The following is a 254,140-nucleotide window of genomic DNA, read 5'->3' as shown; positions in this document are numbered from 1 at the left end:
ACGTCAGCTCCCTCGGCCAATAAAGCGAGATGAGCGCCGCAACTCCAGAGTCGGCCACGACTGGACCTAATGGTCAGGGGTCCCTTTACCTTTAGCTAAGATTGGGTGAAAAGGGGAAGGGGGTGACAACTGCATTCTGGAGGGCTGAAACTGAGCCAAGCCCATTACAAGATGAGTCTGAATTCTGGTGAAGGTTTGCGCTCAGCTCGTAATGGGCTTGGAGGATTTCTCAACTGTGAAAATCATATAATCATATCATGAATTATTTCATTTGTATCCATAGATCTCAGGGCGGTTCACAGCATAAAAATACAAGATCAAATTATATAATTAAAACAAAACAAAAAAACAATAACCCCCCCTCCCTGCAATTCTAGAACTGGAAAGGACCACAAAGGGCATCTAGTCCAAACCCCTGCTGCACAAGAATCTTTTACCCAATGTGGTGCTTAAACCCACAACCTTGAGATTAAGTGTCTACCGACTAAATGTCAGCACAATTGCTAGTTAGCAGTCAAAGAACACCCACTAGACATTTGCCGTGTGCCATCTTCCTAAGGTAGCATTTCTGTTATGAGACTATAATATTTTCACAGGATTTAGATATAGTTATGTTGTATATCTGAGATCATTCAGATTGGAATAAACCTGTCATCTGGGCAAAAAAATTGAATTCTTTGGCTGCTATTATTTATGTATTACATTAATATACCACTTTTTTTCCTCCAAGGAGTTCAAGATGGGGTATGGTACATGGTTTACCCACACGGCGAGCTTCATACAGTTATGTGGAATATGGTTCATGAGTGAATGCTCCTCAGCATTTCCTATGACCACCAGTAGTGATGAACTGAAACTATATAGCCAATTCCTGTGTAATTTGTGGAATGTGTGTGAATGTGTTGAGGAGAGTAATACCTTCTGTGCTAGGTTTTCCCCTGCTGTTCTACTTTAGACAGAATAACACCTAGTTTGCTGATTTTTTCCAAATGACAAATGCCATGTACCTCCTTAATGCCCACTTGACCACTTCAGTCTGCAGAGGTGTCTTCACTGCACTTTTTCCAGTGCCTGCTTAAAACATTTTTGTGCAGGCAAGTCTATCCAGACACGTGGACACTAACATGTGTTTTCAGTCTGTTTTTAGTTTATTATTGATTTTTAAAATCTTTTTAAAATACCTGTTTTTAGCTATATTTTATGGATCATTTTAATGTTTTTTTGTAAACTGCTTTGAGGTATCATTACAATCAAGTGGTATATATACATTTTGTTAAATAAAGTTACGTTAGAGGTATGACTGTATAGAAAATCATACATGTCCAGTTTTGAAGAACTGAAATATGGCAATCCTACTAGTCTTTGATAGTTTTTCCTCTTTTTTTCATTCTCCAGTTTCCTTAGATCAGCCTTTCTCAACCTGTGGGTCCCCAGATGTTGTTGAATTACAACTCCCATCACCCCTGGCTAGCAAGGCCAAAGCTCAGGTATGATGGGAGTTGTAGTCCAACATCTGGGGACCCACAGGTTGAGAACCGCTGCCTTAGATGATACCCAGCTCTACCTCTCTTTCAAATCAGTGAACAAGTGAAGGCAGTGAAGGTCCTGTGTGAGTGTCTGGAGGCAGTTGGAGGATGGATGGTGGCTAGCAGATTGAGGTTGAATCCTCACAAGACAGAAGTACTGTTTTTGGGGGACAGGAGGTGGGCAGGTGTGAAGGACTCCCTGGTCCTGAATGGGGTAAATGTGCCAATGAAGGATCAGCCTGGGAGTCATTTTGGACTCACAGCTGTCCATGGAGGCGGTCAATTCTGTGTCCGGGGCAGCTGTGAGACCCTATCTGCCTGCAGACTGTCTCACCAGAGTGGTGCATGCTCCAGTCATCTCTCGCTTGGACTACTGCCATGCGCTCTATGTGGGGCTACCTTTGAAGGTGACCTGGAAACTACAACTAATCCAGAATGCAGGAGCAGCCGCCGAGACCATATAACACTGGTCTTGAAAGACCTACATTGGCTCCCATTACGTTTCCAAGCACAATTCAAAGTGTTGGTGCTGACCTTTAAAGCCCTAAACGGCCTCGTTCCTGTATACCTGAAAGAGCGTCTCCACCCCCATCATTCTGCCCGGACACTGAGGTCCAGTGCCAAGGGCCTTCTGGCGGTTCCCTCACTGCGAGAAGCCAAGTTACAGGGAACCAGGCAGAGGGCCTTCTCGGTAGTGGCGCCCTCCCTGTGGAACGCCCTCCCACCAGATGTCAAAGAGAAAAACAACTACCAGACTTTTAGAAGACATCTGAAGGCAGCACTGTTTAGGGAAGCTTTTAGTGTTTGACAGACTATTGTATTTTAATATTTTGTTGGAAGCCGCCCAGAGTGGCTGGGGAAACCCAGCCAGATGGGCGGGGTATAAATAATAAATTATTATTATTAGACCAGGGTTGCTTTAGTCTCTGCCCCAAAGGACCTTTCTGGGACAGCCATCCCACAAGGCAGGTGAGGGAACCTTTAACCCTCCAGATGTTGTTGATCTGCAACTCCTATGAGCTCCAGCAAGCATGGCTAATGGTAAAGGATTGTGGGAGTTGTACGCCAAAGGCTCCTCCCACCTGCCCCAAGAGGGGCCTCAGAAGCTCAACCAGAACCAGGAGCATTACAAAACTCTTTTCTCTGCGGGACTTTCCAAGTTCTTCTGCATTTGCAAGGGAAAGCAAGTGAGGCTGTTTCCACACTAGGATGCTGTAAAGCTACTGGTGTGTTGGCTTTCCACAAGCAGCTGGAAGCAGAATGAAAGCAGTGGTTGAACAAAGCATTTAATATGATGATATATTCTCCAACTATGTTCATCCCCATGGCCTCGTTCTATGTCCTTGGACATGTCTCTGTCTATGTCTATGTCCCTTATAGCTTTTATTAGAAACTTCCAACTTGCCCCATTGTTTCCTGTTACTATGCAAATAAGTCTCGTTGAACTTAATGAATGTTGATTGCCCCCTTTATCAGTTCCTGTTCCCCACTCTGGGAGGAGTCTTTAATTGATTTTCTTTATTTGCATTTTAAATTGTACAATTTCACATAAACCAGAAACAACATCCAACACAATATAAACTAACAAGGCACTACGAAAGTGTCCTCAAAATTTATAACTAATAAAAAACTTCAGTAATAAGGAACAGCTGCGCCCCCTACATAACTTCCTTGAAGCTGCTTACACTTAATATTTAAGGCTGTTGTGGCAATTGCTTATCTCCTAAAAGGTAGGATACTTTCTGCGGTATAGAACAAACCTGTAACATTTAGGTTAAAATGTTTGGCTCTTGCGGTGGAATTCAGTTGCTGAACTTACCTTGGTTTTAAAGGCAATATTTTCAGGAGTCTTTGAGAGGCTGGGTTGTTAGAGCACATCTAAGAATGGCATGTATGTTTGAAAGTTTTGTTTCAGATTTGACCAGTGTTTTTAAAATGTTTGACTTTGAACCATGAAGTACAGTGTTCACCATATAGAAAGGAAGAGTCAGAGGGTTGTATCCAACAGTGTCACTCTGCTCATTATAAGGCTTCCGTCAGTGGAACAAGGAGGAAGCAATTTTTGGTGATTCTTCCTCTCCCTTCCTAAGCCCCTCATTAAATTTGTTGTAGAGGTTTGGCAAGGGGCATCAAAAGCAGCTTGGGGGCTACACAGGGGAGAATAGTCAAAATCGATTGCCTCCATGTTGGGGAAATATTATGGGAGCCATCTTCATACTTAACTGGTTACTCATGCCAGGATTTGTTGTTTTCTTCTAGAGACAATAATAACTTTTGTTGGAGAGAGATGCAGCCAGCTGCTGTGTCCTAAGGCCGCTGATTATGTTGTTTCAGCAGTACACAGCTCTGCATGTGCTCAGCTGATGTGTAAGTCTAAGTGAGTGGCTCCTGTTTTCCTCTCTAAACACTTGATGGATGGATACTATATAAAGAAAACATACAGCCTTGGTTTATAAAATTTAGCCTTGGTTAGAATAAAATGGGGTGTTGTCATATGAGCAATTAATATTTGAATGATTACAAACCAGAAAGTGCTCACCTGATTGATCAAAAGAAGTTGCTCATAAAATTGTTTTTGATGGTACTCTAGTCTAAACTACAGGTAGTAGACTAGGACTGAAACCCTTACTCAAACTGAACTGATATGACTAGGAAAACTGCTACTCAGCTAATTGCTGAAAAAGCCTTATAATGCAGCTAAATAAAAGCATGACCACACTATGATGTTGTAATCAAACAGTGTTTGATTAATTAATTAAATAGTGTTTCCGTGCGCTCTGGTACTCGTCACAGTGTCCCATTGTGCCAGAAGAGGTTTAGTCCACATGACCTGGAAAGCTGTCTGCAGACAAACGCCGGCTCCCTCGGCCTGAAGCGAGATGAGCATTGTACCCCATAGTTGCCTTTGATTGGACTTAACCGCCCAGGGGTCCTTTACCTTTACCTTGTTTTAAAAAAACCTGTAATCAAAATACTAAGCTTTAATAAAAAGCATATCAGCTGTTCAGCATATAGAACAGATAGAACAGCTTTCCACAATCTGATGCCCTTAAAATCCGTTTCATTTGGAGACATTAGGGGGAGAAAGAAGAGAAAAAAAAGGAGTGGAGGGAGTGAAGATGGGTGGGGTTGGGGTCGGGTGGCATAGTCCATGGGTAGGCAAACTAAGGCCCGGGGGCCAGATCCGGCCCACTCACCTTCTAAATCTGGCCCGCAGACAGTCTGGGAATTAGCGTGCTTTTACATGAGTAGAATGTGTGCTTTTGTTTAAAATGCATCTCTGGGTTATTTGTGGGGCATAGGAATTCGTTCTTTCCCCCAAAAAAATATAGTCCGGCCCCCCACAAGGTCTGAGGGACAGTGGACCGGCCCCCTGCTGAAAAAGTTTGCTGACGTCTGGCATAGTCCCTTAAAATATTCACTAAGCTAGAGACCACAAAGAGCAGGGTGGGGGATAAATACTTAAGGCCAGAAGTCAGTCTATTGAGGTTGGTTTGAACATAAGCCAAGCCTGCCCTGTGTGCTCCATCTGAACCCATACAAATTGGCTAATGGAAACAAGCCAACTTCAGCCCATGGGTTACGAAGCTGGATTCCTTTCATTAGTCTTAGTTAAGACTGACCACTATGAAGGGTTCAGAGGATATGCTAAACAGAAGCTATAATAATAATAATAATAATAATAATAATAATAATAATAATAATTAGTATTATGTATACCCCGCCAATCCAGCTGGGTTTCACCAGCCACTCTGGTCAGCTCCCAACAGAATAAAACATCAAATATTAAAAACTACACTAAATTGGGATGCCTTGAGATGTCTTCTAAAAGTCAGATAGTTGTTTATTTCCTTGAAATTTGATGGGAGGGCATTCCACAGGGTGAGTGCCACCACCAAGAAGGCCCTCTGTCTGGTTCCCTGTAACCCCACATCTCGCAGTGAGGGAACCGCCAGAAGGCCCTTGGCACTGGACCTCAGTGTCCGGGCAGAACGATGGGGGTGGAGATGCTCCTTCAGGTATACAGGGTCGAGGCCGTTTAGCTAATCTAAAGTGGAAGTGGAAGCTTCTGATCTCAGGTGCTGGAAGAAGAAGAGTGCACAAGCCCAGAAGAGGACAGGATTTTTCTTGTAACACTAAACAATGGTTTAGCATTGATTCCAGACATAGCCTGAGTTTCCTACTAGATTCAGAATGTAGTAAGTCACAACCAGAAAAATTGAGGAGGTGCCACCCTGCATCTCAACAATATAATCCTCTTTACACCACAAAGAACTCATAACCCACCTACTTTCAGCAGCCAGAAACACCATAACCAGACACTGGAGAGACCTGTCAGGAGTAAGCATGGACCAAGTAGTATGGGAAACAGCCCTACTAGAAAAATTAACCAATAAACTGAAACAGGGGATAAACAGAAGAAGACGTCTTTACCCCGGTATGGCTCCCCTTTATCACATACACAGCCCAACAAGACTACAATAATCCACCAACAGCATACAAATCAATATGGCTAACCTGATCCAAAACACCCACCCACCCCACTCACACACGAACACAAAGATCACCACAGCCAATCACAAACAAACAATCACACCCTAGGCCAACCCCAACCTCTCTCACCACCAAAGGAACACAAGTGAACAGCACAAGCAAAGCTGACACCAAACCCTACATACATTAAGCATAACAGAAACATCGCCACCCGACCCCAACCCCACCCATCTTCACTCCCTCCACTCCTTTTTTTTTTCTTCTTTCTCCCCCTAATGTCTCCAAATGAAACGGATTTGTAAAAATGTTGCACGGAAAAAATATGAGAGAAATTACACTTACTTCTGTAAAACAAGAAAATCTTTAATAAAAAAATTAAAAAACACACAATATAATTGTCAGAGTTGCACCACTGGTTTGGGTGGGAGGGGGTCTGTGGGCTGTAAAATCTCTGGGGACTGCTTCACTGACTCGCCTGGCTGGGCCCCAGTGCTTCCGCTTCCAACCAGGATTCTTCGTTTCCCTGCAGCTGTTCTTGCTGCTGAACTGCTCCCCTTACTGTTGCTGAGGCTGCAGTGTGCTTCTGGATCCTCTGGGGACACTCTTTGGCCATGTGCTGTGCACTGTCGCAGATGTAACACTTCCTGCTCCCTCTAGGAGCCTTCGCCTTGGCTGCTCCTGGTGTTTGGGCTCTGCTTGCTGTCTGAGCCCTGGCATCACCTATCTCCATCGGCTCTTCTCCCCTCCCCAGTGGAGGCGTGGATAGCGCGTGCCCTGTCTCTCTGGGTAGGAAGGGAGTTGTTCTGGCTGGTGTGCTTGCCCTACGTCCCTCCTCCCTGCTCCAAGGGCGGTCTTCCAGGCGCACCCCTATCGCCAGCACTCTCTGGACGACTTCTGTGGTGCTTTTAGGTCTTTCTCCCCTTGCCAGCTCATCTTTCACGGCCCCATTTAGTCCCTCCCAGAACAGATCCCTGACGGCAACGGAGTCCTTCTCCCAGCCCAGCACATTCACTAACGCAAAAAAGCGGGAGTGATATTGTCTCACCGTGGCTTTGCCCTGCTGCAGACCATGCATCTCCCTCCTGGCCACATCCACATCTACCGTTGATTTAAAACAAGCGTCCATAGCTTTGATAAATGCGTCGGAATCTTGGAGGGCGGGATCATTTTCGCGCCATAAATTCCGCAGCCACGATTTAGCTTCCCCATGCAGATGAGTAATTATGAAGCCTACTTTCTCTTCCTCATCTCTAAAGTCTTTCCGAAGCAAATTGAGCGCGAAAACTATGTCGGCTCTGAAGTTAGGATACTGCTGCAGGTTCCCGTCGAAGTGGGCTACTATGCGGCCCCCCCCTCTTCCCGAGGCCAACTCCCTCCGGCTTGGGTCCTGGCAGCCCCTCCTTGCCCAACCTTTCCCACCTGGTCTGCAGATCCCGGCAGAGCGCTACTGCTTCTTCTTCTCTTTTCCTGGATGCTTCTACTTCTGCGTACAGCCTCGTGACTTCGTTTTGCAGTTCTGTCACCTTCTCCTCTGCAGTCATCTTTGCCTATCTTCGTGAGCTCGCAAAACACCAAGTTTTGCCCCTCGCTGCGCCAACTCACGCTGCGAGGGTTAAATTCTAAAGGAGACGGAGCATACTGTCAGAGCTGCCCGAGGTCCCAGCTCACAAAGGACCAACGCCGCTTCGTCGTTAAGTACGAAAGTCTTTATTGAAGTTCAGTTTCACTTCCAGAGCCGCAGCGTGCAGCTCTACGTCTCAAACTCTAGATCGCTGATGCTCCGTCTGAATCTCCTCCCCCCAGACACCAGTTTAAGACTCTAGCCTTGCTCCACCTCTTCCTCTGGTTCCGCCTGTCCGTCGGGGTCTCGCCCTTTCTAGACTCTTCTGACGCTGAATCCCCTGAGCCTTCCCCCTCCCTCCGGCGGGCTTTAGGAGCTGGTTCCCAATCCGGGTCTCCTGCTGTCCCCCGCACCTGTACATTTGAACTTGGCGCGCGCGCCCAGCCAGCAACTTTCCTCCTGACCGTTTCACTGCTGCTGTCACTGCTTCCCCCTTCGGGGAGGCTAGCTGCAACTGACCTCCCCTCCGTTCCCCCACTCTCCGATGGAGGCGTGGTCAGCCCTGACTCATCTTCTCTCCCCGCTGGAGGAGACGCTGGTCCTGACACCTGTGACTCTTCCCCCCCACTACGCTCTGGTGGGGAAACTGGTCCTGATCCCCCGCTGCTGCTTTGGGGTTCCCCGCTGGCTCCTTGTTTCTGGTGCGTCCCCCCTGGGACCCCCCTTGCCCTGACCATCGGCGCCCCCTTCTGGGAATCTTCTGATTCGCTGGAGAAGCTCATGGAATCTCTCGGGTCACTGTCATACTCCCCTACGCTGCCCTCGGATTCTTCCCCTTCGCTCTCCATTTCCTCTCTCCCCTGTGCTCCTGCTCCCGAGCCCCTGACAATAATCCTCTTCAAATAGCATGGGGGACTGTGTGTTGACATACCTGCATTTTGGGGGGTTGGACTAGATGACCCACAGGGCCCCTTCCAACTCTGATTCTATGATTTTGCAGCCTCTGTCATCTTCAGAAGCAGTATGCCTCTGAATGTTTTGCTTGTGCTCTTCTCATAGGTATATGGTTGGCCACTGTGAGAACAGGATGTTGGACTTGGTGAGCTTTGGGTGTGAACCAGCAAGGCACTTCCTATGTTCTTATCTTACTCAAGAGTTATCCGTGGTGGTGTCAAGAAACGTTTTCTGGATCCATTCCTAATGATCTCTGAATATTCAATCACAAAAGTTGTTACAACTCAATGGTGCGACAAAAATATTCTTTTTGGCTTTTGTTGCAGTTATGCTGAGTTACTCAAGCAATCAGTGGGTGACCAAAGGCATCTTGGTGATAAATTAAGTGGAGTTCTTCAGAACAATGTGCAAACTGTTTATTTGGAATAGTGACCGATACAGTGTCTCTTCTGGAGCCTGTGGTTGGATGAATCTCCACCATTGCACTTAGACTTACGTAGTAATAGTACTGTAATAATAACACCCCCAACCAGGAATTGTCAGCCTCTTATCAGCTAAACAGGATGCTCCCCAGATACTAATCCCACATCCCTGACCAGTAGACAAAGTGGTTGGGCCTGATGAGAGCTGAACAGCATCTGAAGAGAACCATATTGGTTACATTTTGTGTTTAAGGCTGGTGTTATGTACTGAGTTGAATAGGATCCAAACTGCAGCAGTCTGATTGGTCCTAGAACAATAGGATCCAAAAGGCAGCAGTCTGATTGGTCCTAGAACAATACAGCAGTATGATTGGTTGGCAGGAACCACCCAATCATGCTCCAGATAGAAGTGAATCCACAACCTGATTGGCTTACAGTAGAATTCCAGAATTAGCCAATCATGTGCAGCCCAATGTATATAAAGCAGATACTATGAGGGGACATTCATTCATTCCTCCTCACCACTATGAGCTGAATAAAGAGCATGAAATCACTTTGCGACTCTGAGTATATTTCACTGGTGACAAAGGTGGGATCCCGCTGAGCTGACTGCCACACACAGCACCGCAGCACCGCCACCTGCCGCACCGCTGCCTCGCACCGTGTATCCAGGCTTCAGCTCCGGGACACAAGGAACTCAGAATGGCAATCGACAGCAGCTTCTCGCCGTTCAACCCAGCATCTGGAGACTGGGAAGCGTACGCCTCCCGTTTCACCTTCCTCCTAGAAGCCAAAGGGGTCACCGATGAAGAAGACGCCAAGAAGAGGGCAATATTCTTCAGCGTCTGCGGAGAGGAGACGTTTGAAATCACCCGGGCTCTCCTTGCGCCTGAAGACGTTGCTACTGTTCCATACAAAACAATAATGGAACAGCTGAAGGGGCACTTTTCGCCACAGCCCTCAGTGGTGGCTCGTCGAAATGCCTTCTACGCAAAGCGGCAAGCCCCTGGGGAAACCATAACTGGGTTTGTGACCTCTCTCCACCAAGCCGCCCGGTTCTGCAACTTCTCAGAGCTGGAGAACATGCTTCGGGACCACCTCGTCGGTGGCCTGAAGGATGAGAAGCTGCAACAACGCCTCTACGCTAAGAAGAACCTAACGTTCCAGGTTGCTCTGGAGGAGGCCCTGGCAACGGAAGCTGCCGAAAGGTCGACGCAAGAGGCACGGCCGAGCCAGCCGTCCCAACCGAGGGTCCACCACGAAGACCTCACCGACGACTCAGGATCCAACAGGGAGGAGGTGCACCGAGTACAGCAGCGCACTCAAGCAGCCCACATACCACAGCTGCCTCGACGAGAAGGAGGGAACTGCGCAAGCTGCGGGGAAAGTCACGAGAGGAGGACCTGCCGTTTCTGCAACGCAGAGTGCAGGCAGTGCAGAAAATTGGAACACATCGCCCGGGTGTGTCGGGCTTGGCCCACCCGACGCCAGGCATCAGATGACCAATCCAAGAGCCCCAGGTCCCGGGGCCCAACACACCAAGGCAACTCGACGGAGGTCACGGACTTCCAGGTATACCAGTTGCCCCACCCCAACATAGAGAAAATTTATGTAGAGGTACAGATAGAGGGGGCCCCATGCCGCATGGAGCTTGACACGGGTTCAACTCTATCCATAATCTCGGCAAGGACCTTAAGGAAACTGTGTCCTACTGGGGGTCCCAAACTCAGGCCGGCCCCATTCACCCTCCGGGACTTCCAGAAACGTAAGGTCCCCACAATGGGGGTGGGGACCTTCAGGGTGCAATACCGAGGGCGGACGCGGCAACTGGACTCGCTTGTGGTCAAGGGCCCCTACATTAGCTTACTGGGATTGGCATGGTTTGGACCACTGGGGCTAGCCGTCACCGGGGTGAACCACACTACCTTACAAGTGGACGTGGACGCCATATGCAAGGAATTTCCGGGGGTTTTTGATGGGAAATTGGGACAGTATACGGCCCCCCCCCATTGCTCTACAGCTTGACCCCGCAGTACGACTCAAGGCCCGCCGGGTCCCGTTCGCCCTGAAACCCCGTATAGACGAGGAATTGGACCGACTCGTGGAGCAAGGAGTGCTGGAGCCGGTGCCTAATGCCCCCTGGGAAACCCCAATCGTCACACCCGTCAAGCCTAATGGTTCGGTCCGCATCTGCGCAGACTACAAATGTACCATAAACAAGGCCCTCACGGCCCATGCATACCCAGTGCCAGTGGTCAGCCATGTCCTTGCCACCCTGGCTGGGTCAAAAATTTTTGGCAAGCTGGACTTGGCCCAAGCCTATCAACAGCTGCCAGTAGATGAGGCCACAGCAGAGGCACAGACGATTGTGACGCACAGAGGAGCGTTCAGGGTAAAGCGGCTGCAATTCGGTGTCAGCGTGGCACCAGGCATCTTCCAGAATCTAATGGACTCTCTCCTTAAAGGGATTCCTGGTGTCACCCCCTTCTTCGATGATGTGTTGATTGCCGGGCCCACACCAGAGGAGTTTGAGGACCGCCTCCGCACCGTTCTGCACCGTTTCCAGACGGCGGGTCTCAAGGTGAAGCGGGGAAAATGTCTACTAGGAGTGCCTCAGGTGGACTTTCTGGGATTTATGGTGGACGCAGAAGGGGTCCACCCGACTGGGGACAAGGTACGGGCCATTTGTGATGCCCCAGCGCCCAAGAACAAGACTGAACTTCAGGCCTTCTTGGGACTATTGAACTTTTACCATTCCTTCCTTCCCCACAAGGCGGTGGTAGCGGAGCCCCTACACAGACTCCTGGACAAGTGGGGCCCTTGGGTGTGGGGCCAGCGCCAGGAGGCCGCATTCCAGGCAGTCAAGGACTTGCTTGTCTCAAACTCGGTCTTGGCACACTTCGACGAGAGGCTGCTGGTGGTGCTAGCATGCGACGCCTCGCCCTATGGCATTGGCGCTGTCCTGGGACACCAACTCCCAGATGGAAGACAGGTACCGGTGGCATACTTTTCCCAGACACTCAACGCAACCGAGCGGAACTACTCGCAAATCGACAAGGAGGGTCTGGCAATCGTGAAGGGAGTAAAAAAATTCCATGATTTCTTGTACGGGCGGCCCTTCACCGTGGTGACTGACCACAAGCCGTTGCTTGGCTTGTTTGCCCCCGAAAAGCAGACCCCCCAAGTGCTGTCTCCTCGCGTCCTCAGGTGGTCAATTTTCCTTGCCAGCTACCAGTATGCACTGATTCACCGCCCTGGGAAGGCGATGGGCCATGCGGACGCCCTCAGCAGGCTACCACTACCGGAAACAGGCCCCGACCCAGCACCTGCACAAGAGGTTATGAGCCTGGAGCTGCTTCCCGACCGCCCCATTCAGGCACAAGAAGTTGCACACCATTCCAAGAAAGATAGGGTCATCTCCCGGGTCCTGGACTGGGTGTGGAGGGGATGGCCCAGCAGCAGCCCCGGGCCAGAATTCGCCGGCTACACAACCCGCAAACATGAACTGTCAGCCCACAAGGGGTGCTTGTTACGGGGAAGCAGGGTCATTGTTCCCCAGCCCCTCCGCAAAAGGGTCCTCACAGCCCTACACGAGACACACCCAGGGGTAGTAAGAATGAAGGCCCTTGCCAGGAGTTATGTGTGGTGGCCGGGGATCGACGGAGAGATAGAGGCCTGGGTCAAACACTGCCAGGCCTGCCAAGAATCCCGCCAAGATCCCCCAAGGGCCCCAGTCCAGTCCTGGGAGTCCACCCGAGCACCATGGTCACGCCTGCATGTGGACTTCGCTGGCCCCTTTCAGGGGAAAACATTCTTCATAGTGGTGGACTCCTACACCAAATGGCTGGAAGTTGCACTGGTACCGTCCACTTCTACGTCCGCAGCCATCCGGGTACTACGCAGGCTGTTTGCAACCCACGGGCTCCCTGACACTCTCGTCTCAGACAACGGGACTGCATTTACATAAGGAGAATTCCAAACCTTCACAGCGCAGAACGCCATCCGCCACATCCGTTCGGCGCCATTCCACCCGGCCACCAATGGCCAAGCAGAACGCATGGTGCGGACCACCAAGGACACCCTTCGCCGCATGACACAAGGGGATTGGGAGTACCGCCTTGCCACATTCCTTCTAGCACAGCACAGCACCCCCAGCTCAACGACTGGCCGGAGCCCCGCTGAACTACTAATGGGTCGGCGCCTTGCAATCAGATTGGACCGCCTTCACCCCGATAGAGCTCAGGATGAGGTAGTGGTGGGGGAAGGCAGGAACCCCCGGACCTTCGAGGCCCAGGACCTAGTGTACGCAAAGAATTTTGGGGCAGGCCCTGCATGGGTACCCGCCACAGTCACCAGGGTCACTGGCCCCGTGTCGTACGAGGTGCTAACAGATGGGGGGCAATGCTGGTGCCGCCACTGCGACCAGATACGGCGACAATTCCCGGGAGAAAACCAGGAGGAGGAGGACAGGTCAGAGGAGTCCCAAGGGAACAGTGGGGCAGTGGGGCCCATAGAGCAGCAGGGGCAAGCAGGAGAGGCAGAATCAGTAAATACAGAGAGGACCCGTGAGGCCGAAAGGACACCGGAACCAGAACCACGACTGAGCGAGCCGGTTGCGCCAGACCAAACAGGCCCATCACAGCCAGCATCCTTGGAACACGAGCCAGAACCTGAACCCCAGACCAGGGAACACCCCAGGCCGCAACGCACACATAGGCCGCCGGCGTACCTTGAGGACTATGAATGCGACCTCCCGGGCAGGACTGGGACTTAGAGGGGAGGGGTGTTATGTACTGAGTTGAATAGGATCCAAACTGCAGCAGTCTGATTGGTCCTAGAACAATAGGATCCAAAAGGCAGCAGTCTGATTGGTCCTAGAACAATACAGCAGTATGATTGGTTGGCAGGAACCACCCAATCATGCTCCAGATAGAAGTGAATCCACAACCTGATTGGCTTACAGTAGAATTCCAGAATTAGCCAATCATGTGCAGCCCATTGTGTAAATAATGTATATAAAGCAGATACTTTGAGGGGACATTCATTCATTCCTCCTCACCACTATGAGCTGAATAAAGAGCATGAAATCACTTTGCGACTCTGAGTATATTTCACTGGCCTTTTTGACTTCTGATCAGCAAAACTATGAAGAACTTGTTAGTGTTGTATACAGGATGTGCTACTTTTGCTGAGGTTTCTCTAAGCGTCACTGACTCGTGTTTTGAATATGTAATCATAAAAAGGGGGGAGACAACTATTATTATTTTTATTACATTCATATTCCACCTTACTCCAAGGACCTCAAGGCGCTGCCCCCACCTCATTTTTAACCTCTAAACCCTGTGAGGTGTGTTAGGCTGCTAGACCGGAGGTCACCCAGTGAGCTTCACAGACTCCCAGGTCCGAGCCCAGCACTTACCTGCAAGTCAGCAGACCTGTTTATTCCACTTGTGCGCTAAATGTTGGGAGCGCCCGAGGAAATCCTTTTAACCTCTTGTGTCTGGCACTTTTGATTTATCCCGCGATATCAGCTAGCATGCCCTGGGGCTGTGCGCAGTGGGGTGAAATCGAACACCAGCTGTTGAACTCGCGGCGGCGGCCGCGCAAGTTCCAGGCGCAGTTCCAGCGGGATGCCGAGCGCGCATCTGTACGGAGATGCGCGCACGCCTGCCACAGGCTCTCTTGGGGGGGGGTGTTATCACTGGAACTGGCAATGGATCCCCAGATCACGTGCAGGCGGCAGAGAGACCCAGCTGTGCTTTTCCCCTCGCCTACACAGGTCTTCTTTGGCACGACAAACTCCTTGTTATATATACCATGAATGTCACCAGAGCAGCCAACTCGCTGGGGCCCTGGGTGCCCGAGCACCCACAAAAATCTCCATGAGGGGACTGGGCACCCACAAATTTCGGTGCACGCTACATGGCACTCACGGCCCCGGGCTAAGTTCGCCCTCCTGAATGTCACGTGTGAATCGGGCCCCCTTCACGGAACTTGCTTCTCTACAGGCTGCTTCAGACGCGGCTTTTCCTACGCGGAACAAAACGTGTTGTTTTCCCTCCGGGAGAGTTTCCTGCGCTTCTCCTCGGAGAAAGGGGGATCAAAGTGCGAAGAAGCGCGCCTTCAGGTTGAGCCACCATCCCGAGCGGAGCCTCTTGCAGGCGGCTGGCCCTTTAAATGTTCGCGGCCGGCCCGTGCTGCCTTTCGCTCGGAGACCCCGCGCGCGCAGCGAAGAGGTGAAACCAAGATGGCGGCCGCGCCGTGACTGAGCCTTGAGACAGAAGGACACGAACGGCCAGCGCCTCAGCCACCCAGCCCGCCCACGGAAGGGCCCCGCGCCTCGGCCCGCTGCGTGGGAAGGAGCAGGAGGAGCGCCGCGGGCGACGAGGCCCGAGCCCGGGACTCGGCACCGGCGGCGGGAGCGGGAGCAGGAAGAACATGGCGGCGGAGGAGTCGGGCTGGGAGTTGAGTCGCCGCTGCTCGTGAGGGGAGCTGATGGGGGAGACCGGGCCGTGAGGCCGCCTGCGCGCCCCAGCCCGCCCGGCCCCGCTTCCTCTCCCCGCCCACGCCCAGGGAGGCAGGCAGCGAGGCAGCAGCAGCACCGTCCCCCCGCCGCCGCCGGCTTAGGCCGCGGCCTCCTCTGCGAAGAAGGGGCGGCTCCGTCTCGGTCCCCTAGTCTGGCCGAAAGAAGGGGCTTCGGGCCTGGGAGCTTCGCGCACAATAGAGCCGGGCAGAGGACGAACCGGTCCGCTCTGCCGTTGTTTCCCCCCCGCTTCGCCTTCCGCTCCCCCCTAAATACGTCTCCCCGATCTATCCTTACGGGTTTCCCTTCCCGCCGCTCCCGTGACACTTTTCGGTTTGTTTTTTTTATTGGGGGGGACCTGTCGGTTACGACTAGCTGATCCCCCCGCTTACCTTTCCTGTCACCACTGATCCGCCCGCTTTCTTTCTCCTCCCCGCTGCTCTGTCACTTACGCCTCCGATCTGCGCTCCGCTCCTCCACTTCTTCATGCCAGCCTGCCTTATTGGCACACCCGGTTAATTTCTACGCTTTTAGTCACCTGTGTAATTCGGGACCCTTTTCACACCCTTCTTTTAAGACCCTCCTCGTCCTTCTGTTTCCCCCTCTCAACTCTGCCATTGTTACTTCCTGTTATCTCGCATCCTACAAGGCAGTGCTGCTGCTTCACTGAAGTTCTGTGTTCCCCTAAGACTTGCTTCCCTCCCTTCCTTTCCTCTCCCCCCCACTTTTGCTTTGGCCCCCTTTTGGGGGTGATGCAGCAGCTACTCTAGCAGTTGCCACAAAGAGGACTGTTGTGGGACACCGTCTGAGACTTTTCATTCTCTTTCCTGCTCCCCTTCACTGAGGGGGGCAAAGCCCCCCCCCCACATCAGCTCAGTCAACTATTGTAGTCCCCTGTGGTGTGGCAAGAGGCAGGATGACTGATACCCGGAGAAGAGTGAAGGTTTATACACTGAATGAAGATAGACAGTGGGACGACCGAGGCACTGGACATGTGTCCTCTGGCTATGTGGAAAGGCTGAAGGGCATGTCCCTGCTAGTCAGGGCAGAGAGCGATGGTAAGTTTGGCTGAATGTGTGAACATGTGCACACCAAAAGTATTAATCCCTGTGTTCATGTTAGTAAGGTAGGAGGTGGTAATCATATCTTGGAACTGAATTTCAAGTGTTGGGTGATGTATATGGGAGTCTGAAACCAGGTAAGTATTATTCAACATATGTTGGCTATCATGACAGATGATTCCCAACAATGTGTTGTTGTTAACTACATAACAGTTATTGCAATATTCTGTTGTAGAATATTTGCAACAATAGACTTTGGCCACTGTGCCTAGATAAAAATTAAGTACTGATTAGCATATTTTGCTCCTAAAATCTTAGGATGGAAGATAATTACAAAAATTGCGTTAATTTTAATGAATGTATATGCTGTCCTATAATCCTTGTTATCTCAGCAGGTGTGTGGAATGATATTGACTTCTAATTCCTGCTTTCCGTAAGAACCCATTATCTCCTTACATTCTAGAGAGAATCCATGGTTCATGTTTGTCAAACCCATGAACTATAGATTGTCAAAATTATAAGTTGAAATTATAAGTTGAAATTATAAGTTTTTTAACATGATTGCTGTGGTGAGATTCTTTGTGAAAGCATATGAATAATTTCTTTATGATAAATTAAGCTTCAGGATCTGCCTTGTGTATCTGCTCAAAGTAAATAAAATGTTTTTTCCTTCAGGTTTTAGGCCAACAAAAGAAGTACAAATCAGTTGGGGAACACTTAATAGCAATTTGGAAGTTGAGTGAATCCAGTGTATGCTGCAATATATACAAGCGATCTTAAGTTCTATTTCATCTTTAACCACATTTTTTCCCTTCCTATTTTTGTTTTTAACTTGATAGTGGCCCTTTTAGGTTGGTGCCGAAAAACATCTTCTCCCTCTTTTGAAACTAAGTAAAAATGAAAGTAGACTAGGTGGGGGGAAACCCATAACAAATAAATGGAACTAATTTACAAGAGAGCAGTGAGACTTGCTGATAAGTTTGTGCATAATATTTCAGTCTTGCAGCATTATCCTTTCCATATTTACTGTTAATTCAACCCCATTGATAGTGCTGGATTCAACTTACCTGGTTAGTTCAAGGACTCCCACTAGTGCAGTGGGACTGCACCCCCCACCAAGCCCCCCAAATCTGCTTTGGGCAAATGCTTGTACTTATGGAACAACTGTACTAGCACAATGTTGAATTCTACCTGTAGACTCATGCCATTAGTTACACTAAGTTTGTGTGTTAACTCAGGGAATCTTTGTGACTGATTAGAACTTAATATTCTTAGTTGATTTATCAAAATTGTGCCTCAAATTATCTTAGTCTGGAAGTCCATTTTCCAAACTTTAGAAATGAAGTAAAATGCAATTATTTTATTTCTTAATATTACTTTTAAACTTTTCAGACTTTAAAATACACGTAGGTCCTGCTTACCAAACATAATGCATTCTGTGAAATCATTGGTTAGGCAAGCATTCACATAACTAGTCTATAATTTCCTATGGAAATTCTACTGTGGGATTTGTTTGCTCTCCCCCCCCCCATGGTTTCTTCCTGAAATGGCTGTAGCCAATCAGCAATCAGATAAGTGAATCTGTGGAGTGTATAGCAAGGTTTGGGCGTAATTATTTTCATGGGGACATGAATTTTCAGATAGTGAGCGTGCAGATAGTAGGGGCAGCGTGTAAAATAATGTCAATGGAATGTAAACATTTATATGGATATTGTGGAAGTTTTACTGATTGTACACAAGTCATGCTTTGTGATCTGCAAGCTGAACCTAGTCCAGTTGCATCTCAGATGATGAGCTGTTTTGTTGTCCAAGACAAGCAGCAGAAACAGGAAACTTACCATGCCACTAGCAGGCAGCAATACATGGCTGATGGGTTGAGTTTGGTGCGGTATGTCACAAATTTTGCCCCTACACAGCATTCTGGAATAGGCACCTTGGAGATTAAGTAGAGAGCTTTCTCACTCCCAATGTATTGCTTTGTAATTATTTCTAGAATTTCTTGTTCAGCTTTGCTGTATATTTTCTGTTTCCATATTAATATTTTTATGTCTCTTGCTGTGCACCACACTTACTCTTTGAATAAGGAAGTTATAGACATAGGACCTGGTAGAAAGTGATAGATAAGACCTAGTATCTGCATCTCTAGGGAGTAGCAGTAAGTATACCATAGTGTTGTAGTCTCTCCAAATGGGGTTGAAGACAGGCAAATTGGTGACAAAGGCAATGGGATTGTCCTGGTACTTGGGATACGAATCATGTGGTATTAACAAAGCTCCCCCCCCAACCCTCATACCAGGTATATACACTGCATCACAGGAGCTACTGCTATTAGGAGTGTTTGGGGGGGAAAATGCAAATAGCCTAAGCCACATGGTTGAAATAGTCAAGCACATTTCAGCAGCATGGAATTTCACCATGCTCAGTTGTCTACCCCAGTGCTAGCAAAGTGATGAGAGCCAAGATAAGGCAATGTGGAGAAGGGGTAAGTGGAGTATAGTACTAGCCATACTAGATCAGGCCAATAGCCTATATATTTGTATATATGCTTTGACATTGACTTGAATGATATATTGTCAAGGGAGTTTAAAATGTACACCCCAGATAAGGCTTTCTTCTAAGCAAAAATGGCCAACATATGTGGGCAACTTGATTCTCTGGGAAGCCAGAAATATCTCATTTCTCCTCTGCAGCACACACACATTTTTGGCTGCATGATAAAACTGGAATGAAAGAAAAGCCTATTTTTATTGCATTTTTCCTTACTTTATTATTATTATATATTTATTTATACACCACATTGACAAGGACTCACTTACTGTGACACTTTTTCCACTTACTGTATAGTCATTTTCCTGTGCAAATCTGTGCATGTCTACACAGAAGTTTACTGAGTTCATTGGGGCTTACTCCCATGTAAGTGGGTATAGGATTGTAACCTGTGAATATTGCAAATATCTCTCTAATCTCTTATACTACTGTACAGTATATGAGGTAGATTTAGTGGCAGTTATACACTGTTGGGCAAATAACATATGTCCTGTCTGTTTTTGAACCCACCCTGTTTCTTATGTTAAAAGAAGAGGACAAAATGTTTTTAACATTAGTTCATATTATTCCCTAGTGAAATCTTTCCATGCCCTTAAATCAATTTTATTGAACACCTGTTATCTCAGTGAACTAAGGCAACAGCCACAACTAAACACAATATATTTGGTAATAGTGTTAATCATTTAACCATTAACTTAGTAACTGAAAAGTAGACTCCTACTAACTGAAATTTGTGGAAGAGATGAGCTTAAAAGGTAACTTTCAGGTACCTCTTCCATTTGTTCAGTCAGTTAACTCTAGGAGAATATTCTCTGCACTCTCCTGTGATGATAAACAAGAGACTTGGTCTATGCAGGGAACAAAAACTAGGCACTGTATCTTTCTTTTTTAACTATTTCAGGCATTTAAGAAGTGTTGAATCATCAGCGGCTTTTACATTTTAATGGTACTTCTCTCCCCCCGCCCCCGGCAGCAATAACTCAGTATTTGAACTGTAAACTTTTTCTATCCTTCAGATGTGTCCTCAGAAGTATGTTTCCCTTGGCTTCAGCCATACACTACTTCTTCCTAGTTGCTGAATGCTTGAATTTGTTACTTTTAACCCATTGCCATGATTAGTTATAGATCTGTACTTACAGGTAATACAGAACCTTAATGCAACAGTTTGTTTCTCCTACTGCTATTGATGTGGTTCATATATAATACAAAGCCAAACTATGGCTTTTTGCAATGCATGAACATGCAGGTTTCTGATGAATAAATCACAACTGCTTTGCTCTTCCTTTGATCCTGATGCTGCTGCTGCACTGCTATGAGCAAAGCCATGGTTTGACATGTAAACCAAAACTTGGTTACAGCTTCTGGTTTCTCTGGAGTGAGAGAAATCCTGAGCCTGTGTTCTGATGATACACTAACCCAAACTATGACTTAGCTCACATAAGTGCAGATGCAAAGTGCTTTTACTAAGCCATGGATTGGCTTCACATTGCATGCGAACTGATTTGGATTTTTGGATTTCTGTGTTCGCATTGTATACCTCCAACTAGTCCAGAACAAGTCTAAATCGGTGTCTTCAGCTGGGCTGGGGGGGATGTGTATTTCATCACAAAAATTCTGGAAGCTTGATAATGGCACCTAGAAATTTGAAATTGTTCAGCCTATAGAAAATTGAAATACTTACCAGCCCTAGAGCCCAGTACAAAAGTGGAGTGTAATATATGCAGGACCTTTTAGGAAGGTTGCAATAGCTAGCCTTGCTTTATTTCTGTAACGGTGGCTAGTTGGCTACCACTCTTTCACAGTATAGCAACCTTTTATTACCCATCCTGAAAGGTTTTACAGAAGACATGATTTGTATGGTTTATGTTTGTTTTCTTTCCAGTATGTTTTAATACCTTGAAACCTTCTTTGAGGGAGAGGAAGTGTGTTTTGATATTAACCTAGGAAAGTTTGCTTTGCACAGCCGAGTCTTAGAAAAATCAATATAACACTAACTAACTGCTTTTAATTAAAATTATATATTACAGGATTTCAGTGCTTGATAAACATTAGAACGGCCTTCACCTACTGGTGCCCTTCTCATTTTTTGGGATGTATGCACTGATAGGAGTTGTAGTTCAAAAGATCTGCAGGACACCAGGATGGCGAAGGTTGCTTTAGAGAACTGTTTGCAGAATCAGTAACCATTTCTTCACAGGAATAGTTGTGTATACCTGGTGAATTATTATTTTCAGTTTGCTTTGTATAGATCATATAAATGCTGCTTTATTTCTAGGGGAGGAAATAAAACACTTTCCCCCTTCTTTTTAGGTTCTCTTCTTCTGGAGTCCAAAATCAATCCTAATACTGCTTACCAGAAGCAACAGGTAACAATTTAGTCAGCTATCTTTCCCAGCGTAGGAAATGTTTGATGGAAATATGACAGTTGGATCTGCCAATTTCAAGGTGCTTTCAGGCTGTCGTGGCTTGGGTTATGAACTGCTGCTATGACCTAGAAGTTATCTGTTGATGCTTCACTGGCAACAATGTAACAGTAACATGGTAATTGTTTGTGTCTCCAGCTTAATCTAACAGTTCAGTTGCCATAGAACCTTTTGATGTATGGCAGAACTCCTTATATCATTCCTCTGTACAATTGTCTTGTGAGTTAGGTACTCTTGAGTGTAATGAATACAGAGTAGTCTAGTGAACTTCACATTAAACTTAACAGATCAGCTAAAAGCTGCACCCAAAAAGGTCAGGAGATTTTTGGACTGATTGACAAACCAAATAGTAACCAATTGCTTGGATAAATTGTGATTCACCAATGGGTTCTTAGGGAACTCCTATGTAAAATTGCAGGACCATCCATAGCAAATTACTAGTAGATCACCAATGTAACACTGTCTTTTAAGTAGCATCCAAGGAACTGTATGCTTCTCAGTCAGATTACCTAAGTAAGGCTGCAGTCAGAATAATGTATACTCAGAAGTAAGTCCCATAGAAATCAGTGGGGCTTGTTGCCAGGCTAGTAGGATTTCAATTGCAGTCTCAGCTAGTAGACAATGTAGGGCAGTCCTGTAAATATAAAGATTTTGTGGATTTTCAAAAAGCGTGCCACGAAGGGCCTTGTGAAAAGTTCATTAAGAACGTAGCAGTCATTAATTAGTCTCAGTGATCTTATGGGTTGGTGACTGATTAAAAAACAGGAAAGAGCATATGAATGAGTAAACAAATTTCTGCAGAAGTCTTTTAGTGTAATGCTGTAGGGAAAAAAGCATATTGAGATAATAGGAAAAGAGTGGAAAATTAAACAACAAATAATGCCATTACTAAAGTTGATGTTGTGTATATTTGAAATGTTGTGTGCATGCAGTTCAAAACCTTTGGGAAATTGTAAAAAGGATGCATAAAGGTTGCTAAAATTATCAGATGGATGAATTGTTCTATGAAGAGAGTCTAAAATACAATACAGATGGGAGTGTGGTTATTGGTGATAAAAAAGTGAATAAGAAATATTCTTTATGAAAGCTGGCTTTTAATCAAAATGAGAATGTAGCAGGTGACAACCATAATTTCATGCAAAGCATGACATAACACAATGTTGCCCTATAAAATTCATCTACTTGCCAAAATATACATGATGTTTTAGATCCAGCAACCATAGTTTGCTCAGTGGCAACTGTATCTCATATGCTAAAAACACTGCCAGCATGCCATGCATGTGACTTTCTTTGCACTGGCTTGGTATCCACTGACAATCCAATATGGGAATTTTTAGTTTGTGATTTTGGTTGTATTAAGAGTAATAAGCAAGTGAAACACTTTGATTTTTTTATCTCAGACATTATTGGATCAAATAATTCATCTTTAGAAAATGTTCTGTAATGTTAAATATAGCTTAACTAAACATAACTCTTAACTTTTAAAGGACACACTGATTGTGTGGTCTGAAGCAGAGAACTATGATCTGGCACTTAGCTTTCAAGAAAAAGCTGGATGTGATGAAATATGGGAAAAAATATGTCAGGTAAGTTTTCCCTCTCAAATATTTAAATATTTGTTCTATTTGCAATATTAAGTGAATATTTCCTTCACCATTTCCTTCAGAAGCATCCAGATTATTTAAAACCTGAAATGTGTGTAGTGCATATTCAGACTTCCATTCAAACTAACAAATGGGCTAACTAAACAAGAGGGCCAAATACCTACAACTCCTGATTGTCAGCAAATATGAAAACGAAAATATTCCACTGTTGTAGAACACTGGGAAATCAAAAATTACCGTAAACCTTGCCATTAGGAAGGTAGTAAGATAGCAATAGCAAAAGTAGAATTAAATTGGTGCCGTTGCACTTAACAGATGGGTTTTTCATCAAGTGGATAATACCATTAATAGAAGAGGAGATTTTTGCCTGTTCCCCTTTCCCTCCGCAGCCCCCAAAAGTAATCTCCAGAGAGTTGGGGGACCCTCCAAAACAGCATGGAAGGTGCTCTGAAAGGCTGTGTGGAAAAAGGGGGAAACTGTGAAAACTACCATTTCCATCAGCAGAGACATCTGCTGATCAAAAGTCCTTTTGCAAGCACAACAGCATTTCATTGTTTTTATTTGTTAAATTTCTGTCCTACCCTTCCTCCCAAAGGAGCTTGAGTTGAATTCTACAAGTGTAAGCGGCTCCTGTCCGGTTGGCTCCTTTAAAGCAAGCAGGCTCTCTGTCCCTCTCTCCTCCCCACTCAGCTGGCTAAATAGCAGCAAAGTTTTTCAGTGAGCCGGGAAGGAGGGAGAGAAGCAGAGCCTGCTTGCTTCTCCTCTTATACCCCTCTTCTGCATTATTAACAGCATCCTTCTCCACCCACCCCACGCGTGTTCCTCGTCCCTTGAGTGCTTTTCCTTCCCTCCCCACTTAAAATGTGGTTACAAAGCACAGATCCACATGGATCCTCAGGATTTTTGCACTGGGTCACCCCAAATTCACCATCAGATCACATAGCATGTCCATGGCTACAGCTTGCACCAAAAAAATCACGCACCCACCGTTGCCTGGGGCCGCAGTGGTGCAAAAACGTGGTTACAAAGCATGGATCCACATGGATCTTCGCATTGGGCTGCCTCAAACTCACCGTCAGATCACATGTTTGTGGCCACCGCATAAACCACAAAAATCATACATCCACTGTTTCGTTTAGAATATTTTTTTTCTTGTTTTCCTCCTCTAAAAACTGTGTGTGTTATGGTCGGGTGCGTGTTATAGAGCGAAAAATACGGTAGGTACTGCTCCGGTAGGAAGGTAAACGGCGTTTCTGTGCACTGCTCTGGTTTGCCAGAAGCGGCTTAATCCTGCTGGCCACATGACCCGGAAGCTGTACGCTGGCTCCCTCAGCCAATAAAGCGAGATGTGTGCTGCAACCCCAGAGTCGGCCACGACTGGACCTAATGGTCAGGGGTCCCTTTACCTTTTTATAGTGTTGGTTAGAGGCTGAACTTAGTATTGTGAAGCAAAAAAGCTCACTTCAGTTTTTAGTCTAAGATAACAATATCCGAAGACAGACCTGGTGCTGCTTGCATTGTGATGCTTAGCTGCCATGGTGTGGACTTTTCTGTAACTAGAACTTTCACCCACCTGGTTGGTTCTTGTATATTTTTTTCAATACCTGATATTCAAGGTTTAATATTTGGTTTTACCCATTTCCACTGGATTGGGTACAGTTCTCTTTTCTCTGCAATACTGTTTAAGATAAATTTATGGTAAAAGTGCTTGGATTGTCTGCATCTCTGTATATAGCTGTAGGCATCTGGCTGTGAAAGCTGAAGAGGTCCCCTTTGGTTTTCTCTCACTTTAATAGGTTCAAGGGAAAGACCCTTCAGTGGACATTACTCAGGATCTGGTGGATGAATCTGAAGAGGAACGCTTTGATGATATGTCATCCCCAGGTCTAGAGTTGCCATCTTGTGAATTAAGTCGACTAGAGGAAATTGCAGAACTTGTGGCGTCTTCGCTGCCTTCTCCATTGCGGCGAGAAAAACTTGCTCTAGCGCTGGAAAATGAGGGCTACATTAAAAAGCTCTTAGAAATTTTTCATGTGTGTGAGGACTTGGAAAACATTGAAGGACTACACCATTTGTATGAAATTATTAAGGGAATCTTCCTTTTGAATAGAACTGCACTTTTTGAAGTAATGTTTTCTGAAGAATGTATAATGGATGTAATTGGATGCCTAGAATATGATCCTTCTTTATCACAGTCACGGAAACACAGGGAATTTCTGACAAAAACTGCAAAATTTAAAGAAGTTATTCCAATATCTGATCCAGAATTGAAACAAAAAATACATCAGACATACAGAGTACAGTATATTCAAGATATGGTTCTACCTACTCCTTCGGTGTTTGAGGAAAACATGTTATCAACTCTTCATTCATTCATCTTTTTTAATAAAGTAGAAATAGTTGGTATGTTACAGGTAAGTCAGGAATTGTTTTCTTTAATCTTGGATGTTGTGCAGATTGAGTGTTTCTATCTAGATTTCCTTGTTTGGAGCCTGCTTGCAAACCTGGGGCATTTCCTGTACCTGGAAGATGCAGTCTGGGATGCTGGGTCTTACAGTTTGGCTCCTGTTAATTGGTTTAATTAAAAACTCAAATACTGGATTTTTAATGAATTTTGGGTAACTTCTAAACTCTTGAACATAGTGATGTAAAATTTTGCCGGTAACTTATCAAATTGCATCTCTGTATTCCCTGTGAATATCATGCAAATACTTAGCACTAAAAGGCTAGTGGAAGGAAACAGAAACTAGCACAAACCTGCTATGACCTAGTTGTCTGAAAAGTGACAGAATCCATCTTCTTAGAAGGGGCTCCCATTCCTGCAAATTTGATTCAGTTCTGTTTGAATATGTCAAGATACAAATGCATTGAGATTTTCCCCAATGGGTAATACAGTAAAGTAAATCTTTGTTTACAAAATAAAGGAACCCTAAAAAGTAGGAATGAAACAAAACATTGCATGCCCACAAACCAAAACGGATCCAAACTTTTTTTGTTTTTTGCCGAGCCTTGGTGTTTGTTAATTATATGGCAAGCAATAAGCACAAGCTTTGCAGTAGTTGACAACGAAGGTCCCATGAGCAGTGTCAGGGGATGTTGAGAACTGCAGAGGCCCAAGAAGCTGAAGGGAAACAATTTGTGTTTTAAAATGAATTGTAACTTTTAATAGATACAGTTTCGTAGAGCCGAAACTGCTGTAGTATTTAGCAAAGTCAGGTGTTCTTGATATGCCAGGAAAGCCCAAATTACACATCAGAAATTACATCATACTGTACTGCTTTGTTGGTCCGTGCCAAGTTAGACAATTTCTGATCTATTGTGGGGGTTGAGGTTGGGGGGGGGGAAGCATTGTGTATGCTTTGAATACTTTAGGTTTTGAGTTTTTGGGTTTGCAAAGGGCACTGTAATTGGGGGACGGGGAGAGTACACCTAATGGGTAAAATGAATGGATGCCACATATGAATATTTAGGAATTAAAAGCTGTAACCCATGAACATTTTAATACTGGATTACAAGGCACTACCATATGGTAAATCTGCTCATGTGAAAAACTCAGTGATTCTGTGGTTCTGTTGCTTTTTTATTATTAGCTTGGGTAAAGTTGGAGATAATGAGCTAATCATATTTGCTGAAATTAGCAAATATTTCAAAGAATAGGAGAAATATTTCAGGTAATAAAATGCAGTTTAAGGCCTGATGTAAAGTTTTATGCATGAGAAAGAAGAGTTAAAATGCTACGGCTATAGTGCATAACAAACTGAACTTTTTAAAGAGTTGCTAATATAACTTTAAATATCAGTATGTGATACTGTGGGTGCAAAGGGGCCAGATTTGGACAATTTTGACTATATTAACAGGAACATTAATGCTTATGTATTGTACAACTCGGGAGTCAGTAAGACTGCATTTGAAATAGTACAAATTTTGTGTGCTCATTTCAAGCGGAAGTATGCAAAGGTAAATATAGAAGGTAGCTTTTATTGTGAAAACATTAAGATGCTAAGTATAGCTGTCCTACAGAAGTAGAGAGGTTTGGAAGAAGTGTTTTAACTTTTGCGAACAGAAAACGAAGAGTAGAAGCGAGCACTGCTCGTAGGACGCTCCTGCTTTAGGTAGTGGAAGACGTGATTGTTGCTGGTTGCTTTTTCACCCTGCAGCCTCCCTGAAAACTGTTCCAGAGGGTTGAGGTCCCTGCAGAAGAGCATAGGTGGCGACATGGGCCTGGAAAGGGAATTGCCTCCCACTTTCTTAAATGGAGAATCTCCATTCAATCTCCGTCATGGGAGCCTACACAGAAGGGAAACTCTGAATCCAACCCAATTAACTGATAGTCATATTTTTTATCATAACCACATGGTGCACATGAAACACTCCTAATCCTGTACTATTTGGGAGCTGGCTTTTGATGATCAGAGCTAAGCTTCTGAGTAGTAATAAATTTTAAGTATGCTTTTCATAGGTACATTTTAAAAATATTGATATACATCTAGCCTTGGGAATGGGCTAGAGGTATATGAAGCCTTATTTATTTAACTAACTGCCCTATACCCCTAGATCGCAGGGCAGTTGCTACCTGTTTGTGGCAGGGGAGCGGGGATGTTCTTTGCTTGGAAAAAGTGAATGTTGTAAACACCTTTTCATCAATTGATCATCGAATGTTAAATCCAAGATGTATGGGTGGTATTCAACTAAGTTTTACTTGGTAGACCTGTTGAAATCAACTTATGTTCATTAATTTAACACCACCCTTTGTTAACCAAAAATAAATAGTTAAAAATCAGGAGGATAAACTGGGAATCACTTATGATACAATTGCTGTGTCTGTTAATACAGAGCTTGCAACCTAGACTTTGTTTCAAACACACATAATGTGCATTTACATAGAGTGCAGTGGGTGATTGTTAACATTTATCAGTGGTGAGATATGTACTTAACAAACGACTATAGTTGAACCTTGTCACTTTTAAAGTTTTGTCCTAGTGGACAGGATAGCTAGCAGTGCTTGATTGTTAGGTCTTATGGCTATTTCACCTACTTTTTGTTGTTGCTGCTGCTGCTGTTATTGTTATTATATTTAATTTGTACCCTGCTCATCCGGCTGGGCTGCCCCAGCCACACATACAAAAACACAATAAAACATTAAACATTAATAGTAACAATCTGATCCAGTATAAAAAGTCACAATAACTTTAAAATAAACAACCTATATCAAATAAAGCAATATTCAATAATCCATTAGAATCTAATAGTAAACAGTTTATTAATATTTAGCAACTATTTCTATGTAAAAAAAGCACACTTGTTCCATGAAGTATGACTTTTAGTGTCCAGGTAACGTGGATGGGCTAACTAATACATACAAAGGCTTTCTAATCTGGTTACTTGGGGGATGGAGAGGAATTTTTTTATATTGTCATCACATTCATTTCCTACAAGAGATTGGTGCAATAATGCCTTATTCACATGTACCTGAAACTGCTTAGAACGTGTGTTTATCATAAGAGCAAAATTCTACTTATGTCTACTGTGCCTACCTTGCCCTTTGTGCATTGGCTCTTAAGTTGTACCTGTCCAGATTTAAACACAACATGTTAACAAAGATGCGAGGGGAAGAAGTGTGATACCACTTCCTGTGACATAGGTTTATGTGTGAGTGGTGTACAATTCGTTAGCAGGCTTGTGTAAAGAATATGAAATGATTAAGTGTATGGAGTCATTTTGGGGGGCTTTGACTTAGGCTGTGTAAGCTCACTTGCAAAGGCTAGGAAAAATGTGGTATTAGATGGGAAATATTCTGTCATTTTCTGTAGACAATGTGAATATTTGATTTCCACCATCAAGACGATTCTTTTTTACATTTTGCACAAGTAATTGGGTGAATGAAACATTTGCATCTGAAGTCAGTGGGAGTTTGCCCTTAAATCAAGTTTTGCTTTATATTATTGTTAAAGACAACGTGTACCGGTGAGGCATAGCTTTGTCCCTTCAAATGATCTGATTTGTAACTGGTGTGTTTGGTTGGGGAATATATTATAGACCTTTAGTGTCAATTTGTATTTCTAAACATAACATTGATATATTATAGGAAGATGAAAAGTTTTTGACAGACCTGTTTGCACAACTTACAGATGAAGCTACAGATGAGGAGAAAAGACAAGAATTGGTAAGTGTTTTGAAATGAGCTTAGTGAGGCAATTGCTGCATTCTGTTTCTTGGTGAATAAAGTATTGTTTTCTGTGTTTCAGGTAAACTTTCTTAAAGAGTTTTGTGCATTTTCTCAAACATTACAACCTCAAAACAGAGATGCTTTTTTCAAAACATTGTCTAATATGGGCATTCTTCCAGCACTAGAAGTCATCCTAGTAAGTTTGCAAAGTTTACTTCTAAACTTGTATGTTCTTCATTGGGGCATTTTTGAGGAAGAATTCCATGTAGCACTGTGTCAATCATTCCATCAGGGCAAGCATTTTGCATTGCCAGAAGGAGCAATCCCCCCTTCTGCGTGTTGTGGTGGTGGTTCTCCTGACACATCTGAGCTATTTTGTTTTGTTTTTGGCTGGGGGGCAGGGGCGTCCACTGCACAAGCGCAAATCCTTGTATGGGCTTTCCACTGATGGGACTCATTAGCTGAATTCTTCCCATAGTCTGGCAATTAACTTTTTATGTACCATTTTGGGATGAAAAGTTTTAGACTACCTTTCTACTATAGTTCCATAACTTGTTTTTTAAATGCAGGGTATGGATGATGCACAAGTGCGAAGTGCAGCTACTGATATATTCTCATATTTGGTTGAATATAACCCGTCTATGGTACGAGAATTTGTCATGCAGGAAGCTCAACAGAATGATGATGTAAGTAGGTGGCTCTTACCATTTTCAAAATTACATTTCCATTAGTAAAGTATGACAGTGAAGTATTTCAACAACTGAAGCTTGGATAGATGCTTCAGTATTCTTTTACTGAGGTGTAATTGTGTTAACCCAGGCAGTTTTCTCACAGATATGTTACTGGCTTCTGCAAACCACAGTTTGCACATTAGGAGCCGGTCTTGGAAGTTTGTAGTCTCTTCCTTTTGCCTCTTGAGCCTAAATATCCCTCTTGCTTGCCATGTCAGCTTTTACCATGGTTCAGAGTTACCTCTGCATTGGCACTAATTACCATATATACTCGAGTATAAGCCAACTTTTTCAGCACATTTTTTATGCTGAAAAAGCCCCCCTCGGCTTATACTCGAGTGAGGGTCCTTTCGGGCGGCTGCTTCCTCTTCCGCCTTTTCCACTGTTTGTGGCGGAGGAACGAACACCCCGAAAGCAGCCCTTTAGGGCTGCTTGTTCTTTCTCCACCACTGCCACCACCACCAGGTTTGTGGTGTGGTAAACTGGCTTATACTTGAGTCAATAAGTTTTCCCAGTTTTTTGTGGTAAATATGGTAATAATGATACTAAGCAAATTTCCTCTAAACCTTTATTTGCAAGTCCTGTCTTATAACCCCAGGTTTATTTGGAAATGCTAGTTGCCATTAACCATGGTTAGCATTGATACAGATATTAAATTGTCTTGTAAACGTTTCTGCTCCCCCCCCCCAAAGAGAAGCTGGCAGAGGAGGAACCGCGCACCCTGGTTCTGGGAGCCTGCTTCTGGGAGCTTCTTGTGGAGAACATGTGACAGCATTGTTAAAACTACTGCACTGGCTGCCAAGGTTCAAAGTTCTTGTACTAATTTACAAAGTCCTGAACAAATTAGTTCCAGTGTATCCCAGGAATCTCTTGCACCCCTTATATCCCAGCCCAATTGCTGAGATCATCTGCAGGCATGTCGTTGGTTGTTCCCCAAGTTGGTGAGGCACATTTGACAACAATGAGAAACTGAGTCCTTAGTGTCTTCAGCCCAGTCCTTTGAATACTCTGCCATTAGAGATTTGACAGGCACTTTCTGTGCCAACTTTTAAATGCCTGGTGAAAACTATTCTGCCAATAATACAGTGGTACCTTGGTTTTCGAGTGTCTCGGAAGCCGAACCATTCGGAACCTGAACACTGAAAACCTGGAAGTAATTGCTTCTATTTTCAAACATGCCTCGGAAGTCAAACGATTTCCGCTGCATTTTTTTCTTTTTTCTGCATTGACTTTGCCGACCGCCCTTTGTGCTTTGGTTGTCAAACGTTTTGGAAATCGAACGGTCTTCCGGAACGGATTATGTTTACAGCCGAGGTACTGCTGTACATCCTTCCACAAGGGTTAATTGATATGTTTTTAACATTTTAATGGTTTTATTGTATGGTTTTTATGTTTTATTGTTGTAAACTGCTCTGATATATATTCTATGACATAGTGATATATAAATATTTTTATAAATAACTAAAAAGCAGTAAAATCTCATTCTTCATACAAGTGCAGAGGGCTGCTGGAAGAAGAGAGGAGTATCCTCTGTTTCTGTGCTTGGTGCTCTACTGCATGCACTGTGTAGAAATAGGAGGAGGAACAGAGTTCCATGTTTCTCCTCTAGCTGCCACAGTCCACATACATATAATTTCTTGTTGTATGTGGTGACCATGCAAATGATGATATGCAGAGTCTGTTTTAAAATACGGTTAAAGCCAGCAAGGGAAAGGAGATTCACTTCAGAGAACTGAGAGTGGGGGAAAGTAAACCAGAGTTTTGTCCCTACTGGGCCAACGTCTGAGGACTGATTCACACTTTCCACTGATAGCCTTTATTTGGATACAGAAACCACTGTAGAGAAATCACTCTTAAGTGCGTCCCTAGGTAAAACCTGTGTGGAGGAAAAAAAACCCCTGAAAATGATAGCATGAAGCAGCTCCAGGTCTGTGAATATAACTATGCACAAGTCATATACATGATTATTTTTGATAACAGTATTTCTTTGGATGATATAGTTTTGTTTTTACATTAATATATTAAATTTTTGAATACGTTTAATACAAGTTTTTATGTTGAATTGTTTTGCTTTTTTTAAAAAAAACAACCATTCAATAAAATCTCTAAAGTGATAATCAGCTGAATTGAGAGATTGATATATAGTATGTTAGACCCCAGAACACATTTTTAAAACAGCAGTAGCAATTGAGTGTTTCTGTAAACAGGATGCAATTTTCTTATAGCATGTAGTTCAGAGCATTTAGTAGCTAGTGATTATGCCATACCACCCCAAGTGGCTGTAGCATAGTGTATGTTCAAGGATCTTTCCATAACGTTCAATGATACTGCATACTATACAACCAAGGCAAAGGTTTAGGACTCAATATATAGTTACATGAAAACAAACATTTTTATATAAGCCAACTTTTAGCAGTAGGTCACACTCTGTTGGGTTAGATGTAAAGGTGTTTTGTGTGGGTGGAAACTTCCATTTGCTCACACAAGGTGGTCCCCAGAATTCCACCAGCTTCCCCTTCCTGTTGCAGCTTCCCCAAATCATCCCTTGCTGATCCAGAAGGTCCCGTGACCTTTTGCACACCAGTTTTTAAGGGCCACTGCGGGACTGTACCTGGGAGGAAAGGTGGCAGTAAAGCTCCATAGTGCTTCTCTAGACCCAGACCCTTTTCTGTGTTAAAACTTGCAATAAATATTGTAGCTAATACTTTACCTTTTAAAAAGAGACCAAAATATGAAGGGGGGAAAATCAATCTCTCCCCATTTACTTGGTTTTCTGTATGTTTAATAGAGCTTCTGAACATGATTTTGGTTCTGCAGTTGTTCAGTGACTGTGGACCATCTTTAGTGGCACTGAGTGGTTTGATTTTCTCCATGTGCATGTCCCTCTTGCCTCCCTCACAGAGCAAGTGCTGGAGAGAAATTATTGCAGCTGTTGCTGGGAACCTTGTCCTCTCTATTCTTTGAATGGGAGAAGGCGAGGAGACTTCATGCCAGGCCAGTGATGCTCCTATTAAGAACATCCTCCTATTTTGTGCTCAGCTACAGGATGATGTAGAATATCTCTGCCTTTTTCTGGGTTGGATTCTTGGAGAAAATGCAGAGAAACTTGATGCAGTACAGCCTCACTTGCTTCTTCATGAGTAGGCAGCAGTCTGTCAGTTCCCTACTCCTCACATGGTAGTGATGCATCTATTGGAATTTGGAAAGTACATTTATATGTTAGAGTACTTGGCTAGCATCTGCATAGCTGCTTCAGGTAGGCCCAAGGATGTGTATCTATCCTGTGGGGTTGCAGACGATCCCATGTTTTTTGAAATTTTCCTCACTTCCAGAAACAGCATGAGTGGCTGCTATTATGAAAACACCCACCCACAGTTCCTGCTTAGATCCAGGCTTTTATCTAGAATTGCCTCCTGGTGTGTCTTATTTTGCATCTTAGTTGTTACTAACCAGTTCATTATTTAATTTTATTTTTTAAACCAGGATATTTTACTCATTAACCTCATCATAGAACACATGATTTGTGATACAGATCCTGAACTTGGAGGAGCAGTCCAACTGATGGGTCTATTGCGTACGTTGGTGGATCCAGAAAATATGCTAGCTACTGCCAATGTAAGCAAGTATTTATGTGCAGTCATAATATACGCCCCCAAGTTATTAAGGCACCTTGTATTATGTGCATTAGGTATAAATTTATTTATTTTTTTCTGCAGAAAACAGAAAAAACTGAATTCTTGGGGTTCTTTTACAAACATTGTATGCATGTCCTCACTGCACCACTACTGGCTAATACTACAGAGGAAAAGCCCAGCAAAGGTGAGGCAAGAAATCTTTTGTTGAGGCATCATTTTCCCTATTAAAATGCTTTGGCAAGAGTTTTTTTCTTTAAAAGCATTATACAAATAATAAACTGAATTGTGCAAATAATCTGAACAAATTTCGTAACCAGCAAAATGACAGGGTATGTGTGGACGGAGAGCTGCTGCTTCAGAAGGAGTGGTGTGAGGCACATTGCCCTGTTTCATCCTTATCAATAAAATCCAGATCACTGTTTTTATTTTCATCAAGTAGGTCTTCCAGGTGTAGCACTTCAGAGCTTCCCATAATAGTGAAAATTCATGTACAGTGGTATCTTGGGATGCAAACGGGATCCCAAGACGCGACGGTGCGCGGGTCGCATTTTGCCGCTTCCACACATGCGCGTGACGTCATTTTGAGTGTCCGCGTCTGCGCAAGCGGTGAAACCTGGAAGTAACACGCTCCATTACTTCCGGGTTGCCGCAGAGCGCAACCCGAAAGTGCTCAACCTGAAGCACATTCAACCCGAGGTATGACTGTAATAGAGATCTGAGCTTAGTCTTGGCCCAGTCACTAAGAATCATCCCTTTGTGCATAGCCCCATCCTTTGCAGTCATCCAGCACCTTCATGTGCTCCCAGCAAATGTGGTTTGAGTTTAAGGGCAGGAAGTAGATCACTGCATGCCTGGATAGAAGGTACTTAGACTGTGTGTGTCTTGCTGTCCTCGATGTGTGCAAATGGGATGGATTGTTCTTGTACATCTCATAAAATGCATCAAAATTGAATGTGCAGCTTTTACACTAATAAAAAACTAAAAGATATCAAGGAGGTGGAATAATGTCTACTATGTAGTGATTTGTCTATGGTGCTGGAGTCAATTAGTATGTTTTGCTTTATATACCAAAGAAGTGGAACAGAAAATTAAATAAGCCCAATCTGATTTCTGTTTTTGTTTATGTTGCAGAAAATAAATTGTGAGTTTTTTTATGTATCAAAAAATAATAATAAATTGTTTATTTTTATGTGATTTTTATGTTGTCTGATTTGTTTTAGATGACTTTCAGACAGCCCAGCTATTGGCCTTGATATTAGAGTTACTAACTTTCTGTGTGGAACATCATACATACCATATAAAGAACTACATTATAAATAAGGATATCCTTCGAAGAGTGCTAGTACTGATGTCTTCAATGCATGCCTTCTTGGCACTATGTAAGTATTTTCATAAAAATCATGGGGATTTACAAATAGTCATGTAAAATGCATAATCACAGACAGCTAATAAGAGCCGTACTTAAAATCCCAGAAACTAATTAATCAGATCCAAGTAGTATCGATACAAAGCATACTAATAGACTGTTAAGTAAATCAGTTGTGGAAACAACATAAAAAAGATCTGAAGGCCTTGCCAGGTGAAGAGATGCATATAATTAAGTATCCGGAAGCTGCCCTGCCACTACCTAGTAAAGCGTATTGCTAGAAAGGGGTATTGGCAACCAGGCAATAGTTGTCACACATTTCTGGATCCAGTGACAACTTCTTAAGGGGGGGATAAACTGTCTCCCCCATTGCAATGAAGTATTATTCACTCCCTAGGCCTTTCGGTCATTTTTTTTAGCATCAACCAGGGTTGAGGGAACAACCCTTCAAGCAGCTTGGTCACGTCATCGGGTTGCAGTAATTGAAAGTGATCTGACAAACTTGTCATTTGTGTGGAGCTGCTGCATGTCTCAACCAACCCAAACCATCTGAACTTTTTGTCTGGAGGATCAGCCATTGTGGTGCTTCCATTTGTTTTGGATTGCAGCTCCTGTCAGCACGGCCAATGGTCAGTGGTGATGGTCCAAAACAAGTGGAACATTGGCCTTGTTGACATATCATGGTTAGCCAAGTTAACAGACTGTACAAGTGTGCTAGCTTTTGGAGAGGAGCTCACAGCTGCTTTGCTACTCTCCTGTCCTAGCACAGCAGCTAAACCAAACTTAGTGTGTCCAAACCCAGGATTGTGATTAAGGTCTCTTCTCCTTAACCACTACCTGTAATCAAGGTTTATCCTATGGTCACAGTTCATGGTTGAGGAAGAGAGACCGTAACCATGATCCTGGTTTCAAGACAACATACTATTCCAAACCTTGGCTTAACTGCTGCGCTATGCTGTGCTAAAGACTGGAGGGAGAGCAGAGCAGATGTGAGCTCCTCTGCAGGAGCCCATTCATGCAGTCCTGGTAAGCCATAATAAGCATACCATAATAAGCAAACTAGAGGACTGGCTACCTCCATTTTATGGTGTTATCTGTAACATAGTGACTTTTCTCTTTTTCGTAAAGAGTTTTATATGATACTGTGGCAGTCCTTTGTCAGTATATTCTCATCTGATTGATCTTCAGTGTTCTTGTTTCCTTTTCATCATCACATACTACTATGTAAAAGTGTTGTGAATTACTTAAGCTGTGGGCCGTTCTATTAAAGTTGGGGTACTGAGGATGTTGTTATTGGAAACCAAATGTGAAAATTGCTTTTAAATAATGATTTTTCTTCATTAGGTGCCCTGCGTTTTAAAAGAAAGATAATTGGGTTGAAGGATGAATTCTACAACCGCTATATAATGAAAAGTTTTTTGTTTGAACCGGTGGTCAAAGCATTTCTCAGCAATGGATCTCGCTATAATTTGATGAATTCTGCTATTATAGAGATGTTTGAATTTATCAGAGTGGTGAGTACCACTTTCTAGAGAAGGGTGGATGTTGACACTGCAGGTGCTGGTGTCAAAAACATTATTAACTCTGAGTATGTTGTATAGGAAGGAGTTGCAGATAAAATAAGGTAACTCCAAGTATCTTCTTGGAGAGAGAAAAAGAAAGTTTGTGGAATGTTGGAATAGGAGGCCTTTCAAGGCAGAAATATTTATTTTTAATATTGATCACCTCGTTAGCGCTCTAGGTTATGTGCAATACTTCAGTTTAAAACCTAAGTGCAAATGGTGACTGTCAAATTCAACACAAAAAACCAGACCAACACAGTAAAACCTAATTCTAATGACAATCTAATCACATTAATATTCTGGAGTGCTACAACAATTTCGCAAAAGCTAAAAACAAACTACCATCAACTGTTTTTAACAACTACTGATGTTAAAAAATAATATTTGGAAGATATTTTTTAAAAATATTAAATTGGTGTTAAAAGGCCTGAGAAGGGAAAACAGTCTTTGATCAGAAAAGTCATTCATGTAGTCACCAGGCAGGTACCTGGAGTGCATTCACTAACAGAAAGAGGGCCACCAACAAGAAAGCCCTCTTTCACTCTCTTATAGCCACCCGCCACACTTAAGTTTGCTTATCTTAAGGCTTGGGTAGGTACATACTCGCCCAATAGTCACATCATATTGATAGTGACAGAAGCATGAGAGATGGTGCTGCTTCTTAGGGGAAAGCATTTGTGGTCAGCCTTGTTTATAAGTAGGAGTAAGAATGTACCAATGAGGGCAATTTCTGTGAGTTGGGACATTTTGAGCCATTACTTTTGATACATATATAGAAGTTGAAAAGATGGAAATCCACCTGGTTCAGAAGATTGTGTCTAGTTCCCTCAGGGCCCCAAAACAGAACTCTTCAAACAAATTACAACAACAACAATCTTTATTACGGTCCAGAGACCCAACAGAACATTACAAATCAATACACAGTTCATACAGCCTACCTCCAGGTTAATCAAGCATTTTGTTTAGAATATAGGGCTCATTTGTTCTTGCAACCACCGATAAAAACTTTGCCACTGCCAACGTTCTAGCTTTTATCCGGTCTTCCAGTAGGAACCTGACATAGTGAGCCTCTGATTTTCCTGGGAAAGGCACCAGCAAGGGTAGTATCAGTTCAGCCCTGGCCTGCTCATACTTCGCACAATGCAACAAAATATGATTTATGGAATCGATGTCTTGAGCACACGAGCAAAGTCTGTCCTGGTAGGGAACTCCTCTCAACCTACCATCCAGCACAGCACGAAGGTGAAAAGCCTTCGATAGTTAGGTACTGTCAGGTTTTTGATGTAAGATGTTAACTCAAAGACATACCCATACTGAACTCCCGCTGCCAGTGGACCACAGACTGCGTGCGATCGAGATCGCAAGTCACTGTGTGCATTGTCCCATAATCTTTGCTTTAAAACCTTTTGAGCGCCTTCATAACCCAGGTAATACAGTTTGGGGGGGAGACAGACCAATAGAGGTGGCTTTTTTAGCCATGGTTTTCTGCCATTTGCTGACAAACTCCTCATTGGTCAAATGTTGGTACAGACCCTTCCCTAGATTAAACACTGAAATCCTGAGCCAATGTTTTAGGGCAGCCCACCACGCTCTAGCTGAAATTGGGCATTCACCAGCTTCCAACAGAAGTACGGAGTTGGGGACGCAGTTAGGTACCTGCAGCATCAAACAAATTAGATTGTAGTGCACTTCAAGAAAATAACGAGTGCCTAAGGTGCAGTACTGAGGCAGTTACTTGACTGAACACAAAGGAAAACCCATCTCTTAACTACCCAAGGATAGATGGTGGCTCACAGTGGGTCATCGCTACTGAAGCACCAGGATGTTGAAGATGAAGTTTTTGGCCTGGAATGTGGTGCAAACATTTTTTAAAATTGCAAGTTAAAAAGTGTTTGCAGATTCGTTTTATAATGTTAAAAACGTAGCAGTCTTCAGCATAGGTAATCTGAGCAAAATTAAAATTTGCATGTTCTGGCTAATAGATATCTGTCTAGGCATCCTGCTCAAAGAGTAAAGGGGTTAGACTTCAGTTAGAGTTTATTGTAACAATACATTAGTGGCCATCTTTTGATCACAGCACCTCTTTCATGAACTGTAAAATTGTCACTTGTAATTTTTAGTTCCTGGAAGAAAAATGAGAATGGTTTTCCGAAATTCCGCTGTTGGCATATTGTCAGAACCAGCTCCTGAGTCAGGATTTTAAAAAGATTTTAAAACTGTTCAAACGTTTTGTTGGACATCATAACTTTCCATCTGTTTACTATTCTTTAAACATAGAAGACACTTTCTAAGCGCCAACAATGTGTCAGGGACTGATTAAAAACATGGTTCTTCCTAAAATTTTATATTTTGATTTGCTGCATACTTCCATTTGCTGCATTTTCTGTAATGACGGCCATGTTTACCTCATGCTGCTTAGTAGTTGTTTGGATGAATAAATGACTAGGGAACAAACTTAGAATAATTCCCTTAAGCATTTTTAAAGAATTTTTTGTGGCTTTTCTATGCTTCTACTTTTTAACATCTTTAATTGGAAAAAATAACTTTATTTTCTAGGAAGACATAAAATCCTTAACAGCTCATGTAATTGAGAATTACTGGAAAGCACTAGAAGATGTAGATTATGTGCAGACATTCAAAGGTTTGAAATTGCGTTATGAACAACAAAGGGAAAGACAAGATAATCCCAAACTTGACAGGTTAGTGTACACCAATTGTTAATGGCTGTTTCATAAAACATTTTCCTATTGAGGACAAACTAGGGAAAAATGAACAGCACACTTTGGTTTTGTTTCTCAGATGGCTGCTTTTAGTGTCAGTTGACTGACATATTTTTAAGTGAAGATCATTAAGTGAAGCTATAAGCCACTGAACTGTGTTGGAAAGATTCTTTAATTAAGCCATATAAGGATATACAGAGAAATATACATCTCCATACAATTGACCCAGATAATCTCTGGTGGATGACTATAACACACATGCTTATTTCCCAGTGCCAGAAAAAGACATAAAGCCCTGGAACTTATTCTGTGATGCAGTACCAGGTAGGCTAAAATATTGTTCTGCCGGCTGCCAGCTTCATATTGCAGGTGTGCTTTGTATGCATATCCAAAGTTTGCAAATCATTTGTGAGAGTGTCTCTCATTGCCCAGATCAAGCAGTTAAGACTTACCATTTGTGGCTAAATAAATGCACCTCCAAGGTAAGAAACCCATCAGGTTGGATTCAAGCTACTTGTGGGCAGAGTTCTGTCCACAATACTCTGCCATTGGAGCAAGGGTGGGAAGTGATTTTGCTTCCCCCCCCTTCCTCCCGCAACCCCTCATGTCCCCTTCAGAATAGCCTGGGAGATGGTGCTGGGGGCTGAAGGGGGAATCTGCAAAAATCCACCACCATTTCTGCTTTCCTCCAACAAGAGCCTCTGTTTCATCTTTATCCATTCTGCAAACAAGCTGTCTGGATACAGCTCATCAGTTGAAAGCACAAACTCTGTCTACTTTATCCCTATGAAGAAATGACTATTTCAGGCAAATTGAATTATCTCAAAATACAACTTCTTTGGAGGGGGAAACCCCAATAAGAAAGTGTGTGCATTGATTCTAGTTGTTTGGTTTATATACTCACATACACACATGGGGGGACACGCACACTAATATTTGCATTCATTCCTTTTGGTCTTTGGATAAAAACCTTTGGCAGCCAACTCTTTTTAAAACATTCCATTTTCATAGATTTTCATCATAAAGGTACATGTAGATTCTTCATGTTGGTACATGTTGGTCCCTCCCAACACTATGATTCCATGTATTTTTGCAATTAAATAAGGTGCGCAATTTTTTTTGTAAGTTGTCTCATTCATCTCAGTGCATCTTAGATGAGCATCTCCCTGGTGGTTTTCAAACTTCAAAATGTTCTACAAATTACACCTGCAATACGTAGCTGGCGGTCAGAAGTGCCCTATTCTTTCATCAATCACCTGCATCAGAAATTCATACAAGAGATGAGAAGATAAAAAGGCATGGAAACAGTGTCAGGAACACACACCTAAATGAAATAATGGTTTCTTGATGTGTATGTGGCTTAGCTTAATGCTAAAGCACATCCACAGCTTGCATAATGATTGTCCTAGTATATTAGTTTCTAAAAATATTTCTTTAGGCATTGTATCATGTAGTTGTGTGAGAGAAATGTAAAGGCTCATTTTTTAAGCTCTTGCTTTAGCAATATGTGAAAAAAATTTTTTTAAAAAAAATCTTTTTTCATAGCATGCGTTCCATCTTGAGAAACCATAGATACAGGAGAGATGCAAGGACCTTGGAGGATGAGGAAGAGATGTGGTTTAACACTGATGAAGATGATATGGAAGATGGGGAGGCTGTGGTGCCACCTTCTGACAAAAGTAAAAATGATGAAGATATTATGGATCCTATAAGTAAATTTATGGAAAGAAAAAAATGTAAGTAACTGGCTGGGGTTACTATATTTCAGCTTTAAATAGATTTAGCTACCATAGGGCTGTAAATGGATATTGTAAGGTTTAAATGGACATAGGGCTGTAGCTCAGTGGAAAAGCATCTGCTTTGTAAGCAGAAGCTCCCAGGTTCAATCCCCAGTATCTGCAGGTAGGGAGATAGACAATACTATTGTGTATTGTATTGTATTGTATTGTATTGTATTGACAATACTAAGCTAGATGTACTTTGTCTGACTGTATAAAGCTGCTTTCTGTGTTTCTAGTGAGGAAGCTTTTAATGCAGGGGTTGCCCTCCAGAAGTAGCTGGACTACAACTTTTATCATCCCTGGTCATTGGCCAGTTACGGCTGATCCATCAGGGCAAAGAGAACACTGCCCCACCAACCTTAACCTCCCCTTAGCCAGACCACATCTGCCTGCCTTCTTCCTTCCAAACAGTGTTGCCCTTCTAGAACTCATCAGGAAGGTGGATGGGGACAAAAGTAAAATTAGTTGGCTCTGCCTTTCCTTGGTACTAGATCCACCTACTCTTGGTCTTTCTGACTTCTATTCTACTAGTCCAATGGGCACCAGTCCCATTGGCCATCCTGACTGGGGCTGATGGGAGTTGGAGTCCAGCAATCAATGAGAACCGCAAGTTCTCCATCCCTTTAATGTATTCACAATTACTTTATACACCAAAGGCCTGTGTGTGTGTGTGTGTGTGCGCGCGCGCATGTGCATGTGCACATGCATGCACGCATGCACACAAGTGCATGTGTGCAGCACAGCTAATGAGGCACAGAGCTGCCTTCTGCACTTTTAGACAGTAATAAATTCGAACTAAAATAAACAGGAATGTAACATAAGCATGATAATAGCACTTTTTGTCTCCTTAGCCTGTTGGATTTCATAGTGGAACTTTTATTAAAGCTGTATTTCTTTTAAATTACAGTTAAAGAAAGTGAAGAAAAAGAGGTCCTTCTGAAAACTAATCTTTCTGGTCGCCAGAGCCCAAGTTTCAAACTTTCTTTCTCTAGTGGTACAAAGGCTAATCTCACCAGCCAGTCATCTGCAAGTAATTTGCCTGGGTCTCCTGGGTCCCCTGGATCTCCCGGGTCCCCTGGATCTCCTGGATCAGTTTCTAAAAGCACATCTCAGATGGCAGCTATAACTACCAAGGTACTATTTTCACTTGACTCAAATCATGCTGTTATCAGAACTATTCCACGAGACAGCCAATCTCTGAATTTGCCATTTGGGAAATCCATAGGTGATTTGGATGGAGTTTGCAGCTATCTCTCTGCCCCATACTTTTAATATGGTCTATACTTAAAAGTAAAGGAGACTTTAAAAGAATAGTTGCTTTTGTGCATAGATGCCCTTTAAAATATATACAAAACATACTGCCTTCAATAGAAATAATTTTAGGGGAATTCATCTTGTTACAAGCAAGATACTTATTAATTAATGAGTTTTTTACTATAGTTTTGTCCATTTAGACTCCTAACAGAGTTGCTTAGGAAATACTTCTATCTCCCCTGTACATTGACTGAGATTGGGATCAGACAAATCAAGGAGGCACAGCTAATTTATTAACAGAATGTATTCTGTCCTTTGGACCCAAGTCCAAGTGTAAACACTGAATATAAGCCATATGTTAAACAAGATACATGGTAAGCATTATGGCATTATTTTAAACCATAGCAGCACAGCCTTCCTGCCCTATGCTGCTTTTAAGCAGAGTACTTGGCAGGTAACTATGTCTATGCAGAACTGCCAGCTTCAGTCAGCCAGGTCTCTTATCATACATACCAGGTTAGTTTCTTCTCCTAAATTAAATCCTATATGTTAGGTGCGTGGTCTGTGTAATGCTAAGTCATTTTTTAGAAGTAAACTAGGGTTCAGTGAGTATTTTGGTGTGAGAAAAGAGGACCAGGATATGGGGGAATTTTAGTGCCCTAAACTCTGTTCCCCAATATTGGCCTCTTACTCTTGCAGTGCTATGCTATTCCCAGTGCTGTCTGTGGTTCCACCACTGCGCAACATGTTCCAATCATTGTTAGCATTTGCTTACTTTTCATATCTCAATCATTTTTGTACTTTTATGTATTCTTGGAGCAACTTCAGAATGCCACAAAACAGCCACTGGTCTCAAAAATCAGCTCCACTGCATAGGTCTCCTTTACAAGGAGACTTTTTCTTTTTCTTAAGACTTGGTTTGTGGTTGCTGTAGTCTTGAAACACCATTTAAGTTCTTAAAAGCATGAAATGTTTTCTAGCATTTTAGAGGTGGTGATGAGATGAGGCAAAAGGAACATTTTTAGTTTTCAGCCAAGTATTGCTAAGCCACCCAGCACAGTTGCTTAAGCAGTTTGGTTGCTTTTGGTGCTCATGCATGTTGGATTTTAGGATTAGAATCATTCTGTCATAGAGTTGAAAGGGGACCACAAGAATAATCTAGTCCAGCCCCCTGCAATGCAGGGATCTTTTGCCCTGCGTGGGGCTAGAACCCAGAATTCTTCCCATAAATTGCACTCCATATAACAAGAAGTATTTTATGAAGTGAAGCATTTTTATTTACTTGTGCCTAGTCTGTTTTCTAGGCAGTGTACATGAGGTTCTTTTTATTATTGCAACAAGCCTGTGTGTAGGTTAGGCTAAGAGATGGTGACTGGGCAATGGTCGTGACTGAGAGGGAAATTAAATCGTGATCTCCACAGTCTTACTCTGACACTTTAACCACAGTGTTTCCCTTGAAGCAGACTTTACTATGACTGCTTTCTAGGATTGCAGCTTTGAAATGTGTACTTTTAAAATCCATCAAAGATGGTATGTCTTTATCTGCGAAACTCTGTGATTGCTTTGACCCACTAATATATATATATAGAGAGAGAGAGAGAGAGAGAGAGAGAGAAACATCTGATAGTGTGTTTATATTATGGGGCTGGTCTGCATGCATCTGTCATATATACATATATAATGTTATACTATCTTTTCCCCCCAGAACAGCCCATTGTATTTCTGGGAAGGGGCTATTGGGTTGTTGTTTTTACTTTTATTATGTATTTTGTGGTTTTATATCTTGATTTTATTCTGTGAATGGCCCTGAGACCCCTGGGTATAGGGTGGTATAAAATTCAGTTAATAATAATAATAATAAATAATACCCACATTATTAATCTTTGCTTGCATAGCACTGTGTGTTCCTTTGTATGTGTTAAGCCAAGTACAGCTGCTTTTAGCTGCTCATCATACCTGAGCATTGTGCCCCTTAATTGCTAGCAAGAGTCATCTAAGTATGTATATTTTGGTTAAGATAAGAACCTCTTGCACAGTATAGGAATTAATGGCCATGCATTACATTTATGTTTTTGTCTCTGAATATTGTAAATTTGTATCTGTGTGTTTTACATATATATCAACTTACTGGAGTTTTAAGCAGATCATTTTAAGTCCATTTGAAGGATGAAACTCTGGAATAGCTAATGTTTGTAAATCTTTTTTTCTTTTCAGGGAGGCCTAGTGGGGCTTGTAGATTATCCTGATGATGATGATGAGGATGATGAAGAAAGCATACCTTTATCACAGAAAGCAAAGCTAGAGTCCTCATAATGACAGCTCTGAAATTTAATATCAGTTGAGGGATAAACAAAGTTTCCAGAGGGGGAAAAGTTTATAATTAAAAACTATAATTTCTAATGAATTACTGTGTATAACACAGATCAACTTTTAAAACATGGATTTCTGCTAGTCAAGTGCCAATTTGAAGGAGCAGAAGAAGAGGAAATACTATGCTTTATGGAAAAGACATGCCTTTGACCTCTCCAGCTTGGACCACACATTGCCCTTTTCTCAGGGAAGGAAACGGAAAAAAATATATATGTAAAAGCCAACAGGGCAGGAGTTTTGGTAGTGGAACTCTGGATTGGCTGTTCAGTTTGTTACAATCAGAATATGCTTTCTTGGACCATGTACAAGACTTTGAAGAAAATGCTTTTTCTGCCCTAATTCTTCACTAGCTAAGAATGCCAGCAGTTTCTTTGTCTAAAGAGACCTGCCTTTGAAACCATACATTCTGAACATTTTAGTCAAGCTACAACAGGTTTTAAAGAAAAACTCATTGGGGGAGGGCTGAACATAAGTTTCCTCTTTTCTTTCTTTCTTTTTTTTAAAAAAAATAATCTGTTCCCTTTTGCCCTTTAAACTGCAGATTTTTGTTTGGAGCTAAGGGATTTGTCTATCCCTTGATTAAAGATTGAATGGAATTCTAGATGTGGTCACTTTTGTGTCATATTTTTATTTTGCCCCGAGTGTATGCTTAGTTGTTGAGTATATATTTGGGACCATTAAAATTTTTTTGATGTAATATAATCTCACTGTTGTGCTGGTACCTGTTTCACATGTGTAATTCTGTTCTGCATCACAATTCTTGATATGTTTAGGATTTTATGGGAGATGGTATAGTTTTTATTGAAAAAGAGCAAATGAATCTTGCCACAATGTGCATACAAAAGCAATACTATTTTGTGACTAAATATTTTATATTAAACTTTACATCATCAACTGTCTTGAAACAATTCAGGGAAATAGGTTGTTTTTAAAAAAATAAAAAATAAAATAAAGAAACCTATAAATATGAAATTAGTATTCCAAAGAGATTTTGAAATTTCCTAGCTTGGAACCATGCTGGTACATTTAAATCAAATTTGAAATGGTTATTTAAGAGTACTGACACATTTGAGTTTTTAAAATAAAAACAAATAGAAATGAAACAATTTACTGCATTAGTGGCATTATTTAAAAACTTCTGACTCCCTTTGGAATACCAGTTTTACTTTCACAGATTATGCTGGGGATTTGAAATATTAATGTGGATTCAAGTTATTAATCTATTCTAGTTCTTGGTAGGAAAATATTGGTATAACACTGGCTATCTTTTGTCTGCTCATTGCAAACTGGACTAAAACTTGGGTTTCCATAAGATAGTTATAAGGACTGAATTTCCATTTGCTGGAAACGTGTTACTGGTTGCTTGTTGAGGAGGTGGAGAGAAGACTACAATTTAGGATGTGTTCTATTGTATAATTTCCAGAGAGATTTCTCAAGTTGGTATAGTAATAGTTCTTGGGTGAACATGCACCTCTGTCCCTTCCTGCGAAGAGAAAATATCAAGTAGTTGAAAAGTATCCTATTTTTTGAATCAAAACACCACCATCTTTCCAGGAAAAGTTCCGTTCATTTATCGCTAGAGGGGGAGAGTTGCTCAAGTTCAAGTTTTGAGGTTGATACATTCCCTGGAAAGTATCGAGTCCCAGTATAACCCAGTCATCCCACCATCTAGAATAAACTGTCAACAGCTGCTTCAAGCATCACTGATGGTTTTACCCATTTTTATACTACAGAATATCCCTTTATGGCCTTTAAGCACTGAGGGGTAGTTTGAATTGCATAAACTTGTATCTGAGTGGAGGTTTTTGATGTTTTTTTAGTGCTCTCTTTGCTCAGTATGTTTGACATTTGTTATAACATGGAGTTCTCTTAATATATTGGACACACTTAAATTTTTGTTCTTTATAACACTCTACCTCAGTCAATAAAGGAAAAAGTAGGCTGTCTTTAGCATTAAAAAAATTTTTAGTAGGTATTATACTCTGCAAGGAGAGAATCACATTGTTACTTCTCTTTCCTACATAGGCACTATTAAATAATCTGGATTTGATCCTGTGCCATATTTACCTGATCCTCGTGTTCTTCAGTTAGAATTTTCAGCACCTTGCCTAAGTGTTTCCCAAGATGTCTTGGGAGATGTTCCAACATTTACAGTGATTCAAAATTATTTTGCTTGTTGTAATGCAAACCTGTGGTTTTACCATGGACCAGAGAGCCAATCACTTTCAACCTAGCCTAGCTTTGCAGTGTCCAAGTTTAGTACTCTGCCTGTTGAGTTAAACTTTGCTCTCCACACAGCACCTTCCCCAGTTGGCACCAATGGAAGTTCTGAGACTATATTTTGGATTATGATTTGATGTTAGAAGCATAAGGTGAAACTGCGCTGTGTGGCTCAGCCGTGCGGCAGGCCTGCCAAGAATACAGAGGAGTGGTTTTCCTTAGATTTTAAGGAAAGAAGGTTGGTGTCTGTAGGGAATGCTGTTTGAAAGTTGAATAGGTTACATTGATTAGCTCAGAGCCCACAATAAATGGGATATGGATCCATCTTCATAGGTGTGAGTTTGTAGTATGTCTGCAATGAATTACTTAAATCACATGCTCCAACAGTTCCTGAGGATCATAGTATATTTTCTGAAGCACATCAAGCTACCAATGGATTAAACAAATAACATCCAGTATTGTGTGTGTCTCCATCATGTGATAATAGGGGAAGGGGATTAGCTAGTGTGCTTGGTGCTCCCAGGAGGCAAAGTGCAGAGCTTTCAGGCCACCCACATACAAGTAATGGAGATAGGAAGCTTACAGGTACAAATTTCTTACCCTTTTTCCATATGTTGAAAGATAGGGAATTAAGAACTGGGTTACAAATATCAACGAATTTCCTTCAGCTGATTACCTACTGAAGATGTCTAATGCAAAGGTGGGTAGATTAAAACCCCTTCATGAAACACCATGTTTCACCCCTATGAAAACTTTTCTGGAAATTGTAACCGTCATATTTACCTTTTCTTAATGTTTGGTTACAAGTACTACATAAAAAGTCCAGCTGATGTATTTATTCATATCTATCCTATTACCTTACTGATTTTTGTCTGGACAGAAGGCCAGGAGTAATACGTTTTTTAAATGGGATCTTCTGCCACGATGATTTTGGTCTACTGGTGTACTGTTCAACCAACTCTCTTTTCTCTGAGTGATTATGCGCACACACATAAAAGGTTTGTAATCCGGAGGGTTCATGAAGGAGAAGTTGTTACAGCCGCCATCTTGCCTCTCCCTGAGGAAGTCTGCGCACACACAACCTGACATGACAACTGTTCCTCTGCAGTAAGGAGAACCCTCCTACGGTGTCGAAACTATTTTAGGGTTAGTTTGGTCCCATGTGGTAAAGGGAATTAGTACCACACATGAGTATGCATGCCATACTTTATTTTCAGGGATGGGGGAAAATCTGCCCTGCTTTTTGGCTTCCCAAAAGTGCGCCTTCCAGATTACAAAAACACAACAAAAATGAGAGACTAATGCCAGCAGTAGTAAAACTGTGGCCTGATAGATCAAGCAGCCATGTGATAAAAGCTTCCTAATTAGGCAAGGCAATGCAGCTTGCAGAGTTATAACCATCATAGGAAGTTAGGATGTGGACACCTGTATGGACCCACCATCTGCTGCTTACAGAATCTAAACATTCTAGTAAGCTAGAGAATTGTCACCATTGTCCTCATCACATTTTGGGTGCTCAGTTGGAAACATTTTGCTGACTTGTGCTTGTCCACATACATGGACTCTAAAAACCTTCAAGCTTCATTTAAATGTCAGTAAAATTGCAACCCGGCCTTTGCCACTAAGGATGGGATTTATTTCAAAGAGCTCCTCTAGCTTTAAATACATTTAATAAATAGAGCTGCTACCAATAGCTTCTCCTTGGTTGTGATTTCCCTGTTCTCCTGCTTCTGATGATTGAAAAAATGGTGTTGGGAAGGGGCACCTTTTTTCTGTCCCACTGCTTTGCCAAGCCCATCCACTACTACTTTCCAAGAACCGAGATTCTTTTTAGAGGACACATGAATGGTGAGGCTTTGTTAATGCTTGGGACTGTTGCTAGGAGACATTTGGAGAGAGGCGAATAACTCTGTTTACAGTTAGTGCAAAGTATATGCCAAAATGCCTTCACTTTGGAAATCCCCAGTTTGTGTCAGCTGCTGTGAGATGGCAACAAGGTGCTTGAGAAAATAACAGCATTAAAACGTTTTTTTTTCTTTTCAAGTGTTGTTTTAAATTTCAAACAGCTCTTCTGAGTTCTGCACGACCTTTTTTCCTATTTAAAAAAAAATCATGGGAATCGTATCCGGTTCATTTAACTCCAAAAATGTAAGGGTGTACTCAGTTGTGTTCTTGATTTACAGCTTTCACCTATCTAGGGAGACCTATAAATCTTATAGAATCCTCTTCTCTATATTGAGAGAGAGGGAGAAACCATTGAGTTCACACCAGACAAGTTTGTATAGAATTGCATCCTAAGTCTGCAATTGTATGTAATAAACTTCCTGGGAAGTAAATCCTAGTGAATAACATGACACACAAACATGTAGCCTGACAAAATCTCCTGGGCCCGCTGTCACTGGCAAGATGTCCCAGGAATAGCAGGGTGTTTGGTCCCTTGGTCTGTGAGACCTCCCCCAGCCACATGCAAAGGTCCACAGTCAGTGGTTCACATGGTCTCCCTCCATTGTCCATTTCTTGGTTCTTGGTGAGTTCTGCATGGCGGTTTACTGTTTGCCTGCAGCTGAGCAGGAATAAGATCTTAGCTCTTTAATTACAATTTGCACCCCATGTTTCCATAGATCAGGGACAGGCAACCTGTGTCCTTCCAGATGTTAATACTGCTCCCACACCCCTGAACATTGGCCATGTTGGCCTGGGGTAATGTGAGTTGGGGGTCTAAAAACATCTGGAGGACTACAGCTTCCTAATTGCAATGCCCACTGTGGCCAACACCATTAAGACTACAAAATACAGTAACAACTAAGAGAAACCAAAATAAAAAAGCAGAAAGAAAAAGGAACATTCAGCCGAAAACAAGCAATGCGTAGTAGTGTAAGAGGACAAGGAATCCAGCCAGAGCCCTGCCAAACAAAACAAACCTTGGCCCATCCAGCTGGCTTCCATAGTTATCCCAAATGGTGCCATTGCCATGATTTCTGCACAACTTGTGACTGACTACTTGAATGTCCGTTTTAAAACAAAGTTTGCCATGGTCACCAGAGTTGCTTTTTTTCTTTGGCTTTAATGTGCTCAATGAATGGTGTTTTTCAGCCACTAGGTGGTGGAAACATTCTTTGCATTGCCTGGTCATGGGGAGTGACAGACATTGCAAACAATGCCTGTTTTTCTTATTCTTTGTAATACAGAAACTACAATGTTTCAAATCTTGAGTGTCAGGACTATACAAGTTATGCAGATGTTAGAACTGTACTCCAGAGAAGCGGACACGGAGCAATGGATCCAAACTACAAGAAAGAAGATTCCACCTAAACATTAGGAAGAACTTCCTGACAGTAAGAGCTGTTCGACAGTGGAATTTGCTGCCAAGGAGTGTGGTGGAGTCTTCTTCTTTGGAGGTCTTTAAGCAGAGGCTTGACAACCATATGTCAGGAGTGCTCTGATGGTGTTTCCTGCTTGGCAGGGGGTTGGACTCGATGGCCCTTGTGGTCTCTTCCAACTCTATGATTCTATGATTCTACTCACAAGGGTGTCCCATAGCTCACTTTATCTATCCAACACGGGCACTGAAAAGTAGAACATGATCAACAACAAAGTAAGTAGTGACAGAACGCTTAAAGAAGATGCTAGTTGCATTTTGAAAAGCAAAGAGATGGGGCAATAGCTGTTTGAAGTTTATTTAGCCACATACTGTTCAGCATTCAGCTGCCACTTGAATGTTCCTTCGTACAGTTCAGTTGAAGAGCGCATATGTTTTTGCCAAGTATTTTCTTGCTCTTCTTTCTGTCCTCTAGAGCGTTTCATAGAATCACAGGAGAGTTGGAAGGGGCCCCAAGAGTCAATGAGCCATCCCTGGGTGGGTTCGAACCACCAACCTTCTGGTTCAGAGCCTGACCCACTGCACCACCTCAGATCTCCTGACACTTTGTTGTTGTTGTTTAGTCGTGTCCAACTCTTCATGACCCAATGAACCAGAGCACGCCAGACACTTCTGTCTTCCACTGCCTCCCGCAGTTTGGTCAAACTCATGTTTGTAGCTTCGAGAACACTGTCCAACCATCTCGTCCTCTGTCGTCCCCTTCTCCTTGTGCCCTCAATCTTTCCCAACATCAGGGTCTTTTCCAGGGAGTCTTGTCTTCTCACGAGGTGGCCAAAGTACTGGAGCCTCAGCTTCAGGATCTGTCCTTCCAGTGAGCACTCTGGGCTGATTTCCTTAAGAATGTTTGATCTTCTTGCAGTCCATGGGACTCTCAAGAGTCTCCTCCAGCACCATAATTCAAAAGCATCAATTCTTCGGCGATCAGCCTTCTACACTTTGTTAGAACACAAAAGTAAATCCATGCCAGGTCTGCTGGCATAATTTCAAAGTAGTGTTATTAACTTGCAGTGGTCATACATATTTTTTTCTGACATTTCTCCATGCAGTTTATTTAACTGCACTTCTCCATGAAACCAGATGAGTCAGACAAAGGGCAGCAAGGAGTCTAAAAGGAAAGAACTGGCATGCATTTTTGCCTTAAGAGTTAACCAATAACTCCCAAGCCAAAATCAACTGCAGTGCCTGCTAACCACAGATGCAGAAGAATGAGCTGTGGTAAGCTGCAGTTCAAAACCAGCAATTCTATCTGTATGTACAAGGCAAATCGAAGAGCATCACTCTTTGGAATTCTTAATAGTTCCCTAGCTTCAACTGAGAATACCATACAATGCCAAGGACATGATGATACTTACATATAAAATAAATATTTTTAAAGGACATGCTATTGCCTTCTAATATCAGTTATTCTTGTTATTATTAGCAGGGTTTGTGAATGCAACGATCCAAATTTATATTTGTGTGTACGATTTAATTTTCATTCAATTGCATTTCCTCCCCCTTTATTTTCATAGGAACATGAGCATAAGATGAGCCTGCTGGACCAGGACAATGGCCCATTCAATCCAGTATCCTGTTCTGAGTGGCTGACCAGGTGTCTCTGAGAAGCATGGAAGCAAGGCATGAGCGCAACAGGACTTGGCCCACTTTTGATTCCAAGCAACTGGTATTTAGAGGCACAACGCCTCCAACAGTGAAATCCAGTATGCCTGGGAGTGTCTCCACCCCCATCATTCAGCCTGGACACTCAGGTCCAGCTCCGAGGGCCTTCTGGCAGTTCCCTCATTGCAAGAAATAAGAATACAGGGAACCAAGCAGAGGCCCTGTGGAACACCCTCCTATCAGATGTCAAGGAAATAAACAACTATCTGACTTTTAGAAGACATCTGAAGGCAGCCCTGTTAAGGGAAGTTTTTTATTGTTTGATGTTTTATCGTGTTTTTAATATTCTGTTGGGAGCCGCCCAGAGTGGCTAGGGAAACCCAGCCAGGCAGGGTATATATAAATTATTATTATTATTGTTATTATTATTATTATTATTAATTGGAACTTAACATGGATAGAAACCATTGATTTCCTTATTTCTTATATGCTATTGAATTACATGTTTTGGATTAATTAAATAAAAAAAACCCCAGTGTGTTAAGTGGAGCATACTTCCATGTAAATGTATATAGGTGTACAGACTTAGTTTGTTCAAAAATAATTCACCTCTTTACTGCTCCTCCCAGATTTGCTCCCAGCATAGAGGAAAAAGGAGAAAGATCACCTATTTATTATTATTTAACCTGTTCAGAGTCTTGAAAATGAGGCAGGCAATCAACTTTCAAAAAAAGAAAGAAAAGTGTGCCAAGAAGTCTGTGGTTAAGAAACACTTGGCTGCATCATCACTATCAAATGTTATGTGCATCTGTACAGTAATTCCCAATTATTAGCCCTCCTCCACTGCAAAAGTACAGAGGTGTGTCCGAAATGCCAAGAGTCTGTTGTAACAAATTGTTAAATAATGTACAGCAGAGATTCATATCTCCAGTAGTGCTTACTTAGTAAAGTGTGTAGAGAGCCAGGAATATACAAACAGGAAGCAATTTCCCACTTAGTTTATATAGTCTTTAAGAGACTGAGAAATTAAAAGTCTGCTATTGTCTTAGGAAGATATGGCCCACCAGAATTCCCTAAGGCATAAATGGCCACTAGAATCAGTCATGACAAAGATCAAGAAAAATACACCTGAAGGTTTTATACAGATGATATCTTCCACCTCCAGGGTTAATTTATATCTATGGCTCTGTTAAGCCTTGAATGCTGGAAAGGAACTCTACTGCTTTGAGTACTACCACCATATGTGGTGGGGTTGCCCGAAGATTTGATACTTTTAGGATAAAATGTTAGTGGATGTTGAGAGTTCTAACAACTAAAGCAAATATTTCAGACCAATTATAATGAGGTATCTGTAAAACAGAGAGAAAAATGGGCCTAAGCAAATCCATGGAGGCAAGCGAGAAAAAAACAGGATTGACAATAGTTTATGGGAAGGAAGGTCACGCATAATAAAATAAAATAATTAATGCATAAGTCCCAATGCTTTCAGTGGAAGTTGCTTTTGAGTGTCTGGGTGAGCAGGTAGAAGCGAGTTGCAGAGATGATGCCCCAATTTCAGTGGTCAGACTGGAGGGGCTCACCACCGTTTGGGGCAGAGGCCTAGATGTTTGGTCTCTGTTCCTTGTTTCAGCTCTCCCACTCCTTAAGAAGGTCCTCCTGGTAGCTTATCCACTTAGATCCTCTGGTTTGGCGAGGCTGTTTCTGAATGCCAGATTGATCCATAATAAGACCGTGGGACTTCCTTACCTTGTTTCCACAAACTGTACTTTCTGCAGGAGCTGTAACAAGGTTCAAATTATTGCTTTATCCCATTTCTACCCCACTAATGAGCTCTCTTTCTCCCCACATGGACCCTGTGAGGGAGGTCAGGCTGAGAGTCTGTAAGTGGCCCAAGGTCACCCCATCAGCTTCCTGGCACGGAGGGGATTTGAACCCTGGCCTCTCCCAGGGCCTGATCCAAAGCTCTAACCACTACACCACCATACCCTCCAACATTTCTTAAATGAAATTAGGGACATCTGAAGGAAAAGCGGGACGCTCTGGGATCAAATTAGAAACCGAGACAGCTTCTATAAATCCAGGACTGTCCCTGGAAAACTGGGGCACTTGGAGGGTCTTCCCCACACTTGCTCCATCCCCCCTTGTCTCCCTTTCCCAAATGATTCCCAGGACTCTGGGGTTAAATCCCCTATATACCTACAGGCTCGCTCGACCAATTCCCTTTGTCCTTTGGAAGCTTTTGGCATGAGTTCATGTTTAAACACAATAGGCCAGCCTAACGCTGCCGTCATGTTTGCAGAGACCACGAGCCCAGAAGAAAAACATCCTGCCGCTCCGAAGAGGGGAATCGAGCCCCCATTCTGGGGGCTTTCGTGGGACGGTATTGTTTCTGCGCTGAAAACCAGAGCCTGCAATTCCTCTCCAGTTTAATCAGCCTGCCCGCCTCCGCCTCCTCCTCCTCCCAGCAGATTGTTGGGGACGCCTCCAAAGTGCAGGAGACCAACCCAGGCGCCTGGGACTGAAACCAGAGGCGCGTGAGGCCACACTTTGCCTTTCCTTTTCGAGAAACCCCAAGGGGCACCCGGCGTCTCATCCGCGCCGAAGAAGTAAAGACTAACTCGCTTTCAACGCAGCTCACATCCACAGAAGCGACGGCGCGCACCGCGGACCCCGCGCAGCTCAAGGGGGCCCGGATCCCCCTGGCGCGCACTTTGTTCTCGCGGCGCAGTTGCTCGCACCTTCCCAGCCCAATTAGCCCAGAGGCACCTTCCATTGGCCAGCTCCAACCCTTTACCCCAGGCTCTCATTTGCAACCAGCGACGTCCATCAAAGTGGGTGGTTTGTGTGTGTTTGCCCTCCCCCGCTCCCCTTTCATCTTCAGTTGTAAAAGAGTTCCCGCTGCAGGTAATAACCGCGCGGTGCAGGCGGACTTTGTCTCTTGCCTGGAAAGAGGAAAAGGGCGAAGCGCGCTAGAGCGCACAGGCAGAGCGCCTGGGACGCGCGTCCTGCTTGGCTTCCAGGAGAAAGAAAACTTTCGGAAGCTTTTCTCAAAAAGATATCCCTTTTCCGTTTGTTCCTTTCCCCACGCCCGGCCCGTCTTGCGCATCAGCAGCCGCCGCGAAAGAGGAGCCACTCGCTACGCCCGGAGGCTTCGGCAAGAGTGCGCCGCCGGTGGCTCAGCTCCCGCCGCCGTCCCCGCTCCTTTGCGCCCTGTCCTGCCCATCAGCAGGTTGTTGGCGAGGGCTGGGCTGCCTCGAGGACGAGAAGGAGGCTGCCGCCGCCGCCGCCGCCGCTTTTGCAAGCAGGAGCGCCGCAGGAGGGCGACTGATCGCGACCCGCGTGTGCGCGTCCCTCCCCGCCGCAGCCCAGGGGGAGGGGAGAGAGGAGATGAGCCTCGTATTGTTTCCCTCGTAAGCCAGTCCGCCCGGGCTATGGGCTCCTCGCCTTTGTTCCCCGCGTGAGCGCAACCAGCTCCAGCCAAAGGCAAACGGAGGAGCCCGCCTCCTCCTCCTCCTCTTCGGGGAGCAACATGGACGTGACCATTTCCGAACTCATGGAGCTCTTTCTGCAGAGCCCCTTGGTGACCTGGGTGAGTTTTTGCAAAGACGCCGCCGTCGCCGCGTTGCTGTTGTTGTTGTTAGCAGTTGTTGCCGGGGCGGGGGGCGGGCTGAGCGCCTCTCTGGCGGAGGAAATCGCCTTTCCTCGTGGGGCTCCTAGGAGAGGCCACCCAGGAAAGGGGGTCGATTTGGGTGGGGAGGGAGAGAGGAGCGACTTGTTGGGGCCCCTTGGGAAAACACCAACGCGGAAAGTGTGCTTGTTGCCTTGCTTTTGTTGGCGCTGCTTTCCTCTCGGTTTCCGGAAGGAAAGAAGTTGATGGAGTTTGAAGTGGGTGCCTTGTGCTCCCAAGTAATCCCTGCAGGATTACTTTAAAAGAGAGAGAGAGGAGAAAGAGTGTTAGATTTCCTTATTACCTAACTTGTCACAAAAGTGGGTTTTCCAAATTAAAAGTTCTTTTATTTTCTTTCAAGCCATGGAACTGTGTTTGGAAATGGTCCATTCATTGTGTTCTTTAAAAAAAGAGAGCTATCTGTGACCAGGCTCATTCATGTTCTGGGATAAAAGATTCCTTTCTCTTTTATGGGATGTGGCACCTTGCTTTCCGGCAAGGTGTCGGAAACCCTAAAAGGAAAGAGGGAGTGGACCCCTTAATCTTTTAAACTAGAAGCGCTTGTGCATTGTGACTGTTGAGGCTGCTTTGGCTTTGATGCTGCCCAGATAAAGCTTCTCTACAAGAAGAGTAGCGGCATTCAAACCCCACCAAGATCACCAGGAGATTCCCTTTTGAAAGCCATAATTGGCCATAGCTTCCTCTCCCTCGCACACTTCTGTTGTGCCCACATGCCGAAGAAGACATGTGCATGATTGTCACCAAGGGCCGTGGTCTTCCTGTGGTTTGTGTGCTGCTTCCTGTGCAGAAATCCTGCTTAGCACTGGAGGTTCAACCATGAAGGCAGATGGGGCACTGCCCTGCGGACCTCATTCTACCCATAATTCTACCCATAACCAGCCCCACCCACCGGCCTTCTTACTTACTGCCAGTCTAAGGAGTGGCTCTGCTTGCCAGCTTCCTCCTCCTTGATCTCAGCGGTGCCCTTGCAGAACTCTGCAAGGAAGAGGATTGGGGGCAAAATTAGGAATGAGTTGGCCTTGCCTGTCATTGGTTCTGGCTCCAGCTCCTGTTGGTCTCCCTAAGCTTCCACCCCACAAGTTCCAAAGGGCACCAGCGACCACTGCTACTGTCTTTGGGAATTCATGGCATTGTCTCCTTTCCAACACATAATCCTTCCTTCCTTGGAGCGGGAGTTTACAAAGGAAGGGGACATCGGATTTCACTTACACAGTACATGCTAGTGACTTTTTCTGGTGTGCCCCCTCCCCCCTGGACCTTTCATCCAGGGCAAGAGAAGTTTTTTGAGGTTGGCCTTTGGAGCCAGTGCAGTTTTAAGGCAGAAACAGTCAGCAAAACCTTGCTTGGAACAGAAGGAGAGCTAGTTGAAGGAGAAATAATTGAAAAGGAAAGGTAGCATGTGCTCTTTCGCCCCACTTGAAGCCTAATATGGTCCATGTGTTTAACTCTCCAGTTGAAATCAACTGGACCAAAAAGCGCCTCACCTGAAACTGGATTGTGGCTGTGAGGTGTGGAAGGAAATGAAGGATGATCAATGATCAAATGCACATCCCTTTGCCCTAAGCGTGAGGATTTCCCCAGTCTTGGTTGACCTATGCTGAATTTACACATGCAGTGGTAGAACTGACTGCACTACTTCAGGCAGTAGGGTAGGGACCAGCATTTTTCAATACTCCCCTGCATATACTCCCTGTACAGGGCCAAGCCACGTGTTAGCCAAGGTGTCTCAGGTGGCAGGTTTGGAGAAGCAGTGGATCAATTCCTCACCTGGCTCACCTGCCTGCCTGCAGAGCTGCCCATCTCCATTTTGCTGAGTGGCTACTGACCTTGCTCCTGTGGCCTGGACAACAGCAGTGTAGTGGCCGTGCTCCGAAGGGTTCTCCTGGTCACCACTTCATCTGATCATGGGTCCTTTCTTAAGGGAGAGCCACTGTGGATGAGGCAGCTCTGACAGTAGTAGGCAGTAGCATTTGGTGCTGCAAACAGGACATTGGTGGAGATAATCTTCAGGGCTGGCTCACTCTGAGTAAGGTCTCTTTGTTCCTCTGAATGTTAGGTGAGCAAAATGCCCCCAAGGAGGCTTAGGCTTCAACCTTTCTCCCCAAGTTGTTACCTACTTGCGTGGAGTTGTTACATAGAGGAGGGTTCAAAAAAGCTCTCTCCTGCCTGATGTCAGACGGGGTGCAGTCCGTTCTACCACATCAGCAGTCTACCATCTGATTTCTAGACCGGCCACAACACCTCATGCCATCTGGTGTGCCATAATAAATTAATAGCAGCAAGCAACGCGTACCAGGCCTGTAGAAGAGGGCAAACTTTTCAGGTCATGTTGTTCTCTTTTTTTAACGTATATGTGTCAAGAAGATTAATTGCGGAATGGAAATTGGTTTAAGTAAGATCTTGGAAGGAATCGAGACAATGCCAACTGCTATTGAGATGGATTTGTAGCAGAAATAATGGTGGGTGTTTCCTTAAAGTTAGTGGATACTTTTCTCAGGCATCTTTGCTAACATGACTGAAGGTGACGGGGGCAAAGTTGCAAAGTGTTGTCCCCCCCCCCTTTTTGAGACCATTTCCTAATAAAGCTTTTTTTTCTGGCAGGTGAAAACATTTGGACCATTAGGGAACGATAATGAAGACAAGCTCGCCATGTATATGGACCTTGCTGATGGAGTCTTCCTGAACAAAATAATGCTGCAAGTGTGAGTTACAACTAAAGGGATGAGTGGGGAAACTATGCTTTCAGAACTGGTGGAATGAAAACATTTGTAATGAAAGTCAATGCTATCGATTCAGCACCCTAGTTTCGTGGGTGGCTGTTGCTGCCTCTTTCCTCCTGGGAAAATTAATCATGGTTCACCTTTGGCTTTTGATTGACTTGCTCTTCTGTGCTGTCGCTGAGGGCTTTTCAAAGCCTGAGGTTCCATCACTCAATAGCAAAGTGCACACACTCTTGGGAAGCACATGGTTCCAAGTTCAAATCCTGGCATCTCCAGTTAGAGCAGAGGTGAAGGGCCTGCGGTTGCCCAGTTGGCTTTGAACTGAAGTTCCCACCATTGCTGACTGTTGGTCATACTGGCTGGGGCTGATGGGAGTTGGTGTGCAGCAGTATTTGGCAGGCTGCATGTTCCCCACTGTTGAGTTAAAGGCTCTTGGGACCAGGTATGGGAAAGCTACCTGAGACCTTAGAGAACAACTGCCAGTTGATGCACTAGATGCTAGATGCGAAAGTACAAGACAGCTTCATAATGCCCAAGAGATGCTTAGATGCCGGGAATGGGGAGAGGTTGGCTTTTAAAAAAGGGAAAAAAGGTCACGCCTTTTTATTCAATTTATTCAATAATTCAATTTAGACAGAGAGAACCTTTTCTTTTTTAAACATGAAGTTTGAATGTTCTGAATGTGCTGTCCTGCCAGAAGCAGGGTGTGATATATCAGACAATTTTAGTAGCCTATTGTTCATAAAGCTTTTGCAATCATAAAATCCTTTAGACGTTAACCTAAAATGGTAACGGAGAGAGGGAGGAAACAGTGGTGCCTGGGGAAATATTAATTTGTGCATAAGTGTCTTTTCTTTCTTTCTGTCTCTGAGCTCAGTTAAGCCTAATTTTGACCACATCCCTTCCTGTTACGGATTCTGTAACATGATGAAACAACCTGTTTCATGTGAGCTTTGTGCTTGGCTTGAAACACAGCCACGTTTCAGAAGAGTTTAATCTCAGCAGAATATGTGGACTTGTGATCTTCTTGCCTTAAAGAAAGGTGTAATGTTGTCTTCACTCTCTTAATTCAGTTATCACCAAGCGTCATGTCAGTGTAAACGTTCACAGGTTCGCAGGTCTCCAGAAATACAAAGTTAGTCAGATGTGAAACATGTTTTTAGAGTGGGGACTGTCAGAGCACCTCAGCAGAGCTGGTTTTGCTTTTCCTTGTAGTGGAGTTTTCCGGGGCCAGTGTTGGCAGTGTGCCCAGTTGTGCCTCAGGATCAATGAAATTAAAACCTTACTCCCGAAGGGTTGCATCTGTTTAACAAGAAACCAGAACTGTAGCTTTTGTGTACATCCAGCCTAACCTTGCTGCAAAGGTGGTCACAGCTACTGCCTATGACTTTTGCCTTTCATGTCAAGACATTTAGATTCTGCACAGCAGTTACTGCTTTGCTTGTAAATCAGAGGAGGCCTTTTCTCCTCTGCTTCCCACCAACTCCTAAATTGTTTTTTATTGCTTCAGAGAAAGGAATGAATCTGAGTTTCTAGTGCAGACTCATCAGTTTTTCAGGCCTGGTGTAAAACTGTCTTTTAAAGTGTTTGGCTCAATACCTTTTAGTGCTACTGATTTCAGATTTGACAGCGTATTTTTTGACTGACTGAGATAATGTAGGTTATTTTGGCATGTGAGCACTCCCTTTGCTTCCTGCTTTGAGCATCAGTGCAGTAAGGTGCCAATCCCCTGCTGTTAAATAGTCTGAATGCTTCTGGGTTTTTCTTGCCAATTTTATGTGAAATTACATCTGCAATTGGACACTGCATTTCACTGGTGAAATGTATTACCTAGGTGCCATCTTGGAAGGTGGGCTTCGACTCTGTATTTCCCTGATTGCAGCTCACTTCAGGTTGCAGCCAGACTGTGTTTGCAGAAACTGGAAACAGAGAAGGCAGTATTATTATTTCTGCTATTGCTGATTTATCTAAGAGCTGGAGTGAATGGGTCTTGGTTGGAAATGGATGCAAATACTGCCTCGTGCATTTTTATTTTTATTTTAATCATTGCTTCCCTATTTGTAAAAAGGCAGTGACATGAATATTATCTTATTCATTCCTTCAAGGCTGAGTGGTGGAAATTGATTCTCATTTTATCATTGTGGGTGGAATAGAACTAAAAGTGACCCGTTTTTTGTACCATTAGCTGAGTTCTGCATTTGCACGTATACTTTTAACTGATCCAACACCAATCTAAAAAAAAGATTTTAAAAAAATATTATTATCAAAGATCCAAGTTTGGAGAGAGTGTGTGTGTGTGTCATTTTCTTCTTTTAAGTGCAATAATCTTATCCTCACTTTCCTGAAAGGAAGCCTTGTTGAATTCAGTGGGGCTCATTTCTGAGTACACATGTATAAGATTGTGCTGCATTTTGTTTCATGTAGGATGCAATATAAGGATGCGGGTGGCGCTGTGGGTTAAACTACAGAGCCTAGGACTTGCCGATCAGAAGGTCGGCAGTTCGAATCCCTGTGACAGGGTGAGCTCCCGTTGCTTGGTCCCTGCTCCTGCCCACCTAGCAGTTTGAAAGCACATCAAAGTGCAAGTAGATAAATAGGTACCGCTCCAGTGGAAAGGTAAACAGCATTTCCGTGTGCTGCTCTGGTTCACCAGAAGCGGCTTAGTCATGCTGGCCACATGACCTGGAAGCTGTACGCCGGCTCCCTCGGCCAGTAAAGTGAGATGAGTGCTGGAACCCAAGAGTCGTCTGGGACTGGGGTCCCTTTACCTTTACCTTTTGGATGCAATATGGTACTATTATACATTTAAAAGAAGCTCAGTAGGTAGGTAAGTCTGCTAAATTTCGTTCTTAGAGAGTGTGTGTGTATATCAGAACTGCAACTTGGTGGTTAGACAGCTGGGCAACCTCCCTGAAGATGCTGTGTGTCTGACTGATGGACCTTTTTCCATGTAGAACACACAGCTTTAAAAGATTAACTAATCCATTGGGATAGAGAATGCAAGGATGGCTAGTCAAATGAGTTTCTTGTGTATGCTCCAGGGACTGATTAAACTTCAGTAGCTCTCATGACCTTAAAAGGCTTCGGATAGACTTTTTCTCTCTCTTCTCTCTCTCTCTCTCTCTCTCTCTCTCTCTCTCTCTCTCCATAATGCCATAGCCAATTTAAATTACTGCTATGAAGTGTGCACACACACTCTACCCACGCCTTGCAAGTTGAGACATAATTGAATATCTTTATCTCGTACAGAATTTTTAGGGAACTATCTATTGATCTTATAAAGCGAATGCATGGGTGGGCAGAAGGGAGATGTAGATTTCTGGGTGATTTTCGGTAGATTGCAGGGCTGTCCCTGGAGGGGGGCAGCTGCCCCCCCCAGTCAAGTCAATAAATAAGAATACTTAACTAACTGACTAATTGCATCACAGATAACTCGGTTCTGTGCCCCCCCCTCACATAATGCCTGCTCCTCCAATAAATCCTGTGTGCTCATGTGCAGAGCTCAGGACAAATTATATTGTATGGGGCTCTCCTTTGCTTTCCTCTCCCCTCTACCTCTACTGTGCTCCACCTCTTTATGTTGGTGATAGTGGCAGACTCTGGGGGAAATAGTGGCAGCTACACTCTCTAAGACCACTTATAAAATCTGAAGGTAGAGTCGAGTCCCAGGAGCTACTATGATTGGGTAAGGGTGGCTGGAAGGAGACAGGTGTTCAGATATGGGGAAGTTATTCTTCCCCCGAAACACCAGGATTCATATGAAAGCAATTGAATCACCAGCAAATTCATTTATTTTAATTAAAAGTTTATTGGCACAAACACATACAGATTGAACACAATAAAAATAAGGGTAAAGGGACCCCTGACCGTTAGGTCCAGTCGTGGCCGACTCTGGGGTTTCGACGCTCATCTCGCATTACTGGCCGAGGGAGCCGGCGTACAGCTTCCGGGTCATGTGGCCAGCATGACTAAGCCGCTTCTGGCGAACCAGAGCAGCGCACGGAAACGCCATTTATCTTCCCGCTGGAGCGGTACCTATTTATCTACTTGCACTTTGACGTGCTTTCGAACTGCTAGGTTGGCAGGAACTGGGACCGAGCAACGGGAGCTCACCCCATCGCAGGGATTCGAACCGCCGACCTTCTGATCGGCAAGTCCTAGGCTCTGTGGTTTAGACCACAGCGCCACCCGCGTCCTTCCACAGCGCCACCTGCGTGAGAGAAGAAAAACAAAACACAGATACAGAGGAGGTTTTAAAAAAACAACAACCCAAGAAACTACTGAAAATAATGTTCAGCATTCAATTGTTGCCTGGGAGAAGAAAAGGTGGGTCAACTGAGTTCTCAATAAAACCTCTCCACGTACTTGTCTGTAGAGCAGGGGGTTTAGTGGGCTGTCCAACTGAGTTAGCATAGGAGAGAAATTTATCAGCAAATTTGGAACAACGAAAAGCAAGTTACTCTTCACACAATGGATTGTCACAAGGTGTGCTGCTGGGCCAGCCGCTTGGATGGCTTTGAAAGGGTTCAGATAAAGTAATGGGAGGTTGGTATAGCCAGTGACTGCTGTTCATAAGCACAGAAAGTACTTCCTCTGGACAAAGAGACAAGGGTGGCCTCCTGGCATCCTAGCCTTGGCATTGCTAGAGGGTGTACTGTTGTCACCACTTATCCCTGTTCTATGGGGCCTGCATGGCTATTACTGTCCTAATCAGAAACATGTTTTGCTCATGCTGGATAACAGATATAAAGCAAAATTCCCAAATGGCTTTGTCAACTTTTGAGAAAACATTTGCATGGTCACTCCACCCAGTGAATGGAATTTGACATTTGTACGTGCTGGGGGAAGGGGAGTGCAACAACCACTGCGAATACCTGATACAGTCTCCTCTGCTTTTAAATGGAGGGCTAGATAACTTGGGTCTCCAGCTGCTTTCGAACTGCAGTTCCCATCATCCTTGACTACTGCTCTGGCTAGCTAGGGATGGTGGGAGTTGTTGTTCAAAAACAGCTGGAGACCCAAGTTTGGGAAACACTGGGTTAGAACAATGTTGTCGGACTCCGCAATTCCCAACACACCTGACTGTTGACTATGCTGGCAAGGGATTATGGGAGCTGGAGTCCAACAGCCTCTGGAGGGCCACCGTTTATTTAAAGTACAGTGGTACCTTGGGTTAAGAACTTAATTCGTTCTGGAGGTCTGTTCTTAACCTGAAACTGATCTTAACCTGAGATACCACTTTAGCTAATGGGGCCTCCCGCTGCCGCCACGCGATTTCTGTTCTCATCCTGAAACAAAGTTCTTAACCTGAGGTACTATTTCTGGGTTAGCAGAGTCTGTAACCTGAAGTGTCTGTAACCCGAGGTACCACTGTATTCTGGACATCTTGATGGGAGCAAACACGGTGTGGCTGTCTCTCCACCATTGTCTGCTTTGTGCGCTTCCCAGAGGTACTTGTCTGGATGGCGTTCGGAGAGAGTGTCGTAGACCTTTGGTCTGGCAAAGCAGTTCATCCATTTTCATATTATGGTCTCGCCGTGCATAGTCATCCAACTGAGACCAAGGTGAAGGACAGCCGGCAAATTGATGCCTGTAAGACAATCTACTTCTATCCCTCCTGTGTTTCATAGGCATGTCTGTTTTGCCAGTATCTGCACTTAATATTTTATTAACCGCTTCCCAGGTGGTAAGCTGGAGAACCATACCTTAGCCATTGTTCCAGGGGCAGGGGCTTGTTATACAAGGAGAGTTCAACAAGTTATATTGCTTGTCTTTCATTGTCCCCTGTATCATAGCTTCCTTACTGATCTCACTGGGCGGCCAGTAAAATATTTGTGAACCCAAAACTAATGATTAGATGGTCAGTTCTTAGTGAACACTACTGAAAATTACCAGAAGACTCTTAAAACACAGACAGCCATTCTTGCATTCCCTCCTCACCATTCCCTGTGTAAGTTTCATATGGCAGAGTGGCCATGGAAACACTTTCAAGGAGTTTCACATAACAACTGTTGTGTGCTGAGTTCTTTTATTCCTAGCTAGAGAAAGCAATAACCATATACGCCCCACATAATAAGGACAGCTGTAGAGAAATGACTAAACTGTATAGGCTCTAAATAGTGCTGAAACCAGGATGTGGTGAGATCAGCAGCTGCCCATCACCAGAAGATAGGTGCATGCTTTCAGCTGCTCATCATAAGTACAATGTTGCACGCCAGATCTTGAACACAGGAGCAGGTCAGGAAACTATTGTCCAAGTTAGGGCAGCAGCTGGGACACTCTCACAAACTGAGTGCATAATGCTGGCCAAATTATTTTGGGAACAGAGACAGATTTCCCAGAGTGGGATTTTCTATCTGGCGGCGGGGAGGCATTAATAAATTGAAATCCATTTCCTGCCCTTTATTTATAAATATTTATATCTTCTTTTTCTTTGGTGATCACTCGTAGCTGAGTAAGATTGTCTTCCATAAACATGGCCTGATGCTGGTTTATAGCAGTATTTTTTATTGATGGCCAAAATCAGATTGCCCCACTTTGCCCAATGGCTCAAAGGATTCACTCTTGTGCTTTGCACAATATGGCTTAGCTATGTTAAGTCCCCATAAATGTGCAATAAAATGCTTAATAAACTCACCTGCTCCCAGAATAATAAATAACTAAATAAAAATGGGTGCAATAATAAGCTAATAAGAGCTTGAAAATATTGAAACAGGCATCTGTGTTAAATGCTTTGGAATTTCTGATGCAATAGGATAGAATTGTGCTCATGAGATGCTCCTGTCAGCAGAAGTGGGGAGCTGGCTTTCACTGATATCACCTTCCCCCTTAGTCCCTTGAAAATCTGTTCCAGAGCATCGGAGGACTGTTCAGCACAGCGTGAAAGGTGGTTCAAGGTACTGTAGGGAAAGGGAGGATCACAAATAAATGCTACCAAAGGCTGTTCCAGTGGGGGAACTTCCACTGGATCCCAGTTCCTTCTGAAAATGGAAGGAGCCATTTTGTTCACAAATGGTTGGTTGGAATCCCAGACATACATCTTTTGAACTGTTCCCCGGGGAACCTGGAGGTTCATCGGAAGCTTCTCAGCAGGGTTCCTCACCATAAAGATAAGAAAGAGTGGACAGCTCTGCCCACCACACCTGCTATTTCCCCCCTGGCTTGTGCAGCTACCGCAGAGCGTTTGTTTTGTTTTAGAACCCGCTCTCAGCTCATCTACGAGGCACTGACGGGAGTGAACTGGTTTTTCTACTGCCTACCTCTACTGAGCGTGTCTCCTATTTATATTATTTATATAATATAATATCCTGCATCTCAAACACAACGGTTCTTGAGGCGAGTAAAATGCTCCCTGAAATTCTCTCTTAATGTATCAGAGTTTCTTAGCAGGTGAGTCAATGAGGAAAAGGTTCCCTGAAATAGAGAATAGCATTTTCCGGCTTTTGAAAGTTTACTCAAGCCTCTGTAGAAGCTCTTTGAACAAAAACAATTTCCGCACCTATTTGGTATTTCAGTTAATCTTGGCATTTTTAGCATAAAGGTTAGACATGAGCTTGTTTTTCCATCATGTTCTTTCCAGTACACTACACTACACTGTGATTATAATTGCAAGCAATAGAAAACTGGCCTTCGGAAGTCGTTTATCTTTCATGGCTGTAGTACAAGCAGTGGCAGGTGCCAAATATCCTAAATCAGTGTGTTTTCTTTTACTTTCTGTTGACTCAGGACAGTGAGCTAACAGGTACTGGCTCCGTTGAATAGCCAGAAGAGCCTGTTGATATGCATATAAAACAATGTGGAAATGTGAACAAATCTGTGAAACCTCTGCTTGTTCAGTTCCCCACCCCCAACTTTGATATATTTATTATAGGCATTTGCAACCTGCTCTTTAGCCAAAGCTCCCCAACCAGAGAAGCTCCCATGCCCCAAATTTATTATATAAACAAAGACAAGAACAACCCACAGTCCCTTTCAACTCCCAGAATTCCAAAAGTGCACCTGAACCCAGACAGGCTTCTAACCCAGACAGGCTTCTGGATTAGGTCATGTTTGATGCTGAGAGCTCAGTTGGCAGGCTCTCTGAGAGTTAAATGATTGAGTTCATATATTCTAAAATTAAAGGAAAGGCGAACAAAAGAATTTTGGGCCCACAGGGCACATGGCTGTGATGTGAATTTGCCAGAGTGTGGTGTTCACACGCTATGCCTCCTGGTGCAATTTGTTTTCCTTTTGTTTTTAAAACTTACTCATCTCCCGTATATCAGTTTCCAAACTTTCTTCCCTACAGACCACCTAATGGGTTTTCTACCTGTTGGAGCAATTGTAATGTCTTTGCACTTCAACCCTGGCTTTAGACATGATTGGGAGGAACCCACACTTGAAGATAATGGTCTGCTGCTGTCATGTAGTTTGGACATTACTCGTGTCTGGTATCATCACGGGCAGGGAAGAGATTTTATTTATTTATTAATAAATTTATTTATTTGGTTTTTCAGCTTAAAATTTTATAATCACATATACAACATACAACATAAAAACAAGATTCCAAAGAATCTCCTGGACTTCCCTCCTCCCCTTTCGTGGGTCCTATTGTTAGTCATTTCCTCCCGTATCTTTTATAATAATCCAAGTCTTTTACACCTCCGTTATGTCCAAAATTCACCATTAAACTACAAGTATTCCAATCCTACTAACGATTTTAGCTGTTCACAATGGTTTTTAAGATAATTTATAAATTCCCCCCATTCCTTATTAAAATTTTGGTCTTCCTGATTTCTGATACTTCCGGTCATTTTTGCCATTTCGGCATAATCCATCAACTTAATGGGCAGGGGAAGAGATTTAGCCCCCCCCTCAAAGTAGCCCTTTACTCCCCTGCCAGTGAATAGCTGGCAGGGGAGTAAAACCTCCACTGTGAGTGGAAGCAAATCTTGCCCATCGCCCCTGGAAATGGGGAAGCCAACCCACTCGTGACACAGCAGATTTGGGAGTAAACACTGTTCCTTCTCCTTTCCCCCTTTCAAACATTTCCAGTGTAGGAGGGGTGTGTTGGTTTTTCCTATGTTTTCCCAGCTTGGTGGGCTATTGGTAGTGAGGAAAACATTTATCCTCTCTCAGGCAATGCAGGTCCATGCTTGGTTTGGGGGAAGATGAGCGCCTTGGGTTTGGAAAGGAGACCTTGTGCCCCTTGTGCCATCCATGGCAACTGCTTTCCCCTCCTTTTCCTCCCCTTCCCCATTCAACCTTGATGGTTCATCTTGCTACAAGTTAATACAGTCATACCTTGGGTTGCGAAGGTGATCCGTGCGGGAGGCATGTTCGCAACCCGCATGCGCATGGTGCGATTTGGCACTTCTGCACATGCATGTGACGCCATTTTGTGTTTCTGTGCATGTGCAAGCACCAAAACCTGGAAGTACTTCCGGGTACTTCCGGGTTCAACACGGCCCACAACCCGAAAACGCGCAACCCGAAGCGTTCATAACCCGAGGTACAACTGTAAAGCCCAAAGTACTATATAGACAAACCTGAGTTAAAGGGGAAGTGGTCTGATGAAATGCTGCGCTGCAGAGTCTTAATGCTGCTGCTCCAAGGCCAAACTTTGCCTTTTGTGATGGAGCCAGTTTAACAGCCACCAGTCTTGACAACCTAGAACCAAAAGCCTTTGGGTTCTAATCTTTCCCAGACATCTTTGAAAGCCTCAAGCTTTTGCTTGTTGCCATTGCCTGTTTTATTTTAAATATTATTATTCATTAGATCTCTGGCATGTGGATGAATTGGATTGAGCTCCTTGTAAGGAGAGCTTTCCCTGTTTTGTTTGTGAGCAGCACAGCTGGGCCTCTTGTGCCCTGTTTTCATGCTGGGCAAAGGGACAGATTCCACCATTTGGTAGATCAGTCCTGGTGGCTGCACCAGCAGTTTCCTCTCAGTCATGGAAATCGCCTCTGAGGAAGGCTGGGACTGTGTGAGGATGGGGAATTTGTTTAAAAACCAGCTCTGAATTTAAAATTTCAGCCTTGTGCACCTGATTTGATAAGACTTGGTGAGTAGCTTGGGGTAAAAAACTAACCAAGTGTAAAATGATCACATTGTTACAACAGCTCTTACACAACTGAGGTTTAAATACCGTGAAACAATCTGTTTTCCTTTAAGGTAAAAAAGACTTCCTTAACTGAGAAATACTCAGGGTTAGGCTGCCAATGTGCTTGCCTTTGTGAAAGACTTCATTTGTCCGTTTCTTTATTATATAACCGCTACTGCTGTTTAATTTTTGCACATAAAACATATAGCAAGCTAGGTGCTTTTCAAACAAGACAGTTTCTGACTAGTCTATGCATACAGTAGAAAGAATATTGAAGGGGTTGACTTGTATCTGGAAGCCGCCCAGAGTGACTGGGGTATAAATAATAACCTCATTATCATCATCACCATTATCACTTCAGTCTGTAGATGAGCGAGTCACCTTTTTATTCTGCCTGTTAAGTGGGGAAACAAGTACAATGGTGATATGTCATAGCTGGCTCTTTCTTTCTTTCTTTCTTTCTTTCTTTCTTTCTTTCTTTCTTTCTTTGTTTAATTTTTTTTAAAAAAACTGCAGTTCTTTACTTGGTAGAACATAGAAAAACAGCCTTCCTATTTGCATTCTGAAGTGATACTGTTTACAGTACAACAGTATGGTGGTACCTCTGGTTACATACGCTTCAGGTTACAGACTCCGCTAACCCAGAAATAGTACCTCGGGTTAAGAACTTTGCTTCAGGACGAGAACAGAAATCGTGCTCCGGCAGCGCGGCGGCAGCAGGAGGCCCCATTAGCTAAAGTGGTGCTTAAGGTTAAGAACAGTTTCATCTTAAAAACGGACCTCTGGAACGAATTAAGTACTTAACCCGAGGTACCACTGTACAGCACTGTATAGTCTACTCTATTACCCCATTACCTTGGGAAGCATGGTATCAAAGTCATTATACATGTTAAGTAGAATGAGATGTTTGTATTTTGGACCACGAAATTTCATTCTGCAAGTAGTAGTTTTAATTTTGGAATATTGTCTATAGGACTCCCTATATGTAGTGAAACTAGCACAATTCTCTCTCTCTCTCTCTCTCTCTCTCTCTCTCTCTCTCTGTGTGTGTGTGTGTGTGTGTGTGTGTGTGTGTGTAAAGGCTAGGTTAACACTTTTAGTTCTCCAGCTATCTATTTTGAAATCTCAACCTTGCACCTTCAGCCTGAAATAGACCACTTCTGAATCCTAGCACCTCATTCTATCTAACTTGTAGAATGACCTTGTGATTACGAAGGTCAAAGAGGTTATGGAATTTACAATGGGTTTGGATATTTCGGGAAGTAGCAAAGGAGCAAATAAAGGGCAATTGAGGGACATAGCAAAGATACTGTTTAAACAACAAAGTAATTACTGAATTCCTTTGGATTTCCTAAAATCCCAGCCTTCCTCTTTCAGAGATCCGCGACCCACAAACCAGCGTGTCAACAAGCATGTCAACAATGATGTCAACCTACGGATTCAAAACCTCACCATCTTGGTCAGAAACATCAAGACCTATTATCAGGTATATCTTATGTACTTTTTGTGCCTGGTATGCTGAAGAGACATTTGCCACAGGAAATAAAAGAGGAAGTGGTCTGTGATGAAATGTTTTCAGTTAATGCTCTGATCCTTGCAGCAAATCAGGTGTGGGTGCATTTAAATGGGAAGAGTATTTTAGCTCTACATGACCACACATTCCCTTTTCCACCTCCTGGACTGGTATTGGGTGGTTTGTGTAAATTGTTGGACAGTAGACCTGGCTGCAAACTTGTTGAAAGAAGCTACCTTCAAACTATGTTTTTAAATGTGCATTGCCAATTTCCCAGAAACCCTTGACCTTAGTAGGCTTGCCAAAGAATTCCATAGTTCAACATCCATCACTGATCAATATGTAGTCATTTCCTCTGACATTCTTCTTCATTAATTTACTCTTCTGTGACTTGCATCCAGCTTGAAATGCCTGCAAAATGTATACATGGTCAATACAAAAAAATCCATTAACAGGAACCATGTGTGGCTGTATGAAGGATTTTGGTTTGTGTACTTGGACTATTGGTCTGCTTGAGTAATACGTTTAAAAAGAATGTCACCCCATAGCTCACATTTTAAGAGGACTTCCAGTTTCTGTTTTGCAATAATACTTTGACACAATGGATATCAGGCACACCAACCTCGGCCCCCTGAATATTTGTTTTAAGGGAGCCAGGCCCCCTCAAATTATGGCATCCCTGAGCGTGTCACAGGTTCAGTGGCCAGCTCCTCCAGAGCCCTCGGCCTCCTCTGTCGTGCGCAGTTCGTCACACGAGCATGACACGCGCTGGGCCCTCTCAGTCTTGGGGCAACCTGACACCTCTGATGAATATAATCCAAAAACTTTATGGAAACCAAATATCAAGTCTAAAATAGAATATACAGTAGTATTTTTCTCTAGATGAATGTGACCATCAAATATTAAGCGTCTCATGGTGATTACTATTCTGTACCACCATATCATAGTCAGGCCGGTGTACAATGAAAAGACATGAAATACAATTAAAACCAATGCAAATAAATTTCAAAGTGTCTACCGAGAAAAGAAAAAGCTAAATTAATACGTTAAAGATGTAGGTGGAAGAATTCAGTAGTTAATGCTGCACAGAAAAATAATTGAATAAATTATTTTTTAAAAGTCGGGAAGGCAATCAAACCTGCAAACAAACAGTGGGATTTCCAAAAACAAAATCTGTGGCATCTGTGATATGTTGGAAGGGTTAACTTCTGAGTCTCCTCAGCTATAATGCTTGAATGTGCCATCAATGCAATAATTAGAGCAGCTTCCCTTGTGAAGTGCTCCCATTGTGTAGTGTCTGGGAACTAGCTTTCATTGTTCACCCTCAGTTTGCATATGTTGCAAATGTTCCCATAGAACAGCAGAGGTTGATCAGTCCATGCTTCTCTTGGAGATTCCCTGTTGTGTATAAATTAATTCTGACTACTCAGTTGCGTACTGCTAGAAAGGTCAGGCATGTTTCATTGTTTCTAATGAATTAGGAAAACACACAAGCAGATGCGTGGGTTGCATGCATTCCTGGATCATGCGTGGTTTGTAGTCCTCAAGATATGTAGAAAAACAGAGTTTACCTGTGGGGCTTGTGTGTGTGTGTGTGTGTGTGCTGATGTCCAATTTCATCATACAGTAGATGAACGACTTCACTACAGAAGAGCATGTGGTTCCATCAGGATGGCTATTTTTGCAATGCAGATTACAGTGAAAGTAATGTACTTTATACATGTCGATATTTCTGTCCAGTGCAGAAGCTCTGACTTTCACTCCAAGGTCATTATAGAACCTGGCATGTAGAAATCATGCCTGAGAAGTATTAAATGAAATAATAACAACATATAGAGGTGCCCTAAGATTTTGCCAGTTAATCACTGGCCATCCTGCTATTACATTCCTGCTTTTCAGACAGATGGTTCTCTAAAACACGCAGAGTCAGAGGGCTTGGAAGTTGGTGGAGGAGAGAGAAATAACTCAAAATCAGGCAGCTAACCTGTTCCAGCATCTTACCAGCAGTTCTAGGCTGCTGAATGTATTTTTATACCCTCATAAATCTAGTTGCTATTATTGTAATGTGAATAGTAAAAATCTGCATTTCATAACGTAGGAAGGCTGGTAGCAAGACAGAGTGTGTTTTTGTTTCTTTTTATCCTGTGTCTCCAAATGTCTAATTACGTGGCTTCTTTGTCTTCTTGCTGCTTTTGTCTCTGGAATAGGTTGTGTTCTCTTTCAGAGTGCAGAAAGGGCACTATTAGAACAAGTGTGTTGTTTTTGTTTTTTAAAGTAGAGCAGCTTTTGAAAAACTCCCATGTGGGTTTAGGAAGACCCAGAAAAGACTTCACATTTCGTAACCAATTTCCAGCAGGCCGAACCTAATTTTGTGCCGTATGTAAAACCACTTGTGCCGTCTGATAGTTATCAGAGTAATTTCTCAGAGTAACCCCCTCTCTGCCCTTTTCTTTTTTAAATAAAAGCTTTGGGTGCGCTACATTTTAAGCAGTATCTCCTAATAGCAGGAGGTAAGCTGGGTTAGCAAGGGAAAATGTGATTGATTTAAATTGCAGCCGGGAAAGGGGGCGGGGGGGGGGGGAGGTTCCTGAGAAACAATAGAAGTGAGATTTGCTGCTTCCGCAAGGGAAGTGTGAACTTCAGAATGCCACATTTTTAATTATGGTTTTCCTTTGTCCAGTTCTTTGCTGAACAGCTATATCTTTGTAGGATTGTGTCTTGGGATAAACAAATGTGGCATGTTTAACTTTGTTATTCTTTGGCAGGTGAAATTGCATAGTAGTCACTTTTTTTAAATCCCCCGTTATATTATAATCCTTCAGCTTGGGCTTCTTAAGAGAGCAGGACCAGTAAACCTTTGATCCACCCCCATCTGCCTGAAAATCAGATATGAATACATTCCATAATGTATGTGTTTTGACATTTCCTGTGTTTTGCTTTTTTGGTTCTGAAAGAGAGCACAGCCTTGAAGCCACACTGCCAATTAAAGCATGTTTGGCTCTGTCCCTGGCCTCTGAAGAATTTATGGCTGTAGCAAAATTCTGATCTGAAAATCCATGTAGGGAACCCTGATGAAATTTTTGTCACACTTTGGGTGGTAGCATTTATTATTTCTACAAGAACTGCAGCACTCACAACAGTACTTCTGTTTGTTTATTTGCAAGGTCTCTTGCCCACCCTTCACTATAAGGGCTTGGGGCAGGTTAGAAAGAAAAATAATGTATGATGATAAAAGCAAATAAAACATTTGCAATTATGAAACAAACAAACCCATTCCAGATGGAAGAGAACAGCATAAATTCAGCAAAAGAGGATGGTCCCACAGAAAAAAAAATCCCAACCCACGCCTTAATTGTCAAGTGAAACACAGGCAATTGTAGTATTGCAAGCCATGTTGAGTGTTAGGTAAGACAAGTGTGGCCTTCCAACAAAATGTTGTAGTGTGGAGTGTTCATGTTTAGGGTGCTAACCTGGGAAATTTTGGGAAGAAGGGTGGCATAGAAATGTAACAAATATATTCCCTCTTCTCATAACAATGGTTCACCTCTGATCAGAAAGTATGTACTTAAGATACTGGAATATATTCAAACTAAATTGGGTGAGGGGGGCCACAGTGTATTTTGCGCAAGGGCCGGAGTATGGCTGCCACAGCTTTTTATGCAGTTGTGTTTGAGGCCTAAAGTTGGTGTTGTGCAGCCTGAAAGCCTTACTTTCGCTATACGTTATTCTCCATTGGATCTTGAAGGGAAAATCTTTTTTCCCCCCTTTTGGAACCTCTGGCATTGAATTTATAAGGGATAAAACTAAATGTGAAATACAGATAATTTTATGATGGTCTCAAGCAGGAATCAGACACACAGTGTATGAAATGAGTGGCTTAAGCATTGTGGTTCCCTAGCAACTCTTATCTCATTTAAAAATTGCTGTTAACACTTGTGTGTACAAAGATTGCCGAAAGAGGTTTCCTAGATTTCCTGAGTTCAGACTCTCTGCTCAGAGCAGGGTAAAAAAAAAGCAACAGAAACTTACTTAACTCTTGGCATGTTTGGCAGTTACTCGTGAACCAATTTTGAGGCCCTTGTGTGGTAAAGTAGCATATGCATTTTTCTCTTTATACAGAAAAAAATATTGCCCAGGTAGTAAAATAGGTTGGTAGTCCAGGAATATAGATTTGATCACTAGTGTATAATAATAAAATACTTGAGTTACAACAATTTAAAATACAGCATCATTAACAGTTTAAAGCAAACTAACAATCTCAAAAATAGGATGTGCCCTAAAAATGTACCTCTCGTGTGCCAAAGGCATAAAGAAATGTGTCTTCAGCGTACGAGGAAAACTACTGATTCATGAGGGTGCCAGTTGCACTCCTTTGGGGAGGGAGTTCCACAGCTTAGCAGCTGCCACACAAAATGTTGTCTCCTGGGCCACCTCCACCTCAAGCTTGTGAGGGGGGTGGGAGTACCAAGAGGGTCACCTCTTCTGATTAACACCTAAGAGGGTCTGTAGGGAAGGGGGCAGCCTTCCAGGCATTTGGGGCCTAAGTCATTTAGGACAATAAACACTAATGTGAGCACCTTGAACTGGGCTTAGAAATTGACTGGCAAACCCTTGTGACTGTTTTAAAAGGGAGGTTGTATGAGGTCTAAATGGAACCTCAGTTAGTAAATCTGGCTGCTGAGTTTTTGAGCCAGTTGAAGTTTCAGAGTCTTCTTCAACAGCCTCACATAGAGGGTGTTGCAATAACGCAGTCCGGAAGTTTCCAGAGTATGGAGTACAGTGGCCGAGTCATTTCTGTCCAAAAGGAGCCACAGGTGGCAAACCAGGCAAACCAATGCACCCCTAGCCACTGAGGTCACCTGAGCATGAAGTGACAGTGTGGAATTTAAGACTACACTACAAGGAGCGAACCTGCCCTTCCAGGTGCAACCACACCTCTTGGATGTGAGGACACCAAACACCTCTGTCTTTTCCAGATTCAGCTTCAATTTGCCTGTACTCAGGATAAGGGAGACAAGGAAGTATTATCTTCTCATAGTGACATTTAAGGCTATAGTCCAGGCATAGGCAAACTCGGCCTTCCAGATCTTTTGAGACTACAATTCCCATCATCCTTGACCACTGGTCCTGTTAGCTAGGGATGATGGGAGTTGTAGTCCCAAAACATCCAGAGGGCTGAGTTTGCCTATGCCTGCTATAGTCCTATGCTCACCTACCTGGGAATAAGTCCCATTGAGCCAACCCCTTTTGGTTGACAAGCCTAGGATTGAACTTTAAATTTAACCAGGTATTGCCCTAGATCTGATTGAGGTGTCTGGATGGTACCAGAGTATAACGTTGAAGCAGGATACACCTCTCTGGGGAGATGGTGCCAAAGTTTTGGAGTTGGTGCAGCCTCGATGTAGACGCTTGCAATAATACATGCTTTTATTGGCATGTTTGGTGCGGGGGTTTTCAACCCAGCACAGATAATGACTTTCAGGTTTTAAGCCATTTCACTTCTATCGCACTTTAATCTGGCTAATATGAATTTATTCAACAGACTGATATACTTTCTGTGGAGCTGTCGCTGTCACAATCACTGAACACGAGATATAATTGCAGCAAAGCATAGGAACGAGGCAAAAACAAACAATCCTCAGCCAGCCATGGTTGAAGCTAATGTGTGCTAATGCATAAGAGATTGGCATGGTGGCATCTGGGGCTGGGTAACGTCTGCAGTTAACCATGCAGCGTCGAGACAATTTTGACATTCATTGGGTTAAAGGGAGGAAAAGGTCACTCTGGGGTTAATGCTTGGCTTATCTGGAACAGCTGTGTTGTGCTAAGGCTTAAAAGGCTGTGTTCCCCTGGGAACTTGGAAGAATCCATAGCTAGAAAATGGAAGCAGGTGGATCTCCTTTAGGAATCCGTTGGCTTATGGAAGCCCAACATACTCAGCGTATTTCGGATTCAACACCTCGTAAAAGGACCATAAATGTTTACAATTGTTTGACCCAGCAGAAAGTTGTTCCTCTTTTTACTGAGTGTTGGGTGTTCTCCTCTCGCAGAGCTACAAATCCCAGAGTTCCCTGGGAAGAGAGATTGGCTGCTAAGCCACTTGAGAACTGGAGCTCTGTGAGGGAAAGAGGGGTCTCCTAAGAACTCTCAGCACCTTTAACAAACTACACTTCGTGGGGTTCTTGTGGGGAAGCCATGACAGCTTAAAGTGGTACGATACTGGTTTAAATGTATAGTGCAGATGAGGCCTGTGTCCTGCTTCTCTGCTTCCACTTCCAATGCTGTCACCTCCTCCTGAACTGGAAGAAAATTATTGTTCACTAGAGAGTTCCCATATTCTTTTTGATAATGAAATAATATTTGACATGCATTGATTACCATATAGAAAAACAACACACTATATTCTAGAGATGCTCTTTATACCTGCAGTGAAAGCATGCATCTTGGGCTGCGCTTTCTCTGTAACATTATTGGAAATGCAAGCAAACTGCTTTCTTAACAGTCAGTGTCTCTCTTGGTATATACAGTGGGCTTGCCACTTACATAATTGCACCTTTAGGTGTGTGGCCGAAAAGAAAACAAATAAATGAAGAGCGGCAGAGGTAAAAGTATTTGCCAGAGAAATACTTTTTGAGCCCTCCGTTATGCTTACCAGGCTCTGGGAGGGCCATGCTCCCAGGGCCCTCACACATCCTTCTCCAGAGCCCAGTAAGCAAGCGAGAGGGCTCAAAAAAGCAAGGCTCAGTAAGCAGGGCAGAGTCCAATAGTTTTTGGAAAGCCATGTGTTCCCCATTTCTGATTTGGAGGATTTGAGGCTCCTGATAAATTCTGTAGCCCATTCTAATTTGCAAATACGCTCCCAGAATTCGCTCCGTTTCCCATAGGCATGGCAAAATTCAATGTGTACTTCACTTGTGTTATGCTGCAAAGTTAGCAGTGCATCCTGACCTACACACAGAGCACCCAGCGTTTTGTCTTTTCTGGGTTCATTCCTGTTATCTGGAAGCCTGGTCATGTGAGCTGTTCCTCAGTATCTTAAGCTGCCTTGACAACAAAGCAACTCAAGTGCTAAGCATTGTTGCTGAATCCTTTGCATAATTGATCATTTATGTACTGAGCTCTTGTACTGAGTATTTCTTGTTTTTTCACCATTGCCATTTGCTTTGGCTCTTTTGCTTGACAACCTGTTGAAGATTTCAAAAGCAACAGTATAGCCGTCACAGATGACTGGAACATTTGTTTTTAGTAGCCAATTTAAAGCCATCCTCTCCGTCACAGATGACTGGAACATTTGTTTTTAGTAGCCAATTTAAAGCCATCCTCTCCGGCTTATTCCACTCAGATTGGTTAAATGCATTCCTTTTTTGTTTAGTGTTGGTGAGTCACCCTGTTGCCGATGAAAAAGTATTTGCACTTCATAATTGGTTTTAGTTACTGTTGCCTACAAATGTTAAGAAACGTTGCTGATTTCTTCCTAGTCAGATTTCAAGACTGGTTTGCAGCTGGGGCATACATATTTCATCTCATTAACTACGAACCCCCAAATCTGGGATCCCCTCAAAACTGGTGCCAAGGTTTTGCAGCTGGAAGCTGCAGATTTCCACACTGAACAAGATACATTTATACCTCTGGTTAAATATGCTTTAGGTTGAGCGCTTTCTGGTTGCACTCCGCAGTGACCCGGAAGTAATGGAACTCGTTATTTCCAGGTTTCGCCGCTCGCGCATGCGCAAATGGTCAAAATGACGTCACACACATGCGCAGAAGCGGCGAATCGCGACCTGCAGGCACGGGTTGCGTTCGCTTCAGGATGCAAACGGGGATCCGGAACGGATCCCATTCATATCCAGAGGTACCACTGTACAATGATTTCTTCACACACCTTCCAGTGCTCCCTGGAAAAAGTTTGCCATACGTTTGGAATTTCCTGGACATACCTGGAGTATTGCAGTCAGAAGCAGTGTCCGGGGGGAAAGCTAAAAAATGTCCGGACATATGGTGACCCATGTCGGCAGTGTCATTTTTGGCAATTTCCCTTTAAAAAAAAGCTCAGAAACGTCATTTCTTTTTGCAATTTTGCCCAAAATGCTCAACGACTTTCTTCAGGTTAATGAACATGTAGACCAGAATCTTCAAATGACAATAGATAATCCACTTTAAAGGAGGTGGTTGTGCATCCTCTCTATAAGAGGACCTCTTTGGACCTAGAAGTGTTAAATAACTATTGCCCAGTGGTGAAGATACCCATTTTGGGCAAGGTACCTGTGAGAGTGGTGACCACCCAGCTTCATGTAAATTTGAAGGAAAGTTGATTGTTTGGAAAATTTGGATAACTCTGAGTTTCAAAGTACAGCTGTGCTTCAGTTCTCACTGCTTCAGCTCATAACAATTTAGGGTTTGTATATCTGAAGGACCACCTCCATACCTACCAACCTTCTCAGGTGTCCTTGGAGAGGACATTCTCTGTGGTAGCCCCTAAACTGTGGAACTCCCTCCCCACAGTGATGCATCTAAGCATATTCATTGTTTTCAGCTTTCGCTGTATGCTGAAGACACAGCTCTTTGGCATTTAAGGTACCGTACTTTTTCGTGTGTAAGACTTGGTGTGTTTTTTTACTGAAAAATCATGTTTAAAATCAGGGGTCGTCTTATACATGGGTAGTGCCTAGGGGGGACGTGGGGTTATTGGTGTCTGCGGCAAGGGGTGGTTTGATTGGGTGTTTCTGAGGCAATTGGGTGGGCAATAGGCTGCTTCTGCCGGCGAGGGGACAGACGTTGCGATGTGCGCAAGTGTTAGTGTTGGCCAGGCAGGCCAGCTCAACAACTTTGGGCAATCTCCCCGTAATTTCTTAATTTTTAGTCCCCCCAAATAGGGGACATATTATACACGGGGGCGTGTTATACACAGAAAAGTATGGTATTTTATTTTCTAGAACCCCTATCCTTTGCTGATTTTATACTATTCTGTTCCATTTGTCATTTTTATCATTGCACTGGTTTCATTTGTTTTTATAACAAACCTAGGAACCTGCCCTGGGACCTTATGCTAAAGGGCAGGTAAGAATTTCCTATAAGCTAACTAAGTAAGAGGTGCAATGCTGTACCAATGGCAATAAAATAAATTAATGTGATGTACCACATGCTGTCTGGGACACGGGTGGCACTGTGAGTTAAGCCACAGAGCCAAGGACTTGCTGATCAGAGGGTCGGCGGTTCGAATCCCCGTGACGGGGTGAGCTCCCGTTGCTCGGTCCCTGCTCCTGCCAACCTAGCAGTTCGAAAGCACGTCAAAGTGCAAGTAGATAAATAGGGAGCACTCTGGCGGGAAGGTAAACGGCGTTTCCGTGGGCTGCTCTGGTTCGCCAGAAGTGGCTTAGTCATGCTGGCCACATGACCCGGAAGCTGTATGCCGGCTCCCTCGGCCAATAAAACGAGATGAGCGCCGCAACCCTAGAGTCGGCCACGACTGGACCTAATAGTCAGGGGTCCCCTTTACCCTTTACCTTACCACATGCCGTACATTTCAGTATGTGAATGCCATGTATTGCATGGCTGCCATTTCCACCACTTTACATATTAGGGTAAATGATCAGATTCAAAAGAGCAGCTGTGCTGCTAGGTATAAAATATTCAGGAATGGTAGAGGAGCCAATCTTGTTTGTGTCTTCATAAGAGCTCATTAAGCCGAAAATTGTTATCTGCCACTTTATTACAGGCCCCAGAAACTGGGACGAAACCTTAACAGCAGCTTCTCACCTGTGTTTCATCTTTCAAAAACAAATCCTTTTGAAAAGGCTTATTTAAAGTTGCCATCAACAAAATGTGTGGCATATGCCCTGGAGGCAAGTGGTTAGATGTATGGGTGGTAGCGTGGACCTACTTTGACTAGGCAACCTGCATTAGCCTTATTAAGAAGAGCTTCCTCTGAGTGTCTCTGTGTTGCATATGTGCAGTGAAACATCTTCCTTGCCGTTAATGAGAGAATCATCCCCTCTGCTGTGCGCATCTCTTTCATGTGCCCTGTCATTGCCCTTCATGCCGTTTAATTCAGAACTTAGTGGCCCTTGAAATAACTCCTTCAGCTCTTGATGGACATTTTTGCTGAGGCAAAGTAGACCGTTTGTTGAATGCATTGCAGTGGTAGCACGATTGTCATATTTCCTAAGCGGGCTGAGCATCAGCAGAGGCCAAGAGGTATAGAAATGAAATTAATAAAATAATAGTAGCAATAATAAATCTGATCGGGGGTGGGTGGGAGGAATGGTGCCTAGACACTCTGTTGTGGTGACTGTGACCTAAGTTTAAGGTGCCATTTGGTGATTATCTTATACAGTGGTACCTCGGGTTAAGAACTTAATTCGTTCTGGAGGTCCATACTTAACCTGAAACTGTTCTTAACCTGAGGTACCATTTTAGCTAATGGGGCCTCCCGCTGCCACCACGCCGCCGGAGAACGATTTCTGTTCTCATCCTGAAGAAAAGTTCTTAACCCGAGGTACTATTTCTGGGTTAGCGGAGTCTGTAACCTGAAGCATCTGTAACCCGAGATACCACTGTATATCTGAGTTTCTAACACTGATCCTATCTATTCAAATTGGATGTTGCTCATTAAAAACTTTTGACAGGCTCCTGCAGGATTAGCTTTTGCAGAGGAATGAGCTAATATCTGTAGCTCTCTCCTTTCCCACCAGCCATTTCTTAGAATCAATTAGTTCATGGCATTCTTTGTGTGGGGGGGGGGGACTGGTTTGACCAGGTAAATTAACACCTTGGCATGGATATCCTTTCACAATGACGTAAGCAGAGTTTATTGTAGTAATAAGAAGGGTTTTTAACAAAGCTATTCTTCTTTCAACCAGGCCTCCCTTACTTTTATAACATTGCTTGATACTTTTGTGTATTTTGTGAGGAGTGTGGTAGCAGACTACATGAATTTTATGTTTCCTGCCCTTTGACATGCTTAAACTATGCATCCTTTCTATACTTCTTGGTGTGGAAGATGGTTTTGGTTTCTGTTCCAAAGAATAGCATCGGAACTGCCTCCAAATAAGAGTTATAACTATATGTATTGTCTTCCATGTATTGTCTCCTTCATTGGAGGTTATTGAGCAGAGTTTGGATGGCCATCTGCCATAGATGCTTTATAGTTGAGATTCCTGCATTGCAGCAGGGTTGGACTAGATGACCCTTGGGGTCCCTTACAACTCTACAGTTCTACGATTCTGTGACCCTCTGACGTTTCCCCCCTCCTTTCGTTTCCTGCATTTGGTGCCTACCCTTCTTTTGGATGGGAGCCTAACACAAACTCCCTCCAAAACACATTAAAACCTACATTTTGTATGTGTTTTTTCTCTCAGACAATTCTGTACCATTCTAAATTTCCACAAGAAAAGAAGACTTTAATGGCATTATTCAAAAGACCATAACTCTTAAAACACAAACAAACAAACAACCCTCAAAACATATATTTTTAAAAAACCGAATCAGCCAAATGAAGAAAGTTGGCAATGCTACAAGGAACCTCAAAAACTGGCCTAACCGGGACGGGAGTATTGTGTGGGTTAATCTTTTGTAAATGTTAATGATTATATGGTGCCTCTTCTGTGTTTGTGACAGACAGCAGGATAAAGAGATCTTAGCAGGTCTGTGTTGCACCTGTTAATTTTTTTAAAAAAATTTCTGGCTACTTTCCTGGGCACTCCCAGGAGAAGTATTAAATATCTCATGATTTCTAAAATGTATTAATGAAGAAAGATTGGTGAACTTTTCCTTGACAACCAAAATGTATTTTTAAAAAACCACCCTAGTTGGAAATGTTTGTCTGATTGTGAGAGATGCTTCATATCAGTAGGAGGAAAACCCCAGAGGAGGAGAAACTAAAACTCAGCAAATGAATTAGCGTTAACAGTATTAGTTCTACACAAGGTGCACAACAGATTACTTTAAATGGAGATAATTGGTGATGTAGCCTTGTCTCAGATTCTTGAGCGCTGATGACGACTAGTGATGGCATCTGAAACATCTTCCAGAGCTTGTGCCTGTGGTCAGCATAGCTGGTCACCTGTCAAGGCCAGTGCCTCAGCAAGGACCCCACTGCCAGCTTCTGTAGCCCCCTGGCTTTGCCGCCGCCTGGTCAGCTGCTCTCTCTGAATGAGTTAGTTGTGAGAGAAGCAAGGAGGAAGTGCATTATCCTTCATTCAACTTTCTTGCTAGCTGGTTATGCACACAGTAGCCAGAGGAAGAAGTTTAGTGAATGAGTAGCAGTAACACCGGTGGGACGCGGGTGGCGCTGTGGGTTAAACCACAGAGCCTAGGACTTGCCGATCAGAAGGTTGGCGGTTCGAATCCCTGCAACGGGATGAGCTCCCGTTGCTCGGTCCCTGATCCTGCCAACCTAGCAGTTTGAAAGCACGTCAAAGTGCAAGTAGATAAATAGGTACCGCTCCGGCGGGAAGGTAAACGGCATTTCCATGCGCTGCTCTGGTTCGCCAGAAGCGGCTTAGTCATGCTGGCCACATGACCTGGAAGCTGTACGCCGGCTCCCTCGGCCAATAAAGCGAGATAAGTGCCGCAACCCCAGAGTCGGTCACGACTGGACCTAATGGTCAGGGGTCCCTTTACCTTTACCTTAGCAGTAGCACCAGCACTCTGGAGTTTTTGTCCAAAGGCTCTCTCAAATCTGAACCCCCGCTTCTCTTTTCTGTGGGTATATCATAGGGCCCTGCCCCAAAAAGCTTACAATTTATGTTGGAAGAGTTTGTTTTTGCAAACCTACACAGTATTGCTTAAAATGTATAGCGCAGCTGGGCCTCTAGTTTTCCCTCAAGGATGCATGTGGGCCTTTGAGACTCTGGCAACATGTGCTGAACAGCTGGATTTAATTTTTTAGCTGTCTGTAATCTTAAGTGACAGGCTCTTAACACAACCACACTTTATTATCACCAGTTAGTACAGAGAAACCACCACTGTGCCATTCGGGAGTGGAATCAAATAAAAATCCAAGGTAATTTAACTGGAGAGCAATATAAACACGAAGAGATACTTGCACTCGCTTTAGAGTGAAAAGTCGAGGATAAATCAATAGGATTCTTTATTTTCTTTTTTTTATTTCCAGTCAGTGATTAAATTAGTAAAATATGCTGCCGGCAGTAAAAGCTTGCAAGCCTGTGCTTTCACAATTGGATTTCTCTTCGGAGAATAGCAGATATTTGATTAAATGAGCTTTAGTAATGGGACTTGGGGAAATTTTAAAAAGGTACCGTATTTTTCCGTGTATAAGACTAGGTTTTCCCCCTAAAAAATAATGTCCAAAATTTGGGGGCGTCATATACACGGATAGATCTTTCCCCATTTTCTTAAATCGGAGCCCCCCAAAATAGGGGGCATCTTATACATAGGGGCGTCTTATAGATGGAAAAATACGGTAAATGAAGTTATGGATTTTTAGAAGAATGCCAGAGTAGAAATTTCAGAGTTGAGTTCCTTGGAGTACATTCTGATTTTAATTATGAAAACGTATGGCATTGACTGCTTAACATTGGACTGTATCATAGTGTACATATCTGGTTGCGGCAACTTAAGAGCGTTCTCCCTTGCAGAGTGCAATCCTAAGGAACAGTGGTACCTCAGGTTAAGAACTTAATTCGTTCTGGAGGTCCATTGTTAACCTGAAACTGTTCTTAACCTGAAGCACCACTTTAGCTAATGGAGCCTCCTGCTGCCACCACACGATTTCTGTTCTCATCCTGAAGCAAAGTTTTTAACCTGAGGTACTATTTCTGGGTTAGCAGAGTCTGTAACCTGAAGCGTATGTAACCTGAGATACCACTGTACTTTTTTTTTTTTAAGGAACACAGGAGAAGAAATGCACACTGCCAAAACCTTTGTATGTGCCCTGTGTTAATAACTATAATATAGATTTATTTATATGTTTATTTATAACCTGCCATTAACAGGAATGTCCCAGAAAGGTTTACAGCATATAAAAACACAACACGAAAGACTACTCCCTGCAAATATGGTAACCCCCAAACAATACCATACAGGGAAGATACCAAAACCAATTCTTCAGTTTTAAAAGGCCAGAGGTGGTACTAGGTATGTCTCTGGGAGGAGGGCATTCCACATGCCTGGGGGCCATCTCTACGAAGGCCCCCCTCATGAACCAAATCTCTCAGAGTGGCAGGAAGGGCTTCCCACTGATTTTAATAAACCTATAGGGAAAGAGGTCCTCTTTCAGTTGTATGGGGCCCAAATCTTTTAAAAAACAGTTCATTTAAAATATTTGAAACCTTTCAGATTTAATATCAAGCATTCAGTCCTTTAATTTGTATGCCGCCTTTACAAAGTTAAAACCATGCTCCAGGCGGTTTACAACATATAAAAAATTACACAGGTGCAAACATAACAAAAGTAGTCATAAGCAATAAACAAAACAAAAAAAATCAAAAACTGCATAATCAAGTTGAACCACTTCCACATAAATCATAAGATCCGAAATAAATAAATAAAGAATAATATCTGGTAATTGTGATTTACACACCCCTTGGAGAACATTTTGAGGAGTTTATCCATTTTCTAAACAAACAAACAAACAGTATTATCAAGAACAATGTACTGACTATATTATTATGAATAAATTATATTAGCTTATGTATAAGGATTGAAAGTTGAATTGTCGTTTTATTTTTTATGTATTTATAAGGGGGAAATTGGGCAATTTATCCACAGACTGCAGGTTGATAAGGACCATAAGGACAGTTGTGAACATATAGATTTTTGTGTGTTTGCCTATTAATTACATGTGAATAGCAAAAGACTGCTCAGCATTGTCCTGTGGGTAATCAACAAATGGAATTTACTTGGCTCAGGCATTAGATTACAAGAGTCAGCGGATGGTACCCTGTGAATTATTTATTTGGTCCCCTTTTTAAGTTGGTACAAGATTGAAATGTGATTTCATATTAGCTCTGTTCATTCTTTGGATTAAAAGATGAATCCTGAAAGTTAACGTAAAGACATTGGCGTCTGATCTAAGGCAGGATGAGATTGCCTATCTAAGCAAGGTGGGGATGCTTGGATCTTGATGACTCTGTGGTGATAGTCTGAAGCCAAAATAGAAGTGCATGTTTGTGGGTTTACGTCAGCGTTCCTTTCCATGCAGACTCAGTTGATTCTGAATCCCCAAAGAAGCTTGAAAACAAGTGGGACATTTTATCTGCAACAGGTGTTCATATAAAACATGCTTGAGGTTTGGTTGGGTGTTTGTAGATTGACTACGAGAATGCTATAAGCAGCCCCAGCAAATGACAGGCGTACTACTTCTGATTTGCAAGCAAATATGACAGTGGAGTCTATATTGGCATGCAGAAGTAAGGACAAAAACGAGGGGTGATCTTTGGATGATGGGCATGTGGTGGTCCCAGCAGATGGTGTGTGTTTCTAAATTTAAAAATGTGTATATTAAGAAGCTACAAGCATGAATGTACTGCAATGCGCAACCACATGGTGGCTACGTACTTTTATGACACGAGGAAAGACCTAGACATTCTTGGTTCAAGCTTCAAGAATGAAGCCAAATTTGTTAATGAATTAAAAATTCTCTTAAGTGCAGTAGAAAGTTTGCCCTTGATGGTAATCAGTCCTTTAGGCAATAAGAAACATGTACAATCTCCAGATGGGCCACTTGTGGCTTCTTCAGATGTTGTTAGACTCCCAACTCCCATCATTCCCAATCCGCATGGCCCCAATGCTCAGGGATGATGGGAGCTGTAGTTGAGCAGCACCTGTCAAGGAATGCACACGGCAGATAGTTAACTCTGTTGTCAAAGGCTTGGGATGCGTTGATCTTGGTGTCTCTGTTGACAGTCTCTTCTACAGCTCAGGAGACCTATACACACCAGTCTAGCGTTTAGGCAGCTATTCCCAGGTCTGCACTCCATGGAGCAGTTGAAGCAACAGGGGACCCCTTCCCCCTCCACCATGTTATGTACCTTCCCCCGATGAGCTGTGCGCATGGAGGCTACACCTGCATGGATGCTTCCTCTGCTTACCTCTTTTCAGTCCCCTCCTGGTTCTGGGAGACGGTGGTGCAGGAGAGGGTGAGGAAGCACCTGGCTCTTCACTTGCCTGACCAGTGGCAAGTGGCACCTGCCCAAGGAGCAAAAAAGTAAGAGGTAGTAAAATACTAATGCCCATCAACTTGGGGGCCCCCTCAAATTTTTTACTGGGTGGGGCTGAATGGACCTTGGACCCTAGGAGTTTGCTCCTATATAGGGGTCAGCAAAGTTTTTGTGGTTTGGGCCGGTTCACGGTCCCGCGGACGCCGCGGTGGGCCAGAGTGCGCGCGCACACACATGCGCAAATGCTATTTCCGGCACGGAGGAGGCGTGCACAGCTTTCAATTTGCTGCAGGAGCTTCCTGCAGCCAATGGGAAGTTGGCTAGTGTCGCTCTGCTCCACTCCGGTTTAGTGCAGGGGAGCTGACCGAGCGGGCAGCAGGGGGTCCCTGAGCAAGCAGCGGGGCTCCATAGGTCAGTTAAATGACCCCCATGGGCCGTTTGTTGCCCATGGACCTTAGGTTGCCGACCCCTGCTCCTACACGTCCACCCCATTTGATTTTATAATATGCTGTATACTAGAATGGATTTTGCTGTTAGTTTTGTCTGATCAATATACTGCAGAATGAATTATTTTTAAAAACCCAAAATCTCTAGATGTTCAGTGCTTTCTTTTGGGCGTGCAGCTTCATTCAAAAGGTCTAGAGTCTACAGATTCTTATCGGCAGAGCCGCTGAAAAATATGCCACTATGCTTACCAGAATTGCTTCCAGGAAGCAGCACCTGCCAGCATGGTTCCACCAGCTCATACATTACTTCCTGCATGAGTCTGCAGCCACAGGGCCTCTCGGTGGGGAGCATTTTAGAGTATGCAAAGCTGCCCCTAGACGGGAAGTGGAATTTATGGTTCTATGCCCACTTGTTTCACTTCACATTCATTTGAAGGCATTATAACACCTTTGCATTCAGTAATGATGATAAAGCCGCTTGGCATTGTCCACTATATATATATTAAAAAGAGCAAATGTTGCTGGTCTAAAAAAATGAGGGAACTTGGGGGAGAGGCAGAGATTAGAGGTCATTTGCAAGTGAAAAGCTTCATACGAGGGGCAGGGAACCCCTTTTTAATCCAAGGGGACACATTCCCTTCTGGGCAGCATTATGAGAACCACATGTCAGGGATGGGAGGGGCCAGAAGCAAAAGTAGGCAGGGCAAAAAATGTAAAGTTTTTAAATTGTACAGTAGAATGGTTTCTATGCACAGTGTCCCTCATCCCTCTCTATATTCTATCCCGGCAGTTAAGAGGCATTATAAGAGTTCAAGGAAACATGCCAGGCAGGAAAAAAGACTTAGGGTGCAAAGCAGTGAGGGGGGTGCTCTGCAAAGAGGGGGGCTGGCATGGGGAGAGCTGTGAGGGCCATATAGAGGGTCCCAGAGGGCCACATTTGGCCCTTATGTCTGAGGTTCCCCACCGCTCGTTTAAACATTTGCAAGGAAGGAGAGATGTACATGTCCGGATGCTGGAATGTTAAGGGGGCGCAAGTGAAAAACGAGGGGGGCTTAAAATGAGAGCAAATAACCCAAGAGGAAGATATTGGCACACTGAAGACAAAATAGGTTGAGAGAGAGAGAGAGAGAGAGAGAGAGAGAGAGAGAGAGAGAGAACAAGAGGCTGGAAAAATAAAGAGCTTTGAAAGCAAAAGTAGTGGTTGAAATGATCTTACAAGGAAATGGAAGATAATCTGTTGCAACCTCCCTACCTCTGCTCCAGCCTTAGCACAGTACAGTGGTACCTCAGGTTACAAACGCTTCAGGTTACAGACTCCGCTAACCCAGAAATATTACCTCGGGTTAAGAACTTTGCTTCAGGATGAGAACAGAAATCATGTGGCAGCAGTGGGAGACCCCATTAGCTAAAGTGGTGCTTCAGGTTAAGAACAGTTTCAGGTTAAGAACGGACCTCCGGAACGAATTAAGTACATAACCAGAGGTACCACTGTAAAGCACTCTCAGAATCACCCCTGCTGCTTTCTCTTGTCCCCCCCCACCCACAAAAAAACTAAGCAAACACACATATACACATACATGTTATGGAGGATCTCGTTCACCAAATTAGCAAATGTGCAGCTGTGCTCTAAAAGCCCAAGTCTCACTTATGAGTTTTGTTGCTGCCTCCATGAACAAATTTACTTCTTCAAGGCAGTAGTCTGTTTGTCTAGGCAAGTCATATTAAATAACTAGTAGCTCTCAAAACTGCTTTAAAAACAACTGTCTCTAAAAACAACTGCCATTAGTTTTCATTATTCTATCTCCTCTTTTTTCATATTTTAGGAGGTCCTCCAGCAACTGATCATTATGAATTTGCCAAACGTCTTGATAGTTGGCAAAGATCCTCTGTCTGGTGAGTAGCCTTGTGACGCTCTGCCCTCTTAAATTTCAAAAATATTGACTGTATGGAACAGTATTTACAACTTTCTCAGCTGAAATTAGTTTGGTGCGGAAGAAAATGAGGAGAATAAAAGAGAGGTGGGTATAAGCAAGGGGTAGCCATTTACAGTATATGTGTTCTGCTTCCATTGGAAATCAGCACTGGAGGACTTCCGGGTTAGCGCCAACAACGAATGGTGGAGTTCCTCCGACGGGAGGAATGGGCTCTGTGGAAATTGGGTCTTCCTGCCGCGGGGAAGGCGGGGACCCGCTAGAAATCCCAGGCGGAAAAGCCCAGGAATGTGGGGTTCGGCAGAGCACCAAAAGCGCCTCCCCTACTCACGAGGAAACCCCTTTCCGGGGCTCCGGAGTGAAGTGGGGTGAGTAGCGCGGTGCTGCGAACCGATTGCTATTTCCATGGAGGGAAGCCGCACAGCCATCGCCGGAGAGCGCTTTACTTTTTCCTGATGACATTTGGACTCTAAATCAAGTACCCGTGAGTAAAAACGGAGAATTGGATCAAGAAATCTGCAAAATTTGGGAATTAGGCACGAAGTGGGAAGGTTTAAACAGGAAGTCCGCCTTCCGCTTTTTGTATATAGACTGAAGCAAAGACCTTGCAACCTAATAACCTGGAAAACTGTTTTAAAGTTGGAAATTTCCTGCATCCACAACCAATAAAACCCCCTTGGAAGCAGGAGAAAAGGGGGGGGGGACTTGACTGTTTAACCCTGCAGGAGGAGAGTAAAGGAATTTCAGTCTCCATCGTCCCAAACCTGGGGACGGGGTGTCGGGACAGAAATTGCTTGAGACGTCCATTGATTGAAAGTGCAGCATTTTGACAGATAGTTAAAAAAAGAGAAACAAATTAACTTCAACGCTACTTTCTGCATTTCTGCATTTTAAAGAAACAAAGTATCTGAAAATTGAAAGTATTTGAAATCGAAAGTAACCTCCTTTGTTGGATACTTTTTAAAAATGGAAACAAATAGAAATTGTGTCCCCTAGAGGGAGCCTGTCAGTTTGTTGTTGCAGCTTACCTGGAGACTCTACAGCTGTGAGATTGGGATTGTGGGACCAGCCGTTTAACCTTGAACAGAAATGTGTTGGAAGGAAGGTTTGGTGTCTGCCCTTGGCATGACAAATACTTTGCTGGAGCAGCTGCATGAGAAAATGAACTTGATGCATGAAAAGTTGGACTTGATGAATGCTGTAGCCAGTGAATTTGACTTAACAGGAAATAAGGATAAAGAAGTTATACAGCGACCAATTCAGGAATCTGGTTTGACAAGGCAAGTCCAAGGGCAGAAGAGGAAGGAAGAGGCTGTGATTACTCCTCAAACAACACAAATGGAGAGATCCAAAGTCCTGCAGGAACAAAAGCCACTGCGTTGGAAGATTGAACTTGGAGAGTGTTTGGAAGTGTTTGAAGTCAAGGAAGCTCTTAACTCTAGTGGGACCATGAAACAGGAGGACAACTATCTTTTGGATAAATATATTTTTTGGATTACAAAGATGACGATGGGGAGTGGGACTGGGGGGAATGGGCCAGTCTGACGAAGGAAAATGGAAACTATTACCGGATGGAACCCTCCGGAGACCCACTCCCCAAGAAACCAGCAATAGACAAAGAAGTGCGTAAGCACAAACAAGAACAAGAAAATCTGCAGAAGGGGCCTAGAAGAGACTTAAGGGCCTCGGACATAAGAACACCAGATTGATGGACTGGATGTAATGGACAGAAAGGACTGACATAACCCGAAACCAGGAAGAAGGGACGTTGGATAAAAATTAGAAATATCAAGGAAAATTTCTTTTTAATTTTGGAATTAGTGCAACATTAATGAAATATTAGGGAATATGCTGGAAAGGAATTAAATTGGCTTTAGCAGAAATGATTTAAGGAGATATGTATGAATATGATTTAAATTTTGAAATCTTAAGATTTTTAAGATAAGGCTAAAGAGATTAAGGTAAATTGAATAACAGATTATATTAAAAGATGGAAAGGATATGTTGAATTAATAAATAAGATAGATTGTTAAGATTAATTATTTAAATTAAAATTGAGAAATATGGGAAGAATTTGCTGGAATAACGAATTAAATCAGAATACAAAAAGGGAGGTGCAAGGAGGTTCAAGAAATAAGCAAATGAAAAGTTGTAACTTGAGATTTGTATTTTTCTTCTTTTTTTGGTTTTTTCTTTTTGTTTTACTTTTTGCTGTATTTTTCTGTTTTTCTTGTTTCTTTTTTTGTGTTTATGTATTCATGAAATTTTGAATAAATATTATTAAAAAAAAAAAAAAGGAAATCAGCACTGGAGCCCTTTGCTCCTGAGTCACGTGGGGCAAATGCATTTTACATTGAGTCAGCGCTGTGGAATTGCAGTCATCCGAAAGGTGATAGCAAGAGTTGTGATTTCAGCTGCAGCACCTTTTCCCTCCGCAGCTTGTTGCCAAACTTTGTGCAGGAGCAGACTGTAAAAAAAATAAAAAAATCTTGGCTATATTGCCAACTAGGGGCAAGGTCCTGTGGCCGCATTTTGAACCGCCTTTATGTTTTCTGTACTGCTAAACAGAACTTGATCCAGAGCGTAATGGAAGCCAGGTACAGGTTCCTGTGCTTCGAAAACAGGAAGCCAGTTGTTCAAGGCTACACAGCAGGTGCCAATCGTGGGTTGGTTTCCTCTGTGGTGTAAGCTTCCAACAACAGAAGGTGGGTCAGTTCAGAACTAGCACGCCCATATATGTGTCCCACAGGACTCATAAATAAAATTGACAGGGCCTTTGTGTGGATGTGCTCAACTTGGTTCATTATTGCACAAGCCCCTTGCAGAAAACAGGTTGAAATTTTGATTTAGAGCTGACTAGGACGAAGGCTCCAACCTTTGTTCAGCATGGTGTATGAAGGAACAGAATTGAGCGCACAAGGGCATCAGATTTGGGATTTTTTAAAGACATATTTATTTCTACAAATGTTTATACACTGCACTTCTGGACGGAGCACACCCATATCTTACATTGATATGGACATGGCATTGCAGTAGCATTTCTGATCAGTAAGCCGCTTGCTACAATAGTTTGATCCTCCGGTGTCTCTTCTGAAAGCATATCCAGTGTGGGGTTTGTAAAACTGCCTTGCAAAATAAATAAATGAAACCTTGCTCTCCAGATCCTCTGGAATCCTCACAGTCATCTGGTAACTTAAAGGAGCTGTCAGGTCTTAGTGATGAACTGGGGTCTGTGTGTCTGTGTGTGTGTGTGTGTGTGTGTGTGTGTGTGTGTTTAAATGATGTGGCTTGATGTACCCTTTCCCCCTCCAGAGCTCCTCCTTCTCCTATCTAGCACTATCAGCTGATTCCTCTTCTCCTTCTCCCTCTTTTTCTTCTTCTTCCTGTGTCTTGACAACTACACTTCCTACTCTTCCCAGACAGTCACACTGCGAATCTGTAAATCTGATACTGAACTATGTGGAGTCCCAACAATTGCTTTGAGGGTTCTGTGCCTGAGAAGCTTGCTGCAGACTTCTGTTTTTAGCTCTTAAATGTCAAAGCAATTCTTTATTTTCTCCCTCCCTTTGAACTTTTTAGGGTTGCCCCAATCAAACATTCTTGCACCTTTCATTCAATTATTTCACTGAACTTAAACGTTTCATATTGAGAACAAACTGATTTTACCCCGCATTCAGAGGAACTTGTGGAAGAGGGGAGAACAAGATGTGATTCAGGTGTTTTTGGCTTGCAATTAGACATACATCATTAAGTCTTTCAGCCCAGATCCACCTCCCCCCACCCACCTCAAAACTGTAAGTTCATAGCATAGTATTGCATTAATATTGTATCTGTGCAGAAATTGACCAATTCAGAAACTGGAAAGGCCATAGCTCAGCGGTAGAGGGCATGCCTAGCATGTAGAACATTCCTAGGATATAGATAATACGGAAAAGAGTGCTTAAGCATGCACAGAGTGCCTTTATCTCACCACTGAGCAGCTACATTCAATCTGGAATGTGTGACTTCCAGAGTAGCTTGAGTTCCAGGAGTATAATATGATGTAATCCAATACAGAGGCACCTTTTGTTCTCCTGGCTAAGCTGTTGCTGTTCCATCAGTGACCAGCACCTCTCTGGCATCCACATTCACTGCAGTCTATTAAGCCCATGAAAGAGAGGAAAACAAAGGAACCAAAAAATGTATATAGGGAAGAAAAAGAGAGGACAGAAGTCAGGAAGAGGGAAAAGGTTAGCAATAAATTTGTACTCATGCACCGATCTCTTATTCAGAGAGAGACTGTAATCCTGAGCTGTCTCTGCCCATCCATTATGGTAGCAGCCCCATTGTAAGGTGTTCATTGAACTAATGCCTGAGACCCAAGATCATTGTTGGGCTTTGGCCATCTCAATGAAACTGATCTCTCCCAGCATTCACATCTCTAAAGAATCGGCATTTGTTTGTAATGCGTGTCTTTAATTTTGTGCCAACTGCAGGTTTTTTTTTGCCTTTTCCTTGCAGAGGTGTAGGCAGTTGTGTTGGTTTTCCCGTAACAGGGAAGCCTTCTGAAACGGGCAGCATTTGCCAGAGGGAGTGAGGAGCCCCAGTCTCGGGCAGGCAGCAAAAAAAGAAGGCTTTGGTAGGCCCTAGTAGGGCATGGCCAATAAGCTGCATTCTGCTTCCTGGGTCTTGTGGCTTCCTGGGCCTGCTTTAGGAGTTCAATCAGAGGACATATTTAGGGATTCAATGAGAACACAATGTGCACATATTAGTCTGGTGGTCTTGAGAGATTTTTCAAATCACCCCCCCCCCAAAATGAAACAGAAGCAAATTCCCTCCCCTTGAACGAATGTGCCAAAATAAAGTCCTTGTAGAGAGGAAAGCCAGGAACCTCCCCCAATGAATGTCTGTATTTTTGGTCCTTTTAATCATTAAAGGTTTAAGCTCCCACTTCCATATTTACTTTTCACACCCAGTTTCCTTCCTCATTTTGTTCCACAATTCTCCAAGGAGGCAAAATGTAGTACAGGATAAAATGTGTCTGCATAACTCTGAAGTGAAAAGTTGGGTGGCGCAAGTCAGCAGATGCTACTGTTGGAAATTTAGACGATGGATTTTTTTTTCCCCTGCATCCTTTTAGATACCATGTGGCAATAAAAAAAATTGGGACCACGCTCAGTTTTTGGTGAGACCTGAATAGCCATTGGCTCAGCGACTTAAAGTGTTACAGTATCTCTGTGAGCATTTTAGGTAAAGGTAAAGGGACCCCTGACCATTAGGTCCAGTCGTGGCCGACTCTGGGGTTGCGGCGCTCATCTCGCTTTATTGGTCGAGGGAGCGGGCGTACAGCTTCCGGGTCATGTGGCCAGCATCTATCGGCAAGCACCTTCCCATAGTGATTGGATTGCCTATCTTTACATTTCCAGGGGAACTTTTCCGATTTTCCACACAAAGAACATCTCAGACACATGAGATTGACCAGAGGCCCCTTGTGGTTACCCTCCCACCATATGACAAGAAACTGGTACCGATCTAATGACCCAGTACATGAATTAACATGCCCTTCCTATCCAGCCCTATCCTTAACATTATTTCCAGAGTCATCACGTCCGTTGCAATAGCCTCTGTGGTGTGTGGTCGCTTCCATTATAAGTTTCACTATGTATAGTTCTGTGAACACATGTGTATAGACAGAAACATATATGGTAACCTGCTTCTGTGTGTGGGTTCATTTGAGCTCCAATCATGACAGCCAAATGGCATGGGCTGGCACTGAGGACAGCGCTGGCACAACGGTAGCCCAGAAACTGAGTCGGAAAATGTGTAAGGGTGACTATACACAGAAGCAATGACAAACCTAGACAGCATCCTAAAAAGTAGAGACATCACCTTGCCAATGAAGGTCCGTATAGTAAAAGCTATGGTTTTCCCAGTAGTGATGTATGGAAGTGAAAGCTGGACCATAAAGAAGGCTGATCGCCGAAGAATTGATGCTTTTGAATTACGGTGCTGGAGGAGACTCTTGAGAGTCCCATGGACTGCAAGAAGATCAAACCTATCCATTCTGAAGGAAATCGGCCCTGAGTGCTCACTGGAAGGACAGATCGTGAAGCTGAGGCTCCAATACTGTGGCCACCTCATGAGAAGAGAAGACTCCCTGGAAAAGACCCTGATGTTGGGAAAGATGGAGGGCACAAGGAGAAGGGGACGACAGAGGACAAGATGGTTAGATAGTGTTCTCGAAGCTACCAGCATGAGTTTGACCAAACTGCGGGAGGCGGTGGAAGACAGAAGTGCCTGGCATGCTCTGGTCCATGGGGTCACGAAGAGTCGGACACGACTAAACAACAACATACACAGAAGGCATTACAAAGAAATGTGTCTGCAAATATGTGGGCCACCTATTGTGCAATCTCAAATTTCCTTTAGAAAATAAATCTGTTAAGGGGGCAAACTAGATAAATCAAATGTCTTTGTTTTAAACCAAAGGTCTCTTGCTGTCTTCTCCCATTCTTCCAGCCTATGGCTTTTTCCCTCCCTCATTTTGTTTCTTCACCTTTCTATCCTTTTGTTGTTGGTGTGCTAATCTCTTTTTCTCGGCCTCCCACAACAATCCTACCATCTGTTTTTCGCCATCCCTTTCCTGTGTGAGTGTGAGGGGTCCAGGTCCTGTACTGTATGTAACACAGCTTCCAGAGTACAGGTTTTATTCCCTCTGGACTTGGCCCACTGTGGGGAGCAGATGGCCTTCCTGCAAATCCCTTGGTTTAATGGCTCAGTGACCTAGTGTGACAGGGGCTGCCGTGGAATTTTTTAGAAAATAAGGGAAATGCCATTGTGTTCGATTTTTTTGAAGAGCCTTGGCTGTTTGTGCACACCTAAAATGCCAAAAGTTCTGTGATGCTTTAAAGTCTTGGTTTATTGTGGGATTTAGTTTCTGTAGGCAAGATGAACCCTACAAAGACATTGACAGAGAAGGAGCTAGATATAGATACAGATGCATTGCTTGACGTGCTATGAAGAAAAGGGAAGATCTTAAAGTTAACCCAGGTTTGAATCCCTTACTTCACAGTGGCACTCACGGGGGAATCTTGGACCAGTCACTATCTCTCTCAGCCTAACTTACCTTACAGAACCACATGTGCTACTTTGAGCTGCTTGGAGGAAAGGCAGGATATAAATGTAATTGCAATATTAATAATACAAAACCTAATTTAAAAGTAGTCTGCCTTTTCCGAAACTGTAAAACGTGGGTGCTGAAGAATTGCCATTTACACCAAATGGAGAGCAGCTGGCCGTCAGATTCCTCGATTCAGCCCTGTCAGATATTGTTAACTGATTCCTGATCTACAGCTTTCCATGCAAGCTCTCCCTTTAATTTCTGTTTAAATATTTAGGCTGAGAACTTAAGTCTCCCAAGGCTCTTGGCTGATGCCTTCTGACAGCACTTAACACACACACAACTACCATTTAATTATCGGTATGGTTTCACCAGTCTCAGCTGGGCTGCGGAGCCAGCATCTTGGTAATGCAAATCTAGACATTAAAAGGACAATGCGGAATGGCTGCTGTGGCTGGGCCATTCTCAGATGTGTCAATCTGCTATTTTATGCTTGGCATATGGTACAGACCAGGAGGGTGTTAGCACTAGCCAGCTCTGTCACCGAATCTAATTAGCGTTCCTCTTTGCTTGTTTCTCTTCATGCAAACAGGGGATGGTGAACCTGTTAACTTCACCCCCGTGAGCATTAATCCAAGGGTGACTTAAAGAAATAATGTATATGGGACTAGACCACAGATGGGCACCTTGAAGGAATAATGTATATGTGGCCTCCAGCAACTCCTCTGGATCCATTATTCCATTCCATCGGAGTTCCTTACTATTTATTAATATTTTAATATAATAAAGATCTCCTTAGAAGTTTACAGGAAAACAACAAAAATACTGCGGTCAATAACAATTCCTGAAAACAAGATAAAAACAAAGCTGAACTCTCCATCACAAATGTAACTCAGCACTGTGTGAAACAAAACAAAAAAGAAGCTAAAAGTCAGGGTCCAGAGAAGTTTGTTTAAACAGACAAGTTTCAAAGAGACATTTCAAGGGCTTTCCAATTTATTCAAGGGAGGGCATTCCAGAAGGTCCTTCCTGTACATTTCCATTGTATTTTTCCTTCCTTGAAAAAGTGGCCCTTTCTGTATAGCTTCAGAACAATAATGCTGTTTTTTTATTCTTTACTTTTTCTGATTGTATGACTTGGAGAAAAGGTCTTTTTCCCCCACCTCCACAACTGTCTTGAAATGAATTTAGTAGGCATGAATAAAGTCAGGAAGGAGTTTTAAGTACTGAAAAGCCATTGCGGGATACATCAATTTGCACTGAACATTAAGTGCCACCAGAGATAAATAGGTTAAGAAGGAAAATGAGTCAATTTACATTTTCATTAGGTAGTAAATTTGGGGGTGGGGCAGAGTCTTCCTTTGGCTGCTTGAGATTACATTGATATTATTTCGTTATTAAAAATTTTAGGTGCTTGCATTCCCCCGCCCCAAAATCTGGATTTTAATTTTTTTAATTACATGGGCAAGGTCATAGCAATGGCATGATACATGCAGAATATTTTAAATCAATTTAATAAGAACACAAGAGCAGAGCCAGTGTGGTGTAGTGGTTAAGAGCAGTAGATTTGTAATCTGGGGAACCGGGTTCGCGTCTCTGCTCCTCCACATGCAGCTGCTGGGTGACCTTGGGCCAGTCACACTTCTTTGAAGTCTCTCAGCCCCACTCACCTCACAGAGTGTTTGTTGTGGGGGAGGAAGGGAAAGGAGATTGTTAGCCGCTTTGAGACTCCTGAAGGGGAGTGAAAGGCGGGATATCAAGTCCAAACTCTTCTTCCTCTTCTTCTATCTAGTCTAGCCTCCCTGGCCAGTGGCCAGTGAGAAGTCAAGAAACAAAACATGAGCACCATATTTATTTATTTAGAACATTTTAAAACCCTCCCTGCACCAGATGATTCCAGGGCAGGTTACAGTAGCATTGTTATGTATTCAGTGGTCTGTGTTTGCCTGAGCTTGAGTCGGGACTAAGGATTCTGAGCGCCTGTGTTCTGATTCGATACGTGATATCCAATCACAGAACATTTCAGGATTTGGGTTTCTGCCATTGGCCCTTAAACTCTGAGTCGTGATTTGCAGCTTGGAAGTTCAGACAGCCAATCACGTTGGGAGTGGAAGTGGCCCAGGCATTCGGAAATCTATATAGCTCAGCTAAGACTCTTTTAAGACCATGAGACTCTTAATCTCGGGGTCGTGGGTCCAAGCCCCATGCTGGGCAAAAGATTCCTGCATTGCAGGTGTTTGGACCAGAGGACCCTCGTCTGTCCTTTCCAACTCTACGGTACAGTGGTAGCTTGGTTTAAGAACAGCTTAGTTTATGAACAACTTGGATTAAGAATGCTGCAAACCCGGAAGTCTTGGTTTGTGAACTTTGCCTTGGAAGCAGAACATGTTCTGCTTCCTGTTGAGTTTAAATTGAGTCCCCCGCTGCTATGGGAAAGCACGCCTTGGTTTAAGAATGGATTTCCGGAATAGATTAAATTTGTAAACCAAGGTACCACTGTACTATGTTTCCAAAGCAGTGTACTTGTTTGCATTTACAGTATTTATATATTTGCGTTTGTGAATTTCTTCCTGTAAAACATCTCAAAGCCATTAACAAAAATGTTAACAACAAGAACATATGGAAAACAATCTTGGATGTAAAACATTTAGAAGAATTACATAGCTAAAAAGCCCAGGCAGATGGGTTTTTAACCTAGTGCCAAAATGCAAAGAATGACTGTGGCAGTCATATTTTGGTGGGGAGAGCATCCTATAATTAGGGTGCCACTAATGGGAAGGGCGTCACTAGTGTAACCACCCAAAGAGCTTCAGCCCATTGTTTTCTCCTGCAACTGACATTTCAGAGGCATGGTATGTTTGATACTGGAGATTACAATCCTTTGCACTGGTATGCGGGTCTGTGTTTTAATGATTTGTTGTTAACAAGTTAGGTCTGTATATGTTTTGATTGATGTTTGCTGTATTTTGCTCTTATGTTTGGTTGTATATAGTGCCCTGAGCGCCTTTGGAGAAATGGCAATCCACAAGCGCCATAAACAAACAAACAAACAAACAAACAAACAAACAAACACCATGACTTCCCCTCCTGGCAAAATACAAGCACTTTATGCAGTTACAAGCACAGGTACACAAGGAGTATATAGCCAAATATTCAAAATACATATGGCAAACAACTGAAGAGAATTTATAACATGGCAAACCTGAATTTAATTTATTGTGATGGAAAGAATGCATTTATAATCCGTTTAATCTGCATATTTACTACTCAATGTAATGAATCAAGCACCCCAGCTTTCTCCTTTTTTAAGCATGCACAAAGGCTTATAAGACCTTAATCAAGCAGAGTAGTTAACATGGGTATGCTAGTGTGTATTTTATTATAGGAGTTTGATTACACCGTCTAATGCAGAACCAGTGGCTTGAATCCTAAAACCCTTTGAAATCTCAGTCTAGACAGAACCAAACAGTTTATGCATATTTGTTTAACCCACTGTGTGGCCCATGTTTCCTGGTTCGGTTCTGCAATGTACTTGGAAGGATAAGCGTATGTTATTCAAACGCCATGGTCCTATCAGGTATGCAGCACAAGAAGGCACTAAGCGGGTCTTAAAATAATGAAATACAATGGTGCTCAGCAAAATGCATAGGAACAAAGTAATACAAGGCAGCATTTGATATGCAATCAGCTTCATCAGCATTTGGCAGGAGCAGGTGATATCTTTTAAAGAGCTGCCATCAACTTCACTGCATGTCTGCTGCATTTTTTACTTGCCTGCAATTGTTTCCCATTAATGTCTAATAAGAATTCTTTTGTACCATCTGTCACTTGATCATCAGTCATTCAAAGAGAAGCTGCGAAGAGCAGAGGAGTTCTGCTTAACTTAGCCTTATAATCATACAACATCAGTCAAAGCTTTCTTGGTTCTTTGGTGATAAGTGCTGTGCTTGAAATCACTGTGTGCTGCGTGTGTTTAAAATATACAGTAAATTTTGAAGTGCTTTTAGTATGTAGCTCTCCCCACACCCGTTTTACTTAAACTACAGTTTGTGTGTTAAAAGTAGCTGCTAGTGAAGGTCAGTCTGCATGCATGGAAAAGTCCAACTTTTGAGGAAGGCATTGCGGGAAACAGTATTAAATAGCTTTGTATTGGAGGGAAATTGGGGTAGGAGAATGAACTGTAACCAGTGAATTACAGTTGGATAGATACAATTCTGCTATACATTGCAACAAATCATAGAAATGTAATATGGAAGACCGTTTAGCATGCCAACATTGTGTTAAACCATGTTGTAAAAAAAGTTTGGCTTGGAAATCGGTTCAAAGGACTTAACTATTTTATGTACATTGGATGAATTCTTAAAATATACTCCAGGGTAAGCAAGAAATACAAACAGTCCTTTTCTCTTGCCAGTATTTTCTTTTTTAATGGTGAAAGTTTGTCGTTGTCGTCCCCGCCTTCCATACTGAATTTCCACTCAGAGTTTAGTAGTAGTTCAGTTACTGTGTCCTTTTGTTAAATCTACATTAGCATAATTGATTGACTCCATTCCAGTTTCCTGTAGATAGGATCATATACTAGCACAGTCAAGAGGACAACTATTTTGGACAAAGGCTTACTCATGGAAAGGGCTGTAGCTCAGTGGTAGAGTATTTTCTTTGGAGGCACATTGTTCCAGGTTCAATCCATGTTATCTCCAGATTAGGCTGGAATTGTCCCCAATCTGAAAACCCTGGAGAGACACTGCTAGTCAATGTAGACCACTGGTTCCCAAGCTAGTACATGAGAGACCCATGTAAGCCTCACTGTATCCAGGTCTTCATTGCCACCTGGGTGCAATCCATGCAAGCTTATAAATCAATAACCGTCTACAGACAAAAAGCCGTAGCAAATGTAGAAATGTTATTATTGCAGCAAACTGTTTTTTCCAGGTCTGGGCCCCGTGGGTCTTTGTATCCATGTCTTAAAAGAATAATTGAAGTGTAGTACAAGAATACGGTCAGGGGAGCATTTTCTGTAAAATAAAGACTTGATATTGTGATGGTCGCTCCACACTTTGGCCCCGATCCAGGAAAGCACTTAAGCAGATCAGCTATCTCACCTGCAGCTACACAACAGCTTTTGTGCACTTAAACTCACTGGGAGGCCCAAATTATTTGGTGGGAGTGGAAATCATTTGCATATACAAGTCTGTGGAGCCCTTTACATTTTGGTGCCTTTCTTTAGATTGGGGGCGGGGGGGGGCGGGAAACAACCTTTAAATGTTGAATGAATCTCACTTACGTGAATGGCATTCATGTAATGACATTGCCGGTGGCAGAACTCAAGTCCAGAGTGGCAGTGTAAGTGATAAGCACACGTCCAGAGGAAGAAACTGATGCAGCTGCTTGCCTGGGAAGCCCTTTCTGTTTCTTCTTTTTGCCTGCCTCTCTCCAGTCTCCTTGGCTACCACCGTTGTAGCACTGATAGGCCAGGTATGTAGCTTTTTTGAAAGCCTAAGAAGTAGTTGGCTTGTTGGGCTGGAACTGAAGACCTGGTGTCAGGGTTCAGCCCTGCCCAGACTTCAATCCTGAGGTCTCCTTAGAGGAGGAGCCCCCTGAGCAGATTTTCACACTTGCAGGAGGTCCTGGGAGTGAAGGTCCCAGGACCACCTTTCTGGGTTCCTGGCCAACTCTCAAATTCTGCCCGCCTCAATGTCACCCAGGGCCACAGGAACACAGAAGACAGCATGCCAAGCTTCAGAGTTGTCACTAAACTTACAGTGCTCTTCAACCTTAGGTGGCCAGCTGTTGTTGTAGTGTATCATCTCCCATCATCTCCAGCCAGCTTCTTCAGTGGTGGCAGAGGCAGGTGGAGTGCCCACAGGGCTGCTGCCTTAGGGGCTTCTGCCGCCTGAGGCAGCCACCTCAGTCTGCCTAATGGCTGAGCTGGCTCTGGCCTCCATTTTCTTTCTAAGTTCTCAGTCTAAGCTGCTTCACTGCTGAAGGAACAGTCTCTTCCAAGCACCCGCCTTTCTGACCCAGACACTTGAGTTCAGATACCCACTAGGTCAAGGACGCTCATGGGTGATCTTGAACCATTCTCCACAGACTGATTTTGTTCTGAGGATTTAGAATAGAAAGTACCACTTTGCATTCAGGACATTACAGGTTCAACCCCTGGCAGAGCCAGAGTGGTGTTGTGGTTAAGAGCGGTAGTCTCGTAATCTGGGGCACCGGGTTTGCATCTCCGCTCCTCCACATGCAGCTGCCAGTCACACTTCTCTGAAGTCTCTCAGCCCCACTCACCTCACAGAGTGTTTGTTGTGGGGGAGGAAGGGAAAGGAGAATGTTAGCCGCTTTGAGACTCCTTAAAGGGAGTGAAAGGCAGCATATCAAATCCAAACTCTTCTTCTTCATATCTAGTTAAAAGAACCTTCCAGGGCAAGGGTAGGGAATTACTTATGCCGCAGATCTTTTAGAGCTGATGCTGGTTGGACTATATGGCAGTATAATAGATGGGCAGGTGACACATCTCCTGTAAGGCAGCTTTTATGTGTTCACATCTCTTGAAATGAGTCTGATTATTTGGTATAGATCAAGGCAGTGATATTTCATGGCGCCTTTATCGTCATGCGGACAAACTGCAGGGAAACAGCAGTCATTTTAATCACATCTAAAAGAAGCTGTGTGAAGAGTCAAGGCGCTTTATTCTCAGCTGACACAGAAAACTGCTTCTTTTCTCTCTCTTTTTTTTAGCAAATAGGAACACACATGCCGGCGGTACCTTGGGGAAAAGAAACTTGTTTCACATCATCTATGCGTTGCTACAAAAATAAATAAATTTGCACTGATTTGCATCAAGCGCAGAAAAACAATCCATTGCCTTTCATTGGTTTTATATTTATATATACTGCTAATTGTGCCAGCTTGTACTTTGAGTTTTAAAAAGAATTCACAGTGATGAGGTTTGGGTTTTTTTTTTCTTTACAGCTACAAGAGCTATGAACTGTAAACACATCATCTCAAAGCTGAAACATTCCTTTTAAAAAGCAAAGAAAATTTGTTCTGTGACCACAATTGAAATGTAGAGATATGCCGCCTTTTTAATGCTATGTTGCTGAGGATACGTTGTTAGAAAATCATTGACCTTTTTCATTTTAATAATCTTCATAGTGATTTTCTAATATTTAATGGTCATTTTTCATCTCCTAGGGAAAAGTATGGATGAAATTAAAAAGCTACTTCTGCTAGTTTTGGGTTGTGCTGTGCAGGTAAGCTTACTCCTGATTTAGTACTATAGTTATAATTAGTAAACCTAATAAGCTAATTACCAATGCAAGCTATTAAATATCCCAGCAACATTTGTTTTATCATTCCCTCTCTAATGTTCAGGATATATAAAAAAGTGCATTTTCAGTGCACCGTAAACAATTATGTGATGTGCCTTTTTTGTTCCTCTTGATAGTGTGAAAGAAAAGAAGAATTCATTGAAAGGATAAAGCAACTAGATATTGAAACTCAGGCTGCAATAGTTTCTCATATTCAAGAGGTAAGATTCTCAACTCCTTTGTTCCTGTTCTCTTGTGTTCCAGTGGACTTTCCTCTAACTTCTCATTGAGTTTGTGAGTACAGGTGGCATTCGTATCATGGCTTTCTGGCTCATGAATGTTTTGCTTTTCCTGTCTGTATTAGGGCCATAAATGGGAAATGCAAAAAAAAGATACTCAAATGGGCATAAAAACAACAACTGGAGCAACTCTTAAATAATAATGCAGCATTTGGTCTATAATATCACTATTATGTGTTAATGTTAGAGGAAGAAAATATGTGTAGATCATCATTCCGCAAACTGGTACCTTCCAAACGTTGTCTCTCTACAGTTTCCATCAGCCCAAGCCAGCCTGGCTGATTTAATAATCAGTTTAAGGCAGGAGATAGGAGATTTAAAAGGGAAATGGAGAGACTTCCAAAGGTTTTTGCCATCCTTTGTGAGTCTTCCTCTCCTTCTTTTGAGATGTGAGTAAGATTTGGCTTAAAAGGGAAGGCAGAGACTTCGCTTCGCATGTTGTCCAAACCCAGGATCCCGGTTAAGACCTCGCCTCTTTAACCATGATGTGTAGCCAAACTTTATCTGATGATTTAGATCACGGTTAAGGAGAACTCTTAACCATGATTCTGAATTTGAAAGACATAGTGAATCAAACTTTGGCTTAGCTTCCATGCGATGCTGTACTAAAAGGACAGGGAATGAGCAAAGTGGGTGTGAGCTCCTGTCTGGGAAGCCAGCACATAAACACAGTCCGGATAACCCATAGTTTGACTTGCCATGATGTGCAAACCAGGCTAGTGTCTCAAGAAGCTTTTAATGATACTAATGGTTCTCTAAACTGGAATCATTCACTTTAATCCCTGGCGAATAGGAGGAGGAGGATGGTTAAGTTTCTGATTGTCACCAAACTGTTTTTCCAAAATGTTAGGATGCAATCTTTGTGAGGCTATTGTCCTGCCTCTAGATAGCTACGATTTGAAGCATTTTCAGCATTCATTGGAATTTACATTTGTGCGGAAGCCAACAGTTTCAGTTTCAAGAAGAGTCATTTGCCAAAGCAATATAAATCAGGGTTCAGCAAACTTTTTTGGCAGGGGGTTGGTCCCTCAGACCTTGTGGGGGGCCAGACTATATATTGAAAAAAAATAATGAATGAATTCCTGTGCCCCACAAATAACCCAGAGATGCATTTTAAATAAAAGCACACATTCTACTCATGTAAAAACACCAGGCAGGCCCACAAATAACCCAGAGATGAATTTTAAATAAAAGCACACATTCTACTCATGCAAAAACACGCTGATTCCCGGACCATCCGTGAGCCGGATTTAGAAGGCGATTGGGCTGGATCCGGCCCCCGGGCCTTAGTTTGCTTACCCATGATATAAAAGGTCTCATATGATATAGGCAAATATGATATTAGCTAATGCAGCAATTACTATGGGAGTCTGTTGGAATGTGAATATTAACTTGCAATCCTAGGCATTATTTACAGGAAACAGTCCTGTTGGACTCAATGGGACTCAATGTTTGCAGAATCAGCCTAATAGAATTGCAGATCTTACTGTGCAGCAGCCTTCCCCAGCCTTGCTGCTCTCCAAATGTCTTGGACTACAGCTGTCATCAAAACCAGCCAGCATGGGCCAAAGGTCGGAGGTGACGGTTGTTTGAGTGAGGCTGCTCTTCAGGCAAAACTCATGCACAGCTTCCAAAAAAGAGACAAATCTCCTGCTTTTTTCTTTCTTCATTTCAGGTAACCCATAACCAGGAGAATGTATTTGACTTGCAGTGGCTAGAGCTCCCAGATATGGCTCCAGAAGAACTCGAGTCTCTTTCAAGAAATATGGTTTTCCATCTCAAGAGGCTGATTGATGAGAGAGATGAGTGCACAGAGGTAATGTATCTTGAATTGCTTTTTATTTATGTTAAAGACAATGCAGTTTGTTTGAAGTATTGTGCTAGACTTTCCTTTTTCTGTTAACCTTTTGCTCTTATATTGATCTCTTCTTTCAAGTACTGGCCGTTTGGGGCCTGTCTTTTTAAATTAATAAATAAAGCCTCTGTTTCTCTTGGCCATGGTCTTAATAAACAATGCAAGTTTTCCACCTGCGTGTTTCCATAACATGAAGAGCGCAGCTTCCTAGTTAAAAACTGTGCCAGATGTACTGAAATCTTTGATGTTTCTGCTTGGCTCACCTTGTGTCTGAGGTGTTCTACATAATATGCAGAATGAGGCGATAAAGTTTTGAGCTGTGCCATTTCAGACTGCAGGTGTGGGCAGGATCATAACTTTCGAATGCTTCCCCAGGTAAAATTATCCAGTAAGTCCAATAAACAGCTCAAGAAAGGCCTGGAGTTTATCTGTGCAGTACCAGCAAGTGTCTGCTTTCTTTGCTGTATCATGATTATTGCTTATTGCTGTTGGGCATGTGAGATAAAGTAGCGCGTCTGGGAGAAGGGAGTTCTCTCTTTTACATGCATTACTGCAGGCAGAGAGCTTTTTGTGTGCAGGACTATGCATAAAATAACAAAACAAAACAGCCTCCATCTGCAGTCTGAAGTGGCACAGAACACAATTTAACCACCTTGCTCTGTGTTCTGACTTGCTTCTTGACAACCAAGTTATTTTCATTCCCTCTCTGCACTCTTTGCTCTTGACTTAGCACCCTAAAAAGCCTTCCTCCAGATTCTTGCCAAATACCCTTGCCAGGCTAGATGTGATAGCAGTAGGGCCCAACTTGTAAATGTGGATCTGTCCTGATCACATCAGGGATCATGAGAGGGCTGGTTTTAAGAGCAGAAGGACATATGGGTGAGTGCTCTCTCTCTCATCTTGCCTCTCCACAGTCTAGGGACAGCTACATTAGTAAAGAAAAATAGTTTTAAGCGCGTTGTAATACCGTGACACCAGATGGCGCTGTGGAATCCCATTTTTTTGACAATGTGATTTCCCATTATGAGGTTTACAACACTTTTTCGCAAAACTTTTTTTGATGTGTCTAGATCCAGCCTAGCTCTTCCCCTCCCCCTGACACTTTTCAGTTGGGTGCAGTCCTGGTATCGGAACTCAGTAGAGAGAAAAGAGTGCAGGCAGGAGATAAGCTGCAAGGTGCCAGTCAGTTCTCTCTCCCCCCCCCCCCCGTTATGTACTGAAGTTCTCACCCTGGGCCAGCAGGGGGATACTGTAGATAGTTATGCAAATAAGGGATCGAAAGTGACGTTCAGTGATTGGATAGTTTTAGAAAATTGTTACAGTTACGTTGTACTGGAGCTCTATATAAGCAGGCCGACTGAACTCTTCTGTTCAGTTCTGTTCTGGCCTGTGAACAAACAATAGCTGTTTGAAGAATCACTGTGTTGTCTGATATGTTCACCCACAACTTAACAACCCCAATGTACATACTTGAGGCAGATCTTCATTTCATGTGGTAAATCTGCATCTGCTGCATATCACTGTAGGTTTGGGTAAGGGATGACAAGACCCTTTCTCATGCCCAGCTTGGTCTTTTTATGTTCAAATATGGAATTTTTAGGAAACGGTGTAAAGGCCGCTGCCCTCATGCTGTTGTAAATGTATCTCAATATTATTTTCCATACTGTGTTCGTTAGAAGCTGTACATCAAATACGAAGCAGTTTACATTAACATAAAGGTCTTTATAAGGAAGCATCTTATATTGTAGTAACTGGAAAGAAGAGAAGGGGCAGATTTCCCCAGATCTCAAAAAGAGATTGGGATTCGTTAGCCTAGGAAAAAGGCCAAGAAGCCTAAGGACGTATGACGTTGTTATAGTTCTCAAATTGTATAATAAGCCATCTCAACAACCACTTCAAAAGTTTACAGAACTCTGAATGAAAAATAATTCCATGTAGGAATTGGCAAGTACCCTGCACTCTTAGCTCCAGCCGTCAACTGCTGAGATGTGTATTTTCAAGACCCACCCTTGTTTTGTGGTTGCATTTTTTAATCGTTAAGTTTTCAGACTCCTTTTAATGTATTTTAAATTGCTGTAAGCTGCCCTGAGACCTTAGGGTGAAGGGTGGTTCATAAGTTAAAATGCTACTATTAACTACTAATAATAACTACTACTGCTACATGGTCCTTGGTGGACCGTGACTTCTGATCATTGTGCATTTGTCTATTTCACTGGCTGTGCACTCACTTTAGACAATGTACAGCTTTCTACCATATGTGTGCACAGAAAAAGAGGTGTGACAGTTGCATGGGGACGTAGTGGTCTGCTTTGCACATCGCAACAAGCCGAATTATGGCTTGCCATGAATGTGGGGAACCTTTGGCCCCATTACATACTTGATTTCTGTGCTTGTGCAATTAAAGCTTTCTGTGTCCAAATCTTCCTATAAAGTCATTGACTTTCATAAAGTGGTCTGAGATCCTTTTAGGAATGGAGCTATGTGCAAGCTGTATTCTTCACATGGGTTGTTTTGTTTGTTTGTTTGTTCCCAGCTCATTGTGGATCTCACTCAGGAGAGAGATTACCTGCAATCCCAACAGCCGCCCAGCCCTTTAAAAACTTCCAGCCCAGCCTCTTCGCCAAACCCAGCCAGCCGCCTCTCCAATGAGGACAAACAGCATCTGTCTGTGGAGCTGGCAGACACAAAGGCTAAACTAAGGAGGATCAGGCAGGAGCTGTAAGTACTGACACTAAGCCGCTGGAGCTGCTGGAGAACTATTGGCCTCTTGGTGGCCTTCGATAACACAGAACTGCATGCACAATCTGTAGCATTTAGCTTCAGTGTACAGTGGTACCTTGGGTTACAGACGCTTCAGATTACAGACTCTGCTAACCCTGAAATAGTACCTCGGGTTAAGAACTTTGCTTCAGGATGAGAACAGAAATCGTGCGGCGGCAGTGGGAGGCCCCATTAGCTAAAGTGGTGCTTCAGGTTAAGAACAGTTTCAGGTTAAGAACGGACCTCCAGAACGAATTAAGTTCTTAACCCGAGGTACCACTGTATTGATCAGTACTGGTAAGTCCTACATTTAGCTGTGCTTACAGAACAGGGCGCTCAGTCTCCCCTGCTGCCTTCCTGAAGAAAGCAATTTGGGGTTCATTTGTTTTCCACAACACACGTCTGCTTTTGCACACTTGCTCATCAACCCACTACGTTTTCTTGCCTTCGCACAGTCTGCATTCTTAAAAATGTATATACCAGGGTTTCCCAAACTTGGATTTCCAGCTGTTTTTTGGACTACAACTGCCATCTTCCCTAACTAGCAGGACCCCTCCTCAGGGATGATGGGAATTGTAGTACAAAAACTGCTGGAGATCCAAGTTTGGGAAACCCTAGTATATAGAGAAAAGAAGACGGGAAGTGGTGGAAGTTGTCGCTGTTAATATTTGAATGATCACGTGACACAGATAGATGGCAAGGCGGCTTTTCCTGCCTTTATATGGTTCAGGGCAGAAGGCCACATCTCACTTGACATGGCTGCTGCCAGAAGCTGCATTATCTTGCCACACCTGCATCTCTCAACGCTCACTAGCAACAGTCCATGATGCTGAGTCCTAACTACTCATGTGCTAACAAAGATGCACATCTTTATTCATGGTTCTGCTGTTTCCCTGTGTGCAGTTTTAGCAGGACCAGCCCAATATATTTTGCTGGCTGGGGCAAAGGGCGATTTGGCACCCCACACCCACTTCAGTTCATGTATGGAATCTGGCAACACTGGGCTGAGCCTTATTTTGACACTAGCAATGGGACAGCAGCCTCAACTGCACTTGAAGGCAGCTGGTTAGCTTGGGGTGGAGGGGCATACATACCAGGCTATGTGCAGCACGCAGCTCTTTCCTCTCCTCCCCTTGGCACCTGCAGCCTGAGCCAGCTGTCCTACTCTGCCTAATGGTAGAGATGGCACCGAGTCCTTAAAAAAAGCACCATGAAGATATAACACCAGATAGCCTTATTTTGTCTTGCCTCTTTTTCTTTTCTTTTTCTGTTTTTACTTACCCCTTCCCATGCGTCATTGTTACTGTTGCTTCTCTTTATTTTTTGATGTATACATTTTTTTTTGTCCTTGGTTGGTAATGGATAAACTGGAAAATTAGATGACTTTTTAAAAATACTGTAGTTTGAAACTGCTTTTTAGTGGTATGTGGTGCTTGCTAAATTTGGTAAATTAGCAACAAGAGAACTTGAATCGTACCACATTTCTCATCTAGGCCTAGATATGTGTCTTGCTGGGATATTCACAGTGGATTAATGGTTCTTGGGACTAATGTGGCAAGATGTTAACCAACTTTTATGAACTCTTCAGGGAAGAAAAATCAGAGCAACTTGTTGACACTAGACATGAAGTAGATCAGCTAGTCATGGAACTGCAGAAAATAAAGCAAGAGGTAAGGAAATCTACAGCTATTCAGTTCAGAGATGGGGAACCATTTTTCAGCCAAAGAGCAGCATTCCTTTGTGAGAACCTCATGCCTGTGGTGGGTGGGGCCAGAGCAAAAGTGGGTGGAGCAATGGAATGTGGCTACATTCCAGCCATACAAGATTGAATCCCCACGACAGGGTGAGCTCCTGTTGCTCTGTCCCAGCTCCTGCCAACCTAGCAGTTCAAAAGCATACCAGTGTGAATAGATAAATAGGTACTGCCCGGCGGGAAGGTAAACGGTGTTTCCGTGCGCTCTGGTTCCTGTCATGGTGTTCCGTTGCGCCAGAAGCAGTTTAGTCATGCTGGCCACATGACCCGGAAAGCTGTCTGTGGACAAACACCTGCTCCCTCAGCCTGAAGAGCAAGATGAGCACCGCACCCCATAGTCGCCTTTGACAGGACTTAACTGTCCAGGGGTCCTTAACCCTTTACCTTACCTAGTCCAACCCCCTGCGATGCAAGAATCTCACCTAAAGCATCCATGACTGATGACCATTCCACCCCTGCTTAAAAACCTCAAATGAAGGAGAATCCATGGCCTTCCAAGGGAGTCTGTACCGCTGTTGAACAACTGTTACCGAAATGCCGCTCTTAAATTCTTTTGGCCTATTTCTATTAAGTATGCAAGCATTCATGTTACTCAGAACTTAAGCAGATAGTTTTACCTGAAGCACAGAATGCCAAAAGTTAACTGTCAGAGGATGTGGTGGACAAAGCAGTTGCTTAAATGACTAAAAAGGAATGAACCAGATTCATGGAGGAGAAGTCTGTTAGTGACTCTTAGTCATGTTAGCTACATAGAAACTCCATGTTCAGAACCGTATGCTCAGGGTTTCCTGTTGCTGTGGAACGGTGGTGGCAGAGGACTATGGACTTTGTGATACTGATCTATTATTTTTATGCTGTATTTTTGGATATCACTTATGGTATATGTTTTTTTAAATATCAAGCAGCCTAGAAATGCTTTAAAATAAATAATGAAATAAACAGGAAGTATGTTTTCTTTTCAGGGGTGGCACCCGTCCATTGCAATGCCCTCCCGCTTTTTTATGGCTTTGGCATTTTCTTATGGTGGTTTAGTGCATTTCATGGAGTTCTTTTCATTATATGTATATTTTAGTGTTGCAAGCCATTTTTTAGGGGAGGTGGATACGGGGGACGGGGACGGGACATGTTTCTACATAAACAGATAAAATGAGTGTCCATCATTAAAGTGTTTTAAAACTTTGCTGTGCTAGTTTTTTTCCCCTTTTTTTGGTTTTTGTTTTAACTCAGAACATTAACCTCATGGCAGATGCCCGCTCTGCTCGGGCTTATAGAGATGAACTGGATTCCTTAAGAGAAAAAGCAAACAGAGTGGAGAGGCTTGAAATGGAGCTGGTCCGGTGTAAAGAGAAACTGCACGATGTGGATTTCTACAAAGCACGGATGGAGGCAAGTCAGGTTTTTAACCAGGAGTTTATGTATTTAGATATATTTAAAAAATGTACAGTGGTACCTCGGGTTAAAGGGACACAGGTGGCGCTGTGGGTTAAACCACAGAGCCTAGGACTCGCTGATCAGAAGGTCGGCGGTTCGAATCCCCGTGACGGGGTGAGCTCCCGTTGCTCGGTCCCTGCTCCTGCCAACCTAGCAGTTCGAAAGCACGTCAAAGTGCAAGTAGATAAATAGGTACCACTCCGGCGGGAAGGTAAACGGCGTTTCCGTGCACTGCTCTGGTTCGCCAGAAGCGGCTTAGTCATGCTGGCCACATGACCTGGAAACTGTACGCTGGCTCCCTCGGCCAATAAAGCGAGATGAGCGCCGCAACCCGAGTCGGCCACGACTGGACCTAATGGTCAGGGGTCCCTTTAACCTTTACCTCGGGTTAAGAACTTAATTTGTTCCAGAGGTCCGTTCTTAACCTGAAACTGTTCTTAACCTGAAGCACCACTTTAGCTAATGGAGCCTCCCACTGCCACTGCGCCGCCGGAGCACAATTTCTGTTCTCATCCTGAAGCAAAGTTCTTAACCCAAGGCACTATTTCTGGGTTAGCGGAGTCTGTAACCTGAAGCGTATGTAACCTGAGGTACCGCTTAATATAATAAACGATCTCAAAAATATGTAATAAAGGTGCATTCTGTTTCCCACAATGGTCAGCCAGATGCCTACAGGAAGCCCACATGCAGGTCCAACGTGCAATGTCTGCTCCTGCTCACCATCCCCAACAACTGGTATGCCTCTCCTTCAACCCTAGTATGTACCCCACCCTTGAAATGGTCCCTAGGAAAACATGGTGGCAAATAGGATTAGGGAGGAGTGAGTCCTGTTCCAGCCTGCGGCTCAAACTGCATCCCCAGTTGCTGCCTCTTCTGCTCCACAGCAAGTTCCGACAAGCAGGAAGAACTGAGGGGACAAGATGGCGGAGTCATCGCTCTAGCCATCGCTTCAGCCCATGGTTGCCTCCCCTTAAAGCTGCGGAAATCTTAAATCTCCCTTGTCTCCATATGACTGCCTATACCAGCCTGACAGCAGAGGACATTTACGTTTGTGTTTTCACTGGTAATAGTTGGAATTGTGAGGCATTAGTGTTGAGCCTGTCAGAATTCGAGGGCGCTTCTCTCACCTGTAGAAAAGTCTGTGGCCCTCACTCCTCTTCATAAAATTGAATGCTAAAGGAGTGTGTTTCTCTCAGAACAGTGCTATACTTCAGCCCATGAGCGCTGCTTTTGCCATCCATGGTTGCTTCATTTTGAGAAAGTAACTGAGTGTTGTTTTAATTTGACAAGCCTTCCAGGAAGCAGCAAGGTGCATGTGGTCTGTAGGCCGTCCTGCTGTGTAATCCCAATGTAGTGTGTGCTAATAATGCACAGAAGAGCAGTGTTAGTGCACTTCCTCTGAGGAGGAGATTCCAGCCCGTCATAAATATGCCATGGCATTCCTCTGCATTGAGTACCATGCTGCTCCTGGAGACTGGATTCTTTCAGAAGCTAGGGAATCTCTGCTTGAGTCCCCTGCTGCAAACACCAGTCAAGATTCCCCAGAAGAAAATGAGAAGTGAGTGGAATAAAAATGAATACCAGTACGCAGTTTTTAAAAATTCACACAGAGAGTGGTGTTTTAATACTAAACTGTCGTATTCAGACACACACACCCCACTTCCCAAGCTATGAAGTCATCTGTGCAGTTGTTTTAGTTAGTTACCAAAGAAATTGTGATTAATGGCTTTTTTGTTAATTAAAGTAGAGAATAAATCTTTAGGCAGGCATTGTTTGTCTTTTATTGCTTACCTAACACAAATATGATTTGCAGCTAAGTGCCCTTTGAGGTCAATGCCACAGGGTACATTTTCCAGGCTCTGACTTGCAGCTTTATAGTTTTGTGGAATAATTATTTCAATTAAAATGTTGCTTGTAGGCATAGTTTGAACAATGGTTTCACTGTGTGAATGATACAGGCCACCTAAAGCAGAATTTCATCTGATTCCAACAAACTGCGGCCAAGTCAGCTTTAAACCATGCTTTATTAAGCTGTCTTGTTGCAATCAACTGTAGTTAGGATTAAGCACAGTTTAGGGTTTATATTAACTTCTGACATGATAAACCATGATAAACCATCATGTCAAGAATAAGGCACATCAAACCTCAGGCTCATGCCTTCACCTTCCTTTTTTACCAAACTGGAAAGGGAGGGGGAGGGCATGAGCCCGAGACTTGCTGTGACTCTTTCTTGACACAGTAAACCATGATTTATTACCATGATGTCCAAGCTGACCTATTGATTTGACCAACCGTTAAACCTTCAACACATTCACTGATTCTTTTCAGAACTAATTAAGGGTTAGATATGTGCTGTTCTTTCAAGTGCTTTCACCTGTTTAATACTATGTAAAACAAGTATCAGACTGCAGCTCTGTGCACACTTACTTGGGAGTAAGGCCCATTGAACTTTCTTCCAAGCACGTGTGTTTAGGAGTACGCTGCAAAAACAGTGCTAAATATTGCACTACAGCCTCATGTAAGCTTAGGCTGACCTGCCTCCTTGTTGCAAAGTTCCCTTAAAAGAGGTTCTAAACACATGTTGGCCTTGCAAAGACGACTCTGAGGGGAAGCAGAGCGTTTCTGTAATACATTTGAGCAGGGGAAGCAACCTGCGGGCCTCTGTCCCTTCCCCACAGCAAAGCAACAAGCTATTGCATATGGCTGTTGTATAACATATATTTTGGTGCTAAGTCATGGTAGTTGTTTTGTCTTCATCTTTCTCATGAAAATGAGATGGAAGGATTTTAATATTGGTTCATTCTTTTGAAGGATGCCAGTTAACTTTAGCATTTCATTTGTTATCTAGTTAATGGCTTTAACATATGGATTTTGCTGATCTGAGTAAATTTCCTGCTCTGCAAGTTATTTCTGTCTTTCTACAATTTCCATATCAAAAGTGGCCTGGACTTGTGATTCTCGGAAGTCAAACTTCTGCTAGGAAAACAAAAGTCTTTTAATTCAAGAATGATGTTGCATCACACGAAGATTAAATTTCAGTATACAGTGGTAGCTCGGGTTAAGTACATAATTCGTTCCGGAGGTCTGTTCTTAACCTGAAAGTGTTCTTAACCTAAAGCACCACTTTAGCTAATGGGGCCTCCTGCTGCCGCTGCGCCGCTGCACGATTTCTGTTCTCATCCTGGAGCAAAGTTCTTAACCTGAGGTAATATTTCTGGGTTAGCGGAGTCTGTAACCTGAAGCGTATGTAACCTGAAGCGTATGTAACCTGAGGTACCACTGTATTAAAATTACCTGCCATTTGAAACCTCAATGAAACCCTATCCTTTACTTTGTGAATTTGCCATTTTCAGGAGCTTAGAGAAGACAACATCATATTAATGGAAACAAAGACAATGCTGGAAGAGCAGCTGATGATAGCAAGAGCTCGTGGTGATAAATTGCATGAAGCTGAAAAGGAAAACTTGCAGCTGAAATCCAAGCTTCATGACATAGAGCTGGTATGGTTATCAATGGGAATTTTCTTTTAAAAACTAATTATTATTATTATTATTATTGAGTGAGAGCTACGACAATACACGTCTTTCTTCCAGAATGAAATGCCCAGTTCTTCAGCCTGAGGGCCAAATATTCTCCCACCAATGATATCATGGTCATGCTGGGGATTCTCCCTGTGAGCAGTTTGGCTGGAGAGACTATAGCTCCCCACATACAGCAGGATGAAAAAATTGTCCATCGTTGTCTTTAGTACATAGCAGCCTTTGTTAGGTATAAATGCTAAGTCTCCAAGCTGGATTATTGTTATGTCTTTCTGTGTTGCCCCTTCTCCACTAGGACAGGGATACGGACAAGAAGAGGATTGAGGAGCTGCTGGAAGAGAATATGGTGCTGGAAATTGCACAGAAGCAAAGCATGAACGAGTCTGCCCACCTGGGCAGGGAACTGGAGCAGCTGTCAAAGAGCACAGATCTCTCTGATAGTAAGTGACATGGGGTGGTTTGGCACATTGCTGCCGGCCCATTTTTTGTTTTTATTCTGGTTTAGATACACATAATGAAGGAGGCTTCCCCAGTCTCTGTTTGTATCTAGGTCCTCTCTCATACATCTTTTCCTTTTCAATATTTTTTTAAAAAAACCAGGCCATCTCTGGCATCGGGCAAGGTGAAGCAGCTTCCCCCAAGTGGCAAATTCTGGGCTTCTGTAAAGACTAGCAAATTGGCAATTATGATGCTCATTATCTTTTACCAGCTTGGGTGAGGCACTATTTGAATCTTCTGCCTTGAGTACCAAAACATATCAGGCCATGCCTGCTTGAAAGGGCGACCAGAAGCACACCTTACAGTGTCTTGCCAGTTTTTCAGCACTTTACAGTATCGCATCTTGCTGCTGGCAGAAGCACTGACTATTTAATTAATAACTTTCTGAATGATGGATCTTCTTGGATGATGGCCTAATAGAAATGCCTCTGGTTCTGTAGGTAGCCAGATGCAAACATCTGTGTGTGATTTATAAAGCAGTTAATTTCAGATGCTGTTAATATAATATTAAATGGGGGAATCTGTTCTTTTATACCCATAGTTTCTCACTAGCTTTCTCTGCTGCTAGTGATCCAGTGGGCTGATACATATGTAATACTGATTCCCTTGAAACCACTGTGCATAATTTTTGTTAAGTAACAATTATCTAAGGAGTTCATGAGCCATTGGGAGGGTGTGCCCCCACCTGAGGCGATTCTTCTGCTGTGAAATTCCCCAACGTTTGAGACAAAATGATTGTGGATGTTATTACTGTGAAATTCCTTTGAGATACTTTATTGGATTGTGATTCATAAATGGAATTTTAAAGGCAAAAAATGATTATAAATAGTGAGTCAATAATTCCGCATAAAGATATACATGATCACCAGTATCCTTAATAACAAATCATAGTAAATAGTAATATGTATCTTGCTAGGATTTATTTGTTTTTAAGGATATTGATGACAATGTGTTTGACTTAAAAATATATGAAAGGAATTAGTATCTTCCTTTAAATCAATTCCATTTAAATTACATCTTCTGTACTCAGCTGATCAGTTGGTTATAGTAATCAATTAAAAAACTGTTTTTATGAATGAAAAGAAGGACTTTTGCATGGTGTTTTAGAATGAAAGGGCACATAATTCTCAGAAGGGATGAGCTCATCATTTGAGGAGAAGGTGCTTCTCTTCCCCCCTCTTGTTTTTAAAGAGTTGAGTATTGATACAAGTCAGGTGATAACACGTGGGGTTAATCCTGGATATAGAAGCAGGCGTTCAAATGTGCTACAGTCTTGTATTCTGAATGTTGTATTTCAACAGCAAGGAAGTCTTTTGTCTTTGAACTGAACGAATGTGCATCAAGTCGCATCTTGAAGCTCGAAAAGGATAACCAGAGTCTGCAAAATATTATCCAAGAGCTCAGGGATGCATCGGTAACCTCTGAAGAGAGTAGCCTTAAATTTGTGGAGCTACAAAATGAGAATCAGCAGCTTGGCCAAAAGGTAATTAACAAAACATTAACTGAGCGTACCAGGGGCTGTTTGCCACCTTCTCCTTTTTTGTTCTTAAAGGCATTGGTATTGATCCATTCTCTCATAGCAAGATTATTCATTTTCCCTGCTAGGAAACCCAGTACAGTGCTAGTGTGAACAAGGAAAGATTCTTGTCTGGGACCTTGAAGAGCAGCTGCCAATCAGAGAAGACATTATTCAGACAAGGTGGATTAGTAGTCTTGACTTGGTTTAAGGGAGTTTCATTCATGTTTGTTCAAGTAGCACAAAACTCTCTGCTAGATAGATGTACAGTATTTAAGACATTATGGGGCTGATGATGAATCCTTGATAGTCTCTGGCTGGTAAGGTAAAGGGGTAAAGGGACCCCTGACCATTAGGTCCAGTTGTGGCCAACTCTGGGGTTGCGGCGCTCATCTCGTTTTATTGGCCGAGGGAGCCGGCGTACAGCTTCCAGGTATGTGACCAGCATGACTCAGCCGTTTCTGGCGAACCAGAGCAGCGCACGGAAACACCGTTTACCTTCCCGCCGGAGCGGTACCTATTTATCTACTTGCACTTTGATGTGCTTTCGAACTGCTAGGTTGGCAGGAACTCTGGCTGGTAGCTCTTGACAATTCAACTTTCATTAATTCACTTAAGCCTTCACTATATGTCAGAGTTACAAAAAAAACATGGGTATCGAGCCAAATTGCTTTAATTTTTCAACCCCTATGTCTTCGAGAAGAAGCAAACAGATTAAACAGACATTTCCATTTAATTTCTGGTCCCCTCTGGTGCAAGAATCTTGTGCACAGCAGTGGATTTATATTCCAGCCTTTGACAAAACATCCCCCAGGGAGCCACTTCTAGATGTTAAATGATCTTCTCTACATACTAGGCAGGGCTGCTTTATCTAGACATTTCCTGTAATAGTGGCTGATACACATTTGTAATCTGCCAACCCTTTGCCAGTTTCTTTTCTATAACTGAGCGCTTCCCCTAGGCATCTGTCTGGCTGCTGTGCAAACAAGATGCTGGATGAGCCACTGGCCTGATCCATCTATCTGGCTGTTCTTATGTTAGTGCAAGTCTATTGGAGACACCCAGAGCGCTGTTCAGACGGAGTATAGAGATTTTATATAAAACATAAAATCATCTTAGAATCATAGAATCATAGAGTTGGAAGAGACCACAAGGGCCATCGAGACCAACCCCCTGCCAAGCAGGAAACACCATCAGAGCACTCCTGACATATGGTTGTCAAGCCTCTGCTTAAAGAGCTCCAAAGAAGGAGACTCCACCACACTCACCAGCTACATTCAAACTTCACACTGAACTGTGGTTTAGTAGTTTGATATGAACAAGGCTTGCGCTCATATACTCTGCGGGGCCATGAGAAGACCAGAAGCTTCCTCTTCCATTTTTAACTGCAGTTTAGCATTAGCATCTATGCTATCTGTAAGCTGCCTTCAGTCCCTGTCTGGGGGAAAGACAGGATATAAATAAATATAACAACATTGTCTAAATCTAGAAAAGCTGTGGTTAATCATAAGGATGGTTTACTAAAACAAGCCTATTTCAAACCATGGTTTATGAAATTTGCTTGTTTCGGTAACTTCTAATTATGACCAGCAGTGGTTTAGGCATAATGCTAAACTGTGAATAATTGATACAAAAGCAAAAAACTTCTGCTGAGCCAGGGGAGGTGAGAGAACGTGAGCCAACAGCTTCTTCATGTAACCACATTAAGTCCAAACGTAGCCAGTAGCAGGGAAAAGGGAGAAATGCTTTCGTTGTGTAGCGATTACCTAAATTAGCCAGAAGCTTGGCCAACCATACCAGATGGCAGCAGCTGTCTTCCTTAAAGAATTTTGCTGGATATTCTACAGGACAAAATCAATTTATTTTAATTATCCTAAAGGCTATGGGTCCAATGTGTTGAGATATTCCAGAACCTGGTCAGGTTATATTTTAATATAAAAATAGTCAATTTGTAAGGCTGAGTAGTTATTTTGCCAAACTAAGCAGGTGGTGTTTGGTATGTTGATGCTGGAGTAAGCTGGTAATGCTGGATTGGCAATTGACTGGATTAGAATCAGAAAAATGGGGGGGGGGGGTTCCTATCTATCTCTCCCCATCCCAGTTTATTTTAATTTTACATTAATTAATTGGGGAGGATGGGGAGCATTAGAAAAGAGGCATTTTAATTAAAACCTTAACAGCAGAATTGTATAAAATGAACGAGAGCTTACTCTTTTAAAGCCATTTGAGCAGGGGTTTCGAATCTGTGGTCTTGTGGTCTGTGAACCGCCAGTGGTCTGTGAGCTTCATTCAGATGGTCCCCAGCATGCCTGTGAAATTGTGACTGAAGATAGGCAAGGACACACCTATCTCATTAAATATTTGTATTGATTTTTAATTGTTTTTACTGCTTCTTTTATTGTATTTTATTGTTTTACAATTTGCTTTCTATGGAATTACAGTTGCCACAACAGGCAAGACATCGTTGTGTGGTCCACCAAGATCTTCAGCAAGTGCCTGTGGCAGGGAGTGGGGGAGTTTAGGGAACCCCTTACCTCACAGTTAGATAGAACATTCTGTCACAGAAACCCTTCTTTCCTTATGCCAATACCATTGCAACATTGCCTGGACTTCTTCTGCTACTTTAGCAGTGTGGGGATGAGCTGGACAATCCGAGTTCCCACATGGCTGCCTTAATATGACAAAAGGGGGACTGCAGTTGTGCCATCTAGATTGTGTCCAGAGTAGAGGTGTAGAATTTCTGGAAATTTTGAAACCATGGGAGCGTAAACATGTTTTGTTTTGCTTTTAAATCAGACTAATCTTTTGAGCTGTTGCTGTCGTGGAATTATAAAAACTGAAAGTTTGCCCTGATTGAAACAAGCTTCTCTACCCTTTCACAAGCAAAGGAACCACTTCTTCCTTCTCTCATGAGAATGGCAAAAATGCATCTTGTTTGTGTTTGAGAGTTTCCATCTCAGTTTTTTGGGTGAGGACTTGCCTGTCCTCAGTGTAACTATAAAGGACTTGTAATCATCTGACACTGTATATAGTCTTACATAACAGTCTTCCTGTTACATAGTTTTTAGGTAACATTTTGAGGGATCATTATTATTATTAATTATTATTATTTATACCCCACCCATCTGGCTGGGTTTCCCCAGCCACTCTGGGCGGCTCCCAACAGAATTAATGATAATAATAATAAATGATAAAACATCAGACATTAAAAGCTTCCCTAAACAGGGCTGCCTTCAGATGTCTTCTAAAAGTCAGATAGTTGTTTATTTCCTTGACATCTGATGGGAGGGCATTCCACAGGGCTTGCGCCACTACCGAGAAGGCCCTCTGCATGGTTCCCTCACTTCTCAAAGTGAGGGAACTGCCAGAAGGCCCTCGGTGCTGGACCTCAGTATCCGGGCTGAACGATGGGGGTGGAGATGCTCCTTCAGGTATACTGGGCCAAGGCTATTTAGGACTTTAAAGGTCATCACCAACACTTTTAATTGTGCTCAGAAACATACTGGGAGCCAATGTAGGTCTTTCATCTTGTTTTGAACATTTCATTCACCATTCTGAAAGAAAATATTCCATAATGCAAAAAAAAATCAAGGGAGGAGGGGAAAGGCTTTGGGGAAAAACTGTTTTTCCTGGGTCTCCACATCTCCACACTAGAGCACTGAATGGGGAACTCTGCTAAGGCAGTGACACATTTGAGGCCTACCCCTTCTGTTCCTGAGAACTTGTGATACAGTTCAAAGAGCTGCAATTTTTCAATAAGGGCAGACCCGAGAATCCTGGTGCACACAAAATGGCTATTTTTGCCCATTGTCCATTGGATAATCCTGGTTTCTGTATATAACATGTAACTTGGCTGATAGGGATGAAAACATCTAGTTTGGGGCATGACAGACGCTTAAAGGTTAAAACAATTTCAGTTTCCAGCACTGAAGTTCTACTGCAAACTGAAGTGAGACATTCGGCAACCTTGCAAAAGTAAAAGGTTGTGTTTTTTATATATACAGAAATAGAGACCCAGTTTGTTGAAACTTGTTGCTTTGAAAAAAGTACCGTTGAATGGACAAATGTGCAAGTATTTACATTCTCATAATGTCTTTGCATGTGAACAATGTTTGTTCAGGCTTGCATATGATATATTGTGGTAATTTTCTCCCATGCAGATTGAAAAGCTGCAGAACCAGATTGAACAGGAGAAGCAAAGTAATCAAGACTTGGAAGCTTTAAGCGAGGAGCTGCTAAAGGAGAAGGGACAGCTTCAGGGCAAGATGGAGACCTTGAAAGCTGACAAAGAGAGACAGGTGCTTGCAGATGTAACCCAGAGGCATGTTTGCTTGGTTGGTTGGCTGGTTGGTTATTTAGAAAGACTTCTTGGCCCACAAATATAAAAAGGCACCAAAACTTTCTCCTGCCAGGAAATTAGGGCTCCGCAGGATCAAAACATGAAGCATTTCAACTTATCCATCACAGTCCACATGCGTGTCTCCACACCTTCAGGTCACCTTGACTTGCCAGTTTAGAGTGAGTGTCAAGAGGAAGTAACTCAATTTTCATACTGCCAGAAGCAAAACTGAGTTGCATAAGCAGTTGTGTATGGATCAAATTTATAAAAATGCTGAAATAATTGCATCACCTTTGCTGCTGTTCTGAACAGCTTCAAGAATTCACTGAAACAACAAAAACTGCCTTATACCTTATATTGATCCATCTAACTCAGTTTTGCCTACCCTGACTCCCATAACAGTCCACAGGAACGCTCTTGCAAAGTGACAAAACCAAAATCCTAGGTATACCTAAGTAAACAACTCCCATTGTGCTTGCTTAGTCACATCATCTGTTTGAGTAGCGTAAATATTTGGGCAGAATAAGGAGTAAACACAACTCAGTTCAAGGTGGTGTGGAAATTTCCACAGAAAACCAAAATACTCTGCTTCCCCAAGGTTGATTGGGATACCCCAAACAGATATCTCAGGCCATCTCCTCCACAACTTTAATCCTGCATTGGGAATGTCTTGACACTGCCACTGCCATGCTCTGGCACCCAGGGACCTCATAGCACCTCCAGCCAAACCTAAAATGTTTGGCCTACAGTACTCATCACAGAGGTGCTAACTGCTTGCTAGCAGGACAGCGTGTCCATAGTGCTATGAGATTTATTTTTATTTACTTATCTATTTACTGAATTTATAAACCACCCTATATCTGGAGGTCTCAGGGCAATTGAGATGACACAAAACAGAGCAAAAAGATTATTGAACCAGGTGTACAGTATTTATACTCAGGTATGGGTGGCGCGGTGGTCTAAACCACAGAACCTAGGGCTTGCCGATTGGAAGGTCGGCGGTTTGAATCCCTGCGACGGGGTGAGCTCCTGTTGCTCGGTCCCAGCTCCTACCCACCTAGCAGTTCAAAAGCATGTCAAAGTGTAAGTAGATAAATAGGTACCGCTCCGGCAGGAAGGTAAACGGCGTTTCCGTGCGCTGCTCTGGTTCACCAGAGGTAGCTTAGTCATGCTGGCTACATGACCCGGATGCTGTCTGCAGATAAACGCCAGCTCCCTTGGCCAGTAAAGCAAGTTGAGGGCCGCAACTCCAGTCATCCGTGACTGGACTTAACGGTCAGGGGTCCCTTTACCTTTACCTTTGACTTCTTGAAATAATGCGACTTCATCATGTATCTCACCTGTTTGGTCTAGGTTGTGTTTCTTGAAAGGTGAATTCCCAAGGGCTTGTTTGCAGCTTTCTGGTACTGAATGCATGGGAAGGTACCATTACGTTCATGTCCTTCTCGTGGACTTCCCTTAGACATCTCATTTGCCACTGGGGGAGCAGAATGCCAGACTAGTTGAGCTTTGGGTTGGATGCAGCAGGGCTTTTTGTGTTTGCCTAATACACCATCTTGTTTTGTTTCTGAATGTAGATAAAAGACCTAGAAAAGGAAACAGACCATCTCAACCAAGTGGTTTTGTCCCTGAGGCAGAGGTCTCAGGTCAGTAGTGAGGCCAGGGTGAAAGACATTGAAGTGGAAAACAAAGTACTCCATGAAACGGTTACAGAGACCAGCAGCAAGCTCAGCAAGCTGGAGTTTGAGAAGAAGCAACTGCAGAAGGACTTTGAGCAGGTTAAAGAAAAGGTGGAAAGAGTAGAGGAAATGGACAAGGAGCTTCATCGACTAGAGAGGGAGAACGAGCAACTCACAAAGAAAGTTGCTGCCATGAAGATCACTACGGAGAAAGTAGAGGTTCTTGAGGAACAAAATGGGAACTTGGAAGTGGAGAACAGGAAGCTGAAAAAATCCCTGGACACCTTGCACAATGTTTCTGTCCGGCTAGAAAGCCTAGAAAAGGACAACAAGGAGCTAGATGAAGAGAACCTGGAACTCAGGAGAATGGTGGAGACAATGAAGTTTGCCAGCGCAAAAATGGCCCAGATAGAAGCAGAAAACAAAGAGCTGGAAAGAGAGAAAGAAGAGCTTAGGAAAAATGTAGAGATGTTAAAGATTCTGATCAAGAAATCAGAACGGCTGGAGCTGAGTTATCAGAGTGTGAACACCGAGAACCAAAGACTCCAGCAGATTATAGAGAACAGCAGCAAGAAAATCCAGCAATTGGAGAAGGAACTGGAAGGCACTGAAAGTGAGAACCAAACCCTCCAGAAAAATTTAGAGGAGCTGAAGATCTCAAATAGGCGGTTGGAGTGGCTGGAGAAGGAGAAGAAACTGTTGGAGCAAGAAGTGTCCCAGCTGGATAAAGACAAGAAGATACTGGAGAAGGAGACAAAAAGACTTTGGCAGCAGGTGGAGCTGAAAGATGCTAATTTGGACGAGAACACTGCAGAATTGGCAGCAATGGAGAAGGAAAAGAGAACACTAGAAAGAGAACTGGCTAGGTCCAGAGACTTGTCTCATAAGATGAAAGAATTTGAAAAGGACAATAAAGATCTCCTAAAGCAACTTGCCATTGACAAGAGAACACTAGCTACATTGAGAGAGGTGAGTACATGTAACATTAGTGTCTTTGTCCGAAGTGTGCATTTTAGCATGTAGCATATTAGAACGTTTTATACAGGGTGAGTCCTTTAAAAGAGGCCCCATGGATACAGAGTACAGTGGTACCTCGGGTTACATACGCTTCAGGTTACAGACTCCGCTAACCCAGAAATAGCACCTCGGGTTAAGAACTTTGCTTCAGGATGAGAACAGAAATCTTGCTCCGGCGGTGCAGCGGCAGCAGAAGGCCCCATTAGCTAAAGTGGTGCTTCAGGTTAAGAACAGTTTCAGGTTAAGAACAGACCTCCAGAACAAATTAAGTACTTAACCCGAGATACCACTGTACACATATTCCATGGGGCCTCTTTTAAAAGACTCACCCTATATATAACGTATAGCCAATGCAACTGAGGGAATTAGGGGGACACTATGTGGCCATTTGGAGCATAACATCTTGTCACGGCCCAGAGAGGGGGCTGAATTCTCATTACTGTTTCTGTTGACCTCAGGCTTGTTGGAGCCACTTTTTTTTACTAGAACCCCAAGGTCTGCCAACCAGAGCCAGGTAGAAAAGGCATTAGACAACACAAAATAATTGAAGAACACCGTAGAATAATTGAATAACACCCTAGAAACTTGTTATCTGCAACTGAGCTGAGCTTAGCTTAGTTTATAGTCCTTTCCCCCCAGTGTCTACTTTGGTTAGCTTTCTTCATTGCAGCAGCCTAATGGAAATGAACAAAGTTCATTTGTTGTTGTTCATTTTTGAACTAATGGAAGTTCAGATCCCAATCTACCTTCTGCTCACTCCCGCTATAGGTGATGTGCACTCTCCTCTGTGATCCACAATCTAGATTTTGTAGAGTTATTAGTAAATCACTGCCTAGTGCCGACCTGATTTCTGAATCACAGAAGAGAGAGTCATATTTCGCAGGGAAGTTGTGATTTCAAGAACACAAAACATTGAAGTCGTAAATCCTCAGCAAAGGTTTCTTCACAAATTAAGGCCTGGTTCACACAGTTAAAATATGCTGGTTCCAGAGTGACTTTGCTCAAACACCTGCTAGGATATTAAGCCAAGTTAAACATGAGCCTTTGGCTTGTACACAGAGCCTCTTTGATTCCTCTTGTACTGGAATCCCACAATTGAACTGGGAAGTTCCCAGTTATCCATATCTGTTTGTTTCATACAAACTGACAAATTTTAGAACAAGCCAAGATACCAAACCATACTTCAGAGTTCTTACTATATCAACTTTTTCTGAAGCTGGTATCCATAGTTTGCCGGTTCAGACTAAATGGGAAACTATGGTTATTTAAGGACTATTTGGTTTAACTGTGGTTTATCACAAAGGTGCCCTATGTGTTCCAAATGCAATTCTTCATCCAGTGCAATTTTTTATCTTGAGAAGTATTGTACAGTAGATGTCATAGTTTTTCTTCCCAATAGTGACAACTGTGCAAGAAAAGTCTTCTGTGAAGTGGCCCAGAGGGCTTCCAAAATCTAATATTGCTGTAAAGAAAAGCAATTATGTTGTTGCTTTCACTGTTAGGCTACTAATTAAGTTGGTCCTTATTTGCAGGATTTGGTTCTTGAGAAGTTGAAGAGCCAGAGATTGTCTAGTGAGATGGACAAGTTGGACCAGGAACTGGAGAAGATTGGATTAAATAAGGAGCTGCTCCTAGAGACTGATAATGGCAACAATGACAAGTGAGAAGATCGCCTTTTTGTTTTGGAAGGATTTCTGGCACATTTTGCCTTAATTTCCCCTCATTACATTTCCCAGGTTCTTTGTACCCTTGTCAAAAGTTTGTGGGATTTCTCTGGTGTTCCTATTTGTTTCTTCTAAAGGAACTAAATTACCACATTACTTATTTATAAAAGAAGCTTCTATAGGTAGATGAAAGTCCCCTATCAGTCCTAGAGTTGCTGTGAGGTTGACTTTCTCTTCAAACAAGGCTGTCAACAGAGATGCCAGCTGCACAGATGTAGGGACATCTTGCAAGCCATAGTGAATTCAATATGAAGTTTTAGCTTCACTGAGTTTCAGTGAGATCGGGGATTTACTTATCGTAAATATTGCAGTTTTGCCAAGTAATGGTTCTGCTTTCCATACCACTTGCTATTTGAATTATTCTCAGGAAGATGTGGATTCATGGCATCTGCAAAAATATCTGTAATGTAGTAGAATGGCATGAGCACAAGGATTTACCTTTATTTTGCTCTCCCTGCTGAAGAGTCTCTTCCAACTGCACTGTTCACCGTAGGAGGCAGTACTACTGTATGTTTAACCCAGTGTGGGGCCCAAGTAGGGCCTCCGGGTCTCCTTTTGTGGCCCACCAGATAATTTGGGCCAAGGCATGCACACCTGCCCTACATGTGTAGCATCACGTATCACATCAAGTACCATTGTGACTGGCTCAAAAGGAGTTTTCTCTGTGCTTTGCTGATTGCCAGGGCTTACAGAGTGCTGTGTACAAGGACTTCACAAGCCCCAACTATCTGCTTGCACAGCACTTGAGAAGAGCTTGTAAAACAGAGATGCACAGGGGGTTGTAAGCCCCGGTGATCAGCTGATCACCAGGACTTGCAAAGGGCCACTGTTTTGTCTACATGGTTTGATTTCAAGCTTGACATCATTGTGATGTCAGGAGTTTGAAAGGAGCATAGCTTCACCCACCTGTCAAACTTGGCCCTGGGGTTTGTAATGCGGGAGATAAGGATCTGGCCCACTGCCCATACCCAGTTCTCTGTACCTTGTCTAGCAGCATGCATCCATGGATGCCGGTATATAAGCCCCCACCCCAGGCCAGTCCCCATACAGCATCCTTTTACACATGTCTGGATGTTTTTATTCTAATTTCTAACCCCATGAGTACATCTCTGCAAATGAGAAAGTAGGATACTGAAGGAAAGTCAATGGTTCTGTGGGTTGTTTTCTAATATTCAGGAAGAATGGCTGAAACACCTCAATATGGCAGAATTTGTGCCTTTCTCATTACTGATATGGTCATTGTCTCACAGGAAGTATAGGATACTGGAAAGCAAAACTGAATGTGACCTAAAGACAACGCTATCTGATAAAGAAGAGAAAATTGCTGTATTGGAGGCCCAGCTGCAAGAGTTTCTCACCTTGAATCAGCAGTTACAGAATGAACTAAACACCGTAAGAGGGAAACCTTTGCTTCATAATATAAAGGGTGAAACTGCATGTTATGAAAAAATGATTATTTGAAAAGCATGTGGGCCTCTTTTTATTCTGGAGAAAAGCGAACTGTGGAGTCCTCCTATGGAATTTGTACTCAATCCAGGTCCTGAAATTGTACCCAATGCACACCAGTTAACTGCCGATCGTGCCCCCACCCTTGGCTGCTCTTTGCCTTCAAACATGCTGTATGCAGGGGCAAATAGCAGCTGTGTGTGTTTGTGTAGTTCCATAGAAAACCCATGTGGGGCACTGACTGGAACACACCATAGATGAGTCTTCAAAATAAAAGTGCGTGTCAACAAGAAGGTTGGCGCAAAGTTTAGCTGTTTCATTAACTTGCATTATGAGGTTTCTTCAATCTCAACTCAAGAAAGATGGCCTAATTTATGCCAACGTAAGTTACACTGGCTTGATTTACCCATTTCCAAACTCCATTCAGGAGGAATTTCATTTGCACTACCCTTTTTTGCCAGCTAAATTATGCTGAGATGCTAGGTCATGTGACTGAGCTGAAAGAGGTTTGGAAGGGGTGTAAGTCTCTCTTTGTCCTTTTCTGCCTACATCACGCCCCTGTAACCCACCTTTTTTTATACATTGACTTAATTTATGCAGTCTCAGGGATTTACATTGGTGTATCTTCAGCTTAGCCAGGAAAGCTCAAGATCTGTTGAATCCAAACTCTCCCATCCCAACAGATTTTGGGTTTGGATCATAATAATCCCCAAACTGTGTGTCAGGGTGCATTAGTGTGTTTTGAAATGGATTAAAGGTTCCTATAAGATCAAAGCATATGCTCACAAAGGAAAGACCTCTGCTGAGGGTAACTAACTCTACTCCATTTGTGAATGAGATGTGGTTGGATCATCTGATCACTCCAATACAGGGAGACCAAATTACATGTCCTCAGAGAAGGGTGCCCATTGATTTGCTGAATGAGTGAAGTCCCTGGCATGTTTCCTTTCCATCAAGAGGGACACTCAGAGCAGTGGCTCAAAAAGGAAAGTGGGTTAGGCATTTCTGAGGGCAAATAATTTTGGGTTCCATCACCGAAGAAGTCTTGTTTTCATCTTCATATGCAAGACCCAGAAAGCAATGACAGGTTGTTATACCCAATGTACCATCAGTGTAAAAACACTTGAAAACAGGTTTCCATATACATTGCAATGTTTGGGTTAAAAACCTCACAAATATTAATAGAAAAAAGCAATAAAAAGTAGTAGTTAAAGTGGTGAATGCTGAATGTTTTCACCTGATATATATGGTTGTGATCATCTGTTTTTCGATAATGGGTTTAGAGTTAGGCTAAGTTTCTCCTGTAGACTTCACAGTTCTATTTATTGGCATATTTTACAAACAACGTGTATTACAGATGAGGAGGGAATTTGAAGGTGTCAAGCAGAAGCAAGAGGATGGAATCCTTCTGCAGAATTCACTGAAGCAGCCCAATGAAAATTTGGTTTCCTGTCATCAGACAAAGGAAAAGTGGGAAAAGGGACACAAAGAAGCAACAATGGAGCTTCTGAAAGTAAAAGACAGAGCTATAGAATTGGAGAGAAATGTAAGTTTTGTCCTTTACTGGGTTAGCTTATTATGTTCATCCTATGTGATGCAATGTAGCCAGTGTTGCACTAAGGTGAATTCACTTAGTGGTATACTTGTTCCAGCAAAATACTTTGCTGACGGTGGAACCTTATTGCACAAGAGACATGCATAAGCAGGTTGCTGATAGCTTTGTTTCATGATGCATCGCTCAATCTGTTGTGCAACAAGTTTCTTCGAGTGCAGCTGTTGCATTGGGTTCTTCTGTTGAGCAGCTTTAAAACTCACCTGTCCATGTTAGCGTAAGAGTCCTGGCACTAGCAGACAGACAATGTTGGGTACAGCCCATTGATGGTTGATTTCTGTGTATGTATGCTGAGAGGGAACCACGTGCCAATTACACAAGCCTGTGGCTCTGAAAGCTCTGACATATTTTCCTATATGGAACTTCTCTCTGTAGGAAAATCATACTGTGTGGAGCATCCCTTATTTTATTAATCTGTTTAAAACATGTATCACTCCTCATTATGATAGCAATCCTAGAGCAGGTTACATAAAAAAATAATAATCAAAATACAACATGTACAATGTAACATCATAAATAAATATCCCACATTACTCTCAGTAACCAAAAATTAATAGCAAAAAGGCAGTAATGTTCAGTAATGTTCTGAGCAAAAAGGTAGGTCTTCAGCTGGTGCCCAAAACTCATGAGATTTGGTGCCAGCCATATCTCTGTGAGGAGCCATAACTGAGGGGCTACCCCTGAGAAGGTCCTTCCTCTGGTATGCATTTTCAGAATGCTTTTCCTTCATACTTTATGTCAGTCTTCTACAGGATTACACCTTCTCCCATACAGGGCTCAATGAGTGTGCCTGAATAAGAAAGAGGAAGAAAGCCCTCCTTTCTTTTGCAGACACTCGTTATTAAGGCTGGTGGTTTCCAGGCTTCTTCCACCTACAGGCAACCCTTTCCATATTCAGTGGTCTGCCAAGGCATTCATGCATTCTGCAGAAATTGCTAGTGCACATTTGATGGTGTTTGTGCACACTGTTGACACTGTATCGGAAGAATGAAAATGTGCGAAAACATACTCAACACACCTTTGTTTGCATATTGGAGATGATCTGCATTGGTGGGCAAGCTGTAATTCAAGGAACTGTCCTGACATTATAGACCTTGTCACGAAGACAGCCCTGATCAGCTTCCTAAGGGTCCCAGTTCTCTCTTGAACACAGCTTGAAACCACTGATTTAGGGGAAGAAGGATGAAAGTCCACTACCATTTCTGCTTCATTAACTGTATGAAAGTCTGGAATGCGGGGTACTTGCAACCATTATTTCCTGCTTCTTTCTTTAACATAGGCAGTATTGGCCCCACTTTAGGATCTATAACTTTTAAGGGTACTCATGAGCTGTTTGCTTGTGAAACATGGAAGACAGTGTAGGCTCCCCTTGCGTCAAAGATGCTCTGAAGAATCTGTAGCTGCTGAATCTTTTTCCTCCTGCCTTTTCATTTCTGTTTCTCCTATCAGAATGCAGCCTTACATGCAGAGAAGCAGCTTCTGAAGGAGCAGCTAAGACATTTGGAAACCCAGAACACCTCCTTCAACAATCAGATCCTGACACTACAGAAGCAAAATGCCTTCCTTCAAGAGCACAACACTTCCATGCAAACACAAACAGCCAAGCTCCAGGTCAGGAAAATCCCTACTGTGCACATCTGCCAGAAACATTTTAGGTGGCTCAGTTTAAAATGGGATGGAAGTAGCTAATTTCTGGCATCAGTCTTATCATTTTGAGTGTCAGTCTGGTGGAAAAGAAAGATTACCCTCTCCTACAAGGTTGTGAGATTAATACATTGGTGTATTTTCAGGGAAATTGAGGTGTGTTTTGATTTTATGGGCATGATTCAGCTAATGACTTCTGCTTATGCAACGGGGCTTTCTCCCCTTTCCTCCCACCCACCCCCCGAAATTGGCACCACGGTGGTCAGGAGAACCCCCAGAACTGGGGGAAGAGAGGGAGGATCATTCCCTCTAGCAAGCTGAAATGTTTGTGCTAATGGAACGAGTGGAAAAGCACAACATTGGATTTCACCCTTTCTTTTGTTCTTGATTTAGTGCTGTTACGTAATTTGGAAAACTTAATGCACAGGTGGAAAACCTGATGCACTCCAAATATTGTTGGACTCCATCTCCCGTCATTTTGTGTGATATAGTTCTCGGCTCAAAAAACAAACAAACCAAAATGTGCTTAAAAGTGGGCTTGTTGGCTGTTGAGTCAATCCATTCCTTCCCATTTCCACCAAAGGTAAATATCAGAGACCTGAGTTTGTTGTTAATGGATGTTATATTGCATGTTGCAATATAGCATGCACGTCTAACAACAATATTTATTTTAAAAATGTATATATTAGGACAAGATGCATTTAGAAAGGCTTGAATTGGGATTAAAATTTATTTTAAATATCCATTTTATGGTTAAAATACATATTTAAATTTGAGTTTTCATATTGATTTTTTAAAAAATGAAAATGAAGGACGGAATGGACTTGTGAACACACACATGCAAGACTTGACACAATCCAGAGAGACAAATCCCTCCCTAGTATTTGTTCCATGGGGGATAGAATCCTGCCCCCCCCCAAGCTTCACTCCTTTAATTTCTTCCCCAGCCCAGCTCGGAAGTATAAAATATTTAACGACGATTGCCAAATCAGGGTACAGTACTGATAAAATGCAATAAAAACCATGCAATCAGTATGCAGTAATCAATAAAGCAAGCAAGAACACATACATAATCAAATGACTCATTGCAAAGTGCAGCAAGACAAAGTCAACCAAAGGCTTGGGTGAATAAGTAGGTCTTCAATTGGCACTGAAAACTCAGAAAGGTCAACACAAATCACACCTGAAAAGGAAGGAAATTCCTCAGTCGGGGTGCCTGGGTCATTTATGCCTTTCTTCAGTTGCTCCATATTGATTCCCCTGTCAAGAGGACGTTCACACTAGATCTTCGCATATGAGCAGGTAGGTATGAGAAAAAGGTTCTCTACCAGGCCTTCAGTTCCAAAGTGGTGTAGCAACGCAAGCACCTTTTATATAATTTACCCCTGTGTGCTGATGAAACGTTTCTTGTTTCTCTGAGAAACTTTTAGGTGGAGAACTCAGCTCTAAATTCCCAGAGTGCTTCCTTGATGGCCCAAAACACTCTACTCCAAAACCAGCAGCTGACCAAGGAGAGCGAATGTGACAATCTGTTGAAGCAGAAAGATCAGCTCAAGGCAGAATACGAGTCCCTCCTGCAAGACCACGAGCACCTGGCCTCGCTGCATGAGCGGCAGTCGACGGAATATGAAATGCTGATAAAACAGCACAGCTGCCTCAAAGCGCTCCACAAAAACTTGGATCTGGAGCACAAAGATCTGGGAGAAAGGTTAGCGGGTCTTGCATAGCCTCTTGGAATAAATGAGTTATTCACATCTGAAGCCCCCCTGGGGGATTTACTGCAGGATGGGCTTGTAAAAAGGGTTGCCAACTTTAACAAAAAACACTCACAAAAACTGGTCTCGGCCTTTACTTAGCAGTTTGCTCTGCAGACATTAGCAGATGATGTTTCCATGTAATGAAAAGCATCACTTGCAGATTTCAGCAGATCAAGCATCTGTTTAAAAGCACAACAACAGGCTCATCTGCACGTTGCCCCCCTGATGAGTTGGCAACCTTATCAAGTTCCTTGTGTTGTAAGTATTGTATGTGCCAGTAGTTTCTCCTGTATCAGATGTTTGAAAATGTGTGTGTATATATAAATTTCAATGTATATGGTTTAAGTACATGGAATAAACCAAAAAAAAAATTGATGTTATCCAGCCATAGATAAGAACTTTCAGGTCCTATAATCTGAATCACAGAGAATTAGCCATGCAAGAGAAGTTCCTAACTTTGGTTGCATTGTGGCTTATGCAAATACATAAATTTACAATAGACCACCAGAATCTGTTGACACAGAGAAAATAAATCTCTGAATCATCTTTTAATCGTGAGAAGCATTAAGGCAGAATAGCAGCCATTATTTTATTTCTTTCCTGCAGATATAACGGCTTGATACAACACAAATCCAAACTGGAGGAGCTGGAAATGGTTTTGAAAACAGAAAAAGATGTTCTGCAGCAGGAAAAGAGAGCAAGTGCACTAGTGACTGCGGAGAACCAGAAACTGAGAGAAGAGCTGGAAAGGTACACATCCTCAGAAATTATGCCAGCCCCTTTTACATGTTACTGGGCAACATGGTACATTCCAGATAATATTGGCCAGATAGAGATGCCTAGAGGGCTACATTCAGCCCATGGGATGAAGGTTCACCACCCCTGCTATATTGGCCTCCCACAGGTTGGAATTCATTAACATTGGAGGACAGCACCTTAGCTTCCCCTGCTTTGGGATGGCATGGTTTATCCCGTATCATTGCTGGGTTGTATACAAACTTCTGCCCAAGTGATTGAGCCCACCTCATTGAAAACAACAACAACAACGGTAATAATTTTATTTATACTCCGCCCATCTGGCTGAGTTGCCCCAGCTACTCTGGGCGGCTTCCAACACCCATAAAAATAACAATAGAATGTCAAACATTAATAGTAACAATCAGATCCTATATAAAAAGTCACAATAATTTCAAAATAAACAACCTACATCAAATAAAGCAATATTCAACAATCCACTAGAATCCAACAGTAAACAGCAAAATCAAACATCAGCAAATAAAAATTGAACAGTCCACACCCATCAGCTACAATAAAGAATTACCAATCTATAATCAAGAAAAATAACAGCAAATCACAATGCATAAAATACCACAAAACATACAAAGACCTTGCAAAAGGGTCAAATTGAAAAACAAGGACACTCAACCCATAAAACTATCTTTAAAAAACATCCCTGAGCTACTCTCTTCCCAGCTGCCTCTGCTGTTCTCAAAGTCATGGTCTGGGAAAGGCTTCCGGGGCTGGAGGGTGGGGCAAGGCAGGTGGAAAAGCCGTTGCCTGCAGAAAGTCTCTCTCATCTCAGTTCGATATAAAAGGTGAAGGAATGCGGGTGGCGCTGTGGTCTAAACCACTGTGCCTCTTGGGCTCGCCGATCGGAAGGTCAGCAGTTTGAATCCGCACAACGGTGGTGAGCTCCTGTTGCTCTGTCCTAGCTTCTGCCAACCTAGCAGTTTGAAAGCACACCAGTGCAAGTAGATAAATAGTTACCGCTGAGGCGGGAAGGTAAACGGCGTTTCCACGCGCTCTGGTTTCCATCACAGTGTTCCATTGTGCCAGAAGCGGTTTAGTCATGCTGGCCACATGACCCAGAAAAGCTGTCTGTGGACAAATGCCGGCTCCCTCGGCCTGAAGCGAGATGAGCGCTGCACCCCATAGGCGCTTTTGACTGGACTTAAGCGTCCAGGGGTCCTTTACCTTTTTACCTTTTACCTATGTAAAAAACATAGTGTTTGCAAATACACTTCATATAGTTTAGGTATGGAATGTTTTGATTATACCATTGTCATTTTAACATGGATGATGATACTTTCTGTGTCTATGTTGTATATTTTTGTCACCCAGTAATGTCCTCCTTCCCTAGTCATAGGCAAAAGTTGGGGGACATAATGCAGGATATTATATATCACAGGACTGAATGAACAACTGAAATTTGTGGGAGTATGAGCCTAGAAAATGCCAGTATTAAAAACACACACCCTCAAATGCTGCTCTGGTAATTATTTTGGGCAGGACATAATTGTGCTTAAATGGAGTAGGATTAAGTTAAAACCTTGCTTTTGGAAAACAGAGGTACCATTGAAACTTGTAATCCCTCTCAGATTTTACTATTAGCAGATGTAATCCTTGACTAATTATTTGCTAATAGAAATAGACCTGCCTCTTTGTTTAGCTTTCAGAAACACTGTATTCTTACCCTTCAGCAGGACCAAGGTTTTAACTGTTCATTTCTGGTTTAAATTGCTGTTGGAGATCTGGACAGGGAAGCAGTGAGATGTTTGGCTTTTCCCATTTAGGGTTAATTTCTTGCACAGCAAGCTCAAAGCAGAATACGAGGGCCTTCATGTCCACACCAAGGAACTGAAAACCTCCTTGAATAGCTCCCAGCTACAGCTGAACCACTGTCAAGCTCGCTATGATGAGCTGAAGGAGCAGTACCAGACCATGGACATTTCATTGACTAAATTGGACAACCACTGTGAGGTGAGATCTATGGACCAATGAAATACAGGTGGCTATTGTGGGCTCAGGAAGACTTTGCCAGTCCATAAATAGATGCTGCCTCATTCACAGAGGACCGTAAGCCATGGCAGATCACTCCCGCTTCACTGCTTCTCTGTGGTGCAAACGGGAGCAACAAACCACAATCCTTGGTGTAACATTAATGTCCAATCTGGGAGTTATGGCTTCTTTCACTCCAAGCAAGTGGTAAGCCAAGAAGAAACCTTGGCTTCGGATTGTCCTTTGTTTGGAGTGAAGCAAACAGCAATCCCTGGTTCAGCCATACTGCGAAGCCCAGGAAGATGGGTTGTTGCTAGCAAGGAGAAATGAAGTGAGAGTTATCTGTGTGTTTGTGGTAAATCATTTACCATGGTTTACTGTCATGTGAGAATGCAGCTGAAGGGAGAAAAATGTAGTGGCACTTAAATGCTAGTAATTTGAAGGATAAATACTTGCACTTAAATGCTAGTAATTTGAAGGAGAAACCCTGGTGTTAGGCTTGGGTTGCTGCCAAATCCTTAAAAAGTGAGATGGGTGGACTTGAGAACAGAATGGGGTTGGGGAGCTAACCTCTTCCATGCTTTCATCTTTTCCTGTTTCATAACTGTTACTTGTTTTTTTAGCTTCTTTATTCCAGAAGGGACTCAGCTCCACAATGCACTTGAAAGCTTCCCCCGCCTTGCTTTGTTAGGGTTTCAGCATCATCCAAGCTGGATTATGCAGCCTGTCATGCCTAGTTTCACTCCCAGTTAAAATCAATGAATGAACGGCAATGAAAGCGATAGGCTACCACACTATAAATGCAGCAAACAGCCAGTAATTTATTTGAGTGAGACATACTTATGCATGTCCATCTTAGCACTGGTGGCAGTGATTTGGCACTTGGTTATCTAACGGCCAAAGTAGTTGGTGAGCTTTAAGGGTACCTTGAAGGGTACCTTTTAAGGGACCTTTGGCTCGGTGCTGTTTTATTAATGGTGAATAGACAAGCGCAGGTAGAGGAACGTCACCTGTGATGTGTCTGTTGAATAGCTTCTGGCTCGCCTAAAAGGAAACTTGGAAGAAGAGAATCATCATCTCCTGAGTCAGATCCAAATGCTGAGTCAACAGAACCAAATGTTGTTGGAGCAGAACATGGAGAACAAGGAACAGTATCATGAGGAACAGAAGCAATATATGTAAGTCTTTCTCTCCTCCCCCTTATTTATCATGTTGTCAGTGAGACTGTTATCGAAGCGTGGTGATGAGGGTGCATGGAGACATCCAGGGGGATATCTGAGTCCCTTGGGCCACATTAGCACAGCCAAAAGTCAATTTAAAAAGCTTCTGAGCAACTGGGTGATCCCTTTACTCAGCTTTACGCAGCTTACAGAGTATTGCATAGATCCCTGCTCCTGCACTTGAACAACCTGATGCTAGGGTGTGAAAGTAGATGCAAACTGCAGAGAGTTATTTCCTGAAAGCACTGTACTGACTGCAGTGTGAGTTACCACACCTAGTTCAAGGTGTTGGTATCAGTGTGCAAAGCCCTAATGGCCTGGGATGCCAAGTAGCTAGAAGATAAACCATCGCAGACCTCAATGATTGGCAGGCAATGCCCCACTGGTGCCATCACCACTGGGTGCTGCCTGTCTGGTGTGAACTTGTGTCAGGGCCTTCTCAGTAGTGGCCTCTTGCTCATGGAATGCCCTCCCTGATGAGGTGCACCTCTCCCCCTAATTATTAACATTTAGGCATTTTTAAAAATAATAATAATCCTGTTCACCTAGGCATTCAATGGCTGAAAGATATTGACTTGTATCCAACTCTGTACAAATGGATTTCCACTCAGTGGGACTTCCCCTTCCTCTCCTCCTCTTGTGCACCCCCAAAATTTCTCTAACGGGCCCCCCAAACTCTCTGGAGCAGTTTTTGTGATTGTGCTGGGGACTGCAGGCAGCAATAGAGGAAGGAGAATGTTCACTGCACATGCAGAAGTTTGTTATGGTGCTGAAACTTGTGCTGGATGCAACCCGTTGTTTCTGTCAACTTAATTATTTCTACAAGGCTTGTTTTTAATTGTTTTTTTAAAAGGGATCTTTTTGCCTTCCTGGGTTTCTTTGGGAGGAATGGTGTGATTTATCATTATTATTTCCCAATATATAGTGCAACTTTGCAGGACACACTGATGCCAAGTAATTGGTTTAAGAAGTGCAAGATATAAATACTTAACTAGTGATGTCGCCAATTATCACAGATAATCCTCATGATTCGCTGTCTTGTATTAGCCTCTGTGTATAGTTCAGATTTCCTCTGGACCATGAAGAGCAGCCTCCCAGGCTTTGTCTCAACCTGTGCCTGAAACTTTGGAAAGTTGCAAAAGCAATTTGCAACAAGACATGGAGGGAAATCAAGTCCTGAGACTTGCCTGGTGCACGCAAGCCTTTAAGTGCACCTGAAACAAACTTCGGGAGGGTGTCCCCAAGTACTCTTGAATGAGTCATGGCAGGCAACAGCTGGAGCAGCAGTCTTGTTTCATGCACTCATACTGTATAGAACAGGTTGATGACAACATGCATACATAAAGGTAGTTTTTGGGTTTCTTTTAAGTGCCAAATGTGCTTACCTGGTGTATGGCAGATTGAATGATGCACCTGGTAAGTTATGTAAAATTTGTTGGGACAAGCTGCAGGTATGAAGGTGTGAGGTTCTATTTCATGTGGTACTGGCTGATCCCTAAACTTTTAGCAGCCATGGTAACAGCCCTCTACTATCCAGGCATCCAACTACATTGTCCAGAGGCCCAGACATATTCTGTGGTCATTAAATCCTGCCATGAACTTGTCACGATTGTATTGAACTGATTTTGACTTAATCTACCTAGGTAGTTTAGCTCGCACGTTCCAAAAACAAAACAAAACCAGTACTTTTCTCCCCTCAAGGACTGCAAGCATTTTAAAATCCTCCTTGTTGTTTTCTTGTGCCTCAGCTTTTTGGTGGTGGTTGCCCTACCAACTAGACGGCCGACGTGCTTAATCATGAAGCTAATTACTTCTGTGTGATAGGTACTTTCTCAGAAGGGCTTTTCATCGCTCAAAATCCTGCCCTCGGGGACACGGGCTTTGTGAGAGTTGAATTATTAATTATACTCAATTCCTAGCAAGTCGAACCCTCTAAGTGCTCATGTGTTGTTTTTTCCCTGCCGCTTTGGTTTTTCAACAGTGACAAACTGAATGCATTAAGGCGACACAAAGAAAAACTGGAGGAGAAAATAATGGATCAGTATAAGTTTTATGATCCGGCTCCAAAAAAGTAAGTTTTCTCAAGCTTAAATGGCACACGGGCAGTCCTGTCCTAGGCAGAAAGATGCCTCTTAAGTGTGCGAGGGCAACTTGTATATGACGCCTTTGTGTTTGGAAAGGCGGCCACTTACTGACAGTTCTTGCAGTCTAGAAATTCTGTTTATTGAGGCACGAGCATTTCTTCTTAGGGAAGATATTGGGGTTGGGGGGTTGGTCACACCTTGCAGGTTTCATTGTGTGTGGATGCACAGATAGTCACTGTTGATAAGGCAAGGGTGGGGGCATTTTTCAGCCCGAGGCTGCATGCCACCGATGAGTAGGGTCAGAAGCAAAAGTGAGTGAAGCTACAGATGCAACTCTTACTTTGTACAGTAAGCTACATTTGCCACACAAAAGCCAAAGATCTCTAGACACCACACAGACCACTTTTCTCCACCCTCCATTCAGGCCAGCAAGATACGCAGTTCAAGGACATGCAACATCCAGGCAAAAGCACTTGAGGAAGGTGCCAGTGATGGGTAGTGACCTGGAGTGAGTCCCAAGGGCCAGATAGAGAGGCCTAGAGGGCCACATTCAGCCTGTGGGATGAAGGTTCACCACCCCTGCTATATAAGGCTTATGGATAAGGGCACTGGTGTCTGTATGTATCTCAGCAGTGAGCAATTACAGTGTTAAGTCCCCATCTTTCTCCCAGAAGGGTTTTTAATGAATGGAATCCGAAAAGGTCCTCATAAAAGACAACAAATAAAAAAAGCATGGGATGTTTGTTTATGTGAAAACTCCATGCAGGGTCTTTGCCCAGTGTTTGGTTTTTAAATCCTCTGGCAAAACGCAGCCCAACTTTTATTGAGTCGGGGAATGTCATCTTCCTGATGCCAAGGCAGTTTCGCAGTACTCTTTTATGGTGGAGAGAAAAGATAAGCATCACACTGTGCTAAAAACACAAAACAAAATGATTGCTGCTCCTTCCCTCAATAATAGGAAAAACCACTGGATAGGAGCTAGAGCCTTGGTTAAACTCATGAAGCCAAAGAAAGAAGCTACAAGAGAACGGTTGAAATCCTCAGTCGAGAGCCCTCCATGGCACTCAGAAAGCACAGACACAGCCGGGTCACCATCACCTTCACAGCTGCCCAAGCAGCAGGAGAATCTGGAGAGCACCTCCGCAGAGTCTGGCTCAGTGGAAGGCAGAGAGCAGAATAATGCACCTGTGGGGAAAGGTAGGTGGTGTTGTACTTAATGGATAGTTAATCAACTGCTGGTCTGTTGGTGCTGGCAAGGTTAGCTAGCTAAGAACAAATAAATAAAGGGTGCAATTCAGCCACGGCTGAGCATTTCTGAATGCCACTGAAATCAAGTGGGAAATTAAGAGTGAAGCACATCTGTTTTTAGTGGGCTATTCTAAATGCACTTTCATGAGGAAGGGTAGACAAGGAGACCACCTTGTGGAGATGGTAGAAATCGAGAGAATAGTGGTACTTTCTGGTTCCACAGAGGTGATGATGTCTCACCTGTTTCATAGACAACATGATAGGGGAGTGGGTGTTGTGCTGAGAAGGCAGGTTTGATCATGTTGTCGCTTTCCATTCACACATTCAGTAAACATGGGATTCCTCAGTGGGGTCGCACCTACTGACCACTATCTCTGTACATTCAGTGGAAGGTTGCAAAAAGTGTGAGTATACCTGAATCTCTGTATGTGCATAAAGCCTGTATGTGTGATTAGGAAGTTCATTGGTACAGGGTTCCCAGTTGGAGGCAAGAATCCACAGAACATCTAGCTCCCTCTCACTTTTTGCTGAGCATACTGGCAAAGCAGAGCTAGCAAGCATAATCTTGAGCCTATGCTTACTGAAAAGAAGGTGGGCAGCCGAGAGTCGCATGAAGGGAAGAGGAGATTGGGGTTAATGGCTGATGAAAGAACCTAGAGGGATTGGGGGGGGCAGGATTTCACCTAAACCTTTTAGAAGACATCTGAAGGCAGCCCTGTTTAGGGAAGCTTTTATTGTTTAATACGTTATTGTATTTTTGTGTTCTGTTGGAAGCCGCCCAGAGTGGCTGGGGAAACCCAGCCAGATGCAGATGGGTGGGGATATAAATAATAAATTAATAATAATAATAATAATAATAATAATAATAATAATAATAATAATTTATTTTCTTTTTCTGAAACTCCCTACTATTTGGAGGTTCATCAGGCGCAGTCTGTTTTCAGGGGAGAGCAGTGTGAAACATAAAACTTTTTTACTGAGCTATCAGCACGTAGATGGAGCAAAGTTTTTCTTTTGCTGCTGCTTCTGTTTGAAGGTTTTGTTTATTCTGATGCTGTGGTTTGGTTGCCCTGCCATTGCTGCTGCTAAACTAGACTTCTTGTCTAGTGGTTTTTAGATTATTATTATTATTATTATTATTTATTTAATCTTCAATTTTGTTCTTATTTTAAACTGCTTTGGGAGGCATTATGACTGAAAGATGGTTTATAGTAAATAAATTTATTTTGGATTACTGAATACTATTACTGTCACATGTCCTATTAGACATAGTAGTTCTCTGAATTTATCAGATTCTTCCAAATGTCTGGGTTTTTTTAACGGCATCTCAACTCAACATGTTTGCTGAGTTGATTGCGTGAGATCTATTAAGTACTGTTTCAAAATTAATGGATGGGGATTTTTTCACTTTGTGCTGTCCAAAATATATAACGAATATATAAAGGTTCCGCCATATAGTGTAATTTACTGTGACATTTGATACACTCTGAAGGTGTGGCCCATCTCTTAACAGTAGAGGGAGTAATTAGGAAAGAAATGGTCGCACAGAAACAGAGTAAGAAAACTGGGAAGGGTTGGTAGTGATTTCAGGAGACACAGGGTGTTGGTTGGTGCTTTTCATTTTATAACCACCTGTTTGTCAGTAAGAAAGCAGAGTATGTTACACTAAAATGCACTAATAATCATTGACTTAGAGGTAAAAGCAATTTTCAGGATTATTGGAAAAGGCATTTATTAAAGAGCAGGAAGAAAACATGAGCATTCAGTGAAATTCTTATGAAAACTTTTCACAACTTTTCTTTATGCTGTACAAATATTTTCTAAAGAAACTGTGTGTGTCACCCATGTGACACATTGGGAGAGATGGAAGGTGCATAATATTAACTAGCCGAGACTTAATCCAGAGGAAGTTAGGCCTCAATTGTATTTGTAACTTGTGGAATTTAAGTGCTTAACCTTGTGCTAAAGTCCCATTGTGTTCAAATGTGCCTTACTTAGTTGCACTTTGCAAAGTATACAAGTGTGTGGGGGAAAATGATGTGAAATCTTAATGTAGACCTTAATTATAATGGTAAATGTGTGACCATAGTACACATGCTGGTTTACACAACCCAGTAAGCCAAGTTATGGCTTACAAGGAACACAAAAATAATGTACAGGCTCCCAGCAAGGAGCTCATAACTACTTTATTTCTCCCCGGTTTCTCTCACTCTTGTACCATGCTGAACTAAGCCATGATTTGGCTTAGTGTGTTGTCTGTGCCTGGGCTTGTGGGCTCACTAACCACAAGTTGCAGCCAGAGCTGAACCACAAGCCATTAATAGGCATCTCTCCTGAATCAAGAACCACTTAGATGCAGCTCATGAAATGGGGAATGCTCTGTGTCGTTTCTCAATAACAAATTCTGTAAGAGATGCTACACAAAGTAAAAGCATATGCCCCCAAATGATTAAGAAATGCAGACTTGGCCTGCAATTACGCAGTGATATTTCTAAACTGCAGTACAGTGGTACCTTGGTTCTCAAACCGAATCCGTTCCGGAAGTCTGTTCCAAAACCAAAGCGTTCCAAAACCAAGGCGCGCTTTCCCATAGAAAGTAATGCAAAATGGATTAATCCGTTCCAGACTTTTAAAAACAACCTCTAAAACAGTAATTTAACATGAATTTTACTATCTAACGAGACCACTGATCCACAAAATGAAAGCAATAATCAATGTACTGTACTATAAAATAAATAAGATAGTATTGTAGATGATAAAAATTAAAATTATTTTTTTTCCTTACCTGCACTGATGATAGTCATTGTTTGGATTGCGGGGGGTGGGGTGGGGGCTTTTACCCATTTCCACAGTCACACAATCAATCAGTCAATCAATCAGTAGCTGAACTGGGTTCCACACAGTCACAAAAACAAATTTACTGGAAAAGCCTCAAAAACACAAAATAAGTAATAAAAACAAAAGCACCAAACTTAAGCCATTTCAGAAGTCTGTTTGACTTCTGAAATGTTCGAAAACCAAGGCGCAGCTTCTGATTGGTGCAGGTGCCCTGGAAACAATAGCCGACAGCCACATCAGTTTCCGAAAAACGTTCAAAAATCGGAACACTTCTGGGTTTTCGGCGTTTGAGAACCGAGGCATTTGAGAACCAAGGTACCACTGTACAGAGAAAAACAGCAGATGTGTCTATTGCATGTATGATTTTACTATGTATAATCGTAGATACTATTGGCTGTGGCTGCACCATTTTCTCATCTAATCCCTCACCTGATTTAGTAGTTGCTGTAGAATAAATAATTGGTCCATTTTCATGTTTAGCTGGTCTCTTGGTTGTTTGAAGTACATTTTAGTTATTTCTGTTACTTTTTTTTCTTCCTTTCTTCTTCCTTTTGGGATCTCTGGGTGATAACACTTAGCTGCTCAACGCAAAAAGATTCCCTTTTTGAGAAGCACAAGCAAGCCCAAAGAAAAGTCTCCCAAGTCTCCATCGAATCATCCGTCTCTCTCTAACCGCTTCCGGTTCTGGCCGTCTTCTGACATCCCATCCTCTCCTAATGAGCCACTTTCTTTCTCGGAAACGGGAGATCTCTAACACCTTCTCTTATCATTTATTTTCAACGCATTTCTGAATAGACATATATACCAGACTCATAACTTCTCTACATACACAAATTATAGATGTTCAGCATATCATTGACACAAACTAAATCCAAGCTCAGATCAAGTCAACATGGACTACATTTCCCCCTCAGTAAGATGAAGAATCTTTTATTGCAAAATCTGGATCGTTTCTTCACTACAGCACACTTTGAAGGGACACACAGTGCCCATTTCTTTACAGGTGATGGTGCACATCTTAAGTAAGTGGGTTTGCTATGTGCTTCACTGGTGTGCCTCATGTCCTGTCCAAATGCGGAGATGAACTGCTGTCGCTGTGTTGCCAATGACGCATTCTCTTTAACTGCCTCTGCATATTCTGTGTTAAAGATTCCTTTTATCTAACAGACCCTTTGCAGCACTCTCCCCTTCCCGATACGCTGTTTGTCTGTTCTCTGATAATATTGCAATGTAGACATCGAAATAGAGACTTACCATTGGCAAAGGTAGTGGAATGTTATGCTGCTTGAGCCCAAGCATTGCCAGTGTGGAAAAACCTACAGATCTTTGCTGAGCTCCAGTCACTCTGCACCAGTGCTCAGGAAGAAGGATAGAAACTGTAGCCCAGCAACTTGGGGCGAGCACCATGTCAGCTACTCCTGCCGTAACCTATTCCTCTCATTTTTAGAAAGTGCAAAATACTACTATCCTCAAAACGTCCGATTTTGTAGTGAAGAAATGCCATTGCATTTTGTCTCCTTTTTACATTAAAAAAAAAATTGTCCAAAGCAAGAGGTGGGTGATTTAAAAATGTTTGTTAAGTAAGAGCAACTGTTCTGAGAGAGCTGACCCTAAATAGGATGTGCATCACACCAGAATGTGCAGCATAAGTCACTTTTGTATTGCAACAAATGCCTGTCCTTTTTTTACATGTAGATGACTAGGAGGCAACATTATAAATCAGCCCTAAAGTTGCTTTTCCTCTTACTTCCCAAGTTCCATGAGCTTCTAGAATGTGGGACACATCAGATTTGAGTGTTTGCTGCCAGTATTATGATGGCGTTTTCGTATTTCCATTGCACCTTACGCACAGCTTCCAGGCATTTTCTCAGGCTTACTTTGCAATTTTTAACTCACCTGTGTCTTTTGTGCTAATTTAAATTGTTGCTGTTGTTTGTTGTCTATGCCAGCCATTTGTTACTTGCGCCTTATCCTATTCATTTTTCAGGAATTCAGTGATATCGTTTGCAGAGAATTACTCTGGAAAACAATTGTAACATGCATTTCTTGGGCATTTGAAAGTATACAAGACCCTTATTATTTAATGAATGCTAACTCACTTTTACAAGTAAATAATTTTGGCGTTTAGTACTCCAATGGGCAGTTTAAATTTATAACCGAGTATCCCAGCCTAACTAAGACCATATTCAAAACTATGGTGTTGAAAAATGAATTATTCCCTGAAGGAACACTAGGAACAATATGTTGCATAGGGCATCAAACATTAATTACCTTTTTTATTGTAATGCTAAAGGGAAAAAGCATTTGTGAGACCTGATCCTATTCTTGAAATAGATCCCTCTAGGTTCATTGGGGCTTACTCCCAAGTAAGGGTTAATAGCTTTCCAGCCTTAGAGGATTTTCAGTGCTCTCACCCCATCCAGTGTTTGTTTGTGGCCCTTCCTTCCCCATAATATCTATAAAACATTCTCCCTGCTACTCAGGACACTCATTAGGTTCTCCCTGAGCTAGCATCGGGTTGCAAAACTGAATGCAAATATAAACTTATAATAAACTTCAGTGATACAGCTTGCATAATCAGCACATCTTTTGTGCCACTGTTTTTGTGCCTGCTTGCTGCATTTACAGGGCGGTGGGTGGGTAAATTTGTGCATAGTTTGGTGTGCTTTATTCTCTCTCTCTCTCTCTCTCTTTCGTTCTTCTGCCTTTCCTACTCAATATTAGTGGATTCAAAACCGAAGAGAAATTCTCATTATGGAGGCAGCAATGACCACATTGAAAGTGCAACGGACTCTGCTCTTAAGCAGTGCTACGTGGAGCCGAGTTCCAGGACTTACTCTGCCTCAGCCGCCTACCTGGCTGCTCCTGGTTCTACCTCCACCTCTAGACAACAAAACAGACCCAGAGGTATGTGCAATGGCTGACTTGACTTCAGGTTAGCAATGGGGGCCTTGGCTAACGAATAAAAAGCCTCAAGCCTCAACCATCTCCCCTTTCATAGAACTGGCTTTGCTGCATAAGTCCTCATGTGTTAACGCTAGCGAATTGTGTACCTCATTTGTGTGGGGGGAGAAGAAGATAGAGGAAACAAGTGAAAAAACCAACCCCAAAAAACCAATTTGGCCTTTAATGTGGCAGAAACCTTTAAGGGTGTAGACATGTGGTGGTTGGACAGTGCATTTTACAGGCGTGCTGTTTGTAAGTATGTCACATGTTCTACCGTTGGCTTTAAAATCACATGTTCTATGTCACGTGTTCTACAGTTGGTGTTAAAATTGAAAACAGGTTTGTGCCATGGAATATGGGACTTAGTTCCTCTGCTCCTCCAATGTGTATCTTCAGTGATTTGCTACCTTTGGGGCACTTTGCAGCTGAAACACTGACCCTTGCACATTATTGGTGCTGCACGGAAGAGAATAGATTTTTGGAGACCGTATATTGGGAAGCATCTCTTGCTAAGTCTGGAGAGTTCCAGGCAGCCCCTTTTCTCCATGCTTCCAGCCTAGCCCTCCCTAGTGTGGTCTTCACTCCCATGACCAGACCTAGCATTTGCACCTAGTTCAGACTTGACAGGTTGCATTAGACGCCTGTTTATGCAACGCACCTTCACATCTCCCTGTATTGACCTATACCATTTCGAAAGTTAAATAACATGGCTGGACATGTCTGCTGGTTTTGTTCATTTCTGTTGAACATTACGTTCTGATATCTTGCATTCTTCTATCCAGGCCATAATTCAGAGGGTGACCTGTATGAAAACTTCCTTGAGGTAGAGCTTTCAAGCAGGCAGCACAGTAAGTGATTAGTCGTTCCCCCTTTGTCATTGATCCTCAACACTAAACCCTGTTCAGGGAGGAAGGGTGTCCCCAGACCTCTATACGTGCCTTTTTGGGGTAAGGAGGCTGAAATGGAAGGTGGGGAAAACCCGATTCCATGAGCAAAGTTCCATTCACAGTTCTTAGGATGCAAGGCATTATCACTGGAAAGAATTTGTTGTTGTCGCTGCTGCCGCATGATTTCTCGGAGCACCGTGAGAGACTTTTCTGGTCTCCAGTGAGTGGAAATGTTGACTTCTTTTCTTCCTAATTTGATGCTACTCGGGAGGTGGGACTCACCTTAGGCTCTCATGTGCCTCTTCTCCCTTCCAGTATCAAGGCCGAATAGCTTAGAGAACAGTGAAAATGCATCCTCCAGCAGCTCCCCTCTGAACTTCAAAGGTAATATATATTCCCAAATATATGGTGGTTTGAGTCCTGGCATATTCACCTAAAAGCTGCACTGGAATTCCAATGCATAAAGTTTTAATTTCATAGGGTAATGCCCTCTTATTAAAATAGGATGGATTGATAGAGGACAAAGGCTAATATTCATGATGAATATATTACCTCTATTATCCAAGGCCATATCCATATGAATACTAGCGGCTGGGAATTATGAGGGGGAAGAGTTCTGTTGTACTCATGTCCTGTTTGGCCACAGTGGAAGCAGAATGCTGGAACAGTTTGGTGTTTGGCCTGATATAAGCAGGCCTTTTCTTATGATCACATTACTAATTGTGCTGTTGGTTGGTGTGTTTATCAGATTTATAGATGGCTTAATAATAACAACAAATCTAAGTGGCTTACATAAAATACAGCTGTGTTTAACATGGTTGATTTTAAACCAGTGCTTCAACATCATTTGTTGATTTGTAGGACACCTTTTTCAGAAAACTACCCCAAGTCCAAATGTTGTTTTACAATGAAAAATACATATATTAGAAGCAATTGCAAATAATGATATCCATATTTAAGTACAAAAGAATAAATCCACACAATGTTATATGAAACAATACAAATAAACTAACCTGGTTTTGGGAACATATGGCCAAGCGTGTCTCTTATTCTTTGGTATGGACGCTTTGGGTAGAGGAGGGGACACAGGTGGCGTTGTGGTCTAAACCACTGAGCCTCTTGGGCTTGCTGGTTGGAAGGTCAGCAGTTTGAATCCGCATGACAAGGTGAGCTCCCATTGCTCTATCCCAGCTTCTGCCAACCTAGGAGTTCAAAAGCACACCAGTGCAAGTAGATAAATAGGTAACCCTGTGGTGGGAAGGTAAATGGCGTTTCCGTGTGCCCTGGCTTCCATCACGGTGTCCCGTTGTTGCAGAAACGGCTTAGTCATGCTGGCCACATGACCTGGAAAGCTCTCTGCGGACAAACATTGGCTTCCTCAGCCTGAAAGCGAGATGAGCGCCGCAATCCCATAGTCGCCTTTGACTGGACTTAACTGCCCAGGGGTCCTTCATCTTTGGGTGGTGCTCAAAGAAAGTTTCTTCACAGAGTGAAAGGGAAACAAGATGGTAACTTTGATATGTCTTAATCTCCTGGCACAGGTTCTTTTGACCGTATTCATGGCAGATCAGAGAGTCTCAGTAGTGAAGACACGGTGCTGACTAAAGACACACCTGGCTCACCTAGAGATGGCCTTTTTTGTCCTACCTCTTCTGCTCCTGGGGGCTCAAACACTAAGCACAATGCCTCCCTTACCAGGAACTCTGCGTTTTCATATGATATATCTCAGAAAAGTAACCCAGCCCATGCACAGTCTGCTAGGCATCGACCTGCTTCTCCAGGCAGCGAGTTGGTGACTTTGGAAGAATTCCTGAAAGAAAGCCACAGATCAACACCACTTAATGTAAGCACCCAGAACTCCATTTATGATTTGAAATGATTTATTCAGTGGTTGACTGGTTGTGATTTATTCAATGAAATGAATACATTGACGTGTACACAGTAAGCTAGTGTTGGAGGAACTGAGGAAGGGGTGAATTTCTTTCACCTCAAGTATGAGATGAGCCAACAGGTGCAAGGTCAGCCAAGCCAGTTGCTATGGCAACGGCCCAGTGGCATCTTTATAAGTGATTAAGGCATGTCAGCACATTCGTCAGTCAGTGATTCTGCCACCGAGTTCGAGTCTGTGTTACGTCTTGAATTGCTGGAGCAACAAGATTGCTTTCTACTTGTATATATCTGTAAAGCCTACAAGCCGTATGCATATATCCATATCTGGAACTGTATTAGAAGCCTGATCTTCTGCAGCAGCAAATGCACCGAGTTGCACCTAACATTGGGGGGGGGCCCTGTCATGTGCCCCCTCACCCGGCCAGGCCAACAACCCGCCACCACCCACCCACCGCCTTACTTTTCAGAAGGCGCCCTGGCAATCATGAAAGGGCGTGCTGGGGTGAAGACGCTTCGCCCTGCTGCAGCCCTGGCAGAGACCTTTCCGGAAGGCCAGCACACCTTTCCGGAAGGCTCCCTGGTGATCCTCAGAAGGATTAAGTTTATCCATCCATTAATCAAAGCATAGAAATCGGGTGGCATCTTTGTGTATCCATATTCAGATAATGATTTTATTAGCTCCATGTTTATTCAGTTTCTTTGTTTTCTCAGGACGCATCCAGCAGAGATGACTTCCTGAGTGACTATTTCAGAAAAGCAAATGAGCCTCCATCTATTGGAAGTCAACTTTCTCAGGCAAATAGGAAGGAGGCAGCCAAGATGCCCACCATCTACGTCACACCAACCGTAAAGATGTCCGGTGCTAATGAAGACGGAAGGCTGGCCAAGCCAGGCCACTATGTCAAACCAAACCTTCGTCCAACAGAATCTGAGTTTGCAGCAAACTCCAACAATTCCTGCAAGCTCCCTCCTGCATCTCAAAGGGGATTGAGGCAGGTGGCACAGTCTTCTCAGCAGGGCAGTAACATGAGCAAGCAGAGCGCATCGTTGAACCGTGCGTTTAGCTTGGCTTCCGCAGACCTCCTCAGAGCCACTGGTCCAGAGGCATACAGACGCTACGACAGCCTTCCGAAGCCTGGGACTGCTGATCTCCAGCTGGGCAAGGACTCAGATATCCAGACCTCTCCACTTCCTTTAGCGGGAGGCTCCCAGGTCTTGCTGAGAGAGAGGCCGCAGTCTGCAAAGGTGGCGGGTTCTCTGCAGAGCGTTAATTCTCGCTGTCGGCAGCTTGATGTCAGGCGGCTCTCTCTTGCGCCTCCAAAAGATGAGAAGTCACTCTTGTTCCCCCCGTTTTCTTCCTCCCCAACCACTTCCAAGGATGACCTGAACTCTCAGCCACAGGAGCAAGCCAAGCCAGGTTTGGAGCAGCACTGCTCCCCTCCACAATATGCTGCTTCTAAGATCAAATCCAAGCCGGTGCTGCGGTCTGGGGAAGTGGCCACAGTGACTCCTGTCAGAATTGTCTCCGGCAGCACGGAAGGGAGCAGCCCCCAGGGGCCGAGCCCGAGTGAGGCCTCTCTTACCAAAGGTCGATCCCCAGAAAATAAAATTCCAGCAGGAGGCACTGAAGATGCAAACAGAGGGGGCAGCTCCAAGAACCCTCCATCGTCACCAGATTCTCATGCTGATCAGCAGACTGTTTGGTATGAATATGGCTGTGTGTGATGCCCTTACCTTCCTCCCCTCACCCCCAAAAAGAGATGTACAATATGTGCTTCACTACTGAAAATTTGGTGGCGTCAGAAGTGATGGTGTCTCTAAATTCAGAGCTACCTGCCAGATGTCTTAACTCTCTTTTAGATGCTAACGTACAGCCTTGCTTGGCCTGACGCCTTCCAGGTGTTTTGGACTACCGGCTCCCATCATTCCTTGCCAGCCTCAGTGGCCAGGGATGATGGGATTTGTAATCCAAAATAATCTGGAGGACACTGGGTTGGGGAAAGCGAGTGTAATGGAACGAAATGCATTGGTGTACCCTCGAGGTGAAAGATTGAATTGCCAAATGCAGCTGCTGCTCTTGTGCCTAGATGACTATGTGGACAGATCAAGTGTCTCCATTTCTTCCTGCTCTCCCTCAAACCCAGAAATTAAGCTGAACTCCTGGAAGCACAGAGTGCTTGCAGTTTTGCTTCCCTTTAACTCTCCTGCTGGCCTTGTTGCTCTTCATTAATTGGAAAACTGCATATGTGTGTGTCTTTGCCTACTGAGTTCAAGCCTTAATAAAACGTCACCCGATAAAACAGGCACCTCCCTCCTATTTTAAAATGGCAGGCAATTTTTACTAAGCTGTAAGTCTCTTATTGGGTCTGGGTTGGAGCAGCTGCTGTTTTAAAAACGAGGTGACTAAAACGTAGAGGTCTCTGTCTCAACCCTTCCCTCTGATGGCTGTCACAGTACATTGGGAGGCCTGTTCAATGTCCTGGGGTTGTGTGTTGTTGTTTTTACTGTACCTGCTTTGTGGTGCAGCGGAGGTGCTGCCTTTTTTTATATATGGCTAACGTTTTCTGAAAAACACTGGAACGGATGCACTGTTCTTGTGGGGTAATGCCTCCTTTAAACAGTGACTCCATGCACTAGACTGATGTGTTCACTACTGCAAATGTTATATTTCTGTGTGGATCTGCTGGGAGCCACTGGGAAATGAACAGATACTGCAATTCTGCTTTCCTCCTAATGTGTACAGTTGCTTGTATCGTAAATGATACGTAGCAGATTTTTTCAATGACTTTATGACTGCTGCAATCTATTTTTTTCCACCAGAGCCAGTCATTTTAAGTAGTTGATATTTTCAGGCCCAGATTCTAACACTGTTAACTGGAACTGTGTAGAAACCAAAACACATTTCTATGCACATGAAATAAATGCTTTTTTTATTAAATCATATTTATGCCCAGCTGAAAGACTTTTACATTTCGGGAGCTTCATTGAGTGCTTATGTATATCTTGAGTGTTTTGTGTGTTTCTGCTGTTTTTCTTGTAAAGATGCTTCCCCTCCCCCTCTGTGTGTGACAGATTACCTTACAACAGAATTGTAAAAGTTCTCCTGATTTGTGATTTACTATAGTGAGAGAACACACAAATCTGTAACAATTGCACATAACCGGTGATTAGTGTGTAGCGGATCATATTGTAAGAAGAGTGAGATTGTTTATAATAAAGCTTTTTTTAAATACACATTTCTGTCCATGTCTCTCCGGAGGATTGCATTAACAGCCATTCCAAAGAGAAAAAAAGGGGGGAAAGGTGATGGTTGACAAGTTGTAATTTTCATTCCCTCATATTAATATTTATAGAAAGGCTTCCCACATTTGCCTCCAGACAGGGTCCTCCAACTTCTTCTCTAGGGTATAATACTCAAATACAGTTTTAATAATAAATTCATAGTACTTTTAATAAAGGGTTCCCATACATGCATTAGACCTGTTCTTTGACAGGTACTAAACTTTTGTGAATGATCTCTTAATCTTTTGGCTTTATTTTTGTCTCTTGAAGCTTGTTTACATAATTCAGCCTTTCCACAGCTGTTAGTAACTTAACTAGTCTATCTGCAGGATTCTATACAATTCTCTGGGTGGGCTTTGTCCACAGGTCTGCTGCAGGGCTTCCTCTTATATCAAAGAGAAGGGAAGGAATGGAATGGAAGAAACGGAGTTGTACTTATTAATGGGGATGTGCACAGTTAATTAACTGTGCCTGACTTTGATATAAAATGCCCCACACAGCTGCTAAGAGTCAGGCACTTGTAAAGCTGTTCGAAATACTCAAACCCATTGAAATCATTGTGGACTTCAGTTCATTTCAATGGCTCTACTCTGAGTATTACTAATGGTGGATATCGCCTAGTAACTTAACCAAGGTTACCCAGTGAGTTTCACGGCTGTATCATCTCTAAGCTTTCCTATGGTTTTATTTCTTTTGCTGGTTGCATTGTCTTATTGTTGAACTAATCAACTATTAGCCGTTAATAGGAGCCCAATCCAACTCCTCTCCTCTGCGCACACAAACGTCCCTCCCATAAACACAGCGCTACTCTCATGGCAACTTCTGAGTAGAAGAAGGAGGGTCAGCCAAAGTGGACAGACAGGGAGGAGCAGATGTGGTAGGGGACTGAAGTAGATTAAAAACTCACAAATTATAAGCTATTAGTCATAAATATTGGGCTCACAATATTTATGATTCACAAATTATAAGCTATTGGTCATAAATATAATTTTTATTAGTCATAAAAATTGGGTGCCGTGCAGGGCCACCCAAGATGGACAGGTCATAGTGGAGAGTTGACCAAACGTGATCCACCTGGAGCAGGAACCGGCAAGCCACTCCAGTATCCCTGCCAAGAAAACTCCATGGACAAAGACAACAACAACAGTCATAAAGTTGCTCAATACATTGGAATATCAGACATACAAAGAACTGCAAGCAAATAATCCATATTTCATGTTCCCAAATACTATTTCAGCACAGACGAGGAGAGGAGACAGCAATTTAATGGGGGAATGTCTTAAATTATCATGGTCCTTCTCCAAAGTTGGGCAAGTGGGTATCTGCTCTGGAGGTTTTCCCAACCCCTGGGTGCAGATTTTCAGGAGCTGCATGTGGAAGGAAAGATGGGGAAGCATGTTGCATCAGGAGAACTGCAACGTTTGTGGAGGGAACCCAGCAGTTTGCACATAATAATACACAAACTATAAGCTATTAGTCATAACATTAGGACCTCTTTCTACTCCTCTGACACATTGCATAGGTCTGGGGTTATTATAAGCTCCCTCCCCACTCCTGATCCCACCCACTACAAGTCTCTTCAACTGTCCAGCAAAGCGGGAGGAGCCAGGAGCAATCCATCCATCCTCTTGGCCTTACAAGTAAGATGGGTTTAAGGGGAAGAAAATCGTAATCTGTGAATTTAAAATACATTGCTAAATGGGGGCCAATTTCGTGGTCTGAAGCAAATATTGATAAGAAGTCAGTATTTTAATAGCCACATTTTTCTCCCTGTAAATTGTAGCATGTTTTAGCTGAAGCTTTTCCCTTTTCTCTCCCTGCCATTTTTTTTTCTACCGTCGTACAACTGTTTCCCCCCTTGATTGTATTAGCAACCTTATCAATAGAAACAGCAGTTGGCAAGCTTTCTGGTTTTATTAAATTAAGGTCTGTGTGTACTGTCTGTGAATGAAAAAAGGCAAAACAATATTCCCATGTTATTTAAAGGTGATGGTATAAATATTTTAAATAAATGACTGGAATGCAAAAAAGATATTGCAGAATTACAAAAAGTGTACAAATGCATAACTAAAATTCTGAAGGGGGTAGAAGTCCCTGCTGGGGAAAGACTTAACACATTTGATCCTGGGGTATGAGCTGGAGGTATATGAGGCCAGTAGCTTTCTGAAGCTAAGCAGGTCTGTGTCTGGATAGGGGAATGACTCTGTGGGAACCACATGTTAGGTGTCATAGAATGATTTGTAGAGTTGGACGGGACCACAAAAATAATCTAGTCCAGCCCCCTGCAATGCAGGAATATTTCACCCAACGTTGGGCTTGAACCCACAACCCTGAGGTGAAGAGTCTGACGCCCTACCCACTAAGCTATCCCTCAGGTCATGACAGAAGAAAGGAAGGGTAGAAATGCAAAGGGGGCAGGATTTGGGCTTTTAATAACTATAATTAAGAAAAAAGAACACTAATACCCAGTGAACGGCCTATAAATTTGCACCCCATGGTGTAGAGAAAAGTGAATGTAGATAACTTCTGCACCCCTCCGATAAAATTGGAACTCTGTGCCATCAAATCGGAAGCATTTCCTCACATAACACACAATTTATGGAAGATGTGTAAAAAAATTAGGCATTTTAATGGGGGATATGGTCTCCCCACACATGTCAGTTGTGTCCTTGGTTAGAGCATCAGCTTCAGAGGCAGCCTGCCACCGTTGGCCAGATGCCAGGGAGGAACAGTGAGAAAGGCCTCACGTCTCGCCTGCACGTTGGCCCCTGTGAGAAACAGGAAGATGAACTCAATGGGCCTTCAGTCTGATCCCGTGAGAGCGCCTCTTGTGCTCTCCATAATGACAAGAATGGATAATTGTTGCCTCTGCTTTATATATGGTACATTATAAAATGAATTTATATTTTAAAAAAACTACACCAAAAGAAGACACAAAAAATCTCAATGACAAGAGCAGCAGCTAAGCTGCTCCTCCTCCTCCGTTTCAGTCTCACTGACAGCTTAGCTCTGAGCTGGGAAGAGGTGAGTCAGACAAGAGCTGCAGTCCAAGCAAGAGAGGCAGAAGCTCCGTGCTGCTGCTCAGGCAGTGAACCTTCACAACTGTCCCTGACTAGAGGGTCCTTTCCTACAGGTGAGCCTTGCCTCTCTTTATGTTAATAAGTAGCTATGAAAATGGGTCAGCAGGAAAGCTAGGCAGTATATCTTGTTCTCGTCAATTTATTAAGCCTGCACACACTTACCTGGGAGTAAGCCACGCTGGAAACTATTGGAACATCCTTCTGGATAGATATGTGTAGGATTGTGCTTTAATGCTCTTATATCTGAAAAGTTTTTTTAAGGGTTGGGGAAGCGGAACATCTAAATAGCTGTTCCTGACGTTTTAAAGGAAAGAGAAGTGACTGTGGTTAAGAGTTCTCTGAAATAACTAAGCTGGTTTGTGACATTCGGTGAGGATGAATAAAGTACTTAAATAGGTTGTAAGAAAAGATGTAACTGGTTTTCTTATCCTGATCTGGTTGTAGCATGTTAATTTACCTGGAATATGGCCCAGTGGGACTTATTTACAAGTAGATATACATAGGATTGTATTGTAAAAAACTCATTTAGAAGATGAATATATGTACGAACTTCAAAAGAGCACTTGCTATCAATGTTACCTGCTGTTTTATATCCCGAGGAAAAGACAAGTTTGCTAACTAACTCCAGGATAGTGACTAAACTGCTTTATTGGAAATAGACTCTAAAACATTAGGCATGTGAAAAGCCTTACAGAAATATAGTTTTTCATCTTCTCCCAGGTCTTGTCTCTAGAGCTCCCCAGCTTTCTGTAAAACCAGGACTAGAATTCTAGTGAACTGGAACACATAAAACACAGACCAGACAGATTCCTTAACTTTATGGCAGACAGGGGTGCCAAACTGCTTTGAAAAATCAGGAACTGAGAAATATGCACAACACCCCATCCCTGACTTTTGGGATAGCTGTCTGGGCCTGTGAACTGGTGTGCCTTACTCCCCAAGGTGTCAGTTCCCAATTCCACCACCATTCTTCCCGTTGTCGGTCACTTAAGGAGTATGGAAAGAGAGCTATAACTGGGGAAACCTTGAAGAAACCGCTCCCCTCAAATAAACAAGACCAGGAGCAGCAAAATTAATTTTTGCCTAAGGCAGCAATTATAGCCCTGACTTCAGTCATTCCTTCCACCCAGCATAGTATTATTGGTCTATGGGGCTGGTGCCATATCTCAAAACACATAGACTCATCACCAAAGAAGCCATTTTTAATTTTTTGGCCACAGGTTAATCCCGAGAAACCTTGAGACTGAGTGTTGGTTTCTCTATTTCGAGCAGCAGCACAATTTTTATTTGCTGCTTATTTTAAACTTGTGCTTTGTCACCTTCAGCATTGCCATGGCTGGCCCAATATGTGCTCAAGTCTCTGAGCCATATTTGTGGGATTTCACTGCATGGGGAACACCCTTCCCCACATAGCTTACCAAAACCTCTTTCGCCTTTCCAGTCAGATTCCTCTTTCAGTCCAATTTCCACCACAACACCCTCAATGAGAGACTTGGAGGCGTTTATTTATTTGCCCTTTGTTCCATCAAGCCGAGAATAGACCTTGGCCAGCTCAATACTATAAGCTTTGCCTGTTGTCTCCCCGGTTCAAAATTACTATTGTTTCCCTCTCCTTTAGCTCCCGTCCAAGGGCTGTTCCAGATGTGACACATTTCCTCAAGGAAAAAATAATTGCGTGTCAGAAATATTGTGCAAACAGCCCGTGGGCCTAATTGCGTGAGAAGATTTTTTGCCCTTCTATTTTTGCCACACTTAGGTATACTGTGGGGACCAGGCAACAGGAAACTGTGGCCTCTCAAGTCAATGTGTTTGCAGCAGGATGTATGTGAGATGCACGTATGTCAGGTTAAATGAGCTCACTTTGGGGTGGGGGGCAGGGGAAGAAGCAGCATCGGTGACAGACTCCTTCCATGACTTACATACATGTGTGTAGGGGAGCCCCGGGTGCACAGCTGTATGTACAGAGGGTTCTCTGTGACTCCAGTTCCCATCGGCACGGATGATGGTCAGGGATGATGGGCCGCACAATCCAACAATAGAGAGTCACAGGTTCCCCAGCTCTGCGCCAGCTTTCTTCAACCTTCAGTCTCCAGATAGTCTTGGATTGCAAACCTCCATCTTCCTCAGCCTGCAAGGGCAACAGTCAGAGACGAAGGAAACTGGAGTCTAAAAACATTTGAGAACCCGGGGTGTTGTGTGTAATTGGGAACCCTTTATTTGCTGGGGTCTCAATCGTTTGTAGGGAGTCCTCTCTGCATACAACTTTACAAGCAGAAGCTCCTGCTCCTGTTTCAATAAATGGAGGACAAGTCCAGCATCACAATGTCCACTGTTCTTGCCACTACATCGCCCCAATGCGCAATCATTTCATACAGGAGTTAAGTGAAGAGTTTTGTCACCTCAGGAGGCAATATTTGCTTTCTAGGAGCAGCATGGGAAGAACTCCTGGTGGCAGTTTGGATATTAATGTATTTGATAAGGTAGCTGACTCGTGTTAGAGTCTCTAGGCCTCAGTTGTGTTTTTTTATTAAAATAAACAGTTGAGTTCCATCCTTAAGTAGCAGTGTCTGTATTTACTAAGAGCCTAAGGACCCTTCTGGCTGTTGTACAGAAGCCGTAAGGGCTATTAGCTCCTTCATTAGTGTGGGCGAGACATCAGGTTAAAACTCTGCTGCTGCAGAGGGATTTTGGAATAAAAGACAATCAGCTGTACATATTCCCTAGCTGATTCTTACTGTAGTGACTACTGCTAATGGGTTTTGCATTATTGTTGGATGTGCTGCATTTTTAAAACTGTATTGTTTTGGTATTAAGTCACCTTGTGGAAAGGTGTGGTATTCGTATCCTTAAAAAAAAGAGACTATCTACAGGTATTTTACATGCCTTCTTGATGGCCATCTTCAAATATCTGAAGGGCTGTCACATGGAGGAGAATTTTCTTCTGCTCTGGAGGGTAGGACTCAAACCAATGGCTTCAAGTTGCAAGAAAGGAGATTCTGACTAAACATTCGCAAAAACTTTCTGACTGTAAGAGCTGTTCAGCAGTGGAACAGACTTCCACGAGAGGTGGTGGACTCTCCTTCCTTTAAGGTTTTTAGCCAGAGGTTGGATGTCCATCTGTCATGGATTTATTAGCTGAGATTCCTGCATTGCATGAGGTCGGACCCTTTGGGTCTCTTCCAACTCTAAGATTCTATGATTCTGCTACACAAAAGTGCTTTTATGTATAAAATCTGAAATTTTATATTGTCTGCTGAATTAAGAGGCAATAGATAGGGAAGGTCCCATGGGCAGTACTGAGGAATTTTGTTCTTCTTATGAATACTGGAACAGTTTAAGCATTAATAAAATACATTAAATTAAAATAAATTTAAAGAAACTAGTTTTGATGGGCCAAACTGACCAGCCAAGTACTCGCTTTCCCCTCCAACCACAGAGAGTTTGAGCCAGATATCTGGTGCAGAGTCCTACCTAAAAATGCCTGGAGGAGACATACTACTGCCATGGTGTTAGACCACCCTTGGATCAAATGGTACACCAAGCAGGGCATGTCTTTGGTCCTCCTCAGTCTGCTCACTTTTTGAATAACTTTATTTTTTTAAAATTGCATCCTGAGCCCATTTCATTATCTTTCCACAATTTGTGGGCATGGTTTTTCGCTTTCATCTAAGACAATAAATTTAAACACCTATGAATATGATTGCAATCAATGTTGCACTATTCCCCATTAAATCAGAATCAGAACAGTTTCAAAAACAATGCAGTGCTGGCCACATACAAGTCAAGATGAACTATTTGCATTACAGGTTTCAGCTGTTGAATGGACTGTTGAGTAGATAATCTGTTATAGGAACCCCAAGGCCAGCACTAGGTTGCCTACACCTAAATCTAGCCCAGCTAGGAGGAGTGGCAAGTTCAGAAAAAAGTGTCCAGTCCTCAAGATGGCGAGAGCTCTGGGTCTGTACATAGATGAAGGAGTCAGTTATCTCTTGTGAGAACGTATACAGCCAAGAATGGGAGTTACAATGCAGGCCTAGACTTCCATTATTGGCTATGTAATGCCGCAGCTTAGCTTTCTCAACACAATCCCAGACACATCCTTTCAATTTCCCAGGCACATCTCCAATTAGTGACTAAAAATATGTTGCAACGTTAGAATACAAATGTGAACGTTTCCATGAGCAGCAGAAACCAACCTTTTCCGATCCAAAACCTATCCTTATTACTGCAGCACTGGAACCATTAAACAAAACAAAAAATACCATCTCTCTGATTATTATTTTTACTTTAGGTTACTGTACGTGGTGGAAGTGAGGGTTCCTTTATCTGTAATAGTGGCAAAGAAAAATAAATTTTAATCAGTGGAACTTGGCATGAAGGGTCAAAGCAGGACCTATTAAGATATTTTCTTCAGAACTATTAAGAAACACAATTTTTTTGCCAATTTCTAACATGGGTCTAGGGGGCCAATGCAGGGAATTATAGGCCAGTTGCCTTAATTATAGAAAAAATGGTGGACGACATTATTACATATAAACCTAGCACCCTCATACCTAGTATTGCTCAGAAATTCGAAGAAACCAAAACATCAGTGCAGTTTGAAACCAGCAGTTAAAATCAATGCTTAATCTCAGGAACTATCATGCAAAATTTGGTTACGATCTCTTAAGAGGTGTCTGAATGCATAAAAAAGGGACAAGCAGCTTTCCAGAATTTATAGTAAATTATTAAATGTGCAAGTCTTACTGAAGAAGAATCAACATGGCTTCCGCGAAGGTAGGTTCTGTCTTGCCAGCCATTTAGAGTTCTTGGAATGTGTCAATAACCATGTGGAGAGAGGAGTGATCTGATAGACCGGTAATGAGAAACCTGTGCCCTTCCAGATGTTGTTGGACTCGGCATGGCCAGTGGTCAGGGATTAAGGGAGTTATAGCCCAGCAACTTCTAGAGGACCAAAGGTTCCCCCATCCCTGTAGTAGCAGACATTGTGTACTTAGACTTCCAAAAAGCTTTGGACAAAATCTCTCATCAAAAGCTCCAGCAAACCTAGTGCAGTCCAGGTGAGGTCACAGCTGGTACATCATATGCCTATATTGACAGAAGTAGTCAGGGTAGTGACAGCTTTCAAGTTGAGACTGAAGATTAAAGGGTCACATCCTGATAATACAGACATGATGCATGATCCAACTCAACTCAAATTGAGGAGCACAGAATGAGGATAAATTACCTGTTGATGTGAGATGAAAGTTGGTCATCCTATGATTTCCCTTCCTCGCAGTATTTTAATTTTTACCCCCTTATTCTATTCAAAACAAACCATGCCCACTATTCTGTGTATTTTCATGTAACTCTTCGGCTATTTAGCAGTTGTTATGAATGGAAGCCCAGTCAACTGTTTCAGTAGCCTTTTATATCTGAATTTGCTTTTCTCTGGAAAATGCTGCCTCCCATAGTTCTGTATATCTGTTGTGGGTGTTATGATGCACCTTTAGGTTTCCTGCTGCCCTTCGTCTGAGCTTTGCTAACTGCCATTTTGCAACAGATCCTTAAAGCTGAATCAGACAGGCTAGGACCAGTCAGGAAAATAATTAGTCATCTACGTTTGTTCTCTTAAGGAACAAACATCGGTTGACACAAGGCCAGCACAAGCATGCTTGTGTCAGAAGTATACCTAAATATCTCACTGAAAATGTAATAGAACTCTGGGACATTTTGTTGCTGTCCAGCAACTCAAAGCGTGGCTGCTGTCTGTGCCTTGTCCCACCCAGGGCAACGCAATGGCAGTCTTCCAAAGTCCTCTGTCCCCAATGTGGCTCTGGAAAGTGGTTAGCTGTATTAAAAGAGGTTGCTGCAAGGTGTACAGGCCGTGCTGTTGGAGAACATGTCCTGCTTCTTATGAGAGGCCAAATAATCAAATGCCTTTTAGAAAGAAGGCGGGGGAAAGATGAGCAGGAGTGTAACATAGAGATGTACAAAATTAAGCATGGTGTAGATAAAGTAGATTGAGAGATGTTTTACCCCTCTCACAGTGCTAGAACCTGGGGGTTGTCCAATGGGTGGCTTCCAACATACAAAAACATAATAAAACATTAAATTTTTAAAAAACTTCCCTATACAGGACTGCCTTCAGATGTCTTGCAAAGGTTGTATAGTTATTTATCTCCTTGGCTTGGGGGCGGCATAACACCATACCCTCCAACATTCTCCATTGAAAATAGAGATGTCTCTTCCAACATTTCTCTGATGAAAATAAGGGGACGTTCTAAGGAAAAGCGGAACATTCCAGGATCAAATCAGAAACCAGGACTTCTGTAATTCTGGGACTGTCTCTGGAAAATAGGGACACTTGGAGGGTCTGGACATGTCCATATTTAGGGCACCATATCTAATTCTGATTGACCTGTATCAGAACAGTTACCTTAGAGCTGGGAAAGGTAAGCCAAAGGACGATTAATTCCCAACATATATTTGGATGGTAAAGTTCATCTTAGGTGATAGTGTTCAAAACGTCTGGATTCAGCAGCACCTTTTCAGACTAACTGACCTTTAATACAGCATCAATGTTCCTAAGTTACAGCCTGAGGAGCAATTTCCTTTTGGTGAAAGGCTTCTGTATGTGAGGCTTTTATCAGGAGGGAAAAATGATCTTCATCATTGGATGTTTGTTTATGAACATAATCTCTTTTCTCGGATGATTTACCGTAGCGCTTGTGCAGGTTGACTGAGCTGCTGATAATTGGGAAGGAGGGAGAACCACGTCCTACCAGATGAAAAATCAAGCAGATTTTTTGAATTTCTTAAGCTCTTTAATGACGTTAATCTTACGTTCTTATCTGATTTGGGGGAGGCAGTGTACCTCTTTGAGACATTAAATCTTAAACCCAGAGGAGATTGCTTGTGTTTGTGCATTCTTGATTCTAAAATACTGCTCTAGGAAAGTTACCGGGTTGTGTGGCATAGTATGCGTATGCTTTCGATGGCCTCAGAGAAAAGAGACTAAAAGCAGCAATGGGAACAAGAATGGAGGAGCTTATGTGGGCAAACAATGTGGGCAGGGAGGTTGCAGAGTTGCTTCCAACTGCTGGGCATTTGAAAGACCTTTTGTTGCTTATTTCATTTATGCCACGGAATGAACACACACACACACACACACACACCAGGGGAGCAAACCAGAGATATTTCCAAATTATGCAGACTTTCTATAGAGATATAATTGCCACTCCCAGCTCAAGCTCTGAGATGTTTAAAGGATGACTCACAGACCCAGCCAGCTGGCAGGTGTCAGTGCTGAAGGCCCCTGGTACCTAACGAGATGCCAAGTGCTGGAGGTCTTCGATGATCAATGTGGTAGACTACGCCCCTCTTTCCTGCCTGGCAGTAACAGAAGCAGCGGGGTGGGAGGAGAGAACCTTTTGGTCCATTTCTTCCATGACTCCTAATCTAGGGGGGTCAGTTGTGGCAAAGATTAAGTAGGCTGCCAAGTAGACGAAGCATGCTCCCTCCCCTAACCTGCAATGAGAGGCAAATATTTACAAGGGGAAGCAGAGATGGCAACCAGCTTACCTGTCCCTCCCCAGAGTCCAAATTACTTGCTTTTCCCTCTCAAATCCCAGTCACACACACATGAACCAAGTAACTAGGCATGTGAGAGGTTGGGATAACCCTGAGAATTTTCACACAAATACACCCAAGACCATAGCTGTCAACGTTCCCCTTTTTTTAAGGGAAATTCCCTTATTCCGAATAGGATTCCTCGCAAGAAAAGGGAAAAGTTGACAGCTGTGCCCAAGACCCCAACAGTCAAATGTTATGATATTTATTAAGAATGGGTTTTTTTTAAAAAAAAAAAGAAAGAAAAGACGGAAGAGCACAAACAGAAGACGTAGAAAGTAGCTTCTAGAAAATAACAAAACCAACCTTTTAGTTCAAGTTTCTGCTAATATAGCTACTTTGCAAACAGGTTTCTGGAATGCTTTTTTCTCCCACCCAATTACTGTTTTAATATCTCTCACTTCCTATTGCATAAAGCCCCATCTGAACTAAGAGGGTTTATTGTCTTTCTTTGCCTGAGACCCAACACCAGTTTCATACCACCAACAGCTGACTACCTAGCATCAAAGGTAAAAATGCCATTTCCCCCAATAAGCGAAGTGTGTGGCCTTGGGGAAGCCACTTGGAACAGTTTCAGTTCCTCCTCTGTAAAATGGGGAAAATAGCAACAGGCTCTTCCGAAGTTGTTGTGTGAGCAAACATAGTCACAATTGTGTCAAACACTGAGAGCTAAAATACATACCTCTTACGCAGCTGCAATCTTGGTCTTGTTTGTTTAGGCAGAATTGGCGGGCAGCATTCACTTAAAGAGCTTTTTCTGGTTTTGTTTGCTAGCTATATTTGGACTTAATCCATGGTTCACATTACAAATTGCCAGCAGTATTACATCTGTTGGTGCAGAATTGAGCTGAGAGGAAATGATTTGGTTAAACACAATAGCATCTGGATCTGGAGGAAACAGACTAAAGGGAACTCCCATTAAATACTTCGTTTTCACAGGACACGATACAAATGGACTCAAATTATTTCCATTTGACTGTAGGCAGGTTGCCTAATGACCAGTCTTCTTTTCTGCAGGTAATTTTCCTTTGGCTACCTCCCAGATCAGATCAGATCAGAAGAATATTTATTTGCATCAGCCGCTAGCCATAGCAATAAAATAAAATACAATGTACTGAAGATAGAGGTAAAAATTTCCTGGGGGTTTACATCAATAATCAAATAATGGATCTTATTCTAATTGCCCCTGCTATTTTTTTTCTGCAGTTTTTGCTGTCTCATGGTTATCTTGAGCTACCTCCCATATTAGCCAGTGTGTTGTAGCTTCTTCAGAACAGTAGTGGATCCTTCCAGAATACCTCAGGAGTTCTTCTCAAGATGGCACCATAACAAAATAGGGGCCCTTCACATTTAGGTACCTTGGAAGTGCTGGGTCACACAAGTGGCACCACCAAACGGATCTAACATGATTGAGAGTCTGGGCTCTGCACTGTCAACATCCATAAACAAAACTGCACACCCAAAAACATTTCAATATGCTTTTAGTTGTTGATGGTGGTCCGCAGTTCTAAGACTGTCTCAAGGCAAATCTAAAAAAATGTAGTATAATAATAATAATAATAATAATAATAATAATAATAATAATATCTTTATTGTCATTGCCCCCTCTCAGGGACAACGAAATTACTTGACTGCTCCATAAAAACACTAATTAAAACAATACAGTATAGTACAGCAAGGAAGATTAGATGACTTTCAAAGTCCAGGCTTCCCATTCAGGGCCGAGATCGCTCTGGAGAAGAAGCTGTTCTTAAGACGGCTCGTTCTTGTCTTCATCGTCCTGTATCTCCGTCCCGACGGCAGGAGCTCGAAGAGACAGTGACCAGGATGCGATGGATCTTTTACTATGTCCAGTGCCTTCCTATGGCACCTTGTGGCATAAATCTGCTCTAAGGTGGAGAGTGGGCAGCCAACAATGCTCTCTGCTGCCTTAACAACTCTGCACAACCCCATCCTGTCCTGGGTAGTACAGCTTCCGTACCACACACATAAGCCATAAGTGAGCACGCTCTCAATGGCACAGTGATAGAAGGCAAGCAGCAGTTTCTGCGGAAGATGGTTTTTCCTTAGAATTCTCAAAAAGTACAGTCTCTGCTGCGCCTTCTTCACAAGCCCCCTTGTGTTGACACTCCAGGACAGATCCTCTTGTAATTCAATCCCCAAAAATCTGAACGTTGTTACCCTCTCCACACAGACCCCATCAATCAAAAGTGGCTGGATATTGCTCTTCTGTCTCCTGAAGTCCACCACAAGCTCCTTTGTCTTCCTTGTATTTATGAGCAAGTTGTTAGCTCTGCACCACTTTGTCAGCCGCTCCACCTCATCTCTATAATCCGTTTCACCCTCCCTTTCAGGGATGAGCCCAATCACGGTTGTGTCATCTGCAAATTTGACAACCCTATTACTAGGGTGAGCAGCGACACAATCGTACGTATAGAGAATATAAAGGAGCGGACTGAGTACGCATCTCTGTGGTGTTCCTATGTTAGTCTTAAGCATATTAGAGGTATAAGGGCCCAACCGAACCCTCTGGGGGCGGTCTGACAAAAAGTCCAGTATCCACCCACGAAGTGATAACGGAAGCCCCAGATCTTCCAGTTTAGACATCAGGCGGTCTGACAAAAAGTCCAGTATCCACCCACGAAGTGATAACGGAAGCCCCAGATCTTCCAGTTTAGACATCAGACGTTGTGGTAGAATGGTATTAAATGCCGAGCTGAAATCTAAAAAAAGCAGTCTGGCATAACCCCCCCGCTGCTCCAAATGTGCAAGGACGGCATGGAGGGCAATCACCACAGCGTCCTCTGTCGATCTTTTCGTTTTATAAGCAAATTGGAATGTGTCCAGTCCCTCTGGTAGGCAGGCAATGACATGATTTCGTACCAGCTTTTCAAAGCACTTCATGATTATAGGTGTGAGTGCTACTGGACGAAAGTCATTCAGATCTTCCGGGTTAGGTTTTTTTGCTATTGGAACGATAATAGAGGACTTTAGGCAGGATGGAACAATAGCCTGGGCTAGGGATCGATTTAAAATCCCAGTGAAAACTCCTGCTAGTTGATCTGCACAGTCTCTCAATACCCTTCCAGCTACCCCATCTGGCCCTGTGGCCTTCCTTGGGTTGATTCCCTTCAAAGTATAAACACTGGCAAAGCGTGTTCTCCTTCATGGAGAGCACGTATTGCGGTGGGGGCAGCCAGGACACTCCAAAGTTGGGGGCGGGCTAATTGATCGTTGGCCACTGATGCGATTGGGGCTTCCCTTGTTGTTGGGAAGAAGTTAATGTTGCCATTTGTTGATTGACAGCCAGAAATGCTAAAACTCATTGCACGAGGCTAGGGCTTCCTCTTTTCGCCTGTGCATCGGATTGCCCGTCCCCCCCTCCCTAGAATTAGGGTTGTTCGCTTTGACCTTGCTATGCCTGTCATGGGGTCATCTGCTCTTGGGGCAGGGGCCCGGTAGGAATTTTGTCCATCTGGCTGATTGGCTGGGGCCATTTGGTTTTTGCCTACTGCGTAGCAAATCATCACAACTTGTAAGGTTGCGGTTAGGCATTGGTTTATGGTTTGGTTGGTTGAGGGGCATGGATTGGCTGTGCCTGCCCCTCTAATGCTGCTGCTGCAAGGGATTCCGTTAAAGGAATTGGGGGCTAACTATTGCTTGTCCACTCTGTCAAGGGGGCTCGGGCCATAGCAATGAGCTCCTGGTTGCATTTGGGGAGGGCTGAGGGCAGGTTCCCTGCTCCGTCGCTACCCCCCAAGTGTATTTCCCTTTTCTGACTTTCGCAGCGTGCGGAATGTCAGTCTGCCCCCATGGTGGGGGCAGATAGTCGCAACCAATGCCTAAGCAACCACTCACATTTTTGTATTTTAATAAAGTTGTGGCCAAAATTACGCCAAAAATCTTAAACAAAAAATTCTGTGTGATATGTGAGTTATTGGGGTGGCCCTGGGGACCTCGACACGCAAGTGGGAAACACTGGCCTGTGAGCGCTCCAGTTGGAGAACAGCCTTTACCAAAGGTGTCATGGGCTTTGAAGACACTCAAACTCAGGACGCAAGGGAGAAACGTGCTAGGAGGAAGGCACGCTTGGCAAAACCACACCGTGATCAACTCCCGCCCAGAAACCAATGTCCCCACTGTGGAAGGACGTGTGGATCCAAAATTGGCCTCCACAGTCACTTACGGACTCATTGTTAAACCGTGTTTATGGAAGACAATCTTACTCGGCTCCGAGTGATCGCCAAAGAAGAAGCAGTTCTAACATTCTTACTCCTACTGTGTTTTTGTCACCCTGGTGTGGACCAGGATGCAATGCTGCTATCTTATTTTATTTTTTAAAAACTCAAATATATACATAGAAGTTGTAAGGTGGAAATGAAGGAATAACATGTTTGTGTGATTTTTGCATTAAAACTTTTGATTCTATCGAAGATCTACACATGATGTAAGATAAATGCATTTTTTAAAACCCTGCAGCAATGGATTTAGTTGCTGCTTACTCTTACCTTTCTGTCTCAATATACAAAAAAAGACCTTCCTAAACTTACACAATTTGTGAAGTTTTGCAACCCTTTGGTTGTGCATTATTCAAGCTGCTTATCCTTAAATGAATTTGATGGGAGGTAACTTGTTGACGATTATCTCTTTGCTGAGGTGGTTCAGTGCTTGTTGGCATGCGCCCAGTTCTCTTTTTAGTTGGTTTCCTGTTGAGCATTGGTTATTTAATTGCATGTTAGGAGCACAACATCCAGCCTTTGAAGCTGTGCCTAGTAACGTTCAGGTTCAGGGTTTATTGTTTTCTAAAAGAAAACTTAATTTTCTTTGGATTTTAAAGATTTGTTAATGCTCATGGGGTGCTGGTGGTGGAAATAAACACCCAAAAAATTAGGAAGATTTATTGAAATAACGTTATACTATAGTCAATAGTATCTATAATGTCATATTTTTGGTCCTGACTCCTTGTATATCTTATCTGACAGTCACAGGTTGAAGGCTATGCAGCAACCTTCATGGCAAAATGAGGACTCTTCAAAGTCCAACACCAACCAGAACACATACTGCCTATCCAATAGGAGAGCAAGCTTTTACTACAGTTGCACTAAATATTATCCAAGTTCAATATTTGTTTGTAAAGTAGCAATTTTAATGCAAGCAAGTAAGTTATGGGGGGGGCACTCATACAATATGCTGCATTCTCTGTGTCACTTTCTTCTTCTTTGTCCTCACTGCTGTTTGCCTCATTTGCCGTGTAATTCCGTTGGCTTTGGTGATCCTCATTATTTTGTTTTAGCTGTACTCGCAAACTGTCCATTCAACACAGTTCATAACAGCAGGGAAAGATTGGAAACAGGAAATATGATTGGAGTTGCAGTGTGGTATTGTAGGGCTATACCCCAAGTCTGCTTTATACATTCTGAGAAGTTGAGTGCAAAAATACTGTCCTACCATTCACAGTCAGAACTGTCATATAAATAGTATGATACCTGGAAAAGGAAGCTGAACAGACAAGGGAAATTCCAAGTGCCAACAGTTCAGTCTCTTAGTAGATGTAATGAGTAATATAACATTTTGGGGGGATGACTAATTAGCCTCTTGTTTATGTTTCATTTAATCATTGCAGTAGTGTTTAAAGTCATCGTTTTCAGATTAGTTTAATGAAACACACACAGTTATGTAATTATTTTGAAATATGTTGGGGTCAATTTCAACGCCAAAGGATGTAGTTCCTATTCATGGAAGCCACCATGAAGCTTAGAAATTTTTCTCTCTTTAGGAACCTGGAACCTGGAACAGGGAAAGCAGAGGAGGGCTCCTCCTTTCCTTCACATGCTCTGGTCCTTTTCTTGCCAGGAACAAGCCATTGCTGGCAATACTGGACACTTTGATCCCAATCAAGAAGACATTTGTCAAAGCTGCCCCATTGAAACCAGTGGAACTTAGGTTATTTGCTACTAACCTAAGTCCAACTGCTTTAAAAAGACTCACTCAGAATAACCTAAATTATAGCTAAAGGTAAAGGTAAAGGGACCCCTGACCATTAGGTCCAGTCGTGGCCGACTCTGGGGTTGCGGCGCTCATCTCGCTTTATTGGCCAAGGGAGCCGGCATACAGCTTCTGGGTCATGTGGCCAGCATGACTAAGCCGCTTCTGGCGAACCAGAGCAGTGCACGGAAACGCCGTTTTCCTTCCCGCTGGAGCGGTACCTAATTATCTACTTGCACTTTGACGTGCTTTCAAACTGCTAGGTTGGCAGGAGCAGGGACTCAGCAACGGGAGCTCCCCGTCGTGGGGATTCGAACCGCCGACCTTTTGATCGGCAAGCCCTAGGCTCTGTGGTTTAACCCACAGCGCCACCCACGTCCCTAAATTATAGCTATTGACTATCAGAGTTGTCCGCAACCGGACCTAATGGTCAGGGGTCCCTTTACCTTTACCTTTTTACTCTCAGAGTCACTTTGGAAAATTGTTCAAAAAGTTGGATTTGGGTCTCGATTATTTTTTGAAAGTGTACAATTTATGCCATGGATTGGTTGTGACCTTAGGAATTCAGCGTTCTCCCATTTTGGTTCCCCACCTGAAGAAACGGGGGAAATGGTGACTTGACTCAGTTTCAGATCAGGTAGGAACATTAAGAAGCTGAAAAGCACAAGCAAAAAGTAGTACAGTGGTACCTCGGGTTAGATACGCTTCAGGTTACATACGCTTCAGGTTACAGACTCCGCTAACCCAGAAATATTACCTCGGGTTAAGAACTTTGCTTCAGGTTGAGAACAGAAATTGTGCAGCAGCGGTGCAGCAGCAGGAGGAGGCCCCATTAGCTAAAGCGGTGCTTCAGGTTAAGAACAGTTTCAGGTTAAGAACGGACCTCCGGAACGAATTAAGTACGTAACCAGAGGTACCACTGTATATGACTGAGAGTTGCTAGTAATATTTGCCCTAATCAGGTTTCCAAAATACACAATGATAGTCACATGCAGCAGAAGAACAGAGCTGCGTACATTTCCCTCACCGCTGTGCACTGATGCTCTAGCAACGCTTGTCAGGGTTTACATTCATAGGGACAGCATACATGTGTTTAGCAGAATGAATGCCCTCAACCTGTGGACAGTTACAGAGGAGCTACATGCAGTGTGATGGCAGATAATATTAAGCAAGCATGATCCCACTTCCCTCCTTGACATGGTTATTGTAGCTTATTTTTCAGTGCTTTAATAGGGGTGATGGTTATGTTACAGAACGGTTATGGGGCTTACAGAGCAATCCTATGCATGTTTACTGAGAAGCAAGCCCCACTGTGCTCAGTTGACCTTTACTCCTTGGTAAATGTGCTGGTGTTTATAAATGCACTAGTCACAACATGGTACAGAAGTGAGAATTATTATTGTGACATGAAGCTAGCAGAATATTATAGTAGTCAGTCTGATTTGAAGGTATCCTAGTCTTAGATTGTGCTTGAATATTATTCCGCTGAGGATGCTGTGTAACACTCCCTTACTCTTAATGGCCATTTCCTGACACTGGAACTCTGAAAAGACTGAGCTTATCTTCCTGCTTGCCAGTGTGTTAAACAATGGATGCAGCCTCCTACAGAGAAATGACATTGTTCAGTATTTTTGCATCCCTTTGAACCAACGCATTTGCACCCAAGTTTGTTTCTACAAAGGCAGATCTAAGGATGCTACAAGCTGCCTTTTACTGGCTGAATGTTCAAAGACAGCAGTTGAATATATCAGTACTGCAATCGTTTGCTAGGAAGGTAAAAAGAGGAATTTATTCCTAACTTCAGGGGACTTCTACATCAGTGGTGGCCAGGATGCAAAGGCCAGGATACACAGGGATCCACAGACTCTAGGGGCCCTGCCAAACGCAGAAATTGTCTTAGATTTTCATAGAAGGGAATTTTGTTGTATAATAAAATCAGTTCTGTTTTTTTCTCTGACATCAACTTTAATGTTATAGATGCATTTATAACATATGCATTCTGAAGATATGTACTTCATGTTTCAGTAAATTGCTTCTCATAAGAGTTATTGCTATCAAAAGACATATTACTGGATTCAGATGTATAATCAAACTAAACAGGGGCCTCCAAATGTGTTTAGCACTGAACTAAATCTGTTGTGGCACGTCTGCAATTAATAGAAGATGTACTTTCCTGCTGTTTAATACTATTTTAGTCGAGCATGTTGAAAGAAAGAATAGCTTACTTTGGTTTCTTGATTAGTTACTCATTTTCAATCTTTATTATTCATGAGGGGTGTTGGGGGTTATTGTTTTGTTTTTGTTTTTATATATGTTGTGGTTTTATTTTGTATTTTTATCCTGTCAATTGCCCTGAGATTGATTAATGATGATGATGATGATGATGATGATAATAATAATGATAATAATAATAATAATAATAATAATAATAATAATAATAATAATAAATGAATCTGTATTTTGATCTGGGAAGATTCTAACAGACTTTTAACAATTCTTAAAGGGGCCTCAGTACTCTAGGCATAGCTCTTCAATCAGAAAATACTGTAGGTAATCACAAAGTGCTGCTGCTCTGAATTACCAGTATATGCATAACTGGTAACTGCCAATACTAGTTGGATAAACTATAGTTTGTGGTGGATTTAGTGACTCCCAGATCTGTAACAATTATGTTTTCCTTATTTATCCTTTACTTTTCCATGCTTGAAATCAAGAGAAAGCTAAACAAGATTATTTAATGTCGTAGAATTACAAATGTTTATGAACAATATTCTAGGTATTATTGTTGGTGCATTTCATTCAAAGAATGTTATTGTGCTTTGTTTCCCCCCATGCAGGTGTTCACAAGTACTGACACTGGTATGAAGAAAATGTAGAAAGAATGAAATGACAGACGATTAAAATTATGCCTGCCTTGCTGGGGCTTCCGTGGTCACTCTTTGCAGAAGATGGATAACTTTTCCGAGGACATCGCAGACAACAATAATACTCTGAATTGCACCATTGATCACACCATACACCAGACATTATCACCTGTGATATATGTCCTTGTCTTTGTGGTAGGACTCCCAGCCAACTGTCTCTCGTTGTACTATGCCTACTTGCAGGTGAAGGTCAAGAATGAGTTGGGGATCTACCTTTGCAATTTGACCATAGCAGATCTGCTTTACATCTTCTCCCTGCCCTTTTGGCTCCAGTATGTTTTGCAGCATGACAACTGGACCTACAATGAACTCTTATGCAAAATTTGTGGCATTGTCTTGTATGAAAATATTTACATCAGCGTTGCCTTCCTCTGCTGCATCTCAATTGACCGTTACCTGGCTGTGGTGCATCCTTTTCGCTTCCATCAGTTTCGGACAATGAAGGCTGCTGTGGTGGTGAGTATTGCCATCTGGACCAAGGAAATTCTGACCTCCTGCCTTCTTTTTACGCATGGTGAAGTGACTAAAGACTCAGAGAGCCATGTGGTGTGCTTTGAGCATTATCCCATCAAAACGTGGGAACACAACATCAATTATTACCGTTTCACGGCTGGTTTCCTATTTCCCTTTTGTCTGCTCATTTTCTCTTACTATGGCATTCTGCGAGTTGTCCGCAAGAGCCATGGCACTCAGAAGAAGAAGAAGATTCAAATTATACGTCTGGTGTCGAGCACAATTATCATTTTCTTGGTGTGCTTCGGACCATATCATGTTCTATTGCTGATACGCAGCATCTTTGAAAACAGCTGTGAATTTGCTGCCAGCATCTTTAACTTGTACCACATTACACTTTTGTTGACTACTTTTAATTGTGTTGCAGACCCAATATTGTACTGCTTTTCAAGTGAGAGTACCTATCAGTATTTTGCAAAATTAGGAGACACTTGTTTAAAGTGCCTACGATGTATACAGACAGAAACCAAGGAATCCTACGCAATGAGTACTCCAGAAACTGTAAAAAAAATCCGGGAGCAGGCTGAGCTGGACCCAGAGTTGTTAACTAAGTTACATGCTCGTGAAGTGGAAGAAACATCTATCAGCACTTTACCAAAGGAAGGAGTGATCTAACGTCTCTGTACATTTGCTCACTTCCCTTTTTGGAGTATAGATGTATAGGAATTATTATATCTTGCAAAGAGGGACAATAGTTCAAAAAGGCAATCAACTGCACTATGCTGATATTCTTTTTTTTTGTAACATAGTTTTCATTCATTTTCAGCTTTAATATGTTTTGGTTGCATTGAGATATACCTTTGTTAACATCAGAGCATATGATATGCAACAATTTCATAAAATTAAAACAATAAACACTCAGATAAGCATTTCTGAATATATTAACAAAGTTGTGTCTAAGGGTATATACCAAAATTATTACAATTATTACAGATATGATATGATTTATAGTATCATGTATTGCTTAGATTGATGACCACAAGTTAAAGGTATTTTGTATCAATAACAATTAAAATTTATAGGATAGGGCAGGGAGGAGGGAAGGTGTGTGGGGGGGGAGGAGTACTTAATGCACACCAGACTGTGCTGTAAACCATGGGTACCACATGCTTCATTATTTGTGTAGCCAATAAAATCATACCAGACTGCTTAAAAATTGTTGTATTTCAATTTGAACCCTTGCTACTTTTAATTTTTGTGTCAGCTTTTCCATAGTTAATAGCTGTAATAATTTCCATTTCCTGGCAACAGTTGTTCAGGCAGTGGTTAAATTATGTTTTCTTTGTTTCTAATTCGCAACATATAATGACTATACAAGTTAAGAGGATCCAGTTCTGGGGTCATGAGGACTGTCTGACTTGTAATCAAAGATATTTCTGTAAATACATTTCCCCAGAACCTTTCTATTTTTGGACACTCCCACCACATGTGGTATGTCCCTATAGTGGGGAATCCTCCCCAACACATGGGAGAACTGTTTGGTTTTATATAGGCTAGGTGTCTAGGTGTTAAGTACTAGATGCACACAATTTCAAGGGCTCTTTTTCTGGTCGTTGCCAATGTGCCAATTCTGGTCGTTGCCAATGCTTTTGTATATAGTGCCAATGTGTATGGTGCTTTTGTCTATAGTCTGTTCTGTGTCAGTGGGTCCCTAAGTTCTAAACAACCATTTTGGTTTCCCTACGCTGATATTCTTCATTCTACTTGGGGAATTCCTTAGTTCCTTTAAAGTCATTTAGAGCTTTACTCTAGAGCAGGCTAATTATACAAAGTGACTAATCATACATCCTATGCATATTGCTGACTCAGTCCTGTAAAATATTCTATCTGAAGACAGGACTTGTGGAAATAAATGTATTAGTGTTCCGGTATTGTTTTAAGAAATCTGAATGGAGTGAAGCATTATTTGACAGATGACCAAAGCATGATATTCAAATGATCATTTAGTTTAAGAGGTGGAATATAATCACATTTAAAAGTGCAACCTATATATGGGATGTCTTGTCTATCAATCTGTGCATTAAAAAAGTTCTGAAATGGTTCATATCACTACTCTTCAAGGGGGAAATGAGCAGCTAAATCATTGCATTAATGCAGCAAGAGAAAGGCCCTTAATCCTTTTTTTTTTTTTTTTGCAAACCATGGAAAAAGTTAGTATGTTGATCTGAATTAGTATAATTCATTATTCATAAAAGCATACCTGAAAGAATTCATACAGAAATCTGGTTCCATAAAGGTTACCCGTACCCACTGAGTTTCACAACTGATTGTGGACAATTAAACATATTTTAAGGACTCCCAAACAAGCTGAAGAACTGTTTGTAAATTCTGAGTCACAACTGAAATGCTACAGCTGTGGATTCCGGCTCTTAAACCATGCTTAGATGAGGATTATTGGGATTTCCATAACTAAAGCAGTAAGAATAGTGCATATTGTATGAGATTTTTAAGTGGCAATTAACAAAAAGCAGCGAGAAACCCAATGAAGAAAGTAAAGTTGTATATTGTTGCAAACAAAAACCATAGGGTCCAGGTGCTGGAATTAATATTTGGCAAGACAAAATCTTGATGAAATATGCTAGAACCGATTTCCAAAACAAAATGTATTCTAGCCCAGAAGAGGATTAATTTTGTTTAGCTTAACACTCAGTGTATTTTATAGCTGTGTAGAGAATTTTTACTTTGAGCCAAGAATCTAAACTGCACAGTTATCTCATGGTCACTATTTTGTTGTGTTTGGTTTGGTTTCCTTTGCTGTGTGGGCTAACATTTTTTGAATGCAATATTGCTGAGCAGGGCCATATACAACTCATGCTTACTGTCAGCTGCTGACATGGAAATGAGCAAGACAGTATAAGACATAAGCATGACTTGAATAAAAGTGACTGAATCCATTTGTTGGGATTGCTACTTTATGACTGTGTTATCTTAAAGGAAGAGGACACAGCAAAATGTAGTTATCCAGAAAAAGGTTCAGTACCAAAGTGCATTCCTAATGCTCAGGAATACACTTTCCTCTTCCCAATATTATTACAATAATAATAATTATCTTTAAGGAAATATCAGGAACACCTCAAATAAACATAGGGACACATTGGCTGCTTCTCTAATGGGCCAAGGGTGTGACACTTCAAAATATAGACACAATGAGAAACAATAGCAGCCTTGGGGATGTCTTGGTAAAAATATTTCCCCATCTGCATAGAAATTCACTGTCATTGTGAACGGCCTGTTCGCATTTATATTAAGGAAAAGATTGTAACAACATAAACAAGATTGTGTTGGAAAAAAATAAACACTGTGGCAATAATTCATTGTAAGATTAATTTATTGTAAATTCATGGTAAGAGATCACATTCATCTTTTAAAAAATAAATGTCTGACTTGTAGCAACCATTAAGGCAAATGAAGTAACTTTTAATGTAATGACCGTATCGTCACTCAGAAAAAATTCTGGGTCAGGGCAAACATCTGTTGAAGATGGCAGTAATATTTCTACTAGACTAAACATTCCACAAGGATAAACAAACCAGGAACTGGTTCTGAATGCAACAGAGCTGAGCAGGGGCATATAAAACTCATGCTTACTGTCAGCTGCTGACATGGAAACCTCGACTGCCCAATATCCATAGATACAGACCATTAAGAAACATTTCCACAAATTCTGATGTTTAAACGCTGTCTCATTTTCCCAATCTTAAATTCAGCTCTCCACATTTCTGCATCAGCTTGAGATTTTTTTTTCTAAGTGTCCTCATGAACATTCACCAGCATTTTAGTGCAAATTTATCATAAAATGCACTTTTCCGTATGAAAATCCATTTTTCTGTGCTATTATCACCAATATACAGAAAGCATTTTTATCCACACTTCACCCTATTACATGTATTTTTGTACACATTACTTGGCTGGGAAACTGCACTGCAAAATTCAGAGAAGTGCAAATTTTGAAGGATGGCTGTGTTTTGATTTGTGTACTGCTGTGGACAGTGTGAATTCAGGGAGTTTTACTGTGAACTGAATTGAATTTCTCCTCCATCCCTACTGAGCCTGTGTTTTCCCCATTCCTTGCCTCCAGCACAGCTACAAGGAAGAGGAGATCAGAAGCTTCCGCCTCCATTTTGGTATCATGTTGGAAGCCTAAGCTATGGTCAACCTTAACTAGGTGCTATTGAAACAAACCAGCTTAATAAACTAAGATTTGAAGTTGGCTAGCTTCATAGTTCGGACTTAACACAGGTTTTTTTGGGTTTGGACATAATGCTAAACTGTGTTCAGCATTATGTCTGAATGAGGCGAGTGTGTTTGCTTTATCACTCTGAAATGCAGAGAAAAATAGATAGCTGAACAGAATCACAGAATTATAGAGTTGGAAGGGACCCCGAGAAGGTCATCTGTTTTATCAGTCGTCTTCTTCTTTTTGCAAAGTTTATATATCTTTATTTATTTATTTTATTTATTAAAATATTTATATATCACTATTAGAAATAAAATAAAAATCAGCATCTTGTTGGGTTGAGTTACTTCAGAGTTTCCTCCAGCAGCTTCTCAAGCATAGCTGAATGAATGTCATAGAATGGCAGCCCATCTACTTCCATTTGCAGACTAGCAGTTTTCCCACTGCGTACTTCGAGTCGCTGTAATATGTTCAGCAACTTTTCTTCCTGCACAAAAAAGTAAGATATTATTGTCAGTACAGCTGTTATTCAGAAATCTTGTTCAACAAGACCATGCTAAACCATTCAAGATATTCCGCTCATTGGTTTTTTTGAAAACTACTTCTCACACAGCCAATAGATAAGAAACGTACCTTGTGAGATAAAACTCTGGAGTGATCTGTTTGCTGTCTTTTGAGATTATGCAAGACTATCAGTTTCTACTGACACCTTTGAGAATTCAGTCATGCTGAACATCATCACATGTAGAGTTCAGTACATATAGGATAGGTTAGGAAAGGAAAGGAAAGGAAAGAAGGAAAGGTCAATATGGTAAGCCACCCTCTCAAAAACTCCTTTGAGAAGATTGCTTACCTTCTTGGATTTGATATCCTGCCTTTCACTCCCCTTAAGGAGTCTCAAAGCGGCTAACAATCTCCTTTTCCTTCTTCCCCCACAACAAACACTCTGTGAGGTGAGTGAGGCTGAGAGACTTCAGAGAAGTGTGACTGGCCCAAGGTCACCCAGCAGCTGCATGTGGAGGAGCGGGGAAGCGAACCCGGTTCACCAGATTACGAGTCCACCACTCTTAACCACTACACCACGCTGGCTTCTGAGGGCCAGCACCTCCTTCCCACCAATGATGCAGGGCTGGGACGCCAGGGGCTAGTTTTGCTGAAGTGTGAACTTTGGCATGCGCTCCTGGCTTGAAATCCAGCTCCATACCAGCCTGCCGAATTGGCCAATGGCAGGCTGGCACAGAGGGCGGGGCTCCTTGGGGAGCGTGCCTGAGGCTTCCCTCAGGTCCACTCCCAGGGGATTTAAACAGCCCACGCCAGCCCCTGACACCCAGCTCTTCTCCTTGCTTTCCCCTCCAGAAATAGGGTATCCCATTAAAGGGATCTGTGAAGGAGTTGCTTCTGTCCATTTGCCCGGACTGGGGCTTGGGTCTCAGTGCAAAATAAATGACACCTAAACTATGATTTTAAAATTATATAGTAATAGAATTTCAGGAGCTGGCATGTTCTCCAGAGTGAATGAGCAATTCGGATTAACAGCTGGAAATCAGATGATGATTCTTAATTATTAGAAGCAGAAAACTGAGGGGCAAAAGTTCATGAGAGGCTCAGCTTAGGTAGACAAATCTGTGAAGGATATAGTTAGATTTAAATTCTGAGGTTGGAAAGTGTTGTCCCTCACAAACGTTGAATTGTTCTATGTATGAAGTCACTCTGCATTACATTTCCTGGGGTTGGTTTCACTTAAGCTTGGAGTTTGTGTAGTTGCCTTATTTGGGAGTACAGAAGGAAATTTCACCTGGGTCAAACGGACTAGTGGACTTCTACTTTTGCTTATTATTCTACTGTACAGCTTCACTTGAGTCATGTATTGCTATATGGTCTTCAGGTACTTTCTCTCTTATAAGAGAACACAGGGTTGTAGCTTGTACAGGTAGATTGAAGGATGATGAATAGGTTGTTCTGTTTGTCTTTTGGACAAAGAACATTAGATGGCCTTTGGTTTCCTACAACCTTATCTGCTGAGAGACCCTTTAAAAATGAACCAACCAATGTTATTTATTGCTATTAAATCCAGGCAGTCATTGTTGGGAGCAAAAAATGAAAATGTTTCTAGTCTCATATTAATATCAGGCTATTTAGAGAGAATAAAGCAATCTCTTTGGCCAATGACTAGTGTTTAAAGAAGAAATTTTGTACAAATATATAAAACAACACCAAACAAAACAAAATACTATAATAATAAAATTACTAGTAATTGTATATACAGAACACTAGCAATAGAAAACAACATTCTAACTTTCTGAAATTAGTTTCTGGAGAATTTTGTATACAACAGCACAGTATTTAGCCACACTGGAAGAGGGGGACTTATAATATGTCTTTGTCCCTTAAGCACTTAATGGGCACAGCTCTTTTCCCATGGCTACAACAGTGATGACTTCTACATATCAGCAAATGAGGCCTAGATGTGAAAGGGTCAATATCCTAATACAATCTTTTTGGACTATCTTCTTCAAAGAGAATACCTTGGCCACAGATGGAAGTGCTGATGACCATTTCATTTTGGCAGATGACCTAGGAAATCCCACAGCTTTCCTCAGATAGCGGTCATGTATTTCACAGGTGTTGAGGATATACAGGGCGCAAGCGACAGCATAGCCTCCCCAGTTGGAAACCCCTTAAAAAGGAAAAAAAAATTAAATAGAACGCACAAGTTTTGAATGTCTGTATGGTGTTCAAACAAGGTATCAACCGGACAACCTATGAAGCTATGGATTGCCATCCCTTTAATAATAATAATATATTCATACCCCACCCACTCTGGGCAGCTCCCAATCAAGTGTTAAAAACAATACAGCATTAAATATTAAAAACTTCCCTAAACAGGGCTGCCTTCAGGTGTCTTTTTTTCTGATATAAAAGTTTTATTTGCCAATTTTAAAACCACACACAGTTTAAAAACAGGCAGGTCAAATCTGAAGCGGTGTCTCCAATGCAGCTGTTTAAGGCCAGCACTCCTGGCTCAGACTTTGAAGTCTTTCGAACACAAGATGAAAAGCTTTCGTTGCATCCTTTTATTTCCATTACAGGATATTTCCCTGAGAAAGACATTTTTCCTTAAGTAAGACTTGTCTGTTGTTTAAGAACAGGTCTGTGGAGTCAACAGCTGTGTTCTGGAAGCAGATCATTTCTTTGGCCCGGGGAGACAGAGGCTGGGAAGCACAACCAGGAAGAGTTTCCAAGCCTCACGCTACACCATCAATAGCTTCTTTGAGCAATATAGTCTCCTCCACCTCTCCTTTCTGTGCTGTCACTCCAATATTCTCCAGACTGGACTGGCCATTCTTCCATGAAAGGGACTTCTCATATTTGGTTTTAAAAAGCAGACCATGACCTGGACAATCTGCTGTCTCTCTAAAAGCCCTTTTTTTACAGCATCCTCGGCACCCTTCAGATGTCTTTTAAAAATAGGATAGCTGCTTATTTCCTTGACATCTGATGGGAAGGAGTTCCACAGGGCAGGCGCCACTACCGAGAAGGCCCTCTGTCTGGTTCCCTGTAACCTCGCTTCTCGCAATGAGGGAACCGCCAGAAGGCCTTCAGCGCTGGATCTCAGTGTCCAGCTGAATTGAATGCCATTGACACCTACATGATAGAAGGAAATTTAAAAGGGAGAAGCATTCCCTCACTGTTAGGTCTAGGCTCAGATGGCAGTGTACAATCCTTTGGTGGGCTTCCTCTATGGTGGGATTCCACTGGGTCATGCCAGTGAATCATGGTTGGGTTAGATAAGGAACTAACATATTGTTATGAGTACGGGGGGGGGCGGGGCGTGTGGATCCCCATAATGTCTGGATTTAGTAGATGATAGAATTAATCAAGGTTTGGTTAAAACTGTGACAAATGCTGTAACCCCTGGGCTAAGCTTATGCTAACAGCAGGCCAACTTGGCATAGCCGCTAAATTAGGCCATTAGCAGGGGACTATCAAGGAAATCATCGGAGGGCAAAGGCTGCCAGACATGCAGGGAGGGGCTCCTCCTTCACCTGTGTACGCTAGTGGGCAGGGAAAGAAAAGGTTTGGGGTTTTAGTGTGGGTGATACAGGCTGAAGGAAAATTATGGTGCTTTGCAAGAGCTTTGAAAATCGGGGGGGGGGGGAAGAAGGAAGGGGGCAGAACACCATGTGAGCTGAGGAAGACAGGATGGAACAAAGACACGAAGAGAGGATGGCAGATTTCTCTGTCTACTAAGTTTGCTAAGCCTATGGAAGATTCTGAATGAATGAATCTTTACTGCTAAAAGCTATAAGCCATCACAAATGGTCGCAATGTATAGGATGCAAATAATTGATTTAAAACTGAACAGCAACAACAGCAAAGCAAACGTACAAAAATGCAAAAATCACTCTTGCATATGTTAAGCACTCCACGTCTCACACTCCCCCTTATGATACCTGATCAGATCTGCAGGATCTGATTTCTTTCTGCAGGGCCTGTAAGACAGAGTTGTTCCGCCTGGCCTTTGGCTTGAAATCAACTTGATCCCCTCCCCCTCTTTCCTTTTTCCTTTCTCCTTCTGTGATGGAACTCTTATTTGGGGACTTCCCTAGCTTTTTTCTGGCCCATGTAGGACCAGTCTGGGTAGTTGGCCTTGGTAAAGATTTGACGTTTTCATCCCCAAAAAAGTTTTTGATTTGAGTTTCTACTGAAATGAGGCTGCATTTTAATGTTGTATTTTAATCTTGTTTTTAAGTTGTATTTTAATCAATTGTTTTTATACCTGGTGTAAGCCACCCTGAGTCCGGTCTTGGCTGGGGAGGGCGGGGTATAAATAAAATTTATTGGTATTATTATTATTGTCTTGGTGCCTAACTCTCTTCTATGGAAGAATCAAGAGATGATGATGATGATGATGATAATAATAATAAGCTACCTGCAAAATTTCATCTTGGCATCTCAATGGGAATAATAATAATAATAATAATAATAATAATAATAATAAATGCCAGTAGTGAAGCAGCCAGAAAATTGTGGGGTGGGGGGTGTTGTCGGGCACATGCAGGGTGAGTGAGGCAGGTAAGTCACACTGTGCAAGTGACTTGCACCGATCGGATGCATTTGTTTAATAATGTCCTCTGTTCCATGTAAGTGTTCCAATTTCATATATACATTTGGCCTGTCCTTCACTTACCTGCAACAACTGTAAAATCAGCGTCCACATTACAAGCTATAACATCTCCATTTTTAATGTACTTCTTTACAGCTTCTTTCACTTTTCCCATTCCCAGTTCATTTCCTCCATCCCCAATGCCTAAATTAAAATTGACAAGGTATGGTGAAATATCATACTTATTTATAAATACAGTATAAACCGTTAATGAAGCATACAATGTTACTTTAGTGGAGGGTTGGGTGTGTTGTTGTTTTTTAATAGCTAGGTGGTTCAATTCTTATTTAACATACAACTTTTATTATAAAACTAAAAGCATTGAACAACAACTACATGAAATCCATGAATACAAAGTTAAAAACACAGCAATGCTTAAACTAATTTAACATCAAATTATCAAGGAAAATTTAAATTATTGGTAAATTGTTAATCCTGGCATATATTATCCGGGAGCAAAGGTCCTGCTGGTGGGCGACCTAAACGCAAGGTTAGGTCCTGATGACCCCAGTTTACAAACCAAATACAGGCAAAAAATAGGGTACCCTGACGATTTGGGCCCGGAGGTTTTACAACTACCAAGGCAGTCAAAGGATCAACATTCAAATTTTGCTGGAGCCTGCCTCCTCAAATTCTCTAGGCAGCTAAGTCTTCATATCCTAAATGGTTGCACCAGGGGCGACATCCCAGGGGAATATACATTCATGTCTGGGGTAAGATCCAGCACAATTGATTATATGTTGGCGGACAGCGAATTGCTAACAAAAATAGTGAATTTAAAAGTGCTCCCATTCATAGAGGGGGACCATTTCCCTTTGCACCTCCAGGTGTCTCCGTTAAACGAGTCACCCTTCCTGAGAACAGTAAACCCTGCAGAGGTCACCACATTAGAGCGACCTGGCTGCCAAGTCAAATGGACCCCTGCACTTGACTCCAAACTGAAGAAAATTCTAACCTCTGAAAAACTCCATACAATTTTAACTGACTTTGGGGATAATCCTAGGCCTGAGGACCCAGTTTCCAAGTATGAGAGCCTGCTCCAACAATTGAAACCCTATCTTTTTAATACCACAGAAAAAAGGCCAACTAAACCAATAACATCAAATAAACCCTGGTTTGATTACACCTGCTTTGAGGCAAAGAAAGCCCTGCAAAATGCTTACAAAGCTGCCCTGACAGCCAAAAATTCTGTCAGACACCAAGCCTATCTTGCTGTCTGTGCCCTAAAAAAAGAGTATAAAGACCTAATACTCCACCAAAAGAATGCCTATATCAGAAAATGCTGGCTAGAATTAATTAGTGCGGCAAAAGCAAAAGATCAGACACTATTCTGGAAACTGGTAGCTTCTGGCACCCATAAAGCTATTTCCCCCCTTAACCTCACAAATTCCCCCTAGCCTTTGGGTCTCATTCTTCCAATCTTTGTACGAGGATGCTGAACCTCCACTACGGAATTATAATATAGAACAACTGACTAAATGGCCTCCAGTTTCAATAACTGAAGTGAAATCATATATAAACCAACTGAAAACGGCCAAAGCCCCAGGCTCAGACGGCATTACACCAGAAATGATAAAAGCACAGGCGGATTGGTGGGCACCTTTCTTAGCCAACCTCTTCACTTACATAGATGACACTGGCCGCATCCCAAGGGAATGGGGAACAGCCATAATAGTCCCAATCTATAAAAAGGGCAACAAAGGGGACCCAGCGAATTATAGGCCGATTAGCTTATTAAGTGTGATTAGTAAACTCTACTCAAAGCACCTCCTTAATAAGTTTACAGAATGGCTAGAGAATGAAGATATCCTGGCAATAGAACAAGCAGGCTTCAGACCCGGAAGGTCCACGATAGATCACTGCCTAACGTTACAACATCTCATCGACAAATACAAATCAGGAGGGCAGGCCTCACTATACGCTGTCTTCGTTGACCTAAAAGCAGCCTTTGATACAGTCTCCAGAACCAGACTCTGGGACAGACTACAGGGTACCAATATAAATAGAAGGCTCCTGCTCTTAATTCAGGCACTGCACGCAAACACGGCTTTTAGAGTCAGGTGCAGCCGTCTAGGACACCTAACGGACCCAATAAAAACCTTCAAAGGAGTCAGGCAAGGGTGCCTATTGGCCCCTCTACTATTTAATTTCTATCTAAATAACTTAGTATCTGCACTCAATGACTCAGAACTCCACCCGCCGAAGCTTGCAAATCGGCATATTTCGGTCCTGCTATATGCCGATGATGCGGTAATTCTATCTAGAACCCCCATTGGACTCAAAAGAGCACTAAGAAAGCTCGCAGCATACTGCGACTCTGAATGTCTCAAAATCAACTTTCAAAAGACCAAGATACTAGCTTCTGGGAAAAAACTAAAGCTTAGAAGCTGGGAACTCCAAGGCCATAAATTAGAACAAGTCACAAACCACCAGTATCTAGGAATGGTGGTACAGGCCTCAGGAACCAACAAACTACACATAAACTCCATCAGGAGTTTAGCGGAAAAAAACGCAAATTGTATCCTTAAATTCTTCAGAGCACAAGGAGGCTTCTTTGTCCCCGCAGCTCTAAAATTATACAAGGCCAAAGCTTTGGCACAACTCCTCTATGGTTCCTTTTTGGGCCCGCCTTCCTCTGCTTTCTCCCCACTTGAGAAAGTTCAATCCAGACTTCTTAGAGCTCTCCTCCAAGTCCGCAGATGTGTATCAAGCGCATGGGTGAGATTGGAAACGGGGATGATGAGAGTGGAGGCTAGCATCTGCCTAACATCAATTTACAAATGGCTGACATTGAACCTGCTCCCCCGAGGGATAGCCCCATTGATCCTCTGTGACCAATTCTAGTCGGGCTGGCAGACTGCAGTCCTGAACACCCTCTGGAAATTGGGTTTTGCCCCTCAAGCCCTTCTAAGTCTGGGTTTGGACCAGGCAAAAGCTACGGTCAGGCAAAGAATATTAGACACCGAGAGACAGCAGGACTGTGCAAGGTGCCCAACTATAGAATTGGAGAAATCGAGAGATATATAGCCGCACCGGCAGCATATCTCTTCTTTCTCGTATCTAGGGATGCACTCGCCAGAAGCTCGGCTCTTCCCTCGCCGGTCTTGGATGGAGCCTTTAGAAGGGTCCCATATGCTCAGAGACTTTGCACCTGTCCATTGGGAGAGATAGGAAGCCCAGAACACTTGTTCTTTAGATGTCCCTTTTATAAAGAGGCACATAGTAAGATCATGGATCCCCTACTGGTGAGGCTTGCCGACCTCCCGCAAAAGCAAAAATTTGACCTTTTGCTGTTGGGCAAAGATCAGAAGATGACCTGGATGGTCGCCAGATTCTGTCTACAGATCTGTAGGCGCAGATCATCGCCCAACTCAAAATAGTCCGGCATGAAAAGCCCCAAACACGGTTCCATGGGTGATTCTGAGTCAACTCCCTGAGACAGTTTATTGCTGTACATTGTTTCTAAATTTAGTGTTTTAATTGTCTGTTTTAACCATATCTGCACAGCAGTTTTTAACGTTGTGAGTGTCCTCTAAGAGGCTTCTACTCTGCAGCCTCCTATAGTTGTTTTATCTGCGAGTCTTTTAGTTCTTATGCTCTTACAGTTGTTTTAACTGCGTGTCTTTGTTGGTTTTTAGCTCTTATCTGTTTTAATTATTAGTTTTTTATCCACCCATTATCTGTATTTAATCTTGTATTTTATTCGGATGTTTCCTGTTTCCTTGTCCTCATTTGTCCTAACAAATATCGGTCAAAAATCCCAACTGCTATTTTATCTATATGCTTTTCTTAATCCTGGTCTATGACCGTAATAAAGTTCATCTCATCCTGGCATGTAGTCTAGATTCTACTTTTGCTGCTAAACTAATTGTTTAGAATTGTGGTCAAGTTCGTTACACAGAGAGGAGGGATGCAGGCATTGAATTTTATCATTTTCTTGTTAACAGCTCTAATCATTTTCCTGCTAAAGGACATCTCAACGCTTCTCAATGCACTTCATCTGCTGAACAGTTCTTCGTTTAGAATTGTTAACAGAGTATTTAAAATGTCATTTCTTCTTTTTTTCTAAAATGGTAATGTTAAAGTAATGTTTCTTCTCTAGCAATAGGAGGCAATATAGTAATAGCCAATTAAGGATTCAACAGTTAATCAATATAGACCTACATTTCATTTGACCAAAGTGAAAGTCAACATCTGTCTTAATCAACATGGATTCCAACATGGACCATGATTTATTGGAGGCTGCAATGGTCAACCAAGAGTACATCAGGTACATTTTGGGGAAAAAATAAAAATCCAGATCAATATATTTGCGTATAAAACAAATCAATGCAACTCTGTCAAATTAAAAGTAGGTAATGTAAGCCCATTAATCGTTTTATTTCACTTTAGGATTTGAGCAAGCTTACTAAACCCGTTTTGAGTATGCAGCTTGGACCCATTTCCCAAAGGTTATCCCATTATTAAAAGCTTTTGATATAAAATGACCATTCAATATCATCAAAGGACTTTTCATCTTACAGAACAACATTACTGCCTTTCTAACCTGTGCTAGAGATCTGCAACCTCCCAGATCATCATTTTCACTCCTTTTGAAGATTGGGATATTTGCCCATCTCCAGCCTTGTATCACTTCACCCCTCCCCCAGGATTTCCCAGTGATCATAGACAGAGGTCCGTAAAGTCCAACAGGAAGCTCATTGGGTCTTGAATTCAAAGTAGCTATTTCCTGACCAAAGTAGCTATTTCCTGACCAACTCTTTATCCATCTTGAAATTCAGTCTTGAACCGCCATCGGTCATTCTACTTCTGCAAAGTTTCACACAGCAAACAAACTGGAATAACAGACATCAACCTTTATGGTTTTCACTAGCATGTAATAATAATAGTACATCCTTTAGGTTATTGAACAAAAATGGCACCACACTTACCTGTTGTAGTAATTCCTGGGATATTTTGTGCAGCTAGAAAGAGTTCATCAATGGGATCCACTAAATGCTTAATATTAATTTTTCTTGCATTATAATAATTGCCATCAGCAGCCATCCCAGTACGTTCAATTGCTATCAGGTGATTAAATCTAGTTAATGGGGGAGAAATTATATTATGAGGAGCAGTTCCACGATTCAGATCTAACAGATTTACTTCTGCTCCTTTTCTTTGTTCTTGTACAGCCCCCATGTCAGGCGAATGCCACTATCTCTTGCCCCTACCTTCCTGCAATCCCTCCATTCACATATATCTCCCTATGCTATTCTGGACTATTTGAAACTGGCTATTATAATTCCACTGGCAACCTGCTTCTTCCACTTTCCCCATCAGGTCTTTATTCTCACCCTTCACTCTTTACTAGTAAGGGCTTAAAGACTGCCATGAGATAAACAGTTGTGTCTTCCTCAGTTTGCTTACTCCTTTGCTTTTTTAAGGAACATACCTAGGCTTTTCTGGATTTCCATCTTCACACAAAAACAGCAAAGCTGAATCCACAGAATCACTATGATAGCTAATTATAGGGACCGGTGTCTCCAATATCCCTAGAATATAACAGAAACATAATATATTCAGTGGAGGATAAAAAGACAGCAAGGCTCATGCAATAATTGCATTATTTCCTTGCAATTATAACATTTTATCAGCTGCTCAGTGGTTTGAGAAGCGTGGACCTAGCTCATTCATGCCTTACTCATATGGCCTTCCATCACTTTTACAAAGATAAATGGTCTTGGGAAGAGGAGGTGGAGTGTTACTGCAAGAAGGCAAAACCAGAGACATAGAATGTAGACCCAGCCATAGATTTACAGTGGTACCTCGGGTTACATACGCTTCAGGTTACAGACTCCACTAAACCCAGAAATATTACCTCGGGTTAAGAACTTTGCTTCAGGATGAGAACAGAAATCGTGCTCTGGCAGCATAGTGGCAGCGGGAGGCCCCATTAGCTAAAGTGGTGCTTCAGGTAAAGAACAGTTTCAGGTTAAGAAGGGACCTCCGGAACAAATAAAGTTCTTAACCCGAGGTACCACTGTATTTTGGTATTGCAAAAAACCCATTCAACTCAGGGTTGAAGAATCCAGGCGTTTCTGCTGTCCAATTCCCACCAGATCCAGTCAACTAGGCCAATGGTCAGGGATTTAATTAACACTATATACACCATCTTATCCACATGTGGGGAATGTGCTATGAAGACATGGACCAAGGGCTGCCCTAACTTTTCAGAGGAGGGAGAATCATGGGGATGCCAGTTCTGGTACCATCCCCACGATAAACATAATACTTATGTCTGATTTGGCCATGGCGATACATGATGCACTTTCTTTTCCCCATGACTGTATATGACCTGGGTCCAGGCTGGGTCTTCCCTATATCTTCCTGGAAGTTGAGAATGTGGTCATTTTTTTAAAAAAAGTCAAGATATTTACTTATCTTCCTCTTAGCTCCACTGAAAACTCTTGTTTTTAAAGCAAGCAACACATAATCAAGTTATGTTTACAATGGCCATGCCGTACCTTGTTCAACAGCTTCCTTGATGATCTTTTCATTCAGATTCAGAGCTCTTTGATCAGTTACAATAGCTACATTCTTCCCCAAGGCCTTCAACATAGCTGCCATTGCAATAGCCCCTGGAGGCCCATCGTTCTCTTCAGGTGGCTCATACTTGAAGTGGGTAGGGAATCCAGTAGTAATCAGCACAGACTGGGCATGGGAAATGGACAGACATGCCTTCAGGAGTTCATCTTGAGTAAGCAGATGAGTCACACCTCTGTCCCCTAAAGGCAGATGAAACAACTTTTCGAGTGAAATCATCCCTGAGCCTTGCTAGTAACATATTAACATTTAGATAACTATCGCAGAATTGACCCGCACATTCCAAGCAAGGACTAATCTGAGCGCAATGCTGATCCACAACAGGTTTTCACAATATCCACTGCAATATCTCACAGAATAGAAGGGGAAGAAACGGAGGCAGTGAGAGATTTTACTTTCTTGGGCTCCATGATCACTGCAGATGGTGACAGTCACAAAATTAAAAGACGTCTGCTTCTTGGGAGAAAAGCAATGACAAACCTAGACAGCATCTTAAAAAGCAGAGACATCACCTTGCCAACAAAGGTCTGTACAGTTAAAGCCATGGTTTTCCCAGTAGTGATGTATGGAGGTGAGAGCTGGACCATAAAGAAAGCTGATCGCTGAAGAATCGATGCTTTTGAATTATGGTGCTGGAGGAGACTCTTGAGAGTCCCGTGGACTGCAAGAAGATCAAACCTATCCATTCCTAAGGAAATCAGCCCTGAGTGCTCACTGGAAGGACAGATCCTGAAGCTGAGGCTCCAATACTTTGGCCACCTCACGAGAAGAGAAGACTCCCTGGAAAAGACCCTGATGTTGGGAAAGATGGAGGGCACAAGGAGAAGGGAACGACATAGGACGAGATGGCTGGACAGTGTTCTCGAAGCTACGAACATGGGTTTGACCAAACTGCGGGGGGCAGTGGAAGACAGGAGTGCCTGGCGTGCTCTGGTCCATGGGGTCACGAAGAGTCGGACATGACTAAATGACTAAACAACAACAATCTCACAGAACCAAGGCACCAGAATTAGAAACCCAGTGCTGCTTTGCAGCTCTTTATCCTTGCCCATGATGCAATACAGAGGTTAACCATGCCCTGTGGAATGCCTTCCCATCAGATGTCAGAAGGAAATAAACAACTACCTGACTTTTAGAAGACGTTTGAAGGCAGCTCTGTATAAGGAAGTTTTCAATGTTTGATGTTTCCCTGTGCTTAATGTGTTTAATTTGTTGGAAGCTGCCCAAAGTGGCTGGGGCAACCCAGTCTGATGGGCAGCATATGAATTACTGATAAGAACAAGAACAAGAATAGGTATATATTGAATGCTTCAGTTTTTGCAGGAGTTATTAGCATTGGCTTCCTTTTGTTTCTGTTAAATTTTTCAACGCATGAAAAATGAGTGACACATAGGCAAGGCAAGGGTTAAAGAGGCAGCAGGTGAATTGCATGGCTAAGCGTTCATGACCCAACAACAATCCAGCCCCATTTCGCTTCCTTTTGAAGAGAGGGGCAAGCACAAGCTTTAGCATGGCAAATGACAGGCGTCTTTGCTCTGATGTCTTTGCCTGGTGTCTCTGTATCCTTGAGGCTGGAGGTGCTGGCTCCAACTTACTCTCCAGTAGCTTTCCTGGAGGAGACTCCTTACTGACAGGAGTGGCAATAGGGGTTGGCAGTGGAGGTGGCCACTGTCCAGCTTAGACGTTTATTGATTTCATCTCTCTCATCTCAATCAAGCCCTCTCTTGGGTCCTCTGGTTCTAACTCCCTGTCCTTTCCCAGCCCTGCTTCCTCCTCACAACCCTTCCATTACCCTCCATGATATCTCTATGGGGCTCATGACACAGAAATGGGCATATGCATATTATCAGGAACAGAGCGCCCCTTTAGTGTCTCAATCTCGATCTTCCCTTTGACAAGAGTTGATGCAGGCAAATGTGCTGCAGACAAATCTTTACAATAAAGTTTTTCAATAAGAATGCATCTACCTGGGTCTACTCCTACCATGTCTTCCAGACACCTGATTTTTCGCACAGCTGCTGCTGACGTGATGCTGTAATGCAAAGGATTCTGACAAGTACGATAGACTTCAGGGACATCTTTACCATCACCCGCTGCGGCATCCTCAACTTTCAGGTCAGTAATAAACATGCAACCAGGAGCATGGGTAAAAGCAAGCGGAGACTCTGAAAAAGACAAATAGGCAATCTTGTGGGAGGACAGATCTCTTTTAAGCACTAAAACTCTCTTCTTTGTACTCACCCATGCAGCAATAAAAATATGTTGGGTACCACTGTTTAACCATGTCAAAGGGGAAGGCCCAGGCAGGACCAGAGAGGCCCAGAGCGACGAGCCTCCCTGCCCAGGCCTGATCATAGATAAGACCTTGCCGGTGGCCACTTGGAGGCCAAAGGCCTGAAAGGGAGAGGCGGAGCCCATAGCAGAGTCCGCTCAGCGGCCCAGAGTCACCCCCGGGACCAGCAAGTGGGAGCCTCCGTGTGAAGCAACCCTAAAAGAGGGGAGGAAAGGAGGGGGAGAGCAGGTGGGGGAGGAAGGGGTTAGCGGCAGGTGGGGGCAAATGACAGAGATGAGGGGTGGTGGTGGGTGTCCTGATGGGAGGGGTGTCTGGGTTCGTGCCCTTCGGAACATGGCAACCCTATAAAAATAAACAAGAGCAGCAGTAGCATTGCAAGCAGAGGCTTGAACTGCTCACCTCTGGGGGGTACCCTATTTTAACCTGAAAGGCAGAGTTGTCTGGCTGTACCTCCAGTCTGGAGACAGACCCCACATTTAAGTATGGTCCCTGTACAGGAGCTGAGAAACAATTTTGGAAGTCTTTGGAAAGTACGGATGTTCATTGGAAATTGAAATTGAAGCGGAATTTGCAGCACTTTGCTTGTTTGTCTGCAGTCAGGAAAGGAAAAAATTCAAGTGAATATTATGAATGAATATTCATGAAAAAATGCATTACTTGGTAAATGACTTTTTAAGCATTGTTTTGATGTTTACAATGAAATGAATCTAAGTTATGCAACTTATGTTAAATAGAAGGCAGTGAGATGAATAACATAATATTTGGCAGAAAATTTGACAGTAGCCAATAGCCTTTTCTTTTTATGTCTGTGGCAGCATCCTGACAAGGTTGGAGTTGTGGTAGAGGGTGATAGCTTTTTTTTTTTTGAAAGGCAGTTTCCAAGTTTAGTAGAACAGTATATGGACCCACACTGGAAACAAATCTGTCAGGTTTTTCTGGCTGAGATTTATTTAAATTTGGTAGAAAAGGTAGTAATTTTCTATACTATAGGAGAAATTCTTTAAAATATTCATTATTTATACATACTGCAATTGCTGACAGCTTCTGCACCTGTAACCCCACAGGCCCAAAAGACTGGAATATCCCCAGGCTGAGCCTGTACTGCATCGCCATAGTCTGGATTGGAAAGGTCTTGGATTCCTAACAAACCTGTAATCCCAAACACGATAAAATCATATGAATATTGCTGGAGGAGGAATGGTTTTAAGCTAAAGGAAAACCCAAATACATTGTGCTACTATTATAAAACAATTAACAAAGCAATCCTATACATGTCTACTCAGAAGTAGGTCTGACTGAGTTACAGGTGTGGTTGGCTGAATGTTGTTGGAAGATCCCATTCCCCTTACAGAGCTACAATTCCCAGAATTCCCAGGGAATTCTGTTAAACAACTCTGGAAACTGTAGCTCTGAGAGGAAAATGGGGTCTCCTAACAACTCTCAGAACCCTTAACAAATCACACTTCCCGTGATTCTTTGGGGGAAGCTTTGACTGTTTAAAGTGGATTATACAGCTTTAAATATATTGTGTAAATTGGGCCCAAGTCTTACATTAGGTGTCAATGTGAAGTTCACTTAGGCTATTCCTGTATTTGTGTGTAAAGTCATCCCAAAACTAAGCCTGGATGGGAAGTACGTTTCCCTAGAGAAACAAATTTGCAGCCTATGATACGTCTCTGTCTCTCTTTCACACACAAATACAGATATTTTAATTACATTTTTTTTCTTAATGCACTGACCAGGGTTACCAATGTGAATTGGTGCTCCATGCGCCTTTTTCATCAAATAGGTAGTTCGCACAACTACTTCCAATTTGTCTTTAGGAACAGGTCTCATGGTTGCTACTAGGTCACAGTGAAAATGTTCTGTATCCCAGCAAGGCACAGCAGTCTGGTAAGGTTTCAAAAATACACATTTCAAGAACTATTTGAGGATATTTCCATGAAAAGCTATGTTGGAAGCAAAACAGGACCAGCAAAAAATGAGCTTCTTAATGTCCCCCCTCCCCATATATGGGGGATTCCCTGGATATGCATGTCTATATGTTTGCAAAATCTTTTTAACCAGCCACCCTCACAGTCCAGTATGTCCTTATAAGCTTGCAGAATTTGTAGGATGTCATAATGCTGAGAACATAGAGATAAAAAAGAAATACTGAAATGACTCACTTCTTTGTCTGGATAGTAAACTGGGTTCATATTTTTTTGGGGGGGGGATGCTGTTGCAGCAGGTTTTGTTTTGCTGATGTAAACCACTAAATAAGAAGCCACCAAATAATCTCTGCTTACCTTGTACATGCTAACATTACATTTCTGTTCGACATTTCTTACAGGAACGCCAACTTCCTGGAGTGCCTTTTCAAATGTGAAACTACAGCCCAGGTAGAAGGTCACCATGTCTTTAAGCTGCTCAGAAAATTCCTTCAGACTTGTCAGAGTGCCTGTACATGCTCCATTCTCATATTTCTTGTACTGCAGACAGTCAGTTCTGCAAAAATAAACAAATATTATCCCCAATAGCATGGGTAGGCAAACTAAGGCCCAGGGGTCAGATCTGGCCCAATTGCCTTCTAAATCTGGCCAGCGGACGGTCTCGGAACCAGCGTGTTTTTATATGAGTAGAATGTCTCCTTTTATTTAAAATGCATCTCTGGGTTATTTGTGGGGCCTGCCTGGTGTTTTTACATGAGTAGAATGTGTGCTTTTATTTAAAATGCATCTCTGGGTTATTTGTGGGGGGTAGGAATTCGTTCATTTCCCCGCCCAAAATATAGTCTGCCCCCCCACAAGGTCTGTGGGACAGTGGACTGGCCCCCTGCTGAAAAAGTTTGCTGACCCCTGCCCAAGAGCCTTCTGAAAGTGATTATTTGAACTGGGTAACTGGATTCAGGCTGCACTCTTTTACTTACTTGGAGCACGGCCCACTGAACTCAATGTGCCCTTCTTCTGTGTGTACATTCCACTATGTTTTGTCCACACCAATGGGCATTAGACAGCTGCTGTGGGTGGAGGCACATGTTCACTATAACGCTTGTGGTGGATACCATTTCATTACTCCTATTTATTTTTTAAAAAATAAATGTCTCAATTATCACTAAACCACTTTTCTTTGTTTTGTTTTTTTAAAATGAAATAGAGCCGTAGCACTGTAACACCATGGGATTCATATTTTATGAGGTTTTAACCATAGCATTATAGTGTAATAGCCTTCTATATCTCATGCACACACGCACACAAACACACCCCAGAGCAGTCTTTCTGGAGTAATTATAAGACTGGTTTTGTGTGTGGGTGTTTTTGTGAGTCTTTCCTAGATGCAAATGTAATAAATTTCTGGCATATGTAAATTGAAAAAAAGATCTGGCATATGTAATTGAAAACAAATATGAGGACAAATTGTGGCCTTAGCAACCCTGTGAAAACAGTTTCTGATAATATTAAAGAGGCTGTGATAAAAAGTGCATTGGTGCTATAGGATGCCGCAGCAACTGGCTTGCATGTCCTCCATGCCCAGGTCTGCGTGCTGGTGGGGATACAGGATGCAAGGCACATATTTCAAACTTTGGAGGGAATGCACTCTGATACGAAGGCTTTGGTCAGATGCACATAAGGAACAACAATACTGAATTTACTCGAGAATTATCTTTGTTTTCCATGACTTAATTTTGCATTCGCTAATTATGATAAGACAGTGGACAACCTAAATTTACCAGCATGGTACAGAATGATTTGGACATTAGAAACAGCAGAAAAAATTAAGAGACAGCACTAAAATCCTGATTATGCAAGGAAAAGAAAAACCACAATCATCTTATGCCACCTGGCAGAACTTTTATCTATGCATACCTAATATCAGCATCACTGCTCAGAGACGGGCATTTCCATTCCCCTGGTTTACTTCTATACAGCAGTGGAAGTGGACCATCATTTGCTTGGCAAAATTTTTCAAAGTCATCCGCAAGAGATTTGTGAAGAATCACAACGTTTGCCTGTTTAAATCCTGCGAACAATACAAAGCTCACATTTAAACTTATACATACGCAATCAGTATGTGTTCTGAAAGTATTTCTCAGGCATTCCATTTTCAGTTGATGTTTTCAACAATACCCATGTTTAACTTGTGAATGGGACGCGGGTGGCGCTGTGGGTAAAACCTCAGCGCCTAGGACTTGCCGATCGTCAGGTCGGCGGTTCGAATCCCTGCGGCAGGGTGCGCTCCCGTTGCTCGGTCCCAGCGCCTGCCAACCTAGCAGTTCGAAAGCACCCCCGGGTCCAAGTAGATAAATAGGGACCGCTTACTAGCGGGAAGGTAAACGGCGTTTCCGTGTGCTGTGCTGGCTCGCCAGATGCAGCTTGTCACACTGGCCACGTGACCCGGAAGTGTCTTCGGACAGCGCTGGCCCCCGGCCTCTTAAGCGAGATGGACGCGCAACCCCAGAGTCGGACACGACTGGCCCGTACGGGCAGGGGTACCTTTACCTTTACCTAACTTGTGAATAGTATATTCAAAACATATGCTAAGCTGAATCAAGACTCCAGACTTAAGGCTAGGGACTGACATTTGTGCTGTAATACCAGTTTTCTGCTATTTTATGGCAGGGAAATAAATGGATTCAGATGTAGTTTCTTCACTAGTTTTAATACACAACATTTTGTCACGTTCTTTTTCTATATGTTGTTCTATGTTTTTGGCCTGCAACAAATTCTCCAGCCTATTCATGAATTTTCAAACTGAGGACAAAAAGGCAAAACAACCTGAAAAGGCAAACAACTTTAAATAGCATCAACTAGTAGGTTTGCTATATTAAGCCAGTGAGTCAAGTTTTATTTTATGCACTTTGTAAACAGCCTCAGGCCACAAACAGTGAAGCTTGCAAGTGAAAGTTAGTATTTGTGGCATAAATAATAAAAAGAATAAGGCTACACTGAGAAGTAATTGTGGTTAGGTAGTACTCTAAATTCTAAAGCTGCACCCTTAGCAAACTGGTTTTAAGTATTATGCAGTGTATATAAACCAACTTTTGACTGAACGTTATACTTGTCATGATTCACTTAACAAAAATGAAATGAAAATAAAAAACAGGGAAAAGACAAATATTAAATGTATACTCTTTTTTATTAGTATTATAAATCAAATGTATATTCCAATATGTTATTGTTGATTACAGTGAAACTTACCTGAGATGTACCTTCACAATATTGTACTAAATTGATATTCGTATTCATGAAACGACTTTACAGTGTATGTAAGAACTGTGCATACCCATTTATCAAAAATACTTATGATGCTTCAGATATATAAAAGAAATATTCCTAATTCTGAAATATTATTATAAAGATATAATTCTGAAATAACAGAAAAATGTGATTACATTTGGGGGGGGGTACCCAATGTCAAATAAATGAAGGTGATGGGACTTCCCCTTCCTCTCCTCCCTGCTGCAGCAGATTTCCAATTGCAGAAGAGGAACTCCATTCTACAAGAGGGGTGACACAATTGGATGTCATCTGTTCTAATTATATACAGTGGCACCTTGGTTTAAGAACAGTTTATGAACAACTTGGATTAAGAACGCTGCAAACCTGGAAGTAGGTGTTTTGGTTTGTGAACTTTGCCTTGGAAGCAGAACATGTTCCGCTTCCTGTCGAGTGTGTTCCATTTGTAAATTGAGTCCCCCGCTGCTATGGGAAAGCACACCTTGGTTTAAGAACGCTTTGGTTTAAGAACGGAATTGCGGAACAGATTAAGTTCGTAAACCAAGGTACCACTGTATTTTTACTCTTACATACAACTTTGTTGCAAATTACACCAGGGAATGCATATGGATTTTGTATTACATTTTTTTGTCTTTGGGAAATGGCAATATATTTAAAAGTACTTAAAGAAACAAAGAGAACACCCAGTAATATTTAAAGCAGTGATTTCATCACTAGGTTGAGAAATATCAGTTTTATCACCTTAGAAATATTTTATTTGGACCTTTTTAATTTAGCTGATTAAATTGCAAGGTATCGGTTATACGCCTGGGCAAGTGAGTCCCTATTACTTTCTTTAGTAAAACTGTACGATTGATACTTGTTTTAAAATATTGCTTTAAAATATTACTGAAATTACATTTTATTTTATTTTTTGTTTCTAACAAACTCAGGCTAAATCTATTTACTTAAATTTACCTTTCTACATTATGGCTTCGCCACTTCAGACATAACAACAAATTATATACTAATGTTACCATTTCAAGCATTTTACAAACTTCAGTTTCAATCAAAACAAAATGCTAATTACCTCACCTCTAAGGTTAATTTTAATTCTTCTGAAGACATTGCTAGGAGGAAAGATAATTTCCGAGGGAGAAACAGAGGTTTAAAGCATGAAAGATTCACTGGTGTTCTTTTAAAAGTAATGAGGTAAATATTCAACACATAGTTATACATTTCTAGCAAATGCTAATCCTTCTTAACAACACCTGGTATTTTTCATTATCTTGTCAGTGCAAGACTCCATATAAACAGTTGTATATTTATGCCTATGATAATCTGTATCTTTAGCAATCTTTTTGTAGGATATTCTAGAGGGGTAGCTGCGTTAATCTACTTTTTACAGCAAACACAAACACATACACAAGAGTCTTGCAGTGTCGGTTACAGATTTATTGTGGTATAAATCTCTGGTAGTAGAGTCCACCTCATCATCTGGTGTAAGCTCCAGTGGACTCTAGTTAGCCATTAAACACTCTCATGGAATTAAAATTTTAACTAAAAAGGAATTTAAATCTTAAAAGTGCCTTCCATAGCAAAAACCCTCTTTAAAATGTGACATTTGAAGTTACTTTCTCCAGAATGACATTTAAAGAGCATTTAAATTTGGCCTCACTCTACAGCAGAGCATTCCACTTGTGGTCCATGAGCTTCTTTCCGGTGGTCCCCAGGTGTCTACGGATTTGTGGTTGAAGATGCATTAAATATTCATGTTGATTTTTAATTGTATTTCTATTGCCTCTTTTGTGTCTTACATTGCACTTTATTGTGTTACAATTACAATGGCGTGGAATCAAGTATAACATATAATAAATGAAAGATATAATAAAATACATTAAAAATCATGCAGCATCTAGGACAACGGGCAGGAAAATAATCAAATGCTCTGCCAAGTCCCTCAGTAATTTTCAAGTTGTCCATAGGAAAAGAGGTTTGGGAACCACTGTTCTACAGGAAACTTATCTCTTTTTTTGGCAGCTTAGAGTGTTTTTTTAAAAAAACCATAAGAACAGAAAATTGCACAACACAATTCATTAGTCAACCTTAACATAGGGATAAAACAATTCAATATTTATTATTTTAAAACATGAGGAACGCAAAAACTTAGAAAGCACAAACATATGGGAGGAAACCTGCTCATCAAAAAGGACCCCAATGTGGACTGAACTTGTTTAATGGCTACATGATACAAATTGTTGGATGGGCATCTATCATGGATGCTTTAGAGATTTGGCATTGCAGGGGGCTCACCTAGATGACTCATGGGGTCTCTTCCAACTCTATGATCATACTATTCTATTAGATGCTAAAGAGCCTGAAATTAAGAAACACCTTATCCATGGGCATAGCTAGGATTTATGTTGGGAGGAGAAAGGCTTTATGTTGGGGGGGGCAGAACCTCAGTTAGTTAAGTATTTTTATTGATTTACTTAATTGGGGGGAGCTGCTTTTAAGATTTTAGAACTTCTAGGATTTATTGAGTGTTACCTGCGACCCCCTTTCTGTTTGGTGATGCCATCAGAGCACTGTAGGGGACACAGGTGGACTCCCCTCTGGCTGTTAGAATTCCTGCTCCATGATAGCAGTCATGGGATTGTTGTCTATCACATGACTGTGTATGCTTTGACTCCACAGTGTAGGAAATGACGGAGACAGGATGTTTGTGTTACTGTGTTCCGTGAAGTGGGACTATTGTCCTTTGTTCTTTTTCTCTTTGCTGTCTGATGCTAGAGAGAGAGGGAGCCATGTTGCAGTGCTCCGTGTGTGTTTATATATAAATAAACGTAGATTAGCCAAAATGCTGAGTTGCTGAGGTCTGTTAGGCAAACTGCGAACACTCTGCGGATCCCTAAGTGTGCTGATGTCTGTTGGCATCGGTAGCTGTGATGTTTGGGTGAAAAAAGCTTTTGAAGCTCCCAAATGAAAGACCAGGAGTGAGAGAACATGCCAGTCGGGCATGTGCCTCTGCCAGGGTCCTACTCGAGAGTAGGACAAGCTCCTGACAGGGGACACATGTGGACTCCCCTCTGACATCGTGCACGATTAACAGCAGGACACCATGTTGGGAGAAGTAAAACAAAATTAACTTTATTTTCCTGCTTGCCACTTCTGACCTCCCTGTGACCTACTGGCCCTTGTGCACTTATAGGTTCCTAGAATTCTTTGGGGAAGACTAGGACTGTGTAAAGTGGTGTGACACTGCTCTAAATGTATGGTGCAGACCAATGTTGTGCTCCCTTTTTCTCACGGAGTGCTGCAGAAACTATAATATTCACTTACAAGACTATTTGTTTAAATTAAGTTCCAGAGGTTGGGTTTTACTTTTATTAGGCTGCAATCTAAAGGTGAACACGCAAATCATCTTTCAATTAGAATATTAGATTGTTGTTTTTATTTTACTTTGTTTTTTAACATATTGTAGTTTGCTAATCTGACTGGTTATCTGTGGGGGGCACATTCTGACTTTTGAGCATTATTGCTGCAAGTTGACTTTTTCAAATCCACATTGTCAGTGAGATTTGAGCAACCTAACCTACGAACAGGATTGAGGTGTTTTCTTTCCACGGTTTAATTCAGAGCATTGTTTATAAATAAGGCTTATAAATAACGCTTATGCTCATATATATGTATATAAATAAAAATAGCTGTCCCTGTTTGTGCTAATCTTAACACTTTCCCAAGTTGCACTATTGTAACCTGACTGTAGGTGGTGTATGAAAACTGTCTAATCACAAATATTTATTTTTATTTCCTCTATCATTATTCACGTGCCAGTTTTTCATTGCTGTTCCATTATATTTCTTGTTGCAAATAATATTATGTGTTATATTCAGCTTTCATCTTGCCCCCCCAAACTGTATTTACTTATCTATACTCAAAACAAAAAAATTTTTTTCTTCCAGTAGCACCTTAAAGACCAACTAAGTTAGTTCTTGGTATGAGCTTTCGTGTGCATGCACACTTCTTCAGATACCCTGCATGCACACAAAAGCTCATACCAAGAACTAACTTAGTTGGTCTTTAAGGTGCTACTGGAAGAAAAAAATTTTTTTGTTTTGACTATGGCAGACCAACACGGCTACCTATCTGTAACTCATCTATACTGTATTATTCTCAACTGAACTTACTGAATTTCCTACCCTTCTAAACATATTACATATGTTAGGGAGAAAATGTATAATTTTAACAAAAAGTCAGAGAACATAGATTATTCTACAAGGTATAATATAAATAATGCAATTTTCACCTCACATTTCTTTACTGCATTTGTGAATGGGTAATACCCAGTGTTATTCCTAGTGGGCCCATTGAAACTAAGATTTAATTACTAAAGTCGGTTGATTTAAATGGATTTACTCTTGTGACTTTAAACAATAAAACCTGGAAGTTTAATAAATCTATTTCCATGATCTCAGATGTTCAGTTTCCTGTTCCTGTGACAGTTGTGGTATCCAGGGGTCAGCAAACCTTTTCAGCAGGGGGCCAGTCCACTGTCCCTCAGAACTTGTGGGGGACTGGACTATATTTTGAAAAATAATAATGAATGAATTCCTACACCCCACAAATAACCCAGAGATTCATTTTAAATAAAAGGGCACATTCTACTCATGTAAAAACACACAGATTCCTGGACCGTCTGCGGGCCGGATTTAGAAGGCGATTGGGCCAGATCCAGCCTCTGGGCTTAGGTTGCCTATCCATGATTTAAATGGACTTACTCTTGTGACTTGAAATGATAAATCCTGGAAGTCTAAACAATTCTATTTCCATGATCTCAGACCTCCAGTTTCCTGTTCCTGTGACAGATGTCGTCTCAAAAGCCTTATCAGTCAATGACTACCATACAGAACCACACTGCCTTGGTTCTTGCCCCATGGAGTGACCTTTCCCAAAGTAAGACAAAAATGGGGTAGTTTGGTAAAGGGCCTGAAAAAGTGATGTCCATAACATTTTTTTAAAAAATGCTGTACAGCTTAGTCCTGTGTTGAAACCAGGAGTCCCACTGTGCCCAGTAAGCTTCTTCCCTAATAAATTGTTTAGGATTGCAGCACCAAGATGGTCTTAAGAAGCACTTATTAAGTCTTCTGTGTTAAGTTGTGGGTGAACATATCAGATGACACAGCAATTCTTCAAACAGCTCTTGTTTATTCACAGGCCAGAACAGAACTGAACTGAAGGGTTTGTAACTGTAATTGTAACAACTTTCTGTAACTATCCAATCACTGAACGTCACTTTCGATCCCTTATTTGCATATGTGAACCTGAACTATCTACAGTATCCCCCTGCTGGCCCAGGGTGAGAACTTTAGTACATAACACCCCTCTCCACCAAGATAAGGCGTTAGTTACAATCGTAATGGTTTTCTTATATACAGCACTACACGTAATGGTTCAATTAGGCACAAAAGCATATCAGTTACATTTCACATGCTTCCATTAGACCAACAGTGTTACATGTCCAACAACATAGTCCTTTAAATAAGTTGGGCGCTTGGAAATTCTGCCAGACCGCCGGGGAGCGGTATAACATTCTGTCCCACATATAACTGTGCACAAGGCTGCCCCATTAATTTCAATACTGGAGAAAACATCCATATAAGAGGAAACGGAAGACAGAAACCGCAAACTGACACACACAATAGAAAATAGTGTGGTTTTTCTTCTTCTTTGCCAGTCTGTAATGTTCCTTATTAGAACTTGGTTATTTGAAAGACTACATGAAACCAGAGAGAGCCTTAAATACACAGCACAATACTGTAAAGAGATTAGTGAACAGATTGCTAAACGTAATGGTGCCAAACACATCTACATGTGTGAGTTTGGATCACTGCCTGATACACAGTTCCAAGAAGAATAACAGCTTGCACAAATTCACAAAATTATTTCAATAAAAAAATGCCAGCTTGTTTGCTTTTCTTCAGAAAAACACTGTCTATAATTCATAGAACACCTACTCCAGTGGAAAGAATTCTGTTGGCAGCTCTGTACTGTGAACTGTTGCAGAAAAGATATCGGAAGCCTTTGCACAAAAGGCACTTGAGAAGTTGTACAAGAGATTGCCCAACTCCTTACATTAGCAAAAGAACACCACTTTATTTCAGTTCCCTTTTTTGACAGTTACCTTTTCCCTCACTATTTCAGGAAAAACCTCCACAGAACACTACTACTGGATCTATTTATATATCAACTGAAAGGTGAGTTTGGCTGGAGAAAACCCCCGGATGAGGTTGAGGAACAGGAGAAAATCCGTGGAAAGGAAGGGAGGTTGAAAAACTGGGTTGAAAGATGCCTCACAATGTAGGATGGCTACAATCTCATTCCCTTCCCCAGCTCCAAATTCAGAAGATGGGCAGGTGATCATCTTTGCTGTGCTGTGCTTTGGAGGTGCTCTCCCAAGCACAATACCAAGTGAGATATTCACTGTCATTCTCTCAAGCCAGAGGAGGCCCCATTGTCATTTCTTCCTCCACCACAATATTCCACTGTCTCAGTGGCGTAGCGTGGGTTGTCAGCACCCGGGGCAAGGCAAGTAATTTGCGCCCCCTAACCCGTGGATTTGCGCCCCCTAACCCGTGGATTTGCGCCCCCTAACCCATGGATTTGCCCTAACCCCAGATGTTGCGCCCGGTGCGGCCCGCCCCCCCTGCACCCCCCACGCTACGCCACTGCACTGTCTCATCAGCTATCACCATTGCAGTCTCCTCCCTCTGGACTAACCAACACAAGTTGGTATATATATAACCTTCCCCCCAGCTTCTGTTCTTAGTGGAGTTCAGAAAAAAACAAAAAAGTGAATGTAAAGCACTCGTGATATGAGTTTATTGTGCTATTGGCAGGAGTGCATGTATTGGCAAGAGTGCAAGTAAGTGGGGATTGAGCTAGACAGCTAGGGTTGATATTTCTGCAACTTTAGGAATCACCTAGAAGGTAGATTTCTGCCTGGTAGGGCTCCTTTGTTACTACAGTGCTGCCAAACCTAAAACAGCAAGAAACAGGCTAGGATAGTGGGTTCAGCTGCTCATATTCATGTGAACTTAATTGAGTACTTATTTACCTACAACAGGCCTCTATAATTTTTTCCTTTAAAAATCACTTCAGTGTTTATCTTCTGGTTCTAAACAGTAGTTTGGTGACAATTTTATACCAGTGATTTCAGCTAGAGAGGACAATGAAAGCATAAGAAGTATATACAGTAATTAAGTCAACAAAAATCTATTTTGCTCATATTCCTGGAACACAGCTCAATCTTATACAGGTGAAACTCGGAAAATTAGAGTATCGTAGAAAAGTTCATTTATTTCAGTAATTCAACTTAAAAGGTGAAACTAATATATGAGATAGACTCGTGACATGCAAAGCGAGATATGTCAAGCCTTTATTTGTTATAATTTTCTGATGAGAGCAGTTTTTGCATTTCATTTGGAAACCAAGGACCCAGAGTCTGGAGGAAGAATGGGGAGTCACACAATGCCAGATGCTTGAAGTTTCCATAGTATATGTTGATTTGGGGAGCCATGTCATCAGCTGGCGTTGGTCCACTGTGCTTCATTAAGTCCAGGGTCAACACAGCCATCTACCAGGTGATTTTGGAACACTTCATGCTTCCTTCCGCAGACAAGCTTTATGGGGATGCTGACTTCATTTTCCAGCAGGACTTTGGCACCTGCCCACACTGCCAAAAGTACCAAAACCTGGATCAATGCCCATGGGATTACTGTGCTTGATTGGCCAGCAAACTTGCCTGACCTGAACCCCATAGAGAATCTATGGGGCATTGCCAAGAGAAAGATGAGAGACATGAGACCGAGCAACGCAGAAGAGCTGAAGGCTACTATTGAAGCATCCTGGTCTTCCATAACACCTCAGCAGTGCCACAGGCTGATAGCATGCATGCCACGCCGCATTGAGGCAGTAATTGATGCAAAAGGGGCCCAAACCAAGTACTGAGTACATATGCATGCTTCTACTTCTCAGAGGTCCAATATGGCTCTATTTGTAGTCCTTGTTTTGCTGATTTCATTTAATATTCTAATTTTCTGAGATTGTTAATCTGGGGTTTTCATCAGCTGTACGCCATGATCATCACAATTATAACAAATAAAGGCTTGACATATCTCGCTTTGTATGTCATGAGTCTATCTCATATATTAGTTTCACCTTTTAAGTTGAATTACTGAAATAAATGAACTTTTCCATGGTATTCTAATTTTCCGACTTTCACCTGTATGCTTGTTTAACAGAAGTATCATAAACAGCACTCACTTCCAAATAAATGTGCATAGGTCCACAGCCTTCGTGCCATAATGAGCTGCAGATAATAGAGATAATAATAATTATAGCAATCCCAGGAGCACTGAATGTTCACTGCTCAGTAAGCAAAGTAATAGGTCTGTCCTTAAGCAATGTCAATAAAGACAAGCTTTCTAAAAATATTAGCAGAGCTGTCATTTTAATAGCTGAGTGAACGCTAATATTCATACCCAACAGCTAACCTTTCAAGGAGATAACACATGATGTGCATACAAACAGCGAGGTAGCTAAAATAATCAGTGACCATATGCAGCAACTAGCCCAGTGCAACTGTATGACTAAGGTTGAACAGTCCTAGCAAGTTTAAGAGTAAGTTCAACTTACTTTAGGATGCCAAAAATAATAATTAAAAGTAATAAAAACCCAATCCTAATCTTCTCTAAAAATAAAGCAGACATGATAGCCAATGTCAACAAGATCAAATGTAAAGAGAAATTTCCTAAGTGCTGGCAGGAAAGCAAAGGCCATGGAATGTTCTGCGTGTCCACATGTGATAGATTTGAATGGTGATGATGGGCAGAGCTGTCACCACCAGAACCACAGCCCTGTCAGTTCTTATTGACCAGGGAATAAAGTGGTAGTGGCTGTGCATTCCTCTTTTCTGCTATGACAGCTCCAGGCTGGTGCAGCTGAGGGGCCCAAGGATTAGCCCATGGTGGTGGGAATCTGCAGGGATTTCTAGCCAGCAGATCCAAAGCCTCCAGTGCCTGGCAAGGTGGTTTGGGGACCTTCTGCTGGTTACTGCTGGCAAGAGGTCCACGAGTTCTAGTTTACCACCTGCAGTGCAAAGGGCTCAGGGCTTGCATCAGTGGCTCTCCTCTCTGCTGGTGGAGGTGACTGAGTACCTGAATCCAAACACACACACACACCAGCACCACCACTACCACCACATCAACATCAGCAAGTTTGGACTGCTATCTAAATATTGGAAAGCATTTTTTGGGGAAGAGTAAAATCACCACACAGGATATTTAGCTTTATGACTGTTTTTGAACAAGGGCACAAGAAGGACATTCTCTATACACCATATATATAAAGCACATGGCTTTCCCCAAAGACTGTAAGGGTGCTGGGAATTGTAGCTCTGTGAGGGGTAAACTACATTTCCTACGATTATTTGGGCGAAGCCATGTGCTTTAAATCTGCTGTAAATGTAAGGTGTGCGTTTGCAGCCGCTCTGCAGTAAAATCAAAGCTTCATGAGTACTAGTTTATTGACTTTGATCAGTTCTAGATGTCTCTTACCTCTTTCCTTATGTAATTATATCTTTATCTGTTTTGCCAAAATAAAAAAGCAGCTACAAATAATACCTATAACAAATACAATATAAAAATATTCATCTTATCTAGATTGTTCTCCTAAACTGATTTTAGTCCTATGGTCGACCCACAATGTGCTGAGACAAGCCTGCGTTGTATTTATAAAATGTTAATATTCTCAGAGGCTCTTGTGTGTGAAAATTGTATCTGCTTAACAATGGAATCAGCAATAGCTATAGCCAAGGGGGCCTCACCTCCCAGTCTAGCTCATGGGAGTAGCCAGAATTTATGTCGGGGAGGGCAGCCTTCATGTTAGGGGGGCAGGCTTCATGTTGGGTGGGGAGAATCTCAGTTAGTTAAGTATTTTTTTTTGCTTAACTTAATTTAGGGGGGCAGTTGCCCCCCGCCTCCCCCTTTGGTCTAGCTTGCAATTGTTCAGTAGATAGGAGGCACCCCATTGAAGAACAAGTCCACCAGCCTATACAGACCCTTCCCCTCCCACACTTCAAATTGGTTATATTTAGACACGTCTGCAAAATGTGGGTATTTCAAAATGGGAGTAAGAGGTGATTCAGAAGGAGCTGGTACTTTGAACCACCTTTGTTATACTGAGAGGATAGTCTGATTGTATGGGTTCTTTGTGTTTGGTAACCTGGTTGCAGTCAGTTTAAGAAATTGAAGGGCCCTGTCCAACAGTTGTGCTCTCCATGCCTACCCAATTGAAATCATAATTACCCTTGACCAATTCAATCAGTTGCATTAAATTGTAGGCTTCATAATACACTTGCAGACTTGGAATTCCCAAACCCCTATCTGTTGGCAGTCGTGGCAGTCGTACAGCATATTTTTATTCACCTTGGGTTTTTCCATTACTCCTGATAAACTGGTTTACTAGTTGCTGCCAAGTATTTATTTCTGCCTGCAGCAGAACAAGGAGTGTTTGAAACAAGTACAGAAGTTGAGGGAGATAGCCATTTCTATACCAGCCAGGTGAGATTGTTATTCCATGCTTGCAACTCCCTTTTCACCTCTTTGCTCAATGGGCCATAGCTTTGCCTTTTGAGCCGGATAAGGCCTTTTGGGGGAACCATCTCCAAATACTTCATGCTATTCCCCAATAGTAGCAAAGCTGTACCGTTGGCTGCAGGTTCTGTGTAAATGCTGTGGGTCACACTCATGAATTTATTGCCCATGTTCAAATGGGTTAGAACCTGAAGGCCATTTGATCTGGCTGAAAACCTTATATGCATCTAGAGAGACCAATGCCACTGGCTCCTGCTTAGTTTTACAATGGTGCATAATATTCAGGATCCTCTGGACCGAGTCAACAATTTGGCTGTGAGGGACTAAACCCTGCTGATGTCTTGACACCTTTCAACCTATCCAGTCTATTAGCCAATACTACATCTCAGATTTCCCTGTCCTGATTAGGGTCCCAAACCGGTTTGCTCAAGATAATGTCTTGACATATTCCACAAGGGTGGTACAGTACTAGCATTCATGATGATATTATGCAGGGAGGCTAGTATAGGAGCAAGAGAATCTTTCAAAGCTTTATAGAACACCCCCCCAAAAGCCATCTAGCCCATGGGCTTTGCTTTGTTTACATTTATTTATTTTTTTGCTACCTTATCTTCAGTCTTAAGATACCTGATCAAAATATCAATTTGGTCTTGCTTGAATACAAGTGTCCTGTAAATAGGTTGGATCAGTACTGTAAAGGTTTTCATACAAATCTGCAAAAGTTTTGAGAGTAGTTCCTGCTGCATAACAAGAACAACTTGCAGGGCTTAACAACCTGGACTATACAATTTCATTATCTTTCCCCACCATAGAGCTTATTATTACTGAACTCATGTAATTTTTATTACCAAGTTTTTATTACTCATGAGCTCTGTGGAATGGACCATTGCATTGCTAATGTGATCAAGAGTTCAGATAGCTTACTTTGCTTATGTAACAGCTTTTGAAGAGTTTGAAGGCTTACAAATAGCCCCGGGCTTCCTCTCCAAGCCCTCTATTTCTATTTCCACCTCAAGTCCAGCTTGTTACAGTTAAGGGTGAAGGCTGTCGTTATGCACTTCTTGTTTAGCTTCTCACCCCCCAAAGCTTTAATAAAAGCCCAATCCTGAGCTCAGCTGCATGGAGGCAATACAGTATAGGACTGAACACCTGGGTCCCAGTCAGAACTGGTGCACAGAGATCCTTCCTTTGCTGTAAAACTGGTAAGACACACATTATTTCAAGTACCATTCCAATTACCATCTTTGAGTAATTGTGATAACAACAAGAAAAGGGGATTTTGACTTATGGTTAGAAGCAAGTGGGGTGGAGTGACTCAGCACCACCTACCTTGCAGAGTACAGGAAAGCATTTGCCACCAAAGTTTGTGACTATGCCCCTGCAGTTGCTGGAGAAAATCTGGCTTTCCCATCAACTAGATAGCACAGATCTAAGCAGAAATACCTAAGTGTATCTGAAAGATTCCTTGTAAAATGTTTTAGGGATTTCAGGATGAGCCTTATCTGATAAGGTTTAACAGGTAGTAGTGAATATATGATTTTAGGATAATTTTAAAGAAAATAAGCTTATCTGATGATAATTTTGTTGGGCAGAGTGGGGTGCACTGGCCTTCTTGCCTTGCTGCCGAATTCACACGTTTGCCTAACTCGCTTTGATGCTTCCTCAGCCAGGGTTCTCTCCAGTTTGTGGAGCAGGCTCCCTCACTAGCTGGTTTCTGTGAAGATTTTGGGACATGTGCTCATTAGTGTTCTACTAGACATACAAATTACACACAGTCAGCAAAAGGTTCTTAAGTAAGTTAGTAAGCAGCAAGCCACTGAATGTGGATATTGAGAAAATATTCCTCAACTATCAATGCAATAGGGACGCGGGTGGCGCTGTGGGTTAAACCACAGAGCCTAGGACTTGGGATTGCCATCAGGAATCATCCACATCTCAACACCAATGTGTTTGCTAGCTATTACGGTAATTCCGTACACACACCCCCCACCTTGGATTTGCTTTAATCGTGCAAATGAACGCAAGTCTAGATCAAATTAACAGGCTGTACAAACAAGCCAAGAAACACTTCACAGCAATGTTTTTGAAGGACTTTCTTAGTACTCCATAATTCTGTAACTCTCCAGCAGTCCTCGTTATTTTCCAGTGCTAGGAAAGTAATAGCTAAATTCCACTGAAAATCAGGTGTTCCTAAGCTTTGTGTGTGCATATGGATACAGTCTTCTCATTGTTAAACCTAAGCTCAAGCATAGATGTGCACCTTCATCTTATGAATGTTTATCAGAAGAGAACCCTACCAAGTTATGGGGCTTTCTTCCTAATGCACACCTAGTCAGAAATAAGTCCCATTTAGATAAATGGGCCTTACCCCCATGTAAGTGAGTACAGTATTGCAGCCTGAAGGCACAATCCTATACTAAATACATGCTGTCTGAGAGGCTACAGTAGCATTTGATGGAAGCCTTGCTATGCTGCATGAACGCCAGATGCACTGCTGCCAAGACAGACACAGTGGTAGAATATGTCAAATACACAAAAATCCAGTGGAGTTGTGGGTGGGATGGGACCAATACTATGGAGAGCCATATGCTATACCTGTTCAGTCCATGGCTATTCCTCCATTAATGAATCAGGGAGTGCAGAGTTTCCAGTGTCTGTGGGCAGGTCTGCCATATATGCATATATGTTGTATTTTCTACTTGTGTGTTTTCCTACACCCCTTCTGGGCATAAGAATGAAAGAGCATAAGAAGAGCTTGGCTGGATCAGGCCAATGACTTATCTAGTCCAGCAGCCTGCTCTCACAATGGCCATCCAAGTTTCTGTGGTACACCTGCAAGCAGGGCGTGAGGGCAGCTGCACTTTGCCCACCTGCAGTTCCCAGCAGGTGGCATTCAAAGGCATACGTCTTCTGACATTGGGGACAGAACATGGCTCTCCTGGCTGACAGTCTTAACTTCTATATGAGATGCCTGGAACAGGCTGGCTGTTCCACTGGTGCAGTCACAGCGTATCTCAGGATACGCAAGTGCGGGATTGCTCTGAAAACCTCAGAGTTAAGCTCTTGAAGAGCTGCAGTACTTTGCTACCAGTATCCCTAAAAGGGAAAAAAAGCACTTGCCTTGCATTAAAGAAGCAAAAAACACATTGGCTGATGATCAATGTATGTGTGGGGGGTGGGGTGGGGATATCATTTGCACCCTTACTGTACAAGGAAATAAATCACGGGCCTAATTGCCGCAGAAAGATACTCTGTGCTTTGACATTTGAAAGTCGTTTGCCATTTCTGGCCACCTCAAAGCGAGGACTATTCCTAGCTACGTCTACTGGCTGCAGAAACGACTCCCCACCATAGCTGTCAACTTTTCCCTTTTCTCTCGAGGAATCCTATTCGGAATAAGAGAATTTCCCTTAAAAAAGGGAAAACGTTGACAGTTATGCTCCCCACCCTCCCCGAAATCACTTGCAGCTTGACTACATCAGTTGTACTTTCCCGTCACTAGAAATGAGATCGGGAAGCTGCTTCTGCGCCTCTTAAACGCGGAGCCACCGTGTCCTCCTTTTTCTTTGTTTTTTGCTTTTGCATTTTTTGCTCTTGTTGGAAGGCTAATAACGGCTGCAAGAAGGGAGGCAGCACCTCCCGCGAGACCCTCCAAGCCCAGCTGGTGACAGCGCCGCCAAGGGTCCACTCACCGGCCATCCTCCGTGTCTAGGCAACCGATCTAGCCTCTTCGAGACTCGACCCGCTCGAGAGGCGGGAGCATAATATTTACTCGAAAGCGGGGAGGTGAACCGGACGGCGGAGAGCCGAGGCGGGGGGGAGGAGGAGCAGCAGCAGCAGAATCCCCCTCATAGACAGGAAGCGGAGGGAGGGGACAGGCGAGAGAGCGAGAAATGGCGCGAGCGATTGGCCCAAGCGCTGAACCAATGGCGGGCCGCGGCTTTTTGGCGGAGGGAGGGTGGTAACATGCAACGGGCGCCGGCCAATCGTCGGCGCCGTGTGTAGCCTGGCGGGCCAATGGGCGTCCGGCTCGCCCCTCCCACCTCCTTCCCCGATTGCTTCAGTGTGGCGGCGGCGGGGAGGGGAGGGGAGTCGATAGAATCTCGTCGATAACGGAGCTTCTTCACCCTGCCGCCCCTCCCCCCACCCTCTTGGCGGTCTCTCTACTCCCGCCCGCCCCCCAGCTAGGAATGGGGGTCGGTGGGTGAGTGAGAGGAGCTCTGAAGCCCTTCCAAAGGCGCCGATGGTTAAACGGGCGATTGCCAATGTAGGCGCCTCGTTTCGTTATTGTCTTCTAAAGCTCTCGTTGGTTGTTTTTTTCTTCCCCTCAGAACAACAACAACAGCAGCCCTCGGAACATGGGGCACCTTCGCTGAGGGATAAAGTCTCCCTTTCGTCTTCGGGCGGCGCTGGCGCTGGCTGAGCCTCCCTGCCTCACCCTCGGCACTCCCTGGGGTGGGGGGCAGGCGTGGAGAGGGTGAAAAGTGGGGGGCGGCGGCGGGGGGCTCTGAGGAAATGGAGGGACCCTCGGAGGAAATGGAAGGAGCCTCCGGGCGCTCCGCGGAAGAAGCGGACCCGTCTCTCTTCACCGTCAAACACGAGCTGAAGAACGGTGAGTAGTAGGTCAGCCTCTTGAAAGGAAGGTCTGGTTGGGGGGGGGGGAGAGGCGCGAAATGTGGGGCTGGGAAGGAAGGCAGGCGCGCGAAGATCCCCGTGAAACTCTGGGGGAGGTTAGGGGGGTATCAGGGAGTGTTTGTTTCCGTGTGCCAAAGTGAGCTGCGCGTGAGGTGGTAAGGGGGGGGAGAAACGGGGGAAGTGGGTCGCCGAGGCGCCTCGGGGCAGCTCTGGAGGAGGACGCTGCTCGGTGGGGCTAAGGAAGGGGCGGCGACTAAGGCCCGCAGAAGAAGGGCTCGGGGGAGAACCGGGGAGCGCGGGGAGAGGGCTTGGGGTGGGAGGTTGGGGAAGCGGGACGGGGAGAAGGACTCGGGGGAAATGTTTGGCGGCGGGCGAGTGGCAGCTGCGGGAAAGCGGCGAGCGATGTCAGGAGAGGAGAGACCTGCCGAGGCGGGTACGTACTTTGGTGAACGGAGGTCTGGGAAAGATGCCTCCTCCTTACCCATCGCCTTGCTGCGAATTTTGGCAGCGGTCTTCGTAGGAAATCGCCCAGGGCATTTGCAGTTCCCCCCCTAGATTGCCCTGATTCTTCTGTTGCTCAAAAACGCTGCACTTTATTGTTATGCGCACGATATTTCTTGTAAAGAAACCTTGTTGTTTCTCTCACTCATTCCTCACCATGCATTAATATTGTTACGATGGCAGTTGTTGCTGTTTTAAACCTAGGAGCCAACTTCTAGGGGGAGAGGTCCCTTGGGCTCCCCCAATAAAATAATTGAGGGGGTCCAGGCCTCTCCAAAGTTGATGAACATTTCCATTCAAATAGTGTGTGTGTGTCATGTGATCGGTTCTGCAGTGTGGGGGCTTACCTGCCCAATATTTTATTCAAGTTGGCACCCCTGGTTTTAAATAGGTTTCTTGGTAATATAGGATGCAATCCTATGCAGGAGGGGGATGTGTGGCCCTCCAGATGTTGTCCACTGAGCTCCTGTTATACTTGGACTGTTGGTGATGCTGGTTGTTGTTGGTGTGAAATAGATCCCAACGACATTTCCAAGTCCACACATTCCCCATGCCTGCTATGCATACTTACATAGAAGTAAGTCCCAGCGAACGTATGCCATTAGTGGAGTAACTGCTGAACCTCACAGTACTGAATGGGTACCTCCTCAGTTACTATGAATTGCACATATTATGGAAGATGAGGCAGTTAATGCAATGAAATCATTAAAGCCTGGTAAAGCCCCTGACATAGGTGACTTGATAGCTGAATACTACAAATTGTACATGAACTTTCTAAAGAAATCACTAGCAGATAAATGGCAAAAGATAGAGAAGATGCTGAGGGATGGGGAAACTCTGTCTCAAAACTGTAATGTGGATGTTGCATCTTAATGTCCTGTGTCATCTAAGCCTAATGAAATTAAAACTGACAAATTATCAGGTCCGGATGACATGCATCTGAGAGTTATCAAAAAATCAAATGTGAAATTGAGGATCTTCTGATAACATAATGTAATGTGTCCCTCAAATCAGCCTCTGAACCTTTGGATTGGAAAGTAAGGCAGTGTGACACCAGTTTTTAAAAAGGGTCCTGGAAATTACAAGCTTACTATCTGTCCTGGGAATACTGGCTGCCCTTTATGTTGGAGGCAGAGCAGTAATGGATAAGATCAGGTTTATAGGTAGATAGATATTGAAGAGGTGATAGAGTGCAAGAGTGCCATGTTTTTGGAACAGAATGTCAAGTTAGAAAAATGGCACGTTCTGTGATCAGAAATAGAATTGTAGAGGAATATGAGGGAATACTTTGGTGTGGGAGAGTGGGGTAAACCAGAGGAAAACAAATGCTTGGTAAGAATTAACTGAAAAGGAAATGGTTTAGGTATTGGTTTCAGATCTCATCTCTACTTTGTACTCATTTAACTTCCTTAGGCAAGTAACTTGTTTTTATCTAGATAATCTTGTTTCAGACAGTGATGAGCCAAATGTTCTGAGCAGCTCCCAAGCAGAGCATGAGAAAACAGGGGTCTTCTGCTGTATATATCCAGTGGCTGGTAACTGAAATTATACTGTTTCTGAATTTAGAGCAGTGATGGGGAACTTACCTCCATGCATACCTCTGCAGGCCACATTTGACAGGTGGGCAGGACCACCCAGCTGTCAAACACCTGATGTAACAATGAAGTCAGGGGACCTTTTCTGACCCCATTGCAATGCTGTTTGAAATGAAAACATAGGGGCAAAAAAGTTGTGTGGCACTTCTCAGTCATCAACAAAAAGGTGATTGTGAGTGCTGGGGAAGCACTATGCACTGCACTACCCAAACATTGACAATCAGCTGGTTGTCAGGGCTGGGGAAGCCTTGTCTGTAATTCTTCCCAAGTGCTCACAATTGATGGCGCATGGGAAGTACTACACAAGAGGCTTGCAGACCCTGCTGATCAGCTGAACAACAGTGTCTGCAAAGCCCATTTTGCCCAAGCCTTCCTTTGCTTGCCCCACACCTGAGTTCATATATGACACCAGGTGTTGAGCAGGTGAGCTTTGCTCGGCTGAAACAGCCTCTTAGGCCACATGGGTTTCCCACCGCTGACTTAGAGATTTCATTTAGTTATCACAGCTAATGAGGGTTTCAAGGGTGGAATAGGTAGAAGCTGCTCTGGTTGACTAGAGCCAAAGGACGGTGTGATGGGAATGTGTGGAGGAAAAGTAAATAGGTGTTTCCTTACAAAACCTGACTTCCATGCCAATGGTTTTCTGCTAAAATTTAATATTACTTATACCCATTACATTCTTAACTTACCAGTAACTGGTAGTTGAGGGAAATAAGCATGGTACAAAGTTAGTTGGATAGAGTTACTATATTTAACCAATATATTAGTGTTTATTTATTAGGAGATTACACAGTACACAAGCTTAATACAGTACTGTCTCTTTAAATGGGTATATGCCATGTTAACTAGTTATTAGCACTTTAAATATCTACAGTAAAGGGTTTAGGGAGGTGGCAAATAAAGTGATCAGACAAGCAGTTCTACCCAGTTTTGATCTTTTTCAGAGCATTGTTTAATAATAGTTGGCTCAGTATTTCTATTACGTCCTCCTTTGTGTGTGTGAACACTAACAATATAGTATGAGATCTTCAGTTTTAAAATAAGTGCCACCATCTTAAATAATGTTTACTTTTATTGTTGTATTCTGCTGTATGTTGCCAAAGAGAACATAAAGTATCAAAATATACTATCTACTTAAGACGAGTTGACACCTGCTTTTCATTTTTTAATTTCTACTTTATCTCCTTACTTTGTGACTGTTATTCATCCTGACAGATAAGCCAGCTAAATCAAGCAGAAATTGGAAGGAAACCATTGCAAAAACTCCCTGAATGTTTCTCTCTTTTTTGAAATGATTATTAATGCTTCCCTCAAAACGGCTGCTAGGGAGGGATTTGTTTATAGTGCTTCATTTTCTTTTTACTGCTTCTCCCTCCTTTATCCTGTGCTTGATTGCTGCCTAAAATCTTGCATAAAAGCACATTTTACAGTATGTCACTGATTAAATTATTGACGCATTAGTTCCAGCAAGAGTGTAGGCATCTTGTATAGCACTGTGGCACACCTTGAATTAAACATAGAATAAAGCCTTCTGGTTTTTCATAGATGCTAGGCTGCTGCTAATGGACATGATGTACTTCTGTAATGGCATACAGCTCATACTCATTACTTTTAGTTTATTCATGCAAATGAATAAAATGGATAGGTTTAGCAAGTAGGGTTAACAATGCTTTGTTCATATTCATCCCAGCTACTTCAGGTATTGCCTCAAAATCACAATAATTTGTTATTCAAATAAATTGTTCTTTATGTTTTATTTTACATATATGAATATATGTAGATATTGCAAGAAAGAATCACATCTAAGAAAAACATATCTTTTTCAATTCAGCATGGGCATCCAGTTGTTGTTACATTGGTTAGAAAAACATTGAAGTCTCATTTTGAAAGGCAAATAAACTTCACAGTCTTTCTTTTGTAGTGTTTCCTCAGATGTGGTAACTCTTCAGTTTTTCATGTGGTAACTGTTTCACACCAACTATTTCCTATGTAAAAATGTGATAAAACCACAGTGTTAGAACCCGACCACTTCAGAAATAAATGTGAATTAGCTCTGTTACGATCTGTAATAAAGAGCCCCTGAAATCATGCCGGTTTTTCTCTCTGGACCTAGTTAGTTGCACATAGTTCCCATTTGAATCTCACTGATTTAAACTGAAATTAAATCTAACCAAATAGGTCTGGATGCAACCCATAATTTCTACAACATGTTAAAATGACCCATGTTTCATTTCCTTCATAAATAAAAACAGTCACTCAAATAGCAAACTTGGATAGTGAGTGCCTGTCAGTTTAGTAGTGACATGTGGCCACCCAAATACTATTGTATACTCCCAAGTAGTGGGGGGGTGCATTAACTTGTAAATTATGATAACAATGTTAAAAGAACAAAAAGGGTTGTGAGCTTCCAGGGCCTATGGTGTTTTAGGGGGTTTCACTTCAGTGTTGCGGGGAATGGCTTGCTCAAACCCTTAAGTTGATTAGAATTTATAGGATGCATTTCACAGCCAATATCCCAGCTGCTAGTGCTGCTTCACCAAGTTGCCATGCCCTTGAAAAAGGGGGAAGTGGATAGGAGGGACTAAGTTTATTTCACAGGCAAAATTCAATGCCTCTGAACTTGACCCTTTTCTCTTGAGGAAAGGAGATAAAAGATGGGATGCAGAATGTGTGTGTAGGTTTTGAGAATGTCAGGAATCAGTGGTTTTCTCCAGCTCAAGTAATGTTCCATTATTAGTTCTGCATCTATAAAAGAGTTGGGAGGAGAGGCAGCAAACAAGAAGGGCTGGGAACTTTTGTTTTCCCACCTCATTCTACATCAGCAGCTGTTGACAGCAGCAGAACTTGTGAATGTTGTGATGTCTCAACATAAGCTAAGTTCTAATCTTATTTATTCATTTATAATACAAAATGGCTTCTAAACAGTTTTAATACAATGTGGTTTGGGGTCTAGTAGCTATTGTTGATAGCAGCTGACAGCAGCCTTGACCCGTTTGTTCCTTGTTTTGTGTTTGTTTGTGTGTGTGTTAGACAAAGCTAGTAATTTTACACTGAAATGTTTTTGTGTTTTCTTAGCAAACTTGACTGGTCATGTAGAGAAGGTGGGCATTGAGAACTTTGAACTGCTGAAAGTTCTTGGGACAGGAGGTAAGAATAGGTTCTCTTTGCTAATTAAATATGAAAATAATAAAACAATTGTTAAGGAGGGTTTTTTTTAATTAAAATGATCTTAAGTTTAATGACTGCATACGCAATATGTTAAATGTAAAGTGCTCTTGTTAGGGTTCCTGCGAGGGACCATTATCCTTTTCAGGATATCCTATTCTATTCACTTCCCCATACCCTGCTGTTTTTTTTCTCAACAGCAGTAACAAGTAGGACTGCTTCTTTACCCTTCTACCAGAAGTGCTTCCAGACAAGCTCTCCTCCAAGTTATACAACCCGTTCCCCTTTTTTTCTTCTTCTAGACTTACACTCAGTATTATATGGCTGCTGAGAATGCTGAATACTTATTGGGTTGTTTTGTTTTTTTAAAAAATCTGCTTCTGCAAACCTTGGGTATTCCCCATGTATTCTGACATCTCCCTTTTCTCATTTTTCCATTTCTATTATCACTTTTCATTCGAATTCAGTATTATTTCAGTCAACAAGATATAGAAATGCCATTGAGTTCAGAGATTCCAATAATTATCTTTCTATGTGTATAGGGTTGGAATTACCTTGATTTAGGTACTTTGCTCAGTTGTGAAGATGGGAAAGTGATAGGAATTGAATACTATGGTATCCAATTACTCGTACAAATATCTGTTGTTTTTTGAGTATTTTATACTGTGCCATATGTTTGTTTTTAGCTTATGGGAAGGTGTTTCTAGTCAGGAAAATAAGTGGCCATGATGCTGGCAAATTATATGCCATGAAGGTTTTGAAAAAAGCAACAATAATTCAAAAAGCCAAAACAACTGAACATACGAAGACTGAACGGCAGGTACTAGAACACATCCGACAGTCACCATTTTTGGTGACTTTGCATTATGCATTTCAGACAGATGCAAAGCTTCATCTCATTTTGGGTAAGTTTTAATATAACAACGAAATATTTTCACTGAAACAAAAAAACAAAACCTAACATTAAAGTTCAGTGATTCCATGTTAAGAGTGTCAGGCCAGTCAATGGTAGAATATAATAAATATCCAAAGAGTTTACAAACTGAAGAATATGCTTTTAAAATTATTTATTCTTATCATGGATCTATAAGGTTGTTCATGCTCAAAGCAGACCAACTGAAATCAATAGACAACTTTTTCAGTGATCTGAAAGCAAGTCACATTAGAAAATACAAACATTCATGCGTTATGTGTGTTAGATCTCCTGATAATGTTACAGAGGAAGCAACCAGGGTTGTACTGAGAAGAGGACAGAGGGTGGAAGAGTAAGGGGTTGGCTTGTGGTTCTATGCTGGAATGGAACACAGTTACACTGGAGCACCTGAAATAAACCAACAAGCTCCTGGTTGTTGGCTTTAAGCCACTTATAAGTACCTTCTGACAAATCAGAAGGAGATGTGTGTTGAAATTGTATTTATGCAGGCTACCAACTGTGTGGCAGCTTAGATAAGTTTTCTCCCTTCAGTGCTGACATGCCCCACTTCAGGTTCATGAATGTTAACACATCTAGACAAGACTATAATCCTGCCCCCCGCCTCCCACCCTGCTTTTGAATATTTTCCTTTAATAACACAGCTTGTCAGTTTTGGTTTCCAGTTCACGGCTACAGATAGTTCAGTTGCATAACCCTTGTTCAAGCTTCTCTTATGCCTCTGAGAGATTTTGGGCTTGTCAGAGGCAAAGAGGGATCTCTACAAGGTGGTTTTAATCAAAATGGGTACCCCTGAAGCGCTTCATGGCACCTCGGTGATCTAGACATTTTTTTAAAATGCTGCAGACAAGTGGCTATTTTCACTTTCAGCAGTTGGGATCCAGGGAGAAGAGAGAGCAAACGCTAGAGTGAGGAGACTATGTAGAAGGAGAATTCCATTGTGATTGACTAGTCTAGCTTGTAATTAGAGAGACCGTGTTTACCAGTGCTCTCAAACTCGTGCTTTGAGGGAGAGAATTTTGCAAAAGTGGAATTTATGTATCTAAAGAAGATGTCAAGGTGAGAAGTCTGTTGTGACTGACAGGCCAAGTATATAATCCAGGGATTGGGCAACCAGCAGCCCATGGGTCAGTCTTGGTCCATCAGGAAGTCAGATTTGGCCCATGAGGCTTGGACCCCTGTGTCAACTTGGGCAGCCTCTGAATTGGTCCAAACTGAATCAAGCTATTTTACAATCTTGTGGTTCGTGCTCAGCCCTGCTCTAAATTAACCTGTAGTTGGAACTCAATGGGCCAATTAGGTTTTTGGTGCTTCCTGAAGGAGAGGGCCCTTCAAATTCTCTAATTGTTTCTTTTCCATTTTATGTTGCATCCAGAATTGCAACAGAGCATCTACATTAGTGGGATTTTGTTGCACATTCTGCTGAGCCTTTTCTCTTCTCACCCAACTACTCATGGTTTATATATTTCTAGAAATTCTTACCTCCTCCCAGCAATGAGATAGAAGTTAATGCAGAGACTTTCACACTGGTTGTGCATTCTCTGTTCTAAGGAAAAAGAGAGGTTCAAATTCTAAAACTTCAGTTCCTTCTGTCTTTGCATCAAGGGTAATTAAACACACACACAAACATGCACTCTGGAGGACCAGCTAATTAGAGGACTATTTAGATTAGCACTGGTGGAAAGAGGAAGTGATTAATGACACAAGCCAGCAGGAGGAGCTTTTAAAAAGAAGGAAAAAACAGTGATAAGGAACCGCTACTGTGTTTCTTTTTGGTCTGATCTGTGGTAGGGGAAAACTTCATATGGTTGCTGAGAAAACAGACTGATTAGGCAAGGATGGCATAATCCCCACCCCTCTAAAACGTGAGTGAGTGAGGCATTGTCATCCCATGTTAAATGCCTGGAAGAATCCTTTGAGGGGAGAAATGGAACTCTGGGTCAAGCACCCTGGTGGAGTCATTTCTTTTCTATTACAAATGGTTGTCTCAAAGCAGCTTTTCCTTGGGGTCTGTCAGAGTTTTCATGTAACGTGTAGTTGGGTTCTTAAAGGTCTGTTATTCTTACTGAGCAAAATTGAGCAATTTAGAACAGATGATACTGCTTTCTGTTGTGTGTTTTTTAAAAAATAAAGCTACATTAAATAATCAACTTCCTGTATCTTAGATTACATAAATGGAGGAGAACTTTTTACCCATCTTTCACAGAGAGAGAGATTTACTGAAGATGAGGTACGAATATACATTGGAGAGATTGTGTTAGCACTTGAACACCTGCACAAGGTAAAACTATGATTTGAACTTTTCTGAGAAATTCCATGTTTTTTGAAGTGCGAAAGAGGGGGAAAGAAGACTTGCGCTTTAAACTGTATAAACATTAGACATGACAAAATTCAGCACGCTGTTTGCAACAGCATGGGTGAAGAAGGCCTATTAAAAACCTGCCTATGGCCAGTTGTCTTTCTTTTTTTTTTGTTAATAGAATGTATACATTGTTTGATTATTTTTGAAAAAAACAACCTCAAAGTGATTTACAAAAAGTTAACATTTAGTTTCCTCTAAGATGGGTTGCTGTGCCATGCACACCAGAGATTGTGTGTTAAAACAAACTGGCCTGTTTCAAAAACAAGCCAACAGCACCACAAGGCAGGATCAGATGAAATTGCAATTAACTGCTAGTGAAATCCTTCTGGATACACAGGAGAAGGAGGCATGAAAGAGTTTCTCTCCAGCTTGTTCCAGGTTGTGCATGTAGTTAAGGATTATTCTTAAATGTGAACTAATGTTAAGGTTCTTCCTATGTACAAAATACCTCCTTCACCTCCCACCACACAGCAAGTAGCGTGTTAAAAGCAGTAGCTTAATTACATGACAATGGGCCACTGGTAAATGCTATTTGTCTGTGGTTAATTATTGTTAACTTCAAACAAGTCATCTTAAGGTTCTTAGACTGGCAGGTTGAAACTAACCATAAGTTTGAGATCAGGATGACATGGCCAGCTATAATTAACTGAAAGTAGAACCCAGATTCCTCCTCTTTGACCATGCAAGAAGAGGAAAGGGTTGAGAGAAGTATACAAGCCTGAGGATCACTGCAGTTTGTGCATATTGCACTAAACCATGTTTTAGTGTGAAGCACACAGTGGCCAACCAGATGTCTTTGGTAAGCAGGACCTGAGCATCCAATGGTTTAGAGATAAATGCATAAGCCTCAGATTTGTGCACCCCACCACTGGCATGTCAGAGGATGTCAGAAGCATTTACTTCCATGTTCAACTATTTGTGTTTTGTGTCATTGTGTATAATCTGGGAGAAATTGTGATTAGTTTTAACTATAGATTATCAAAAGAAGCCAACTTCAAACTGGTTAATGACCCTGCTTTGTAACTGCAGCTCTAGATTCAGAGATAGCAACAATCAGTGGTTACCGTATTTTTCGTCCCATAGGACGCACCTAGTTTTTTTTGGGGGGAAATAAAGGAAAAAAAATTTCCCTTTATTTCCCCCCCAAAACCAGGTCAGGGAACAGCGAGTGCCAGCCTCCAAAGCAGGTCGAGGAACAGCGGGATGGTGGCGCTGCGCCTCCCCGCTGTCCCCTGAGCTTGTTGGGGCTGGCCGATGTCTGCCCGGCGCGCTGGGCGCTCAGCTTCAGGGCGCGCCGGGCGGCAAGCTGCTATCTGCAGCGTAGGGAGCCCTGCGGGAGTTCCTGCAGGGCTCCCCACGCTGCGGATGTCTGCCCCGCGCGAGGGGCACTCTGCTTCAGGGCTCCCCACGCTGCGGATTTCTGCCCGGCACGCTGGGCTTTCTGCTTCAGGGCGACCTGCGCGCCGGGTGGCAGGCTGCTATCCGCAGCCTAGAGAGCCCTGCGGGAACTCCCGCGGGCTCCCCAGGCTTGCGGATAGCTTCCTGAAGCCTGGAGAGCGAGAGGGGTCGGTGCGCACTGACCCCTCTCACTCTCCAAGCTTCAGCGAAAGCCTGTATTCGCCCCATAGGACGCACACAGATTTCCCCTTCATTTTTGGAGGGGAAAAAGTGCATCCTATAGGGCGAAAAATACGGTAATTGAAAAAGTTTTTCTTTCTAAATGAAGAAATGTCATCATTTCTCAAATATTTATGCTATGCTTACTACACATAGAAAAAGTCTTCTCTAGTCTGCCCAGAAACTTCAGTTCCTGTTTTGACTTACCAATCATGCACATTTAATTTAGTTTGATACTTTGATTTAATGTGGGTGTTGCTGGGCCAAAGCAGAGTGAATAAAAAATGACCATCACTACAAAGAAGACAATATCATCCAGTGTGTCATTTCCTTTATTCAATAAACTGTCATGCCTGCTAGTTGTAATAGGAGTATTTAAAGTATTTTATTTAATATTCAGAATTATTTCTAGAGGTAAGCAGCATAATATTGCTCTAAAATTAATAAAAAGCAGGCTATCTTACAAGTATACAAAATACATTTCTCCAATTGGTGTTCTGTTTATATGTTAATAATTTAGTTGTAAATTAAAGTCAGATCTGCACCATTTTTAAATATACATATATGAAGATTTATTCATAGGAAACTTGATTTAATTCAGGCCACCCTGTGTAAATATAGAGCACAGATAGGTTTTTTAATGCTAATAACCACACCTCAGTGTATTTAGCATTCTAATAATTATGAGCATGCTTTAATATGCTTACTAGTATATAATGAATTTAATTTCTTTTTTCAGTTGGGAATTATATATCGTGATATAAAACTTGAGAATATTCTCCTTGATTCTGATGGCCATGTGGTACTGACTGACTTTGGCTTGAGTAAGGAGTTTGTTAGTGATGAAGTGAGTATCTGCATATGAAGTGTTTGAACAAGTGATTGTATAAATGAAGGCAGAACATAAACAAGTTGAAATATTAGCTCTCATTGAAATCGTCACATATGCATTTGAGCATAGAATTTGCTTCATAAGACTGTTCTCCAATGGATCATATGTCTACAACATACCGTATTTTTCGCTCTATAACACGCACCCGACCATAACACGCACGTAGTTTTTAGAGGAGGAAAATCCGTAGGCATGCCACCCGTAGACATTCCCTCCATAACACGCACAGACATTTCCCCTTACTTTCTAGGAGGAAAAAAGTGAGTGTTATGGTGCAAAAAATACGGTAGTTCATAAGCCTGCAACAAACCATGGTTTAACATTTGTTTCTGCAAGAGAAACCAAGATTGGTCTGCTGGGTTCAAATACTTAGACAAGCTCCACTTTGGCTAAATTATGGCTTAGTGTTATGTGCAAACCAGGAATTGTCATTTTACTAGTAAATACCTACTTTATAATTTTTTAAAAAACAGAGTAATTGTTGATGGTTTGGCTCCACTTAGGCACCTGGTGTTTTCTTTTTGTGATGATAAATGACAGCAGGTGCTACTTTGGTAGATCAGAGAATGTAGGTTTATAAAAAATAAAAATCTTGATTCTTATATGAAAACCTGTGGCCTTCCAGATGTTGTTGGTCTTAATCACTCATCAGCCTCAGCCTGCGTGATCAACTTATATTTATAAGGTTAGTCTTTTCTCTTATCCTCATTTTGTCTTGTGATTCTCATATCAGTTAGTGTGTTGTGTGCCTTCTTTTTCTCAGAATGAAAGAGCATATTCCTTCTGTGGAACTATAGAATATATGGCTCCAGATATTGTCAAAGGAGGGGAGACAGGTCATGATAAGGTATGATTTTCCTTAATAAAACATAGGTGAAGTTTGTAAAACACTTAGATGTTGCTGAGGGAAGGGAAATGTACCCGTTTGCTTATGGCCACTCTTCCCTACTTATGAACTCATTGCCACCAGATAAAGGGAGAAATTATTTCTATAAGACTACCCCAGGATGAATTAAGTTTCACAAGTTAACCCTATAATCCACAAATGAACAGACAAGAACGATGGGCGATAGACAAAAAGATACGTAGTCCCATATAATATGCAACAATCCATAAAACAAGGTGCACCCAGTCAGTCCAGGACAGTAAAGCCCAGATCCTTCACATGAGTTATAATTTATTTCTATTTTATAAATTCATCTATCTTGATTTACCTCTAGCTGTGAAGATAGCTGTCTGGATAATTGTTATTTCTTAGAATAATTGTATTGGCTTAGTGTATTTTTCTGCTTTTATAATTTATATGATTATTTTATAGGCTGTTGATTGGTGGAGTCTAGGTGTTCTTATGTATGAATTATTAACTGGAGCATCACCTTTTACTGTTGATGGGGAGAGAAACTCACAAACTGAGATATCTAGGTAAGTTATAAAATTGGCTGCAAATTATTAGATTTTTAAACTCCACTTTTAAATAAAATATTATTTTATATAGTCTACATTTGTTTAACAATTTGTGGAAACCAGAGTACAATAAAAGATGTAGTGTACAAATACTACAGGGCTTGACTGGATGTTGTCAGAGTACTTTATGTTGAGCTTTAGACTTGCAGCACCGGCTCCATTTCACAGGTATAATATGCTTATTAAGATGATCCACCCACAAATTCTTATGTCACCGATGGATTCCTGAATGCCCGTAGGAGCTTCTGTATTATATTGCTGATGATCCTGTGAATGTTCTAATTGATAATCCCCTTCTTGGTTGCAGGGTAAAATATAATCCATTAAATAAGCACTGGGTAGATATATCCTTGCTACTTATCCAGAAATGATTTTTTAAAATCATATTTAATTTTTTTCTGAAAGGTAGTAAAAAGTTGAATACTTATTTTGATTTAGGCATAAATTCAAAGAGAAGTACAGTCTGCCAATGTTGTTTGAAGTTAATAAATGCAATTGGAAAAAGCAACTGCATCTTAGAAACATTCCTGTATAAGCAGCTAGGATATATCAATTAATGCAGGAGTTTTCAAACTTTCTATTCTTAGAGCCCATGTGAGACTACTGAAAATTACAGAGGCCCATCAGTCACAGAAATAATTACTGATTTTATAATACACCTTTGGAAATGGTTGAATTCTTTGCCACATTGTTTTCCTTCTGGCAAAGAATCCTGTAGCTCAGCTTTCTGCAAGTTAAGTACAAACATTTGCTCTGGAGGTATTATTACTCAGCCGTTCTGTTTTAGAAAGAATTTCCTGATCCAAATGCTGTAAGTGTAATTATTTTTACTCATCTTCTGTAATTTCCCCTCCTTTTCTCCTTTGGTACTCAACTTCTTCCTAATTCCCCACCCTTCCAACTGTCAATTTCTTTCATCCCTTATCCCTGGAACGTCAGCATGCAGTGAGTTGCTAGTGCTGGTATTGATCCAAGCAGATGGAGGTCAGGGCAAGCAAATGTAGAGACGCTGAGCAGGCTGTGACACTGAGGCCCACTGAAAGTGACCCCAGGTCCAATTCTTGAGAAACACTGCATTGATGGGTCCTATTGACGCTTCCTAGATAAGGTTTATTGGCACCACCATTTCAAAGGGTCTTAGGTAGCAGGACTGGTACTAAAATCTGGGTAGCAAGAGTCTTTACTCTGACTGCTAGTGGCTCTCCATAAAGTTTTGGACTAGTCACTAGGTGGACCCAGCTGTCTTGACAAGCATATGACAGTTTGTACCACTTTATGACCACAATTCTACATACACTATCACCATGTGGTGAACATTTCACGACCTTGTTGTGATTTTCTCCCTGTTCTTCAGGAGAATATTGAAAAGTGAACCTCCTTATCCCCAAGAAATGACTGCTCTAGCCAAAGATATAATTCAAGGTCTTCTGATGAAAGATCCCAAGAAAAGACTGGGCTGTGGTTCAAATGGTGCTGATGAAATAAAACAGCATCCCTTCTTCCAGGTGAAACAAAACTAGATATTGTCTGTTTTTCATTTTTGCTTTGGAAACATGTTACTTTTTGTTTAGAAATATGTCTGGCAGGCATTAGAGAAAGGACTGCTATACTACTTCCCCTTAGCTACATGGTTCTCTGACATCACCCTCAGATCCACCTCAACTCCCCTGTATGTGCTTCACTCTCTTTTGGGGGTATAGTCCTGAGCTGGGTTGCTGCCAGGTGTTTTAAATCCTTGTTCTTTTCTCTGCCACTACAGATACCAAGTACTTAAATAATTGCCATCTCTAGCATAGCTGGTCAAGTTGCCTGTGTGTATGATGCAGCAATTATATTGATAACAGAAGTAATAAAAAGGTTTACAATTATTCATTGCACAGAAGCATATGGTTTCAATTATGTGCATTCTTACATGCTACTTGGGTGCATACAAACACTCCAACCCAATCTACCCTTCTGAATAGGCCTAAGGTAAATCTCAGCATTTATCCCCAAACAACGATCAACAACAATGCTGATCCTACTGTATCTTACTAACCTTGCCGCAACCTTCCAAACACTCTCCCAAGCCAACTGCAGCTGTCTCCCACCAGTATTCAGCCCTTTCAAAACTCATATCCAACTATTACTCATTCTGAGCACACAAACCCCTGATCTTATTTTTACTATAGTTCACTTAATGTACTTACCTACAAATTTAACACAATACATAGTGTTACATATTAATTTCCCATAATTACTCTATTATTTATACAATATTATTTACATATAAGGTGTTTTTTTTTGGTTTTTTTTGCGGTGGTACGAAAATGATGGATTGTGATCTCCGGGAAAGACATGAAACTCCTCCTCTTCCTGTGTTAAAAATAAATAAATATTGACACAACTGAAAGATTCTAAAGTACAAGCAAGCCTTGATTTATGTGTGTGACTGTGCACACGCATATCGCGCAGAACCCGGAAGTGACCCAAAAATGTCACTAAAAGGAGTGAGGTGGGGCAGAATGGGGTGTTTCAAATATACACATTTTCACTTAAATGTGTGTATTTGAAACACCCCATTCTGCCCCACTTAAATGTGTGGTGCCTTGTAACGTAACCCCCAGGTAAATTGGGAGTTGCTTGTAAAAGATAATTAAAAATTTCACTCCTATACACACCTAGCTGGGAGTAAGTACCATTAAAAAGAGCAAGCCTTACCTGGGAATAGACATTAATAGGATTACAATGTAAGTCATAGTTAAGAAGGCTGAAGTAAAATAAGCAAAGATTGCAAGCACAATATGTTAGTTCTGAAGTTTGTGAACAAAGTGGAGAGCAAAGCCTTAGTTGCATCTTCTGTATTTATGCTCAACCACATTTGCCCAAAGAACATATCTGAAGTCTTAGGCTGCAGTCCTATACACATTTACCTGGGAGTAAGTCTCACTGAATGTAATGAGACTTAATTCCTGAGTGGATATACATCGGATTGCACTGTAAGTCATTATTAAACTTCCCTGAGCAATTCTCTTTGTCAGTTGAAATGTTCATCTTTTGCTCTTCTTTCATTACCTTCTAAAATTACTTTACTTTCTTTTTAGAAACTGAATTGGAATGACTTGGCTGCCAAAATAGTGCCAGCTCCATTTAAACCAGTAATTCGTGATGAATTGGATGTTAGTAACTTTGCAGAGGAGTTTACAGAAATGGACCCAACATATTCTCCAGCAAGCACACCCCAAGCTGCAGATAAGCTTTTCCAGGTAATTGCATATAATATTATTTTTATTAGGAACTCGTGCAGAGATAATTTCAGAATTAAATAAAATGTAGTGATGTTTCTGAAGGTGATTAAAGTGAATGAAGTTTGCTAGAGATGTTTTGATACTAACGTAAACAAATGGACTGAATAAAGTCTCATCATTATGCCTTCACTAGTATGGGAAGGAATAGTCATGCTTGCATGACTATGTAACCCATCCTAGGATCGTTAGAAAAAGTGCAGACTTAGTTGACAAGTAAAATTATAAAATAAAAAATATGACCATCAGTTATATATCTCACACTGAAACATATGGCTGTGTAGCACTATTTGAGATGCATTGAGTTGGTGACTGACAGTATGCAAAGAAAGGTAAAAATGGCAAGTAATGGTGTGGGTTGGCTGTAAAGCATCATTTATAAATCTCAGAATCATCAGCTCAAAATCGTTATTGATTTTGAAGGCAAAGGAAAAGGTATTAAATCTTGATTAGATAGTCAAAGATGATGATTAAGACTAATTTTGATTCCCTCCTGCCAACCCCATGAGACACAGTGAGGAATTTGACATTGCTCTCTTATAGTTTTGTCAGTGTAAGCATTTCTGCTTGCTAGATGGAATGATTCCTCATGCACCATTCTGGGGGTTCTCCCAACTCTCCAGAGTGAATTTGGGGAAGGAGCGGAGGGCATGTGGGGGAGGAGGGAAGGGAAAACTCTGTTGCACTAGTAGGAGCCCTTGCACTGCCTTTCACTAGCATGCCCGGTTGGTTGAATCTGGGCCATGTTGCTGAACTCTGCTAGTGTACAAGAGCTGATCTAGAGCTCTATGAACTTCAAAATGGGCAAAAAAAGAAAAAGAAATGTAAGCAGTATATGTGCATCCATTCTTCTACTCTTATAGTTGACAATAATCGAAGAGAGCAAGGAAACGTATTTGTTAGTCTTGCGCACTATAGAGTCAGAGCCTCTCAGGAAAGAGAAGATTTATGTTTGTTTCTTCAGGATCGGACCTTTTTCAATGAGCTGGATGGACTGTGGCATCTAAGTGAGGGGTACAGCAAAGTAAGAGAAGTAGGATGAGATACGTATCACAGAAAGCAATTTCAGCTTCAGCTGGTATGGAAAGCAGAGCAGGCAGCAGACTGGGGACGCTGGGGAACCACAGAAAGCTTTCAGGATAAGAAAGCGATATAGGAACAGCCTGAGACGGTTGTCTGGGGGCTGTGCATGAGGCAGACTTTGGTGCACAGACAAAATCTGGGGAAGGTAGCAGAATTTAATAGTGACTGAAGTTTTAGAGGAGAAGGTAGCAGAAGAGTAGAGAGGCAAAACAAGCTTACCACTAAAACTAAATGGACCCATTCTAGCCATGCCACATGTAAGGTACTTGATTCAAGTCTGTCTGTGATTGATAATCCTTTGCCCTGGTTTGTGTGTTTAAAAATCCTTCGTGCAAAGTGTCCTCATCACCTTATCTACATTGGGGAAGTTCGAATGAATGAAACCCAAGCATTGTCACAAACTCTCCCTATACTGGAGGAGAAGAGCTTCAGTTGGTTCCCTGTCAGATGTCCATGTAGATGTTCTGGCTCATATTTTATTTCCCTTAAATAAGTCTGGCAATGGGACTCCTTATGTTGGACATTTTCAAATGTATGAAATGAGTCTAAATGTAAACTGTAATGGAAAAAAAATAAAAATATAAAGAAAGGAGCAGATCCTTCTTTTAAAATTGGAAGATTTGTATGCTACTTGCTCTTCTGATGAAAAAAAAGAGGTGTTGCTATTATCTTACAGAACAGGTCCTTGGTAGTCCAAGAGGAAATACGAGATAACAGGTAGATATATTATTCTTATTAAATTAGCAGGGTCAGATGTATCAAAAGTGTTAACCACTCTTTTATGTTTTTTTTTAAAAAAAAACCTTGATGAACACCATATAGTGCATTATTTTAGAGAGATACTTTAATAGTGTTCTTGGTAAGAGTATGGATAGGCTCCACATCAAAGATAGCTGAATTTTCCAAGGGAATTGAAAAGAAAATAACAATTGACGTATGGAGTTTCTTCAATGCAAAACCTAAAGATTTTACTCATAGCCAAATAAATCTTACTCAGTGATGTATTGGTTTCTTCCAGCTTAGTTCCAAAAATGTCAAAAATTGTGAAATTCATCCAGTGAATTTTTGCGCCCCAGTCTCATTTACATTGAGTTTTTCTTGAAATCTTGCTTCTAAATGGTGGAGGTATAACAGAATTTTGCTTCAGTTTTGTTTTTGTGGAACATGTTGGAACTCTTTACGAGAATATTTTCAAAATTAATGTCACTCCCAGTATAAGCAGGTTGAATATATGGAACACATGTAAGACATTAAACTATTTAAATACACACACACACGCGTGTGAATATAAAACCATGATTAAATGTGAGGAGCAATTAACTTTACAATTTAAAAAAAAGCAGAAATAGAACATAAAAGAAAATTGGAACTAAGGAATAAATCATGGTAATTCCACTGAGATTTTAGAATATAACATTTGTGTTTACCAGATAAAAATCCATTTGCCCAGTCATAATGTAAGCTTGTTTGATACCTTAACTGTAGGTTTCTTGAGAAGCTAGCCAGTTTGACGTATCACCCTTTGTCACCAGTGAAAAAGCTGTGAGTCAGTTTTTTAGCATTCTTTTTTATTTTTTACAAACTGAGCTTTTAATTGATTTTTTTTTTATGGATCAGAAGATGGTTTAATTTCTTTCAGGCAGGCTTCCTCTTACGGTGATAAGAAGGTGCATAATTTCCTCGAAGATAATGATTCTGGCTTATCTTGGATACTGATTCTTTTTTTTCTGTCTGAATTACGCTTACCCTAAATTATTGAAATTACAATTAAAATTTGATAGCTGGAAACTCTGGGCATGATGGATATCTTTTATTTTTGTTCTTTAGGGATACTCCTTTGTTGCTCCTTCTATCTTATTCAAACGTAATGCAGCCACTATGGATCCTGTTCACTTCCTGACAGCAGTGGACCGACCTGGAATTACTAGTATTGCCAGGAGTGCTATGATGAAGGTAGCGTTAAAACTTAATATAGCAGTTTAATGTCCTAATTAAAAGATGTAACTCTGTTTTATAACGTATTTATAACTTGCATTGTTTCCCCCCCTGATATTTTCAGTTTAAGATATTTTAAAAGAAAATATTTAATGATAGAATTCTTAGTGGCCTTTTAAATGTGTCTGTGTGGCGATTGTTGTTTTTCTTGTTGTTATTATGTTGTGTATTTTAAGTTTTTATTATGCCATATGCAGCCATGTGATCTATGGATGAAGAGCAGTACAGAAGTCTAAACAAACAAACAAATAAATATTACATTACTTTGCTATTTCCCAAGGCAGGAAAAAGGACACACTGTAAACTTGCAGTTAGTACAGGTGGTGATCTTTTTAGGCACATGCAACTGACGTGTGACCACTGATGCGCTGGTTGTTTTCAACCTGGAAGAGGGAGGGATGGGGGTGGAATGGGCTTATGGGTGCTCCACCAACACTCGCGAAGGCCAGGAACGGAACCCCTGCACAAATTGGTTGCCGCCTGTGGTATTCTAATACAGCACAAAATATGTTTTGCTGTAATTAAAAATTCTCAAGTAACTTTGTTCTTTTTATTTTTTCTTTTATTCAGTAAAGATTACTAAATACAGCCAGTTTCCCTCTCCTGCTATCTCTTTCAGGACTCTTCATTTTATCTTCACTATGAACTGGACCTGAAAGAAAGACCACTGGGAGAAGGAAGTTTTTCCATCTGTCGAAAATGCTTACACAAAAAAACTAGCCAAGAATATGCAGTAAAAATCATTAGTAAAAGGTTAAATGTTTTCTTCTTCTCATTTCTTACAAATTTGAATAATGAAAATAGCTTTTTTGTTGTTTTACCTTAAAAAATGCCTCTGCTGCCCTTCAATATAGATATTCTCAGGGCCGCTTACTCAACAACATAATTAAAAAGTATAAAATAATGGCAGTGGTTAAAGAATAATGGTTTAACAAATAAAAATGCGGGGAAAGAAAGAAGCTTTTGACTGACACTAAAAAGACAAGCAAACCTTCAGCCAGATGAGCTTCCCTGGGGAGAATTTTAATTGATTGATTGATTGATTGATTCATTCATTCATTCATTCATTCATATACTGCCCTATACCCAGAGGTCTCAGGGAGGTTCACAGAACAAAACCAGAATATAAAACCACAAACTATATAGTCAAAATATTTCATGACTGAGGTGCCACCATTGAGTAGGTCCCTTTCCCAGTTGCTGTCCTTGCTTCTGAGGGTGTAGCCGAAGAAGGAACTCAGAAGATGACTCCGCTAAAACACAAACATGTTTTTAAAAAGGCAAACATACTTGATTCTTTAATCTGAAGATTTACTACCAAATTGCTGCCCTGTTCACAATACAACCAAATGTGCCCCTATAGGATATTTTTAGAGTTTGTATAGTACAGACTCATAATTGCTTAGATCCAAGGAAATGCTTGGATTGTTAAATTGTTACAAACTGACTTCTTAATATTTCAGGCTAGAAGCCAACACTCAAAGAGAAATAACAGCTTTAAAACTTTGTGAAGGACACCCCCATGTCGTGAAGCTGCATGAAGTTTACCATGATCAGGTATTTAAAACAGTAAATATTGTAGAATAATTTGCTTACATTTGAACTAAACGTTTTGCAAACTAAGCTGACTTTGCACAGTATAGGCATGAGATCCTGGAAGCCAAATTTTGATTGCTAGGTAGGATGCGAGGTTGTTTTGATGCTAAAACTAGGGCTGAAACCATACAGGAGTGGGCATAGATAATTTGCTTTCTTCAGGCTTACCCACACCTGGTCAGGTACCCTAACTAATCATCTTGCCCAGGAAGGGAATATTATGTAGCTAGAGTTAGTTTCAAATCACAATATTTGCTTCTTTACTTTTACCATACAATTCCATGGTGGTAGTGTTACTGTTGCGATCCAACTTGGAGAAGGCTGTGACCTGCTAGTGGGTCCTGATCCACCAGCTGAAGACCAGTACTGTATACCATATACACATAATGTATGTCTTCCTGTATAATAAAAAATCTAAGGCTGTCGTCATGGTCTGCAGTTCACATAGCTGTCTGCAGATGACCACTCCATCTTCAGTGTGAGGGACAGCAGGCAGGAGAGCAAGGAAACAGTGCTGGTGGCAGGCAGCCCAGGGGAGCTGTTTAATGGAGCAGGGAGAGATGTTTCAGAGGAGCTGACCAAGCTGCTCTCTGAAGTGCCTTCTGCCTTTCTTTAAAAAGGATTGGGGGTTTGGGCAAGCTGGGGAGAGGGAGAGGGAGAGCTGTGAGGGGATAGGCAAAGGGGTGGGTGATGTTTAAAGAAGGGGGGGTTGGTGGATACGCAGGGTTGGCGAGCAGAATAAGCCGGGGGGGGGGGTACTATATACATACAGGAGCTTTTTGAACCTGGAGGAATTTAAAAGTAAACAGTATATATACTTGAATATTAAATACATCTAGCTGATTATTGTCCCTTGCATTTTGAAATAAATATTCTAAAAAAGAATTTGCATGCAAATATATTGTTTACAGCTCCACACTTTTCTAGTAATGGAACTTTTGAAAGGAGGAGAATTACTTGAACGTATCCAGAAAAAGAAGCACTTCAGTGAAACTGAAGCTAGTTATATAATGCGCAGACTTGTTTCAGCGGTGAGCCACATGCACGATGTAGGAGTCGTCCACAGAGACTTAAAACCTGAGGTATGACATTTTCAGCTTCTTGTAATAAGTTTTCTAGTAATGATTGAGACAGTTCACTTTTCTCATTAGGATGGAGTTTATATGTTGTGATTTGTTCATTAAGTATGAAATGAATTATCTCTGCTCCTTGTGGTACGTTTTACCTGCACCTCCTGCCAATGGGACTGCCCATTGAGCATGTGTATTTTATTTTATACTTTTTCTATTTTAGCTGTAAGCCGCTTTGGGTCCCTATCAGGGAAAAAGGCGGGATATAATTAAATACAATTATTATTATTATTATTATCTATGTTGTCTAGAAAATCTGTATTATGAGGTGATGAATGCATATACATTATAACAGAAACAAGTCTACTTCTTTTTCTTTTTATGCTCTCTTCACTTAATTGTGTGTTCTGTTCTTGGTGATGACTTAATTCTGCTGTCAGGCTTATATGTAGTTTAAAGTGTTTCTCAGATGGATTCCAGTTTCCATTAGCCCCAGCCAGCATGGCCAATGGTCATGGGAGTAGATAGGGAGATGTCCCGTCCCTCCAGTAATACTAGAACTGGAATATCAGAGAATTCTTCTTCTAACAACGTGTGCTTAAACTATGGAATTCCCTCCAGTAGGATGTAGTGATAGCCACTAATTTGGATGGATTTAATAGCGGATTAGACAAATTAATGGGGGATAGCACTTTCAATGAATACTAGACATAACAGCTACTATGTTCCACCTCACTGTCAGAGGTAGTGTGCCTCTGAACGCCAGTTGCCACGAATCGCAAGTGGGGAGAGCACTGCTGTGCTCATTGGCTGCTTGCAAGCACTCCATAGGCAACTGACTGCCCACTGGACTAGGTGTGTCTTCGGCCTGATCCAGCCAGGCTTTTCCTAGGTTTTTATGATGTAAGTTGTAGTCTAATATCTGCAGGGCTACAGGTTCCATATCCCTAACAGAAGGCATAACTGCAGTTATCTCAAGTATATAAAAATAAAGAATGTATTTAGGTTTATATTGACAGCATATTTTGCAAATCTCAAATTTAATTTTCTCTCTCTCAGAATTTATTATTTACAGATGAAAATGATAGTTCAGAAATAAAAATAATTGATTTTGGATTTGCCCGCTTAAAGCCACCTGACAATCAGCCTCTTAAAACACCGTGTTTTACCCTTCATTATGCTGCACCAGAGCTCTTAAATCATAATGGTTATGATGAATCATGTGATCTATGGAGTTTGGGAGTCATTTTGGTAAGCTAATTGCTCATTTTATTCTGCATTTTTAAATAACTGACAAGCATTTGGTCAGATTGCTAGTGGAAAAGGGTTGCTTATAATGGCCCCAGATTAAAGTATGAGTGCTGACCATTAGTCAGTGGAATGTATATTTACTGGTCTTGTGCAGATATAATATCTTAATCATAGTTAAGAGGGGAGGGATTGAATTCAGCCTTAGCTTTTTGCAAATCAAAGGCTTTTGATCCATTCCCACTGACAGAAGTAGGGAGTTACAACACTGGCAAAAGTGGGAGAGGAGGCAATTTTCATTTGAGTGGAGTGAAAATGTACTCAGGTGGGATATGAAGTCCCTCTAATGCTTGAAGGCAAGATTGCTAATTTAGAAGACTTTGCTCACATCCAGCTACCTACCGCCAGTTTTACTCCTGCTTTCATGCCGAGAGGTTGCGTTCCAAATTTGTCTTTCTGCTTTGTTCAGGCATTTCTGCCCTTTTTGTGAGTTCTCAGTTGTGTCTGTGTGGTGTTTATTGTCTCTTTAGCTCCCAGGCAGTGCTACAGCAGTTTTAGAGAATACTTTGGCCAGAGTCAAGAGACAACCGCTTAAAATTAAAGGTAGCCCATAAGCACTGCATTCTTTCAGCCTGTTAATGACATCAGTTCCTCAACTGGCATCACTGTCAAGTGGTCAGGGAGCTGTGCCTTTAACTGAGGAACAATTTCCCTCTCTGTCATTCCTTCCATTGTGCCCCTGATAATGATAACTGACAAGACTACTTTGCCTGTCAGCAAAAAAAGCAGTAAGAAGGCAGTGAATAAAAAGGTGGGCCACCAGAGGGAGTTTGGCCATGTGCATCCAGACATGACCTGAACCTATGTTCTTCTGCGTTCCCTGTGGTTTGTTTCATATTTGTCTATGTGTGGGATTTCACAGCTTAGATGGTTGTATGCTGGTAGGAGCTGGCTGGATGTGAGCAAGGCTCTTTAAATTACAGTAGTTGTACTTCTGCCTTCAATTGCTAAGGGGAGCTCTCATCTGAGAGCATCTTATCACTCAAAGAATAATACTTTTCATATAAGACCAGTGGTCCTTTTCTACTGATTACGCTGCCCCCTTGCAGTCACCACATACCTTCCCAGAGGGTCCAGAATTGGCCAAGTGAGTCATTAAGCAGGTGCAAGGGGTTGCAGGGAGAGGAGGTAGTGGCAAAAATCCCTTCCACTGGTGGGAATGCCCTCTCAGTGGAACTCCATGCAAGTGATGCTCCTGCTGACAGGAGGAAAGCTTGGATCCGAGTTAAGGAGTGGACCATAGAACCACACACTTTTCCATAGCAGCTTTGCTTAAGCACGATTTGATAATCAAGTTCAAATCATAGGAAATCAAGAAATCTCATTAGTCTTAAGCACAGTTAATACCTGTTGTGACATATCCCTTAACTATGCCTAGTGCAGGGTGTGTAATGCAGGAGGGGAACGTGTGATACCTTATCTGGCTACTGAGCTCTTAATAATGACTAAGAGAGAATGTCTGTTTGTTTTTATGCATAGTCCCTGTTAGTCCCACACCAAAAGGATAGTATACTTGATGCTGGAGATTTTATCACTTGGTTTCAGGAAAGTTTACTGAACCTCAACTGTTCTGTAACTTCTGAAAATATTATCTTAAATTGTGTGGACATGTAAAAATTGTCCTGTTTCCCCTCTAATGTAATGTAAATTGCTTAGCTAACTGTAGATTGGTCATGGCACGTTTAATTTGTGTGTTTGTGTATATATTTCTCTCTCACTCACACACAGACATACACACACCCCTATATGTAGTAGTGATTCAGAATTTTTCATTTTTGAAAAGTATACAATGCTCTCAGGACAAGTACCCTTCCAGTCTCAAGATAAAAATGTAACATGCACAAGTGCATTGGAAATTATGAAGAAAATTAAGAGAGGAGAGTTCTCTTTTGAAGGAGATGCTTGGAAGAATGTCTCTCAGGAAGCCAAAGATTTGATACAAGGTATATATATTGACCCATAATTTTTTTACTATGTTTCTAGTAATTCATGTAACTGTTAGTAGTATAATTCTATAATATAGAATAATTCTATAATATAGTAGTATAATTCTTGAAATTAATTAAAATGAAGATTTCTAAGGAAGATAGTACAATACGTACAAGTACCTGTGATTTGATTGACTCATTTGGCCCTAATCTAATGTGTCTGCACCAATCTTTTGCTAACAAGCTTCTGTTAATCTCTTATACCCCAAAATTTTAAGTGTGACAGATGAAACAAAATATTTGGATAGTTTGATTAGGGGGAACTTTTGAAGACAAAATAGTTAGAAAACAGAGTATAAGGATTTAAATTAATATGAATCATTGATTTAGATCAGCAGTAATAAAAAGTCTTCTTCCCCATATTTCTCATTTCTACTTCTTGCTTCTTTGGCCCAGCCCCACCTTCAGAAAGCCAAGTAGCAAGTAAAAATGAAATGTTTATGATTAATAGGTAGATCGGCCAGGTGAAAAAGAGGACAGTTGTGTAGTTTAATAGTTATATAGAACCCTGGTCCTCAGCTGGTGGGTCACGATCCAATAGTGCAGCGGTTATCAACCTGTGGGTCCCCAGATGTTGTTCGACTACAACTCCCATCATCTCTGAGCTCTGGCCTTCCTAGCTAGGGGTGATGGGAGTTGTAGTTCAACAACATCTGGGGACCCACAGGTTGAGAAAGGCTGCAATAGTGGTTTGCAGCCTGATCCACTGTGAGTTGTAACAGGAGCATTACCACCATGCAAATGTATGGTAAAATAATAAATGGGTACCCAAATGGGTTATAAGTGGGTCCCATATCTGAAAAGGTTAAGGATACATGCTGTGGGTGAAGGAATTTCAGCAGATGTAGCTGACTGATTGAAGCAAGGTTTGATAGTTACTGGGAAGACTCGAGCAGTTTGTTTTCATCAGGTGAAAATAAAATGCCTAGAGCTAGTAGCTAGAGTATAAACATTCATATCTGAGAAATGATCAAATTTGTTATTTGTTACATAGGTTTGTTGAACTCATTGTTTCTGGCGGGGGGTTGATTTAGGTTAGATATTGACTCGAGCTAACATGCTTATATCCTTTTCTAATATTAACAAGTTATATGTAAGGGAAACATGGTATTTGCAGTTTTTTTTAACTAAAAATCTGATACGTTTTAATCATTTACTTTTATACACCCTGTTAAATAAAGTCTGGAGTTCATACACTTCAGGATAGCTGCTGTCGTGATAATTTAATCTTATTTCCTAGATGTTATGAAATGATTCCATGCAATTTCTACAAATACTCAATAAATACTGTTATAAACTATTTATTTAATAATGATGCTCAGAGTATATTCAAGATTGATTTGTATGATTCTAAAATCTAAATTTAACGTTACACGCTGGATTGTCGAAGCAGTTCATTTTTGTTTATGGGTTTGGTATTCCTTATTTAATATTAATTTATAAACTGTGGTTCATTGATTTAAGAATGTCTAATAAATTCCTATTAGGACTTCTTACAGTGGATCCAAATAAGAGAATAAAAATGACCAGTTTGAGATACAATGAATGGCTTCAAGATGGTAGCCAACTGTCATCCAACCCGTTAATGACTCCAGACAATTTAGGATCTTCAGGAGCTGCTGGACACTCTTATGTCAAAGCAACCTTTAATGTAAGCTCATATAGTCTTACTTTCTAAACATTAAACCATGTGCTTCTTTTGTCAGCCTATCATTTAAAGTGGGATGCACTTTAGTTCCATATACATTCAGAAATGTCTACAGCTTTATCTCAAACTGAGGATTCTTCACCTTGACCCCTGCTTTCTCTGTTAGTCCCAGTGGGGTTCTTGAACATGTGGATCATGATGTAAAACTGGGAGAATAGTGTGGGGGGAGGGGTAAATTGGAAGAGTTAACACTCAAACTACTGTTGAAAAAACCTTTGAGACATCAGGTCCTGTTTCTGGTTCCGCCAATAGTTGTCTGCCCCGAAGGTAATGATCTCCCTTACAAAATCCTTCCTGCTCACTTGCTCTTCTGGCTAAAGCCAGGGCTGCATTTATATATCAAACTAAATGTAAAAAAAAATTTAATACATTTTGTTGTTTGTACCCCGCCCATCTGGCTGTGTTTCCCCAGCCACTCTAGGTAGCTTCTAGCAAAAATATAAAAAATAATAAAATGTCAGACATAAAAACTTCGCCTTAAGATGTTTTCTAAAAGTTGTGTAATTCTTTATCTCCCTGACATTTGATGGGAGGGTGTTCCATAGGGAGGGCGCCACTGCTGAGAAGGCCCTCTGCCTGGTTCCCTGTAACTTTACTTCTTACAGTGAGGGAATCACCAGAAGACTCTCAGAAGAGAACCTCAGTGTCCATTCTGAATGATGGAGGTGGAGACACTCCTTCAGCTATATTGGGCCAAGGCCATTTAGAGCTTTAAAAGTCAGTACCAACACTTTGAATTGTGCTTGGAAACATACTGGCAGCCTGTGAAGATCCTTTAGGAATGGTGTTATATGGTCTCGGCAGCCACTCTCGGTCACCAGTCTAGCTGCCACATTTTGGATTAGTTGTAGTTTCCAAGTCACCTTCAAAGGTAGCCCCACATAGAGTGCATTGCAGTAATGCAAGCAGGAGATAACCAGAGCATGTACTACTCTGGTGAGACAGTCTGCAGGCAGGTAGGTTCTCAGTCAGCATCCGAGATGGAGCTGGTAGGCAGCTGCCTTGAGATGCTAAGAGAATAGAATATACAAGTATTATAAAGATTATAATAATTCAAACATTATGACACCCATCTTTTGAGATTCAGAATCTGCATTAACGAAGGATAAAAGTACGCTGAAAAGAGCACTTTCTAAATCCAACCTTCTATAGTTCTTTTCCTCAAAAGTACTTCTTAAACTAATTTTTAAAACCTAAACCAAATTCTCTTCCATTCCTTACTATTATTTGAGAAAGATGGTACCCTTCCCCCAAACCCTGTGCAACTCCCACAAAGCTAATAAGTTGTCAACTCTTATGCCCCAGTAGCCATTTCTGTCACCAAATCTACAACTGACTCCAGGCCTCATATTTAGCCAAGATATGGACTAAGCCCCTCAAATGGGTGTCAGAAGGCCTTAGTGTCACCACATTGTGTTTGATAGCTGCTGAGGTTCCAGCATCACTGATGCTTACTCTGCCCCAACCTTTAAAGCTGCATTTGCACTGGGTCTAGGTCTGACACGTAAAGGTGTGAGTCCATCAGAATGTAGTTTGCCTAGGACCTCTTGGCACAGCCCCTGACACTAATAAGTATTTCCGGAAGAAATGGTGGAATGAATTAGGCTTGTTGCTTGTAGTATGGAAGCCTACCTCTCTTTCTGCTTTTAGGATACCTACCATTTGTGAAACTGCCAGCAACAATAGGTAAATTTACATTAGAAGCTAGGATTGTAGCCTACAACAATATTAAATGGTATATTAATTGTTGGATATTTAATCAAGTCTTTTTGCTAAAAATATTTTGAAGTCCGTAATGCAATTCTTTAGGGGAAATATTCTTAATACTTTCATATTTAAGCAACTATAAAAACTGGTTTCAGTTTGAATATACACAAATGCATTTATCTTTTAAAATAGGCCTTTAACAAATATAAGAGGGAAGGATTTTGCCTACAGAATGTTGACAAGGCACCTCTTGCAAAAAGAAGGAAGATGAAAAAAACAAGTACAAGTACCGAGACTCGAAGCAGTTCCAGTGAAAGTTCTCATTCTTCTTCTTCTCATTCGCATGGTAAAACTACTCCTACAAAGACCCTGCAGCCAGCAATTCCTGCAGACAGCAATAATCCAGAGAGCATCTTCCAATTCTCTGACTGAAAAACAGAGATTTGCTCCGATGAAGAATTTGCTGGCATATGCATTCCTTTAAAAAGAGTGTTTATATGTGTATGGAAAATCCAACTGATACCCTTTTACTGATGGAAGGACTTCTGATCCAGTGGAGGTGTTCACTAAAATAGGGGAGGCATTCATTAACTCTATTCTGGAGTGTCCCCCAACTCTCTGGTGCAGATTCTTGGGGTGGGCACTGGAGACTGAGATGGGGAACTCAGTAAGAATTGAATCTCATCTCTTCTGTTAGCAAATGCCTCTGCGGGATCAAAAATCCTTCCGTAAGCACAAGATCACTTGTTGGATTCTGCCCATAACTTAAAGGCACACATTTTATTTTCTAATCTTTTGTTTCAGTCCTAGTCTGAAATAGGACATTTTAAAATACTTCTGTGGTTATAACCAGCATTGAAGTTGTTGAAGCTATTAATGAACAAAACTTGGGGTGGAGTTCAACATCATACTAATAAAACATTTTCCACCAGCACAATAATTTTTGCTTGCCAGACAGAACCATCTCCCCTCTCTCTCCCCCCCCCCCCCATGTGCTGTTCTGGGGGTTCTCCCAACTCTCCACATTTGTGGGAGGAGCGGGCAGGGCACATGGGGGGAGGAGAAGGGGGGAAGCCCAATTGTGCTACTGGGAGTCCCAGAACTGGCTTCCACAAGCACACTGGGTTAGCTGAATCCGGCCCTTGTAGTCCTTTGAGATAACTGGACATGCAAAATGGGCTTTCTCATTGCTAGTTAAGGAAATATAGTTTCATAAGCTCTCAGAACTCCATTTACTAGCAGTGACTGTCCAGGATTCATGCAGACATCTTAATTAAGGCTGGTTTTCTTTGGAAATTTCTGTATATTAGAAAGATGACAGTATGATTTTAAGAGTCTTGAAACATAATGGCCAGGATCAAAAATAGTGGCTTCCCCATATGCAGCAGCTTTTGTCCTTATGCAGGTTTCCTGCATAAGGAAAATCAAGTCACATCCAAAGATAATTTTCAGCATGTGAAATGGATGCACAAATCCTTGCACAATACACAGGCAACATTTTTGCTCTTCAGGGCTCGGCAACTAGTATGCAGAACTTTGTGATTACTTCTTCTGTAGATTTTGGCCATTTCCTATTTTCTATTTTGAACGACTTTTGGGTTTTTTTAATAGCTTCTAATACAGTACTTATAAAAGGAACTTACTGTTTTCTTAGCATTCAGTGCTAAAAACATGTCAAGATTTTCTGAACAAATAGGTTTATCTTATATATTTATGCCTCGTTGCTAAATATAAAAATGATTTTCTCTTAATTGCAAATTCTATATTCCTGCTATCATGTGTGGGTCCAAAAATTAAGCATGCTGTGATATATCTGACAGTGTGCTATCTAGTTGTAGCATAATATTAGAGGTTTTAATGATACGTAATGCTTACGCATGATTTGGTACACCTATAATTGCATTTGGTGAGTAGCTGAACAAAGTGAAAAATGCCTTTTGGAGATGCTGTGTAACTTGGAGATGCTCTAGTAACTTCAGTGAGAATTATGAACTTATTACATCATTCTGCTTTGCAATATTAAGCTTTTGTTTTCTTGCCATGATTTCCATACCTATACGCAATACTCTTCAGATTTTGCCTCCTCTCATGTTGGGGCATGTTTTGACTTTAAACCATATATGCACTGGGAAAACTAAAGGGATATTCTATCAAACACTGTGCTTCACATTTGTACACTGTGTTTGTAATACGGTAAGATTTCCTACCGTAGCTGTAATATATTTGGAATCATAAATGTGACTTACTGATGCATTTAAAATGGTAACATTTTTAATTGTGAAGCATAATTTCTCAACATATGCAGAGCACTTCTACAGCACCTGTGCTCCAGTCTTGCAAAAAGTTATTGAGTAGTCCCATTGTGAATTCTTTGGGGCAGTTTATTTGCATGATCAGAGAACATCTGGTCGTTTGTAAAAACACCTTGCTGCATTGTAAAATAAACTAGATCGAAATCCTATGCAAAAATTATATATATATATATATATATATATATATATATATATATATGGCTTGTTTACAAAGTTGCATCTATTATCAGTGTTTTGAGAAACCTAATGCAGGCTTACCTATGGAAATTTGTGGAAAACTTTCTTGAAAAGAGTATATTTTTCTGTGTTGCTGTAGTGTAATTGGTAGCACTTGCATCAGGAATGAGATAATGGTCCAAGAGGTATTTTTTGTGTGGCTTTCTAGATTCTTGTCAGCATTCTTGCAATCAAGTTGTCATTTACGGAAAAGTTAAGATTCTAGCTCTTGTTGTAAAAGTAGCCTTGCAGATCTAGTGATAGAAACTAAAAGGCTTGTAATTTAGCAACAGATGAGCAGTGTGATCTTTTGCATGTTTGTTAATGCATGCTTACTTAAAAGCACAAGCTGCTGAGTTCAATGAAGCTTAACTGACTAGCAAAGATCATATAATTGCAACCATAATTATTTTGTCCCTTGAGGTGGCTTAAGTGACTTAATCATTTGACATCCTAATCTGAGTTTGTTCACATTTGGAGTTGTTAATTCCAAGATCCATACAGCACAGAATTAACACAGCTTGTTCACCAGATGTGCCTTGGCTTCCACACTGTGTTTAGGAACTTAAATTATGCCTGCAGTCTATATATTCAAACATGGACGGGACAGAAGCTTGTACTGCTTTTCTTTCTTTCTTTTTTTCATTTTTTAAGGCAGATAAGCTGGAAGACTTACAAGTTTCCAGTATGGCCCTGGTGCTAAAGAAGTGGCCCATCTTTGAGTCTGATAAGTTCTCACAGTTTATTTATATGAATTACTTAGGCTGTAGTCTTTTGCATACTTACTTGGAAGTAAGCCCCATTGAATTCATTGGGGCCTAATTCTGAGTAAATATGCATAGGATTGTGCTCTTAATTGAATCCTTTGAGATAAATTGCCACAGAGTTTCTACGCTGATGGAAAATATGAAAACTATTGTTTACATTATCCGGATCTTTATATTTTAAAGTTTTATGTGATGATAGCACAAATAACTTAAAGTAGTAGTTTAAGTTAAGCTGTTCAGTACTATGCCAGCATTTAGTTTGGATTCACTTGCTGAATCTTTGAGAATATGACCTTCCCTCCCCACGCCCCCCATTGTATTGACCTATACAATGGAACATTTTCTCCGTAATAAATCAAGGCGTCATGATTATGCAAAAAGCACCAATTAATAGATGAAAGCTGTTTTAGTGTTCAGTAAATTAAACAGAAATGTTTTGCTATACTTCTTTTGATTTTCCATTTCACTTTTAAGATTGATTAAAATGCGTACTTTTAAAATGAAGTCCTAGTGGCTCAGCAGATTAAATTGCAATGCGATGAGCCCTAGTTTAAATTTATATATAGTTTAAAGTAATTATTTAAAAAAAATCTAGTCCCTTTTGGAGAAATCCAAATAAATGGTGTTTTATATTAGAATAGTTTCATTGATATTTGGTAGGACTTCATAAAATGTGCAGAGTAAAATAATGATTTAATTTCTCAGGAAAAAGGGGAGTTTGTATTTCCATTGTTCTCTTGCACAGGCAGCTATCAAGAAAGATCGTGAACATTTTTGTACTCTTGGGAGCGGATTTTATCTGATAAAAGCATAAGTGGGTGCAGAGCACAACTTTCATTATGTTTTTGTTCAAACAGATATGTTTTCAAAATTTTGAATGTGTACACTATATAATTTTATTGGTTACATTTTGAAATAGGTATAATATGCTAAGTAGAGAAAGTAGTATAATAATAGTGATTAGAGATTAAGTGGTACAGATGCAGTTGTGTTGCCATAAATGCTTTTATGGTATTGTTACTTGCATCGGACAATTAATTAGTTTAATAAAATGTTATTACTTTAAGTTGATAGAAAAAAAAATACTAAAAGCATGAAGCAAATAATTTCTTATGGCTTGATCCTGTTTAGTGTTCAGTCTTTCAGGCAAATGGATATTGTTTCCTGTCCGCAGTGCAACAGAAGTGGGGGCAGGGCTGTGGATGACTCCCTTCTCCGACTAATTTCTTAATTGATTCTCCAGGACACCAGTAAGGTTGGTGCAATATTATTTTAGTAAACTCCTCCAGTGAAGCTAGAAAACTTTGTTTTTCTTTGTTTTCATTTCAAGAAAAAATGTTATAATATATTTACAGAGAAAATATTTGTATCAGGTATACATAAAAACAATCCATATACACTATTACATGGAGGAAGCAGGGAAGATGTGATTTTGAGGAACCAGGCAGGGCGGGGGCGTTGCAAGGAAAAGGGGAAATAAATGAAATTTTCCATCTGCCTTTGGGAGAATTCTGTTCTGGGCAAATCTGGATCCTACCTGATAAACCAAACAAGGATAAAATGTAAACCCCAAATTTTATATAACTAATCAGGGTTTCTTTTCTACTAGAGTAAGCAATGTAAACACACAGATACTGGTATGGCTAAATATATAATTTTCTATGTGTTTATCTTAAGGCTTACTGTATATTGCTACAAAAGAGAAGATAATGTTGATTTGTGGCATGAAACAGAATTGTTATGATAGTTATCTGTGTGCAAAGCTTGTTCCCCTTAATTGGTTTTGTGTCCTTCACTAGTTAATGTTTTTATGCTAAAATCCTTTACATGGTTAACTGGGAGTAAGCTCCCTTGAACTCTGTGGGATTCATTGCTGAGTAAATATACATAGGATTGTGTTATCCATAATCCTGCATAGTCAATTGAATGTTTAATTCAGTTGAACTAAAATCAAAACAATAGGCTTTATTTACTTCCATCTCCTTTTTTATTGACTTAGTCCATCCAGCCCAGTACAGTCTGAATGGCAGTAGTAGATCTCCAGGATCTAAGGCAAGGCTTTTTTCCAGTCTTGCTACTAGAGATTATTTAAACTGAGTTGGAAACACCCCCTTTCTAGTCAATTGTGGCACTAATATAGAAGAGTTTGCCACAAAAGGTTGATGTGTTAGGTGACATAATACAATTCCGACACCCTTATTTGTAATCCAGTTAGCTCCATTTTAAGCATGTTTGTTCAACTTGCTGAGAATTTTCTGTCCTTTTCTATTGTCAAAATATAATAAATGTAAGCATATTGTTTGCTAGATGTTAAAGATATGCACTAATTAGTCCCTAACATTTCTAAATAAAGTTCTTAATTATGACAAATATTTAGAAACAGCATAGCCAGATCTTATATGCTGTTTTAGGCTTATGCAAAAGGCATGAACTGAAAGATGTATAGATGGATAAAAAGTACGTTAAATGTTCATTGGGATATTTCTAGAAGGTTAGGAATAATTAGTGCTTTAAAAGTGCTTTTGTTTTTAAAGCCAAGAAATCTTTTTGATTGATTGGTCTCTCCAGTTTTATATTTTATATTTATATAAATTCTTCTTACAACTGCCACTCCTCTTCAGACTAGCCCAATAGCACATTCCGTGTCATCTGTCCTGCATCCCTCTATGGGTGACACTGCATGTTTGGCCAAACCTTCTCCATGGGATTGGGAGACTCTTCGGAACAGTGAGGGTGGTGGCGTAAACAGGGTGGAGCACTTAGAAATCTCTTGAGGAAGCCTCAGCCATTTTAAAGTGGTAGAATGAATGGGAAGGATGAAAAAGCCATGTCTCGAGAGAGCTGCAACTGCTTGCAGCATATTTATTTTTGTGGTGGAAGAAAGTTTGCTTTGCACAATGGAAGGGGATATATCCAGCACATTAAAAAAAATAAATCAGTACAAGTTCTCCCAAAATAATTGGGAGATTGATTTTTCACATTTCCAGTGATGTTATAAGCACACCTTTAGATGCTTATGATGCTTGTACAATCCCCTTCCTCAAAACACTTGCAGTGACAATGGAAATGCTAACTGCTGGGGGGGGGGGAGTGATATCCCCTAACCAACGACCAGCATAAGAGATAAGTATGTTCCTGAGATACTATCACAAACATCATTTTGACTGTAATTAATTTGGATGGCTTTAAGAGCAGGTTAGACAAATCCATGGAATAGAATGCTGTATCAGTGACTACTAACCATGCTGCCTCCACTGTCAGAGGCAATATGAATGCCAGTTGCTGGGAACTGAAGGTGGGCAGAGTGCTGCTGTTCTTGTGTCCAGCTTGCAGGCTTCCCAGAGGCATTTGGTTGGCCACTAGGAACAGGACTTTGGACTAGATGGGCCATTGGCCTGATCCGAAAGGCACGTCTTTGGACCATTGGCTTGTCTTATGCTCCTAGCAACTCCAGAGTTTTGTACTGGTACGTTCTTCAGAGTATGTGCTATAGTTAACCTACTTGGCTTGTGTAGCAGATCAGGGTAAATAGTGTTCCATAATGGTTTTATAGATTTTATAGATTTGGTAAATCAGAAAAAAAAGAATTGAAAGGAAAACTAATACTATAAGAGAGAGAGCTTGTCTCTTAAATTATGACATTTCATTTTTAAAGGTTACACCCAAGAATAATGACACTTCTAAATAACTTATTTTTACATTTGTAACATGAGGCACAATTTTGGTATGTACTCTTGAATATAATTCCCCCCCTCTTTATTCTAAAATGAATGGGTTTCTTAACAATTTTATTTCCTTTCCTTTGCGTTGTTACTCCTTTATTTCTGAAAGCACTTGGATATAACTCCCTAATAGTTACCACAACATTAGTCAGAGTTCTCCAAATATCCTTTATTAACAAATGCTATTTGTGTTGTTCTAGGAGATAGTGTATTATTTATTGTATCTGTATTTAAGTATAATGTACAGTTGAAACCCACAACACATTTCCAAGTGTATTGTGGTAAATGTAATGAAGCAGTGTAGGATAAATAGTGGGGTTTTTCTGTAAATGAACGATCTTCTTATCTCCTATTAAAACATATGTAGAGTCAAAGTACACGTGTAACATGGAAATCCGTGTGGGTCCTTCCCACACCCTGATCCAGTGACAGGATTGTAGTCCTTATGTAGCAGATTAGCTTGATAAGAGGCACCTTGACTGTAAAGGTCTGAAGCCAAGGTGAAGCAACTAAAAAAACATGGACACCTCTAGCACCAATAACCTGGAGGAAATGGGAACCTGGACTGAGTTGGTAGACCCATGATTCACCTGCTTGGCAGATGATTAGCATGCATAGACTATGCCTGCCTTAAATTTAGGAAGAAATCAATATACGGTATCCTAATTCGATAAAATGCTGTGGAAACATGGAAAAGGGATTGTCAGGCTGCTTCCTCCCCATAACCAGCTCTGCCCATTTTGAATACAAAAGCAGCTTTGGCATGAAGACCTATTTGATCATCAAGGTTGGATAGTTTCTAGGATCAGGGTATAAGAATAATTTTTCCCTTTGCTGTTGGCCTTTCAAAATGATCAGGTGTGCTCATGTAACTTTATGAATGCTCTGTCGCATCAGGAAAGGGGCGTATGGGAGTTCTGGTAATTCAGCAAGTGCGTTCCACTAGTCTTCTATGTCAGTCTGAGTAGGGCATCTGACTGCTTTAAACCACTGCTGTTTTTAGCTTTTGTAATTGGATTGCTTTATTTGTATCTTGAACATTTGTTTTACGGTCTTAATTATATTTTGTAAGCTGCCTTGGGAGGGCTTTGCCCTGAAAAGCAGCATATAAGTACTATTATAGAAGTCTGCAATCCTAATCTAAATTACCTATTAGAAAGCCCCATTGAGTTCAGTAGGATTTACTTCTGAGTAGGCATGGCTAGGGTTGCACTGTAAGTGTGTTTAATGGTGTGTGTTAAACTTGAGACTAATTTCTCATATGCTGGGGCTACTGTGGGTACAACTGATGGATGTGACTATATATTGGAAAAGGGAAGAAAATAGAACAAGGTGCATCTGAAGTACTGAGTAAGCTGGAAGCTGTTGACAGAGGATTGCATTGTGAAGCACAAGGTTTTGCTTTGCTTAAGGAGATAACTTTTTTTAAACTGTAGATCAAATAAGCAAGATCTTTGTGGTTTTCACAAAGAACCTGCTTGTTTTGTAAACTTTAACACTCTACTGATATTTTAAATGTATATTTCCTTCGTACGTTATCTCTTTCTATTTGTGAAGTTGTTAATATATAACATTTTGGGAACTATGATCGAAACATATCTATCCATAGAATATCTTTTTTTAAATATGCAAACTTTGTACCATGATAGAATTTTAATTTTAATTATTAATTTACAGGTTCTTATTAGATATATAATAGGTTTTTTCTTTTTTTCATGCAAATATAATATATACAATAAAGGCTTTTATTCAGACATCTTCCCAAAGTGTAATATTTATATGGTTTATATGCAAACAATTAACAGTAGTTTTAAAATGTTGGGATTGTTTCATTCTAGCTGGGCTAGAACTTGCTAACTTATTGTGTACAGTGGAACATAGGCTCCTTTAGAATTATTTTGATGAAAGAAAAATTTATGTGTTTTTCCTCCTCCAGCATCCCAATCCCCAGGGTTACATATATATCACACATTAAGCTGTGTTAATCTTTCTTGGATGCTTTATTACTGTTACAGTCGATACTGCCATTCACCAGTTTCTAAATACTGTACACAAATTAAGGGATTTTATATTATTTACTTTTAATTGTCAGTGTTGACAAGTATTTGTGTAAATGTTAACAAAGATGCATGCTTTTTACATGTCTTTAATTTGGTCTCCCTTTATTTGGCAAGTCTTGAATGAGTTGTATCAACTTCAAAAAGCAACAAAGTTGAAACTTGCATTTGTCAAAAAAAAGTATTGAAGTTTGCTGAAATGTTTTATGTGTGGATTTAAATTTTAAAAGCAGTAAGGGCTTATTACAATTTCATAACTGTGCATATGTTCAAATATATTTGTTCTACCCTCAAAAAATAAACTTGTCTGTGTACAAAGTACTACATGTGTCATCAGTTTATTTGTTTATTTATCAACAATGTATTCTTTGTAGTGTACACTTTGCTGAAATACTAGTGTTTGTTACACTTCTAAAACTAAGAACCAGATGTTGGGGGTGGAAAATGTTAGATTTTCATCACTGCTGGAGCTAGGGCCCTTTCACCCCAGTGCCTTGCAGGCTAGGGCCAAGGCAGCTGGCCCAGGCTGCTGCTCAGCTGGAGGGCAGGAGGTCTCCCCCAACCCCAGCTGGGCTAGCCCCAAGACCTCTGCAGCATCAGGTTTTGCTCAGCTGTGCCGTAGAAGAAGCCTCCCCCCACCCCAGCTGATCCAATGCTCCTGAGGCACCGTGGTCACTCACATGGTGGGGGCAGTTTTGCGGAGTCCCCACCCCACTGCCGGCTTGGGCAAGCCAGTGCCAGACTGGGCTAAATGCTTGGCTGAAGGGAGCGGCAACTGGGTGGTCCTCAACTGTGCAATTTAAAGATGCAGAGGGAAGAAAAAGGTGTATCCACTCCTCTACTATTGGAGCTTGATTCTCCCTCTGCGCCATAGGAGGGCAGACCACCATGTCTGTTTCACTCAACAGTATATCGCTGGTGCTGCATTTCTGAGTCCCTCTGGATGAAGTTGTGCTGCTAGCAGAGGGACTCAGGAGCAAAGCGGTTTCATCAGCGATATACCACTGAGTGAAACCAACATTGTGGTCTGCCCCTCATACCGTTCCTTGGCGATACATTGATAGTGGGTGGAGACTTAAGTCTAGAAATTTGTGTCTTGGCTGAAGAACTAGAGTATAACAAGAAGGGTGATGTCATGCAGGAAAGGAGTTTTTAACTCTTCCACTCCCTGCCACAACTTCTTTTCCCTGTGCTGCAGTTTTTGATGTGTGTTTGCTATGTATTGGCAAAGGGGCTGGCACTCAAAGGCGTTTGAGGATCTATTTCATTAGGGGTAACTTCTGTTGGTCTTTAGGTGCCAGGAGACTTTTTTTGCTTCTTATTTATGACTGCAGCTGAAGAAGATGAAAACAAGCTCCATACCATCGGCTTTCGGCTTTTGGGTTAAGACCCACTAGTACAGGGGTCAGCAAACTTTTTCAGCAGGGGGCCGGTCCACTATCCCTCAGTCCTTGTGGGGGGCTGGACTATATTTTTTTGGGGGGGTGAATGAATTCCTATGCCCCACAAATGCATTTTAAATAAAATCACACATTCTACTCATGTAAAAACACCAGGCAGGCCCCACAAATAACCCAGAGATGCATTTTAAATAAAAGCACACATTCTGCTCATGTAAAAACACTCTGATTCCCAGACCGGATTTAGAAGATGATTGGGCCGGATCCGGCCCCCGGGCCTTAGTTTGCCTACCCATGCACTAGTGAGTCACAGGCTGATCCAAGGTGGGTAGCAACAGGAGCACTACCACCATGTACACATATGGAAAAGGATTAAGAAATGGGTCCCCAAATTTAGAGGTGAAAAGTGCGTCCTGGGTCTGAAAAGTGAAGAATACTGCTCTACACCATGCAATTAGTAATTTTGTTTAAAAATTCCTTTAAATCTCTTATGGGTGATTTTTGTTGTTGTTTAAGTCCAGTCTTAACCAAGTAAAGGCTACTTCTCACCTGCACTTCCCCCTCCCCCCAAGCTCAATCTCTTGTATTTTTATTACAGTTTTGTTGAAATCAGAATTATGCTCCTCATACAGCAGCATAATGGTGCTTCTCGTTTCTTATCCATGTACTGCGTTGTATTCTGTTTTCTTAAGTCTCAAAATCTTTCTTTTGGGGAAAGCTTTTGGACCTGAAGCATCTTTTTGTGTGTGTCCCCCCCCCCCAATATTATACGTATTACCTCTTCTTTAAAGATTGAATTTCTTTCCCACTAACGATCTGGAATGTGTTTTGTTTTGAACTGACCTAGTGCTCAGAAAGGCTATAACTCCACCTTGGTAAGCAGCCAGTTACAAATGTTTGCTTTAGATAGCAGCTTGCTGTACATCTTCTGCGAAGAGAACGACAGTAAAAGTTTTTCAGAGTGCTTGCTCTATTTAACGTACTGGCTAAAAAATATTATCTTCAGTCGTAGCACAGGTAATATCCAATTTTTACAGGTTATCTTGGGGCTGTACATACTTCTGTAAATATTCAGCAAGATACTTTGGGGCCAAGTTCACAGGCATAACAAGGAAGATCCTCTAACAGAGTGTTTGAGCCATACGCACACACCCTCGTACATGCACAATGTCTTCTGTGACCTGAGGGATATACAAATAGGGAAACGTCAGGGCCAGCCCAAGACCTTTTGGCACCTGAGGTGAACCGCAAAATGGTACCTTCTTTCCCCACCAGGGAAGAAGGGGTGAGTGAATAATCAGGAACAGAGAGGGAATACATACATTGGGATCTGCTGCCCCTATGCATCCTGCCACCTGAGGCAATCGCCTCACCTTGACTCTTGGGTGGGCCGGCCCTGGAAAGAATCGTGGAAATGTTAATACTACAAATGTACGCTCGCTCCCAAGAGTCGGAAGGATTGTTGTCTCACTATGTATAGAGGATCACCAATTTCATAAGTTCATAAACTTATGGGCTTAAGCCTACCTCATCATCTGTGTAAATTTAGTAACCCAGTCTCCAGTGGTTCCAGCTCTAACCTAGGGTTTGGTTTCCTAGGATGGCAGGTCAATGGAGACTATGGTTTCTTTAAGATAAATGCTTTTATTTACACATATATACTAACTGAGCATAGAATGAGAGGAATCACAGCATCCCAACAGATTTTGTCTCCTGAATAGGTTTCCAGGGAAGGCCCACAAACATAGCTTTGGATCCCCCACACCAGAGAGGTTTTGCCCTTCCCCCCAGCTTCTCTTTCCTAGGATGACAGTGGCATATAGTCAGATGAGGTGGGTTGGGAAATGCCTACCAGCTCCTAGAAAGCACCATCACATCGCAACCCATCTCTTTAGCTGACCTCATCAGTATCTTAAAGAGTTAACCATAAAGTCATTAACAGGGGAACTGGTTTGAGCATAGATATCATCCAGATGACACCCCCCACAAATCCTGTAGCAACACACACACACAACACAGGACAAATATTTTCTGCAGCCCAAGAAAATGCAAAGAACATTAGTTGGTAAGACTGCAATCCTAAACACAAGAGAGCACGACCCGTTGCACATGGGGTGCTTACTGCTAATATAGCTATGCTTCCTTCAGTGGCGTAGTGTGGGGGGTGCAGGGGGGGCCGGCCGCACCGGGCGCAACATCTGGGGGGGGGCGCTCGCACTCGCAGCTCTCTGCCCCTACCAGGTTAGGGGGCGCAAATTACTTACCTTGCCCCGGGTGCTGACAACCCACGCTACGCCACTGGCTTCCTTATTTTCAGTGGCTTCTGGTTTTGAATGGATACACTTCTGATTTGAACTTTTATTCATTTGCATTCTACGCAGAAGTGGGATTTTGGTGCAACACACATGCAATCTGAGCAGCTTTACACATCTGTACTACATACCCCAGGGCTGGGGAGCTTGTGGCTCTCCATATATTACTAGACTTCAGCTCCCCTCACCCCTCACCATTAACTACGCTGCCTGAGGCAGCTGGAGACAACCATCTGAAGGGCCACGGGTTGTCCACTCTGGATGTCTGTACACAACTAAATCCATACGACAAGCAGAGGGATCATTGCAGTAATATTCTCTGTTTATCATGAGTGGCTCTTTCATTTTCCTTTTGCAGGGGAACTGCAACTGCTAGAGGAACTAGAGGAACAAACTGCTGTAAAACTGAAAAACAAAGTTCTTACTCAGAAGACAGCAGACAGAACACAACATCAAGGCAATTGTGCATGCACAGGACAGTCTTTGAGAGATATGTGTACACACATGATTTTGCAGCTTTGGATCCCAGTTTCAGTGTGAACTAGAAGTAGAGTAGGGTAGTGTTGCAGAAAAGTGATGCCTCTCTTAAATGCTTCCTTTCTTCGGAGAATGGGTAGAACCCTCCACCCTATTACTGATCGTTGCTTTTGAACTAGACTTCTGCTAGACCAGGCATAGGCAAACTCGGCCCTCCAGATGTTTTGAGACTACAATTTCCATCATCACTGACCACTGGTCCTGTTAGTTAGGAATGACTGGAGTTGTAGTCCCAAAACATCTGGAGGGCCAAGTTTGCCTATGCCTGTGCTAGACTTACTAAGAACTTAGGTAAGGTAAAGGGACCCCTGACCATCAGGTCCAGTCGTTACTGACTCTGGGGTTGTGGCGCTCATCTCGCTTTATTGGCCAAGGGAGCCGGCATACAGCTTCCGGGTCATGTGGCCAGAATGACTAAGCCGCTTCTGGAGAACCAGAGCAGTGCACGGAAATGCCGTTTACCTTCCCGCCAAAGCGGTACCTATTTACCTACTTGCACTTTTGATGTGCTTTCGAACTGCTAGGTTGGCAGGGAGCTGGGACCGAGCAACGGGAGCTCACCCCGTCACGGGGATTCGAACTGCCAACCTTCTGATCAGCAAGTCCTAGGCTCTGTGGTTTAACCCACAGCGCCACCCACGTCCTTACTAAGAACTTACTAGGTATATATTTCTCAACCACTTCCTTCTGGCAAAGTAGCTCAATGTGGAATACAAAGGGGCTTTCTTTGTATTAAAAAATACCCTACATTTGTTGGAAATCCTTATATACATAACCATTAAAGGGACAGGGTAACCTCCTGCCCCTGCATGCTCACATTGCCCAGGGCTTGGGAACATGCCCTTGTGGTTAAAAACAAAATAGAACATAAGCAGAGCCTCCTAAATCAGGCCAATAGCCTATCTAGTCCAATATCCTTTGGTGGCCAACCAGATGGCTGTGGGAAACCCAAAAGCAGGATTCAAGCACCAGAGCACTCCCCTCTCCTGGGGTTTCCAGCAACTCCTATTCAGAAGCATTGCTGCCTCCAGCTGTGGAGACAGAGCATAGACATGATGGTTAATAGCCTCTGATAGCTCTCTCCTCCATGCATTTGTTCTCTTAAGGTCATCTAGCTTGGTGGCCAGGCACTCTCATGCAGGCCTCAGGCAGCAGATTTTGGATGTTTTGTTACTATTTTTTACCACCATGAAGGCATTGCCTGGATATTGTGTTTATATATAAACAAGCAAACAAAATTAGTTTTATGCCAGAAGTACAATCTTTACCTTATGGACTCTGTTTCTGCCACAGCATGACTATGACCTGACACGATAACTGTCCCCTTCCATTTCATGGGGTTTTGTGGCTAGCACCAGTTCAGAGTGTTTGTCATTCAAGTTTTTGTTTTTATTGAATGTGTAATACCAGTCCAATTCAAAATTGGGTTTGTAATGGCCAGAATTCTCCTTAATGCAACACCACTGTAGGCAGCATGTATATCTACCCTATATGGAGCACTGTGTCCAATTCTGGACACCACAATTTAAGGAGGATGTTGACAAGTTAAAACATGTACCGAGGAGGGCAACCAAGATGATCAAGGGTCTAGAATCAAGCCTTATGAGGAACGGCTGAGGGAGCTGGGTATGTTTAGCCTGAAAAAGAGGAAACTGAGGAGATATGATAGCCATCTTCCAATATCTCAAGGGCGTTCACATGGAAGATGGAGCAAGCTTCTTTTCTCCTGCCCTGGAGAGTAAGACCCAGATCAATGGATTCAAGTTGCAAGAAAGGAGACCAGGAAGAACTTTCTGACAGTAAGAGCTGTTCAACAGGGGAACAGTCTCCCTCAGGAGGTTGTGGACTCTCCTCCTTTTGAGGTTTTTAAGCAGAGGCTGGATGACCATCTGCCATGGATACTTTAGCTGATATTTCTGCATTGCAGGGGGTTGGACTAGATGACCCTTGGGGTCCCTTCCAACTTTATAATTTTATGATTTCTAAGTAAGTCCCTGTGACCTCAGGTCAGTGGCTACCGCACTGCAGCCTTCACCAGCAAGCCACCTTTCAAAGCACGACAACTCGTGTCAGCAACAGTCAATAAGGGGCTGGTGAGGATCGTGGCCACAAGCATCTGGAAGGCACCAGGCGAGCGAGGGCAGTTCTGGTGGGTGCTTTGAGGCTTGTACCTTCAGCTGGCCAGAGAACCTCTTGTTCTGATGCTGCAACCAGCTGGCTCAACTCCCCCCAGCTACCCCTCTGGGGAAAAAATGAGAGTAAAGTGAGAAGGAAGGGAAGACTGGTGATGATTACAAACCCTCCAGGTGCCCCTATTTTCCAGGGACAGTCCCGGATTTACAGAAGCCGTCCCGCTTTCTGATTTGATCCCGGAATGTCCCGCTTTTCCTTAGGACGTCCCTATTTTCATTGGAGAAATCTTGGGAGGGTATGGAGTTAGGCAACCCCCTGAACCAAGGAGATAAGCAGCTATATAACCTTTAGAAGACACCCCTGCATGGGGAAGTTGTTTAATGTTTAATTATTTTTTTACATATGTTGAAAGGCACTCAGAGGGGCTGAGGCAACCCAGTCAGATGGGTGGGGTATTATTATTAATCAGTGTTTTTTCTTTGTTACAATTCACATTTTGTGAATCTAAGTTTGGCCTCATTGAAGGGCAGTATTTCAATATGAGTAGGAAAATGAGAGTACCCCTAATCATTTTTTAAAGAAAAGAAGCACTCATAATAATTAATAGAATAAGATGTTCCTATTTTCATCTGAGAAATGCTATGCTGCCTGTTTAGCAGTAATAATAAACCATTCATTCATTCATCTGAGAAATGCTGGAGGATATGTACTGAACCGAGGCATCCAGTTATTATTATTATTATTATTAG

General features: G+C 42.2%; 5 protein-coding genes across 8 annotated transcripts; 4 read left to right on the top strand and 1 right to left on the bottom strand.

Moving 5' to 3' along the window:
• The first annotated feature begins 14,949 nt into the window (after positions 1-14,949).
• On the top strand, positions 14,950-45,608 carry PPP4R3A (protein phosphatase 4 regulatory subunit 3A). Its single transcript, XM_083612625.1, has 15 exons — positions 14,950-16,538; positions 21,399-21,454; positions 22,999-23,097; positions 24,912-25,529; positions 29,201-29,278; positions 29,361-29,477; positions 29,851-29,967; positions 33,496-33,627; positions 33,729-33,831; positions 34,868-35,026; positions 36,358-36,527; positions 39,132-39,274; positions 40,841-41,031; positions 41,984-42,210; positions 44,545-45,608. The coding sequence occupies exons 1-15, from the start codon at positions 16,397-16,399 to the stop codon at positions 44,641-44,643; spliced, it is 2,451 nt and encodes an 816-aa protein (XP_083468751.1). The 5' UTR covers positions 14,950-16,396; the 3' UTR covers positions 44,644-45,608.
• Positions 45,609-53,755: 8,147 nt separating this feature from the next.
• Positions 53,756-150,801, top strand: CCDC88C (coiled-coil domain containing 88C). Of its 2 annotated transcripts, XM_083609261.1 has the most exons (30): positions 53,756-55,487; positions 58,188-58,288; positions 69,765-69,873; positions 88,291-88,360; positions 102,692-102,750; positions 102,945-103,028; positions 104,782-104,922; positions 107,495-107,679; positions 109,310-109,391; positions 110,702-110,860; positions 114,259-114,405; positions 114,740-114,884; positions 116,244-116,425; positions 120,619-120,756; positions 122,375-123,445; positions 125,026-125,153; positions 126,468-126,609; positions 128,021-128,209; positions 129,725-129,886; positions 131,350-131,627; positions 132,283-132,426; positions 134,250-134,436; positions 135,487-135,632; positions 137,656-137,745; positions 138,717-138,955; positions 144,569-144,751; positions 145,573-145,638; positions 145,993-146,061; positions 147,219-147,520; positions 148,279-150,801. In XM_083609261.1, the coding sequence occupies exons 1-30, from the start codon at positions 55,428-55,430 to the stop codon at positions 149,290-149,292; spliced, it is 6,072 nt and encodes a 2,023-aa protein (XP_083465387.1). In that variant the 5' UTR covers positions 53,756-55,427; the 3' UTR covers positions 149,293-150,801. The 2 variants fall into 2 exon arrangements, with proteins under 2 accessions (XP_083465387.1, XP_083465388.1); XM_083609262.1 differs by lacking the exon at positions 53,756-55,487 and having other exon boundaries at positions 58,243-58,288; positions 69,751-69,873.
• A 3,053-nt stretch (positions 150,802-153,854) lies between these two features.
• GPR68 (G protein-coupled receptor 68) lies at positions 153,855-173,001 on the top strand. Its single transcript, XM_083618863.1, has 2 exons — positions 153,855-153,982; positions 170,363-173,001. The coding sequence occupies exon 2, from the start codon at positions 170,474-170,476 to the stop codon at positions 171,575-171,577; it is 1,104 nt and encodes a 367-aa protein (XP_083474989.1). The 5' UTR covers positions 153,855-153,982; positions 170,363-170,473; the 3' UTR covers positions 171,578-173,001.
• Positions 173,002-174,272: 1,271 nt separating this feature from the next.
• Positions 174,273-208,889, bottom strand: DGLUCY (D-glutamate cyclase). 3 transcript variants are annotated; one of them, XR_014548304.1, is made up of 13 exons: positions 208,727-208,834; positions 193,030-193,183; positions 191,473-191,671; positions 190,924-191,074; positions 190,211-190,333; positions 188,859-189,056; positions 186,813-187,073; positions 185,741-185,840; positions 185,238-185,386; positions 180,331-180,450; positions 177,665-177,816; positions 175,773-175,867; positions 175,413-175,626 (listed from the first exon to the last, which is right to left on the bottom strand). XR_014548304.1 is itself a non-coding variant. In XM_083614768.1 (12 exons), the coding sequence occupies exons 2-12, from the start codon at positions 193,263-193,265 to the stop codon at positions 175,483-175,485; spliced, it is 1,833 nt and encodes a 610-aa protein (XP_083470894.1). In that variant the 5' UTR covers positions 193,266-193,300; positions 208,723-208,889; the 3' UTR covers positions 174,273-175,482. The 3 variants fall into 3 exon arrangements, 2 of the variants coding, with proteins under 2 accessions (XP_083470894.1, XP_083470895.1); XM_083614768.1 differs by lacking the exon at positions 175,773-175,867 and having other exon boundaries at positions 174,273-175,626; positions 193,030-193,300; positions 208,723-208,889; XM_083614769.1 differs by lacking the exon at positions 175,773-175,867 and having other exon boundaries at positions 174,273-175,626.
• A 138-nt stretch (positions 208,890-209,027) lies between these two features.
• RPS6KA5 (ribosomal protein S6 kinase A5) lies at positions 209,028-247,330 on the top strand. Its single transcript, XM_083612910.1, has 17 exons — positions 209,028-209,646; positions 214,841-214,912; positions 215,617-215,835; positions 218,027-218,142; positions 220,580-220,687; positions 221,496-221,579; positions 222,051-222,154; positions 223,551-223,701; positions 225,280-225,441; positions 228,391-228,516; positions 229,178-229,311; positions 230,022-230,115; positions 231,066-231,236; positions 232,284-232,475; positions 234,316-234,475; positions 236,008-236,171; positions 238,128-247,330. The coding sequence occupies exons 1-17, from the start codon at positions 209,550-209,552 to the stop codon at positions 238,365-238,367; spliced, it is 2,394 nt and encodes a 797-aa protein (XP_083469036.1). The 5' UTR covers positions 209,028-209,549; the 3' UTR covers positions 238,368-247,330.
• Positions 247,331-254,140: the final 6,810 nt, after the last annotated feature.

Source organism: Podarcis filfolensis (genome assembly GCF_964270895.1).
Source record: "Podarcis filfolensis genome assembly, chromosome: 1".
Lineage (NCBI taxonomy): Eukaryota > Metazoa > Chordata > Lepidosauria > Squamata > Lacertidae > Podarcis > Podarcis filfolensis.
Note: the sequence above shows the minus strand (reverse complement) of the source record. Positions and strands in the feature narration are given on the sequence as shown.

Coding starts and splice junctions, on each gene's coding strand:
- GPR68 (XM_083618863.1), top strand. CDS start 170,474: ATGGATAACTTTTCCGAGGACATCGCAGACAACAATAATACTCTGAAT.
- RPS6KA5 (XM_083612910.1), top strand. CDS start 209,550: ATGGAGGGACCCTCGGAGGAAATGGAAGGAGCCTCCGGGCGCTCCGCG. Junction 218,143..220,579: donor CACTTGAACACCTGCACAAG/GTAAAACTATGA, acceptor TTCTTTTTTCAG/TTGGGAATTATATATCGTGA. Junction 232,476..234,315: donor GGAGTTTGGGAGTCATTTTG/GTAAGCTAATTG, acceptor ATTTTTGAAAAG/TATACAATGCTCTCAGGACA.
- PPP4R3A (XM_083612625.1), top strand. CDS start 16,397: ATGACTGATACCCGGAGAAGAGTGAAGGTTTATACACTGAATGAAGAT. Junction 16,539..21,398: donor AGTCAGGGCAGAGAGCGATG/GTAAGTTTGGCT, acceptor CCTTCTTTTTAG/GTTCTCTTCTTCTGGAGTCC. Junction 36,528..39,131: donor TGTTTGAATTTATCAGAGTG/GTGAGTACCACT, acceptor TTTATTTTCTAG/GAAGACATAAAATCCTTAAC.
- CCDC88C (XM_083609261.1), top strand. CDS start 55,428: ATGGACGTGACCATTTCCGAACTCATGGAGCTCTTTCTGCAGAGCCCC. Junction 109,392..110,701: donor TGCAGAAAATAAAGCAAGAG/GTAAGGAAATCT, acceptor GTTTTAACTCAG/AACATTAACCTCATGGCAGA. Junction 114,885..116,243: donor GAGCACAGATCTCTCTGATA/GTAAGTGACATG, acceptor GTATTTCAACAG/CAAGGAAGTCTTTTGTCTTT.
- DGLUCY (XM_083614768.1), bottom strand. CDS start 193,265: ATGGAATGCCTGAGAAATACTTTCAGAACACATACTGATTGCGTATGT. Junction 191,075..191,472: donor GTAATGTTAGCATGTACAAG/GTAAGCAGAGAT, acceptor AAACCTTACCAG/ACTGCTGTGCCTTGCTGGGA. Junction 180,451..185,237: donor CCCAGGAATTACTACAACAG/GTAAGTGTGGTG, acceptor ATTTTAATTTAG/GCATTGGGGATGGAGGAAAT.